The following is a 262,662-nucleotide window of genomic DNA, read 5'->3' on the forward strand; positions in this document are numbered from 1 at the left end:
CAACTACACTGAGGAAGCTTCCCCCAGTGAGCTGCTCCCCTTGCTGCCCTATCCACTCATAATGAGAAAGCAAAGAAAACTTGTTATAAGGCATTTATTTTCATTACGTGTTGGAAAGGGACAGTTCTGTCTTCAAAACAATTACAGAGAGAATGCCACAATACCTACTGTATATTGCTTTACTGGTGAAATCAAAACATTGTCCATCACAGATGCTTGGCAAAATAAAAAATAAAAAGGAAAAAAAAAAAGAAAAAAAAGGATGTATTACCATTGAAATCATTGCTGTTAGATGAAAGCACCATCTTCATTGTCAGATCTGATCAGTCATGCAACTGAAGACGCCAAATAGCAAATACTTCTGTTTTTTACAGTAAGCCATGATCTTTTAAGGGTTTTTATCATTCTATACAAATTTAAGTACAAAATGGGAATTACGTTTCAGAAATCATAGTGAAGAGGGCTGAGGCAAATCACAAGACACTTGTTAACACTGTACAGCTGGATTCGAACACAGATACTGATGACCGTGTGACACCTAGCACACATGAAGAATGGTCCCCAAGTTTCAGCCATGCTTAAGTGGGGAGCACGGTTGGCGAGTGAAGGAGAACATCCAACACGATTCACGTGTGAGGGGCCAGTTGTCTCAGGACTGCCGAGGTCCCGAGGAATTACTGTCACTTGATTTTAAGAATGACTGCATTTTAGTATGTCGTCCTCACAAGGGTATACACAAGCCATATCACATACTGAATGAGAAATAAATAATAAAAGATACATCTAATACAGCTTTTATTTTTAATTTTTTTTTTACAGCACTGACTTTACAAGAGGATAAACAACTCATTTTTAGGGGCTGCTAACATCTGAAACAAAGAAGTCACTATTTTATACTCAACATATACTCAACCTTTTAATAACTTTATATATGTATATATGACTTTTCACACAAAAATGTTAAAATAATTTATACCTAAAAACTACTGTGTAAAGAATGAAGGAGGAAATAAAATGTGGGTTTCCTTAAAAAGTATGGAAGAGGAAGACCTGATTTTCATGAACTCCGTTCACTGTTTCAGCTATTTCTAGAGTTTCAAGAGATTTCCAGGCCATCAACAAACACTTCACAACACATCAGGAGCCCTCTGCAAACTCACGGCACGCTGGGCAAGGCCACCATCAATTGAGCTCATGGCCCACGGGCATCTGCTGGTGTCAGCCCCAGTGGGTTCGGGGAGAGAAATGTGGAGAGAAAAAGTCTCCCCAGATTGTTACACAAACCGGTGGAAAGAAATCCTGGCCTATTGGTATCAGGGCCCACTGGCCAGGACTTCACCCCCAAACCCTACCTCTCCTCGCCCCACTTCAGCACATTTTTTAACACTGATTTTTTTTCTTCCACAGGGAAACTGCACGACCAGCAGGGATGGACGTGACCCCAAGGGTCCCCTACACACACTGCGAGAACAATTCAGCGCCTTCGCTTGCTACAGGCATTGTGCCTGCGTTGCTGAGGGATGATTCCAACACCTCCATCTATACCTGGATCCTCTCAAACTTCAACAAGCTTCCGTAATTTCTGTGGCCATGTAAACACAACAGAATCCATGGAGGATGTGAAACTCACCCAGTCAAAAGCTCAACTTTTGATGGCCTGGATCCACACAGAGTGAACAGGGAAAGGAAAGGTAGTGAAGATGTGGAAAGTACTTTTCTGGAGGTTACAATCCTCTGAAATAGATATTAAAGCAATATTACAAATAAAATCAGCAATGTGATCTGCAACGGTGTGTCTGTTTATCTATGAAAGCGAGAGGAGATTATATTAAAGGAAATATTTTAATCTACACAAAGCATTTTCACATACTGCTATTACAGAACACACGGTTGCAACACCATAAAGTAATTGTATACTGAATACAAAAATCAATACATCTCTTACTAAAAAGGAGAGAGGGGAAAAAAATAGCAGGGTAATGCAAGTGAACTCCTGCAAGTGTGCACATGGGGAGACTGCTACAGACTCAAAATAGACTCTATTCACTAAAAAAATACAAACCCCAAGACTTTCTGCACGGCTGTGGAAGGCAAGGCTGTAAGCTAGTGTGAAAAAGCCTGACTCACTTGTCACTGCTGCCACACGAAGACTTTGGGAAACCAGTGTTAGTCGAAGAACTGATAAGCCTGGAACTTATTTTTGTTGGAGGGAAACAAAAGTTTCCATTTTACCTTTTTTGCTCTATTATTATTATTAATTATTCTTGCCAGTCAACTCAAACACCTCTGGCCACCTTTACTCTGTTGCCTTTGGACTGTGTCCTGCCGCTTTTATCTACACTGCTCCCTGGCTGGACACGGCCTGTGGTTAGCAGGAGAGCTTTAGGCCGTATCTCGAGCCATCCTCATTACTTTCAGCTCCTCCTGAAGCCACAGGGTGAGGTTCTCAGTTCGTATCCATCTGTTAGGACAGCAAATTAAGCTGGTGGTTCTCCATCTGAGCAACCTGCTGCAGACCTCTGTGCAGACACTGACACATTTCAAACGGGGATCGTTAGTCAATTTTCTCATTCCAACAGTCCGAAGAGTACTAATAAAAGCAGCACACCTCATCCACCAGCCGGCCCAGTCAACAGGCAGCTACACGCGGAGCCTGGAATAGCCGGGCACGTGGTTAGCCAAGGCAGAAAAGCATGGGCCGGGCAGTGGGTGTGTTACACGAACCCCAGGCCTCAACACCGACACTCACGTTCCTGCAGCTGAGCTTCCTGTAAGGATCTGAACGTCCTGGTGCCGCCGTTGCAAACCCGCCCATAACATGGCAAAGACAGCTACAGAGGGAGGATGATGGCGATGGCTTTGCGCCACGGGCACTAATGACACCATTCAAGTTCTCTTCAATCAGGAAAAATCTCCATCTACTGAAGCCAAGCACATAATTAGAGCGGAAATCACAGTCCAATCTCCTCCCTCACGCTGACATAAAGCCTGGAGAAGTTCCAGTCAAGGTAATGGTGTTTTTGTGGATTTATAACAGTGAAGCAGAACAGAAATAGATCCGTAAGAAGCTAACTGGTGACTATGTAATTTTAACACAATTGCTCCAATCAACACAGCAATAATAACTATGCCTCTGAAAACACAGCAGAACCTTTTCTAACCCCCAATAACAGAGTTCAAACAGTCGTTATGGAAAATCTCCCTCAGATTGTCTGCAATTTTAAGAGCAAGGGCATTCTGATAAGGTCTAATATTACTACATGTCCTCACTTTTACAAAAAGAAAGAAGGAAAAGAAGAGACTACAGAACATTAACCAACTTACTGTGAAGCTTATCGTAAATCAAAACTATCCTGAACTTATCAAATGAGGCAGCAATTCAGAAAAGCACTTTAGCACAGGCTTAATAACATATGCATGCTCGAATGTTTTGCAGTAATGTAATTGTACATCTGAACACCTGGTAATTTACAGTTTTGGCTTTTAAAAGTTGGTCTCCCTATCTGCCCATGTGATTCAGCAACAATCTAGTATACGAGCCATAACAATAATTTCTGCAAGGAAATAGAGTAGTACAGCAATCGCATGGTAATTTATGAGACAACTCTATTGTAATGCCACATCACAACAGGTACCTGCATATTTGCACCTGGTAAATTAAAGTGATACCAATACATTTGATAAATAAAAAATAAATTACAGACTATGGGAAAAATGTCACTGATCACACCAATGACCTAAACTTGTTTTCTAATTACAGCCAAGGTCTGGAGTAATATTTAAATATAGCATTTCTGTAAGCCTTCAGAGAATTACAAAATAAACTTTTAACAATCATTTGTAAACAAGTTTAAAATGCACAATTATATTTCAGTAGTTTATTTTGGAGAAATAAAGCAGTGCAAAATAGGCCAACCAAAATTCAGAAGGCAGCCAGGAAAATAAAATTCTTATTTGATGTTCTAACTAGGAAACAGCATACAGACATTTCAATTGGATCCGACGCTCAGATTCATGTAAACATACTTGGTTTGAAAGGTCTTGAGTTACTAACCCAGTTTTAACATCATCGCTTCTTCCCCACCACCCAATTAAAAACAAAAACAAAACAAATCAAAACAAAAAAAAGCCCAACCCCAAGCCATTGTAATAAAGGGAGCAAAAGGCAAGTCTACAAACACTCCACCAGCTGGTTACAAGAAAGTACCATACAAAAATAAGCACTGGCAAGTTCCTTCCTGAGGGTATCTTTTGTTACACACGTAACATAAAAACACTTTTTATTTCAAACAAACAAAAACAAACCCCAAACTGTCGATGTCGATTTTATTTCAGTCATGGCTTTACGAAAGGTTTGGTCTACCGGGAATACTTGTACAAACCCTTACCTATGTACATCTACCTGACTCACGCACACCACCAGCACCCAGACCTGCAAGCTGCAGTCATCGCGGGGTTCGGCAGCCTCGAAGCACACAAGGGTTGTGAGGGGCGCCCGGCTCACAACTGACCTGCAGCAGCCTAGGAGCGGGCTGTAGTCATCTGCACCCTGGGATCCGACAGATACCACGCTGACAAGGTCCTCCTAGTCCTTATAGGAACATCTGAAAGTTAGTGACCCCTCTGGCGGTGAATAATCTCTTGTGCAGATCACCCACAGAAATCCAGTCCTGGCTACAGAAATTTCCCTAGAATGGCACTTGGGGAACAAACCCAATCTCGCCCAGGGAAAATCCAGTTTGCACAAAGTAATTGCTACACAACACTCGTCAAAATTTTATCCCCTCCAGGACTGGTACCAGCAGGTAGGGTGGTGACTTCTTTACACTCCTCTCTCTGTGGTCTACCCAGGCTTCAAACTCTAGATCCTTTCCTTCTGAGCAGGCATCTAATACATGACACTGAACAAAGCGGTATTAAATGCTGCAGTGATGGGTGCTTTTCAAATACCTGCTATAGAAGGATGTAGATTACCATATCTGCAAGCTAGGAGCTGAACTAAGGACATTTTCTTAACACCACCCCTCTCAGACGTATTTTAGGGCTTGTAGAGGGAAGGACAGGCCACTTAGTCTACCAAAATAGTGTCTACGTTCTCAGCACTGACAGACTCGGATACTTCCAGTTTAGTGTTCGGAATTGGCAAAAGCTGCAGAAATTCTCAGCAGCAGAAGACGCTGCCATGCTGGAAGGTGCAACGGGGGGAACACTGTAGGTTTACTGCACATCTCAAGAGGTACAATGAGGCTGTGCTATAGCTTCCACATAGCACAAAGCACTCCTGCAAATTACCACACAGCCTCACCTGGCCGCTTGCAACACAAGGACGTGGTCCCTAAGCTAGGACTGTCACATGCTGCCATCTCATACAAAGGTACACAGTTCTGCTCACGTTTACGTTGCAAAAGAAAAAAAAAAAAGGCAGCGACTGTGTTACCCCTTCGGATCCACAGACCAGGCGTGCTGCTCCAAGGAAAGCGCGTGGCTCTGTTTGGCAGCCTGCTGGCAGAGCTGTCCCAGAGCCCTCCCAAGTGCACGAGGGAGAATTAAACACTCTGCTAAGAGATGAGCTGCTCTTCTAGGGTTTCACTGCTAGCAAACGATTGAAAGGATGATATTTAATCAACTAAATCACTCAACCTAACTATCTGCACCCCTTTTTTCCGACTCCAGCCTGCCTGGACACACCTCACAGTTGGGAAGTGTAGCTAGAAGCTGCTATTGACTGAAGCCGTAAGGCCTCGGGGGAAAGCTGGGGAGCTGGAACCGGGGCGGCCCCGTCAGTCGTGCACCCTGAACAACCAACAACCCATCCGCTCGGTCCCACTCCGAGTGCCGCGGCTCACGGCAAGCTACCTGGCAACACCTCGACAATGTTTCAGGAGATTTGGTTTAGTGACACTGAAGCTGTCTCAGCTTTCTTTTGCAATGGCCTACCTAGAAAAGGGGAATGGGGAGCATTTTAGGCAAAAATCTCTAGCACTGTTACATTCATACATTCCTTTCAACATTATTATCTTCTTGATACCATGAGGTCCGATTTTAAAATGCTGGTCACCAGTGATTACAAAGAACAATAGAAACGAAAGAGCAACCCTCCCACAATGAAAGGTCTAGTGTTAAAACCCACGTGTGTGTAAACTCACTACAGATTTGCAACTGGAATCTGATGAAATGGATCTGAATCACTTTCCCACTCTCCCCCTCTCAGTCCATTTCATCAGCAAATCAGGTTAAATCAAATGGAAGTTGTTTTTTTTTTTTGAACTATTTTGCTTTTTTTGTGTTGCGTTTTGTTTTTCTTTTTTCACAATTGTACTGTTACAGCCTGATCTGGTTCTGGGACCACAATTTGTATCCCTGCGGCTTCTCCTCAGTCCATGGCATTGGCAAGTTATTGGGAGGAAGCTTTTGTCGCCAACGTAGCGACGCAGTGCTGCTGGAAGCTGGGGGACACTGCCGAGTTGCAGCCTAGTCTCTGGTGTTGCAGTTTTACTGAGCTGTTGGTCTCGCTTTCCACAATCCAGGAGGAGTCTTTTCCCATGACGCTGAGGCAGCCCGTGCCTGCGCAGCATATCCGCTCGTCCATGATCCCGCCGGTCTGCTCAGCCAGGAGCTTGCTGCGGTTTAGCTGGGTCACCTCGGGTGCCTGACCCTGCAGGACAGCAGCTATGTGGTTCAGGAGATCTGTGAAAAATTCCGAAACGCCCTCATAACCTGAAAAGGGGGAAAACGAAGCAGAGAAAAAAAAAGGCAATTTAACCATTTCCGTAAGTTCTCTGAAAGGCCTCTTCTAGCAGTTTATTTCTTGGGCTTTCCTTGCCCTACAGCTTATAATAAAATGACTTTTTTTCCATGATGCCCCTGTGACTGAAAGCAGTCCAAGTCCAGGTTTTTCCCTAACTTACAACCTCTGTGGTGTAACACTGATCTTCTGCATCCTGTTCCAGAATATACTGCAGAGACTGGCTCTAAAGCGCATTTTCCCCGAGGGTCTGGACCTTCTCTAAAATCCCCCCAACAACGCCCCCAGTGAGGGAAACTTCCGAGAGCAGCTCAGCGTGCTTTACACCCTACAGAAAAGGCAGTAGGAAAGAAGCAGTGTGATGCTTGTCTAATCTAACCTACCTTGGCACTTAAAACATGTTCCCCACTAGAACAATATCTGAAAAAACACTCAAGGGACACTAAGCATATGTCGATGATACAGTATTTGGTAGAAACACCAGTATTTGTTTTCAGCACTGAAACCGTATTTCTGCATGGTTCTGTTACGAGATTCCAGATAATTTGCACTGCAATTTAACAACTATTTCCTGGTTTAAAAAGTTGGTCAAATACCTGAAGATACTACATTTTTCACGATAAAAAGGGGGATGGCAGGTGTACAGAGCTTCTGCTTCCACTTTAAACACTCAGGTATGGGTGCAGTTTTATCATCACATTCACGTTAAAATTGAATCAGACATGCACCATGTCTATACAATGTTTTGAAACAGATCATAACTATTACTGCATTAACTGAAATTAGCATCAATCTGACTTAGTATTTAGAGGTGACACGGCATGCAGTGTATTTGATGGGCTAGGCTGATTGTTTTAAGATGTCTATAAAAGTATTCTGCAAGTGACCCAATATTAGTACAGGGGGCTGAAGCAATAAATTACATTTTAAAAGTTCCATGTGAATAGCACACGTTCAAACAGATAAGCACATGAGCAGAACCAGAGACCACAAAGTAAATGTATATTTTAAAACACTTTTAGTGACGTGATCGCAGGGCAGAAGAGTCCCTCAGAGCCATAAATAATTCAGCTTTAATCTCCCTTCTCCTGTAAAAGCCAAATTCCTTTGGCAGTAATAAACCAACTTCCTGAAAAACACAAGGTAAGAGGATAACTTAACCTTGAGATAAATGTGGTTTTATGGCGTATTTATAACTCATACATTAACCAATTAACTCTTATTTAAGCTGCTACATTGCTTTGGATTTTACTGGACTTGACTGTAATTCTCCTAGGTACTTTGTAACAGGTCTTGTATTGCTAGTGGTTTGTGTGACAACAGCTCCTTTCTCAAAGACCCTTAAAGAAATTCCCCAAACAAATCGTCCATTTAAAAACTTCAAGTTTCCCAGTTTCCCCTGCTATAACCCATCCATCAGGGACAACCAGGGCTCTCATGGTCGGCCAGGGGAGCCAGAACAAGATCTCCACCTCTTTTGACAGAGGTGCTTGTTACGCTTTCTTGCTTATGTAAAAGCCATGGGATTAGCCTTCAAATCTACTCAGAGTGCTTCCAACTCCCTGGGAATAAGCCATCTCCATAGTAACAGCTTTAATATTCAGCGAGGAGACCCACAGTACCCTAGAGTGTTTCACGTCTGCTCAGTGAAAACAAGCCAGCCTTGTTTGAGGGCACACGGCAAACTCACAAAGAAGTTGCATTAAATATTTACTGGGAATAAGGTGGCTAGTTATCCAGTCCTGAAAGCAGCAGATGCTACAGTGTAAGGAGGCTATACATTTCAGGCAAGCTTCCTCTGTGGGGGCCCACTGCACACTGGATGGAAAGGCCCAAATAATCCTGCTTGGTCACTGAGAAAAAAGTTCACACAGTTAAAAAAATGCAGGAAAGGGAGGAAGAGGACCAGGGTGTCTCAACTCTTGAGCCACGATATGGGGAAGGCTGCAAACTCTCATTATTGCCTCACTCTCTTCACTGGCTGCTGCAGCAGATCTTTCAAAAAGGCAGGGCTGAATTTTGCTATGATGAAAACAGCCTCCAGAGTCCTCTGGCAGAGCATGGATAGGAAGGAGGTCCACCCAGCAAACGCATTTGAAAACAGGTATCCTGTACTTCTGAGCTCTGCAGAGTCAAGAAATGTCTGTGAGCACTTTTAAGCTAGTGCTGGAGATGCTACACACCTGACTGGAACAGACCTTCCTTGGCCTGGCGCCTGCTCTGGTTTTCTGCATCTTCTCTGGGGCAGAGAGAGCTGGAGAGCCCAGGGCCTGCACTGGCAGCAGCATGCCCACACACAGGCCGCACACCTCCAGATGTGACGCTTCCAGCTACCAAATATCAGCGCACAGAGCCAGAGGTTCACACGTCCTGGTGACGGGCAGCTGCTCGGGCTCGGTGAGAGCCCCAACGGATCCCCAGCCGCTGCGACACGGCAGCGGGCCCCATGGAGCCTCTTCTCTCAGTTACCTGAGGTCAGGCCAACACAAAATGCACGCGCTACGTGCCTAGGCCTGCAGTGAAATATCTCAGCTGGTAACCACAGCTAAATATAGCCCCGGCGGTTTCCTACAGAACAGCAGACACAATAGGCCTTTTGGGCATTTATCTTTAAAATCTTTTTGAGGCGTAGCTGGTGCTAAATGAAGCAGATAACAAATAACATCCTCCTACGGGTACATCTTGTTGTGTGGCAGGCAGCTGAGCACCACAGAGCCACTTGCTTGCTCCCTCCTCCCTCTCCGCAGTGGGATGGGGGAGAGAATCACAAAAAAGCTAAAATTCATGGGTAGAGACAAAGACAGTTCAATAGGACAGAAAAGGAAGGGAAAAAACATTAATGACAAAAGAATATACAAAGCAAGTGATGCAATGTGCAACTGGGGTGCAGCGGCCCCCCAGTTTTATTGCTCAGCACATCCTCATGTGGCATGGGACACCCCTTTGGCCAGTTGGGGCCAGCTGTCCTCGCTGTGTCCCCTCCCAGCTCCTCGTGCACCCCCAGCCTCCTCGCTGGCAGGGCCGTGTGAGAAGCTGAAAAGTCCCTGACTTAATGTAAGCACTGCATTGCAACACCTAAAACATGGGTGTGTTATCAGCATTATTCCCATCCTAAGTCCAAAACACAGCACCATACCAGCTACTGGGAAGAAAATTAACTCTACCTCAGCTGAAACCAGGACACATCTGCTCTAAATTCTAATGTTAAATTAATTTCAAGATGACATCCATGGATTGGCAGATTCAAAGGAGCTTCAAACCTGTTAAAAGACAGCAGACAAGGAAGCCAAGCCTCTGGGCAGCTGGACATGGCTTTGGTCAGGCCTGGCCCATGCTGTAGCTTGAGCTCCATGAAAGAGGCTTTGAATGCTCCTGAAAGGGCACCTTTTCCTCTCCCTTCCCAAAATGCTGTGGTGCATTGTAATGTATCAGGTCCCCAGTGGGTCTAACTTGGTTCCAATTCGGCTCTTCTGCAATTCTTGCAGGACAGGATGACCTGAGGAGGAGGAACGAGGGAAAGGCCCTTCCTAGGACTGCAGTGAGCCAGGAACAGTGTGACCCCACTGCTGACACAGCCCGTCAGGGACTCTTTTGAGCAGGGCTGCATTTCAGCTTCTCATTTACAAGGTGCTGACTTCATTGATGAAGTCAGTCCTTGAAGCTGCTCATCCTCAAATCAAACCGGCCCCTGGAGGGAAATGCATCTGCCTGGCCTGAACGTGCTTTTGAGCAGCAGGATATTCCATGTTGAGATGTAGATTTTCTTCTCTGTTGTATTTTACTCCGTTACTTCTTCTCTGATGTCAGCAGCCCTTAAAAGCACCTAATCTCTCAGTTCTGCTATCTTCTACAGATTTGAAGACAGTTTTGTCTACACCCAGCCTTCTCTCTTCTACGTCTGGTCCCTGCTGCTATCCTCTGGACTTTCTCCAAATGGTCTCTAACACCCTACTCCGTGGTGATAAAGCCAGTAGCTACCTTCACTACCCACGTTTACCACACACACAAATAAAAATCCTGTGTGAGACATGATGTAGAACTGTCCACAAGAAGCTCTCCTGTGCTCTCAAGTATCTTGAAAGGACTCTGATAAGCTGACGTCTCTTCAAGGTCCAATTATTGTGCAGATTGAAATGCAGGACTTGGGTTGAATATCAAAAACTATTGCCTTAAGGCAGAAGTACAGCAGAGCATGAGCACTACAAGGAAACATGACTCCTCTTTAAACTGTTAAGTTTGCCACTGGCTGTCCCCCAGTCTGGGCTTTTCAACATTTCATGAAAAGGTGAAGTTCAGTCTGTGCAAAGTACCAAATCCAGAACAATACTCGCAAATAAAAAGTTACCCCATCAACAGACTGCAAAATAGGAATGCAAAATTCAGGATTGCAGAGGGATGTCTTACATCGCTGCCTTCAATACCCTGTCTGAAATATACACCCATTCATAAAACAGATTTGGCTCCATCTGACACCTAATTTAGGTTGTTTTGCTGCTCTTGACAGAAGACTGTTTTCATAGATTTGCAGACTGCATCAACACCATATGGTAGAACCAAGCAGCAAAGTGACCTTAGAATAGCAGGGCTGGAGGTTTAAAAGGAAGCCAGTCACTGCAGAGACAGAAAGGCAAGGCACAACAGGGCAACGCTGGGACTGATGACTTGGACTGGTGGATCAGGGCAGGGCTTCTAGATGTAAAGATACCTCAGCCATAATGAAAATCCAGTCTTCAGGGACAGCTTAAACTATGTAAGTCTGCCTGTATCTCTGGAAACAAACAAGACTATTCAGGTAATGATACAAGATTCCCAAAGAGAAAAATCCCATGCAAAACACCAGTAGATGAAATGAGATAATCTTTTCCTGTGATAGACAGGAATCCAGCACAAGTGACAGAGCATTATTGTCTCCTATTATACACCCTTATAACTCCTTCTAACAATTCCAGTGGTCAAGGAGCTTGTTTAGCTGTTTCCAAGACATATATTGCGCTAACAAAGTGGAGGACAAATTTACCCATTTTCACAAGGTGTATTCTATTGTTTCACTCCAGGATCCACCTATGACAACATGCAAGGATATTTCAACCTTTATAGCAGCTCCTGTGAATCTGCAATTTTATCATCTTCCTCAGATTCCTGGTACTGCTTTTGTGCACAAAAAGTGTTTTCATGGGGAATCAATTTGCACAGGAAGAAATTTTCTAGGGAACAGTTTGCTGCTTCCACCCCCTCAATACTTTTAATGGCTCAGAGTCTGGAGAAAAATAATCTCAGAAGCTCTCTTAAAATAGAATGTATTATTCCTCTCTTCATCTTCAGAATGAGAGACAGGGCTAGAAAGGTCAGGTCCCAGCACACAGTCCATGTTCCAGTTCCTGGGCAACTCCAGGGAAGAGCATGAAAGTCAAGTTACAGCTGGCCACTAAACTTTGATTGTATCTCCTAAAAGCTAATATTTCAGTAGCCTGTTCCACATCTAGATTAGGGTTCTGCCCTTGCTAGATTAAACAGTGTCTGATCTCAGGATAATTTTGCATGCTGCTCTCCCTTTCCCCACCTGGAAAGCAATGATGTGAGACACCAGCAGCAAAACTTCACACTAAGCACACACTGCATGGCTTCTGCAAAGCAGGAGTGGAACGGCCTTTCTCACCTGGGAATGCATTTATATCAATGACTGCATGCTGCCCGGTCTGATTGTTAATGATGATATCAATTCCAAAGAGGGAAACTCCCAGAGCTTGCCGCAGTGCCTTGGAGATTTCCCGGATGACGTCGTCATTTGGCCGCTCAAATACTCCTTCGATTTTATCCAGCTATAGTGGAAAAAGACACATTACTAAGTGACTCTGAAACAGTCTTCTCAGTGGAAAGATCAAATTTCATTTTCCAGGTATATTTCCACCAAATCTAATTGCAGAGAACCGGTGGCATGAAACAGAAAGAAACAAAGAGAAACTTATTTTGTAATTCGGAATCCTACGTGTATCAGAAGTTCACCTTCTCTAAAGTACCTAGCTCTTTATTTCATATCAGTGCGGTTCCTTGAACAACATGTCAGCATAGGAATCAATGGAGAATCACTATTTTAAGTACTACATCTTTACCTTAGAAAACAAAAACAGCTGACCAGTTTAACCCTGTGCTGCAAATGCTCTGGATATCAATCTGTTATTTCAACGTAGATTAAGGCCCATGTTGAAGGACTGATAAGACAGACTCCTTCTGCTAGTTTCATCTGACCCATACAGAACAACCCAGCTGGTATCTTCAAGGCAGCAGCTACTTCAAAGGGGATATCTTTCATGTGAGTTTTCAACTCTAAGTTATTCCATAGACATTTATTATTAAGAATAACTCAGGTTACTTATGACTGGAAGATGTCATTTCTTCATGTTTTAAACAAGACTTTATGCAGCAAAAGTATACGTATGCCTACAGAAGCACGTATGGAGTAAGTATGTTTATGACAAGAGGGTATATTCTCTGTAAGTTTAAAAGTAGATTAACCAACCTACAGAAGGATTTACGACTAGCAAAATTACAGCTTTAAAATTTAACATGCCCATCAGTCATTCGCACAAATTTAATCATCGCTACTATCAAAACTACTCCCAAATAGAGCTTGTGAAACAGAAAAGAATCTGGAGACTCAGAGATTTAAAGGACCCAGTCCTGCAAAGCGACTTTCACAGCAGTTGAGTACCTTAGGCCTTGTTTGGATTCATACATACAAAACTCATTACAAGGACTGGTAATGCAAGCATTAAAGCACGGCATCTGCTTGCACTGTGGGACTCAGAAGACCCCCTGAAATGGTCCTCTGGTTGCAGCTCAGCAAAGCTTGCACTGCAGCCGATTACTGTCTGTCCCTCTGTGGTCGTGCCCAATGCAATTTCTCTGTGTGAATTTTCACCATTTGTCTTTCCTCACAGAACTGAGTCCTAAAAGGCTGATTTATGCTTATGAAGCTCTCTGGACAGGAAAAGGGCAGATATTTGTATTCAGAAGCTTCCTCTTCCCTTTGTCTAGATTAGATTTGGGGAGTTTAAGCCTGGTGAGCAGCAGACAGGCCTGTATCAGTGCTTCCTCACCAGAGCTCGGTAAGGAATACCAGAGGGACACACAGTCATGCTGGTTCGTTGTACCAAACAGACCTCAGCCTGCAACACAGAAGCAGACAACTTGTGAAGGAGAGTTGCTAGCTACTGATGCTTTGATAAGAAAGGACTAGATAGTTTTTCAGCCGTGACAGAACAAAAAAGATCAAGTGTACTTACTGCTGTTAAGACAGATGATGATTCTGGCTTTGAGACATTGTGGCTGTTGAAAAATATCGATTCTCTGTCTGGAATTAAAAGAAGGTTGTAAATAACTTTATAGTGGATTTTAATTTCCCAAGGATTAGTGCAAGGAACAGTAGATGGCACTGCAGCCCAGGGAATCCAGACTTGATCAATACTGGTCAGTCCCCTGCACCATCCACCTGCAAGACCGCTCATACAACTTGGCTGTGAGCACAGGCAGCAAACCACAGCCCGGGTCAACCATGGCTTCCAGACCTCAGCTCACAGATAAGCAGAACTATAGGGAGTTAACACAAACCAGTTTTGATTCCTCCACGTAATTAATAATGGAGTTAAATTTCTACTAATTTGATACATTCAACAGGACTGTTCATATGGGAAGGCATGCAACAGAAGAGAAAAGCTGCTGTCACTGCAGGCAGCTGACTGATAGCAGCCAGTTTACAGTGAGGGCACTTTTGCTGTGGAAGAAGGCAGGAAATTTTATGGTCTGGACCTGACCTCCTTTTGGAAGCACCTTAGGAATGCAGGAGACACCCTGAGATGACCAAAGCCACTAACGTACCACGGTGGAAACCATGAGGAGAACTGCACCAGCACCTCCCTCTCCACTCCATCTGCCCTGGAGGTTTCTAACACCACCACCACATACTCTTCTTGCCTCTCCTCCTGTCTAGAAAGGCCCTATGCTTTCAGACGGTCAGCTCCTGGGAGTGCCTCAGAGCCACCGGATCTGCCTCATCATTGGTCCTGCTTCGTCAGGTACCTGTAGCTCAGCCCCCTTGGGACCCCCAGTGATACGGGTAAGCCAGACACTTCTCCTAATCTGCCCACAAAACTTCTTTTTGCGTGGGCTTCCAGACAACTTTAAAGTCTGACACTAACTGCTGAGACATTAGCAAAGCTATTTTTAGAAAGATGCCTTAACATGTTCTCTTCCTGCAAAAGTAGAGACCAACTGTCATGGTATTTGATGTGAGCACAGATCCAGACCTACTTCATTCGGTCAGGACACTCAGCATGCCTAAAACGCCACACACAGCTGCAGACAAGGCCTTTTACCAGGATCCTACCGAACCCCACATAAACTAACCAAGTATGTGCTCGTGTGCCGAATGCAACGGTGAGCACACACTGACACATTACGATCAGCAGAAACACAAAGTGACAAGACACCGGCACTTGTTCGTTCATTTCCTTCAGCTTGCTACCTTCCCCTCCCTCCACCACCTGCTGGATTTGTACAGGACTCCACGCCCTGGGAGCTCCAGGGAGCACCAAGCACCTTCACAGCTTGTGTATGCTCAGAGTGGCGCAACCCAAAAAGGACACTCAGCTGCTCCAAAAGGGCCGTGCCTGGTCATGCTCCACTAATGTTCATGCCCCACTAATCCCTCCTTGCTTGTGACGTCCCACAGAAGATGTAGTTCTCAGGCTCTTCAAGGGAAAGCAGCTTTTTTGTGACTGCTGTTTAGTGACCTATAGGAGGGTCACTGTCTTTACTGACAAGTCCGTTCCTCCTGCCCTCCAACACAGCTGGTACCCACACACCAAAGGAAGCTTTCCACTAGGGTTTACAACACTGGGCCTCACATGTACAGAGAGGCTCATTTAGGGGAAAGCACAAGTGATCTTTACTTTAAACACACATAAATAATCAAGGTAAAAATAGGGAAAGGAAGTTCTGAAGGGATAGAATCCAGGAAATTCTCTCCAAAGCACATTTATAAACAAACTCCGGAACAAATGACATGAACTTACTGTGAAATTAGAGAATTTCTCTGTCTCCCCCCTTCCACATGACATAAAACACTGTTTCTAACAGGTAAGACTCAGGTTACTATTACATAAATATTTACTATATGAATGTCATTCACATATATTCCAGAGCCCATGAGTTATCTCCTTTCCTAGTGAAATAATACAGAAGAGGTAATATGGTATATAATAACCAGGTGCCTTCATTTCAGCAGCCTTTTCAAAGGTTTTTTTTTTGAGATGGTCGTTACCAAGGCTGTAAGAACCGACATTTCATTTCAAATTGGCACAACGTACCTGAGATTCCAGCAGAGAAGTTTTTCAAAGACGGTCTCTTCACCACGGTGTAGGATTCCCCGACCACAAACACTTTATACAGCACAGCGTTGTGATTGATGAAGCTCTGAATGACACAAGGGGGGCGGACAGCCTTCAGGCCCTCCTGGTTGAAGATGATCGCCATCTGAAAACACACACACGCAGAGTTGTGCACAAGCCTTTCAATAGCTTCACACTTGCCAACGAGCATCGAGGGGGAACATCTACTGGTGGATATATATTGACCAAGGGTGAATCCCATCTCAGCAGCTAGTACTATTTCATTACACTTCATCTCACTGACACATAACTCTCCAGGCACAACTGGCCGAGTAGCTTTCACTTTCAATGAATTTTTTTTTCTCAGCTCTCTGAAATTTCATTTACCCACTTCTGGTTAGGACGCTACTGCACTTGCAGGTTTTTAGAAGAACAGAAATGGTAAAACATTTGACCAGTACTGCCAACAAAGCCTTCATCAGACACAAGCTTATATCACAAGACCAGAAGAAGTGCAAATGAGCAGGTCTGTATACTAACAATACAAGTTCTTCTCTGCAGCAGTATTTCCTGTGGTTTGGTACAGTCCACTTGCAGCATCCTAAGCAACAAGATTTCACCCACATTGTCAGAGAACTTTTTCCAGCATCTAGCAGTTCTTACTAGTAGCAAATGCTGGGCCAATGATTTTCTTGGCTTGGTTTCACCTCATTATTCCAAATGTATAGTCCCCTCGAAGGGACTGGAAAAAATATGCCAAAAAGGAAGTCATTTATAGGGCCTTAATGATGAACACCAGCTGCCTCAAACAACCAAAGTGATGCTGGTAGTTGCAGAGGAGTACAAGCCAGCATATCTTCAGCACGTTACACTGCTCTTTGCATAGATCCATTGCATGCTTACATGCACATTAAATTATCATGAACACGGTGCCCTGTCTTGCAGGTTTGTTGTTGGAGTCCAAATGTAGCCATGACACCGATGCAAGGACTGGCAGCACAAGCTGATGAAGCTACTTTATACGCGGGTGCCCCTCAACAGCAGTGAGGATAAACTTGGGTTTGTTCTCAATCCTCCAAACCCTAAGATAGCTGTGCTCTAGTTATCTGAACATGGACCTCTCATCATTCCAGTGACACCGGGCCTTGTTATCCACAGAGGCAGAAGGGAGTTTTGACAGTCAGGTCAGTGTGAGTAAGGACTATCCACGGCCAGAGAATCTGACGTAACATTTATCTTCCTTTCTTCTGAGCAAAACTGCCTCCCAACGGTAGAGGTGCTTTGGTTAGAGCACCTTCCCCCACTGAGGAGCTGTCAAGACAACAGTTAACCTTCATTTTTTTTGTGCCTGTACCTACCTCATTCAGTACAGGACACCCAACACTTGCCAGAAATATTCCTAAACTCTGAAAACGAGTTTTTCCTCATCTGTGTCAGTATTTTCTCACTGGTCTCCTTGAGCCTAGTATTTTATTTGGGATGTAAGACAGTCCAGAGAGGCTAAGAGAATTCCTGTGTGTCCCACAATGACTCCACAGCAAGATACAGAATAAAATTGGAGCTTCCTGCCTCAGCACGGTACAGATGAGTTATCTTTCCATATGCTTCCTGTCAGTTTTCGTGCCTTCTGAGATCAGCTACATCTTAGTGAAGTCAGAGTCACTGGAAGGATTTTACAAAGAAACTCTTCCACTTTGTGCTCTCTCACTCATACTTTATAACATGTAAGATCAGCTGCTCATTTGCTGTACGGTGTACTGTCAGACTGAGTTCTTGCTAACACCTTTGCTCCTGTAATAAAAATAGTAAATACAGCAGCTTTGTTGTTCAAAACTATAGCCATGGTAAGTGATGTAGTGACTACACATTATAGTTAACAGTCTAAGCACATTTTTATCTCTACCTGACTATTTATTATTCTGTTTTCCTCCTTATCTGGTAGACCACTTAGGATCACATAATTGTCTGCAAGCATGCACAATGACTCAGTAGATTAGCATTTTCTGAGCTCAAGTCAGTGTGTGCATTCAATGAGTACGTGCAGCTGATATTCTCACTCTGTCTCTGTTATACCTTGTGCTACCCGTTTGACACACAGACTGAATGTGTGAGTGGCGATAACCTGTGCAAGAAGCCCACTCTAACCAGCAGAATTGTCCAACAAGATAATTCACAGCCATAACTTCGTAACTCATTTGTTTGTCACTGGTGGCAAGAACCACTGTGCTTTTCCTCCTTGCGCACAGACTGTTCATTTTATAATATCTACATTGTCACACTGGTATAAACTATATCGGTCCTAACCTTCAAGTCCTCTCTGCAAATATTAGTTAATTAACTCCCGCAAGCCACTGCTTCGAAAGGCAAGCAGGTACTTATCACCCTTTTTTTGCAGGTGTGGAAACCCCAAATATTTATCTGCTCAGTACAGAACTGACCCAGTGGAAAACCATGTGAAACCTTTCTTCTGCAGAGCTCTGTGCTGACTGCCCGATGGACTAGCACACAACCCATCCAATTCCCATGGTGCAGCGTTATGCTGGTTCACTGTGATGTCTCATGACTTTTAGCATGCATGAATACAGCTCCAAGAATTTGCTTGCAGGGTGCACTTGCTCTTTGTCATCTAGCACAGACCTGCTGTCTCTGGCAGTAACATGGGAACAATACTTTATATCATAATTTCCAAATGGCGTTCCTCATTATAGATGCAGAGTTCTTTTGAAGGCAAAACAAAACATTTGGCACCAAGAAATATTACTGACAATGTCCTGAAGGAATTCAGTCTGAAAAAAACACAATGATTCCCTGCCTTTTCATTCCTGTCTGCTGCACATTTACAAGAAGAGCCATTCTGGATGTGTTTCTTCAGGTTATGGGTCCCAGTGATGTCTCACAGCAGGTTCCCAAAGGGCAGTTGTATTCTGACCTACTGGCAAACGGGCAGAAGAACCTTTAGGAATCATCTCTGCTCAACTCTAACAGAAACGGTGCTGGCAAAGCAGGGCTCAAGCGCTGCGCTGGCTGACGCGACTCGGAGTGCAGAGGCCATGTGGAACTGTGGGACACCACCGGAAGACCGACTACCAGCACCTTGGTTTGCTAGCCTGTGCCTTCGCAGCAAGATGTGACGTCTGCCGGCCAAAGCTGGCACCAAGCCCAAACCGAAGCCTACGCCTCCAGCTGTCCCTGTTAGCCAGTACTGGATCTTTCTGAATAGGCATCTTAGGAAGAAAAGCAGGTCTCTGGCCAGGCTGGGTTCTAGTTTCAGTGTCAGCTTTGCAGTGGGAATCTCTCTACAGAAAATTAAGCAATTTACCAAAAGGCAAAGGAGAAGCCATTAATAAAACAGGCAACAATTTCTTGCTCCTAGACCTCTGGTCCGTCTTTTAGACAGACTCTACTGTAAGCAGACTATTTATTCCGTGCTCCCCTTGTCATTACTGTCCACAAAACAGCATTTATACGACAGATCCTCTCTGATCATAAATACACTTACGGATCACTCCTGAGAACACAGCAACTCCAAAAGTGACTACAACTACTAAATATGTAAAGCACCATGCAAAACTTCAGGCTTTTTTTCAGGGGACTCTCGTAAGCTCTAGTTATACGTTCCTGTGATAAAGTGCAGCCTACAACTATATTTTAGCCTAATTTTTGCTCAGAAAATGGAATTCTAGCAGAAGGCCGTGGTATGTCTGCACTGTATAAAGGAACAGCGAGGAAATATTCACCAGGGAGATGGAAGTCCCTGAAAGCTTCACACATATCAGGGTGCAGATGCAGAGACAGAAAAACAACACAGAAAACTACACAGAAAAATCAGCAGAGAATCCAGGGTTTTAAATTCATTAACGATCCACTTTTGCTCTCAGCAAAAATTAAAGCAGCTGCTCCAGCAAACTAACAGGACTGTCTGTCACGCTTGTAAAATGATCCACGCTAAGGTATGAATGAAAAATCTAGCTGCATTTTTAAAAGTAAGTGCTGGCCATTCAAAATTTCAGCTGTTGGCATTCTGTTAATCTAGACTGACATTTCACTTCAGGGCCTTCAGTCTTCAGAGATGCTGCAGCAGCATACTGCACATTTCAGGAGCAGCTGGGAAACCTGGAACGATTACCATGCTGCTAACAAAGGAAGCCAGGCATTCTTAGAGCCAGCAGGGAGGACAGGATTCTCAAAACTGAGCTGTGGTACGCAGGAAGGCAGGAAGCACAAATGGAAAAGAATTAAATCAGGACTCGGCTCGCCTAAATTTAGAGGAAGCTAAGCTCACGGAGAATGCGCTCCTTCCAGGAATACAGAACCATTTTAACTGCAATTGCCTTACGGGAATAAGGGAAAGCAGATAATTCTACCAGCTCTGTTCTTCCCACAGCTCCAACCACGTTATTACAACTGAACATGCCTGGAAACAGCCACTATTCGCTGCTCCCTTCCCCACGAGGAGAGGAACCAGCCTGCCTTCACTCACACCTCTGCTTCATCTGCAGCACAAAGCCATTTCTTATCACTGTCATATACATGTTGGACGGAAACATCGTAGGGTGGAAACATGCACCCCTTAGTGTAACTTCCCACCAAAAGAAAGGCTGATGAAGGAGACACCTTGCAGACGGAGCTTGACTGGAGGCTCCAAACTGCTAGAAGGAAGAAAACTAGACGATGGAAGCTTGAAACTGCTAGTAAGAACTTTTATATCAAGAGGTTAAAGTCAGATTTAGCTACAATTCAGATAAATTTGAAAAAATAATGCTGTTATTAAATCCAAGGGAGAGGAGGGGGAAGGAGAATGGTTTGGGCATAGCCTTCATTCTGCCTACTACAGGATCAGAGAGCACCAGACAAACCACCGTGAGGGAAGTGGAAGCAGGGGGATAACACTGCAATGTTTTTTTAACTCACCTCATGAGAGTTGGTTCCATGAGCCACTCTGGTTTTACAAACTGGATAAAGACAAAAGAAAAAAAAATGCACCACTGAGACAGGACACACAAAACCTTTACAAATTCATTCCCACCCACTCCTACAAACATTGGATTCACCAGACCAAGGCACTGACTGTACCAGAAAACACTGACAGTCTCTGCCTCAACCGCATCCTCAGCCACTGCAAAGCTTGGCTTGCTCCAAGCCCTCCTCTCTCTACTCCTTCTGCAACCGACGTGCAAACAGAGGTCATTTGTAGGACTGGACAGATTTGCAAAGCATCAGCTCAGGAGTTAGTACCACTGCTGGTACTGCCATCCTGCCCACTCAGAGGGCTTCCTCACAAGTCTGGGATTCTGCCTGAGGCTGGAGCTATTTACATGTAGCACAAAAAACACTGTCCTGGGAACAAGGGAGCTGGGATACAGTGGAAACCAACTGCTTTTCCTGCTTCCAAGTTCCTGGGGAAGGATAGGAAACCAAATGGTCCGAACCAAACTAAGATACAACATATTTTTCACAGGCAACCACAGAGGGGGAAAAAGAAGTAGAAAGAGTCCTGCAGTTCTGCTTTCTCCTCCGTATTCCTTATCTGCTCTGCATATTCTGGTTCTCATCTCCTTACTAAAACTGGTAAGGGGGGAAGAAAATACATGGTCCTGCTATTATGAAACCAGGAAATGGCTGAAGATCCCAGGAGCCGCAGGATGAGTAGAGCTAATGGTATTTATATGTTAAACAGAGGAGATAAAACTTGCATGTGGTAAAGGGGTGGATAAGACAAGACTTCTTTGGGGATTGCTGGAAGAATAAAGCTGCCAGGCAAGACGACAGGCAGCTATGAAAGGCAGATGACCTGCACTAGAGTCCAAAATAAGTCATAACTGGAAATTTTGGAAAGTGGTGCATGATGTCTCACAGACACATGCTCTGGAAAGCAGGAGAGTTTAGGGGGAAAAAAAAAGAAAGAAAACCAAAAAGAAGCAGGAAAAAGCACTCCCACATCACTCTTGTTATTTTATAATTTTATCATGATTTAGAGGGATTGATTCAGGCCTTCTGAATATGTAGGCTATGCTGTTTGATACAACACTGAGAATACAGTGCATGTGGGGTGAGGAGGGGGTGTCAAAGCCATTCAGGGAGCTCTAAAATACTGCTTTGCAATCTAGCTTCAAGAGATCTGTCTGTCTCTTTTTGGAGAGCAATGGCAGCAAGGGCAAAACATGCTTTTTCCACACAACTTTACCTCTGAACCTTACAAATGAGGCAAACACCAAGGGAACAAACACCGACTAACCAATTCAGCTCACTTTATACTGCAAAGAATCAAATAAAGGAATGAATTTAAGCACAAGTTCTACAACAAAACCTGCTAAAAAGCACAAACAGTTCACAGCAGCTGTTTGAGACTGTGGGCCTTTGGTGCCTGATAGCTATGTTTTACACTCTTTCTTCTACCCTCAAATATCATATTTTCAGCCTGGACCAGGGAAAGGAAGGAGTGGTGAAAAAAGGGGCAGACAGCAAGGGAATGATTGTCTCAAGAAAAACAATGAACACATCTGGCAGGAGAAACTTCTTGCACAAGTTCAGGGCAAGAGGCTAACTTTGTTAGAACTATTAGCAAATCCCAGGAACACATGTTTACTGTAGAGAGGTGTTTAAAGTAACGAACATCAATAAAAAGCTAAGTAAAAGCTGATAGGGAGGGATTTTGTTCCACATTCCAAGCAGACTGCTTCACAGCCACTTGCTTCAGGAAGGTTTTAACCTGTACACTTTGGCAATGAACCACACACTCCTGCAATGTTGGCCACAACGTTCCTGAGGGAGCATGTGCAATAGTAAGAGCCTACCAGAAGCACCAATGAAAAACCCATTTACGTACTGAAAGGGAATGCCAGTCCATTCTTCTCTATAAGCTGCAAGGTATCTTCTCCACAGGCACTTGTCAGCTCCATGAAGGGTGGTGAACAGATCCTCTCATCTACAAGACAAAAAGAGTCCACATGAAGATCAGGAGTTTACCTTCTCAGCTGCATCATTACAAGCTATCTCCAGACTAACTGCTCCTTGAGAGTCTTGGCTGTACTTTAACAGTCAATATTAAAGCATCAGAAAGATTATCAGCCAGACATGAATTCGCAATTCTGAAAACATTTCAGAAGATGAAATGTCAATTTTCAGACACACTAAAATGGAAATACAAAGTCCACATCTTCACAGGCAGGCAGGCAAAAACCATCACCCACTTAGGAATATGTAGCTGCACAAGATGTAACCAAGAAAGTAAAAAGCAACTGGGATCTTAGTTCTTAATATTATACCTTCAAGTCACATTTTCAAAGGCATTTTACAAAAACCTGTATGGTCAGCAAGTGTGGTTGGAACAGGGAGCCTCCCAAAGCAATCGTTACTGTAGGGCCACTCAGGTGGCAGATTCCAGTGTGGGTTTCTTTCAGCCAAGGTGCCAGACATGCAGTACATCCCACTGTCCATTGAGACATCCCTGTCATGAAAGCAGTAACCATCTGGTCTGGCAAGGCCAGAGTCAGAGCACCTCTTTCCACTGAGACACCTTGGCAAAACTGTTCATTGGCCTTTGATTAGAGAGGAAAAAAAAAAAAAGAAAAAAAAAAAAACAACAAAGGAACCATGGTAAAATTGAATAGAGCAGTTCTGGTCCAGGGTGTTTCTGCTGATGTCTTGCTTGTTCAATTGAGGTTGTGGGATGGCTGCAGTCAAAACTCGGCCCTATTAGTGATTCAGTAGGTTGAAATGCTCTAGGACTCACGTCCTGTTTGCTGTGGGAGAACTTTGATTTCTCTACGCATGCAGCAGGAATGTGTGGAAAGCACTGTAGGACTCAAAGTGCTCAGTCATAAATCTCCACCTCTCAAGAGAGTTGGATTGTGATTTCAAGTGCAAAGAGAACTTTGGCTTCAGCCACAGCTCTGGGACAGGTTAGTGAGCCCAAAGACAAAAGCTTTGCACACATTGACATATTCAAACCAAGGACATCACCCAAGCAGGAGCAACCATTGAAATTAACTTGTCAGTGAGCACAGTCTTAAAAATATTGTGTCCACAGAGTTTTAACTATGGAGTCACAAATTAGTTATAACTCAAGTTAGCTGCGCAGTACAGAACCACAATTCAGAATGGGTCTGCCAAAACTCACTTGTAAGTCTTATTTCAAGGGACGCAGCGTGACACCTTGCTCCAAGAAGCAACTGGAGACAAGCAAAAATGATGGGAACATCATTTGCCTAGCAAACTCAAGCCACAGATTTGCATCAACCAGCAACTTGTCTCAAAAATAAGCAAAACAGGACTTAGTACCATCCATATCTACCCCAGTGAGCACGGAGAATCCAAACAGGTGGAGGCTATGCTGTGCAGATGGTACAGAAAGTGAAAAGCACATGTAAACTAAAACCCCAGCAAAACTAACCATATACTCTCAGAGTGCTGCACATCCAGAAACTACTTTATAAGCATCGTTTAAATGCTTGTTACTTCATTTTAAGAATATGCTTATGCATTTTCTCTCATACAGAAGGGGAAATTGCAACACTAACAGAAAAAACTCTGTATTTTGGTATACATATCTCAATACCTGCTTCAGTGTTCTGAGAACATACAAGAACTCAGGACACTAGCAACACTGTTGCTGCCAGAAGTTTTCTGCAAAAAGAAAAGTCTATTTTCATACATCCTAAACAGAGCAGAAGGATTGATACTTTGAGGTCAACCTCTAAAAAGCTAAACAAAACATCCCAGACTTCAAAGTTTTCACTTCACTGGTATGAAAACAGAAAGCAGCACCCAAAAGTGACAGGTACTGGAATATTTACAAGCCTTTGCCAGAGCTAAAGTTCCTTAGCTGGATGAATTTAAGGAATCAGATTTAGTTTACAGATACTTGGGAACAACTTTGCCTTGGCAGCTCTCCTACCCATATGCTTAGGGCTCACAAATAACTTTGCCTTCAGAGTGCAAATGCAGAGGGATGTACGGTTCCACCTCACTTCCCAAGCAAACAGCAGTCGGAGACAGGGAGGTTTCGGTGTTCCTGCCAATTACAGGACACTTGCATGGGGAGATGAAGGAAGGGGCAAACAGTAATCTCTTTGACTTTGTACTTAGAAAAGACCACCTGGATCAACAAAAGCAAGCAGAGAAGACTCTTAGCATCTCAAAGTGCTCCTGTTGACTTTGCACAGCAATGGCATTTTCTCCACCAAGAAGGCAATTCTAGCCCACTAAAGCCTCTAAACCAGACTCTTAATTCATGGCCAGACCCGAGGACAAACAAACCCTCACTCAACCCAAGGTTTCAGTACAGCCTACAGCTAGGAAGTGCTGCTCTGAGTTTAATTGCACACACTGCAATTCTGAAGGTAGCTGTCAGTTTAAAAAAAGCCCTCCAGCTGTCAGTAGTGATCCCTTCTTCCTTCTCCAGGTGGCAAACACACTCTGAAGCTCTCTCATCACCAGGCTCCCGCTAGCAGAGTGACTGCAGTCTCAGCACACCTTCTCTGCCCTGAGGTCCAGGACAGACCTAATTCCATGGCTGAGGCTCAATCTCTATAGTGGTTCACCAGCATGAAATCAGCCCGTACAATCCACCAAGTGCAAACAGGCACCTTTAACCTTCCCTTCGCCTCCCCCCGGCGTCAGCAGCTGCAGCAGGATCCTACCGAGTGCCAGTTGGGTGCCGGACACTTGGCTGCTGTCACTGCCCCTTCACAAACCTGTAGTGACCGGTCACCACGGGGAACCAGTACCAAAAGGACAACACTAAATATACAAACAAATGACCATAACAGTCCAGAGGTGAGAACAAGAGCCTGGCCCCACCACTGACTCTTCGTGTTGACACTAACCCTCCAGCCTGAAGACAAGCACTACTCCTATTTGCATGACAGAGACCTAGTGAGGACTTAACCCTTCTCTAAAAGCCCTCTGAGAGCTATTGCGTGCCACTAGATGTGGCACCTTTCCACACAGCTGCCTTACACTCACAGAAGGGCCCGTTTCGGTGGGTCAGGCCACCGAGCTGACCCAGCCCAGAGCCTCCACCACCACGACTCCCTCAGCTCGCAGCTGCGCTTTGGGATGTGCCTGACTAGAAGAGACACGTAAAACAGCACGCTTGGAAAAGACTAGCTCGCCTTCTGTCTGTGGAGATGTACAAGTGCCCTTAGTTCTCGAGAGATTATTACAAATGCAATTTCTATGCTCTCCAGTTTGGATCTGACAGTAAAACTCAGGCCCTTCCTCCCTCACAGCGGGCGCGCACACTGAGGCACGCGATTAGCAGACAACCATCGTTACTGGCCCCATCTTCATGCAGTCTTTGGAACCGAAGACATCAGGAAGAAAAATCTCTTCGTATGTCAGAGGAACGCTGTGATAAAAGAGGCTATATATTTTTATAGGGCACATTTACAGAGTGGTATTTCTTTATTTTTCCAACTGCCTGGTAGTCTGTCAGAGGCCTGCCCTTGGAAACTGCGACAGAACTGCAGGTGGGCCACGTCAAATCCAGAGCTGGCAATGAGGAAAGGCTACTCAGACAGGGAGAGGGTTCAGCTCCCACTTCAGACAACTACCAAACGTATCTGTAGCATTCTTGTTGTTAGAAACAACACATCATCATTAAATGCAAGGTCAAAATGTTGTCACTGTGTCCCCACCGCCATCTTTGTCCTTATCTTTATTGTATGTCTTGGCACACATACTTTGCAGTGTCTGCTTTCTGTATTTTCTTTAATTTCTTCTCCCTTTTCTTCAAGAGTATCTGATCTCACAGGGTGCTCCCTCTCTCCTTGATATTTTACTTTCTGCATTTCCTCTCACCCCCATCCCCATTTCTTCTCTATGCTGATCTTTTTTAACAATCGTTTCTGTTCTTCTGTTCTTCCCAGCCGGGCCTGCTCTGGCCTGAGCTTTGTCAGCGCAGTGCTCCGCTCCAACGGAGCAACTTGAGGATGAAGGAGCAACACCCGACTGATGAAGGCTAGTGTATGGCACGATTAGCACTGCTAAACAACAGGAGAGAGGTGAAAGAGTATTCATAGCTAGGTGTTGGTGCCATGGAGGGGATTGTTATAGATGAGGTTTAACGATAGTGACAGGGGCAATGGGATGCGAAGATGTGGAAGATGCAGACTGAGAACTGGTTGGGGAAAAAGTAAGTTTTCTGGCAGTGAGAATTGGCTGACATTGCCTGAGACTTGCCCAAACAAGAGATGTTGAGCAGTGGTCCCCTACCCAGGCCCTGTGCATCGTTGGTGGCCTGCAGACAGACTGCAAAACGATTACAAAATACCCAAACCCTCAAAGGAAGAAGGCGCAAGAAACCCAGCACTGAACACACACTCCCATGCAGCAGGTAGGCAAAACAGATAAAGGAAAACTAACAGTAATACATGTCTGTTCCTAGTTTAAGCAAATCTTAAGTGATAATAAACAGAAACCACCGTGACAGCGCTGTACAAGTCTCTGGATGGTTTTCAATAAGGGTAGGTAGTTCTTGCACTATAAAAAGTTGGGAAGTGCAGAGGACAGCTGTGGATCGCTGTGGAAAAAAATAAACCCTAAGAACAAATGAACAGAAACATATTTTCCTATTCAGATTTCTGTGGTCTTTACAACTTTGGAGAGATAAAACAGCAAATAACAAATTGCAGCTCCAATGCTCTGCATTCATAAATCAAAAAACTGCACTTCTTCAGAAAAGGATTTAAAAAAAACACAGTTCATGGTCACAGATTTTCTGTGAGGAAAGCACAAAACCTGTGGCTAGGAACAAAACCACGAGGATGCCATTGCCTATTAAACTTCAGATTTATAGTCTCAACATGTGTCCCTACATAGTAATTCACCATCCTTCACTGTCTCTAACCTAGGGATTAGGAAGCAGAGCAGACACACTGAGGAACAGATATTTATTCTCAGCCCCTTGCCATCAGCCCTTTGCCATGAGACCATGACCACCACGCATGTCCTATCTCAGAGTTTCCATTTGCAAAGTGGGGAGAAGGCTTCACCTATCCTTGGTGAGGGGGTGCTCTACGAAGCTAGATTAAGGAGAGTTTCAGGGAAAAGACTTTTTGACGCTACTGAGGTCATTACACCACCTAAACAAACTACCTGTTTGAAGCTTTGGTCTGAACATCAGCAACCAAAATCCTGAGAAAGTTACTGGAAAAACAAAAGGCGTTTACTCAGGATTATTTTATCTCCTGGACAGGCTCCGTACTGCCTCTTTAGCAGCAGCATCTTTGTTTAGCCCCAGAAGACACGAGGAGCACCAAAGGAGGGGTACATCAATGAGGAAAAGAGAAGGGTAAAAGGAGTTCCTGCAGTGAATTTCTGTAACAGGAGGGAGGAAACAGTTTGTTAAAAGAGCACAAGAGGAGGCCTGGAATCCCCTGGCAATGCGACAGACTTGGCCCAAAGCACCTGGCGGTGTGATCCCCTAATTCTGTGGAAGCACAATAGAGCACAGCTCTGCCTGAGTTGCTCTCTGTGGCTGGAAAGGCTACCAGGATTATTTCCGAAGAAACAGGATGCACGGGCTCTTCACACAATGCTCTACGCGGAGAAGTGACAAAGCTCCTCCTGAATAGCGCTGGTCTCTGCTGTAAACACCCATTAAGATAAGTAGAAAACCAACCTGTCAAAATCAGGACTGGCTCAGGTCAGTCACTATCAAACACTCACAGAGCAAATGTTAAGCCTTAAGCTAACTGAAAGATTTATAGCAGACCTTATCAAACTCTAAACTTCCTACTTTAGTGGGAAAAGCCACTCTTTAATAGAATAGTTGGTTCGGTGATTTGAAGACGCTTAAGCCTCTTTAAAAATAAATGGAGATTTTCAGTAAACTGTGCTTCACTGTAGCTGCCACCAGTTTGCACTAGTGCACTCTGCTCCTATGGGGATAGAGAGGATGCATGGCTGGTACAACATCTTTTTCTCCTAATACAATAAGGGGAGGAAATCTGAACTTCCAGCTCACCCCTGCCTCCTAAATTCATTTTCAACAACAACAACAAAAAACATCAACCAAACACACAGACAAGCTGGCAGGTTCTTTTTTTAGCATGCAGCTGAACTTTATTTTGGAGGTATCTTAATTTAAATCACTACATGATATTCTGTTTGCCCTTCAGAATCACTTTCATCTCTGTAAACTTTTCATAGCTTTGGACTTGTTACTTCTGCTATGGTCATGACAGTATGTCAAGGAGTTAGCCAAGCTAAGCCAACCCATGACTTGGAGAGACAGCAGCCTAGTCTTTATCATTTGCAAGAATCCTTTCCCTGCCGCTTTCTCTGGTATTTCATTTTTCAATCAAAGCTTCACTAAAACCGCAGCTTTATAATGTTCTATTAAGCTTATTCTTGTATTTCTGAGCTGTATTAAAATACTCTCAAGTTGTTTTTACTTCAGAAATTTCGGTGTCTGTAGAATACCGGCAGAACAGATCTAGCTCAAACATATGTTGACTCTTACATATCACTGGAGGATCAAACCAGATCTGAATATCCACGGGTTTGCATCTTATTTTTAAGTCTGTAGGGGGAAAATTCCAATTCTTATGACAAAGCAGCTGTATTTGGGGTGCATTTAGAAGCATATTACAAAGACACAAGAGGGCAGAGCAGACTTAGCTTTGTGGGCATGACGCTAATCTTGCCATACCTTTAAATACAAGGAATTTTGTACTGCATATCTATGCTAAACGATCATCTGCAGAAGCAACAGTCTTGATGTCTAATAAACTGGTGATTTTGGAGCATCTGGCCAGTGAGTCAGGAAATCTCATAACTGAGTATAAATAGGAAACTATTCAAAAAAATCCCAGGAACCTGCCATTTACATGCAGTTTAGGAGTGCTAATAATGGCGTTTGAACACAATAAATTCAGCTTATGTTGGGAAGCAATGATAGAAGTTGAAGAAGAAGTAAAGAAAGCCAAAGTAAAGCCAGACTAATGGAGGTTTTTGCCCCCAGCTTCCCTTACTGAACTCTTCTTCAGCAATAACCATTTCACAAAGCTATGGTCTGCCCAGTGTCCTCCCCTACCTTCTAGGTCCAGATTTTCATCTTAGGCCCACTTTCCTCAGAAACAGGGTGCTCCTGTCTGATTCCCAAGAAAGGAATTCACCTTTCTTGGGCAGTTAGGTGGAAAGCAGCAGGCTTTGCAAACAAGCGTGCAGCTTACTCACTGTGTTTGAGCCTCACGGGTATCTGGAAGCAGACCAGTGCAACTACAGACATGCCTTAAGTTAAAACAGGCCTCTGGTGAAACACGCTCATTGACACGGCTGATAACATGAGCTCACGGAAATGCAACAAGTTAAGAGGTGAAAGATTATCTCATTCAGGAGACAGATCAGAAGAGAGACTGGGAGATGTGTGTTGATCATCAAATTGCCTAATTTTTCAGTGAGTAAGAGCGGTTGCCACCACCTTGCAAACACAAGGAACAGGAAGCTTTGCAGTTTAGTTTAAACAGACAAGAACAACCCTTCCACCCTTCCCTGCCCTCCCCCCGTATTTTTAAAGTACTTGACTACAGGTGCTTGAGAATGCGTCATTTTGGCTATGCTTATACTTACTGTGCCCCCAGCTTAAAGCCTGTTCTGTTTCCTGCAGTGTAAGAGGATCACCTGAGAGCGGACTATCCACAGACCTCATCCCCCTCCGCTGTTGTTCAGGTTTCATAGTAGCACCACAAGCAGAGGCTCTTAGGGAGGCACTCTGACATACCTGGCAACAGAAGTGGGGGAAATGGACCAGCTTGCCAGCAGAAGAATAAAAAACTTCTGGCGCTTCTTAAGCTCTGTGTAAAGAACTATCTCAGGCAAAACTCTCCAATAAATCATGACAAAGGGTGGAAAAAACTGCTAGAACCGCTTGTGTTGAAACTGTAAGATTTATTCTTTAGAGCAATGAAGCTGTACCAAAACTCAGGGAATCATTTTACAGACTGGAATGTTTCCAGCGTTACAGGAAGAATGAAAGCCATTTTCCTCATCAAGTTAAAAAATGAAAGGGATTACTTGGCAGGCTCAAGGAAGACTTTATCTGCATTTTACCCCAGTAATGTTCCACTCAGAACCCTGGCTTTGCAAGTATTAATATCCGTGAGACCCCAAAGAGACTTCCAGAAAAGAGAGAATGCAAAATCTGCTCTGCAAGTATGCTTTATGTTAATGTGGAATACCTGAACCCCTACTAAAGGCAACTCCATGGTCTCCAAACAGTAACTTCTACCTGCTGTGTTTCACATACTTACCTACATACCTGGGTGTGGTAACGATAGTTACAACTGCCATTTTGAAGCAACAAAAGTCTCCAAGCTTAGCACTCTCACCAACCCGGACTGCTTTGGTACACAGAACGATAAATGAACAACAACTCCCTCCTCTGAAACACAACAGTTATCTAACGGTCCAGTGCAGCTAATTTCATGCTTCCTCTGCCCAAATCCTGAGCTAAGAAACTACTTAAGACAGTTACAAAACAATTTCCAAGCTGAACGCCCACCTGCAAACTACACACCTCCAGGACAGGAGCTGGTGGGATGCTGGTTTGCATCCCTCTGGCCTAGATGGTGGGTGAGAGCAACAGGTGGTGGCCTGCGCTTCCCTGTACAAACACACACAGCTCGAACAGGGCCAGGGAGCACCAGATTTGGTGCAAAAATGCTGTTACACACTATGTGTTGGAACTTGAAGGAAAGGTGTTAGCACCAGGGCTCTCGTGTGCTTGAACAGATACTGTAGGATGAAGGATCCTCATAGCCAATTGATGCACATGAGAAATTCAGCTCACAGCAGAGCAGCAGTTTGCTCCATGCAGTAGGATGCTAATCACACTGAGGAATATAAGGTGAGCCTTGAAGGCCCGACACCGAAATCCCTACTGTTTTTATTTGCATGCAACTCTATTGATTTAATTGAGTTACTTCCTGTTGGCTGAAGAATCCCTCTCCATGTCTTATACAAAGTATATTGTCTACCAAAAAATAAAACCACCAGCGAGTATATGCCAGGGGGGATGAGGGGATGATGCCAGACACAACATAGGCAGCTTTTTCTTGTCCATGACAGAGTTCATTTGCAGACATTAGAGTACCCAGAAGAGCAGAGAGTCAACGGAAGCTCTTTATAGCTCTAATCTAACAGGGCTGATGGCCCTTAACCAGATCAGTTTAATGAGCTTTTGGAAGCTAAATCCTGCGAGAGACTACACAACGCATGTCCCATGCTTTCAGCAAATACCACTTCCAAGCTGTACATGCTGGGTCAGAAGCAAAGCAGCAGCCCCCAAGGACTGTGATACAGCTTCCCCGAGGCAGAGAGGCTTCTCAGGGCTGGCCGTGCAGGAGCGGGCTCTGACAGCACCAGCCCACGGCCAGATTAAGCCTCTGGAGCAGAGCAGAGCCGAGCCGAGCACCACTTCTGCAGCAGCTCTGCTCCAGCTCACTCCGGGCAGGAACAGGGCTCCTGGCTTCTAGTGCAGACCTCACTGCTGGCGATGGGGGAAATGTGAATAACCACTCACCCATCACTGCCTCACCAACTCACGTGTGTGTGAGCATGCCGTGAGGTGCAAGAGCTTACACACAGACCTATAAAGCACAGCAAGATCTTGGGAGAGCACGAATAGGAGAGGCGTATCGCTGCCACTGTGCCCCTGAGCAGGGCTGACAGCAACTGAGCTGAGCATCTCCAGCCTGACATTTCGAGGGTCCAGCTTGAGCCTAACACAACACGGGGCCACCTTGGTGCCGTGAAGTCAAAAGGACTTTCCAGAGACTTGGTGATCGCTGTTTTTATTTGTGTTTCATTATGTAAAGCAGCTTCCCAGAACAAAACTATGCACTAGCAATGGATGTCTCGCTGCATCACGAATGAAACACAAGAACATGGTATTTCAGTAACAGCGGAAATAGCTGTTTAGTCTGAAACAAACATATCTTTAAACAAGGATAGATAAACCCAAGCAGAGACTTAAGAATCAACTCAACAACATATGTAAATGACCATGAGCCCTAAGCTTACATCTAACAAAAAAAGTAACATCCTGCCCTACACTGCCTTTCCTCAGATTAGCAAACCTCTAATATATGGGGGGCATTTACCACCTACAGTTCTCATAGCTCAGAGCTTGCACTTTGTGGTGTGGAAGGAACAACCAAATGAACAGTGTTTTTTTTAATTAAGGAACATTTTGTATTTTGAAGTTAATACCTTAAAGAATATCTGTAGACAATTCTGAAATGCTTAGGAAAAATGTAATTTTCCTAACAGGAGACCTGCTTCTGGCCTCAGAGGGTTCTGTTCTGCATGTGCTTGCAGTGGACACAACTGGAGCACACATCCCAAGGCTGCTGCCTCTGCGGGCTCTGCTGCAACTTGATGGTTTTCCAAAGTGGAGTGGATAGGGCCCACTTTGAAACCACTGAGAAAAATAACTTTAGACAAACAAGCTCTGGGCATTTTTATTTAACACCGGAAAGGAAAAAGCAAAGGCCTAGCTACGTGGGAAAGCTTTGTTGGTGTATGTTTTTCTGTCTTAATTATGTTAGTATAACTAGCAGAGGAATGCACACACACCACTCTGTTTACATTGGGTTAATTTCTTCCTTTAAAAAGTCTTCAGATGGCTCTGTACTTTTTTTTTTTTCCCCTAAATAACTGCAAAACACTCTGGGTAGACATTGCAGCATTCCCACACTGGATCCTAGATGATCAAAAACAATGTACTACACATATGTAAAGGTATCAGGGGGCAAGGACCAGCAGACCTTCCTGGGTACCCCAGAAGCCGCGTTGTTTGAGTGAGCTGACACTATTTCCCCTCCGCTGCCAGACTGCAAGGAGGAAATACCGATCGCCAGGACTCTGGCCATCATGAAGAAGGAAAAGCAGTGGCTTGCAAATTCCACGGTGCACGTGTCCGAGCTCTGTATTTCTGCTTGTGTCATCTGCTAAGAGGGCAGCCCTCTGTCGATATCCAGAAGAAAATGGTTTCTACTTCATATGGATAGCACAGCCACATGATGCTCCTTGGGGAACACCTACTGCTGGACCCCTTCCCTCACACCGTGAGGCTGGGGCTCGGGCACCGGCGTTGGTGCCATCAGTGCTTGAGCCATGGGTCTGAGGCTGGGCGCATCAAGCAGCCAGGAGCAGCAAGGAGCCTCCTGCTCCTTAGTGAAAGCAGTTGGCAGATGGCTTTCTGACCGTTTCACATACAGAAACCCTTCTGTGGTCTCCTCCTGCGGGAAGTGCAAGCGTTGGCAGAAGTAACTGGAGACCCAGTCCTCACAGTTAGCGCTCAGATTTAGTACCACTTCTCCTGCGCTTGCTGTGCTAGCTGTTTGCATATATTTGCCTTCCAGCCCTAGGGAGATGAATACAACCATCTCCCTAGAGAGCAACAAGGTTCAGGACCTCTAGACAGGTTTAGATATAAGCTGATTTAAGGGACTCCATACATACCAATCTGTTACAACAGGAGTGCCTGCCTGGTCACCCTGCTGCACCCACAATCGGGAGGCAAAGCTGCCCAGGGGGCCCTGAAGCGGTGGTGGGGTTGGTTCGAAAATTCCCTCTGAGAAACACGTCTCTTGTGTCCGAAACAGCAGAAATGAAAGCACGCTGAGATGGACGACATGTTTTGATTTTAGAACAAAGCCAAACCAATCCTCCCAAACAACTCACATGGAGGGACACAAAATGGCACACCTCTGTGCCAGAAATTCCACCCCTCTCCACGTGTTTAGCATGCAGCCAAACCCCACGTGAAAGCTTTCCCCAAACTATGCAAGTAACTGTACAAAGGGATTCCTCTAGAACCCGGTCTCTTTCACCAGCCAGTAATCCCCTGGGTCTGCACCCTCTGCATCCATGTACTCTGTCAGACTATCTCCATCGATATGGTGCTTTGGGTGACCTGATCTAGAGAAAGATCTCCCTACCCATGGTGGTGGGGTTGGGCTGGATGATCTTTAAGGGTCCCTTCCAACCCAAAGCACTATGATTCTATAATACTCTGCGGCCATAGCACAAAAAATCCCACCTTTTACACTGGAGTCTATTGCTGCGTCCCAATCCAACATGTCGCCCTCTGGAAGAGTCTAGCCCTGAAAACCTTGGTGCTTCAAAGCAGCAGGCCTAGCACATGATCTCCTCCAACAACTTGTGCAGGAGGACTGGCAACAAAAATGTATGGGAAGGAAGGATAACCCAGCTGGGACAGAGTCCTTCACCATCTTGTCAGCACCGGCGGCAGCAGCAGGAGCCAGGCGTGCAGCGACTGCAGCCTCCTGCAAGCAGCTCAGCTGCGGCCTGCTGACATATGGCCATGGTGGAAGGGGGCATGCATCTCACCCACCTCATAAATCATAGGATATCCTGTGCTGGGAGGAACCCACAAGGATCATCGAGTCCAACACCTTGTCTATGCTAGCTGTCTGTGTACCAGTGTAGCCAGTGGAAATGGGCACCTTTGGACCATTCTTTACCTTATACGTTCAATAGTTTAAGATTAATCACTCACGGTCATATGTATCTCTGCTCAGTGATTGCAGAGGAATGCAGACACCTAGTACACAAGCAAATTTTAGCTAGATAACGTCAGGTACAATGACCTGCCCTTAGCTGCTCAACGATTACCATCATGTGAACAGTTGCTGCAGTCAGTCAAGAGAATCTTCCTTGTTTCCCTAAGTGTGTATTTCTGTCTTGCACTACACAACGCTGACCTGTATATTCTGAATACTCAAAGAAATACATACCCTTATCTGAGTTGCTACATGAAGCCAGAATTCATGAACCTGCCACCATCTCCTGTCAAAGAAGTGTGACAGCAAGAGAGGAGATGTCTGTATGCAAAAACGCCCTAAGTAAAGCCCAGGAATGACAGAGAGCTTGTGGCTGGTTTGCTCAGTTTATATCTAGCGATGCTAGCCAAGACAAATAGTCTCCTGAATCACATTCTCCATGTTAGCAACAATAAACTCCCAAATAATCTTACTAGTTTAAAAGAGAAAGAAAATATTACCCTGTTCCATCTGACTGTAAGCATGTCTCTGTGGTTTCATCTTGGGCTCCTCAGCACAGGCTTGCTGCTGCTTATTGAATCTTTTGCTTATAACATATTAACCCTGGATTACACGTCCTGTTCTTGAGTAGCTGGTTGGTACGGACTGAAGCAGTGGGAACAATCTTTTTCCTATGTATCTTTGTATGGCATTAAGCTGGAGGAGTTGTACCGGCTTCAGCAAGTAGTTCCCATCTGCTGATAAAAGGACTAAGTGTACTGAGGCATACTTTTTTTTTTGTATAGGTTTATGCGTTTAAGGTTTGATATAAGAGCTATCTCTGTGATGTCTAAAACCCAATTAGTCAGAATCGAAGGTGCACGGGAAGTGCTTTTCCTACAGATTAAAATACTTAAAAAAAAAAAAACCACAACACAAACATTGCTGTGTTTTCTACATATAATGCCCACATCTCTGTTATTCTCCTTTCTTCCCTTGCTGATAGGAATGCTGGTAGGAAAGCATTCACTGTCTCGGTCCTCTCATCCCGGGGGTCCTTTAGTTCAAGGACTGTCCCCGGGCCTCCTCACACATTGCTGGTTTGTCCCCTCAGGGGACCTTCAGCTCCCTCCCTCTTCCCCACAGCCACCTGCTGTGCTAGCTGGTGGCTCGGGCCTCTTGCCATTCCTCCCCTTCCCCTACCTACCTACTGCCATCTTTTCAAACACTTTCTCAAGATAAACTTTTTTCTGTGACAGCTCTAAAACCAGGTCTTTCCTCAAGCCTCCTCTGCCAAAGCTCAAGCTTATACAATCGCTTTTTTCTCCTTTCCCTGGACGGTTGGGTCTCTTTGACATCTCTCCTATTTAATAGCTTGAAAGCTGTACAGAACTGTCTTAAGTATGTGAGTCTTCTCAGTGAAGTCCATATGAAAAAGACCAACAATCCCTCATGAGGAAGAAGCCTCAATTATCAGGAAGGAGCCAAACAAAACTGAGCTACAATGCAGCCACAGGCTGGAACAGTGAAACATTAAAGGGTGCTGAGTGAGCGTGGGGAGCTGTGTAAGAAAGCTTTTGAACTCCTGGCTACCTGTCCGTAATTCCTAGAAGCCCTGCACCTATACTGAGAAATACAGGAACAGAGCCTCCTAGAAGGTCAGCCTGTCCCATATCCGTCCGTTAGCTAATTCCTACAAAGCGGGCTGGGAGCCCTAACAGTTTGTAACAAAACAGCCAAGTTTTCCCCTTTCACACCAGCCACTGCCAGGATCATGCCTGTGACATACAGAAGGCCCTCTGCAAGATGCCTTGAGCCACACGGGCAGATCCATTTAGCAACACCACCACACTGCAGCTCAGACGATCTGATCAGCAAAGAGCAATGTTCCCCTTCTGCTCAGTGTCAACTCCCAGTTTTCGCCTTTTCTAAAGGAAAAGAAACATCCTTTGTCTTCAGGAAATGTTTTTCTTTGAGAAAACTTCATTTACACCTGCTGACTGTCCTCCCACCTGCTCTGGTGGGCAGCAGCAGAGGTGTGTTGAAATCCCGTGCTCTACTCAGGGCACATCCTGCACGAAGGAATTTACAAGTTAGTAACAGGCTAAGTAATACCACAGGCTAAACTCTATTCTTAATTACGTGGAAACAAACGAGCATTAAGGACCATCCAGTCAGGAAAATGCTGGATTTATACCATGCCGGTTGTAGAATCTGAGCTCTGCTGTGTAGGTGGATTAGAAGTTATGGAAAGAGCTACATTCTTGGCTAATTTTCAAGCAGAGAAACATTGCTAAGCTCAACAAGCTAGACAGCTCTCAGCATGACCCATCATGGTTTGTATAAAACATCTTTGATTTCGTAGACATGCTATTTCCTTTTTGTCTGATGTAGTTAATGACCTTTTTCCAGGCTTCGGGAATCTGGGTAGTCATTTTCTTTGTGACAGACTGAGAATGCTATAACAAAGTCCGGGCGATAGAAGACATTCAGGGCAATAGCATTTCCAAAATGAGGAACTTGTCTGTAGCTCCGGGAAAGCTAAATACTCCAGGGCAATTAGTAGATTTCTGAGACATGCAGTCATGTCTTTCATTCAAAACTTTGCTAATCTGATTCCTATTAAATGAAAAGAATTAGCTTGTATTTGCAATGATTTTAAAAAAATAAAAACAAAGCCACAACAGCAAATACTAAGAATAAACATTTCAACTAGCTAAAATGCTCATGAAAGAATGCTCGCAGAAAACCCAGGCGTCTGTCACTGAGGTACATTTCATTTATGCTAATTTTTTCAAATACACAAAGCTTCACATCCATTAAGGATTCTTTCCACGTCCCTGGGCTATCCAGTGGGACTTTCACGTTATTACCAGGGAAGCTGAAGTGGGTCCACTTCAGTGAACCGAGCACAGTTACAGTGGGTGTCAGGACCAGGTTCAGGACCAGAATATAGCAGCATTTCTGCCGAGCCCTCACACAGCGCTCCTCATTTGGAGATCGTGCCCTTTTACAAAGGCACTCCTCATCACCACTCCATTTCACAGTCAGTGAAAATAAGAAACAAAACACTAAAAGGCTGTCTGCCGAACAGACAGCCTGCAGATGGGTAGAAAACCTCATCTTTTTTGTGTGATTTCACCTGAACCACGAACTTCCCAGCTCCTGGCCCTGAGTCACCAGCCTCACAGTGCAGCTGCTGAACGATGCTTGGTGAGGCAGTTAGATAGAGGAAAAGGAAACAGATACTGGAATTAAAGTGCAGTGGAGATGTTTATAAAACTATGACCAGCACATGGAGCATAAGCATGTCAGCTTATTCTAAGAATGCAGAATGTGATCTTAAATAACGTTAAGATTTGCAAAGACACCCAACAAAGACTCACTGCTGCATGCTTTAGATGAGACTTTTCTGTTTCTGGAAGCTCAAATCCATGCGCATTTGTTTGGTTTTAACTTCATGTTCTTGCATTGTTGCGATTACTATTGTGGTTTTCTGGCCTTTGTGCCCACAGATGATTTCCCGTGCTGTAGCTGTCGCCAGCACGGTGCAGGTACCCAAGCACGCTCAGTTCTGCAGAGCCCCCTCAAATACAAGGATCAGCACTCCAAGCACTCCAGAAACAAGCCTGACACGTGCTGTGCAAACACATCGCTTCGCTGGGGCAGGGGAGCTTCTCTTCCAGGCTCCAGCTCATATTTGGAGAAGATGAGATTATGCAAACACAAGACTTCCGAGACCACAGCTTTGCCCCAACACGAACATTTTAGCTTTTCTTCCTCTTCCCTGAGGCCACCGCTGGCGCCATGCATTAGCAGAAACCCATGCACCACGTGGTAAGCAACAAAGCCGAGTACATACAGTTTTCATGGGTAATTTCCATCCCTTCCCATTACCAGAGAAAAGGGCACCAGAAGGCGTGAGGCCACTGTGGGCAGGGTGCTGTAAACCCCAACACCGCACAAAGCAGCAGCACCAAGGCACCTTCTGTCTCGCAGGGAACATCCTCCAAAACCCGACATCACAGCTTCCCTGCAGGATTTAACGTGGGGGGTGCTGCTGCTTCTCGGTGCTGCTAAATTCAGCTCCGCAAGCATGGAAAAGCACTAGAGAAGGAATCCTACGTATTGTAAACAAGGGCACACCAGTACCCTACAGGGGCACAAACCCGGGCAATACCAGCCTGTTCTGCTCCCGTGAGCCTGGCTGTCAGTCGCATTTACGCACTGAGCGCAGCAGCCAACGCTGCAGTTGGACACCCGAGAGCTACACAGACAGTTGCAGAAACTCATTCATGCCGTGCCAAAAGACAACACGCTGCCAGTTCCAGGGGGATTCTCCCTCCAAGAGTAGGGGGAATATTTTGTTTCCAAGATGCAATAGGAGTCAGAGGCGTCGTAAAACCTGGAAGCTGGCAGGAGCGTACGAAGTCTCAGCCTGACACGGAGCTTGTCCTTGGGAAGCCCAGGGCTTTAGCGCAACAACAGGAGGGACTGCACCGAGCCCTCCTCGGGGCATCTCCGCGGGAAGAGAAATTGATTGCGCCGCTCAGCTGAGAAAGCGGAAAAAAAGCAGCGTGCGGAACAAGAGGATCACAGCAGGTGCCGATATTTCCCAGTCTCCAGGCACGTAACATCAACATCTCAGGCTTCTCCGTCAAGCGTTTATTAATGGTCCCGTTAGGTTTCTGAGGAACTGTCTGCACAGCACATAGGAGAGTACAAAGGCAGGAAACCGTCAGGAGATTTGGTGTTGTACTAAATGGGGGAGCAGAGAACTCACCAAGGTTTTTACGAACAGACGATGCCTGCAGGTTCAGTAGTGCTGCACGGGACACGACTGCGCTACTGACTGCGTGTGGGCTCTGCCGCTGCTTCTCGAAGTGCCACAGAGCCAGGGCCAAGGCGGCATCGAGTGAGGGTACCAGCAGAGAGCAGGCGGCAGTGACCTGCCTCCCTCACACAGATCTGTTGCTACTGCAACTTTATTTCCTGCATAGATGGTGTTTATTTTCACGGACTACTTTTATAGCGCTATACAGAGAAGGCAGGCATCCTGCGTACGTCATCCATCAGCGAGCACCAGCTCAGGTTCAGGTGGGGACAGGCGGTGATGAACAGAGCCGAGATGAAGTCTAACAGGGCTCCCGCCCTGCTGCTCCCTCTGAATGAGAAATCGAGGAGGTGCCCTTCAGGTCAGAGCACCTACTGCAGTCATTACTGGACGTCTGGGGCAGCACCGACGAAACGCACTCCATAGATCCAAACACTTCCATTTCCCTCTGTAGTCCTACTTGGGGCACGAGGACACAGGCTTTACTCTCCAGCAGACTAAGGGAAGGTAAGTATTAGCTCTGAGGCTCACTGATGATGAAACCATCAAAACAGAGAGATCCCTTTGTTACCAACATGCCCTCCTCACTCGGCCACATTTTGATGGAGGTGTATGAGCCTGGGAAAGAAGGCAAGCATCTACCAACGCTTCGGGAGAAGACAGGACACCTGGGATATTCACACGTACTTTAACCGTAAATTATCCACGACAGCACAGAAAAAGGCACACAGATGTTTTACTGGAACAACCAGCTTGGGAAACTCCATCCCTGGAAGAGGCAGGGACTTGGCCCTCCTGTGACTGACTCTTACCGCAAAGGGAAGCAAACACATGCTGCTTCCTAGAGGGATCCGAGCTAATCTCTGCCATAGAAGGCAGCCTAAGCGGGATCCTGAGAAGGATGACGCTGCCACGGCTGCTGCTGGCTAAGGCAAAGATGAAGGCGCGTCTAAGCCAGACTGATAACAACCAAGAGCCATGCCCAGGGCATGCGGAGGACAGCTCAGCATCTTCTGAAATCGAAACTCCTCTGCACCCTGCGTTTTATTCAGTTCCCAGTCTTCCCTCCCGAGGCTGAGCTAGATGCTTACTTGAATTTGCGTTTAAATCTGTAGGATGACCTCTGCTCTGTACGCTATGAAACAGCAATTATATTTCTCTTGGCAGTAGGTAAGGCCTGGTATTGAAGTGAATACCCCGTCCTCAATGCCTGTTTCTTAAGCTTGAGTAACAGAATATTCTGTAAATATATCCCTGCCAGCTAGCTAACACACTCACGTTATTTTCCATAAAATTGGTGTACTTTTATAGCTCTCCCCCTACAAATACTTTGCGAGTCTCTCACAGATGAGAAGAAATTCATTTTCCACGTGAAAGACATAGCGGGATAGATGTTAATGCAGCAGACTAAAATATAAAGCATCCCAAAGACATCGCTGCCAACGGGCAATTCTCTTTTCTTTGCTTGCAGTAGTTTGAGAGTTCGGTATGAATGAAGCTACTACCCTTTGCTCTCCACTTTCTCTTTATCCTTCTGAGCAGAAAATCCCAGAGAAGGCTCAGCACCTACATTTAATAATGCATCTTTCTAAGAAACAACTGAAGATTTTTAAAGGATTTTCATTTGTTACAGGTCATAATCACATACACAAGGCACCATACTCATTTTACTTCAGCTTCTCTCAAAAAAGACCCCAGGATTTTAATTTAATTTTCTTTTTAACCTTTGCATCCATTTTCAAGAGCACTTGTATTCTGCAGCACGAGTCTAGTCATCATGTTCTGCATTATATAAAGCTGCCAAAATCCAGGGTTAAGCTGCAGTCAGCCAAATTTCAGACCACTTCTTTAGAAAAACACAGCTCAGGATCAGTTCAAAAGCTGCTCCTCAGCACAAAGTGGGGTCCTGCACACGGAAGCCTGGCAGGCAGCATCCCATCTCAGCCAGCAGGTACAACCGGGAGGCACCAGCACCTTTAAAAAAAACTTCAAGCGCATTTCATTCCAGGTACTCAACAGAAGTGACCTGAAACACATCAGTTGGCTCCTTATTCCAGTACCCACTTGACTACGGTATGACCAACAGGAGGAACGAAAGGGGTTGGGATTTAGACACAGCAAAACACACCACGTGAAGCAGGTTGTGGGCTTCTAGTTTTCCTTATGCCCTTCGGTTTATGCTAGTGCAGGTTTCCAGAGGAAGGAAACTCAGCTGTACTATTTGTGGTGGTGGGTACGTGTTCACACTCTCCCATAGGAACTGTCCCCTAACATTAGTTTAGTTTCATTGCACTTTTCTTTGCCTTAGCTTCCCCACTTCCCCTTCTCCTTGGGCTTTGTCAGGGACATCTTCAGCATCCCTTGGCCAACTTTTTTGCCTTTTTATTTCCCAGCACTGGGATGATGCCTCATCATAGTAGGACAAATCAGTAGAGACAAAGGCTTGTGGCAGATGTCTAGGGAAGAACATGAAAGTACAGAAAGTTTACAATGACATTTTCTAAGTCATACCCCATTGCAGCTGCCATTTAGGGACTTCTTTAGGAAATTAAAGGGTTTATCTGTTCTCAGTGGATTTTTCTGCCATCAGTCTAATTGCTTTTTTGAACCAACACAAATCAGCATTCACAGCATCCTGTGGCACTGAATTTCCTTGTTTAGCTGTGCAGTAAGGGATAATGAAAATGTTTTTTTTATACTTACCACCTACTACTTTCATGTTTACCATAAGAAACAACACACTGCTGTTCCCATTCATCATCAGCATGCTGCTCCTGATTCACACAGGCCCCCATTGTACTCCCCTCTCAGCTGCTTCAAGAAGTTCAGAGTTCTCTATTTCAGTTTGATCAAATCCTTTGCCCAGTGAAGCTACTGTACTGGATGGAAAAGCAAAGCTCTGGCCACTATAGCGAAGCATTTCATTAACGTGGTGCATGTTGTCTCAGAAAACCTTTGACTTCGCCTGCAATGATTTACGGTAAGTCTTTAGGAGAGACACAGAAACACAGGCAACCAGATTGATCTTGTGATTTTTTTCCCAGTCTTGTGAAATAAATACATTTCTCTAAGCTTGCTTTGGGACCTTAGGCAAGCTACTTCTGTTGTGTTTCAGTGTACCAGGCTATTAGGTAGCCCTTGCAAGGCTAGAGCAGACACTGTCCGAAAGAAAATAACAGATTTGCTTGGAAGAAGTTGTAAAAATGCAAGAGAATACTATGCTTCTTGCTGCAAGTCCATTTTTGAACAGTCTCCTACACAAAGTCCCTACCTTTAATATGAAAGTATGCTAAAGCGACAAGCCTAGTTACTAAAAACTAAAAATTGCTCAAAAAATATAATGAAATAGTCTAAAGTTAGCTCTGTGAGCTAACTGAAATTTGCTTCATTCAGAAAGAAACACATTTCAGCAATTATAATGAAGATGAGAAGCTGTGCTTACCCAGTAACAGCGCATTAAACACACCACATTTCTTTCACGCAATTTAGAAAACTAATCAGAGGCCACCATCGCAAAGGTATTCTGTAATACCTATGCAGTCAACTCAGGCTGTAAATCCTCCCACCTTGTTTCAGAAGGAGGGAGAAGATTCATGCTCCACAGAACTGCTGCAGGCCCAGCTCAGTGTGATAGTGCCGGTCAGACTCTGACTTTCATCCACGACTGCATTTAGACATGAATCCTCAAGGACTCGTATGCAGGTAGGCAGGGAACAGTGCTGAAGTGCAATGCCTGCAGGGAACTTAACCCATCCCACCCCCAAATACCCACAATACACACACACAACACAAAAAAACAAAAAACCCAACAACACTTTCCTCTTGTAAAACAAAAAAATGCCATACCATGCATATTCTGCTCCTCAATTCCAATTAAGAATAGTCAGAATAATTTATAACCAGAAATAAGATTTGATTTAAGGTTAACTTTAAGTCAAGATTCAGATTTTATAACCGAACTGTTTTGTTGTTGGTTAGCTGTTGGTTTTTGTTTTGTTCTGTTTTTGTTCTGTATCTGCTTTGTAGCAGCAGATGTGTTTGGTTTGGGGCTCAGCTTGAAGAGCTCCGAAGGCTGCTCAGATGCTGGTTCTGAATCCTAGAGCAGCTCCGCACAGTGCTCTTTCTCTCCCTCCCCTCTCAGTGGAGATGCTCTCAGCTGATTACACAGGCATCCCCAGCCCACTGCAGCATGAAATGAACCAGATCTGCCTAATTCACTTCCATAACTTATCTTCCTTCTTTTACCTTGAAAAGGAGCTGTAAATCCAGAGCCTGTTATGATACTGAGCTAACACGTGCCTGGCAATGAGCGTTATCTCATTACCAAGAAAAAGATACAGCCTGGAAGAAAAATACGTTCCTCCTGCAACGTGCAATGCTCAAGGCTGGATTTAACCACGGCACAGAAGTAACCTGCCCCCTGCAATGTGACACACAGCACGCTCTGCACCCTGCGAACCGAGGGCTGCTGCTGCTTTAGGCTCTGCCACATCCGAGTGTAATACTTCAGGAAGGTGGAAGACTGAAAATCAAAGCAAACAGACTTCTCCAACCTCGTTAATGTCGCAGGGTGATGGTGAGATGGATGTTTTCCCACTATGGGAAAGCTTTCAGTAAGAGCATCATTGTTCCATACCATAAAGGCCAGCACTGGTCAAAGACGTTTCAGTAAGCCATATGACAAATGGCAGGTCTGTCCCAATATTATCTTACCAGCCATCAGCTAGAGAGGTCCCAAGGGGTAAATGCAATAGAAAACTGACAAATAAACCCTATTTTAGAAATAGAGACTCTCTGGTCAACTCAGTCTACCAAAGTTTAGCTGCAACTCTTCACGGACATGTATATTAAGAGTAATTAAAAAATATATATATGTCTGGTTTATTTGGACTACATTTGGTGACACATTGCCAGCCCACAGACTTTTGCTCCCCTACATCAAACTCTGACTTTAACATACGCAGTGCTTTATTTTATGCAAACATAGTTTTCCTGTAGGATAAAGATCATTACACTAACTTATCATTAATTTTAATTATCATGCTATCTAAACTTTGGATATCTTTCCCAGCCCTAAAGATATGTTTTGTTTCAAACTACAAAGCATTCTCTCTCTTTCTGGACTGTTTTTTTTAAAAACATTGCTTTTATTTAGCCCTAATGGCAATCATTATAAAGGAGAAAGCTAAATCACACAACTGAAATGGTAAACACTGAGTTCCCAGCAGCGTTAATCTTTCTCTGATCCCTCCCTTGGAGAGGCTGCTCCTTACAATCTGATCAGACTTGAAAGCCAACAAGTACTTTTGGAGATTAGCTGGTGAAGCAGAAGATAAGAGCGAGTTAGGGTGGAGAGCAAGTGTAGGAAAAGAGCTTCACTGTGCAAATTTCTGCACACTCGATCCTCGGGGTTCTTTTTATTAGCCATGTTTAATATTGCTTGAATGGTAACCTGTACTGAATTTCCATAACCCTCTTCTGTCAACAGCCCACAGAGCCCAGCTCTGAGAAGAGCTCCTTCCAGCAGTGATGATACCTGTAGCTGAGGACAAACAACACAAACTGCCTCATTTGCTCTTAGTATCCTCTTTTAGCATTTTGGTATTTGATATTGACAGAGAAGCCAGATGAAACACCTTCATTTGTTATCTTTTTCCTTGGTCTGTTCTCCTACAAAGCTAACTGCTATGGTCATGTCCCGACAGAAAAACACTGCCATGTGAATACCTGCTCTCTCACCACTTCATAGTCACTGACACTAAGGTCTACCGAATAATTTGAACAATTAGGTTTCATGTAGCTTCACACACACACAAAGGGCTTGAATTGGAATTACTAGCTTCTTTCGCTGTGTCCCTTTCAAAAGCCAACGCTATGACTAGCAATCTATTCTCATTATTAATGCAAACTCCATTACACATCTGAATTTCCTATTCCTCCGATCTGCCTTCTCTCATTCATTCATTTCCCTACTTCCTTTCTGAGGGAAATAGATGAATATCCTTCCGAAAAGGAGCATTGCTCAATCTCACTTTCATAGATCACATACCCAGAACGAAAAAGGAAGGCAGAAAAATGTCATAAGAACAAAAGGTCAGAAAACTGAAATTCTTCTGCAACATCATTCTACAACAAAAGGCAACGAACTCTCAGAGCTGACCCACAAATGTTACTTAGGATCAAATCAGCTGGATGAGAATTGCTGAGGGTAAAACAGAATGCCCTGAATAACTCCATTCATCTTTCATTTGCCTTTTATAAAACAGACAAACTACCTCTTAGTGCACCCAGACCAGGGACGGCCCAAAGCAGAGCTCCACACCATGATTCGCACCTTGCGGGTAACACAGAAGTGAGATCTGGGACCCACAAAGAAAACTGAATACTTTTAAAATGAGCACTGCAATTCTTCTGCTTCTAAAAATCAATACCTGTTCCTTCTCATCCCAGTGCTCTAGTGTAATCAGGGCTGCGCAGGGGTCCCAGTGAGTGGACAGGCTGCCCTTTTGGGGGACAGAAAGAGCAAAAAGCACCAAATCCCACCACCGTACATGGGAGATGGATCTCACTCCTCCAGAGCTGTACGAGCATTTCAGCCTTGATGTTACGTGCACTGTAATTTTCTTCATTGTTGCAGTTTATTTTATGGTTTGAATTCGGTTCTGTGAAGTTTGGCTGCCGGTATTGACTCTAACAGGCTGCAGAGATGAAATTCACAGCAGTTCCTGGTACAATGACTTTACAATCCCATTTTTCAACTTGAAGACGAATGTGCAGGAATAAACTTGGAAACATGAAGGCAATGGGCTGGGCTGAGGGACTGGGCACCGATGACATTCATCACTTCCCAGAAGATCCTACGATGAAACTGGCACACATGGAAGCAGGGATTGCTCATTGCTGAGAATTAAGCCAAACCGTTTGCTTCCTAATTAAATTAACCCTGAGATCCCTGTAAAACCTTTCTAGGATATGTTTGCTACTTGCACATCTTGTGTGTGGATTTATACTGTGAATTTGGTGGGGAGGGGGCACACGAGAGACCTTTTACCAGCAGCACTTTGAGCGTTGCGTGCCGTCCCTAAAGGAAGCTGCAGAGGCACCCGTCCACCCTGCCGGAGCTCAGCTGCACCGCTCTCTCCCCTGTCCTGCTGCTCTCACTTCAGCTTGCTTAGTAGGCACGAGTACCTACATGGATTTCTGCATCTGTGCTTTGCTGTATTGATACCCATATAGAATTTCCCATTCTAGTAATTACTGTTCATAATTGCCCGAAGTCCAGAGAACATCCCCTCAGCACTACTTTTTTGGTTTTTTTTAAGCTCAAATGCACTTGGACCTTTCCATGACCTCAATATTATTGTTGTTTTGCTTTAGTCAAGACACCTAGATCCAGGAGATTACCTACAGCACAGGTTTTGTCAGCCTAAACAATTCCACCTTATAAACAAACATTTCATCTACATTTTTTCCCCTCCCAGTTAAAAATGACACCTTTTCCCAGTAACTGCACAATAACCATGCCTGTGAAATCCAAACCATGACGGATTAAAGCCTTCAACTCTATGCTTATGCAAACACAACAATAAGGTTTTTAGCTTAAGCCAATTTACGGCTTGCAACTGTAAAGGTGTGCTACCAACCCTTAGCACGTCACAGCTGATTGAAGAAGTAAGGAGGATTCTCCATAGCCCTCTTCAAGTGTGTGCGTATATTGGAGATACGGCAAAATAAACTGAAATGATTGAAATGATGCTATAAAAGAGAGCAGGATCTAAATAGGTCTAGGAACTCTCATATTGTAATCTATGTTTTTCCACCCGGTTTTGGTTTGCTCTGAGCAAATCCCTTACGAACTGCATGTCAAGACATTTCTATAATGATCTGGAGAACAAGTATTATTTATGGCAAGATTTATATAACTACCTACACACGGGAAGCTCAGCATAGTGTATTTTTAGCATCAGATACTGCAGCCTTCAAAATAATGATGAAACCTGAATGTTTAAAGAAACTAGACCAGAACTCAGAATTCAGTTTTCACTAAGTGCTCTTTCAAGGTGTTTCCTCTGTATACAAGTGTAATTGAAAGCTACATGGACACCGCGGAAGGCTTCCTGATTATTTGTATTGCAGTAGGAAAGCTAATACTTTGAGCATTGTGCAAAACACATGATAAGAAGTAGCGCCTGCCCCAGAGCAGCTTCAAAATAAACAAATGGGACTGAAGGACAGAGGTGTGAAACCAAAAAACAAAGGGCTGGAGAGATGAAAACCTACCCAGGCGCTGCTGAAAAGGCCTGGAACAGGCTCAAGCTTTCCAAGTCCCAACACAGGTTTTTCTGTGTCTTTAACAGCTTCAGATCTCCTTCCGTACCTTCCTGCCTGACACACTGCCCTTGCCCTAGCGGAGCTAATGATGGTGCCATTCCTAAATTCATACTGTGTGCCCTACAGCCAACAAAAGCACGCATCAACACCTTGCTCTTCAGAAGCTGCACTAAATGGTATATGCAGTGGAAAAACCTCAGGACACCAGAGCATAAAAATGATCAGAAAACGTTTTGAAAATAACAGGGTTTTTTTGTTTGTTTTTTTTTTAAGCCATAAAAGAAGAGAAAGTCTACTTACATTTCGGTTTCAAAGAAAACAAACTTCCCTAAGAGCCCAAACAATCAGTGCATGTGGATTTACCTTTACAAAAGGAAATAGTAATTTTCCTATAAAGGCTAACCACGTATGGAAAGTTATTGAAAAGAAATTCTCTTAGACGAAATGAAATGAAAACCAAAGACTGCATGAGAGGGCAAAAGGAAAATGGATCAAACCCAGCTGCATATGGCTAGATACATTCAATTCAGTATGAAATGGAGTTGTTTTACTCTTCAGTTCCAGACAGGCTTTTACCTTCCCACCAAATAAATAAACACTAATGAGTTGATGCAATTTTCTAACTTGCATGGTTAAAAAATATACCTAGGAATAGGTATACTTACACTTAGGAGATACATTTTGGTTTAGAATTCATTGATACTCCTAATACAGAAGAAAACAATAAATGTGATTTTAGGATTAGACAGAGATAACCCTGAACATTTTTTCCCAAAGATAAAATCCTTTTAGTAAATCAAAGGTTAAAAAAAGCAAAGATAAGACAAGTGCTACCAGATTCGGATACATGTGTGCTTGTCTAGATGTCATTCTCATCCAGTAAATGTCTGATATGCTTTGAATCCCAGCTCTGTCTCTATTAGTTGGCTTTTGTTTGTGCCAAAAGTTCAGGGCTCCAACAAAAGGCAAAATGGTCAATGCAGACAGAAATCGGTGCTGTTAGGTGAAGGTCGTACTTACTTTTGTGGGCAAAATTAAATCAATTTGGACTTGAAATTAGAAAAGATTCTTAACTATTTCACTCTCCAGGCTCTTGAGCCACCTTGCAACTGGGATAAGGTGGGGAGAAGGGGAGGAAAAAAACCTGACTGCTCTTTCCACCAGCTCACCTTAATGTTTCTTATATGGATTGCATGCCGAAGTGCCTGCAACAGGCAGGACAGGACTTGATAAGCCTGGATACTGAACTACCGCAGAACAACCAATTTCCTTGTAGGAAGAACAAAAAAAAGGAAGGGCTTGGTGTGTATACTCCGTCTGTCTTTCTTGCTCTTTCTTCGTGTTTTTCAGGGAGGGAAGCAGCCTCCTCAGCACATATGAACTACTTGTTTAAGGTCTTTCACTTACTTCTTTACTCTCTTCTCCCTCCGCTCCTCTGGTCTTCGACTTGTGCCCAGGCTGTGGTTTAACAACATTATGCAGCTCAGCAGCAACCCTGCTTTTGTGTGTTCTTGTGTCCAGTGCCCCCATAAACGGACACTCCTGCCTGCCTGCATCTGCCGTCAAGCACTGGCACGCTGAGTTGTACTGGAATAAACACGTGTGGGGCTGCGCTGGAAAACACATCAGGGAACCAGCGCAGAACAAAAATAAAATAATGACTGGGAGACAGGGGCAGGTCTTAAAAAATGGATTAGTTGCCTGATCCAGTCCACGGCTTGGCCCAGCAAATGTTTGCGCTGGGTAGTGTGAGCTGGTGGCACATCACTGAGCAGGGATGTGCACAAATTGGGGGCAGCAAAAAGCTTAGGCAGCTACTGCTGCTGCAGCTGGTGCACGAAGCCAGCCCCAAGCATACAAACCTTCACACACCAACCACTTCGGGTCCTCCACCCGTACCTGCCTGTAAAGGGCAACACATGCCTGTTTGGCACAGGCAGCACTATTGTTTCAGCTGCTTGGTTAGATAAACAATCTAAAAAGCTTCACCAACCACTTAAACTGAAAACATGTAACCAGTGGCATTGTTTCACAAAGGATTTACCTAATTCTCAAGATCATCTCTGAAAATAATCAGCAAGGAGAAGGCAAGAGGGAAGAGGCAAAGCACTGCATGATCTTGGCTCAGGACAGGCGTGCACTTGCAGAGAGCTGCATCCACGGCGTGGTTGCTGCCAGAGGTGCAATTACCACCTGGAACAGTTACCCTGCACCAACACCTGCACTGATGTAGCTATACAGGCTGTAAGGGTGCTTTATTCTGGTACAGTTTATCCCTCTTCCCACGCAGGAAGTTGTGTAAGAGCATCCACATTAGAGCTATCATTCACTCGTGGAAATGAAAAGCAACACACCTAATATAGCCAAGTCCTCAGACCATTTTACAGGGGACTCTCATATCACTCTAGCCATATAACTACATTACAGCTATAGTAAGTCCTTAATGTTTAAGTGTTGTTTTTTTTTCCTTCTCAAAATACCGAAGAACAGAAGCAATCATGATCAGCTCCAGTACCGAACAAATTTACTTTCCCACAGTGTAAGACCTTGAGGGAAAGCAAGTTTACAGAACTGCCTGTATTTCATAAATAGCTCCCAAACAGGAGGGCACTGCGGGAGGTGTTGGAAGACACAACACTCAGAGTAAGTGTAAAACTAGCAAGTGGAGAGACCTGTAGTCCCTAAAATACTTCTACTACATAGATAAACACAATTCAAAATTTTAGCAGTTTAATTAACCGGCAGCATAACAATTGGTTAGAAAATTCATTGTCAAAATTCATGATCACAATAAAACGCCTGGGTAGACTTTTCCCCCAAAGTCAAATCAGACTACTGGTTACACAGCAGCACAAATTACCTGAACAAAAACCCATCTGCAGCCTGGCATACCTGCAAGACAACCTAGATCAGATCCATGCAATGCCAAGGAATTTATGGTAGGATTTATTTCCCTGCAGCAAAATACAAGGAAATTTCATTTGAACTGGTTAACTTTCTTATTGCAAGTGCTCCTCCAGAGCTGTATCTGCTTCCTGCCAAAATTAAGTTGTTGTGTTTTGTTGTTGTTGTTTGTTTTTTCAGTTTTTATTTTTTGACATTTTCTTAAATAGGAACTAAAACACTGTCCCAAAGAGCTACAGTGGCATCAGCAAATTACACGGGAGAAGAACTCAGCTGATCCGATACACTTCTCTCCTTCTAGAAAACCAACACTAATTACCCAATACTGAAGTAACTGCAGTTTATCTCCTAGCAAATTCTTGTGAGGATTCCCAAATCAGCAATTAGTATCTGTCCCATTGTGCTGCTCTGCCTAATATCTTATGCAAATTATACAATTTATAGCTCTAGATTTAACGTGCGGTTGCCTAACCAATGCCGCAGGGCAGGAGGAGCCTGCTGATTCAGGAATGCATCGCTCAACCGCCTCACCCTTGTGAACCAAGTGACAAACTCATTCCACAGATTTCTCTGCCGGGAAGGAAATATTTGGTCCTGCTGCACCACGTCCACGTGAACAGGTGCAGACAGAGCTCAGTTCCCCTCTCAGCATCCCAAATCGAGCAGAACGAAGCCAGCTTCAGCCCCAAAGTCAGCCAGCCATGGTAACGTGGCTGTGCCCCACCAGAACGTACGGCTTTTCATAAGGGAGCAGGGCCAAACGTACCCGTGTCTGGCTGCACCTACCTACGGAGACTTCCCCCAGCATCAGCCCAAGACTGCTCCGACTGCTTTGTGCTTACGTCCCTAGTAGTGAGCAGTTGTTACTCGTCTCCTGTGCTGGGCTGGCGCTGGACAAGTATCTGTCACCATTCCAGAGTGACACCATTAAGCTCCCCAGCTCAAGCTGCCAATAGTCGATGTTTTTCATTCTGAAGCACAACGAACATAAAATACCGGTCTGGGAAGGACCTCACCAGATTACCTGCCCCAGGCACACTGCATTCAGGCAAGATGAAATGCTCCTAACACCAACAGTGACAGGTGTTTGCCTAGTCTGTCCCTAAAACCTCCGACAAGGGAGGTTCCTAATGCCTCCCTTAGTTTGTCCTGGAGATACAGCAGCCTTGTGACCACAAATCTTATCATACTTACCGTCTCCTCCCCACCTTCAGACAAGCAGGTGGAGAGGCTTCCCAAGTGCTGACTAACCCTCAAAAGGTTTCCTTGTGAAACAAGGAAGTCTGGCTGGTGTTTTGGAGATCAAGAGACTAAGAAGGGTTGTAGCCAAAGCGGAGATCTCTCAACAGCAGAGATCTTGATCTCGATCTCTCAACAGCGGAGATCGAGAATGCCTGGTTCTGGGCCCTTCAGCTCTACTCGTGGCATTTCCTCAGAGCATCAGACAGTGCAAGTCTACCAGGACTATTCAAACAACTAAAGTATCCCCACAGATTTGGCTGCAGTGAACCTGAATACAGTAGCTTACAGTTCCCAAATCTCAGTGTTACATTCTGGCAGACTGATAAATTCCCTTAATATGTGCCTTGCCTACGATGCTGCGTGTAGACTGACATGAAGCCAAGCCTTCCTGACTAAACATGAACCAGGACTTAGGGCAGGACTTAGCTCGGTGTCCCTACCACCGGATGGGTGTCTTGTCTGTGCACCAGCACCTCAGTAAGCTGGTGTGACAGACTGGGCTCTAAGTGAGGAGAAGTTGAACTTCTTCAGTGAAGTTAAACCTCCACACGGGACCAAGATCTTTGTGGATCTTCAGCTGTTAATAAAATACGGATTAGAAAGGAATAAGTTCTTCCTGAATGTTAACATCTTCCATTGCCTTCTTAATATGTTTAGCAATCCTCAGTCAAGAGAAGGGCCCTCCTCAGAATAAGCACATGCCCTTCCTCAGAAAAGACACGCGGTGGGTAGACGTTTGCACTGCTGACACGTGGCATCTCTGCAGGATGGATTTCACTGCTGGCTGCTCACTGAGTCTGAGACAGAGCAAACACCCCCATAACATCCTCAAGCTGGAAAAGAAGGAGCTGGAACATGAGCACTCCCTCATGCAGAAATCCTGATGCCACATCTACATTTAACAGGCTCAGTAACAGCTGGGTTCTCACCTGTCTCCTTGTCCCACGGGACATGAAAGAAGCTGGCAGCTGCGGTGCAGCATGGGGAAAAAGCAGCAGCTATTCTGATCGTTGGCCAGGCTCATTAAGGCAACCAGGAGGGCGAGACCTGTGAAGTACTATTTGTTTGTTCATTTTCATATTTACATGGGAGATGCACTTTGCAACTTGTCGATTTTCCTCATGATAGTGCCAGGCAGCAATGGAGGAAATGAAACAAGAAGTTCTGAAAGTCACTGAAGGTTCCCAGTGTTGTAACGCCCTGTCCCAGACAATGCACGAACATGATCTGGAGAAAAGTCTTTGATCCTCTAGTAGAACAAGAGCTAATCATCAAAATCCTTCAAGGGTGTTCAGTAATGCTAAGCCCCTGGCATTATACTACCAGTGTCTGCTCAGCCGTGCCATGGTTCTGTCCCCACGTACACACCCTGCCTCACTCCACAGAGCTTAGTGTGGGCTCTAACACAGCAGAAGAGAGCTATGGAAGAAAAAAATGGTCATAAATGTATCATCAAGCTATGTTTCTGATAAAATAATAGTTCTATCTTGTAAGGCTGTATTTGAATTTCCCACTTAAGATGCAGAGTGCTGATAATAATTAATATAAAATCCCAAGACTTTATTCACAAGATGGTAAGAGTGCCAAAATATTACTACTTGTACCAGGTTTAAAATGTATGTCAAACTAAGAAATGTTTTAAATCACCACCAGGGTTTCAGGGATTCCTGCTACATGGGAGGTGAGAACCAGAAGATAGGAATTATCAAACCACATGGGACCACAGATCAGCTGAGACAGTGTGATCTCAACTTCTGCGACTCAGCAGTGGACTTCGGACCAGAGGAACGTGTGATCACATTGTATCTGAAAAAAGCCCAAGTTATGGAGTTCAGAGTTCATAAATCAAGTTTCTTCCTAACATCCACTTGTCATTGCCATACACCTCAAAACATGACTGTTTGTAAACTTTCAAAACTCAGCTGTGAACATTTCCTATCTTTGTCAATCCAGCTATTCTCTTAGATGATGTTTTATGGAAATTGCACAGATATTCTGTGGAACCCTATTGGAACCCCACTCTGACCTGGCAGGAAAAAGGAGACCATTTGTCCTTTTCCATATATTCATATTTTGTTTGCTCAGGTTCTGTTCCATCTCTGACAGCCCCAGCTTTATCTCACTTTCCCCTTGCATGGTTGCCTCTTGGCCCTGACCATGTCTCTTTTCTCCAACACTTCTTTCATTTCTAACACATTTTTTTAAATTCAGGAAAGCAGAACTGAAAACAGTCTTCTGGGGAGAGAAAGCACATTATTTCCATAACTGTATGCTCAGTATCTTCTACGCTATTTTTGGCCACCATAATCTTTTTGTTTGGTTCTGTTGGCATGTTCTCTTTTGACTATTGAGGCAGAGGGGGCAGAAGTTTCCAGTGAGCTGTCCACTGTGACGCCGAGGTCTTTCCTGAGCAGTGAGTCAATTTAGAAGTTAACAATGCATGACTGTTCATATTATTTCTTTATGGGCCCAAGAGACCGCAATAAACTTGATCTATCATCACGCTGACTCTTAACTTACTTTGGTTAGACCCACCTGATATTCCTGTCTCCCATAGCTTGGAAAAAACTAAACAATTTGGATTTATCTGAAAAAAAATTGCCACCTCAAGAGGCAGTTCATTTGCCTTTTCCAGACTGATTACTAAATGTCCCGGAACACCACTGCTATGGGATGTTTGGCTCATCACATCGAAAGCAGCCTGTTTCTTTCTCTCGCTGTCTTTGGTCTTTGTCTTGCACTTTGTGATGTTTCAGTTTACTTTGTCAGCTCTCAAAGGAGTCACTTTTTTTTTTTAAAGTAATTTCCATGTGCAAACTGTAGTATCCACTTATCCAAACTTCACTTGACAACTTTGAAGGGCTCTAAAGACCAAAAGGCCTGAAGGCAACCAGAGCAACAAGGCCAGACAGCGCCATGTGGGACAGGCACAATTTCTACCACTCTGATTATTTTACCCTGATTTAACAAGCAGTGGTTCACTCCCAGCGTACAGAGTTTAACAAGTTGAACAAGTTGGGTATTTCACTACAAATCCCACCAGTCCTGAAACATGCTCTAAGTACCTCTTGCCCACCAAACAGGCTACAACAGGATGCAGCGTATACCTGTAACACTACCACACCTTCTTCTCAGTGTCCTACCTTTCCATTTTCATCGATCTAAGCTGTATCCTGCAGAATCAGTGGTTTGTTTCCTTTATACAGAAGCAGTACAGTGACCTGAACCATGATCAGGGACATTCCAGAAGAGCTGACTGTCCCCAAACAGCCATGCCTGCCTATGGATGCATTTGGGTATCTCCATTTCCACCTCATGCACAGTGCTTACACATCAGGAAAAAAAAAAATCAGTGCTTTCCAACCTTTACTGTAAGAAGAGTGTCCCAAACAGGAACGACAAGAAGAATCCTCGCTCCTCCTTTCCTAATTCTAGAGAAAGAATAACCTTCAAGAATTGATCGATGTTCTGTTCTTAAAACAGAAACTGAAGGTGTCTTAGAAAAGCCACACGACAATGGCGTGCAGTGATTTTACCCCATAAAAGCCAATTCAGCCTTTCTTCTGGTACATCCAAACTCCAGTCACAAAATTCATAAAGGTCTTGCTTAAATTGCTATAAGCTTCTCCATGTTTCCAGCTTTATTGAGTACACACATGCTTTGAAATGATGCACGTAGGTGTAAACCAAAAGTCACCAACACTAGCATGCAATAAATGGATAAAAGGGCCAGCTTTTTTTCTTTCTAGATGCTGATAAGCAAAGGAGACTGAAAGTGGGAAGCAGAATCCACATATCTGGCCAGAAAAGGCACACAAGATTTAAAGAGTAAACCTAACTGCACCCAAAAATAACATCTGAACTTCACAGACAGGCTTATCTGGAAAGCTTAGTGACTGACCATCAAAACTACTGGGATAGAAGACGACTGTTTGTTGGTTCAGGGAGTTCTGACGTGCTATGAGCCAACACCATTAAAATGCTTTGTATTTTCTTCTCTGGGTTTTGTGTCTGTGTTGGACTGCAGGATCTCCTTGAACAATGTCAAGCTCATGTATCTTAGCAGGCCAGAAGTATCAAGCCAGCAGACTACCAGTCCTGGTTGGGAGAACTAGGACCATGAGCAAGTCTTTTCATTTCCACATCGCCCCCTCCAGCTCTCTGGTTCCCCCTACCTTCTCCAACAGCTCAAAATGATAAATTCTGGGAAAGGGGAAGAAGGGTAAGAGGGGAAAGGAGAGTATATTCCTATTTTCTGTTTATGAAATGGATAGCTTTCAGCATTCTTGACAAGAGCAAAAAACAGTACAAAAGAGGAGATTCCAGGTTCCCATTGTGGCTTCCCTCTTTCTTTTCCTGCTACCTCTCTCAGGACAGGATTAGTCCTTTGGAAGCAGCTGTCTACTTTGAATTTCAAAGCCTGGCATTCTTTATTGTAATACCAAGTTGCCCTTGCCTCTGTCAATTTGCTCCTACATGAACGAAGGAGCTTTTATGAGCAAGATGCCAGGTGACACCTCTTTGGGTCAGAAGTCCCAGAGTTTTTGCAGTTTGGCACAGTGGGGCTGAGATGTACAAAGGTGCTGGCAGCCAGAGCACACAGCACTACCACATGCAACATTGCTGTGTGCTGATGCTCTTTGGACAAGATCCTTCCAGTTGCAGAGAATTTTGATTATATTCCAGTTACTTCCCTCAATGCTTGTACACTAGTTTTCAGACAGAAATTAAAATGCAGTGAGGGAAGATGCACCACACTTGGAGCGAGGTAGTAAGACATCTGTTCGTATGTGCTGCTGGAGGGAAGAGAACATGTAATTAACAAAGAAGACTTCTGCATCCAAAACTTGGCGTGGCTATTGCACTAACTAACATCCAGCCTTCTAACTCGGATGTTTTAGTGATACGTTCTTACATAAACAAGTGAGCCAGAGGTGGATGATTTAGGGCCTTTAAATTAAAACAGATTTTTCTTTTCATTTTAATATGAGCTTCAAATGTAGATAGAGGTGCCTAAAGTTGACCTATGTGAATATTCTTCTCCCTCCCTTCTGACCAAACCTGCTAACTAAAGTAGGCCACACACTGCAGTGACCACAGCTTCAAAAGGTGAATGTATAGCTATGTATATAAAGCTATTTTCAGGCACTTTAACTGGGTGGCCTCATTTTGGGAAGTTCTGAGTATGCCCCACTCCAGATATGTACATCCTCCATAACTTACAAAAAATAAAGTCAAACTACTTTCTTTGCTGTTGAATTGTAAGAACCCAGGTTTCTACTCAACAATAGACCTATGATTTCTGATAAAACACTGCCCACACACATTGCTCGACATCAGAGGCAGTGTACATATATTTGGAAAAGAGGTTCCTGCCTGGAAAAATGCGGCATCTATAGGGAAGAGACAGGCAGACAAGTGTCAGGAGAAAAAAGAGATGCACAAGGGTGGCGTGCTGTGCCTGAGGTCATGAAGCAAGTCAAAACCAGCACCAAGCAGAAAACCCAGTCACAGATCAAGTGCCTTACCCATTACATCACGCTGAGCCACTCTCCCAGGCACAAAAGATACATGCAGTTGTTCAAGAGGTATTTCTAAGACAGAGACTCAGAATCTAATAAAAAGAAGTTCAGGGAAAAGCGAATGGTGCAGTGCTCTGTTCCTTAATATTGCCAAAAATCAGAAAGGAGCGCACAGAGCAATAGCATCTCATGTAATAGTAAACAATCAAACATAAATGATTTCAATTACACACCGCGATGAAAATATCACAGCTAAATGGTTTTGTATTGTTTCACTGTCCTCAGGGAATAATTCCCCTATTTCAAAAAAGATCATTAGGAGAGAGAGGAATTCAGGAGCCACAACTAGGTTCATATAAGAACTCTTAAAACCATTAAAAAAAAAAACAGGTGAAAATATTTATAGAAATGAACTCCAGGGTCTGCAGTATCTGAAGCTCAAACACCACTGAAGAAACTGTAAGTCACGTACGGGCGACAGAAAAGGAAACTGAGTTTTATATGCAAGCATTAACTAGACAGAGCACCTAGTGCGTAGCAAGTTGATCAGTTTTGATTTTAATTCCTTCAGTTTAGATTATTACTATTACATTTAAAAGCCTTTAATCTTTAAAATAAAAAGGCTATATTCCCAAGCCTACTCACAGTGATTATCTGTAACCATCTTAAGCATAATTTAAAAAGTCAGATCTTGAACTCCGAGGCTGTAAGATCACAGCTTTTCAAGACAGCTTCTGAGAATTTAGTTATTTTTCACGAGGTTGAAGCTTCAAAAAGGCTGACCCAGCTCCAACCATACAGTAATCTGCAAAAATGAAATTCGTTAAATAATGCTCCTAATCTTTCACTGAACGTTACAGAAGCTGATCTAGAATACTTTTGTATCACAAGTCACTCTTCACTGATAAGTAAACAAAGCCATACAGCTGCCAAGAGAACTCAACTGCCACACCAAAAAAATCTTTTCAGTGATTTATTTCAAGATAGACCTGCCAGCTATGTAGGACACAAGCAGGGAATGCAAACTTTATTTTTGAAGTCTTTTTTTCAAACGACTTAGAAGTGAAGGTTTCAGAATGACTAGGTCTGTTCGAGCTTGCACTCAAAATAACAGAGTACAGGAAAAAGAGGAAGTCACAGCCTTGATTGGACTATTTCTTCCAAAAAAAATAATCCATGAAAATCAATGCTAAAATAGCTTTTCATATACGTATATATATTTTTAGAAGAGAGTCCCACTTCCTTCCAAGGGAGATATCACTATCTGAACTGAAAAAAACAAAGGATCTCTGCAAGTCACCTCACCCACTGTTAGCTACGTCCTACCCTGTTACACGCTGGGGTCAAGGTGAATGCTGGAGCAGGTTGCCCGGAGTGGTCGTGCAGCCTCCTTCCATGGAGATATACAAAGCCCAGCTGGACACAGTCCTGCTTTGAGCACTGGGGGGACTAGATGATCTCCAGAGACCCCTTCCAGCCTGCAGTTCTGTGAACCCTGTATTTCCACAAGTGTCAGTGGAAAGAGTGGTTACAGTGCCAATCTAGGACCTGGAAAGTTCAGGTTCAGCTCCATGCTTTGCACCAAACTGCATGTACAGCTCTTGCCTACTTGCAGTTCTCCTCACTGTTCATTTAATGGCTACAGACTGCAAGAGCAGAGAGAAAGCTTGGGCTACGAAACATCTTTCCAACCCGTTCTTATGAGGCTGGATCAAAATGCTTATTATCCAGATATTTGACTCCATAAAGAGCACGGACAGGACTTTCAGAAAGCCTAACAATGTCCAAGCGTCCACTTTTAGACACTTCATAGAGTGATTCCCTTTTTCAGGCCGTATGGAGAATTCACTGTTGAAAGGCATAAACTTGGATATCTGAAAGATAATTTCATTCAAAGCCAAGCTGTTGGTATAACACTGTGCCCTACTGCTGCAGAACACGGTCACCTCAGCAACATCCGACGTTTCCAACGATGCAGGCAACACAGAGGAGGATTCAGCATTGTACAAAATGGAGTGAGCAGAACACGTGTCCCTCCTCCCTTCAACCCAACTGGCGTGAATCTTCAATTATACAGTTCTTTTATGGTGTACAGGCTTGAAATGAAATGCAAACTGAAGATCATAAAAGAAGACTTTACTTTGTTTATAGTTACTTTACAACGTAATTCAATTAGAGGTTAGGATTGCCTGAATCCAAAACTGCCCTATAAATGGAACACTGAAATATAAAGGTTTTCAAAAGCAGAATGTTCCTCCTTACACACGTATTGAACCCTCCAGAGTTTATGATATTCCTCTGGAAGAGAGAATCCCTTGCACTGAGCTTAGCCCACCACGTCACGTTTGTATCCTGTGGTAAAACGGGCTCTCTCCTTGCAGCTACATACTAGGATATTATTCTTGGTAGTGACTTCCTTCTGAAATTCCAGAACAAAAAAGATGCAACTCTTAAGACCTTACGCTATTTACAGATGTATTACTTCTTGTTTGAGCTCTCTAAGTGCTCATTGCCTTGGGATATGACATGACAGCTGCAGAGCAGAAAACACAGTTTAGCAGGTGAAAACAAGGAGGGGAAAAAAACCGCCACACTGTCTAGAGGGATGCAGCTTTTTTTGGCCTCCTGAATTTCTCACCGCAGATGATTACATGTGGGAATACAGAGGCTGGTCTACTTGGACCAGAGCGAGAAGTCAGCCAATTATTCATCTCTCTTGAGATTTCCCCTCCTAAGTACAAAGTTGGTTCAAGGTCTCTGCCGTAATATTTCTGATGATGAGAAAAAAATAAGCTGAGATGTAGCTGGGGGACTTGGGGTGGGTGTAGATATGGTCACCTAATACTAAAGCAGCCAGTGAAAATAGGTGGTGTCTTTTTCTACTTCATTCCTAAATTTTATTAACAGCTTATCTTTGACATGTCAATTTTAACTGACACTTCAACTCTTCCGTAAGGAAGAAAAAATTACTTTTTTCTCACCAGTTTGACCAGAAAAGGCCAAGATACGTGCAATTCAACGTCCTTGGAAACACTGGATGCGCTCCTGAGTATAATGTTCCCAGAGATACAACACCAAAAACAATATCAATAACAATTTAAGGAAAAACAAACAAACCCATCCTGATTCTCCCTGCTACTAGAAAAAAAACAATCCCTTCCTCAGAGCACAGGTTTCCCTTAGAACCTGTTGCCCACTCACACACAGCAATAACCACTCCAGAAAAGAAGTCCTTTTAAACTAACTGCACTTTTTCTTGTAAAGAGATTCCAAAGCACGTGGGAGAGTGCTGCAATTATTGGTCATACTTTTAAATACTTGAGAGGCTCACAAAGTCACTACTTATGGGGCCAGACAGGTCAGATGCAAACAATACATCTAATAAAACCCACAATTATAAAAATACAAATTGATGAACTTCTTAGGAGCCCATAAAACAGTGCTAACACAATCGTAATGGCAATTGCAGTAACACCACATTAGAACATAGATCAGAATTGCAATTTCCCTAAATTATAGTCATCTAACATATGAAACAGTTGCTTCAAGAGCTGCTCTAAAACTGAAGAAAAAAGCCAAGAAACGTTGCAAGAAAACGGCAACAGAAGAAGTAGAAAGGGAGGGAAAGACTCACTTAACCTAACAGTTAACGGGGTAAGACGCTAGCATTATTCAGGTTTAAGAGGCATGACCTCCAAATATGGGATGGCAACTCTAATGATACCAATTAAAGGCAACAGTCTGTGTCAGGTAGCTAGCCAACACCAGAAGAGCGTTTATGTTTCTTCCTAGCAATTAACTTGAGCAAGCTTCCATCTTCCAGCCTTTCTCATATATCTTAGCTCTACTTACAATTTAATTTCTTTCAGTCTTTTCCAAAATATATTTTTTTCTTCCATAAATCTCCCCAAAATTCAAGCCTTCTGGTGAAGCCTAAGGATTCTTATGATAAGCTGTTAAGCTTGTCGAGTTATTTCAATTTACCGGCATGCGCAGAAAGAATGCTTTCCAGAAGCTTTCTGGGGTTGCTCACTGTAGTAAATATACTGCCCATTAAACCCACATCATGTTCTTAACCGGATGTAAACCTCCTTGGCATACTTTGAAAAAGAAGAGCATTGGAGTCCAGAATGCAATCCTGTGACACTGGAATGCTTTGGTGTTTGTGCTCCCATGGTGCTAAAGAATGTGAGAGGCCCAAAGCCACTATTTGACACCTCATAGCCAACCTCCAGAAGCCAGCTGCTTCCCTACGAGTCACAATAAAAGCCTCCTGGGCGAGGAGGCAATTGGCCTACCTTGCATGTACGCCTCTATTTGCCGAATGAGCTCATAAGACTTGGATCGGTCCAGAAGTGTCCGAATAGCCGGAAGAGGGTCCAGGATAATGGTTTCTGGATGAGCATCAATATACTCCTGCAAAACAAATACAAAGGAAAAAAAAAAAAAAGGTATTAGGTTGGCTGAAGACTGTGGAAAATACTGAGATGGAGAAGAGAATAAAGTTAAAAACCCCAGTCAATGTCCAGCTTCTCTACTAGAGAAGGCAAACAAATTGGCAATGCAGAAAGTGACCAGATAGTCTAGACGCTGACATTTGAAACAGATACAAACATGACAGCTAACTCTTTCAGGATGGCAAATTCCTCCTGTAGACTCACCATCAGCAGTGAAACCTGCACTGCAACCCCACCAACTCAGAAGGGAGCCAGTGGCAACGTGCTACGATAACAGCTGTGAGCAGGGCAAAGAAGAGCAATTAGGAGAAGAAGGATGACACGCTGCTATCTTGGGGTCAGCCCTGCATTGAATTACTCCACATGAACATCAAAACTGCCTGAGCTAAGCTCAGAACTACATCTGTGTTCTTTAATGTTGTTATTATTACTGTCCTCTAGCTGTGCTGAATGCTGTGTTAAGGGCTGAATGATAAAGGTTGGATTTTTTTTGGCTGAGCTGAGAAGATTGCTGTTTTACTGTGTCTTCATCAAGGTCTCAAAGTACCCATCTTGCCATTTTTCTAAGCTCATACTCTCCTCACCACAAAGCAAAGTAACGTTACCATGGATCTCCTCCTTGCAAACTCAGCTCCCCATTCCCTGAGGTCATGACTGCACTGCTGCATCTTGGCCATGAACATATACACAGCTGATGGTACCGCCCTTGCAAACCCACCCGTGGCTACAAAACTTTCTTCTGTTTCTTTGAACAGAAGCTGAGTTCCACTCCTTCATCCTTGCCTGAACTTGACCCCATAAAGTCAAAGAATAAACAAGAATCCGTCTTATCCCATCCAAAACAGGACAGACATTTCTGAAGTTAGTATCTGTCTTTGTTTAACCCAACATCCCAAAGCCATATTTACATTTCCATTTGGTTGTTTAAATCTGTTCATGTACACGCATGGTAAATGCTCCTGCAAGTACCTCACTTTCATGAAAACCTACTTCCTTTTGTCGGTGGCTTCACAGAAAAAAAACCGCACTCCAAAAGACACTAAGGAGTGTGGTGAGGTGGCCACAGGAGATGCACTTTGCTAGGCACCGAGATGGGAGAGAAAAGAGTGGTGCCCTCTGTCCCCAGCAAGTGATCTTCCTCCTGCCGCTAACTGGGGAAGCAGTTCTCCCCCGGCACCCAGCACTGGCAAACTTGGTTGCTGCTGACTGCACAGTCTGGGCTGAAGGCTTGCTAAAAAGGGATTATTCTCTTGAGGCTAAGAGGATCCAGTGCTGTGGTTTAGTGAACCCACTGCATCACCCACAGCACACAAGTAGCTTTCCTTTACAGGCCCACAAGGCACACTTTAGCTGCAGTACATGTCTGACAGAGTTAATAACCCCTGCAGAACATATAAAGTGAATTATATATTATTATATATCCCTAAAGGTATGCTCAACTTTGCTGCCACCTGGAAAAGGTGAGGGACAGAGCCTTTCGCAGGGACTGCCACCAAAAGCGTCAGGCCCAGCTGCTGCCTCACCCTTGCAGCGCCCCTGGACAAAATGTCCCCTCTGGCTCCCCGGAGCACAAGCTGGGTTCATTTCAAGCCATCAGCACTGAGAACAGTTTTCATTAGTCTCCTGTCCCAAGTACTTCCAGAGTTTCAAGCAAAGCAGTCAGTCAGCTTCCAAATACAAAAGAGATTTGCTTTTTGGAGAGAAAAACTTGTTACCAACGCCTCTCAGAGCCCCGCGTGTGTCCGTGCACGCAGGCCCTTCACACAGCAGCCAGAAGACACCTTGCGAGGCTGGGCTGATCCCATGATTAGGGCATTAGCTTAAACTTGCTGATCGTGAAACTTCACTTGAGTATCTCGACACATCTACACAGCTCCTTCAGCCCCTCTATGCCTCATCTGAAAAGCTTGGAAGCTACCACATATCGTGCAGCTTCAGGAGCACAGGGAGGGGGTGGTACGGGAAGGACGGCCGACACGGTGCTGGGGGCCAGGTAAGCACACACAGCAAACAGAGTGAGCGAGCTACAGCTCAGAAATCTGATCTCAGCACGGATCTAACAGCAAACATCCTGCAGTGTTTCTGACAGGTGTACTAGCCCTTCCTTTTGTACTGCGGTGACTGCCCCTCTGCCCTGGCCGGTCCTGGTTCCTCACTGAATTTAAGCTCCACCATGCCCATCCTGGCCCCCTCTGTACGCACTAATTGTTCCCTTCACACACACAGTTGTCCTCGCTTTGGCCTCCATCCCCTTCACTCCCCTCCAAGGAGGGAACGACTTTTCCCTCTCTTGGTTCCTTGTGCAGCTTCCCCAATCCTCCTGATGCTCGCCTCAGCATTATTGACTATCCTCCCTGTCCTGTGTTCAGGTATATTCCACGTTATTTTGGCTCACGTTACTCCATGTATTTCCAGAAGTACAAGTGTTTTTTAATGAGTTCTGTAGGGAACGTCACGGTGCTTTATTTATAACGATAATAGCTGTAAACCATATTATAAGCTCATCCAAGCACTAAGTTTGACACAGCATAATGAAGTTTAACAGCAATGAAGGCGTGCTCCTGAGGCAATTGTACACCAGGCAATGCTTCAAGAGCAGCGAGCATCGCAGCTGGCTTACCAGTGACTGATTTCTGATCCTGCTGCCTTAAGGAGACTCCAAAGAGCTCTGGAAGGCAAACACAAAATAACCGAAGAGCATGAAGGTGGGGGCTGGTTCTCAGAAGCCATTTAGAGCCTGGAGGACTTTAACAACCCCTGCTCATGTTGAAAAGAACTTCACAGTGAAAGACAACAGCCCCTTCAAACATACACAGGAGCCTGAATACAAGCTTTTTTTTATTAAAAAAATAAAAGAAAATTTCTTGGCATTTCACAAACTATTCTTCAGATATTCTTTTATAGGCTTAGGTAGTTAGCCACAGGGCACAGGAATGACAAAGCTCAGAGACTGTCAGCAAAGGGCGATAAAAACCTGCATCAACTGAGTAAAGTAAAGGACCGGGACCAGAAGTGAGTGTCTCCTAGAGCTGATCTTCTGGGGTTGGCTACACAGCTCTCATTTTAGCTAATCCAGAAATGGCCTACTCTTTGAAGCACAGAAGTCTGTCAGCGCAGAACAAGGTTGATGTATTTGTATAGGGCATCTCTGCTTGGACACAGCTAGTGGTTAACTCCTGAAGAGCAACACTGATTGAGGGACAGAAGCATTTAAATGTGCTCAGGTCCTTATAACTCTGCATCTGTTCTCATGGCATTGTGTGTTGCTTGGATTTCCATCACAAAGCATTAACCCCGCATTCAAAAGCGGAGCCATTGAGTTGCAGCAGGATCCCCAAAGCAAATGCAGGGCCTCCCCTTGCGCGTGCATGCTGCCAACACTTTCAGCACATGCAAAGAGTTCCAGTATCTATGCACAGAAAAGCACTTTAAAGGAAAATCAAAATCGAAACCTTAACACTTAACATCCCACAACAGGAGATTACAATACGAAAAATTTTGTCAGCTTCAAAGGAATAATTATGGTAGCGTATATGAGACCTTCTGTACACTGATTCTTTACTAGGAACTGCTGCACGCTCAGCCACCACGTTTTTCTGAATAAATGGCTTAACAGACCAGAAAACTCTTGATTTAGCCTGAGTAGTAGCACTCTTCCCATGGCATAGAATAGCTCCACCACCAGAAATACACATCTGTCGGTGAACATGAAATGGTTGCATCTAAGAATTTTGATAGCAGCTGAGCTACTACAAATATAACTTGAAAATGGAGTAGTTGCAGAAAGAAAGAAGAAACACTGAAGCCAAGGGACTTTATTCAGTAAATCACAACCTTTCAGCTTTTACTGTTGAGCTCTTCTCTGGTCATTCCAACAAAAGAACTGCTTTATTGTGATGGATTTACCAAAGACTGGTATCCAACTGCAGACTCCAACAACCCAGACAACAATCTGTTGGATATTTAGGCTTCCCTGCAGTATTTTGAAAGGGCTGTCCCTGGGCTGCAGTTCAGCTTGACCCAGACAACGTCTGTGTTTTCCTCTTCTTAATCTTTGACATAATAAAAGCAAACAAGAAAAAAAAAACAAGGACTTTTAGCAGATCCTCCTTTGTTTGTACTCCAGGCTTGGCATTCAGTAATGCTCTGTACCAGCCCTGTCACTGGCAGAAGGCCAGCAATGAAATCTGAAATCAGAAGAGCTTCAAATGAGAGAATCAAATGAGAGACCAAGCATCTGATGTTCCCTATTAAGTACCTCTGGATATAGCCCACAGATTAAAAAATAGCTTTTCTTGAGAAGCATATATAGATGAGAACAGAATTGATTGTCATTTTACCCAAAAAGGTAGTTAATGATTTTTTTTCTTCCATTTTTAATATTTTAACAGAAAGTTGATATAGTATCTACTGCAAATATTAGGTCATTAGATGATAAGAGATACTCACTGACTCATTGACTCGATTTTATTACTAAGTAATAAAACTTCTATAACCTTTTGTTTAATATTAAACAAAAGCTCCATATAAAAATGTTAGCAAATGAAACAGTAACAAGTGTTTGGATTTGTGCTTTCCTGTGTACAGAAACACAGAGATGACTGCTTATAACAACAAACTGATGCTTTCCAAGGGAGAAAACACGTATAGACAGAAACAAAATTTATCCAAAGACTGCATCAGATTCAGACCTAAATTATAAAAGTTCCTTTTCATTGTCTTGGGTGGTGATGCTTTCTTTTCACGGACACCTCTTTCCAGAAGGAAAGGTACAGGCAAGGTGGATCTTGAATAAACACTGATCTCAACATTGTTTGTCTCTAAACATAAAGAGATTCTTACTGTGGTTGGGAAGGATGAGAGTGGTGGCACAAGGCAGTGGACAGAAGCCTCTTCTGTTCCTTTTCTATTAATTTCACATCTGAAAGCAACTTTCCGAGTACTCATCTTCCCTGATTTTCCTTCAAGAGTCCACCACAGCTTCATTTTGCAAATACCTATCCCCAGGAAAGCTATCCTACAACAGTTAGCACTTGGAAGGGAGATTTTTAGTTAATTCTGCCTGCTTACAAGGCTCTTCCAACACTAATATAAGAGAATTATTTTTCAAATGGCAAAAACACAGGCACTGCCCTGTGAATTCAAGTGTAAATAGACCATTTCAACTCTCTCTCTCTCTCTCCCTGGCCCCCCCCAGTACGAAAAAAGCTACTAAGCTTTGAAAGTTTCCTTTGATTTTTCACTTCCCTTTTTTCAGCAGAGCACATGAAAAAAGAAAAGAATCACGCAAGTATTTTCAGAGTACAAAGGTGGTAACTAGAATAATAATGGGCTAGTATATTAAAAAGAAAAAAAAAACAACTAAAAATCCACTCGCATTATCTCCACAAGTACATACCCAAATCATCTTTTTGAAGCTGATACTTCTGATGAAAGCAATCAGTGCAGCAAGAACAACGCACTCCCCCCTCCTGAACAAGAGTAATGCCTAACTTCTCTACTGCCAAAATATTTTATATTAATTTCCCTTCATCCCAGCCCTAAACTCTTCTAATGAATCAAGAACAGAAGAGCTCTTCCTGGACAACTTCAGAGTAGGAGAGTCAACTGTAGGAAATATGGGGCAGGGGTGGGAAGGATGAAGAGAGGGGTAGGAAACGTTTTCAATTTTCATCAACCTGACAGCAGACGCCTAGGAATAAAAACCATTTGTCATCCATCTTTTCAAGAAGGCTAATGCAAAGAGAACCTGTTCTAAAAAAATGTCAGAAAGACAAATTAATAACCCTATTGATTTTCCATCACTTGGGCCATCAATGTGAACAGAACAGACAAGCAGGAAGCTGCAATGAATAGAGCTACCCAAGCCCCTGTATAGCTATGACAGGCAGCTGTGCAGAGCATTTTGCTATAATCATAACAACGTTTCCCTAGTCAGCAGTGACTTACACCAGCCAAAACATACTCAACTTTCAAAGTCATAAACTTTGTCTGGAGGGCAGGAACTGGGGGAGTTTGGTTCTCTTCCTTATCAAGGCGAAGGGAACCGAGCGCCAGCGAGTGAAAGGGACTCTTGGGGACTCTTCCCACCTGACTTCTCCCCCATATTCCTCTGGCCAAGAAGGAGCCACCAAGGACTTTAATGGTTTTGTTGTTGTTGTTTGCTATTACTGGCTGACAAATAATCTATGCTCAATCAGATGAGCCCAGTGTTGCTGTGGGTAGGAAGGGAGACTAATCATCTCTATATTCTGCCATGTAAGGCCTATGCATCCTATGAAGCAAACTGGAAATTTTCTCCACTTTGCACTTCATGAACTTCACCTGGTGCTGCACATGGTCTTCATTGCAGCCTTGGAGGAGATCACCAAACACTCATCACTAATGTTAGGTGAAGTGGAGCATGATTTGCAGCTGCAAATACTCTCCAGAGGAACCGCAGTCCAGACCACACATCCAAGCTGTATGAAGACCTCGGAAAGCTCAGTCCCAAGGTCTTCTTCAGCTACAAGCCCTTGGTCTGTAAATTACATGTAATCACAGCTACTACAAATTCATATCAGAGCTCCAAAGAGACAAAAAAAATCCTTATCACAGCCATCCTGAGTTGACAAAAAGGGCTCCTCATATTGATCTCAAAGAGGAGTTAATACTGTTTTCTTTCATTTATGACTTGCAGAATGAAACCTTGGGGATGCAAAGGGGATGGCCTAGATCACACAACAAAGGTGTGAATTGAACCCACATCCTCGAACTCCCTTCTAATTCTTTAGGCATTATATTCTACTTCTTTGCCGGAAGATGGCATCCTCAAGAAATAGATATATTTGATAAAACACTGTTTACTGAACAACCAAGGATTAATGACAGGGAGAAAAAAAATATCAAGCTCTTCTCTAACATACTTGGGATTTTGATTATTGTCATTTGCAGTTCAATTTAATATTCCTAAATATGAAGGCCTTGAAGGCACTAGCCGGCTGTATCCAAGCATTTTGTAAGAAGAATTAAGTTTCTAAGGGCAGCCCTGCAGCAGCTGCTCTAGAAGATGCCTGGCCAAAGCCTGCTGTTGCAAGCACAGTAATGCCAAATTCCAATTAGGAAAAATGCTCAAAGGAGACCAAACCCACCATTACCACTGACATGAAATGAAGATGAAAGATCAGAGGAGTCCTTAACGCATGAGCACAATTCACCTGCACAGAAGACTGGTATAGGACAATGCTTTGTGTTTTTCACCCAGTTTATTTCTTTCCCATACAGTTCAACTGTTAGTTGAACAAATTTGTCTAACAAAATTGGTATTAACCTATCGAGTCAGGAGACAGGGAACTATTTCTTCTGCATCTGACTTGCTCAGACCTTATCCTCAATTCCATCTGCCTCTACTACTTACGCTCTGGAAAAAAAAATATAGAAAGCAGGTATTACTGTGGAGAAAGATTTTCTAATGATACAGTTGCTTTTTAATTAACAGATCTGCAGACAATTTAAGGGTGTTCTGACTTAGATGTTGCATATGCTCCAGGTGCGTGAGCAATACTTTGCTTTCTACAACATTTGACATACAATCCAAATTTCCAGTATTACCAGAACGAAAACTTCCAACTTCCCATCAGCACATGAGAACTTTTTACAGGAAAATCGCAAAGTCCTTTATTAATAAATAGGGATCAGTTTATGAACAGGGGATGGTAAATTGAGGCATAGAAAGGCAGATGTATTCTTCAAGAACAAAATAGTGGAGATGGTAACAGACTAGAAGACTGAATTTCAGCCCTATTATCCAGTTCCTGGATTACAATTATTTCTGTTTTACTCTACTGTAACCTAACCCTGTTCCAGCCTAATTTGCTTCCCCTTTAGTTCTCTGTTATTCTTAGAAGGCAGCAGACAGGTCTGCAAAAATACGTAACAAAACAGAATGCTCTCGTGCTGTGCAGATATTTAAATCTATTCATCGCTATGCAAATCCTACAGAATGGATCTGACTTCCTGTATCAAATACCTCTGTTAGTACTCTCCAGGACTCCCTGGTATATCTGAGATGACTGTTCTCACCTCTACATGAGTTAGCGTGCCTCAAGAAGCACATCCCCAGCCCAAATCACTGACCTGGGAGGTCTCTTGTTCCTTTACACTGCACGTGATAAGGGCCATGCTGCCAACAACAAAAATCAGGCACATGAAAACAGAGGGGTGGTGATGTTAACACAGCTGAAGTTGGCGTTATGGGAGAGAAGAGCTGGGCTGGGACACACAGGGAGCAGGCAGATTTGTTTGCCCCAAATCTTAAGGTGTGTGGGGGGTGGGATTGTTAATGGTCCACTGAAAAAACAGATCTGTGATATCCAAGATTAACAAAGACAGCAAGAGCTGCAGCACAGTCCTAAGAAACAGCAAAGCACAGCAATATTACTGCTGTGCTTCCTTTAACATGGGATTACCTTGAATACGGCAACACTTGATTTATTATTTCTAATGGGATGGAGAGGAGAGGCAAGACTGAACTGTTGTACGGGCACACAAGGCTACACTCGAATAGATAAATCAGTATTCTGGGGAATATCAGTTTGATTGCTTAGCTTTTATTAGGGCTATGACTTAAGCCTGCTAAAACAAGTTTTAACGCAATTTGAGCACGGAAGTTAACAGCCTGTGAGACGTGAGAGCAGTCAGTAAATTCACGGCAGGACACGGACAACCCCGTCCTGGAGAAGGGCAGCGGAGGTGGAACAGAAGCGCCATTCACGGCCTGCGAGCCCTGACCGCGGGCGATGCTGGGAGGTCAGCGGCCCCGGACGACGAGGAGGCACAAACTGCAGCCAGCGTTAGCAGGACGGTCCCCATCCCGTGTGCTGAGGTACGGGGGATTTCAGCACAGCTATTTCTGAGCCGCCCTGAAATGAGCGGTTTGTGATTTGCCAGCAGTAGCAAAGGCTGTAACGCTGACCCCAAATGAACACCCCTCTACACCAGCCACGGGTCTGCACCATTTTTTGATTTGCGTACCTGTAAACTTCTACTGGGAGTGCGTAAAGAGGCTGTAAGCCTGCTGGGAGCATGCTTGGTTTTCTTCACAGCCTTGGCTGACCCAGCACAACAGCGCAGGCGGTACTCCTTCCCACCCAGCTCCCCCAGCACCTTGACTTTGATCAAAAAGTCGAGATAGTGAAACTGATGCCATCGTGCACACCAACAGCAAACAAATTTGATTAGTCCGACAGAAATGTATGATTTCTGCAAGTTTTGCCAAGATTTTATCTAAGGTCTCCTATTCCTGCCCCTGCCACGATGTACACTGTAAATATGTAGAAATTTGAGATCTCTGCAGTAAGCAATTGCATACTGAAACTAAGTTATATTTTCTGACAAAAAATAAAATTCAAGCTGCGCTATATAAAATACCTTATTCCTGACAAAAACTTTGAAAACAGAAATAATATTCAAAATACATCTTATTTTTATGCTCTATTAACCACTATATGCAAATTAAACATTTATCACTTCTGAAAGTTAAAAACAATTTCTAATAGTCTGTAGTTAAAAAATACTGCCGTATTTGATATCAGCATCTGAAAAAATTAACTGCCAGAAAATCAGTGATACAATTTTAACTTATGTAGCTCTGAAGCATTTGAGAATGTTAGAAGAGACTTCAGAGGGGGGGAGTTAGGTTTCTGGTTTGTAGGTGCAGCTTTGTTCGGGTTTTAACATTTTCATATGGTGATGTTTCTGTTTTTAGGCCACTCTACATCCCTATTCAGGTGATATTATTCTTTTGCAAGTGCTACCAAAAACAATACAAAGAACAAGTCCCTGAACTGAAGAATAAATGCATAAATGTATGCACACACCACTTATCTCTCAGTACTCTCAGAACCTATCCCACTGACTCATTAGATAAAAATCACATTTTCACTGAGATTCTAATTTAAATAGGTTTAAAAACAAAGCTTCCATATTTAAGCTATACAAAAATAACGGATTAAGTTATTTAAATGCTAGCAAAGGTACACAGAGTAATGTCAAGGTATCATACTGTCATTACTTTAAGAAATGTACTGGGGCAAGGGACTTAGCTCTAGCAGGTCACTTTCCCTCTAATAGCATTCCACCGGTGCAGCAGCTGTCACGCCGACAGAACAGCCCATTAAGTTCTCAGCCAAAGCCGAGGCTCTCACTGCAAAGTGCTCTGCCCCATTTCATACTGAACTTCACCTTGGCAGCTAAGTGCAGCTTTAGGAAAATATGTCCTCTATACTTAGCACTGCTTCTTCCAGACCTCACTCAGATATTTGTAAAAGTAACAGCCTAAGACCTTAGCAATTACATGCAGTAAGTCGGCTAGCTGAAATTCTTACTAAAAATATTCAATAACCATTGAAGAGTTCTTGCTCAGGAATAAAAGAAGTGTTTCAGATACTAACTATTGCTACACACTAACTGTTCTCTAATGCTTGCACAGTTTCCCTATCAGCATGTTCTCCAGGGGACCAGAGAGGTGCCACAGTATTACAAAGAGATGCAAGTTTCTGTGCCTCACACTCACGAATGCAACTGATGTAGTAAGGATTGGGAATCATGAATCTCATGAGTTTTACACAGCTGTGAGCAACTCAATGTGTGTGCCCTTTTACGTCTTTGGGCATCAGCTTTTACCAATAATATGTGTATTGTGAAGCCAAATTAGTTGGTGCTTGAAATGGGCAAAGACTGTGAGCATTAGCAGAAAGTCCCTGAAGTCCATCTCTCCATATGCTGCTTTGGTCGTTTGAAATTTCAAGTGCTGTGGGAAATGGGTGCCCATGCTACTCATCTACTCTTCAGGGAACTGGGGCCAGAGGGCCGGACCCACAAGCCAAACTTTTCATCTCTTGGATGAATTTGAATAATACACAGGTAGGAGGAAGTGGATATGGAGAAGCTTTGTAACTAGAGCAAAGAGTATTTCCTCCATTAAGTGCAGTATTCTCTGCATTACTAGGAGTAGAACATTAAGCAGAGCAAACAGAACATGATTTCCCAAGACAGCAAAGTTGTCAAAAACGCAGAATTTGTCTGTTTTTCCACCTGACATAAGCATATTTCATAAATTTCTCAAAGTACCTCATTTAACTTTGCTTCTCTTTGAAAGAAAAGAATATACCTTTGATCAAAGCTATCCACCAGGAACACCACCTTTTAAAATGATAAATGCATCATTATTCAGACTACTGATAGGAATTCTTTCGGAAAACAGTTCTCTGTACCTTGAGAAAAAAAGTTAATAGAACGAGATTGTATTAGAGGACAAAAATGCTGACACTAGCCTTGACGTATAGAAATCAGCATTCTGAGAAGCAGGACAACTGGACAGTACTGGGCCAAATTAATTCAGTACCTTCTATCATGCAGAGACAGGTATATGTAAAGGGCCCTGCAAGCACCTGCTTTTCCTTGTGGACAGCACCAGCACTTTTGGAACATCAGAACAACATTTTGTGGGAAACCAGTTATTATTAAGCTTACCAATGCAACGTAAAACCTATCCAGAGGTGAAAGTCCACTGTAGACTGACAACATTTGTGGCGGGCTCTCTAGGGCAGGGCAGCAGTGTGCCTGAAAGCTCTTTTCATCAAACATCAACTGCACAGAGAACAGACTGGATGTGCTGCACCAAGATCACCCTCCTGCTTGAAGGGCAGTGAAAGAGCCACTTACCTGGAACCTTTGCACCAACTCCAGTGACTGGCTGTCATTCTGGTCTGCTTCAAGGATGACGTCCGTCAGTTTATGTATGATCACATCCAAAGGGCCCTGGTCTTCAATGGGTTTGGTGAGGTCAAGCTGAAGAAACCAGAGAGAAACCTTTTGTTATAATGTGGAGGATCTGAGGCTCTTGTCCCTGTCCAAGGTGTTCCCATCACACAGGTGGCATTTACACGCTGCCTTTATTTCGATACATTACCTAAATCCCTGAGAAATGACATTTCACCGTCTGCCGAAAAACTTTACTCAGATATTTACTTCTCAGCAGTATACATCGGACTTCATGAAAAAGCGGTGAAATTGTTGCCAAGCATCCTTCATCCAAAGGCCTATCTGTGCCGCTTCTCCACCCTGAGCAAGTATTTCCCACTTCAGCTCTCTTCCCCGTAGTTACACGTACACACAAAAGGAATGAGCCAACAATAATTAGTGCCACTAATAAGAGGAACGCCTACCGTGCCCTTCACCCTTCGGGACTGCACAGAACAGCACCCAGGGCAGTAACACAGGTAACAAATACGCAGCTCAGGATCACTGCTGGCTCATCTGCTGCAGGGAGAGCACCGAGCAGTAGGGAGGAGCGCTGCGCCCAGAGCACAGCAAATATGCTTTGGCAGATAGCTGGGTAGGGGAACGCAGATTTGGGATGGGCTCAGCCGAAATTCAGCTCCGGACAGCAGGGAAGGGCCCAACAAGGAAGGAGATGTGTCACAGGGCTTGGTCCCCAGTACCAAGGCAGGGTTCAAGGAGCAGAGCAGCTCCCTGTACTGGAAGAGGGTGGAGGTAGGGATCTCCTGAGAAATCTTAGGCAGGGCTCCTGGACCTGACGGGATGCAGACACGAGCCCTAAGAGAACTCTCTAATGTCACTGTGAAAGCTCAGACTCATCCCACCAGGCCACATATCCAAACAGTAGATTTCTGCTACACGAGCAAAAAACCCTGCACCACGAGGACCACCCGGCTGCAGCACGGAGTCCCACAGAGGCTGGAGGATCTCCACCCTTTGAGGTTTTCAGACCTGACTGGACAAAGCCCTAAATAACTTTATCTGAATTTAAAGCTGAATCTGCTTTGATCGAGATGACGTACTAAAGACCTCCTCAGGTCCCTACCAAACATCCCAATCCCATGAAGCTACTTATCGGACCTGAGCATTTTCAGTGTAAATAACCGAGCAGGCTCACGTTCTTGCCAACACGCCTGGCTGCCTGCAGCACAAAGGCCACCACAACATCAGCTGCTGCTCCTCCAGCAGTGCCGAGGTGCGCTGCAGCAGCAGCAACTTACACCTGTAAACAGCAGGGTGGAACGTCTTCAAAATGGAAGACAGACGCGTGCTGCGTAAACTGCAGGTGGCATCTGCTCCTACGGGCACGGGCACGCTCCTTCCCACGGCTGCCACTGCTCCTGTTCGCCCTGGCGTTGCAGATGGTGCCCGGCGGGGAGAGGAGGAATGGCCAGGAGAGGCTGTGGGTGCTCTGTTCCGGGAGACGCCCCATCCTCACCGTCTCATCAGCTTGGGTTTTGTGCTATATAATTCCCCACCGCGTAGAAAGGGCTCTGCTTTGACTTAGGAGCGCCTTAAGGAAGGTAACAGTAAGAAGGGATTGCTGGGGCTCGAGCACCAACAAAACTGAAGCAGCAGAAATTTCGCAGCCTTGTGATAATACGCCAGTTGCCAGTCTCACTGACCCGTGTAGCTGTTTAGGCACTCCAGGCTTACTCGAGCAAAGTAACTGGAGACGAACTGGGACACAAGCATCCTTCCCAGCAGAGACCACCTCTGCTTGCACATTACATTATGCTCCTGCTAATGGTCACAGGTTGAGGCTCTAGTGCTATCTTTGAAGTACTCATGCAAATCCTAATGAGACTGGAAAACGCATTGCACATCTTCTGAGGAGACTCAGAGGCACCGTTTACAGGCAGGCAGCAGACCCTCTGTATGGGAAGGTGATGTAAAAGCAAAGACAAACAAGACGGACCTGAGGGGGATGCTCGGGGTATGGCAAGGCAGCCCCCAGGAGGTCTGGCTGTTCTAGCACATTTTGGCTCCCATGAGCAGTGCAAACCTAAGTGTCTGCAGAACCAAGGCAAAGTGGTGTGAGTTGCAGCTTAGCTAAGGACGTGGAAGGAGACCGTCTATTTTTGCAACCAAGTTCCAAAAAATTAGTTAATATCCTTAGAAGAAACCTCAGATGATCACACTGCTTTTCCTGATATTTTTTTTTCATCTATCACATCTGGAAGGAAACTCCAAAACAAAGGGTCCATTCAGCCGAGTCAGAAAGTTCCCAGTTGCCAAAGTATAAAAATGTGAATTAATCCTTTTCCAGGGCTTCCACTTTGAAAAACAGTGAGAAGCAAGTAAGTATCTGAGATTGGCTACCCCACCGCATTCTTACCGCAGTTGCAGCTCAATCTGCACAGAAGCACTCAGAACCCAAGAAAACAGTCCTCCCTTTCAGCCTTGACCCAAGAATAGAAGAAGCCTTCACGGCATACGCAGGCATTTTCAGCAGAGCGTTTTCCAGAAACATAAGACATCTGGGCAAGATAACTTCCTCACAAAACATGTCAGCTAAAACCAACAGGCGTATGCCGAGCATGTAAACAAAATGCACCTACCAGGATTTGCACAGGCAAATCAGAAAGTGTTAAAAAGAGCTCCTGTAACAGTGCTGGGCTTCCTCCCTTGCAAATAAAGTGATCCTGGATGCAGCAGCACGCCCAGGCAGCTGCTTCGTGGGCAGCTCAGCGATCGCTTCAAGTGGCTCAGCAAGGGCAGCAGGTACATTTCGGCCACACAAACCTTCACAATTTGATCCGAGATTTTGTGGATTGGCCGATCAAACCGCTTGCAAGAATAAGTTCTCTGTGTTCCGGGCCACGCTGTGGAAAGCAAATATTTCTGAGCTGTGTGGAATTTGGAAGTGTTCCACCTTCCTTTTATATACCAAGGAAAAAAAGTTAGAGTAAAAATAAAAAGGTTTGAAGGGGAAAAAAGGAGCCTTTTCAAGTGGAGTATCAGGCCCAATCACAAGTCAGTGAAAGTACAGTGCAAAATTTCTGATGGCCCTCTGCTGAGACAAACACTGATTCATTGTTTGTCATCAGCTGGAATTTGAGCCCTCCTACTTCCCTTCTCTTTCAGCATCTCTCTCTCCAAACGATCTTTGCGTTTGACATGATCACCCCAAGGTTTGTTTTTGAACAGAACTAACGCCATAGCAACAGAAGGGAGAGAAAAGATTTATCAGCACTAGCTTGAAAAAACAAACCATAGCCATGGCGTGCTTTCTTCTGCAAAGTAGGCTACGGTCTGTATTTCCTATTCTGCTTTCAAAAAAAAAAAAAAGGCCAGCTGGGTATTGGTTTCATGTCACTGCTACTTACCACCAGAACCCAGCAGAGATCAGGTGAATGACGTGGAAGACAGTGTCAAAGCTGTGCACAATTTGTAGAAAACACCAGATATGAGGCATTTGCCTTCCCAAGTTTTACAAATCTGTATATGGAAGAAAGCAACCACTAGATAAATGTCCTCATCACTACACCGCTCACCTTCCAATAGAAAGGCTGGCTGGGAGTTAAAAAGCACGCCATGCTTAGAAACCTCTCAGCCCCCCAAGAGCATCCACCGGAGAGCAAGTTGCATGTGTGCACGGCTCCATCGCTGCCCTCATCTTCCCTCCCCTCCTTCTGCTGTCCTCCAAGCACACAGGCAACACGTTATCCAAAATCGTTATACAGGAGGGCAAAAGCAGTTTGTTTCCATTAAGCGTAATTTGTTTAAAGTCTTGGGGTTGTTTTTGTCCGGAACACTGGCCATCCATCGACACTGTGGGGACGGGACGGGCGCCTGGCGGCGTGCCACCGCTCCCCCATGCTCCCACCCACTGGCAGCTCTGGGAGCAGAGTTCAGAAATAAAGCCAGGTCCAAGGGAAGAGATCTGGAACCCTTCACTTTCACTCAGGGGAAAAAACAAACAAACAAACAACCCTGCAAATGCTGCATTTAGCAAAAAAAACATTTATCTAAATGACTAATTTTTTTTTTTTTTTAATTTTATCAACGCTCCCATCCATGCTATAATCAACTGTATTTCAGAATCTGGCTCAGCAGGATTGCTTTTTTTCTTTAAAGCTCTTTTGCAGAAATAGTTTTTGCATTATCATTCACATGAAATGAAGCCTTAATGCCAACCTGTTCTGTTCTCTGAACTGAAGACAGGATCTGCCCCCTGCTACATCCCTGAGGAATTTACAACACATTTCTCCCTTTCCATTTATCCTCATTTTTCTCTTAATTTATTTCCATTAAAAAAATAAAATAAACCTCATTTTCTTCAAGCATTTTGCTCCCAGTCTGCAAACAACTAATGACCTCCCCTCCCCAGACCGCTGCACCAAAGTTCTGGCTTTGTTTCGGTTTTTATTTGATCTGCTGCTTACAATACGAGTGCGTGCGCCTCTGCAAGCGGCCTCTCTTGCTGCAGAGGAAATCATGAAACTTTCACCCAAAAGGGGTGAGCGAAGATAAGGAGAAACCATCAGAGGTGATAGCTTTATTCTGAGCCTTCTCACTGGACAGACGCAAGACCAATATTATCTCGAGTGCTAGAAAGTTTAATTAAATGCCACACAAGGGGAAATTCTGTCCAATTTTCCCTCCCTTCTAGTAGAAAGCCACCGATGCTCTGCAACGCTGTCACAAATCAGAGTCCAAAAGTCTGTGTGTGGCAGTTCCACCATTTCCTGGCACTGAATCCTGCTCCCCAGGCACCGGACGCGTAGCACCAGCCTGACTTGACCTCTCTGCTCCCTGAGCCCCGAGGCTGAATACGGCGTTTTCTACACACATCTATTGTGTCCTGTTAGTCGGGTATTCAGTTACGGCTGCACTGACCCCAGAATGCGTGGGGTTTATTTCCATCATAATTCTCCTTCTTAAACTCCACTGAATGTAGACCTTTGGGTTACAGTCACCACCTTTCTCTGCTGAGGCTATTTTCTACCCTGTATCTTATCACAAATTTGCACCAAAACGCTTGTAAAACAGAGCTCCTTCCTTCCCCAGCCACAGCCCCGGTGTTTAGCTCCGCTGTGCATCAGTGCTGTGCGAGACACGCTGAAAAATAGGCACGGGCTCTGGGTTAGAAAGCCAGGTCTTTGAGAAGCTGAAAACTGACGGCTGATGTATTGGTGTACGCCGCTCTCTCACCAGAAAGCTCAGAGATGAAAGGCTCCAAAAATATCTTAAGCATTCTGGAGAGGGAAGGGAAGAAGCAAAAATCAATAGTGCCAAGTTCACTGCTTTGCACTGTAGAAAGTAAAGGAAACAGAAACACATGGGGAAGTCTGGTTACGGGAGGGAAAGTGCTTGTGTTTGAAAGGAAGTGGGGCAGAAAGCAGGAAAATGGTTTTGTGTGTCTACTTCTACCCCTGCACATGAGACCTTCCGCCACAGCTTGGAGCAACAGCCTGGCTCGGAAGCCTGCTTGCTCTTGGGATAAATTCAGGGAAACTCTCGGGACCAAAGCAACTCTTGCTCGTTCCCCCCTGCCGAGCCAAATCCTGCAGGAGCTGCCCCATCCTGCCCCTCCTCCAGGGCATCCCCACAGACCCCCGTGCCAGGTCCACGCAGGTACAGAGCCAGCACGCACGACTCCAGGTCAGAGCCCACGGGAGGTGGCAAAGCACATCCCCAGACGCCGGGCGGAAAGACACTTATCTGGTGGATGAAGAGCAGGTAGCGTCACCGATACACAGCCTTTCCACTTCTCCTCAAATATTTACATATTCAATCTAAATAAGTATTAAAACTTTTAAATATTTAAGACTCGCTCCCGGTCTCTCCAGCCAAGCAAGCCAACGACCTCAGCTGTCCTCGCGCACAGCCGGCTCGGCTGCTCAGCACTGCTGCTGGGGCCAGAGCACGCAGAGCGAACAATTCTCTTTGTGGCAGAAACACCAGTTCTGCCCCGCTGCAGAGGGTAGACGTGACCCCAGCCATCAGAGGCTGCAAAGGAAGAGTAAGAAGTTCACCAGGAGGATCTCTTTTCTCTCCACCCCTTCCCCAGCCACCCGTCCCGGTGCAGAGTCAGCCTGAACGCTCAGCAATCTGAGCAAGGAAATCCGCTGGGGAGAGGAGACTTCCCCCGGCTCTCCTGCTCTCCCCTCACAGCCCAAACGCGCACCACGGCATCGACAACCACCGCCAGGGCAGGGAGGAACTCTCCCCCAGGCAGGAAGGAAACGCAGCCTCAAAACACCGTACCTTTCTGCTTGTCTTCTCAGAATCGAGGAAATTCAAGAGCAGCTGAGCTCACCTTCTGCCCCTGCAGGCCGTTAGCTCTGCGGGTTACCTTCTGCAGCCCTGCCCAGCTCAGCTGTAAGAGTGCCACCAAAGGGCAAGGAAAGCGGGTCCCGCGCTGGGACACACCGTTCATGTTCCCAGATGCCAGCTGCAGCCCAAGGAGCCAGGGTTGCCCGAAGGCGAGGAGCAGCACAGCATAAGCTATGAAGCCCTGCTGGGCTCCCATTTTCTCAGATACCGAGATGTTAACGCAGGAGGAGCAGATTCTGGGTTTAACAGATGGTTTCTTTGCATTTTCTGTCACTGATGGCAGAGCTGATTCCTTTGCGTTCTGTTTGGCACAAGCTCCAGAGGATACGTGCAAGCGCTTTGCGTGCTTGCAGGAGTTACACGCTGCTGCTGCCCTGGGAGCGGCCATCTCCAAAAAGCCTAGGAAGGGAGATGCTGTATTCCAGACAAAACGGGGCAAAAGAAATCTTACAGGTTTGGGGGTTTTAATTTTATGCTACATGCACTTACATACACGACTGTCATTTATGGATCGGTTTGCTAACCTCCATGTAAAAGCACAGCACTCGCACACCTGAGGCTTGTCCCTGGAACGACAGCAAGCTCCCGGCTCCTCCTCAGCCTGCAGAGCATGTGGAGAGCTGCCCCCTTCTCCCTCCTCCGGCCACCGAGCATCACCCTCCTAGGGGCGCCAGCTTTTGCCCCTTCACCCCCTAACAAAACAATGAGTCCCATGTCCAGGCTGGGGACAAAGCTCTTCAACAGTACAGATTTCCTTTCCAGAAAAAAAGTGTTTTTTTTTCTTTTTTTTTTTTTTTTTTAAATCCAAGAATAGAACTTGGTAACTACATTGTTTTTGATTTTAAAAAAATTCTAGGAAGGAAAATACATCTCTGCTTGGTTTATCTCCTGCTTATATGTACAATATTTTGGCACTCGCAGCAAGTTCTTTCCAGAACTTGCAAGGATGCAGGAACAGCTGTTCCTGAGCACAAAACTGAACTGCGAGCTCTCGCCCCATTCGGGCTGGACTGCAGCAAACAGACTTCGTTAGGCAAGCGGTTAAGCAGCTCAGCCTCGCTCACGGACGGTCTGAAAGGCAACTGTTGATTTTCAGCACTGCAGGAAGAATAATCAATGTGACTCAAATCCAAAAAAGCCTCTTGCCAAGGGTTTCTTCTGAGGTCACAAATGCTCTTGTGGATTAGGAAGGGCAGCAGAACAAATCCAGAGATTAGCAGAGGAAAAAAGTTGAACAGAAAATGTGTGACACAGAAGGATTAGCGCTCCGAAGGAGGAAAACGAGTGATAGAAAAACAAGATCCTGAGCAGAAATCGCAGTAGGCGGAACCTGCTGCTGAGACGGCCTTGCTTTATTTTCTGTACCTGTCAGAAAAACGTTGTTCACATCCGTCAGATTAAGAGACTCTAAGTAATCCCAGAGAAGGAAGGTATGGGAAAATTACAGAGTGGCACAGAAAATTTCTGGTTCACTTCTTGAACTTAAAGCTTCTGAATTGGCAAGTCAGATCCAGAATGACCAGGAAGAATTTTAATGTTTCCTGGAGTGAACTGGGTCAGCTCTAGCCCGGTTACTGACCTGACAGCTCTATTAATCAATCACGGGGGAGAGCAGGCACTAAAGGAGGAATGGAAGGGAGAAGCCATCCACAGCGAATGCTCGAAGCAATCCAGACGCCAGGAATACCGCAGCCCTACAGGCAGCACAGCCGGAGTAAGCACGGGGACGGGAGGGGGGTGTGCTTCTCCAAAGCTTTCAGAGCTTAATTATAGCACTGCATAAACACTCAGAACATCAAGATTGGACATTACTGCAAATATTTATTTATTTTTTAGTAACTACTGGCTACAGAGATAGTTAAGATGAAGGAAAAGCGTACTTCTGAGTGCTGCTCTTGGACCCACGTAAACACGTGCTGCGTAACTTCCCTCCCGTTGGCAGTGGGGTCAGTAAGTAGGGCAGCTCATCCGTACAGAGACAGACACCAGCGAGCCTGGCTGCCATCCTGCGCCCTGAGGGCTCAGATCTGGACTCACAGCACAATGCTCAGGCTCAGCTTCAGGACAATTCATCTCCAGGACCTGCCAAGCAGCAGCAGCAGGAGGTGCTCTGGGTGCAAGACCGTGCTTCCCAGGGAGCTCCGGTGTCCCTGCTGCAACTCTCCTGCAAGCACAGCTTCCAGCTTGCAGACCGAGGGGTACGGCCAGGCCTCTGTCAGCCTCTTCTGTTCGTAACTGGCACAGAATATCTGGTTTTCTAGGTTCCTCTTCCATTCTAAAGAGGCTCTGGATGACACAGAGCTATAGGCAAACGCAGGTAGCATCCAGTGCACATTGGATCCAGTCTGCTCATCGTTTTGCTGAATTTATGTGCTCTTTATATTGCGTTTATATACCTTGAAATACCAAAATACCAAATCCCCTTGAAACAAGAGCGATATAAAGTCTGCCTTGTGCTGCGGAGGTTTGACAACCCCACAGCATTAGTTAGACACAGCCAGATATTAACGAGAAACAAAACAAGAGGAACTGCATCATTAGGGGAGATTCACTCCTGAGACTCAGGAGAACAAACGCTGGTACTGACGGGATGCTCCAGCTACTCCTGAGCAGGGATTGCTAACAAATTCGGTAACAGAACTGCTAGATCAAGCTGGGTTAGCTTACATTACAGAATAAAATGGTGGATAGCCAAGCGTTTTTTTTTTTTTTAATCTCAGGATGATGAACAGATAAATTAAGGGAAATAATTAGCAGAGACAGCTGAGCTGTGAAAAGCTCAAGGATCTGAATGTAAAAGAGGCTTGGCACTTCATACAGACACATTAAATAGTGAAATGTATTTTCGAATTACATTAAAAAAGAAGAAAATACAGGATCTTTGTGCAGCAAGTGAAGTTTAATGTTAAAGACAATATAGGAATGGCCCCATGTTTTGCACAGATATTTTGCCTCAATTTTCAGCCAGAATAAGGATGCTGACTGTGGGAGCAAGGCAAGGAGGAAAAAAAAAATGTGTAGAGATATCAATAGGTACCAGCAGTCAAAACTAGAACTCATAGACTCAGATTCACTTCATCCAATTTTAGAGTCAGTAACTGCATTGTAAATACAGGCTTTTCAATGGAGTCAGCAAAGAGGAACACATAACTACCTTGATGTTCTAAATTCTTCTAGCCTGCTTTAGATTCCTGTTCTAGGATACGAGGGATTACACCTGAAGTATGCCTGAGCAGAGGGAGCCTGGCTGAGGGGCGTCAGGTGGCTCTGAAGAACTTAACCCACTGGGGTTAGGGAAAGCCGCCTCTCCCCCATAACTGAGTTCTTACTACCAATAATAAAAAAATCACCCTAAAGAACAAAATCCAGTTAACCAAAGCGTGGCATATGAAATCACAGGACGGAGATACAAGGGTTCCAGATAACCGTAGCCATTATGGAGCACTTCCCAAATATCAAGAAATAGCAACCTTATTTGGGAAAGAGTAGGAGGGGGAAAATTATACCTACAGACCACACAGCTGGCCTAGTACTGTACAAGCATTTCAACGCCTTTGAAGATGGTAAATAATCAGATCCCCAGAGGTAAATATATAAATAAAAACACAGTGAAACATGGCATGGATCTACAAAAGATGTATCAAGACACGCTGTAGGACAACTGAAGCTCTAGACACAGAAAACGCAAAGCTATTCTCTCAGACATCAGCAAAGCACGCAGTCAGGTAAAGCAGAGAACAGCAAGGACTAACAGAACAGGAAGGGGAGCTAAATAAAAGAGATGACCATGGCTTGCAGGCTGAAAGAAGCACTGGCAAACCAGAGCGTGCATGCTTGTGGCACTCCTCAGGCACTACTCTTGTGACTGTTCTATTTAATATTTTCATTAGCATCTTAAGACAATAATTAGATTACTGATAGCCCTTAATTACACAGAAGTGTGACTGACCACCACCACCCAGAGGGAAGTATCACACAGAAGGGAGAAGCAGAAATGGGTCAGTGTGACTAAATACAAAATGAAAGGCTGCACCTAGGTGGGCTAACAATGAAAAAAAAATCTGCCCTGTTCTCAGGGCAAGATGCAGGCATGGTAGCTGAAATAGGACTGCGACACAGATAAGCCAAATTTCACCAGGATCAGAAATGGGTTTTTAGATGAGGTTTGCAGGAATCCAGTTAAAATGTAAAGCTCTACCAGACCCCAAGTAACAAATGTGCACAGATTAGGTCATTCATATCTGGAAATATAAACTGAAAATGAAACTAAACACTTAAGAATTCAACCAAACTTTGACATATATATATAATATTATGTGTGTGTATATATATTTATACACACACACACACACACACTGTAGCTACCTCTGGGTGGGGGCAGTGCTCAGCTCAAGATCCTAGAAAATCCCTCTTATAATTTTTTTCCCCACGGTAATGGTCCTTAAAAACTATGAATAAGAGTACTTGGGCTAATGCAGATTCTTAGAGCGTTACTCACTTTCTGGTAAGAAAAGGCTTACCACAATCATTAAACCTGCTGATGTACTTCTGTGCTGATCTATTTTATGCTATAAATTTGTGTTCCGGGTAAGCAGTACAACAAAGATCTGCTACAGGAACCTGAATGGTCCAGGAGCTCCCTAAATATTCTTTTAGGAACAAAAAAAAAAGTAGGAGGTGCAGCAGTGGAAAAGCCTTACATTTCAAATTATTCACTCAGCCTCATGTTTTATTCCATTATAAATGGAGTTCTAAATGAGTAGCACATGGGCTAGACGGGGAAAAAAAAGACCATCAGAAACAGCATTCAAGGAGAAGCAGGTGAAGAGGCACTCTGTCATCTAGCTGTAAAAAAAGTCTGGCACACTCCATAATTCTGGGCTCTTTCCACACCCACCTGACTGAAGAGTCTTCCTCACCAGATGGAGAAGGAAGCTGTGGTTCCTCCTTTGGCACCTCACCAGACTTCTACAAGGATACTGCAGGTATTCTTCCCCATTATGATGGTTGCACTGACTTACAGGTAAATCTGTGATGCGAAATTAGGTCAGAACTTTATTTTAATTAGTTAATAATGGTTTCGGGTGCCATCGCCCAGTTCTACAATCTGATTGTTGGGGCTTTAGAATGACATTTCCCATCTCACACTATTATTTTTTTTTCCCTTTCACTGTTTGAAAGGCTCAAATGAACAGGAAAATGACTTCCTATTCAGGGAAGACAGTGAATGCAGCAGTAATTAAACAGGCTAGAAAAAGAACAGCTGAAATTATAGCTCTTTATCTTCATTCAACTGTTTTTACAGGAATCTCAGGAGTTCCTGTCACAGCAACAGGTAAAACATCCTGTTGGATGGAAAACGGGATCTATAAATTGTTGGTGCACCTTCAGCAGACATCAAATCTGAGCATTCATACTAATTTTTAACGCGCAAAGATAGGAAGAGAAGAAACTAGCCAAAAATGCAAGAACAGAGCTAAAGTGTAAAAAGCACTGTGTAGACTTCATACCCTTTTTTCCCCAACTCCTGCTGTGTGCCATGCTGCCTAAGAAACCTTTCCATAAAAGTCACTTCTAAAACAACCAAAATACCAGGTTTATGGTGATAACCATGACTGCCTTGTGTCATCCCCTCACCTCTCATGACCTGCCGTCCCTTGCCTCACAGTAAATTCTATGGAGTAGGGATGCTTTCTCCCCTTGATGCACGTTTGTGAAGTGCCCACCAAATTTGGCTATCAGTTTGTGACAAAGGCTTTGAAACACTGGGGTTGCACACACAAGTTCTCCTGCCGTTACCCCAGAGGACTACTTGACTCCTTCTACTGGCTCAGCCACATACAGACACTCAGGAGTCCGTGTCCCTTAGTAATGGCAACAAAGGCCCTGAGCTCCAGATGCACCAAGTATTTGTGCCATGCAGGCAACATAGCCAAGCCAAGATTCATCCATACATATTAACTCCTGGCTAAATTCAACTCTTGCATGTGCTTTTATGATCACTTCCATCCTTATAATTGGATATGAACAAGCTTCCCATTTTAATTTACGGCAGGATTCACATACAAATATGCCTCACAAAACTTCAGGGAAAACTTTCATTTAATGAGGATTTTAATGGACCGTGCTGGGGGGGAGGTAAAGCATACTTCACCCCCTCTGCGCTCCCTGATTGATCGTACCTGTTCAATTCACTAGCAAGGAAAAGCTGACAACCTCAGATGCCTGGCAGAAAGAGTTCCCACAGACAAAGTTTACCCTGAACATCAGAGCTGTGAAAAAAAGCTCACTGCTTCCCAGCAGGAGCCAGGAAGGCAGTTCGGAGAGGCTGCTTCCCCCGAGCCCCGCTGGCAGCGCAGCACGAGCACACGTGCTCCGTCAGTGATTTTTCCAGGAGGCCGGCTGCACAGAGCTGTCCAACTCCTGATGCTCCTGTCACCACAGAGGGATTAATTCTGAGTTTCCTGACCACTACTCCCCTCCCCACTGCTTTGCATCTCCACAAGTACTCTTGACTTCCCTCCGTCCCTCCGTGGCAGATGAGGATTACTGCCCAAGCGGTGTCTCCATGTTCTACCAGTTCACATAGCCACAGCTACCATCCCGCAGCCCTCGACGCCGTCCCTCTCAGCTGGTTAGACAGGAAACACCGAGGTGTGCGACCCAGCTGGCCCCTGTCACAGATAATGTTATCACAGCTCCAATTGTTCCTGTCTACATCTGCTGGTGGGAGGAAATAATCTACTTGTCTGAGCTGGAACAGGGGATGTTGGAGAACTATGAATCAGGAATCTGCTTGTGTCAGGAAACTTCGGCCATATGTTGCATTAATAAAGGATTTTTTTTCCGTGGCTGTGCTAATAAATAGCAAGTTACCATCATTTCTCCCTATTTCTTCCTCTTTGCATGGTAGCAAAAGGAAGGATGGGGAAGAGGTGGGGTGGAGGAAGGCTGAGCCTTACATGGAAAACCAGAGGTGAGCCTTCCCTGTGCCTCACACAGGCTCCTCGTACACAACTGCAGCCGTAAGCAGAGCGCAACGTGTACAAGGCCTCTGCTGCAGTGACAATAACGCTGCTACAAAACAGGAAGCGCTGCAGGATCCACATGCATGTGCTGAATCGCTGAACCCCAAGCCAAGCCCTCAGAAAAGCACTCACAAACAATGGAGGCGCTCTCCAGGCCAGCTTCCTATCGACCTACAGGAGGACACACCGTGGCTGCAGGCACGGGGAGAGCCCTTCAGTGCCGAGCTTCAGGGAGCTTTGCTCTGCGCAGCAGCATTTCAATGGAAAATATAGGTCTTAATCACTCAAGTTGCAACGTTTTAACTAAAGGATAATGAAATACGCTCCAAAACATCATATTCACCTCAAAAAGGCTTGTTTTCTGCCCTATTATTACCATCACTACCCCTATCAGTTTTAGCAAGCTGGCTTCCTTTAAGCTGCAGTACCCACATTAGGATGTTCTAGAAGTTCACTATTTGGCAAGTCATTTAAGTCCTTCTCCATTTTCCCCCACCTCGCAGTTCTACGATTAACCTGTTTTACTTCACGTCCAACGACTGGATCAGGACATCGGAGACAGGCTTAGGCAGCCACACGAACCGTGAGCCTGACAAGAACACACAACTGACACACACTGATTAGGCCTCTCCAAGATGTCCGAGGCCCCAGACCAGCGGGCACGAGGGTCCCACAGATCATTGCCGCAGTACGCTCAGTACTGCTTGTTTATACCGCTTTCACAGGAGGCCAGGAGCACAGGCCGTGACTACAGCCCAACTGCACGGCAATAACCCAAGCTAAGGCAGCCTCCTGCCCTTGGTTCGAAATGCAGACATCTCTCCACACCGGTGATTTGCCAACTGCCATACCCGAGTGGCCTACACAGCATCCTCTTTCACTTATCAATAACTTCATGTTTTCCCCTAAGAGAAGCAAGCCATGGGACTACTAACCTATTCTGAAGTGTAACTTTTTTTTTCCTTACAGTCCCCACACTGGCTGGCTTCACAAGGATGCTGAAGGCATGGAGCTGCTTCCGTATGACAAAGCTCCCCCCAGCTATGTGCAGCTACTTAGGCAAAACAGTGGGAACCGATTTCTGGAAAAGCAGCCTGTTCAGGACTGGTTGGAGTGGGGTTGGCTGGGAGGGAGCTAATTTTCTTCACAGCAGCCTGCAAGGCACTGTTTCAGATGGGTGACCAAAGCTGTGTGGCTAACACCGATGTCTCAGCTGCTGCTGGGCCATGCACACGCAGCACTGAGGCCTTCTGACTGCCGCTGCCCCACAGAGAGCAGGTCAGGAAGGGACATGGTGGGGACAGCTGACCCAAACTGAGCAAAGGGATGGTCCATGCCATATAACGCCATGCTCAGCAATATAACTGGGAGAGCTTTTCCAAAACAGCCACTGCTCAGGCACTGGCTGGGCCTCAGCCTGCTGGTGGTACATGATCGGTTTTGCATCTTTTTTTCTCCACTCAAACTGTCTTTATCTCAACCAGTCTTAAATTGTCTTTTACCTCAGCTTTTTTCCTCGCTTCTGCCCTTTTGATTACTTCCCCTTTCCCACTGGTAGGGAACAAGCAAGAAGCTGGGTGGGGGCTTAGCTGCTGGCTGTGGTCAACCCACCACAGGGGTGTACAGAGTATCTGCCAAATTTGAGCTCAAGCCACTGCTAAAACTCAGATTTAAAATCTGCTACAGGGTTAAAATTAAAAGAGAAAAACATGTTTTAAAACATGTGGCTAGTAGAGGCCAGTTATTCCTATTGCTTGGGTAACACCAAAGCTCTTTTTGAAAGTCCCCTTCCCATCTCTATACTACCACAAGCAGACACTCTTCTGAGCTGGAAAGACATTGCAACTGCAAACTTACTGCCACATTTTGCATATTTATGGCAATGTGACATTTTCAGATGTATGATTTAAAAAGGGAACTCATTTCAATATCGATGGATCTTGAGTTTTCACATTCCATTTTTTCCCTATTACATCTTTTTCTCCAGTTATTTCAGCTGTTCAAAGGTTTTCACATCCTTCCAGTAATATTTAAATACGCTGACCGCAAGTGCCCTCTCAAATACGGGCACAAAACCAATTTCCCTAATTTATGGCTATGAAGATGGCCAAGAGGCATTCCCATTTTCCTATGAAAATGAGCTGGCTATCTGATAACCATTCCTTAGCTAGGCCATGGCATTACTTATATACCGCTACTGCTGATCAAGGCCTGCCTAGGAGAACACAGGGGCATGTGTGCCTTAAGGGTGACCCACTGATGCAAACCCTTAGTCCACACAGCTCTCGCCATCGCAGGCTCTTTAGGGAAGGAGGTGACAAGCGTGTGCATGGCACAGCATGCCCTCAGCAGGGAGGGCAGCCCTGTGAAGTCAGTTGCTGTTCAGACCAGCGGCAGTGACCACAGCTAACGTCTCATTTGCATCTTCAGTGGAAGCAAACTCTGCGGACATGGGTTAAAGGTGAACTGAAAAAAACAGAAGCAATTTGATTTTAATCATGTGTGCGCGCTCTGAAACAAATATCAAAAGATGTATATAGCAGTCTGGCCAAGAAGCTTTACTCTCACTCTCCTAATTCTAAGTGAAATTTGAGTGCAACTATTTGATCAAGGTCTGTAAAATTTCTCTCCCGATATTGATAGTTTAGCTAAAGACAAAAATCTCAGGAATTTGTATGAAAGCCTAGACATTCTCCTCATAGTTACTGTAAAACCTCAAACACAGGGAAGGAAAATAGCCCTAAGTATATCATTTTCAGGTTACTAACCAGTGCATCGTGCTGTCTCTGTTTAATAAGCCCACTTCTTCAATAACTGATCAATAGCAGGGAGGCAGGAGATGGGGAAGGCTCAAAATAGAAGTGTCATTCAAACACCACTAGATCCAAACTAAAGTACAACAATACTGACCAAACAGAGATACAGAAGACCTGGCCTGGCTCCAGAACACAATAACCATTTGTCTTCTTTGCCAGAGGCAAGCAGCAGCTGGGGATGCCACTCTGGGGGGTAAAATAGCACCGCACTACAGCTGGAGGATTACTCCCAGGAGGAACACAATACATAATAATAATAAAAGATGACAAGTTCAATGAATGCCCTCTGAAAACCTCTTCAGAGAGGACCAAGTGTTCTTCAGGAGAAGCAGGGAAATTAAGGATGAAAACACTACCAGCAGTTTTCCTAAATTCACTCGAGTGAAAATGAATCTACATGCAAAAGGCTTCATCTGAATCGGCCCAAAGTCCTACGGGGAAACCCTGTAGGGCAGATCCCAAACAAGGGAGATGCCCAAATGGTAGTTTATACAGAATTATTTTCCTAAGATTGAATGGCCACCTTTGAAACACTCATCAGAGTCTGCAGGATGATTTCACACACACCAGTGAAAACTTCTAAGTGACAAAAAATGTCCATTTCACAACATAGCAGGAAAAAGAACAAAAGAACAGTAAATGCTTTTTATTATTTTGTTGTAATACCGGCTCTAAAATTAATTTTATTGTGACACCTGTAAACCTGCTCTGCAGCTAGATCAACCTTCTGGGCAAGGTATTGTAGTATAAGACTGGATTCAAATGGAGAACCCCTCTCAACACTGACGTCGCAAGACACAAATGCTCCATAAAGCCACAAGAGTCGCATTTTCTACCACTGTTCACTCCTCAGGTGACTGTTTCAGTAAGAATATACTCAGTGAAAGCAGAAGTGTGTATGCCTTAAAAATACACTTGTGGTAACGTAATCAAACTTGCAAGAAGGACCAGCAATACAGGAAGCTTTCTGCTGTGGAGTGTGGGAGCTGAACTGGAAAAGACTTTACAAAGTGCAACCAGGAGGGAAGAGATGAAAGGGAGAATAAACTTCTATCATGACATCAAGCTTTATAAAAAGTAAATTACAGCCCCTTAAGCACCACTAAGTCAATACACGGTATCCCTGCTAACAACATGGAATGGAAACTATTTGTCTTCTGCACCTCTCAGTGCTGCCAGGAAAAAGATCACAACAATGCTGAAAGGCACATGGTGACCAGCAGCAAAAAACAGGTTCAATTTCCATAAAAAAAGCTAAACATAGCCTAGATACCCAAGGACATGCACGGGTTCAAGTTCCCAGGTCACAACTAAGTTTACTTAGGTACGTAGATCTCCTGGATGGTTAGTTTGAAACTGTTAGCTTACAACATACAATCAAATTACCGTAAGATAAAGCCTGTGGATTTACAGCTCGTGAACCTTATTGAAGCCAGCCAGCTGTGCAATAACCCTACGTCACCCACGGTCAGCTTGTGGTATGGCAAAATAGCAGTGTCTAAAAGGTGCCTTGCCCTTCACAGGCAAAACGCCCAAGACGAGAAGCATACAAGAAGGGTTAACCAGGACTTACGTGATGAAAAGAAGAAAGGAAACATATGGGCTGATTAGCAGGAAGATTTCCTGGTAGCAAAACATATTAGACCATGGAGTACTCTCCCATAGGAACTGGGGAAAGCCCGATCTTTGGAATTTTTTTTTTAAATGTACACTGAACAATAGAAAAGAATGCAGGAAAGAATCCCGCACTTCAGGGAATCTTAGTGGTGGCTCTTCCACCTCTGCAGAGCTCCCCTCCTCAATTCAACCAGCTAGAAAAGTTCTGTGCAGGTCCTTTCCTAACCAGGTCCCCTCCTGCATCTGCAAATGACTTTCTGCACTTCTCAGGGATTGCCACGTCCTTAAGGAGGTGGGCACGCAGAGTTAGTGTTCTGGGATAATATATTGCTTACTACAGATGTGTGTCACTCAAGCTGCAGCTAGAGCATTCCCAGTAAATCTGCTCTGGGGTTTAACCAGTGCTTACAGGGCTCAGCTCCATGCACGCAGTAGGCAGCAGCACATCTGAATGCAGCAATAATACGGGCAGACCTACTGCAGCTGGAGCTCAGCCCGTTAACTACCCCGTAGCAACGCACGGCTGAGTAGCCACCGCACTATTAGCTGTGACCTACAGCAATTTGCAAAGGGACATAACAAAGGAAACGTAGTTTGGTGAAGGGCTGTGTGTCATAACGCACGCTGTGGTTCCAGGCGCTTCCTTGCACCCACTGCCACCAACGCCCAGGATTTTTAAAAGTCCACTTAATTTCATGAAAGGGCGAGAGCATCTCCCTTCGGCCCAGAAACGTGAAGTGACTGTTTTAGTACCTGGCAAGTTCATAGTCTGTACAGCGTGTGCACTTTGACATCAAACAGGCTGCCAGTGCAGCTGGGAACGCCCTGGGCAAACAGGACCCATTTTGCTTGCAGCCCGATACGCGGGCGCAGGGGGACCTGGCTCAGCAGCCGCGAGGCAGCAGAGGTGAAGGAACGTGTGCGCTTCTACGGCACGTCCTGCCAGGGCGTTTCAACACCATGGGCATCTGCCTCTCAAAGATGCTGCAAGAGATGAAGGGCGGGCGTGAGATGGATGCCCTGTCATGTTTAACACCGCAATGAGTAACTGACAATCGCACCTCCAGGCACGTCAGCCTCTCTCACTGAAACCTGTAATCTTTCTTCCCCTTCCTTCCCCTACGCATCCCACAACCCAGGATGACCCCAGAAAGCGCAAGCTCCAGACCAGTCATCTCCAGGCCTCACTGGTAATGTGTACTGTGCTGTGGGCAGGATCACCTTTGGCTTTGCTGCCAACAGTGGCTATTTTAGATGTATTATTGCCTGTAGACATAAGCAGAAAGTTGAGGAGAAGCTGAAACGTGCTGGGTATCGCTACATTTATCAAGATAACACACACTGCAAATTCTTCCTATGGTTGAACCCAACAAAACATATGTACGTGTGTACGATACCTCAGTTCCTTCTCTACTTTAACACAGTTGATCCTGTAACATAGGAGGAAACAGGAGAACAGGATTATTGATAAAATTTCAGAGAGTTACCTATGCTTCTTTTGGACTCAGCTAATTCACACGTGCCACAGTTGGTGACAGCAAGCTACTCCCAGGCAAGCAGAAAGGCAGAGCTACTTCAGAGCAAAACGCAGCCACTGCCTGCAGCACCCACAGCAGCTCCTGTTCTGCTGGTGTGAATACCAACAGGGTGCACACGTGAGAAAATGCCACGAGCAGCTGCAATTGCAAGAGCACATTCTTAAGTCACAGTGATTTTGCATGAAATCTCACAGAGCTAGTGCTGCAAAACTAACAGAGCTAAAGGAAAGAAAGGCAAAAAGCAGCAGCTGAATGATTTGGCCCTAATGTAATGGACAAACAGAAAGGGCTGTCCGTGCTGGCGATAGTGGAGTCGAGGCACTGCAATCCTGTTGCACTGGATCATCCCAGCGAGCCTGCTGAGCCCAGAACAATTCTGGTCGTGGGCCAAAGTAAGGCCCAGAAAAATTACATGAGTGATCCAAAGTCTCCCACGGGGGAATGAAAACAGGTATTTTAACTGCTCGGAACACCCACCACAAACTGGCTCATAACATCTGTGGCTTGGTTTTTGTTTTGCTGCCTTCAGCCAACTGAGTCCCCAGAGAACACGAAGACCTGCAGATGAGCCAGCCAGCCAGATCCCTCCTGAACAGTTTTGCACCTCTCCGCCGTGCCACGGGACCGGCTTTCCCAGCCGTTTGTTCCCTCCAGCAGCTTTTCAATTCTGTTCCAGCAGGATGCAAGTCACTGGATGGGGCAACTCCACTCCAAACCCTTCATTTGCAGGCTGATAAACGAAAGGTTATAAAATGCAGCTTACCAAATTCATGACTTAACGTCCTCCTGCTTGATTTGAACCGTGATCACGGTGATATGTCTGAGATCGACGGGCAAGAAGCGTAGAAAAGGAGGTTGTAGTACATTTTGCCTCCTCTTTCTAGTAAAGTTTCCAAGTCCCTACTCTCCACAAGAAATACAGATGGAGCCTGTCCAGGTGCAAAAAAAAAAATGGAGATTCACCCAGCAGACATTACAAACATGTACAGGAGAACTCAGTTGTTTTCTTCTCTGCCTAAAATAAATGTCTCAAATAAGCCCTTCAAGTAACTTTCAAGTATTAAAAATAGTTTATGAAAGATGGGTGCCTTTCAAGCTATCTCCTTCTAGGGAAGCATTCCCAGCAAGCATGATGGGAAACAACTGAGACCCTACAGCTATTAATTTCCAACCCATCCAATAAATTGCATCTTATTATTTTGATTTACATCTCACACTGACATAAGACAGACATAAGCGAACAGCCTACTACACAAAGGTGACATCAGCACAGTAGCAATTTATTGGACTTATTCTGGGCTCTTTGATTTGCTTGGATTTTACTTCAGAAACCAACGGCAAGGGAATTATTTTTACCAGGGAATATCAAAGTTTCTCTTCTTCATCCCATGCCTGCAGGAGGGGTGACCTCGGTTTTCCTGGTAATAAAACTTTTCTTTCCCAGTCTTTCTTTATGTTAGACATACCAAGCTGATGACCTTAGTCTGCTATTTCAGAAAGTTCTCAGAGTTTTGGAGAGTATGGGTGGTATCCTCAAAAGCACGGCTGGGACTGCTCTGTCTGCAAGGCACGGTGTTTTAAAAGCAGTGAGAGATGTAGCTGTGGCACGGTCACACACAATTACACACATTAGCCTTAATCTTCCCAGGAAAACAAGCAGCAGCAAGAAGGACGCGGTGCCATTGACGCAGGTCCAGATTAGCAGCATAACTATACACCTGATGCTTGTCTCCAGATCGACCAGTCCACGTGGAAAAGACACCTGTAAAACCTGCGGCAGCTAACGCTGCGACCCCACTTCCCAGCCACACCACGGCGGTGCTGCCCCAGGGGCACGCAGGTGCCTCTTCCAGCTGCAGAGCGCACCAGGCTACACAGCGACCCGCACAGACCTCGGCGTTTCCAAGCCAGCTCTGTCTACGCTGGCAAAACCAAGCTAGGCAACGACCCACGTCAGCCCCGGGTAAGTTAAAAGTGTTAAACTTGACTACGTAACGAGAACTGCCTTCAGATCCTCCCTATTAATTTTCTTAAGCCCTGGTGCAGACTCACCAAACAAACATCCTGCTGAAACCCTGTTTGCGAAGACGGCTGATACAAGAAGCACCTCTACACGATCAGAAAAAGAGGACACTCGCCCCCTCATCCCTTCTAAAACACAAAAGAAAAATAGCACATTAAAGGGCTCTCTTACAGCACGAGCTGCAATAAGCTGTCAGCATGCTATTTTCTTTATACGGGCAGGCTTTCGGCAAGTCGCTACGCTGCTTGGTTTCTATATTTGCATCTGCTAAATTTAACTGGTTCCCACAGAACCGAAGTCCCGCACTGAATATTTAGAGCATCTCAACTTCTGGGTTTATTAAAATTTTAAAAAAGTTTTCAGTGATATTTATGTCACTTGCCTCCTTTCCCCCCTCCACATAGCCAGCATGCACATGCAGTACACATGTTCCTTGTGCATATGGTATCTCGTCAACTGCCAAGAGAGGAGGTGTTCAATCCCTGAAGCATTAACAAAAAAATCTTGTTTTGTGACAGTACTAGGAAGTAAATACAACTTCAGTAGGTGAAGTCCGTAATTTTAGCTTTCTTTTGCTATACTGGCATTAACAGTAGGTTTACAAACATAATATTTTCTACAGAGCCACGAGAAACACAAATGCTAAAAACGCAGATTTTGTGAAGTATAATCATATGATAATCTCATTGAGACTGCACTTCTGCTGATGACACACAAGCTGTTGCATGTGGGATTTAGGATATTTTGGTCTGAAGTTAAACAAGGAAAAGTCTCCCAGAAGTGGCAAAAAAATAACACTGCAACTTCTCCAAACGTTCAGACAGGGACAGACACCAATGGATTAGCTTCAGCACAGAGCTCTGAGGGGTGCTGTTTTCCTGCGCCCCAGAACTAGAAGTCTCCCACACCCGTTTACATCATTAAATGATAAAAGACGACTAGAGCGACCCAAAGAGGAGCAGGGCAAATGTAAAGATGGTCAAGAAACCTGCAGGCATTTGGAATTCATTCATTCAGGATTTTCCAGCTAAGAATTGGGTGGAGGGAATGACATGAATGATAGGACTGACTTACACAAAAAGATTGTGCAGAATGGGCGTCTGCATTCATATTTATGCCCAGAGGAAAGAGCAAGAGCCTTTGACATTTTGCACGGACCTTAATAGCAGCTGTCTGCACCTTTGAAAAGCAGGCTCATTACTTCGCAATTTACCTCCCAGACCTTCAGATTAAAAAAAGGTCCAATACGATCAAGCCACAGGACTTCCCCTCACTAAGACCTCTATCATAACTGGTGGCCTGCCAAAACACTTAGCTTTGTGAAAATAAAATCCTGATTTCAGAGAGCTTCAACTAAGCGGGAAGCTAATTTGAGGTCTAGTAGTGTCTTCAAATGATTATTTCTCCCTGATTAGGGCATCTCATTTCCATTGTAGTGTTTGCAAATTTTAAGTCCCCGCCATCCTCTCTATGGCACATCCAAAACCTGCAGAAACACCATGGAGCGCGGGGCTGGCAGCACATTACACCAACACAGGACGTGGTAGCAAATGAGGTACACGGCACTCTTCTGCCTGCCTCAGCCCAAGAAACAGGGTGCTGGGAAACACACCAGCACCAGCTAGAGCCCAGCTAGTAAGGAACAGGAGAGGACAGTCCCAACAGACAGATCCTCATGCTACAGGAGACTTCCCGGTTCAAGTGTTTTCTTTGCATAAAGTCATCCAAACGCTACGCCCACAGGAATTAGCAGATTTGGGGTAGGTGTGTGGTGATATGCAGGCACCGACACGTCCCGTGCAGCCAGCACGGCTGTAACCTGGCCCTCCCAGGGATGCTGCGTGGCCCCGCCGATGCGGCACGCAGCTCAGGAGGCTAGCGAGTCTCACTGCAAAACAAAGCCTGTCCCCTGCCACGCCAGCACAGTTTTGCAACCTCAGAATGAAGAGCTGGCTTGCCTCCAGCCAACTTCAAGAACAAGCACAGGACAGGCCCCAAAGACACGTCCTTCAGTACAGCCTGTTCTGAACACCCCAGCAGAAACGTTTGTGAAGGGGAACAAAGACGAACACGGAGCCAGTGCAAAGCCTGGTTTGAAGTTCGAAATTTGCTCTTCTGAAGCTCTGTCCTTCAGGCTTATCCTGCTCGTGTGAACTGCAGCAACATTTGGCTCAAAAGGAAGTCCCACACACAAAACTTAAAGGAGCCTATAAAACCCTATAAAGATGACATGCAAACAACTAGGAAAAAAATAAAGATGGGAAGTTACACGCATCCTTGACATAAATAAGTGCTTTTCAGCAAGGAGATTAAGGGACTTGAACTTTTTGGTGTACATGTCATTGCTCAGTTTTGAGCATCTTGTTCCCGAACTACAACCCACAGAAAAGTGCCATCCAACGTCTTCAGCATTAGCCTTAACAAAACATATACACAAATACTATTTTAACTGTCTTTAGTTTCAAAATCAGCTTGTACAGAGTCTATCCTTTTACCCATTTATTCTTGGTCAAGTGCTCAGCTTTTGAAATATGTGAAAGGATGAACATATGAGGCAATGGATGCTAAAGTAGACAGGTGTTCACTGTTTCACACGGAAGTCAGAGAGGAAAGTCTGCTATAGAGTTCCAAAAACCAGACTGAAATCGTAGGAAACACAGCAAAAGTGCACTGAGGGCACTTAATTTAAAGTTCTAACACAACCAATTAATTCATGGCTTCTCGTTCCCATCAAATGTAGGTTCTTCATACCATTGGCCACCGTAAGCATCTGCAGAAAGGACGGCACAACCTTAGATAATTCCTTTCTGCACTGCACAGAACAAGACAACCAAGACAGGTTTGTTTTGACCTCCCCTGCTAGGTTAAGTAAACTATGCGATAACCCTGCCCCAAACAGACTGCATGTGTAAAGACATAACCTGTCCTAGCTCCTTACAGCTGGATTATCTTAGATAAACCCATGACCTTGACAGAACAGCAAAGTACAATTTTCGACGTCTGTAGTGCTATGAACAAAGCAAGTGTGCAGCCTTACAACCTTCAAGCCAGTGAAGGGTGCTACACACATATTTCAGACCCCAAGTCTTAAAATACATTACAGACAAAGTTTTGGTTTTGCAAACTGACAGAATTCAGACTGTTCTCTTGCTGAACTGCTCCAACTTACAGGTTTATCTTGTGCCAGGGTAAGATAGCAATTGGTGAAAGACGATTCCCTTCAGTAAGTCTACCTCCGTTTCAGCTGAGAGCATCCCTGTTCACGCCCAGCACTCTATCTTCACATCTTCCTCCCTACCAGACTGTATTTTATGACTTTTTTTCCAAGCAAAACAACAACATGCCCTGTTTTCTCCTCATTGAAAGAGGAAGGATTTTAAAGTCCCAAAACTAAGAATTTGGAAGTGACTACAGGGATACAAGGATCAACAAACTGAATTCCACCCCAAATCCACTCTTCCATTAAAACTTACATTCATACCCAAACTCTTTGAACTCTGGTAACACTAGACCTAAATGCAAATATTGCAGTCTGATTTCTTCTTTAAAAGGTCAAGAAATAGTAGAATTTCTTCAGCCCGCATCCCCAAATGAGGAAGAGTAGTTTATATATACATATATACACACACACACACAAAAACAAGAATGTCTTTGAACACTCAGTGTTTTCCCCCCACCTACTATGAGTCACTCAAACCAACAAGATCCATAAACACAATGTCAGCTATGTTCCTGTCAAGTTACTGTTGCCAGCCAAACACAGATGTGGGGCATTTACTTTGTATTGTGTCCACATCTCAGACACCAGGGACAATCTCTAAGAAAGAGAATGTTTGCTGATCGCATTCAGCTTTCACCTCCAGTGCAAACTAGGTCATTTAAGTCAAGCAAGTTACTGGTATTAATATACAAAAATAAATGGCCTGAAATATGTAATAAATGGCCTGAAATATGCAGAAATTAAGATCTGCATTTACAATCCTCCTGGAGCTCAAAAAAAGAGAACCAAACAACAAAAAAATACAAACAAGATAAAAATACCACTCTTGGGAAAAGGAATGCTGATTATTAGAAACAGCAGAATCTTACAGCATAAGCACAGAGCTCCAAAGCTGAGATCCCAGGTTATTCCCCAGACTCCTCCTGGGAACTTTTATTCCTTAGCTATGGTGAAGGACTAATTAAGAAGATTTAGGAGATTAAAGTGCAAGTTGCTTTAATATCAAAGAGTTGCTTCTATTTTAAATGCTCAGGAGATGCTCCATTACACCAGCTGCAGACCTCACATGAACATCTCTAGAAGCAGAGATTATTGTGGCATCAGGACGACGGTCGTGTAAATAAAGACTGAAAAGCAAAGAATTTTACAAACAGTGCCCCACAGAAATACAAAGCTCTTCAGTCCGTGAACTGCCCTGTCTGGCTGTAAATTTGTATTTACTTGCTGTTTCTGGGTGTTTCCTCGCTGTTCTATGGTTCATCGTGCTAGCTTCAGCATGTCGCAGACAACCTCGCTGTGCCATAGGCTGTTGCTAAGTGATCCTCTGCAAACACACAAAGTTCTTCAGGCAATATCATAAACAACCCTAATAGATTCAATAAATAAAGTCGCAGCACATCAATCTTAAGAAAATTTAGAAGAAATTCAAATTCACAGTCACCACCAACTATACTCGGTATGCCTATCTATTGAAGCTGAAGTAAACTCTATTAGCTCTTCTTTTAAACATTAACGTGATGGTATTACTGAACCAAAACTTGGCTACAGACAGACATATCTGGGCAGTAACGAAGAATACCTTCAAGACAGCCTTTCCACGGACAGGCTATTTTTCACACACGATTATGCAGTATTGACATTGCCGTTCCTCACACAAAGCAAAACAGGACAGCATGGTATTATTACTTGCAACGTATATATGCTGTAAACAGAGTTAAGCTGTACCCACTCCCTAAGAGTCTCTGACTACAGTTACAGAAAGCAAACCTCAAAAACGGGGAATATTCAGCCCTATAGAAAAGGCAAAGGCAGCCCTTGATTTGAAAAGGACACGCCAAAAGATTCACAGAGCAGAGAGCTACAAAATGCACAGCCGACCCCCTTCTGACTGCTAAGGGAGCACAGGACACCCCACAAAAGCCTCAGCTGCTGCTGGGCTACCACAACTCACACAACACGACCGTGGCTTAGGTGCTGCATTAGAGCAACTCCCACGTCCCAGGCGGCTCAAGGGCTGCGGGCTGCCCCCAGATGACTTCAGGGAGCATCCTCAGTGCGAGCTCAGCCCCTCCGCTGTGACCTGCGGTGCTTCCAGCGGGCTCCTGGGGCTTGGCCAGGGCAGCCCTCGGGCCAGACGCTCCCTCCTCCGTCCCTGTCTGGAGAGGTCCCCCCCGCACAGGGGAGCGATGGTGTGGGTCAGCTGGCAGAGCTAGGACTTGGTGACCGATGCCAGGAGCAGGATGAAAGCAGACCTGCCGAAACAATCTTCAGACCTCACAGAATCATGAGTAACTATGTCAGCACTTTGCCATCGGAAAAAAAAGAAAACTAAAAGAATAGGAAACAGACAACTCGGAAGTTGAAGAGCTAGGAAAATGTTTACTCTCCTCTCTAACTTTCCACAGCACAAACCCACTGACCACGGGGTGTCTTGCTATCTGTCCTTGTTCCTCCCCTGCACCTTACTGAAGTCGGACCGACTTTACAACAAGACAGAAGGAAATAGAAGCCCCCGAGCTGCTGCAAAAAGGTCTGAGTGCCCTAAATTAGTAAATTACACTACACCAACCAGCCCTTAAAAGCCTTTGTAAGGCCTGGACCATACTGGACATCCCTAGAACAGGGATGGGGAGGGAGGGAAGACCTGTCACCTGCAAGGAGCAAATGCTCTCTCTACCCCCTTTGCAGCCACTTAGTTCGCTGATAAGCAGCCACTGAGGGCTGGAATGGCACACAACTCGTCGCAGCAGGCCTATGAACATCCAATCTGCTTTGGCTTCGTTTCAAACTGCTCCGTACTTACAGTTTAAAAGTAGAAATTCTGCCTTCCCCCTTTATAGCTGCTGTTCTTTTTTCAGCCACTTAAGGATGTTACCATAAAGGAAAGGATATTACAAGAAAAGCTCCTCTAGGTCACAAGAACGAACATTTTCCAAGCTAGCCTAAAGTACAAATGATCTCCCTGCCATCAACATAAATTCTCTATAGACAGCAATTAGCTTGTCCTCTAATCTTTTCTATCAGTTAGCCAATGGACAATTTTAACTCGGTGACTGTGCTGCTAAGGTTACAGGACAGCAGAGTTGTGCAACAAAGATTCTTGCACAAGAAAACATTTTCAGATGCACTTAGACCTCCGAGTAAAGGAAGCTCTTGGCTCCAATCAACAATTTACTACAAAAACAAAGCAAGCTAAAAAGCTTTTTTCTGTTTGCAAAGTCAGCCAGAAATTCCTCTGCAACAGTTGTTTCCCTTACGTTTCAGTCTCTCACTCAGTCTCAGAGTATTAGCTCAGTCCCAACGGCATCTTTTCCATCCCATCTTCAGATGACTGTCAAAACACTGTAAATAACTTGTTTGCACTTTGGCAAGGTGCCGGGAGGATTTATTTTAAGTCTTCAGTAACTACTGAGGTGAACACCCACCTTAGAACAAGCACTCAGGCAGGGACACAACATACATACAAGTTAATCTGTGTAGCAACCTTAAATTAGATCCAAGACCCCTTTGATGCAGGGAAGCATACCAGTTGGGAAACTAAAGGAGGCAACTGTAATTTACTGAAGCAACCTCAGGTTGAAAAGTTGAAAGAGTTGTGACAATGAGATGCAGTGAGACACTGCATTACCCGGGATCCTAAAATAACAGCCAAAGAACAGTACAAGGCAAATCCACTGTTTTATAATGACAGGAGTAGTCTATATGGTTTATATACAGGTCTGTAGTTTCTGCTTTCCTGCTCATAACAACTGTTATGCCATTTTTCAAAGACAAAGGAGCAACATCCACAACTTTAGTTTTAATCATGACTGAAGTGCCCGATACCTTAACGACTGGTTATTTTACAGCATTGCCTTAGGATCCTACAGGTCAACATGCAAACTTTAAACAAAACTACAGAGGACAAGTTCTCTTTATATGCTTTTATTCATCTGTAAGTGCAACAATTAATTCTTTTGTCTCCTTTACAAGAATAACCTTAATATAAGAAAAGAACAATTAAAACATACTAAGGCATCACTCTTTCAGTGATGAATCTATGCTATAGACTGAACACAGGCTTGGATGTGTCTTGTTCTTAAAGCCCAGCAGAATCACAGAGAAAGCACCTGGAAACCAAGCCTCTGAAGAACAAAACCATACAGCTTCTGAGGAACAAAACCATGCAGCTTCATGAAAGAGTCAGCGGGAGGGAAAGAAGTGGAGAGCAGCCTGGAACTACCATAACATCATGCTGTAGTGCTACATGGACAAAGCTCATCAGCTTTTGCAGTTCCTTTCTTTGGGATTTATACAGACCCAATACTTTGTCGGTAGCCACCATCTACAAATACACTAACTGTGCTGTCCCCAGCATAAACCTGAGCAAGAGAAATTCATGTGAACCTGCTGGAGGAGGCTCCTGCCTCCAAGCTCCCTCCACAGTCTGTGCAAGGAAAGCTGACTCCTGCCATGAATCTTCTCTTCCAGAAGAAGGGGCCTTATTTCCACCATTTACAAAGGGACCTCTTAGGACAGACCATATCCATCAAATGGCTATTTCAATCCATTCGTTAACAATGGTTGGACCCTCCTTGGCGTGGCCAACAGAGCACCACATTCATTTCATCTAGGAAGTTGCAGCAGCTGTCTCTTTTGACAAGTCATGCGAGAGAAGAGGGATGAAAACAAACAAACTAACAAACAAACCACAGCTCTCAAATTTTCCATAAATGTGACCTCACGTTAAGAAGAAACACATTTTGGATACCCTACTGCTATCTCATTTTAGAGGAACTATGTTTACAATCATCTGAATTTTTCCTGGCTCCCTCCTTTCTTCCTCAGATGACATTGAACAATTCCCACCCTAAGCTAAGTGCTTTTGGTCAGCAGTGCAAAGACACCTCTCAAAAAATAAAAAGACAGTAATTAAACTATTAAAAAGTCCATGACTGTTTTCCATCAATATGCTAGCTCTTACAAGATGAAAGATATTGCAAAATAACCAAAGTCATAGAAAACATCCACAGCATACGCAGAAACCCTATATTTGTCTGATCTGCGTACCTTTAGATATGCAGCAAAGAGAGGTCCACACTGGTGTTAAGAGAAGAAAAGGGGAAAAAAGTTCAGTTGTTCTGAATGAAGGATTAAGTTGAAGCCACTCTTCTGCCTCGTCCCATTATAATTTCATGAAGGCAGTTGAGTTCAGTAAACACTTCCAGGTCTCTCTGTGTTTGAATGTGTCCTGTTTTAAACAGGGGCAACCTCCATTTGGCTTTAAGAAATTCTTGGCACATGTTGGCCAAAGACCAAACACAGCAAGTTTAGAAACTTTATGGCTTAATGTCTTTACGTACCATTATTGGCACATCATTCAATCCCGTGACACGAGTATGTTTATCTCATTTAACTGTAAAGCACCAGAAGAGCAAACAAGCATACAATACAATGGATTTCCAGCTGCAAGTATCTCAGGTCGCAGCTAAGATCAAAGAAGTAATTTCTGCAGAAGCTGGAGAAAGGAAGTCGACAATGTCGACAAAGGCAAAAGCCTTCCCCGAACTCCACGGGTCTTCCAGAGTCTGCTGGAAGCTCAGAACTACCAGCACCCTCACTGAAGACTGAAGAAGGTGGGCATACAGATAGCCTCATTTACTGCTCTGATGATACACTCTATGAAGCTTTTGCCTGAAGCAAGCAAGCCTTAGCTATGGTAGAAACCAGTCATTTCTCCCAAGGGAGCATCGCTGTTCCTGTGGAACAAAACCCCAGGACTGAGGGCAAGGTTAAAGTTAGCATCACAGGAATAAGTTTGTAGCTTTGCGTGTGCAGAAGAACCAAATGATTTCACCCCCCAAACTGATGAAGGATTGTCATTCAGCTGAGAGAGGACATCTCAGCATTAGGACCCTTGGACCTGTATCAAATCAACTCCTCATCCTTCCCACTCCAAGAAAAAAGATGTCCGAAGAAAAAGGCTAAAAGAGCTACATGCACATTTATACTTCAACATACGCTCTGCAGTTTCAGCAAGCCGCAAACGTGACATATTGGTTTTAAAATAGGCATTTCCTGAGTTACACACTCCATCTGCCCTGGTTTGATACCATATCATAACACCTGCATCCAGAGAGACAAATAATCCTATTGTTTAATGCAGCCTAAAATTAAAGCTTATTCTTAGCTGGCCCATGGGTACCACTGCAGTAACCCTGATTAATAAAAGCAATATCTAACTGCCATTTTGTGCCAGGACTGGCCTGTATGCTGCGAGGTATTTGTAGTCAAAAGGAGGCAAATAGAGGATTTTATTCCCAAGCATAAGAATCAGCATTTCCTTCAGGGTCTTATTTTTATCCAAACTGTTTCTTGGAAATGGATTTGTGAAGCTTTACAGTTCACTGAAGTATCCGGGAAGACACGTTGTGATGGCTGAGAGAGTGCTATGCACAGCAATCCTCAGAAATCACCAGCATCCATTAATACTCCAGTTTTCCTTTACACACCCATCTTATTCTGCATCTTTCCCTCTAAGTTATCTGAAAGCAACTTAAATGGCATCCCGGTACATGGGATACTATCTTCATTAGAAAAGGGAGGCAGAATTTCTAAGGGAGTTGCCCAAAGTGCCTGCAGTAAGCGACAAGGCGAGGCACCTCCCCACTGCAATCTTAGTCTCTTTATACTCAGCAAAACCTTTGGCAGAGTTCCCAAAGTGACTGGATTTCCACCTAGGACATCCCAACCCCCAGCCTTTAGCTTTGTTAGGCATCACTACCTCATCATGACATACCAAGGAGACAGGAGAAGACAAAGGGGCTGGGCAGAGCTGGCTCCATGGGCCAAAGCTGAAGCTCAAACCTGAAAGGTATTCATTGCGGATTTCTAAATCTTAGTAATGTTTTCACTCACCAAGAAATTGCTGCAAGTGACTCCAGAGCCCACACCTCACTCAGAGCCAGTTGGACGCAGAGTCAAAAGAAAGCAATCAGACCAGTCAGTAAGAGGCTGCACACCTCTGAGCCACAAAAAATTTCCTCACAGATCTGTCATTCACTCCCCGGGAATAAAATAAAGATCTAACTGCATTCTGATTGACTGGCTTACTTGGTCTAATTTCTAAGAATAAGTGCTTATTTATTTAATCTGCTTAATCCACATCCTGGAAGCGTTCTGCTGTTTTCTCTTCCATCCCTGCCCCAGCAGATGTGTATTTATTCTTCCCCACTGGACCAGAAAGGAGCATGCCGTACCTCACTGACCAGTCTGCTGATGCAATACACAGCAGCGTGCCAAAAACATCGCTCCCTGAGCTCGAACCCGTGCTTCGTTCCTGCTGGGCAGGGCTGCTCCTTAGGTACCAGGAGGGTCTCCTGTAGAAAGATCTCCCCTACTGGGAAGGATCAGAGACAGGATTCGGCTGGGGATTTGGCTTTCCACAGTCCTGCTGTTTCCAAGGGATGAAGCTGAAGTTTTTGTTTATCACTACAGGTTTTTTTTTTTTTTGGAAGACCCCACTCCGAGGCATCCAAACGCATGCCGTAGCACAGAAGCTAAGCGGTATCACTGTCTTCTCAAGACTTTAACCAGCAGCCCCCCTCCTACAAGCACGTGCAAAGTACCTACACCATCCAGACTGGGCAGGGTTGGAGGGCTTTTGTAGCATCACTTCCAAAACTGCATTTAAGGCAAAGCTGACTGCCATATTGAGGAGAACATGGACAGGAGTAACGGGCTGGCATGCATGTAAAAATAAACTGTCTTCTCCATGTACTGGAGAGCCAGCTCTCCAACATCTCAATAAACCTGCTTGCTTTGGAAGCTTTCCAGTCACATCTTTCTGCCCATGCTGTTGGATATATGTTTTATAAGCTCCCTTCTCCCAGCTAGAACGCCGCTGTTCCAAGCTTACTCCATTAATACTGCGTATGAAAATAAACCTCCCCACATTTCTAGAAAACAACTGTTCCCTGGCAACAATTAGTGGAAACTGTTCTCTTTGGTATTCCACTTCGATTGAAGATTTAGGAAAGGGGGAGGGGACCCTTAATTCTCCTTCGCTGTCTTCAGTAAAACACAGAGCTCAGGGGACAGTTTTCTCCTTAAAAATAAAAGATTTCAAATATCTCAATTCCCAGAGACCTAGGGGGGGAAAAAAAAAGGAAACCAAAAAAGCAGCCTAGACCATTGTAACTACTACAATCAGCTGTTCCACACTGAAAAACATGTTGTCCTCCATATCCCATTGCTATTAAAAAATGTGCAGCTTGAAATACAATGACTAATCCCACTTTTATAGCCAACTGACTAGAAAGAACATCTCTCTAATATAAAAGAGAGCATTAGTGCTTGTTAGAACCAAAAATACCCACGGAAAATAGGAAATCTTAACTATTTTAATATTTAAAAAAAAAAAGTGTGCTAGAGCTCTAGGAAAATTTGGGTGTGGAAGTGCCTGAAAGGCCTTTGAAGTCGCGAGAAGTACGAAGGCTCCGCACTTTGTCACACGAAGACTGAACTGGCAATTTGTCAGAAGCCAAAGGGCTGCAGCTAATTATTCTGGATTTGCATAGCTTGTGAAACAAAAATAAATGCATGTCCCCATCAGAGGTACTTGTGATGATTTCCACTTCACTGCACATGTTTTCAATCTTACGCTCTCCAAACTAAGCCAAACAGATTTTTCTCCTGAAAAACAAGGTATATGGAGATGTTCTTTCTTTTCCTCACCAGTGGACAAAGTCATAAGAAACAGAACGCTTTATTGGCTAAAGAAGAAGTGACAATTTGCAATTCTGAATTTGCCCCCGCGTTAATTTGGAGGGCTGAAACTGAACAAAACTAAGCTTTTTTAATAAAAGTTCAAAAACAGCTTTATGGTTTAGAAACGATGCAAACCCCTTCTTTGCTAAATTCCATCAATAAAAAATAGATTTTATTTATTTATTTCTGTTAATGCCTCATTAGACAATCACTGCATAACTTTAGAAGTAGCCTCTCCCTTGAAATGGTGAGGGTAGAAACTATTAAGAAATGTTTCTGTTGAAGCACTTACTGACCCGCTGCCCACCTGGTGGCCACAGCAGACGTGCTTTGGGCACAAGTCACTGTGCAGCACATCCCCATCCCGGGCCACCAGCTGAAGCCACTCCAGCTGAGCAGGCAGCTGCAAAGGGCTGGAGGAGTCAGCAAGAAAACTGAGGGGACGACAGGGAACATCTGAGGTTCTGAGAGATCCCCACACGTCCCCAGGGATCCGCGGCCGTTCCCTGTGCCGTGCAGCTGTGCCAGCACGGCGCCCAGAACACCACTGGGGCTGGCACAGCACCAGCTCTCCTGCAGAGCTTGGACACGTCCCAGTCCATCATGCTACCTGGAAGCCAGTAACTGAACCTTACCTCTCAACTCACTACTTCTAACTGGAAAGCATGCCTGCATCCAGAAAAAAAAGGTGAACTTATGTGAAGAGGAAAACGGATAAACAGCCCGTGTACTGTTGTGTTTTGAGTTACTTGTCTTTTGCTGGGCATAAGAGCTGGCTTCCCTCAAGACAGCTCACAACAGGGTAAGCTCCCTAAAGGAGAAGAAGGGGAAACAAATGAAAAACTCTGCTGCTCAACACAGGTAAACAACATTGCCACTATTAAGAAAACTTTGTCCAGCAGATTGACACCAAGACATCCCCCAACCAGAAGCAGGGCTAGCGGAACGGATGGGCGAGGTGACACAAAGCTTTCTAGTAATGCTGGGTGGGAAAAGAGCACACTTCTGAGACATCCCTTGCTCACTACAAGTACACGCATCAGGACATATTAAGCAACGCATGTGCTGGGCAAGTCACGATTGCACGTGGCCATTCATCCTGTTCTAGCAGAGCATCGGTGTTCCAGGTGTGCCTCTGGGGCACAAATTCCTGGTATAGGTTAGTCTGGCATCTCAGCTATGCTGGGAAATTTGAAACCATGAAGTATGTCTACACAAGTCCTGTCTAGTTCTGTCCAAGTGTTTCGCAAAACACTCTTCCAATAAAGAAATGACTAGCCATTAAGCTACACAAACATCAGAAAAAAAAAGCACTTGTGTATCCTACATACATTGATACAGTGAAGAGTAACTGAAGCAACATGTTGAAGGACAGCAACTTCAGCCCAACAGATAAAATGGAATTTGTTCTCTGCTCAGCTAATCAGAGTATCATTGAGTTCATCTCATACAGCCACCTTGCTGCTTAAGTGTACGCAGCAGGCACTAGGCACATAAAACAAATGAAGACAGTTGATTGGAAAGCACAGGGCTATTATTGAAGTAATAGCGTATCACAGAATGACACAAGTATAGGCTAGCTTTCTCCCCATGCTGCTTGTGAAGCTGTGCTTTGCACATGCTGCTTGTATTTATCAACCTGGGGAAGCTGTATCAGAACCGATAAAAGAAGCTGCTCCTTAGCTCTGAGCAATAGGAGGTACAAGTAAGGAAGATGATGCTGTAGTGGTGAAAGGCTGCTGGAAATACAGCTAAATCCGGCCAGTAAAGTATGTGCCTTCCTTCCTTGTAATATCACGCAGCTCTCAGATAACCACGCACCAGGTAAGCACCAGGAAGAGTGAAATCTATGATACACAGCTCTTTTAAGGACACAAAATAGGCCAGAAGGAAAGAGCATTTCTCCCCCTTTGATCTTCCAGGGCTACAGTTCTCTAACGTATTATTCACAGCAACACAGCTGTCACAGTAACATAATTCCTTTTGCAAGTTGGCATCATCACTTAAGTACCATCTCATGTGAATACAACCATTCAGAACTGGGAAACACAAAACATAGCCAACACCTGAACTTAACAGTACGTGGGCTAAAGCCCCACAGCAGTTCAGTGTCACTTCTCTGTGCCCGGGGTTGCAAGAACTTGCCTTCTGCCACAGCTTTGTTTCAAAGAACAGCTCCTACTTCTGATAGGCCTGACCATCCTTAAGAGCAGTAAGCACAAACTAACATCACCTCATCAACCATTAGATTTTACTCATTAACAAAAATGGGAAAGGCCCACTTCATCTCCACTTTGGATACCTGTTTGCTTACGACTAGATAAGTTCAACACACACCACGAAAGGGGATCCACTGTTTCCAAAAACAGTATTCATAGCAGAGAAGTGAATGGAAAAAAAATGAATATAGTTTTTACTCACCTGTACTACTTCCACTCCTCTTTTCCTGAAAAAAAGAAAAGAAAAACAAGGAATGGTTATTATTGGAAACGTGGGAAAGATGTAACAAACAGTAATGGAAAAAACATTGTTTCACGCTAAAACACAAATAATAAACATTGGTACCCGATTCAAATTCGGGCGAGCACTTCCCTGGTTCCATTCCCTGCCTAGGAAGCACCTCGGCAGCTTCTGAGCCGTGGCCCCGGAGGGACGCAGGACGCATGCTAAGCAGCTGCCCTGCTGGGAATGCTGCAGCTGCCCGCAGGGCAGAGGTGGGCACTGGGTGCTGCGGGGGAGGGAGCACCTCGATTTCAGTCGTACATCGAAACGCTGAGGGCTGCAATTGGTAGAGCCAGCTCAGGCAAATCTGTAGACGTGGCTCATCTACTCTGCCAGCATGAGAATTGAGATTCAGGTATACGCAGCCCGGCAACGCTCAGTCACTGCATCTGACAAGTTATCAAGGAAAACAAGCCACTTCTGCTTTAGTCTGGAGAGGAGTACTGAATCTCTGGCACAGAGCCCAGCTGTTCCTACGCCAGGCCACTTTCCCACTATATGCAGGCTATTTAAATATATTATAACCTTTTCACTTTGAAGACGTAGGGAATTTAAGAATGAAAAGCCTCAGTGAGGACATGACTGGAATCTCTTCCTCGTTCCCACTAATCCCATATGTGAAAGTCAAAGACCCTTTTGGGGCAGGCCGCAGAGCAGCGCTGCCTGCCTCTGTCTGCAGCACCCGTCTATCTAAGGGCGCCTGTGTTGTCGTCCCCAGTCGCAACTGCTGCACACTGCTGAATACACAATGGTTCCTCCAGTTTTCTGTCCAATACAGTAAGTCTTTCTTTTGGAAAGCCATTACAAAGCTGCCCAAAGGGACAGGCAATCCATCAGCATCCACGACACAAATTGCTCCCTTCTTACACTTCACAAGCCCGAAGTTTCTCTGGCCAAGAAGCAGCATGCATGCACTGCACAACCACAACAGAGCTCATCCTTCCTCAGCAAGGAAATTAAAAAGAAAATGAAACCAAGCACCTCTTACAGAGAATTTCAAAGCCCTCTTACAGATAACGGCAGCCCATAACTGGTGGGCGATTGATATGTTGCCATTACAGCGTGGGAAGCGTTGCCGCAGAACGTCACCTGAGGCTAGCCAGATGCATTCCAACTGTGTTTTGGGAAGAAAAAAGACCCTTGCAGAGAAAGAGTTAATAGCCAAATTGTTGAAACAATGACTTTCACACAGCTAAGCAAGATAAACAAGAAATATGAGGTAGGAAGTGCTTTTTTGTAAATCAGTGCAGCAGCCCACTCAGAAGCATTCCAAGTAATATAAGCTAAGACTTAAAATAACAAAACGAGCTACGCTTTTGCTGTGTCTGCCCTGGAGTAAACAGAACAACTCCAAACTACCATTAAAATACGCCAGGCTTCAGAAAGGGCTGCTCCAGAGCTCCTTGAAGGATAGAGCTTGATGGGAAAGGCTGCATTTTTTGCCATGCATGCATACACGCTGAATAAGCTTTGTCCTACTTTGAAGAAGAAAAATACTCGCAAGCTGGCTGCCAGAGCCACTTGAGAAAGAATTGGTCTAAAGGTTTTCTACAATGCCCCCAAAATGGACTTTGCAAATTTACTGGGATTTACTGAAGCTGACTGTACTGCACCAGCAGAAGGCAGAAGCCAGCCTAGGGTTTTCGTTTACGCTAGCACAGGAGCAGTAAGAGGAGAGGCGCCGGGTGCTGGGTATGCCATCACACATGCTTAAACAGCTACGGGAAGGAGGAGGTGATTAGCGAGGTTGGCTTGCAGTGCTGGGTCTTCCTCTTTCTCACTAGTGGGATTTCCCCTCTAATTCGAAACATTAGAGCTTTTAATACTTAAACCCAGGAGACAAGAAACCATAGAAGCATACATATTTTGAGGATTAGTTAATTTGGGAAAAGTCCTCTACCAAAATAGCTTTTTTTGTAGCACACAACACGTGCTGAGCACGCAGCACCACATAACCACACCAATTGCCCCACATCCCAGGCAAAAGGGCTTGGGCCTAGCACAGGAAGCAGGCTGGTCCCACAAACACAAACTCCAGGACCCCATAAAATTAACAGGCAGAAGGAAGCAGGCTGCAGGCCACAGGCGATGGACAGGCCAATGAGGGGCCGTCCATGAGGGACAGGCGGCGGCGCTGAGGTGACTGCCGAGCTAACTGCTGGGGGAGGCTGCAGCGAGGGGCACAGGAACGCGCCCAAGGCCTGACCCAAAGGTGCTGTCCCCTGGCACCGTGACCACTGCTTGTCGCTGCTCTGTCCGTGGGCCTTCCTTCCTTCCCTCCATGTAGCCTGACACCCAGCCACATCCTTCCCAAGGAAGGGCTCCGACTCCCTGCTCACCCAGCCACCTCATGGCAGTGGCAACCCACAGCAGGCCCGTTTTTCTGAGAGGCCTCAGAAAGACGGATCCCCACTTGCCGTATTTCCCTCCTCCTTCCAAAGAGGCAGCAAAACTGCATCAAAGCAAGACCATCTGCCTGCATTCCTTGAGCAGATGTTTGAGAACTGGTCAGTTCTCCACAAGGCTCCCAGAGGTCACTGTTCTGAGGAGGCACTGCGTTCCAAAGAACATCTAGGCAGGAATCCTACACTGCAATCATCAGCCCAAGGGGAAGAAAAATATTTAACCAAATTTAAGCAAATAAGAGAACCTCTGGGGAAAAAGAGAAGGGAAAAAGCGGTTGAAAGTGGTAAAACCAAACAATTTACAGCAAAGCTTCAATGCCTTCAGCTGGCACAGTACACCTAAACCTATGGGGACTTACCCAGAGGCAGCACAAATTTCCGACTAGTGCTCCCAGTGCACACTTACTTCAGGACAAAGCTCTCGTTTAATCATACAATACAACATTTAAAGGAAAAACAGACACGTATAAATTACCCGCAACACTGAATAAAACCCAGAAGCTTGTTACGATTGATTGGTTGTACACCTGAAGCCAGTGGACAACTCTACTGGATAATGCGAGCCTCACCACATGCAACAGTGATTAAAATCAATACCACGCCAGTTGACTTCACGTTTAAGCTTGGATGACCTATGGATTTAGGAAAGCGTTCAATATCAAGTTACTATGAGCCCATGAACTGTTTTTTATCACAGTCTCAAACTATGCAGAATAGCTTTGGTTGCTTGCTTGCTTTAACATCCAAAGTAAACAGCTTGGACTAATTCCCCATGGCATCTAGGACCTGAACGTTATAGAGAATGACAGCTACAAAGGGAAAATGATGCTCAGGTCATACATTACAGCCATGGTTCAATTAAGTAGCATATTTTTGCTGTCTGGTCTGAGTGATGGATTGAGAAATACCACACAATTTACAATTTGAAAAGTAAAAAGCAATCATGATATCTGTTCTAATAGCCTAAGAAGTTATTAATGCACGCAGTGAAGTTCATTTTCTCATATATGAGAATGTTTCACCTCCAGATGCACACATTTAAAAAATTGCAAATAATAATATATTGCTTTGACATAAAACAAAAAGCATTTTTCCAGAAAAGCTGTATATTGGCTTCAAAGGGAGTTGCATAAATATTAATGAATCGGAGAAAAAACCTGCAGCCGCTACGGCTTTCTACCACGCTGAAATTATCAGACACAGGAAGACACCATGCAAAGAATACCAAAGCAAAGTGCAAAAACCAGCAAAGGCCGGCCATCCACAGCCTCGCGGACATCCTGTTCCTCTTCCAGGCACAAAGGCGAGCTCAGATAATCTGCACCAGGTTCACCAGTGGCAGAGTACCTTGCACTTTTCTCAGTGGAGATCTGCCAGGATCCTTGCTTTTATTATTTCTCAGGACTGCCCACTAGAGATGCAAGCAACCAGCAACCCCAGCTCACACTGAAGTAAACTGGAGGCACCTGAAATACTGCTAGATACAGCTGTAACAGGGGCAATTTTTTTGTTGTTGTTCTCAACCTATTAAGCAGGGGATTAATCAGAGGTAATTTTGCCAACTTAAATCCAACTATTCATACCTTTCAGTAAGCATTTTCTCTTCTTTGGTCAGTATTTTTGAAAGATTTATGACTGAAATGGGTGAGAAACTGGCATTTGGAGTGGGATGTGTGTGGGGGGAAATCCTCAGCTTCCTCTGTCTCTCCATAAAGCATCACAGATCCAAAGGAGAAGGGCAGTAAAGTACAGTCAGGTAGCAACAGATAATGCAGTACAGGAGAGGTCTCATTTAGAGTTTTAAGTGCTCGTTAAATGGGCTGAAGAAATGAGACTTCTGGCTGTCTCAGAGGACTTTTTACGCACAAAAATCACAGGGGGTAGCCCCATTTGTGTATTTCATTTCATCCTTGTTTTTATAAATAGGGAACAGTCCTTGCAATAGGAGCCCCCGTAGATCAGAGACTACGGCACTGTAAGTGATTTTCACACTGCCATCCCCTTCACACATGACATTTGGTAGAGCCATCTGATCTTCTCTACATCTTGAAAGCACTATATTATCCCATTTACAGCTATAAAAATGCTGCTTAGAGGGCCGCATCAGAACACAGGGCCAGGAAATGGACCAGAAAATCAGAGAGCATTTTGGTAGGGCAGGCAGCGGCATCACTCGGGCATTTACCTGAGGCACCACAATGCTTCCACACACCTCAACTTCCCACCACAACACAGGCAAACATTCACCGGCACCTCAGAGCAAAGAGCCAGCTAGAAGCCCACTAACCCATTATGCTGCCAGACCAGAGACAAACTGAAGCATCCAACATCACGACTTCAGAGGTTCAAGCTGCAGGGAGGAGGAAGCCGCAAAAGCAACCAGACACTTCAAACAGTAACTAGAGGAAATAGTATTCAGTGACTAAGGGCAGTTTAAGACTAAGTTTCAGTAATGGGTTAAGGAAACACAACAGGGTTACTACTTTCAGCATTAAAGAACAGGCATTGCAGAAATAAAATCTGTAAGTACCAAGTCATAAAAGCCATCAAGTCATTAACTACAAACTTAAAAGGGTCTGCTTTCGTCTGTTTAAACTGGACATTCAAGACACGTCAGTGGTGCTGACCTCTGCAGGACATTCTTCCTGAAACTAGTGACCCCAAGGTCTGGGAGCCCATACTCGCTGTTTTCCCAGCAGGGACACAAAACCACTGTCTTTTAAGAAAAAAAGAAACTGAGGAGCCATCGTGGGAAGAAGGAATGATTAACAGCTGCACAGAAAAATGATTAAAGACAATGAGTTATTCATCCTACCAGACATTCAAAGACATATTTAGTACCTGATGGCAATTATGAGCAATTATGCAGGGGTTAGCCTTCAACCACAGGCACACAACACCAGTGGGACCTTCAGACGTTAGCAGATCCAGTTTCCAGCTATGGCAGCCAGCCACACCACGTGCTGTCTTTATAAACTTATTAAAAATCATCTTCAAACCAAGCTGCCTTGGCACTGTATCTTCCATTACAGGACATAATTCCCCCAAAAGGTCAGAGTCCTTCAGATTTGCTTGCTAAATTGTTCCAGCCCCATCCTTTGGCTTCGATAAACCGCTTGCCTCCTTAAGCACTGCAAAGGGCATGCACGTCCTCCCTGTGCCAAGCTCCCTTTGTCTCTCCGTGACCCCAATCGCCCTACTGTTAATATGACCCTGTGCAAAAAGCAAACATATGACCCATCCCTTTCAAAAGCCTTTCTAAGGTCACGAGGCACCGGTGATGGCTGAAAGACACCTGAGAAGGGGCAGCGCAATCACAAGGCAGAGGAGCGTATTGCTGCTGGGGACGGATACATTTATCTTTTACATATATTTTAAACTCTTACTGTAGAAGCTATCACAGGCTTCTAGAAACATAGACATATTTACAAACAAAATGAGCAATAACCTCGCACAAAAGGGTCTATAAATATGAAAAATAATTAATATTGCATATTTGCTCTCCAGTGCCATAATAAGTTCAATTAGCTGTTACACTGAGGCAGAAGTTTTCCGCATGCATTGATAAAACTCGGTACTATAACCATAAGACTTAAGAGTAGATTTTATTGTCCGAAATCATGCTTCTAAAAATTTACATTTTGTATTGTTCTTCGTGAGCCTCCTCTGATATTAGTTTAAGCCAGCAGTCACAAATTACTAGCTTCTTGTTCACTTGTATCACAAAGTCATTAGCCAGCAAGAAAGATCCTAAAAGTTCCTTCTCCATTGTCACTGGAGCCCTGGAAATCAAGTACGCAGATTTTCTTCACCAAGGGAATCTTCACACAACTCGGGAAAGAAGGGCAGTCCTCTCATTGGTGACGAGGTGCATTAGCTAGCTGATGGGTAATTTGTTTACCTCTGAATTTCCAGATGTTGCCAAAATACAGGGAAACCTATTTCCAATTTCTTAATAGCTATTATACTGACATAGGAAGGCAAACATTACTGTCTCCTCGCTCTGCTAGCACCAAATTGGAATGCAAGGAAGCTAAAGCCATACTGAAAGGTTTGCCACGGAAAGGCTCCCATACTGAAGCTGAATGCAAAACTCAGGCCGACTTGAAGTTTTCACCAGCATCGTGGCTGGTAATGCCAGAACTGCTCTAGGCTGATAGCTAGTGCCAAGGGGTCCTGCCAATTCTCACCTGCACCAGCTGAGTTTTAATAAGCACATGAGTTTTCAGTTTTCCAGATGACAACCTAAGTGGAATCCTAAGAGGAATTCATCTTCAGTAGTTAATTCCACAAGCCCACGCCAGCACTCAAAGCAATGCCTCTACATCCCAAACAGCACAGAGCATTAAACTGCTCTCTCACTGGCTGCTCGGAGAAACCTGTTTCATCACAAGCAAAAGCACACTCCACGTGCTCAAAAAGCACAACGTAACGGGAAGCCGCTGTGCAAAGTGGGATTAAAAAGGATTGACAGAACAATGCTGTTTCAAAAAGTGAACAAGTTGGGATGGTCACACACTGTATGGACACAAACTGTAACACAGAACAAAGAGCACTAAATTTAAAGAAACACTCAGCAACCCTGCTGCCAATTAATTGTGGATGTTTACTCTTAGGAAATACCCTGAAGCTCTTGTGCCTACAGCTAACACGTTTCTCATGCTGACGCTCCCAAAAGTCAGTCCTTCTAACTTTAAGCTCAGACATCTCTCAAACAAAACTAGCAAAAAGCATCAGTGAAATGCCTGCTCTCGTCGACTGAGATACCATCAAATCTCAAGTCAGCTGAAGTACAGCTCCTCCAAACTCCACCGTAACTATGTTGGCCCTGCATTGCTGCCGAGCAGTACCACTCCCGAACAGAACAGCTTTACCAGTAAATCCTTGAACGGCATCAGACGAGCTGATCGAGCCTTCTGCCTGCCTCCTTTCCAAGGCCGCATCTTTTGCGACAGGAACTGAGAATTAACACGAGCTGGCGCAATGCACGGGGAGTTGAACCAAGGCCCTTCAGCCTACCTACCTATGAAACCGTCCAGAAACCAGAGCCTCGCCCACCTTTAAACGCCACAGCTGAGGCGCTACGAGGCAGCTCAGCGCACACTGCAGCTCTCGCCTGAGGACGCGGCCGGCTTCTGCCTTCTGCAGCCCGCGCTGCTTCTCTCACTGCCAAAGTCTCCTGAGCTGGCCAGTTAAGAGCTGCCTCACGGGGATCTTCTTGTACTACAGAAAAAAGCTAGACTGAGGTGTAGGTCCATTCCGACTGGCAAAGGAAAACAGGATGAGAAGGGCAGAGAAGAACACGCGTTTTTGTTCCAGCACAGGTAAGGCTGTCAAAGTGAGGGGGGAAAAAGCTCCACCCCACATTTGTGAAAGCCCTTCTTCTGGAAGGGCAGCAAAATCATGGTGCTCATACAGATTTCTATCTAGACAGAGAGCAGCTCTCAGAAATAAAAGATTTAAGGCGGATGCAAGCAAGCCTTCATTTATTCTGGAGCTTCCTTTAGGCTCCTGCCTCTCCATTCATTATGGCCCAACATAAAATTACTTACTTTCCAATATAGTTTTTAATTTTTAACTCGTGTACACCACGGCTTGTAAAACCTGCATGCATATTTTATGAGCAGCTTTCTCTCAGAACTGTAACAACCGCCAATGTCTCCTTATTAAAACAGCTGCCTCTCGTGTCTCGGTTAACAAATACACTCAGGGCTTCTGGGGCTCCTATAAGGTGAGAGGAGGTTTACAGAGACAGCACGCATTTCTCCTTTCATGTGGACAATACAGAAGCATGACATGTATTAAGACACCCAGAAAGTTGTTTCATTGGTGATTTTAAACTTAAGAGCATATGTCTCTGCATTTACCTGTAAACCTAACTACCCGTATATCTCACTATATCGAGAGAGAGAGAGCGTTTCAGATTAAATATTGACGTCATGCCCTACATATAAACCTTCCCAATGCCTCCCTGTTCTATTTGAACAGGGAATTCACACTGAAGAAATGCAACACATCTGGTAAGCTAACCTAAAATGGGCATAGCTCTGCGGACGGCAGCTGTCTTTTTTTGGAAGGGGAAAGAGAACAGAAGAGAAAGACAGAGAAAAGGTGAACTGGGCTGGTCTCTCAAGGTCACACAACGATTTTGATTGCCCCATCTGTCTCAGCCTACAGTAAGCAGACTTTCTGAAAGCTTTTGACAATTGCCCTGAGAACCTGACCCTTCCGGGGCTTTACTCAGCTCTAGGCACCTGCCGCAGTCACCTTTAACAATCTTCTTGCTGGAGCCTGCCCATGGCTACCTGACAAAAGCACCCAGGAAAGCAAACTGTATTAGGAGCACTCATTTACTGTTATCCATGTTTTGTCCTACCTAGACCAGAATCCCTCTGGGCAGTGCATCTGTAAAGCACCCACCAAGCTTTCATTTAGAAGTGGCTTTTATTCCACCACCCCTGAAACCAAATGCTCAACTTCCACTGCAGCTTCGCAAGCCGCTGGCAAACAGCCTTGAATAAACCTTTTACAAGTTTTACATAGGCCAGACACCCACTGAGACATCCATGAGAAACGTGTAATACACTTTTTTTCCTCACTTCTTGGATCTCTGGAAGAGACTGGGCATTTTTTGGCAGAAATCAGAGACTTCTTTAAGCTCAGCACCTTGCCATGCAAAAAGGAGTTTATTCATTTCCAGCCAGGCTTCAAGTAAGATATATAGGTGTCTGGGGCTTTTTCCTGCATGCAAAGCTTCGTTACACTAACAAGAGAAAGTTAACACAAGACAGTTAACATGTCTGCTCACTACAGAAACCTGATTGCAACTTCTTTCCTTTTTTTTTTTTTTTCCATAAAGGATGGCCCTAACGTTTCAGCACAGAGCAAGTCAGACACCAAGTCTCCCTCAAGCGTCGTTAGCTCTGAGAGCATTTGTGATTTCTTGTCTCCAGCACTCACCAAGTGACCACTGTTTGCATACACAAGAACAAATTTTCCTCTTCATGTATGGAACCAGAGTAAGTAATTTACTCAGACGTAACCAACAACAAGAGTCCGTGCGGACAGCTCACTGTGGCCAGCTACACGCAGCCCCAGAGCTACCAGTCTGGTGTTTCATCAGGTTAAAAGGACATCCATGGAAAGGGTTTGCAGGAAACAATTAATGCAGGAGAGGTTCCTAGAAATCTTTCCTCCCCAAACTCTGCACCAGTTCAGGCTCACATAACTCATCCAGCCAGTTCCTGTTTTGTTTGCTCCCTTTGAGAAGCATTTCATGCTTCAGCCTTTAGTTTGGGGCCTTTCTGAATGCAGCTACTATTTTAAAGAGGACTGTTTCTTTAGGCCAAAATTAATGGCTGGCTAAAAAGCATTTCCATCAGCCCAGTTTCATCTGAAACTGGGTTTCACACTTATTTTGCTATTCATCATCCCACCCTGTCCTATCCCCCCCAACACTGCATGAACCATGTCAACAGCAGACAGAAAAGCAACTGCATGTGAGAAGTGCCCCTCTGCTGCCTTGTCTCCTATTTGGGGAGAAAAAGGTGTCCAGCAGAAAATTCGTTGTACAAATTAAAAGTGAACTGGATTGCTTCTCTCCGTTTGAACAGATTCAGATGACAGTACCAATAACGGGAAACTCCCTCCCCGCAACCTACTCCTCTGCTTGAGTTTACATCAACATAGATCAAAAAATGATTTTACTTTATTTGGAAGCTTCATTAGAGAGGCTTGCAATAAAATGAAAGCTTGGCTTCCAACAAGCCATGACCGTACTGTTTCAAAACATCCTGCTTATTGACATGCGGCCAACTTCCCCGAGAAGAAACAGGATAGAGCATTTGACAGAGGCACAGTGAATCATCTTGGTGATCTACACAAATTACACACGATCCTGGAAATCAAATAAAACACAAGCTACATGAACTTAGCATTGAGAAAGGATCTAAACTGGGAGACAACAAGTTAAGGAATTATTTTTATTATGTGGCATGCAGAATAATACTAATAGCTGATGTGACCATTAGAGGGAGGAAAAAGAAAAGCCTTACCAAAAGGTTCAGATAAGAGAATAGGGTTTTTTGCTAGTCTCACTAGACAGGGCTGCAGTTTGAGGAGCTGGAAATGCAGCATACGAACAACATACTGCTGCCAGCCTTATAATATCAAGTCAACGTAGGTCAAGAAGATTCATAGGAATACACCAAAAGATTTTGGCAGTGAGGGATGTAGGATCAGCCAAAGTCAGAGAGAACAAACTTGAAGCTGGAGCAGAGATGAGGCAGCAAAACAGAAAGTCTCCATCACTCAGGATAGTTTCTGTACCTGTAAAGGGCAAAACAGCATCTCCAAGAAATCTCCACCCTGGCTGGAGAAAATTCCTTGCCCTAGATGTTATCTGTAGGTTCATGCCTGCTGCGCCCACTTTGTAAGTCACAGAGGACAGCTACTACCTGGTTTTGATCCAAGCCATTACTCAAAATGCACACCCTTCGTAATGCAAAAATGAATGACAGAGCCAGAGTTCTTCAGCACAAATCCTGATGGCTTACAGGAAGTGTAGAGCAGCCCATCTTGTCGAACCAAGCGGTTTTTTCCCAGTCAGCTTCAACCTTCTGCCAGCACCACTTTGCCTAACTTTCAGTGCCCTTCCTTGGGCTCAGACGCCCAGCCCGTGCCACGCTGTCCCCCACACCTCTGATCTTCTACAGCACTTCTTGCTGCTAATCTCTCTCAGGCAGACACACACGCACAGTGCCCTAAATAATCCTGCCCTTGCTTTTTCGTAACCTATCCTAGACAGCAGCTGTCACACCCATCATTTCCCCCAGTGACCGAGCTGAGGTGTTCTAAGACTGCAGCTTTCCCAGATTTGGCCCAGGGCACGCAGGAGGTGCTGCACAACCCCAGAACACCATCACCCTTTCTAGCCAGACTTCATTACTGCCCAGATTTGGCTCTGCTGGGAGCTCTGTCGCACTGCATAGCCAGGAACGAGGTAGTGTCTTGGGCCTCTCCAGATTTTCTAGAAGCTGCCTCGACAAGCAGAACCACGCAGGAGCGCTGTTACTCATACTCTCGTTCTCCCTCTCAGAGAAAGAGCCCGAGGCCAGCAGTTCAGCTGCATCTTTCACACATCTCCCTTTATGGAGCTCCCTGGGTTCCCTGGTACCTGCCTCTCCCCATTGCAACACCAGTGCCATCAGCATGCCGATGAGTTCAAGATAATCTGAATCCCTCTTCAAGCCAAAAAATAAATAACATTTTTTTAAAAACTCCGTTTCTATTCTAGCCTACCAAATTACCGCTGTCCTTACCATTGCTAAGGAGGCAGACACCGTCAGCTGATGCAGCCTTTCAGTAGGAGCTGCAGAGGCAGACACAAAGGCGCAGTGAGAGCTAGCTGCTTTCCTCTGGTTATTTTTGTCCAGCTCCGCCCCGAAACTCACTCTTCAATCCCAATAATTGGCAGCAACTAATTAGAAGGAAAAATGCTAGTCGCTGATTAAATGTTTGATTAAGTGTTGATTACATGTTTGATTAAACAGGATCACAGAACGAATTTCCCTTGGACAAGCGTACTCATTTTCTGTTGCTCACTTCTTTTGTTTGCAGACACGAGATAAGGGACTCCGGAGATGATGCTGTACCACACACTGGGATTTCAAGCCTATAGGTGACCGCACAGCACAGGGCAAGGAGAAAGCGATGATTCCTCCGCTGTTGCAGGTTGGTTTCATCATCGGGTGCATGTGGTTAACTGCCCATGTTCTCTTTTTTGGACTTGGACATTTGACCAGGGTGTCATACACTGGATCCAGCTCAGATATTGCCAGAATTATTGCACGGGTTAACTGGAGACACAATCAGCATAGAAGAGAGGGACTTGTAGAAATGTCACAGCTTTCAAATTGCTGCAATTCCAAAATACGTACAAGGACTTGAAGAATTATACATAGGGGGAAAAGTCCACATTACATAATTATCTTCAACTGCTGTTGAAAACTCTGGATGTCTTAGGCTGGTCCTCAAAAAACAACAACCACTGAGGAAAGCGATTTTCATTTATTCCATTTGCTGTCGCTTAGACAAGATAGCAAGTAACAGTCAATGAGAATGACTGAACCACATAAGATTAGGATTTTCTATACAGAAAAATACACACATGTACCTCTCAATCTCTTAGTACATAAATACACCATTTGCTCAGAAGGTTTGCAGGAATTCTTGTTCGTGAAGGCAACAGAAAATTCTTGCTTGAACATCTGCTTTTACAGCCCACCAGCACATACATCTACCTGCAGCAGCAGGATTTCTTACTGCAAGAAGCCGCTTTCCCAGGCAGAACATTTTCACAGCTCTTCGCACATCAGATCCCTGCAGCCAGCCGTGCTTCATGAAGAACGAAGCTGCTCCACACCCAGCGTGATGTAAGGACCTTGCACACAGCTGCACACCCTGCTGACTGCACCCGGGCGCTGGGCAGATGTTATCTGCCCTGCACTTGGACCTGCAGGGTTTCCTGCTTGGTCAGCACGCGGCTGAGATACCACAGTAAGCTGCAAAATGCACAGGCGTCACCTGAAGGGCAGAAACTATCCCATTCTAACAAAAACGTTCCTCTTCTAAACCTTCCCAACCCTCAGATATGGAAAAAAGTCGCAGCTGTTATAAGAAGATAATCAAAACCTTGGGAAAGTTGCACTCTCTCAAAGAGGCCATAAACAGGCGTTATCTTATTTGGACTGCACCCCAAATTATTTTCTCTAATTAGTTTCTAGATAAGAGTTCAAAAATTTACCAGTAATATAGTATGGTGTGCTTTTTTTTCCCCCCCCAAGAATATTTTGACCACCTACATTTTCTTCCCCACTGAATTCTAGCATCACCATCCACCACGTGTAAGGGAAGTCTTCCTCCCCGCTGGCCTCCACGCTCCTCCAGGTGTGGACCCTTGCCCCAAGGGGAGCACCAGAGCATCCCACAGCCCCCAGGGCACGGCTCACCGGCAGTGTCAGCCTGACAGCGCCAAGGGTGAGCCTCAATTTTGCAGCAGAACCCCCTCTGGAAGCCTGGCATGGACCCGACAAAATCTTTGCTCGTGTGCTGAAAGCCTGAAGCCAAGTTCAAAAGCACCGGCCAGCATTTTGGTCAGGCATAACGCCTACCGCCCAGGTTACCAATCGCAAGGTGGAGTTCACAACAGCAGCTATGTGCCCCAGAGCACTTTCAAACCACAGACCCTGCCTGCAGAGACACAGTACAGCTTTGTTTATATCCCCTTCTTACTTGTGGGTGTTCAGTCAGGAGCAATGCTGGAAAGGTAACACGGACCATTTCTTTAGGATTTTCTTCCACTGTTTTCACGCTGTGGTGTTCTTCAAAAAATGCTAGCAAGGTCGTGACTAGAATTTTTCAGGAAGGCTTTTTTCGGTGAAGAATAACTTCTCTACTCACGTCTCTCAAAGAAAAAAAGAGTCTACAGACAAACAATTAGGAAATGAAAGAAAAATCTAAAACTGCATTTTTGGCCATTTAAGGCTATGAACTGAGAAAGAATGAACAAGCCCTTATGTCAAAAAACAAAACAAAGTTTTAATATTGTTAAAAGCAGAAAGATTTCTTTCTTTCAAGCATTTGTCTGTAAAATATTTCACTGTAACTAAGTCCTTAAGCCACAGAGTCTTGCATCCTACCCCAACAACAAACTAATTGCAGATGCTCCTAAGGACAACCTGCCCGCTGAACTTGCCATTAAGCTCTGCCCTCCACCAGAGAGGGAGAACTACACGGAGAATACAATAAAGATCAAATTTCTTCCCACTTTTTTCCACTGCCCTGATACCAGGATGTCTCAAAATCCATTGTCTAATGTCTTTATCCCCCTACAGCAACACATTTCTTGCGCTGTAACTTAGTGGCACCAAGGCTCTTGCACGTCTGTAGCAGTGTCAGTAGGTACGGCAGGCTTCTGCTGCCAAGTATCAGGCACCTCCGCTGATGATGAACGTGCTAGGACTGCATGGGCAACAGAAGCAGTGAATGATGCTTGCCATTGCAGACACTTCACGCAGCACTGCTGTTTCTCACCTTTCCTCTGGGTTTTGCAGAGGAGCTGTGAGCTCTTCCTTAAGGTGCTGCCCACAGAGACGTAAGGCCAAGGTCTGCTGCTGCACCAGGCAGCTTTAGGATCAACACATCTGGGATAGAAACCTGCTAAGGACCCCGTGGAAGCAAACAACTTTCACTCAAACCACTTCCACGAGGCACAGCTAAATGCTCAGTCCTCTGATTTTTGCACCTCTCACAACAGGGCCTTATCAAAACCGCCTTTCAAGGCATTACAGGCCATGCGGCTTTAGTTGGGATAACAGCAGTCTTCCTCCGTTGTTGATTCCATGACACTAAAGCAAAATCACTGTAAATCACTGGATACCAGTGCAGAGAGATTAACCGGACCTGTCTGGAAGCAAGCCTACTGGGAAAGCGCTCCTCCCACACGCACACCTTAGGGTCACGTTAGCGGTGGTATTATAGCTATCAACTCCTCCACTTGCCACATAATGTTTTACACAAACATGCAACAGATAACATCTACTTCTCAGTAATTATGTCACATAGAAATCTTCTAAGATGTTTTTTAATAAGTAGCTTAACAGATCCTCCAAGAACTGACTCTGTCAAATAACTGAAGCTAGAGAGCACTACTCCCAAACAGTCACTGTCCCGCTGGAAACCTTCCTTTAAAGAAGTCTGTATTTATACCATAAACCTGGATATGAAGGTGTTTTTAAAGAACCTTTTAAAAGTTAAAACCCTTTCTTTAAACACTAAAGTTGCATATGAAATGGGTTTCAAAACTGACAACCTCTAAGGACGTACCGAGTTTTCCACCAACGCTTCAGCCAGGACAGACCCCAGGGCCAGGAGCAGGGCTACAACCGCTGCCTCTCAGCCTGCCCTCCGCCTTTCAGCAGATGCTCTTTACCCTCCTACCCACGTCGCTTCTCTCTCTGAGGCCCCTCTGACCTGGGCTCTCCTAGGACTTTCTCTCAAACACTCCTCAGAGCAGAGGCTTCCCCGGCTGCATCCCACAGGCTCAGGCTCACCACTTGTCCTGCCCCCTTCTGCATCTCACCAGAACAGCCCCCTCCGCCTACACTCCTCTTGTGTGGAAGGAGCTTCTCCTCTTCCATCCATCAGCACTCCCTGCCTTTGCCTGCTGTTATTAGAAGCCCTGACCGAGCCACCAGCTCATTCTGGGACCCAAAGTCCTCAGTCTTCCCAGTCCTTGTCCAGGAGGGTCCCGCTGCCATCCTGGCCACCCCTCACTCCAGTGGTACAGGACAAGGCCGCAGCTGTGGTCCTGCCCTTTGTGTCCTCCATGGCAGGGCAGTCTGCGAGGAAGGGGAGAAGCAGCTGCTCGGGACCACTGTGTTCTTCATAGACAAGGCTACCAGAGCTTTTAGGTACCAGTGATTACTTGGGACATCCTGAGCCATAAATTGGCACCTTAGCTTCTGTGCTCATGCTCAAGAGGACAGTTGGCTTAGCCACCCTGGACCAGTACCACCACTGAGCAGCCCATTCAGAACGGGAGCTACTCCAACAGCCTCCTCAGCAGACGTTCACAGTCTGCTCAAGTATTTCCCCCTCTCCTCCAAGCAATCCAGCCCTGATCCTTCCCTTGCTCTCAAGTTCTTCCCTTCAACAGCCAACCCGACACCACACATCATCTGGCTGTCAAGATCTCGGACCAGGTTTGTCCTGTTCTACCTCTCTTCTTTCTGGAAAGCCCTGGAGGTGGCACCTCATTCACTTTCCTCTCAGTGCCTGGAACTGCTGCTCTGAATCCCCCCTTGCAAGACTTTTCTCCATGCTACAGCTGATAGCCAAAAGGAAAAGACCACATTAAATTCTGTTCCCATTGCGTGCACACACACAGAACAAAACAAACATACCTCGGAGAGAGGAGACAGAAAGGACAAAGGCAACGTCTACTAAGTCAAGAACATTTACTCCTGAGGGAAACCGCGGGACACTGTCACTCCTAGCCCATTTGAAAAGCAACATGGGGAGGAGGTACAGGGCCTTGCAGCAGTCCTAAAAAGCCTTCAGTCTCTCTGGGACTCTTCTCTCCTATGACTGAGGCCACTTCTTTAAACTTTCGGTAACACAGGGAGGTCACCTGAATGCACCGTGTTCTGCGACAGACCATTTTCAGTCCTGCAGATGAGACAATCCACGTAAGCAAACCTCCCTTTAAAATACTAAGCTTCACCTAAGCAAATTCACAGCCTCTCTCGTTTTCACTTGGGATTTTAGATGAGATTCCTCCACTGTCCGCCCAGCGCAGGTTCGTGCCTGTGCCAGCCTCACCTGCAGGAAGCCCCAAGCACTGCTCACCATTCGCTTCCAAGAGGCACCACCACGTTGCTCAAGCATCGCTTTAGAAGATGCGCCAAATAATCCTACTTCTCAGAAAATATGCAGTCTTAAAATCTCCTAGGAGATTCTTGGCCTCATTTAGAGGGGAAAAAATAGTTTCTTGGTACAATGGTGAACAGCAGCTTCCTTTAGAAAAAAAGGCTGCCGAGTACCTGATCTTTTCATTTTTAAATAAGCGTGACAAAGCCAGGCTGCTACCCACGTCTGATACGAGCCTCAGCCACCAATCAGTCAAGTCTTTCAGAGGTTTATTACAAGTAAAATTGTGTATAATAAACACAAAGGAGTAAAGACTTCCTGAAGAGCCAGTCACAGTAAACAGCTCTGAAGATGTGAAGGAAAATGAATCACTTCTGAAAAGCAATTTATTCTTTTTTAAGTCACAGCTAAATGAGTAAGTTACACAGCACCTCTTTAGATAAGGTGCTATTAAAAAACCATGTTTTATGAGAGGTTTTTTTCCCCAAAGTTTCTGTGTTTGGTAAACTGTTTTATCATGAAAAATAACTCCCATTAGCCTTAGCAGGTTTAGGGTCGGGCTCACATTTCTTTGCAGCTTTCAGAGTTTCCACGTTTCCTGTGTTTTGTCAGGTTCTGTGCCTAGTTGGAGAAGAGCAGCCACAGGCTGTGTCTGCAGGGCTAGGGCGCCTTCTCTGAACTCAGGTACCCCCAGAAGAAGCAGAGAAAAATGTGATCAAGGAAACAACCCTCTGCACTGTCTGTGGTGGAGGGGATTGCTACACAGCCCCCTGGCTCCTTCCCTCTTTGCTTTTTGAAGCAAAGCTCCACTGTCAGCATTGAAGTGACTGGGTTAAGAAAGTCAATGCAAGAAGATGAAATCTTAGCTTGGCAAAAGCCGAGCGATCACTTAATCTGTATACGATGAACTGAGAACATTTACCAGTCAAATAGGTCTGAGACAATCAAGGGGGCTAAAACTTTTAAAAACATGTTGCAGTCCCCAACAACTGCGTTGAAGGTTACTTCAGAGAATTATTCTGGTTGGAAAAGACCTCTAAGGTCACCTAGCCCAGCCTTCAACCTACCACTGCCAAGCCCACCATTAAACCACCCATGAGGAAATGCCAAATTTCAATGCCTTGGATTTTTAATTTTGAACCATACCTTGAAGCAGACAGACGTGAATGAAGAGCTGCTGATAAATATCAAGATAAAGTAAGCAATGCTTTGTGTCTCCTTTGAGATCCAATAATCCTTTAACAATTAGCTACCAGCTCAGCCATACAACACCACTGTGATGTGTTTTCATTACTCCCGCATTTGACAGGTGGAAGAAGTAAGATATTGGGAAATTCACTGACTTGCTTATGTTACAATAAAGCCTACGACAGAGCCAAAACCCTATTGTGATTGCCAGCCCAATGCTCAATTCAAGAGGCTTTTCTCTATTCTCCCTCGGATCAGAGAACATTCCTCAATTCAAAAACTTCCTTAACGCCCCCCACGCCCCAATTGTAGGTACTGATGAATACGTGGAAGAGATCAAGTATTTAAACACATTTCAATTGTTTGCAGCTCATCTATGTATACTTAGGGCTTTATTCATATTTCAAAGCTGTCTGGGCAGCGTGTTTAAAAATACCTTGACAGTCAAACCGCACATTTATAGCAGAGCTGAAAAAGAGCCACCTCGCAGGTTTTGGGGATTTGCCTCGCAGGAATGTCTCCGAGTTCCCGAGCCAATGTGGGCGTCCAAAACCGACATCAGACGTTTTGAATAAACAATTTAATTTCCTGACGTTGTTAGAGGGGAGGAAAAAAGCCAGGGAAAGAGTTTTCACATTCAGACAAAGATGTATAGAAGATGGGGGGGGGAAGTTAACTATTTAATAGTTTTTATTGCATCAAAAGGAGATCGAGCCTTACCAAAGGAAGCCCTCATCCCTGTTGTTAAAGAAGGCTCTGATAATTATCTCCTTGAAGCCAAACTGGCTGCTGAAAACACCCCAACACAGACATTACTGCTTTAAAGACAGAACAATATTTACAAAACCACTCTGCAGCACAAGCCTTCCTTCACTGTAAGGTTAGCAGCACTGCCAGTCTGCTCCACCTTGCCTGGATCAGCCCCCCGAAATTGGGGATCTACTTTGATTTAAAGGGGACGAGATGGGACAGGGAGATTTTACATGGACTTCACGCATTTTCCACAAATAAACATTTTGTATTTCAACTTCTACTACCAGCAGCAGCAAGTGTGCTAAAAATCTATTCTTACTGGGAGTTTTCACACCCACACAGCAGTTAACACAAGGCAAGGCGGCAGCAGCACTAACAAGGAACAGGAAACTCAGATACTGTACTTGGTGCTACAAAGACATCTCAAATCACCCTACCAGATACTTCCCTGGGTCGAGCAGGCATTCAATGGCATCATTGTAGCATGTTTTAATTACTACCTACCACACTTTTGATTCTTGGCCATCAATCGTTGTTACCCAGCCATTCATTACACCCTTTGAGTGCCCGCTCTCGTTATGTCTGGTGCAACAAAGGAAGAGCACACCAGCAGCAGAGGTCCACATGTTGTTGCCCACAGGTGTACCACTGAATTCGTGCCACTATGAACAAATTCAATTTCAGTCCCTGACTCTCCAATTTTCCATTATAAAAATAAAAAAGAACGAGGTCTACCTAGTTCCCAAGGAATTCAACTAGATTTCCAACAGCCTCAGAGGGAGCTGGATCAGGCCCAGGTCTGCAGCGTCCTCAGCTCTCAGTGGGATCAGGGGAACTCAGCACCTCCACAAGCAGCAGCTTTTGAGTGCATTGGCCTAATTCACGTGCGAGGATTCCTGTTTTAGGAATAAGCTCTAGGACCAAGAATTTGACTGCTGTCCAACTGAACTACAGAACAACAGGTATAGAGATGTTGATCTTACACATCAGGAAACAGCTTTGCCCGAGAAGAAATCTGTGGTAGAGCTGCCTGAGAATAACTAACTTTGTTTCCAAATTCTTTGCTGAGCTAGGAACCAGGCATTTTAATTAAGGTCTGCTAATTGCAGTTAGTGTAATTTGGGGTAGGGGGCAGGGAGGAAGTACGCTTTTCCACAGTCCACTGGTACCAAAGCTGACAGACAAAGAAAGGGAAATCATTTTAAAAATACATGTTAGGTAGAGTAAGTGTTCTACATGTGATTTGTGGTTTCAGAAACAATTTTTTGCTAGAAGAAAGCTGTGTTGTCTGGTTCTACGACCTTTTTCACAGAAACTCTAGGAACGAGGGAGAATCAGGGAAGCTCCCTGTTAAAGTAAGAAAGAACAGCCACAGCAAGTCAGACTGACAGCCCAACCTACCCTGCCTCCTGCCTCCAATGTGGCCACAGCTTCTCTGTTTTATAGCCAAAAACACAGAAGAAACATCCCAGAACACTGTTTTTCTTCAGTGATCTCTTGCAACCAGAGCTACACTGTTTTATTATCTCTGTAACAACAGCGGGGGAAAACCTGCCAAAAAGGAGTAGGATTAAGAATTACATTTTAACAGATTACTCAAGACAAAGGACAGATCAAATCACAGCACAAATACATTGTGCCAACCCTCTCAAAACAATAGCTATTGTGAGCTAAGATGCTGTACTATGCTGATCAGGAAACTCTTTGACACAGTCACACAACAGCACAAAAATGAGAAAAAAAGGTTTCACTAGAAGAGCTGGTGGTCTGCGCGGTCCCCGTGGAAGCGACAGCCTGCTGCACCCACAGGTCTGTACAATGCACCCACAGTTATTTTAGTCAGGGAGAAGAGACAAAACACCCTAAGTCTCTCACAGTCAATCACTTCTGTCTCCGTCCAGCATCACCGAAAGGCAGACTCCAAGTTGGCTCACAGGAGCACTTGCATCCACCCCACCAGCGTCTGAGGAACTTTTACAACTAAAAGACAGCAGCTGACAAGCATCAGTCACGTCAAGCCTTCTCCACTCTCCAGAGCCTTCTCAGGAAGGTCTGAGCTTGTACATTAGAGATCCATTTGGTCTGATTAAAATACCCAGAAATGGAAAGAACCTGGCTTCTACTTTAAGGCAAAGATAGACAAAAGAATCTTTAAATTACATTTAGGCCAGACAATAGTAAGATTGAGTGTTAATGGAAAAAAAAAAAAAAGAGTCCTAATCCTCAAGAATATTCTACCTTGCAGTGAATTGATCCTTGCAAACAGGCAATCCTTCACTAGCAAGCAACAAAGTGATGAAGATCAGAAGATCAATGCCTTACAGCATACCCAAAGAACAAAGCTATGATCACGGGGCATTAGGGAAGGAATCAGAAGGTGAACTAGCTAGACAGTTCTTGAAACAAAGTTAGTCCCATGCAAAAGCAATTTAAACTTGGTAATAAAGTCTACGACCAAAGATTTTCACTCTACTCATTTGTGACTAAAACAAAATTCAAAGCACAAGTTCTCTTAGATGGTGAGAGCTGAGAGCCTAAAATAGCATCAGAAAAAGAAAGAAAAAGCAAATGGGGCTTCCACACCCTGTCTAGCAACAAGCCTGTACTTCTATCCCTCAAAGCACGCTAAAATTTTGGTTCTATAAAGGACAAGAAAAACACCAAGAAAACCTACCCTCTTCAAAATTGACTCCAGCATAAACTTTGATCTCTTCCTTGGGACAGAAGGAAACGTAACCCCAAAATGACAAGCCCTAAAGCCAAACCTGCAAGCAAGCCTCTTCTCCTCCAGTAGGCCCAGCTCCTACCTGCAGTCAGTGCAGCTTGGTAGAGCTACAGACACAGCATAAAACATGTTATCTCCACAGATTAAACCACCGTTGAGAGGCAGAAGTTTGGAAGAAAACATCTCCCAGGTGACAAAGGCCACTCACTGCTCTGTTCGATCGCCACGTGCTCTTTGCGCAGCACGTGCTGCCCCGGCCCAGGGCGCTGGCAATAACACCGCTCCCCTTCCATGCCTTCCCCTCTCCTGCCAGGTCCAGGGTGCAGGTCAGCAACTACAAGTGCTATTTTTTATTTGGCCATCAGCCTTTCATCAGAACAGAAGGCTTTCTTAGTTTCTGTTTTGTTTCCCTCCATTCAAGTCTGTTTTTAAAGCAAAGAAAACTTACTTTAGACAACTGCGTGAAAGAATGCTGAGCTGAAACAACTCTTAAAATACATACCTGAGGCTACAGAAAGGCAGCATTAACTGAAAACCAACACGAAGACCAGAAAAGAATACATGCTTTCAATATCGAACAAAAGACAGATACAGATTTTATTTGCAAATTAATTCTACACGCGGCATAAAGGCTAGAGAGACAGGGCTTGTGTCACTTTGCAACACTAACCCTGTACTTCACATTCAGAGGGTGCCCTTCCGCTATATGACCACGTAAACTGGTCGGGCACTTTTCTCTCTATCTGCAAAGGGGTGTTAGGTTCCCCAAAACCCTCTGCTGTTAGCTGCAGGTCACAGATAGCAAGCACTAGATGAAGTCAGAAGGTGGCCCCTATGCTGGACCCAGCTGCTAGTTCCTCCTCTCCCTCTTTTGCAAGTTTTTGTATTTTTAGCAGGGAAGTCCCTGTTCTTTGGGGAAGAGCTTCTGAACTTCTTACATCTTTTTGACTGAAATGATTTTTTTATTGATCAAGAGTCAGGGTGTGTTAGGAAAATAAACACACATACGCTTAGAAATAAGTAATGCCTATGCCTTTACAGGTTAAAAAAAGTAGAGAAAAACAGAAGCAACTTTGTATTTGCTCATGTTTTAGTAACAACAAAACTAGAGGGTAGCCAACACATGCTGATACCTTCTCTGCAGCCCTGTGATATCAGAAATGAAAGCGAGTTCAGAAAACATGTTTGAAGGTTTATGCAGAGCAGGGCCACCCGTGGCCCTTGAACACAGCATCACGGATACAGCTGCTGCCAGCAGAGCCTCCAACCACCGGCGGCTGGCAGAAGGCAAGAGGCTCTGCCAGGGGGAAGGTGAGCGCGTTTGTGCTGTGCCTCGAACCTCCTCCAAGCGCCTGCTGCACACCACCTCCAGCTCTGGCCGGCTGGCCTGGCTCTCCTCAGCTGGCCTCGATGCCGGGCTGCCCCAACAGCCCACGCAGGAGCAGACCTATGATCCCCTAGGACCACAGGGCCCCCTATTATCCCCCACCACCCCTCAGAGGCCAGTGGGGAGAGTGCCCGTGCTGGCTGCTCTACCACCAGGCACCGGTGCTGGATCCTCTCAGCCGATGTGGGCTTTCTGCAACAGCAGGGAACGGCTCTGGCGAAGAGCTGACAGGCAGCTGTACAACAAGCATACCTGGCTGGGTTTAGGTGGCCATTACCAGACTCACCAGAGCACAGCATATTGCTACAAGAGGCAAGTGTTCACGACCCAGCTATACAAGTGACGACACTTTCCGCCCTGGTAACGAAACCAGGCTGACGAGACAGAGAATAAGCCGAGTCATTACGCCAGCTCTTGTAACCACCGAAGCAATTTAGGAGGGGCAGGGAGCAAGGAGGGCCACGCTCTGCCAGCGCAGATGGCAAAGGAGTGGCACATTGCAAGTGGACCTGTGTGATATCATTTCCTTCCAGCGCCATTAATCACCCCAGACATCGTTTGTTCTATCAACTGCTAAGCAGTTACCCCAGCACGCAGATAACTTTATCGAGGCCGGGCAGTGACAGCCATTACCGAGCACCACGCCAGGCAGGACACCTCGCGTCCACTGAGCCCTCTGAACTATCTCCTGCTGCTGCGAGGAGAGGCGTCGCACCAGCACCGTCCGACCGAACACCGGGGGGAAGTAGAAGAAAAGTCGCAAGCACTTTTAAAACACAGGATTTCAAAAGAGAACAACGCTGTTGCTCACAGCCACAACACGCAGTCCAGGCCAGGTCTCTGAAGGCACCAGGGTTTCGGCCTGTTCACATCCTGCAAGGGGACGAAGCTCCCTCAAAGCGCAGGCACATCTGTAGTATGGTCTGACAGGGCAAACACGGGGCTTCAGAAACACTGCCAGCAGCAGCCCAGCTTCAAAGCTCAAGATTTATCACTTTGCCTTCTGCTACAGACACAGCTCAAGTATTTTCTCCTTCATGAAGGATCCTGTTTCACAAGGCAATGCCTGGGGACCCAGACCGAATACACAGAACTGATGCGTACAGAGGGAAAGGGCTGAAGACGGCTTGTTGACAGGCAGAAAGAAAAGCCTGCGAGGAGTGTGATGAAGAGAGAAAAGTCAATCTGTTTTTTTGAGGAGGAAGGACAGACCTCAAATTCTTCCAAGCAAGCATGACTCAGCAGTGTGTGACAAGACAAAACGAGATGCGCTTATAAACCTTCACCAGCTGGTATCCCAGGGGACAGGATTAAACAGCTCAACGTGAACTGAACTTGCTTCCAAGTCCCCAGCCTGGCTCTGCCAGCTGCTTTCCTAAAAGCACGGTTAGGCCTAGAAATATGAATTCCTCCACTGCACTGAACAGGTCCCTGGGAGCCCCCCGAGACCTCAGCATGCTCACAGCCACCCGCTGCACAGGCAGCAGCCTGGCCACAGCAGTGAGCAGGCTTCCATTTTGCTGCCAGCAATCCTTCCATTTTGCTGCCAGCAATCCTTCCACCATCAGTGGCGATCACATCCCAGACAAGAAGCTCAAAGCACTGCAGTTAGGAGGAAGGAGAATGAAAACTAAGACAGCTTTACCTGGAAATAAGCCCCCCCCCCAACGAAACTCAATCATTTTGAAAGCCATTCGTAAAGTACATGGTTGTCCTCCAGTGGTGATTTCTCCCTGCAGAGGGACAGAATACTAGCCAGTATTTGTGCAGTGTTTGGACAGTGGGGAAACAGCAGCAGCTTCCTCCTCGATCACATAAAGGGCATGACTCCTTCTGAAGGGAGCTGAATTCCATCAGTACAAAACAAAGCACTGTTTCAAGGACTGAACGCCGAACTCAAAAACGAGAAAAAGATAACCATACAGAAGAGTGTTTGTTCCACAGCCCTACAGCGTAGATGAACCCAGCACAGGTGCTTATTTTATCTATTATCATGCTTATTTTAGTCTTTTACAATGCTTTGCTTCCCTGTTTCCTTGGAACACGTTCAAGAATGCCGCCTCACCAAAAAGTGTCAAATTTGAGATAAACAGCACATAATCTGACCAACATCATGAGATACACTGTCAATCAATGCTTTGCAAGCGCAGTACATTAAAGCAGACCAAACACTTTCAGCAGGCAGCTCTGAAACCCCTCTCGGGTTGAGCCTATACACTTTTAAAAGCTGAATGCATTTAGACCTCATCTCTGGGCTTCCCAAGTCATGACTGCTGAAGTAGTAAAGGTTCTTCAGAGCACTCAAGGTACAAAGAACTTTTTCTTGGACAATTTCTGCACTAATATAGATTGGACAAAGCCGCAGCAGTGACATGAGGAGAGGTCAACATCTCTGCCCTGAAACAGGACCACGGGCTCGTGTCATTCCCAGCATGTCTGTCCAAACCCTTCTTAGAAGTTCTGAGCAACAAACTTTGCTGCCTAAATAGACAATCAGGGTACTTTTTCCAAATACTAGCATTCCTCCTTCTTGGTACAATTGAAGCTCACTGCTTTTTGCTTGACTCACAATGGAACGAGGGAATACACCATGCTCTTTTTTCCCCTACAGCAGCTTTTTAAAGCGTCCAAAGATCCTCCCGGTTCTTTATGCTGAATACCACAGTACTATTCGCTGCATTTCCAAGACTTCCAATCCTTCTCACTGCTCTCCCGTGGACACTTAGAGCTGACCTGCCTTCTCCCTGAAACACGGGGTCCCAAACCAAAGGCAGGGTAAGCAGCAGCCTTATCAGCACCATGCAGGATGGATACGCCATGTGCCTGGCAGGCCATGTTCCAGCTTACGTACTCCATCGTGACATTTGCTTTTTGGCAACACTGTCAATTTGTATTCAGCTTGTGATCTGCAGAAGAATCCAGATCTTTCTCTGCCACCTGACCGAGGTTATTGTTGTTCCCTGCTGCGTATCATCTCACACAGGCTGTGGTGAGGGGATGTACCGCAGGGAGGACACAGACTTCCTGAATCCAAGGTAAATGATTGCTAGATCATGAAACAGAGTCACCATGAAAGCAGTGATTGTTACAGCCACCTCTGCTGCTGCGCAGCCGGGCGCTGTGTTCCCATGAAACGGTTCTGCAGGCATAACACAGAAAGCTTTTTGCGAGAGGGATGCCTGTCAGTCAGGGCTCTCTGAGGGAGAAAACACACATACACCCGGTTATTCTGGGATGCCACGTTTCCTCCTCTACAGGCTAATGGAAGAAGGAACAGGAACCCAAAAACACACCGAACTTTTCCTCTAAGAAACATGCGTTTTTTACTACTACCTTCAACGTGTTTTCTTGGCTTATTATAAATTTAATCATTTAGCTAGTTGGAAGGTTTTGTTAGAGCTGATGTCAAAAAAAAAAAAGGCAAAAAACTATACCCACCCATCCTGCCCCTGGTTGCTTCTCGTGATATCCATTGGGGGTTGGAACTAGATCTTTAAGGTCCCTTCCAATCCAAGCCATTCTATGACAGTATTTCAGCCTAACACAAGCAACAATGGGAGCTATTGATCGATGCACATACATTTTATTTTATGGCCTTTAAGAATGTAAAAGTTAACTGGCACAAGCCACGAATTTTAAAAAAGTTGTATTTCGTGATTAACAGTGAATTGGGGTTAAAGAACATTCCCTCCCCCCCTCCCCTGCCAAGTTCTTCTTGGAAAAAACACACAATATACCTCACAGCCTGCAATATAAAGAAACAGACTTAAGAATAATACTGGTCTGAGGGCATTAAATTAATCTATCTCAAAGCTCATATTTAGGTTCTTGTGCACAGGTCGTGCTGCAAAAGGGACCATGTATAAAGTCTAGAAAAGAAAGAGAGCCATACAGACTTATAGCACTGACAGCAGTGTTTATACATTTTATGGCATTGATTTACTAAACAGAATAGCTTCTAATACATGCTAAAAGACAGCTGAACTATTTACCACAGACACAAAATGGGAAGAAGCAGGTTGAAGAACCAACTTAGCTTGAAGAAAAAAAAAAGAGAAAGAGCAAGATCGAGTCAGACAAAAACTTAAATAAGACATACTAATATTTTGCCAGGTAAAAAATAATTGGATGCTATGTTCAGCAGATTGATTTAGTAGCAACATCAGAATAGCTTCAACATAACAACAAATTAAAACAAAAAAAAAGTGATCTGTCACACTGTCAAATGGTCTTCAGGATGAAAAGCTCTAACAGGAATTGCACACCCAAAGTGCATCCCCTTGCATAAAACCAAAAGCAAGAAGCACTAAACTGATGCAGGTGGTTATTCAAGAACACAGGCTCAAGTTTCAGAACAGCCCTCAGCAGCAGGTAGCACCTAGGAATCCAAACCAGATCAAGAAGCCTTACTTTCATGTGTCAATGAATGCAATCAGTTTGTCACGGATGATTTCTCAAGGGGGGCTGACAATTCCGCTTGCTCTCTGTAGATCAAGGTGACAAGGCTTTACCAGAAGGTATTCCTTATTACTTCACTTAAATTTTCTTCCTTTATGATCAGAATTTGATTTTCTCAGAATTTCTAGAATTTCCTGAGAAATTGTTCCTTCCAGGCCCTCACTCTTCAGTGAAAAAACACTGCACAATAAAATCTGACCATAAGTAATCTGGACTTTAAGATGAACAAGCACAGCTCTGCTGTCTGTCAAACTGCAGGATTTATCATGACACAAATTACATCTTCAGGCAACTCTTCAACTCCTTTGCTATTCATTTTCTACGCGCTATAAAGAGGCTAAACTGACTCAGTACCTACACGGTTACACAGGAAAGCTACCACACTTCCATGGGAACTTAGGAGGTGCACATGTGAATGCTTTTTCCCCAAATAACTGAGAAGTGTCTTATAATTCCTAATGGGGTGACTTTAAATTATCTCCTCTTGGGCATGTCACTTCACCTTATAGCACTCTAACTTACTCACGTAGCCATAACTTTACTGCCTCACATCTTCATGGCCCCAAAGAGGCAATATTAACTTATGACACATGGAACAGCTACCGAGGAAATGGAGGCTTTTATAGAGGCAACAGCCCCTTGTAAACAGCCACACCTCGCTAATCTGAACTGGTGCCAAACATATACAACTCATTTTTCAAACAGATAGGCGCATTTTTCTGTACTACTACCGCTGCCCCTCCTCATATGGCATGAGTCTCTTTACTCACAACATCCACGGAGGCCTGGCAGTACATCTAAGCAGAAAAAAAAGCAGTGTACAAGAGCCTTTACCACAAACTGCAGCTCACTCCACAGTCCTGTCACCTCGGTAATGGAGCGGGGCATCTCCATTTCCCTGAGCTTGCCCTAGTGCTCACGCACCTGTACAGAGACCAACATTTCAATGTCAACAAGAGGAGCAGGGAACAGACTGGACTGAAAGTTTTTGCCAACTGCATAACCACTAAAACCAGCTTGAGACAGTGGATAAGGCCAAACAGCTGGAAGAAGGGGGAACTGTTCCTTTCAGCAGCAGCAGGACACATGACAACACCAGAACTACATTTTCACACCACACGCTCCTAACTTCTCACTTAGGAGTCCCTAGAAACCTCGCCTGACTTTTTAGCAGGCCACAGATAACTCCGCATTTTACCACGAGCCAGCTACCTAAAGCTTTGAAACCGTGCCATGCCTTGGTGGAGCTGAACGCCGCGGCTCCAAGGAAAGCAGGCAGGAGACGCAGAGGCCAGGGATCCGCACGCCGCAGCCGGGGGGGGCCTGGCCGCGCAGCTGCAGGTGCGGCACATATGGCAGCACGCAGGGGGTACCCAACCCGACACAAAGCACGGCGACCTAGCAGCTTTCAGTCAAAAGCAGAGGCCAACTTGGCAGCAGTAGCTTCTTTAATCGCCTCCTGACTAACAAATTGAGTGAGGCAGCAAGAGGCCTGTTCGGCGCAGAGGAGCTCAGCCCCACGCCACAGCTCGCAGGGGAGCGTCGTGGTACCGGCGAGGCTGACAGAGGGGTGCGCTCCTCCCCACCGACACCGCACGCTGAGGAACACAGAAGCCTTGCAGTGCGGACAGCTTGGGCAGAAAGCAGTCGCTGGGCGGAACTGAAAACCGGTGGGGGAAGCAGAGGCCAGACGCAAGCAGGGTGACTGTCCCGTGGCGTGGTGGCAGGTCCAGAAGGAGGACAGGAGCGAGCCCGGTCCCTGACCCAGGTTCAGCCTCCCTTGGGAGGTAACAGCTGCAGGCTCAAACCCGGCTTCCCCAGGCAAGCGCTCTGTCCTCTGGGTCAGCAACTCTCTGAGCACTTCCCTGCGGAAGCATTAAGGGTTGCGCTGGGACGCAACCCAAACTGGGAACCACTGCCTGGGCTATAAATGTGGAGGCAGATACCACCACAGCCACTGCTTTCATCTCCTCAGGCTATGTCTGGGAGGCACAGACAAGGCTGTTACGCTCCGTGAAGAATAAAGCCCTGGCAGGATGCCGCTAGTGTGCCACAGTGAGGACCACAAGCACAGGTGAGCTCAAAGACCCTCAATACAAGGCCTGTTACCTTGTGAATACAAAGCTCAGGCAAACATCCCAGACACTGCGTTCAGGCAGGACAGGGTGTTCCAGACCTACGCACCTGAGGAGATTTGTATCACGAAGCAAAAATTAAAAACAAACAAACAAAAAAACAGAAAGGAGGCACCTACAATTTTTCCAATTTTTTTTTCATGAAACTGCTTGGAAGGATTCAGATGCCAAAATTTAACAGGGAAACCTACCAAACCCTAGCCTAGGTTGCACATCAAAGCTGGATACAAACACCAGGACAGCGTTAAGAACCTGCCCAGTCTCTGCGGAGCACAGACCTGAAGACAGGGCTGCCTGTGCCCCCAGAGCAGCACCTTCATTGCTGGTGCACTCACGCTCACTCACATCTTGTTTCAGCTAGCGTCTTTCATAGTGTTTAAGTTCTGGAGTGCTGCTGGAGACAAAACCTGAAACCACTCCTATGAAAGCGGTTCAGCACTTAGACCGTCTCCCAGAGGATGGCTCAAGCTGGTTTTGAAATGTCTGTCCCTAATCCCTCTATGGCACCGGTGCCTCACGCTAGAACTGGCTGCGCTGGCAGACTGCAAAAAATTGAAGACTTTTCTTATCCCAACAATACTCTGGGTCTAAAAACAGCACACTTGAGGAGTTCATTAGGCGTCTTCTGTTACTTTCCTGGGTTATATAACTGCTTCACTGCAAACTCGTACAAACAAAACTGAACTTTGTAGTCATCCAGAAAGTATATCCCTAGGCAACAGGCAAATAAAATCCCAGTAACAGTCACCATAAAATACATAGAGTAGACAGACAGACACATAGTCCACTCTAACGCATGAATCACTGTACAGGAATGAGTACACTTGCCTTATTTCCTACTATGCACAATATTTCTGGTAAGATGTATGTTGAGCTTGGCACTACTTTTTCTGCCGCAATAAAATCATATAAATACACAAGTAATCAAGTAGATATTATGAATAAAATACACAAAATCTTTGCCTAAATGAACATGGCCTCCCGCTGGTATCAATGGAAGTTACCAGGATGGACGACCAAGCAACTTACTCCAGCAACTGCATTGATCTTTAAACCCAACACTTAACTCCGCTTCTAAAAACAGACTAATACTAAATGCCTTTTAAAATAAAATAATTGAAGCATGATCAAATGGACATAATCTATCCAACATCTGCAAATGGTATTTAAAGCAAGCTTAGCTTGTACAGAGTAAGGTAGCCTAATTTGCATCACAAAATTGGGAAAGTGTAGCAAGAGAGACACTTTGGGGTCAATTTTCATAGCACTGCCAGGACTTAAAACTATTAATAAATTTGTACAATACACAAAGAAATTGTGTATCTACGTTATGAAACATAAGCATAAAGAATTTCTGAAGTAGAGAAAGTAAAGCAAGGCATACAGTCAAAAAGAGAAACAAGAACAGCGGAGGACAGAAAGTCATCTTTGGAGATTCCTAAACATAAAGTACCGCATATGATACCAGGAATGAAAAGCAAATAACTATGAGAAACCAGCTATGTACTTTCTAAGATTCCTCTTAGTTTCTGCTTATGAAATCCAACCTATACCCAACATCAAGGCCCTAACAACAACATTTCTCTAACACTTATTAGAGGTTAAAGCGTATTTTCGAGCATCACAAAAAAAAATCTCTTAGGCAGGCCCAGAACTTGGCATCGCTCTTTCGGAAGTATTTTGTTTGGAGAACCACATGAAATTTAAAAAGACATTAAACCAGAACTTGCGGTCCTTTCTATATTTTAAGAAAATCTGGTAAGTTTTGCTGAGGTTTGACTGAGCAGATACAGAACGCCAAGAACACAGGCTGATGCAAAAGCTTCTGCTACTTTCTCAAAATAGTTTCCTGCTTCTTGTGCCTCCTTCGTCTTTGCAGAGAAGAGCCAGTGCTGCCAGCAGGAATTCAGAATGCGGGCACTGCTGTTTTTAGCACGACGTGCCTTAATAAAGCGTACCTGAAGTCTTATAAAATGTATTCTGCAAACTCTGAGCAGACTTTGCAGAAATTATAAAGATGGTGACTTGGGACATTTTCAATTATCGAAGTTTATTTTGTATCCTTGATATAAATGTAGTAATGGAATGAAATAAGACAAAACTGTTCTTCAGAGGCTATAACGCATGTGTCACGAGACCTTGGACCCACATGAAGTTCACGCTTACACTTCGATAATAAAACTGGTTGTACAACGCACCGTGCGTGAGATCCTCTCAGCTCCCCCGATGAAGCCCAATTACAGCTTCCCAAAGCGCCGCGCACCTCGGGGAGCACGCCAGCCACAGCTACCCCGCTCCAGCCGCCCCCTCCACGTCCCAGCTCAACCCGGGCTCCCGAGGGGCCGGGACACGCAGGGCGGGAAGTTACCCCCGCTCCTCGGGCTCGCCCCGGGGCCGGCCGGGCTGCGGGAGCCGCCGAGCCCCGACCGAGGGCCGGGCAGGGCTCTGGGGCGGCCCCAACGCGCCCCGCAGCCGCCCGGGAGGGCGCAGGCCCCGGCCCCGGCGCCGTGCCGCCCGCTTACCGGCAGAGCTCGGCGAAGGCCTGGAAATTGAGCTTCCTGATCTTCTTCTCGCTCAGCCAGTAGCCCACCCGCTTCCCCTTGAGGAAGGTCTGCATGGTGCCGGGCGCGCTGCTCCCGGGCGCCCCGGCGGCGGCTGCTGCTGCTGCTGCTCGCACTCGGCGTCTGCGGAGCGACGGCTTTAAATTCAAAATAAAAAATAAAAGAGAGAGAGAAAGGGAGAGCAATCAGACGGCTCTGCCGAGGGAGGACCCGGCACCGCGCCGCCGCAGCGAGCCGGCCGCGGCAGGCCCTGCCCCGCACGGCGGGCAGCGAGCCCGGCCGGGCCACGGCGTGCCCCTGCCGCCAGCCGGAGCCCAGCCCAGCCCAGCCCAGCCCAGCCGAGTCGAGCCAAGCAGAGCCCAGCCGGCACGAAACCGCTGCCCGGGAGCCGAACCGTGCCGAGCCCGGGCCGCCCCCCTGCACGGACCCCGCCTGCACGGACCCCGCTGCCGGCTCGGCTCGGCTCCGCCGCCGCCGCTGCTGCTGCTGCTGGTACTGCTGCTGCTGCTGCGCGGTGCTGCTGCAGCCGCTCAGCTCCCCATTTGCCCGCTATTCGCAACCGCCTCCACTTCCTCCTCCTCCTCCTCGTCCCTCCCTCCGCCCCGGCCCCGGCCCCGGCCCCGGCCCCGCCCCGGGCGGCCCGGCCGGGCCCGCCCCGCAGCCCCCGGTGCGGGTGCCGGGGCCGAGGTGCCCGCAGCTGCCGGGGGCGTTGTGGCGGCGGAGCTGCGTCCTTCTCGGGAAAAATAACTAAAATAAGTAAAGGCGTGAGTTCTCGCCGCACAGCCGAGGGTCTGCCTTCTGCCAGCACTTGGCAAGCGTCTGGAAGGGTTTACGCAGAACTTTCAGTAACAACAATTTCTTCTTTAACTTCTTTTTTTTCATGCTGGTTGAGCACCAGCACGAGCTGGCATTCCTCCCCCCCCCCCCCCCCCCCTTTTATTTTGAGGGGCGCATTCCTAAATGCCTTGGCAGCTGCTCTGCCTTTGATTCCAGCTGAAGAACCTCTCCGTCTGAGTTACTGCGGCACCTCACGGCCCGAGCATTATTTTCCATCCCTTCTTTCTCCCCTCCGTCTGAAACGAATATCACCCAGCCCGAACGCTCGCGGGGTGACTTGCGTTTCGGTTTAGGTTTTCTCTCTTCGGGGGCGGAGGAGTACTCCCTTCGCGGGGGCTTGGCAGCACCTGGGGCGCGGGTGATGCCCTCGGGCCGTGCCGCAGGAGCCCCGCGCGGCCCTGGCTGCTGACTCACGGGGCCGCGGCGAGCGCGGCCTCGTCAGAAACCTCCGCTCGAGGGAAGGAAGGGGTAAAGCCAGGGAAGCCTTAAGAAACATGAAGGGGGTCATTGACCCGGGGAGTAGGTAGAGACCGTTCTACATTCCTTTCGTTATTTACATTAACAGTGAAGTCATCCTAAGCCAAGGGTATATGTGAAAGTGTGCGGGGAGTGGAGTCGCCTACAAGCAGCTCCCACTGAAGTTGTTGGAAAACCTATAAAGTAGTACTCCTTGTCCATTTGCAGGGGCTTTGAATAATAAAAGTTTATTTTTCTACTTCAGCTAATCAAATTATTTGCCGCTAATGCGGCATAACCTTCATTTTTTTGGAGCAGACGATCTGAGTCATATTCACGTATTTTTGCACAGTTCATAAATATAATTGGAACCAGTAGATGGATGTTGGTAGCACGGTTTCTGCTGCAAAATGTTTCACTGACGTTTATGCACTTCAAGAAAGCATGGTAACTTCAGGAAAATGTGTAACTCAATACAAGGCTTAATCAGACATTGTCAAAATAAAGTAAGAATCCTGAAACAGTTTGTTTTCGCTTTTCAAATCAATGCTTTATTTCAGCTATCGCTTCACTGGCTTTATTTTTAGACTTTATTATGATTTGTGTTAGCATATTAAGCTCAAGATTCGTATTTATATCATAATGGAATATGGATGCATTGAAACATGATATAATTGAAGCCATCTTCCTAAATGATTTCTTTCTGATTTTTTTTTTCTTTAAGAAATGTCAGTTTCAGACCAATTTAAATCACAGTCTGCAGAGACAGAAAGATTTATGAACTTCTTTCCAGATATGGGAGAGCAGGTTTTCAGAGGTGTTAAGCATTCTTGGCTCTTATAGAAATGAAACAGGAGCTACAAAGTAGGAATTTGTTTTGCTCCAGTTTAGGCAAAATTAAATGACATATATCAGAGATGAGATTCAATCCTAGAAAAGAGAAAGCTTTAAATCCCTTTCAAACAGCCTTTTTTTTTTTTTTTTAAATCTTAACCCTTGAACAATTTCAGATATGAGAAATACATTTCAAATGGTGAGCCACTGCACTGTGCTTTGCTGCATAATGTTGCTAAATACATTACAATCCTCTGTTTACATTGCAGAGCCAGTTCAGGCAATGCCAAACCTGTGACCACACGAAGCCCCAGGGTAATGTTTACCCAATTCCTGATCAGGAGCAGGCTGATTATTCCTGCGATTTTCTATGGCCTGATGCTGTAAGCTGCAACTCATGAGCTGCTTCATGCTAATTAAAGGGGTGAGGGCTGATTAAGATCTCAAGCCCTCCAGCAGTCAGAACTATCTTCCTCTTCATCTTAGCTTCAGCTGCAGGTCAAAGCAGGTTTCCTTGTTTTAGGTGGAACCTCTCACACCTTATCTTCTGTCCCTTTCAACACATACAGGGGCTCAGATGAGGTTGGACACTTGCCACGTGGTACAAGTCAGAGAAATTCCATGGGAGTTCACTTTGGAATAAGATGAGGCATCTCCATTCGTTTCGCTAGTTATTGAAGTATATTTTCTCAATGAATGATTAAGAACGATTGTCTCATCACCTGGCAGAAGTCACGACTGGATCTTTAACAGTGAGTGGAAAAAAGAAGGTGATGCTATTTTCACTGCCTGCAGTTTAGCTTTTTTCTGTTTTCTTTTAATGCCCTTTCTGTCTGCAGGGCAGATGTTACTCTGCTGCAGATAGCCAAGAGGAAGGGCTGAGCCTTCAGTGCCAGGAGAGGCCTTCGCTTTCTCCAGCCAGTCCTACCACCGGGTCGGGTGACGTGCTGACAAGGCACTGCTGGAACATGTCTCTAGGCAGGAGGGAGCACGACAAAACCCTGCACAGACCGCGCTACAGCTTCTCCTTGGCTTTGAGGGATGTAAAGGAGACCCTGGTGTTGCACAGCGTTGGGGCTGGTCCTCACCAGTGAGGCAGCTGGAGAGACGTGAACGAGAAGCATGGTGGGCTGCCATTTGCTCAGCCCTCTGCCACATCCACAACAGATTCGTTACTGCAAGATTGGTAAGAAGGCCAGGTGTGACCTCTTTGGCAGTGGTCAGTAGAGGATGCCTGTGAGGGAAGCAGAGCTTTTCCGGTTTGTGGTTGGTTTTTGCCTAAAATCTGGCAAAACTCTGCTGTTGTCTGGAAACGTCCAAATGTACTCTGGACCGGCAGCTTTTCAGTGACAAGCCAGTGAAAGTCAGTACTCAGGGATGAAAGCTCATTTCTGATTTTTGTATTCCAAATCACAGTGCCTAACTCTAGTAGAGACGCAAACTTCAGCCAGCCCCTGTAGCGCTCCTGTACAGCCGGTCACGGGAGGGAGGCCCCTCTAGTGGCTGATTCAGCCCAGCTCCCTCTCTCTGAATGGCCTATTGTCCGTGCAGACAGCACAGGGGGATTAGCCTTGCTAGCTGGAAATCAAACTGTCATTTTACAGTCAACTAAGCCAGGCGTTGCTGTTGAGAGCAGCAGTCCCTCCAGAAACAGCCACTTGTCCTCGCTTCCTGCCGTGCCCCCCTTCACGGGAAACAGAAGCAGGGAGCTGGGAACTGTTTAGACTAAAACAAATTCAAGGTAGACAAAAATATTTTAGTCTTAATCAAAACCAAATCAATTCCCCATCTGCATTGCCATACCTGTTTGTAGTGGCACAAGCATAGTAATAGTGGCAGAAGGCAGTGAAGGGGCTGGAAGAAGGAGGCCAGGAAGAGAAAGCACAGAGCTGCCTTGCTGGGTGGCAATCCCATTTTAACAGCAGCAGAAGAGGATGGTGAAAGCATGGTGCTCACCCGTACGACTACTCCCTTACTCCCCAAACAACCTATGCGGTTCTATACAACAACAACCTATGCTGCAAAAAACTGCAGTATTTTGATTTCATAAAGCAAAGAAAGATTGGTGAACATTGGTTGAGACTCATCAGTATTTCTGGGATCTTGTAGAAAAAGCAGAAGAGGGAATTCAGCTCTAAGGGCTCAAAAGCATTCAAAAGAGGGCACTAATAAAGCCTGGAAGGTGACAGCACCTGTGTGGGCCAACGCAGTGCCGTTCAGGGACCCCTGAGCTAACTCTCACCAGCCCCAGCAGAGCGCTGCTCACTTGGATTGCTGGGTTACACCAGCGAGCTATTATGTTCCAGTACTGAAAACAGGGTATGGTGGTTTTTTTTGTTGTTGTTTTTGTTTTTTGAAACTGCAACAAAACCACCATTATAGGCAGTATCTCTTACTGTATGTGCATCTCAGGAGTTTGGCTATTTTGGACTCTGGTGAATGTACAAGCTGTGGGAAACTAAGAAAGGGTCCGGCTGCCAAGTTTGGTCACTTCGCTTGTAGCTCTTTGCGTGCAGGCTTCGTTTTGACCTCATAAGCTAAGGAAAGCGTATCATCAGTAACCAAAGAATCGAAAACCACAAAAAAGCGTGCAGACAAGATGTAAAAGATGACGAAATCGTGTAACAGTATAGTTCTGCCAGTTGGAGTAGATTTTTTGAACTGAATTACGTTTGTTAGTCAAATCCCAAGTGTGGCTCCAAGCTGCACTGACGTACGTTGCTGTAGCTCTTTTGCCTTCTGATATGGGAGTAAGTTACACGGAAAGGATGTTTATGTGACCTCTTTCATGCTGGTACAATTAGAGATACATGGGGAGATCTACTCAACTGATCAAATCATTAAAATCATTCAGACCACATGTGTAAGGGAGTCCGGAGACTATTCTCTGAAGAATCTGGGTAACCTGACAGTGCATCAGATTCGGACTGAGGCTTCGATAAGGATTAGGCTGGACTGAAGCTTTCTCTACCTACAGTCTTCATGTTAAGAGAGCTACTTGGGTTATAGGTCTTATATTTTTAACCAGGTGGCTTTAAGTCCATACGACCATTCCAGGGAGCATGCTTCTAGCAAAATGAGACATCTTTTCATCAACAACAAAAAAAAATCAAATTGCGTGTGGCTAGAATGTTTTACTTTTTAAAACAATGCAACCAGTTTTAAAATGATGCCTCTAAGTAAGACTGGCATGGATACAGAATTCGTATGTATAAAGGGACCTGGACATATATGTATCCTACCATTATTATCCCATATGCATTTGTCTTTGTCTCTTGGGTTAAGTCCACATTGTTCCAGAGGATCTAAAGCACATATCCTCACTCCAGTGGTCCTTCACTTCCACAAGTTGTTTGTGGCTACAGCTGAATATTTCAAACTGCTAAAATGGAGAAAACAGGAAAGATAAAGCCTGATGTGGCCTGCGCTGCCACACCATCACTTGCACTTTCTTTTCATGCTTAGGCCTTCAAAGATTGAGGACCCTCTTCCTGTTTTTTTTTTAATGCTTCCTTACAGTTCACTAAAAGTTCACAGGCCACAAGTTTCACAAAACCATTGTGTTTTCTGATTCCGCATGCTCACATTAGGAAACATGGGCTTTTTAGCTGTCTGGGAAGAGCGGTAATTTTCATATTTTCAGAAACTACCAGGATGTGTAGGCTTACAAATGCAAAAAGAATAGATACAGAAAAAACAGTTCCAAAGCTCATGCCAATGTCAGTCCAAAGTGAATTATCTGAAGTATATTAAAAAAAAAAATACAAAATCAATCCATTTGATGGTATCTCCAGCATACAAACATGTTGTGGAAGGAGAGACCTCATTTTTGCCTGCAAAGCCCTCACAGAGCAAACTCAGTCTTTGTCAGCAAGATACAGAAATGCTTTTGGAAACAACCCCAATCTTAACCAAAAGTGGCTTCCTCTAGACACTCACGAGTTCTTTAGGTCATACCGCAGCTATCCTGCAGTTAACTAAAGATGCTACAAGCAGATAATCTGCAGACACAGCTGGGGAAGCCCTTCTGTGAGTTAGGTACTGTTCATTTTTGCACTTACAAGCAACTCATCCTTAGGAATCAGCAGTGCACAGACTCACTTTCTACTTTCTCCTGCACAGGAGGCAGGAGCTTAATGCCTGTCTTGTTCTGCCAGTCATACCCTTCTTTGTTTTTTTCTCCACAAGGACTGTATTCTGAAATGTTCTTCCATGTCAATACTCAATGACCAAAAGACGCTTTTTTCCCCTTCTCACTAAAATACCAACCTCATATCCAAAGATTAAATTATGCATGTACATCTCTTCTTCTCAACATTCTCTGTCCTGTACCATATTGTTTCAAACTCCTCCTACATGCAGCCCTTCTGAAGGAAGAGGAAGGTCTTATAGAGAAGACTTGGAAATTCAGGAGACAAGCAAGTTACAGAAAGCAGGAGATGAGCGGCTGTAGCATAAAAAGAAAAAAATCAAACAAAACCAAGACAAAATGCGGGAATAGTCAATTGAGACTGCAATTTGGTTATAGCCCTGAGCTTCTACTAGATATCCAGGCTTGTTAACCAAGATATACAGCTTATTTCAGATAACAAACTTCCAGACATTTTAAATTGCCTAGACCCTGTAAGACACAGTTGCATGGGTATCAATTCTGTTGATATTTACTTGCTGCAACACCATGCTGTTAAACTTATAGTACATCTTCAGTGCTGATCAGCCTGTGAATAAAACATAGGCAAAGAGATCATCCGAATGTGGGCCATGTTATAACCCCGTACTGACATCAGGGGACTGCTTGGACAGGCAGAGCTTCCCAGCCACTCATCTGACAGCGCAAGGGACACTTCCCTAGCCAGGCTCACAGCAAAAGCTCTGAGTGGTTCTGTGCCTCTGTACTTCATACAAGAGCAGCCTTGAACAGCCTTGAATTACAAAGCTGCCCGTTGGTATCTTCCCTTCCCTCAGAGCTTGCTTGCCCTGTGCATCAGTTTTCTGGTGTGACTTCTGAAGTAAGCTTTTCACGTGGATGCACAGTTTGTAATAACCCGGGCCTATAAAGATTCCCACTATTTAATAAGGGGTGAGTTCATGTTGCACCTTTTCTCTCCACGGGGATGCAATCTCCCCAACTTATATAGGAGTTCAATGTCTTAGAGGTCTATCCTCTGATTATTTTTTTTTTTAATTATGCAACAAATCCATATGTACCTGGATAAATAACACACGTTACTTATATATTTATATATTCGTTTATTTATTTGGAAAAACTATCTGAAGAAATCAGATGAGGGGGTTAGAAGAATGTCCTTTCCTAACCCTAAGCACTCCGTGTAAGGGTTCTTTCTGCACAGAGCCTGTGAAGTGGGATACTTGCTCAAAGCGGCAACCTGACAGGAGAAAACAGAGAGGGAGAAAAACATGCTAAAGCGGTGGAAATAAGCCATGCCACCATTTAGAGAGAGGAGGACTCAGGACATGTCAAGGAGCTGTCATAAAGTGTTTCAACCACTGGGCTAAAAGGCCTTTTGGCGAAAGGCACCAGACATGGTGCCGAGGTAGACAAATTCTCTAAAGAACACAGCTGCTTTGTGCTCACACGCAGTGTTCCAGCTAAAGCCTGCCTTGTACTGTCTTTCAGCACTGTCATATCAATAATGGTTTTGTATTCCTTGACAGATGTACTTTTGAAGAGAAATTCAGTTGGGCACAATTCTCCCTAATAGCATAATAATCATAATAATGTAAATTCATAAATGCATATGCCTTTTATGTCACGGGGCTTATTTAAATTACCATTATTCACTGAGTAACATAGCTTCCTGCACCACAAACCTGCTCTGCAGCCCTGGATCCCTGGTGAACAGGAAATTTTAGTAGAGGCAGGCATCTTGTTCTGTCAAAAAAGTCCAAATAACTTAAAAGTCTTTCCTGGCTCAGTTCCTCAGCCTTCACTAAAATGCTTTCCTGTATTTTCACCTACATAGTTCAAAGCAACAGCAACATTTCTAATGCACAGTACATCTTCCTCATACACCTCCATCCTTTTTCTGATACTTTCACCATTTTTTAATCTCACAAACACATATGCTGGAGTTATTTTATAGCGACTTGAACTGAAGAGTTCTTCTACAAAGTGGTTTCATAAGCCAGAGAAACAGAAGTCAGACCAGATCGCTTCAAGGTAAAATTGATAGTGGTTTTGGGTGAAAATTCGGGTACTCTGCAATAAAATCTGTGAAGCTGCAAAGGAAATTAATCATGATTTGTATAACCATGACCTATTCTGTAATCATGAAGCCTGCATTAGGGTGGAGTAGGGGGAGAATGAAATATAATAGGCATGTGGACCCTCTCAAAAGATCCCACATGCTCTATTTTACAAGAATTCAAAGCTGGACCCTTTTAATAATCTCTACTTCAATGACAATAGTCTCAAAGGATTTGCTTATGATCACTCCACACGGCTGGAGAATGCAGAGCTTCCAAGTATCAGACTTTTCTACAGCGATAAAGCTCTCATATTTTTGGCTAATGTTGGTGCTTTGGGGTCACATTTGTGCAGATTTCCAGAGAAGCAGCAGCTACACCTTATATTCTGCTGTCCTTTCTGGTCCTCCCAGGTTAGCGTGGTTATTCTCACCCACTAGCCCAGTGCTTGCTGACTAAGTTTCTAAGCATTTTTACTGTGTAAAGCCACCCAAATATCATTCTGCTTGATTTTACTCTCATCCTCCCCCTCTGCATGGCATCATGGTGGTTATCAGGCTAAAGACTTGCTGATGTTTGTGAGACTGTTTTGCCAGAGCTGTTATCAGGAGCACTCTGAAAATGCATATGAAAGCAAAACAGCCTGAAAATTATACTGACTGGCTAGTGAAAAAGAGACAAGTGAAAGCACTGAAAGTGAAAAAACTCCAGATTGTAACTTCTCCACTTCAACACCCAAATTAGGATAGGTTTTAGGTTGTATCACAATCCACTGAAACAGTATCAGTGCTGCACTGCATTGCATTACTGCAATTTGCTGGTGAAACGCTTCGGCCGGTGGTAGTTACCCAGCACACTGTGAGCATGATGCAAACGAGCTCTGCACTATGTTGAGGCACCATTTGCAAGGAAGGTACTGTACGTCCTATTACACAAAGCAGTGCAGAAACACACGCTCAGCAAGACATTGAAGCTAAACACGTTTTCATGGCGAGAAAGTGTTGCTTTGGATGCATTTGTACTTGTTAACATCTCCTACAAGCGTATTTCTTTACCTTGTAAATACCTCCATATTGCCATGGTTATGTTTACATTCTGTTGGTAGAAGGCAAACAGAACACATATTTGTGTGGAAAAGCAGACACATCACCTCTGTAAGAACGCCGACAAATGCAGCAATATGTGTGCTAAGATGGAGACATTTAAATACTCACCTGGAGCTTTATGATAACGATAGAGCTGATGTAGACATTACAGCCTGAAATTTCATTTGATTTCACATAAGAGTAGCAGGTTACAAACTTTGCACAGTAAGGAAAACAAACAAAAAAAGCAGCAACAACAAAACCAACCGTAATACCTTTTGTTTGAAAAATTTGCTAATACTGCTTAATGTGTTTTTGTTAAATGAAATGCAAATATTCACTAACTAATAAATTAACGGAATTCTCCCTTTGAGAGTAACCACCAGCTGTTGCTAACGTCTCCATTCAAATGGTTCCATTCTGGGTCTGACCCTGTGACAACTTCTTGTACAGGCCTCTAGCACGCGTTTCAGAAAAAGACAAATTCGGTTAAAAAACAAGGTGAAGGTGTCTTACATAATAAACCACTTCTCAACCACAGGGAACTGAACTTGCTTTTTTCTTCCACTAAAGTCCATAACAACAACAGGAGCCCTCCACTTACTCCCAGATGATGAAATTTATATGAAAGCCCTTCCAGATGCTGGCACTTGGCCTGGCCTTTCACTTGAGCTGACAGCTCCGAGTGCCCTTGAAAGCATAACTAGGTGCTCTCCGGGTCTAACGCTAGGAACAGCCATCAGGTACTTTTGTCATTCAGCCTGACTCCGACACCAAGGCTTTCTGTTGCCTTGGACAAGTCTGTTACTCATCCAGGTTTAGGTTTTCTTTCTGTAAGGACCATGAGGGAATACTAAAGAGACCAAGTCACCAGGGATCTGGAAGAGACACCTACTGTATAGGCAACTCAAACACAGAATATATTACCAGAAGAGCAAAAGCTGTTGGTTTTGGTTAGACTAAATAAAGAGAATTAATAAACAGGACTGTGACTTTTTGAGGCACCAGTTACCCTCAAGTGCCCAACACAATCCTTTCCATTATTTATACCCCCCAAAAAAACCTAAATTGTGGGTTTAAAGTATAAAGTATAAACAAAGAATATATGTAGAACAGTTTTGAAAATAAACCACTAAAGGTACTGTTGAGAGACAAAACAGTGTGCAGAATCTTCTGTTAATAAAACATTATGAAGTGGTTAAATACTAGGCAATTTGATTATCCTAGAAAATGAGAAATAATAAAGCTTTTAAGAACCAAATAAAATGAGGTTGGAAAAAAAGGAAGATATTGATACTTCTGCAGGGAAGCGGGAGTTCTGTTTTTTTATATTGTCTGCAAACATTTCTGTGACTAAGAAGGTATCAACCCTCACGTCATGTGGATGGATGTCTTATACGTATGTCTCTTGCAGTGCATTTTAGGAGTTGATGACTATGTGCTAATTCCTAAGCTCTAACAGGACACAGGGAAGAGGTTCCTAAGAGAAGACAGACATGCACGTACACAAACACACACTTTTTTTTCTTAAATGAAAGCTTAGATTCATCGAATCTCAAAGAATATCCTATCTGCCACCCCCCAAATTTCTATCCTGATCTACGTAAAAATGCTGGGATCCTTATGAACAAAACTTGAATGTGGGAAAAGGACTGATCTGAACTGTGCTCTTTCACTGTTTGTTTAGTAACAGAAAGTTATGCTTTAGGAGAATCTAAATATAGATACTCCCTTCTGCACATAGTTCACAGTCTAAGAAAGATAGGCACAGCCTGGGAACAGGGCAGCTTGGAAGAGACAATAACTAAATCTCTTCAAACTCATTCTATGGTATTATTGACATCCTGCACAAAAGCATCACAGAAGAAAAGATAATTACTGGAAATTTGGGGAAAAAAAGTAACAAAGAAGAAAAAAAAACACACAACAAACCAAAACAAACCACCAAGGGTATCCCAACATCTTCTAATGAGGACAGAGCTGTCACCCTGTCAGGTGGTCAGATGTTTCTCTTGGAATGTGTATATGGAGGGAAGAAAGAAGGACAGTGCATACACTTTAATGACTGACCTTCACAGAAAAAGATTTTTGTTTTTTGCTTTTTTTTTTTTTCCCCTGCTGATAGTTGAAAAGTAACTCTTTTAGGCCAAATGGCAGAGGCCAGCATTTAGGTCTGCCAGACCCCTGGTTTCAAATCTGTTTTTCTTCCTAACATGGGTGACTTTTCAGTTAACTTGTTTATATGAACAAACCTGTTGGCAGCAGCAAACTCAGCATGGAAATTCAATAACTGTTCTTTTCTGGCAGCACGAGCAGACCTTAGCTGAAATCCCAGGAGAGTAGATTCTGATTTCTCAGCAGTTTAATGGCAGTCTTGGAAGTAAATTTTTGTTGAATATTATTTGCGTAGATTTAATTAACATCAATAAACTGTAATGAATAATGGTTTCGCTGAAATGCAGTTTCTAGCTGAAAACTGTTCTGGCAGAAATTCTGCAGGCTTGCTCTCTTTCTTTCTAGATCACTACAAGGTTGGGTCATACCGATGGAGCTGTGAAACCAATACCTGCATTGCTTCTGCATAAATTATGTTTGTCCTCTGCTTAAATACTCAGTCACTAACTATCTCTGATGGTACTCTTTAGGTATGTTTTGTCAGTTCTTGTTAAACTTTTGAGACACTTTGAAACTGGCTGAAAACATAAGGGAAAAGCAAACATTTCAACTCTTTCCTGCTACAATTATTTTTACCACAGAAGATGGAAATCTGAAGCTTATATTCAGTGGTAACTAATGAGAAAGGAGTATCACTGTAATGAAACCTAAAAGTTCAATCTATAAGGCAAAGGCCAAAAGGCCAAGGCCCATCTTCATAAAAGACTCAGTTCTTTAAAGACACTCTGACAAAGAGTAACATTCTGTAATTCTACCTTTGGCTGATGTTTGTTGTGGATGTTTGGGAGAATGATATAGGTATTTTACTTGTAAGTATCAAAAATGCAGAGTTTGTTGGAAAGATGGTAAATATTTCTGGAATAATTTTAGACAAACCGAGAACAAAGTATGTCTGGTATTCCACAGAACCTGGATAATAGGATTGCCTAAAGCTTTACTTAGATGTGTCTGCTGTAAAGAAACAAATGCTAGAGCAGAATTTCAGGATGAGACCATCAAGGTAATTGAAGGTCCCTGCATTTCAATGCATAAAAAGCAAGTCAAAGCAGGAAAGGATCGCCATGGATAATATACAGTTCACTGAAGATCTCTGCTTCGTGGGATCAACACAGACAAAACAAGCAAACAAAATATTTGAATTCAAACTGAGAAGAAATAAAACATAAAAATGCCAGTTTATTTAAAAGAGCCTTACTTGCTTCCACAATACTGATGTACTACCCCCATAAGAAAACAGATGCTTCCAACAGAGAAATTCAAAGAAAGATAACAGTAAAGACAAAACAACCACTCAAGAAAAAAAAAAGGAATCTGAAGACTGTCTTACTTTCAGAAGAAACAAAAGATATAAAATACAAAGTAAGGGTTCATAAAATGTGAAATAAAGCATACGAAACTGAGAGAAAACGATGTTTCTGTCTCCCAACAGATGATAGTATAAGTAGCCGATCAAAACAAGTTACTGCACCACAACAGGATACTCTGAAATTCAATATAACTACATGTAATAGACAACAAAAACTCCACGAGCTGCAAAAACACTGCACTTTCATTCACTCGCTGATAAAAATTCACATGACCGGTATAAATCTTGTTCTGAGAAAAAAAAAAAAAAAAGAAAAAGGAAAACTAAAACCATTCTCCTTTTATAAACATGCACCTTTAGCTTTCTGTGTTACACAAGGTTAACTGAAAAACCTTTCTATTCTGTATTTCTTTATGAACACAGTACTAACGTGTTCTTGAGAAAAATGTTTCTGTAATTAGTTTCTCACTTCTTAGTTACTTGTCAATAATGTGAACCCTACCTACAACTATGTCAAATCTTTATTCACAATCTTTATTCACAAATCTTTATTCACAAATTATGCAGGGTGCATTTTTCCTTTCAGTTTCTACCTTCCATTTGGAAGCCCAGCTACTTGTGGTTTGGGAATGATCTCAGCTCTTCTACGTTTGCTCTTCTACTTTGGCCCAAATCTAAGCCTGGTTAAGACCTTAATTTAACACTATGCATGAAAACTTTGTTTTGATGCAAAGATTACAACCAACTCTTGTTTTCTTTCTGTCAGTCCTCACTTGTCCTAAGTACTTTGTCAGGGTCCCAAGTGCACCAACAGGCCTTAATAAGCCCAACAAGCCTCACCTGCCCCCTGCCAGTGAGCTCAGGAGCCCCATTTAAGCTGAGCCCTGGGCCTTCAGACTGTACTAGAGCTATAAGAGCCTCTAGCTTAGCACTGGCTATGCTTAACCATAGGCCATGTTCATCTGGATCTTTGCCTTCAGACCAATCTCCTAGCTTGTCCTCAGTGTTTTCTTATCAGTATGGACCTACTTGGTAGTCAGTAGCTTATGCCTGTTGCTAGTACAATTTTCTCCTCTTGTTTGCAGCCTGAATATTAATCATTTGAGTCTCACTCTATATATGTCCCTAGTTCAGTATGGAGAGAATGAGTTGTTCTCCCTTCATTATTACTAGCCCTGGTGACTTTAAACCCCTCTGGAGCCGAGAATGGTCTCTATTTGTTCCATTAGTCCTATTTTTGTTTCCCAACAGCAGGGAAAAACAAAACAAACAAACAACAAAAAAATCAGCAGCTATTTGCTGTGTCCCTTCTCATATTGTGTTAAGGATTAAGCATAACACTGAGTTTACACAAATTGAATTCTAGCCCAAAGATAGTACAAATCACTCTATCTGATGCTACACCTCTACTTTCAAAAACAGCTTGCTTTTGCTATGGCAGATTCCCAAACTCTTTAAATCTTTCTCTTCATAACCATAATTCAGGCCTATGATTAATACAGAAGAAAAGACCAACAAATGAAGCACGTTAAATCCTAAGCCATCTTCCCTTCCCAATTCTAACCATTCAGAAGACAGACCTGTTAAGTATGAATAAACCATAGATTTCAATCCTTTTTCTTCAGAATCTTAAGTGCAACTGTGGGCTTTATGCTTAGCATTGCCAAGCCAATCACACAGTCGCATATTTGTTCTCACTGAAACCTTCCTCTTTAACAACTAGGTCAGCATTTTTAAGGAAATGGGCTCTATGCAGCAGCTATTCAATTTCCCATCACTACCTCTAATACCAATATAAGATGATGCAAAAAAGCCATACTTGATTAGAAGGTCAGTCAGGTATAAAGCAACCAGCAGGAAAACTCTATTTACTTCTGGATCACCTGGGACTTTAGTACCTGCAGGTAGGTAAGAAAGAAAGAATACAAGTAAGAAGGGAAAGAATAGCATTTAATGTTGAACAACATCCCAACTCTGTGTGGTTACTCGCATCTACAACATCATTCATTAGAACTACACTAGCAGTTCATTTAAACTTCATGAAAGATGATTCAACTGAAGTACAAAATCTCTTCTGAACTGGGAGTCGGGCTGGGTGACTCCTGGCCCGTGAAAGGTTGGCTTTGTCTTTGGTATTGAGCACCATCTAGTGGTCCTCAAAGTGACCAAGGAGATAGACTTTGAGCCTTTAGTTGTGGGATCTTCTCAATAGAGTCTTTTTTTTTTTTTTTTTTTTTTTTCCAGTGACAACTGCAGCACCATACGCTTAGTCCTCAGCTATTTTGGGTATAATCCAAAACACTACTTTCTAACATATTTTTATTGAAACAGCAAGCATAACAGGACAAGCTAGCCTAAAACTGATTTTGCAGAAGCTTTATATAGTGTCTTAAAAAAACCAAAACACCTACTATGTCCCCCAAGAAAAATGGCAGAAAATACTAGGTTTATTTTATCCCCCCCCCCAAGTTATTGATTTAATATCTTAAACGCCCCTTTTAAAATTTTCTGTTAGTCATCTTTTTAATTATAGCTGGATGTGTATGAACTGTGGCCATACTGTTTCTCTATAACATCCCATTTATCTTCTCATCTCTCCATATTTCCTTTTTAATGATTTGGATCACCAACTAGAGAGCAGAATTTGATGCTGACTGCCAACGAGTCAGACATTTCCAACACAAACTGAGCATAAGTCAAGGTGCTGACAAATCAAATGGATTTGAAATCCATTTCAGTCACAGTAAATTCAATGTATGGAGCAGTTCAGAAAGAAGAGTAAGTTGCATAAAAAGAAGCATAGGTAGTATTAGGAAGCGTTCAGAAAGGAGCATAAGTAGTATTAGGAAACAGCAGTTTGCTCATGACTCTGATATGTTAACAATTTAGCAAAAAGTTTACATTTGACGTGTAATGCTATGCACTTCCTGAAGTCTTTTAACTAGCACAGGAAACCTGTTAACCAGTTACTGAATTCAGACAGATATTGAAACACATTCTGCACGCTTTCCAACCATGACTGGGATGCAAACTAGTGAACCACATGGAGGTGACAAAACACATTTTTTGGTCAATTTAATCACAGACCCACAGAACTGTAGGGGTCGGAAGGGACCTCGAAGAGATCATCAGGTCCAACCCCCCTGCCAAAGCACGTTCCTTAGAGCAGGCTGCTGAGGTAGGCGTCCAGGCGGGCCTTGGATATCTCCAGAGAAGATATTTAGAAGATTTTCTGGCTTATTTTTTTCCGCTGCGGATTTTTTTCCTAATGATTTAATTCAGTAGCAACATGCAAGCAGTAGGAGTTTATGTATAAACATACGCTGTTGCACACTACGTTGTCACTGGAGGGACTGTTCCACAACACAGTAACCCCCCACCAGCACTTTCTGGTATTTTCCGTCGCTGGGGCTCTCCGCCCCTCGAGCGGGCCCTCTGTGACAACAGCCGCGCTGCGGACACCCGCGCCGCCACCCGCAGCGGCCCTAACGCCCCGGCCGCCATTTTGGGCGAGGCCACCAACGGCACGGCGGGGCGCGGGCCCGAGCCAAGATGGCTGCCGGCCAACGCGCCGCCCGGCCAGCGCCCGCCCCGCCGCGCCGCGCCTCGCCTCGTCCCGCCTCGCCCCGCCTCGGATGCGGCCGGGCGCGCCCCGGCAGTGGTTCTCCTCATGCCGGAAGCGGCGGGGTTCCGGGCCGGCCGGGCGGCGATGGCAGCGGGCCGGCAGCGGCGGCGCGGCTCGGCGGGCGCCTCCGCCTCCCGGTGCGGCGGCGCGGGCTGAGGGGAGCGGGCCGCCTGCCGCCGCCCTCCCGCTCCCTCCTTCTCCGCTGGAGGAAGGTGAGGGGCGGCCGGGAGGGTGAGGGCACGGGAGGAGCCCGGGGCGGGGGGCTCGGGGAGCTGCAGGTAGAAGCAGCGTCTCCAGAGGGAAATGAGCAGCGGGGAGAAAAAAACGCCTCACAACTTAAGCTGTGGGGTAAACGTGAACTCTGGAGCTTAGGAATCCATTGGGGAAAAACTTACCCAAATAACTCCTTAGGTGTTTCTGTGTTGTTTAACTAAAAGCATTAACTCGGTGTATTACAAAGCTAACATTACTGATAAGTTATATGTAAGTATAAGGTAAACAACAAGTATGCACCAAACTAACGGTTTTCTGTGGCGTTTCACTGCATGTCTGACTGTGTTAGCCACCTTAACCATAGCAGTGTGAGGGCCAGAACAACTTCCCCAGTGCCACCCTGGTCAGATTCTGCCGGGTCAGGACTGAGGGTGTCCTTCAGATGTGAAAAACCAGAAAGTCTGTGGAGATTGGTGCCTAGGAAGATTAATTTAGCCCTGGGAAGGGGGATCTAAAAAGATGTAATGGCTTTGGTGTCAATGGTGTCTAACTCTCATGTAATTCTGTTAATAGTCACTGTTCAGTATGCATAAAACATCTCTTAAACAAGCACGCTTGCTGTCTAGTATATTTAGAAATACCAGTTAGCTCGTGATATATTTGGTTTAGAACAGTTCTCCAACAATTGACTTTGATCCTCTCAAAAAATCTTAGGGAAGGCTCTGTTGGTCCGCAGTCTGATTAACTGTGCCTGGTAGAACTCCGGGCAGCTGCAGTGGAGTGGGGGCTCCCCCTGCCCTGCCCAAGGGTTATCTTGAGGGAAAGCAACAACTTTGCTATTAGTGAAGCTGCTTTACCTAGTGTGCTTGTGGCTGGTTTAAAGAAGGCTTCAAGTCACTTAGACCCGTACAGCCAGCCAGAGGTTTTAAAGCAGCTAAAAGTTGAGCACAGTGGTGTGTGTGGAGCCTCAGTTACTGTGCTTTTTTTTTTTTGGGGGGGGGGGGGGGGGGCAGACAGTTGATGGGTGTCTGGTTTGTTCTGCAATGAGTTGGTTACGAATACCCCCGTTACTAATACCCACGTTCACCTCCTTTCCTCCAGAAGGCATAGTGCAACTGTTTACACAGGTAGAGGAGAAATACAGTTAATTACGGGTAACATCCTATAGCACATATCCTCATGTGCACAAATGGGACAGGTACACAGCTTTAGTACATACCTTCTCATGTGTAAAATTGAAACTTTTTTTATAGGGTTCCTATATGGGCACTCAGCTAAAGCTTAATTAAACTGGATGTTGGTGCACTTCAAACAAGTAGTGATGCTCATGTTACTAACTGGCTGGCAGCATGTTTGTTTTAGACACGAAAGAGCTGTACAGAAATTCTGAATTTATGGAAAGTCTCATATAGTCTCACTGTGTGGCTAGAATCACTGGTAGCAGATTGGATGAATAACTTAGCCAATTCACAACTTCTGTTTTGTTAACTCAATACTTGACTTCAGCCTGGCAGAACTTAATAGCTAGCAGGCCCTACACTAGCCAGAGCTATTGATGGAGCAGTGTATACAGCTACCATGAGCCTGTTTCTGATGTAGAACTACATGATTTTTCTCTGATGTAGAGCGAACTCAGGTATTTAGAAATGTGTGCATGCTGGTTTTTTTACTGGTGTGTTAGGAAAGTTATAAAAAAGTTACCTTATGAAAATCAAGCGCCACCTGTGTCCCCCTTCTCCAAACTCTACTGAATGTGTACTTCTTGTTTTGTTACAGGTGCAGAGCATGGAGAATGATGAACTTCCGCCAGAGGATGGGATGGATTGGTGTGGGGTTGTACTTGCTAGCAAGTGCTGCAGCTTTTTATTATGTCTTTGAAATCAATGAGACTTACAACAAACTAGCACTGGAGCACATTCAGCAACATCCCAAGGAACCACAGGAAGGAACCACATGGACGCACTCCTTAAAAGTACGACTGCTATCCTTGCCTTTTTGGCTGTGGACTATAATCTTTTTAATACCATATTTACAGATGTTCTTGTTCCTCTATTCCTGTACAAGAGCTGACCCCAAAACTGTTGGCTATTGCATCATTCCTATCTGCTTGGCTGTTATTTGCAATCGTCATCAAACATTTGTGAAGGCCTCTAATCAGATCAGTAGATTACAGCTGATTGACACTTAACTCAATTTCTAGTTTCCGTAGCTGTTTTGAAGCAATTGCATATGCCTGATCTAATCACGAGACTGAAGTTCTGAGTGAAGGCTGGAAAGAGCCTTTTCTTTGAAACTGTTAAGCAATGAACGGTGACTGTTTTCTATTTAAAAAAAAAATTACAGAAGTTTTTTAAAGTATGGGTCTGTCCAAGTGACTTGAGTGGGAGAGCCCTGTGTGACACTTGATGGAAATATTCCTCATTTTGCCTTAATGATGCAAAATTGCTACACTCCATCTGAAACGTTCTGTGGGGAAATAAGTTTCTGGTCCATAACTTTACTCCTGTGCAAAAAAAAAAAAATAATAATGACTTTCTTTGTTTTCCCTTGGAGTAAAATCAATGAAAAGATGCTTCTTTTGTGATAAATGTAAAAGGACAAAAAATCAGACTTGATTATAAAAGTTGCACTTAGCACAATTCTTTGCTTTTTCTTTTAAGTAATCCATATCTACATCAGTGCTGGTTTTTAAGGATTTTTTTAAAAATAAATTTAGGAAATACAGGAAGCAAAGAATAAAGTATGTGCAAATCTTTAAAGAGAAAAAGGTACTTTTTGTCTGTGGTATCATACTTTTTTTTTTCCCGGTGACCAGAATACCACGCTGTAGCAGGTAGGCAGTGAGGAGTGGCGCAGGCCTGGGGGCTGGTGCTTTACGCTTTTTCCCTACGATGTCAAAAGCAGCTTGTGCTGGCATTGGGCTGCAGTACGCACAAAATGTTGTTTTTAAGCGTTGCCTTCTACCTATAGGAATCTCCTTTGATAAAATTTGAAGTGATTGGAATTTACTGCCATTCTGATTTCACTCCAGACATGTAAAAACATGTTCTGCGAGTGCTGGTGTATTAAGAACACTTCAAATTTGTGAAAGTTAACTGATACTAGGTTGGGGGGACGCTCCAAGACTGTTGTAAGACAGATACTATGTTTCTTCCAGAAATTTGAGTAAGATACATTCTTCTTCCTGCAGTGAATGCAGTTTTTCCTCAGTCATGCTGAAATTCCACTGACATTTCTTACCCTGGTTTCAGCCCCCGTTTTCCAGTGCTATTTCGGTATAGCATTTAATTCTAACTACTGGATTGTGTATTTGGAATAATGTCAAATCTGTTCTTTCTTTTCTCCTTTTTTGTTTCATAGTATAACTAAGCTTTTGAGCCATTGTGGAAGTAACCTGAATGTGAAAACAGTGCAAAACACAGACTTGGAAAGTAGCAGGCCCTAAACATTATGAGCTAAACTTCTCAGTTATCATTTTGATTGTACGTGATTGTCAGTACCTAATCATCACAGATGCTGATCCACTTCTGACTGCTGTAAGGGAATCCTGGAGCCTGTCAGCTTTCTCCAGCTTTGGAAAGAGCGCTATTTTCAGTGTTGCTATGTTCAGGCATGGTAGTTACAACACCTTAAACTTTGTTTGCATTTGGAGATATTTCCAGGCTGTGGTTTCAAATGCCAGCATTGGTGCTAGGACCCGAAAACACAATGTAGCTTTTACAAGAAGGTTTTAAGTTCTAAGTGCAATATGAAAAGGAGGAAGCTGCCATCCTAATATGCTGGAGTAAGAATAAAGTATCAACTCTGACTTCTAGTATCTTTCGGAGTCAGAGCTTTTAAGTTGTGTTGTTTCTTAACTCTAAAAATCATCATCTTATTTATCTATAAAATAAAAACTTTTCAATGTTTATAAACAGAAGTCTGTCAATGCAGATATATATGAATGGCATTTTCTTGTGTACGTTTGCTGTTAGAAAGCAGTGCTGGCAGTCAGCTGCTGTAGCTTATTGTTCTCCTGTCCTTCCCTCCGTGTGTTTGATCACTTTTGTTGTCTTTTTATTCTCTGAGTCCTAATTACTTGGCTCTCGCCTGAATTTTTGGGGATAAATGGATGAAACTGAATCCCTTCACCATTTCTCTACCTCAGTGTAACAGGGAGATGTCTGTCTGGACTTCTTAAATTTTTTTTAACTTGCTGTAGTTTTTTAACTGAGAAGTTGCTATGGCGTGTCTAGTTATTAAAAGAAGAACATCGTAAGAGGAAGCATTGAAAATAGAAGATGATAGGGAGAACTGTCTGAGCTATTTCTGAGCTATTGTTGTGCAACCCTATGGCCTTTAGCAAATTCATCAGCACATCTGATGCGATGAGCCAAGGCGGGATGTGGAGCACGTGCTGGACGCAGCAGTGGCTTACGGAACGGTGGCTCGTGTTCGCAGACTTTTCCATCAGAAGCCAGGCTTTAGATTAAAGCTGTCTAAAAGTGTGAGCTTTACGCTAACTACAGAAAGATGCACGAACTAGCCAGTGCTGTGTATATAAGGATTTGAGCTTGAGGTGGGAAGCAGCAATGGAAAGAAATTATTTAGGCAGTGTGTGGGAATACTAGATGATAGGGCTAGAGGAGGAAGGCATTTTTACCAGTATTTTTGGCACCAGTGGAACATAATAAACAGGTGAAGCATCACCAAGAGAGTAAACAAAGAAAAAATAACGATTAAATTGCTTTTTACTTGTAAAACAGGTAGTGAAATTACCATGAAGATTTTTAGATAGTGTCAAGGCTAATTCTCAGTTGTGGATCATTGCTTGCAACACAAATTGACGTAATGGCTAAGCTTTTGGGCTAATTGAGCTTGGTTTTACGACATTTTTAGAAGACTACAGTACTTCTCAATTAGTTCTTGATTGCAAATGACAAACAATAACATCCATTTCTACAGCAACGGAATTAGTAAAAGATGTGACTATCTCACACGAGAACTTGCTCATGCTAGTCTTCTCCAAGTAGACAGAGAAGATGAATTGCTACAACTGCTGCTTAGAGGTGGAAAAGCTATTTTTACTCATACTCTTTTAACTTAAAATGATTTAGCTCAGACTCAAACAGCTTTCTAAAGCAGAAGCTGTGAAAATAGAGGCAGTGATGAAGTTCTGAGAAAAAGAATTAACCTTTACCAGCTTAGCAGTCATTTGGAGCTTTTTTTTTTTTTCCCTGCCAAGTAAGTGAGTAGCTGTAACAAGGTTTATTAACATTTATCTCTGTGTCACTTACCCTGTGGCTTTTTTTTTTTTGGCTGTGTCACAAGATCAAGCTTTGTCAGACTGCTCGAGCGTTACTCCTGGGCAGTCTACAGCGTCAGTTTCATTAACTGCTCTACCTCCGCCTAATGGTACCTCCCCACCTCAGGAGAATCTCTGCCCCGTTTTGTAAGTACTGCCGAGCCAGTTCTTCGCCTCTTGTGGGAGAGCAGGTCCGATGAAGAGCCGAAGTTAAGGCTGCAGCCCTTCGAACTTGGCCAGAAGTAAGCTGCAATAAAACGTGATTCTGCTGAAGCATGTTTCTTCTGGCAGCAAAGTACAGCTGCAAGCTTTTTGGTTTAGCTAAAAATATGAGGATTAAGTTACCCTTGGAACAAAACTCCAGCTTGTGCAGGATACTTGCTATTAACTGCCCTTTAATTTTCTCTTGCCTTGTCCATTGTTGTTTTAAAAGGGTGCTCTCTGGTGGTTTAGTGGTTCAACTTGTTTATTATTGTAGTAGTTAAATATATATTTTATATACCAGTCCTGGATGATAAGCTCGTTTCAACACGACTTAATGAACGAAAGCAGCCTGGTAACCATCAGTTAATTTGCAAGAGCCAACTCATCTCTGGCTCTCCTTCAAGCCAGCCCTGCAGTATAGGCATGTTCTGGAAAGAAAGAACGTGCTGCAGCCACAAAAAGGCACTTCTGCTCGACTCTGTCCTCCGTAAGTAGCCCGGTAAATTTTGGCTAGTCAGTAGGCCCCAAACAATTGCTCAGCTCTTTATGCTGCCAGGTGCTAGCACAGTTACCACACATTATGATGCACGATCGGCGTGTGCTAACCAACAGATTACTGTCTACTTCAGAAAGAATCTGATTTCTGGAGTAGCGTGCGTGTAAGCTAACTTTTAAGGCAGAAGGAGTGGGAGCTACACGGGATGCAATGGGGGATAACATTCAAGTCCTTGTGATGAAAGTAATAGGAGGGAATGTCTGTGCTGGGAACCAGGGAAGGTCTTGCCCCTGGCATGGTTATCAGGCATGATGGCACTACCACCGATCCGTCAGTGCCTAATAAGTATCACACTTAGAGATTTTAAGCTTTTTTCTTTAAACACACAGTATTTACTCTGTAGACTAAACTGAGGCTAAATTCAAGCTTCATCTGTTTGAACCAGCAAATTCAGTTTTCCAAAGCTGTAACAGACTGTCATACGCTGAAATCCCGGTCTACGTGAAGCAGGCTTGCTTTTGACAAGTAAAAAAGCCACACCAAAGCTTTCTGCACCTAGGTACCTCGGAGCAGCTCTCAGAAAAGTAAGTTCCCTGCTCCAGGGTTATGGCACTTACCAGAGGCAAGCCTCTAGCTTAGAATTACCTAAGTTCCAGCAAAGCTTCAGTACCCTCTTTGTTCTTTAAGAGTTTTGTGGCCACAATAAGGACTACAAATGATTTTTTAAAGGCTGTTCTTGACCCAGTGCTCATCAATCTCTTGTGGAGCTCAGGTGCAGCATTTTATTATGCGGCCCTGCTGTCAGAGAAAAGCAGTTATCTTGTTACTGGTGCATTAGCTACATTTGTTCCCACAGTAGGAGAGGTAGGGTTTGTTGCTTTACACCAGTGGTTTTCAGCCTGTGATTTGCCGGTGGGCCATCCATACGCAGAGCACAAATTTAAGTCTGACGTTGTGTTGCTTTATAGTGATTCCACAGCTCACACCGTTGTTGGAGGGGTTAGGACTGCAGCCTGGAGAAGAAGAAAGTGAAACGCTGCTCTCGGTTTTGCAGCAGGCTTCCGAAGCTGCAGCAGTTAGAGCACATACAAGATGTCATGAGCACTGATCACATGAAGGAGCCCTTCTGATATGTTTATCAGTCAGGCTTTTTGTACAAAATGTTGCCTTAGCCATTTTGATAAGGCACTTCCTTCAATGCTAGTATGTTCACTGGACTTCTTTATCGGCTTCTTGCACTGTTTCAGATAAATGCAGGCAAGTTTGTGCTTGTAAAAATTCATCCTTAATTTCATTGAATCGTTAAGGTTGGAAAAGACCTCCAAGATCATCTGATCCAACTGTCCCCTAACCACTAGTATCACCTGCTAAACCATGTCCCTAAGCACCTGGTCCAACCTTTCCTTGAACACCCCCAGAGATGGTGACACCACCACTTCCCTGGGTGACCCATTCCGCTGCCTGCCTGCTCTTTCTGAGAAGAAAGGATGCCGTTGCCCTTCTTGGCCACCTGGGCACACTGCCGGCTCGTGTGCAGGCGAGCATCAATGAGCACCCCCAGATCCTTTTCCTCTGAGCAGCTTTCCAGCCAATCTGCCCCAAGCCTGTAGCGCTGCATGGGGTTGGTGTGGCCCAAGTGCAGGACCTGGCACTTGGCCGTGTTGAACCTCATCCCACTGACCTCTGCCCATCGACCCATCCTGTCCAGGTCCCTCTGCAGGGCCTTCCTACCCTCTGGCAGATTGACACTGCCCCCCAACTCGGTGTCATCTGCAAGCTTACTGAGGGTGCCTTCAATTCCCTCATCCAAGTCATCAGTAAAGATATTAAAGAGGATGGGCCCCAACACTGACCCCTGGGGAATGCGGTCGCCAGCTGGATTTCACTCCGTTCACCACCACTCTGGGCCCGGCTGTCCAGCCGGTTTTTAAGCCAGCAAAGTGTTTACCTCCAAGCCATGGGCTGCCAGCTTCTCTGGGAGACTGTGTCAAAGGCCTTGCTGAAGTCTAGGTACTAGCCTAGTGTCTGAATTTATTCAGATACTTTGTCTTTTGTACTCCTAAAGATTTGCTCAGTTTCTGCAGCACTCAGATACTATGCCAGCAGAACACGTGAGAACGAAAAAACGCTTTTCACGCTATTGCATCAGTCAGCGAACTGCTGCTAGGGAGAGCTCGGGCTCCCCAGTCGGGTGTTGGGGCTGGGCATCACGAGCGTTACGCCTGTTCACAGCACGCATCGCACAGAAACGGGGAGCTGCCGTGTGGGAAGCAGCGACACATGTGGGAAGCAGCGACACGTCTCCCCACGCAGGAAGCAGCCGCGCCCTTGATGGCGCTCCATAGGCCGCTGTCCTGTCAGAAGCGCAGGTTACCGCAGCAGGGCCGAGTTACCGTGATGCGTACAGCCGAGAACTGTTACATGTAACGTACTTGTGTCACTGGACTATTTCTGCTATTTCTCCTCTCTGCAATAAGCCATGCCAGCCTCTGTAAAAGCCCACTGTGTTTCCCTTCGTTCCTGTTCTGCTCAGAGATCAGCTTTTATAAAGCACCTCACAGATTCTTTTATTTTTTTTTTCCTTTTATTGTCATTTCGAGGCGACGCCGAGCTCCGCAGGGGCAGCACGCAGTGCCTATAACCCTGCGGGCCGGGAGGGAGCCCCCACAGCCTGACGGGGCCGCACCGCCGGGGCCCCGCCGGCCGCCTCACTCAGGGCCGCTGCACCCTCGTCCTCTTCGGCGGGGGGTCCTCGGGCACGCTGTTTCCCTCCACGCTGTTCTCCTCCTCCTCTTCGTCCTCCTCATCCTCCTCCTCGTCCTCGTCGTCCTCCTCGGCGCCGCCTGCCGGGAGCCGCGCGCAGGGCGGGTGAGGGCCCTGCCGGTGCCGGTGCCGGTGCCCGCCGCTCCCCGCCCCGCCCCCCCCGCGCCTCACCGCCGCTTCCCGCCTCCGGCCGCTCGAGCGGCGCCAGCAGCTGCGCGAGGCGCTCCTGCAGCTCGCCCAGCCCCAGGCGCAGCGCGCGCAGCCGCCCGCCCGGCCCCTCCTCCGCCGCCGGGCACCGCACGCGCACCGAGCGCGCCTCGCCGCCGCCGCTCCGCAGCTCGGCCACCAGCTCCATCGCGCCGCCGAGGCGCTGACGGGCGGCCCCGCCGGCCAATCCGCGCCGCCGACGCGCCCCGCGCCCCGCCCACCCGCGTCGCGCGCGCTCACCGCCGCTTTCCCGCCGCCTCGCCCTCGCTCCCTCCTCCCGCGCGCGGGTCACGTGGTTCCGCGCCCCCCGCCCCGCCCCGCCCCGCCGCGCCCCGCCCCCCCGCGCGCGCGCTTCCCGCCTCGGGCTCGCGGCCCCGCGATGGCGGCGGCGGCGGAGGGCGGCGGGAGCGGGGCGGGCGCCGGGGCCGGGGCGGCGGCGGAGGAGCCCGTGGTGTCCCTGGCGGAGGTGCTGGCCGAGAACGAGGAGCTGGAGAAGGAGGCGCGGGCCGTGCTGGGCGGCAGCGACCACGAGCGGTGCAGCTACGCCCAGGTGGGGCCGGCCCCGCGCGCCCCATAACGCCCCCTCATAACGCCCCCTCGTAGCGCCCCGACCCCCTCGTAGCGCTCTGCCCCGTAGCCCCTCACCCCTCCGTAACACCCCAGCCTCCCCAGTAACACCCACATAATGCCCCGACCCCCCTAACACTCTGCCCCCGTAACGTCCTAGCCCCCCACAACCCCCCAGTCTCATAACACCCCCTTAGCCCCGCACCCCTCCATAACACTGCCCCACAGCACCCCGATCCCCCATAGCACCCCCACCCCTCATAACACTCTATCCTCCCCCATAGCGCCCTGTCCCGTGACACCCCGACCCCCTCATAACACCCCCATAATACTCTGACCCCCTCATAACACCCCCATAATACTCTGACCCCCTCATAACATCCCGACCCTCCATAACACCCAAACCCATCCATAATATCCCAAAACACCCATAATACCCCAAAACTTCCGTAACACCCTAACATCCCCATAACACCCTGAACCCCTGTAACACCCCAAACCTCTCCCCACAACACCCCGACCCTCCTCCGTAACACCTCAGTCCCCCCCATGACACCCCAAAACCCCCCATAACACCCCCAGAGGAGCTGTGGATGCCCCATCCCTGGAGGTGCTCAAGGCCAGGCTGGATGGGGCTTTGGGCAACCTGGTCTGGTGGGAGGTGTCCCTGCCCATGGCAGGGGCTCAGAACTGGGTGGTCTGTGAGGTCCCTTCAAATTCTGTGATTCATAACACCCCGGCCCCACACCCCCCCATAGCCCCCCGGCCCCTCAGCCCCTCTCTGTCCCCGCTGTGTCCCGGCAGGGCGCGGTGAAGCGACAAGCGCTGTACGCCTGCAGCACCTGCACGCCGCCCGGGGCGGAGCCGGCCGGCATCTGCCTGGCGTGCAGCTACGAGTGCCACGGCTCACACCGCCTCTTCGAGCTCTACACCAAGAGGTATGGGGCGGGGGGAGCCCTCTGACGCCCCTTACGACCTGGCCCCAGGGGAAAGGGGGTGCTCCAGGGTGGCCCGGGAGGAGGTTGGGGCTCGTCTCAGCAGGCCTGGCCTTTGGGAGTGCTGTTGGGGGGGTGGCAAGGCTGCATGGCTCTTCAGCCGGCCCTCCTGCTTGGGCGGGCTGTGAGAGTGCTCTTACGGCAAACAGCTGCTGGGGGTTGTTATGTGCACAAAAGATAAGGTGGTGTCGCCAGATCAGACCTCTGAAACGCTCAGTTCTCCTTCCCAGGAACTTCCGCTGTGACTGTGGAAACAGCAAGTTCAAGAATTTGCAGTGCAAGTTGCTCCCGGTGAGTCGAGGCCTTGGTTTCCTGCATGCAGAATTAAAGTACCTCGGAAGTCTCAGAAGGCCGGTGGCTTGCCGCAGCAAGTGCTGGCTCATGCAGTGCTGCTGTTTTTCCCAGCGAGTTAAATGAGGTGGGAATATTGCAGCAGGAGGTGAAACAGTTGAGGAACCAGAGGGCTGAACCCCGCTGTGTGAACAGAGGAGTGGAGCTGTTGGTCCTCATCGTCCCTGACTGCAGCTGCTCTGTGTCTGTGGCCAGCGTAGTGCCAGAAACGTGTGGTGCCAGTGGTAATGAGTCCCAACAGCTTTAAGCTGGCTTCAAAGGACTTTTTGGGGTGCAGCTTTCACAGTTGTGTTATGGAATCTTAACGCTGTGCTGCCACCAAAAGGATGGTTCCCTTCCCTTCTTTGTAGCATAAATTCTATGGGTTGTCACCCAACGGGCAGTTTTTTCACTCTGTTAAGCCCCCTGTGCTCTCATCCTCGCTGGGCGGTTTGCACTCGTTAAGCAGTTGGTAATCTTTTTGCGAAGCAGTAGGAGAAAGACGCATACCCTGCCTGCAGGGCAGTTTCCAGGGTAATAACACTTAAAAGTAGGAACAGCAGGTGGTTTTGTGTGTGCCCATTTCGGTCTGGTGGAGCCAGGACAGATCCAGAAGCTAGTAAGGTGAGGACCGTAGTCAGGTGATCTGTGCAGAGATGCCTGTGACAACTTTGCGGTGTTTCTGTTTGTCATTGGAGTGATCAACGTGGGTCTGTGGTTGTTCCTCCCTCGGGTCAGTGCAGAACCATTCGTACGTTTCGGCATCCAGCTGTTCATCTGCTGACCTCGTGGGCGCAGGGCGCTCACGTCGTCTGTTCCTCCCTTCTCTGCACGGTGGTACAGAGCGTTTCGCAGGAACATCGTAAACGGCCACAGCCGTTTCTGCACGTGGCCTTAGGCTGCAACTACCAACAGTTCTGAAGTCCCCTGGCTGCACTGTACTAACTGCTTTTAGGAATGGGATTACCTGTGATTGGGGTTCAGTGAGCTTGTTTTGTAATTCGGATCATCCTTTCGCATAGAGGGAGGCGTGTATGACAAGAAATTAGTGTAAACTCAGTGGTAGGATTAAACAAAGTTGGGTTTGGATCATAGTGTGGGTATTTAAAAAAAAAGTTCAAGGGAAAGGTACATGGGAAATCTACAGCCAGTGCTGCAGTGGCAGCAGGCACGCATGATTGGTGATCAAAACTCTGAAAATAACAGTTTTAGATGAGCAGTAGCTCAAGAACACCACAGATTTTAACACATTTGTTACAAATACAGAATGTGTTTTTCCTCTTCCCTTTGGAACTTCAGTATTCCTTGTATGCCCTACCTTCTGCTCGCTGGATGGCGTAGGTGTTCTGGGTACTATCTTTGTGTTTAGATCTCTGGGCTGATGTGCATAATGATTGCTTTGGGGAAGTAAAGTAGAACAGGAATTGTTTTTTTTTTCCAGATTTCCATTTTTTCTGTCTTGTTTTTTCACTGCATTGTATATTGAAACAATTTTTTCCTTTCCTTCTAGGAAAAAGGCAAGGTGAATTCAGGAAATAAGTACAATGACAACTTCTATGGCTTATACTGTACTTGTAAAAGACCATATCCTGATCCTGATGATGAGGTAAGAAGAAATGCAAAATCTAGTAGTAACCGTATGTGGACGGTATTTATGCAGAACGTGCAAAGGGTGGTCCTTGAGCTGCGTTTCAGGGAAGATCTCACTTTAAGAATCTTCTGTTCCATATCAATTTTTGATGTGATGTGCTGTATGAAGTAATTAATTTCTCATGTTTTGTTAAATAGTAGCAGTTATTCATGCCTTAAAGACAGACAAAGAAGACAAACCATCGCTAGGAAAAAATGCTGCCACAGTCATCTCTGTTCTTTCTCAAGTTACACAATTGCCTTAGAAGATGTGTTTCTCCTTGTCTTGAGAAATGCTATGAGTGGCTATAAATGCTGTAACTGATTTGTAACAAATCAGGTTTTACTATAGTGTGTTACAGACAGTTCAGTCAGGCTTCTGGCATGCCTGTGTAAACCTGGTGATGTCGTGCATTTCGCTATCTTTCTTTTGCTTAGCTGCCTGGTTTTGCATTTCTGTCCACAGGACGAAAGATACCAATATCGTGTTACCTTCTGCTAGCTCTTTTGTGTGAGAGTGTCTTGCTCTACTGGGAAAACTAGTCCTGTAATAATAACAGGGAATTTCCATAGCCTTGATAGTATGATGAATTACATGTGCCGTTGAACTTCAGGAAAGCAGCAACTGCTTATTACTGGCAGCTCACTGTGGGTGGGCAAGGAGGGAAATGCAGTTCACTTGAGCAGGCTTCGCATAATGCTATAGTTTGAGCCCTGTGAAAGATTCTGCAGGTTGACAGCAATGCTAATAACATGACCATTCATCTAGATTCCAGATGAAATGATCCAGTGCATAGTTTGTGAAGACTGGTTCCATGGAAGGGTAAGGAAACTATAAGTAGCAGAATTGCCATTTGCATAGAAATAAAATAGCATCAGGTAAGTTTGTATGGTAATCTTTACTTGGGAAGTTGTGCTGTAGTTCTCAAAAGATGATAATGTATGTTCTGGGGTATTTTTTTTTTCATTTAATGCAGGGGAATATTAAATCTTTAATCTTGAACTGCTGCTCCATCCAGTCAAAAAAAAAATAATAATTAGGAAGCGTTCCACCTTTTTCAAGGCTCCTTCTGCAGAACAAGGAGACTCTTGTTAGAGAAGTTATTATTTTAATTGGAAAATTCTAATCATTCAAATCAGTGAGAAAAAGATTCTTGCTGAGACACATCATTATCAACTGTCTGAATGGTTCTTCATTCAGAAGAATGCTTTTTAAACTGTAGCTACTTTAAATAGCAAGGAACAAACTACGCTGTTGGTTCCTGATTACAAACTTCAGGGAAGTCTTTTAAAAGCAGCTGAAGCACTTTGGTGAGTGTCCTACTTAATGCATGAGCATTAAGGGTTCAGCCTCTTGTGCCTTCAAGGGCATGAGTGAAATTCCATCGTGGATTGTTAGAAAGCAAAGTGTTTGAAGTTGTAGGATCAAAGAAGAAAAAAGGATGATTGGCTTCAATTATAGGTTCTGTAGATACACTATGGGATTCTTTTTTATAAATGTATATATTAAGAATATTATGCTGTGTACTGTGAACTTTGTAAGAAAGTTTTCTCAAAATAAAGTAGGTAAGTGCTTTTAATTGCCTAAATATTTCTCACTGGTTTGTAGAGGTTTGGGGCCTAATTCTTCTCAATCCCAGTATGTGAATGATATGAAGGCTTAACGATCTTTTATATTTAAGGAAGTCATTTACGTGTCTAAAGTGTGTGGTAGTATCTTACTAGGCTACGTTTAGGACTATGTTTAGAAGAATAATGTTTCGAAATGAGATAAAGATAGAACTGAGGTTTCTGGATGTATACAAGGACTAAAAGGCTGTAAACAAGGTGTGTAAGTGAAGACAGATTTTTTTTTTTCCCCTGGCATTTGGTCAACTCTTTCCAGTCTGTTACGCTGATATTTGTTGCAGAAAGGTAGCAGGACTAGATGCTTGTGTTGAAAATACAGTGGCAGCTGATATTTTACTTCATCTAAAGCTGGAGTTGAATCTGCTAATTTGCAGTGAACGTTTAACTGCTGTGTCCTTGTTTCCTTTTGACAGCATCTTGGTGCAATTCCCCCTGAGAGCGGAGACTTCCACGAAATGGTATGCCAGGCCTGCATGAATCACTGCCATTTCCTATGGGCCTATGCTCCGCAATTAGCAGGTAAAGAAAATTAACTCAGCTGAGACCATGTTTCATTAGTATGTTTCTCATAGTTGGCTGATTAATGACATTATGCTGTTCAAGTGGTTGGAGAAATGCTACTCATTATATTGGACAATCACCTGCGGCAGTGGAACAGGCAGGGCTGCAGTAACTGTTCTGTTTAAAAAAAAAAAAAGGCATTTCAGATTTCTAAATCTTAATTCCATAGTGCTTACTGATTTATTTAATCAAAGATGTGCTAGCACCTAGATTGATACGGATTTAATACTTGTCTCAAGGAACTTCATCTCTAAGTTGAATCAAAGAACTGAAGAGGTATCTTAAGGGAAGCAGTAAGGAAAACAGCTGAGTCTAAGAGGCTCTGAGCAGAAAAGAGCCAGTGGTAGAGTGCCCTGAAAGGAATGTGTAAAACCTTGATCTGAATGGAGCTGGGGCTCTGCTCGGGACGCGTGCTCTCTGCGGTCACACCAGGCGTCTCGGTGTGTGCTCTCTAACTAGCTATGTCACAGCAAACAGATATGACTTGGCATCAGAACATACACTCCTTTTATGTAAGGAAGTGGTTAGTGTAGTTAATCTGTCATGGAGTTTGTTTTACTGAGATGCATCACTTGCCTCTTGAGTCACCCCAGACTACTGGGAGATAAAAACACTTGTGTGCGCCTAGGACTGATAGACGTGACTACTGCTAATTTTACTTGGTAGGATTTATTTCACATTTCAGGTACTCTGACTAAAATGAGTATCATCAGCAAAAGGTTTTATGGGTAAAAGCAGAGCTGCTGAAGAAGGATTCAGCTGAAATTATGTAACTGTAAATTCTGCTTATTAAGAACATACGCAGCAGAGGGTCTGAACGCTTGAGGAAGTGATGTGCTTGGTACGCTGTATTGTTACTAATGCACAGTTCTTTAGATAAAGAGCTATTTATTTTTTTTCTCTTGTAAAACCATATATAAAGCTGAAGATGTCTGTAAATGTTTAGAAAAGTGGGGTTTCTTTGTTTTGCTTTTTTTTTTTTAAACTTGTATCTGGAGAAAATGAAGGACTCCAACAAAAAGTCAACAAAAAGTGCATTACTGAACCTATAACAGGAACAAGGAGTGTCAAGAATGACAAGCTTATTAGTAGAGAACTATCTGAAATTGTGATGCCATTTTCCCTCTCCTAGGTTTTAGATTTTGGGAAGCAGAGTGTTTTAGAATGAGTATGAGAGGCGAAGAAGAGTGTGGTGAAAGAGGAAGTGGTTCTTTTCATACATAGGTCTGTGTGTTTGGACAGCTGTAGAATATATCCAGGACCCTGCAGTGTGTGAGGTAATCCAGGTGTTCTTAATGCTGCACTGTAAAGCAGAAGGAATGTTTGTAGTACCCTGTACTTGCTGGCACGGTGTTTTCACTTGTGTGTGCATCTTCTAGTTCCTGCATTGACCAAAGCGAACTCTCTTGAAGATGAAGGGATTGTCCTGAATGTTGAGGAAAGCGAAGAACAGAAGAAAGAAATAAAAAAAGAGAGTGGAGTAGAACACCAAGAAGTAAAGGAGGAGAAGCAAACGGAACAGTTCAATGAACCATCAACTAGCTCTGGGTCTACTTGTGCGGAGGTAAAACGCTGCCTTTTTGTCCTGTACATCTTCGTACTAGTGGTACAAGAAGCAAAACCCACCTCTTCCTGTAGAGGTTCAGTGGGGGGGTAAATGCTTTCCATCTGTGTTCCTCCTCAGTTGCTGACACTTTAAATGTGGTCTCAGTGGAGCACAGCACAGGCTACAGAACGTGCCTGTAGAGGTAGGTGGGATGGGGTATAACAGCTGCTTGCCGCTGGGGTACCCGCACCCCATCCTGCCAGCCGCTTGGCCTTTACGCGGAGGTGCCATTGTTCTACTACAGTGCTGTTAGGCATTGTAACTGCGTTTCTGAAACAATAGTTTATTATACATCCAGTGGAAACTGCTAAACCACATCAGAATCCTTATGCGAATGGAACAGTAATATAGGTTGTTTAATGAAATTGTATCTGAGACAAAAGAAAAATATTGTATAAGGAAATGACGTGCTGGAAAGAACTGTGTCTATTTGAAGCTGTAGAGCACTGAACACTGTCGTTTTAATTCAGATAGTTACCAAGAGTGAAGAACCAGTCTGCAAGCTGAAAGAACTCCAGAGCAAGCAATTTTTAAAAAAAGATACTGCCACCTTTTGGCCATCAAACTGGAGAAGCAAATTATGCACTTGTGCAGATTGTTTGGTATGTATTCCCTCTTCATTGTAAACGCTGAAGTGGGGGAGGCAGGGAGGAGCTCCCAAAGAATCTTGGAAGAGAAGCCTGTAGATAAAAATTGTGTGAAAACGTTCTTACTTTGCATATAAACACCTAAAAATATCCCTCCACCTGACGTAAAGAAGCACACTGGATCGTCTGGAATTAGTGCAGCATGAAGGGACTTCTAAACATATGTGTTTTCTTTGCTGTTTAAAGCCAGTCTTGTTTTGGAAGTTGTCAGGGGGGAATGGCTGAAATGCTTGATAGAAAACTTAATTATTTTTATTGTTGTTATTTGTGATACTGAATGCAAAGAAGGAATGGGGGAGAACATCTGTATCTGAGAAGTTTTGTAACTTAAAAGTAAATTTTGCATTGTTTTCCAGAAAATGTATTCAGAACTTGAAGTCCAGTTCCTGACAGATGAATATGACACCGTCTTGGCTTATGAAAACAAAGGTACCAGTGACCAAGAAACAGACAGGAGAGATCCTTTAATGGACACCCTGAACAGCATGAACAGAGTTCAGCAAGTAGAACTCATCTGTGGTAAATATAAAAGTATTCATTTCATTTCATTCTGAACGCCTTAGCGTTTTAAGTGAACAGCTGACCATGAGTGGTTACTATCAGGTCTTGCAGTTTACTTCAAAAATAATTTGAAATCAGTGTGTAGAAGACTGACAGGTTGCAAACCTCGGTCAGTATTACTATGGAGAAGTTTGTCCTCTCTGGACTTTACCTAGATGGTGTGGGAACTTTCTCCTATTTAACATCGTAGGTATGGTATCGATGGTAATTTCTTCTGACTTAAATAATTAAACACTAACTTACACTGGCTTAAATTTCATACCTTTTTCTGTTGTTTTGGCTGTCTGCTGTTTTCTGGGGGGAGTGCCGGTCGATGTGAAGCTGGGGTGAAGGCTGTTTCTTGGCACCTGTTCTGCAGAGCACACTGAACTTCAGTACATTTCTCATGAAGGTTAGCTGGACAGATGCTCAGACCCCAGAGGCTGGTCTGATAAATTATTAGGCATCTCTTGTTTTCCCAAACTTGTTTTGCTTTTCACTTCTTTATTTTTTTATAATCCAGTTCAAACCTAGATTTCTCTCGGGTAAATCTAACTAATGACAAGAGGAAGTGCAGCAGGTTGTCTTCCTGAGCCAATGTTAAACTAAAGCTCGATTTTTTTTTTTTTGTGTTTACCCTTGCCTTTGCTTCCCCATTCAGAATACAACGACTTAAAGACAGAACTGACCGACTATCTCAGGAGATTTGCAGATGAGGGAACGGTAAGCGGGAACTTGCAGAATTTGCAGAATTTGCCAGAAAGTGTTCTAAAATACTGTTGAAGGGTATTGGGTATTACAACACTTGTATTTTTTCTGTCTCTTGGAGTTGTTGTAGAAATGAGACATTCCTGATTCAATTGGAATTTAAAAATTGTATTTCTTTAATGGCAGTGCTGAGAAAAAAAAACAGGAACCTTACAGAAATCTGTCTATAAAGTGCTGAGAGCTGTTTTCAAATTTCAATGAAACTTTTGTTGTTCTAGGAAAAGTATGCAGGAATAAAGCTCTTAATCTTTGTTCTTAGATTAAATTCAATCTTTAAGGACTAAATATTGGCAGTGTTGTTGGTTGTTTTCCGTGAGGAGTTGCTTGCCATTATTAATCAACACAAGCATTTTATTTGCTCAGTATTAAGCCCCAGCTTTACTGAACCGCCATTCTAAGATGCATTGTTGTGTCTGAAGCGAGTGTCAAATCTTGCTTTGTGTTAATTATTCTGATCATCAAAGCAAGTAGCCAGACCCATTAAAAATACAAGGAGCTTTGCTCTCTGTGCTTGTTTTAGCGCTGGGTAGCTTGTTTCACTCTCTGTATTTTCCTATAATGGAATTTGGGCATTAATCGTTTCCTTGGGGTAAGACAGGAAAGCTGGTTTGCTAGCTCTATCACAGAGACTTCAGAATACTTTTAAATGCTTTGTGCATTACATATGGAATACATTTAAGAAAAAAAAAGAGGCTGCTTAATTGGGTTATTGTACCACAACTTCAGTTTCCTATTGTTTGCAATAGGTTGTTAAAAGAGAAGACATTCAGCACTTCTTTGAAGAATTCCAGTCACGGAAAAGACGACGGACTAACAGGATGCAGTACTACTGTAGTTAGAGGGAGAAGTTCTGAGGCTGAAAGGACAACTGGGAAAACAATATTCACTGACAAACAGAAGAGGCATTTTTAGTACTGGGCTTCTCCTAAAAATCCAGCTATTCAAGAAACTGCCTCCACCTTCTTCATTTTGTCTCATTTCCTTTATTTGTAGCGCATAAACTGTGTTCTGAACAGGTACACTGCTTTTATATGGATTTCAGTATCAGTCTATGTTTGTATTTCTTTGAAAGTCCTCCCCCTCAACTCAAGGGGGAGGACTGCTTGTTGACAGAACTTCGTGCCACTGTTCGTTCCCTTTTTCCTTTGACCTGTTTTACTTTTAGTGCTTATAGCTCTCCTCTGTCCTAAAACACGGGTGTGGGGCACGCTCTGCATTCTGCAAGCCGGGAGCGCGTTGCTTTCCTGCTCTGAATGGCTCTGTGTCATCTCTTCTGGTTGGGGTGACTGGCAGTTGCTCCCTGCACAAAGTAAGTTTGTTTATTTCTGCAGGGAGGCATGGGTCCTTAAAAAGTAAAGCAGGCATGAGGTAGTGATGATGGCTGTTGGTTTTAATCCTGTTGGATGAAACTGCATTCTCAAAGTCGGTTCTTATGTGAACTCAGTAGCACTGTGCTTCTGCGCAGCAGCTCTGCTGGGGAGGTACGCCCTGAGCAGGTGGAAAGTGAGAAATCAGAGGTTGGTCTTGATGCAGCAACATGTTGTATCCATTTTTATAACTTCAAAAACTTTGTTTCTAATATTGTACAGTGATGTTTTACATGCAAAAATTTGTCACATGAACGTTATCTGCTTGTTAGACTATAAACAATATCTAGGAAGAGGTACTAAATTACAAATTAATCATCGAGGGGTTTGTAAGAGGACTTCTAATGTGCTTTCATTTTAAAAACTGGCCTACTTCAAATTGTTCTGCTTCATAAATGTTCCTGCAAACACTGCAGCAGCCTGGCATTTTGTACAGTACAAAATGGATGATCTTTTTATAATCACTGTGATAATCAAGGAACAGGAGGTTTCACTGACTTTTAAGAAGCTACAGTTAACTGCAATTAAATCTTGATTTTTCATAAGTTATTTTGAGCCTAATGTAGGTTTTTTTTTTTGTTTTCTTTACTCACAAAGCCCAAACCCTGCTTTAAGAAAGCTATAATTTTTAACTCTTGCTTTCTGTAATTGGAGGATGTGTTTGCCATGGGGTACTATTCTGCTTATTCATTAACTATTCATGTTAATGAGACTTTTTAGAAGAAAATCACACGTTTATCATTCCCCCTTTTGTTTTTGACTACTTCATTTACAGAAGCTTTTTCTAGCATAAAGGCTCAGTCAATTGGTTTGTTCCATGCAAAATGACTAGTTGCTTTTAAACTTAACTCTGGGTATTGTATGTGCTTTTTTGTAGCAGTTGTTACAGGACTTGTAACTGCATATCTAACTAAGAAATAAAGAACTGTTCAATCATTCAGTCTGCATCGTCTGGTTTCTGAAATGCTGCTCTGGCGTTCTATTTTTATCCGCAATCCAGCCCAACAGAACTAGGGCGATGACTACACGGTCGCCATCTGGCCGAGATACCTGTGGGAGGCTGAGACAGGGGCTGAGCCAAACCAAACCCGGTATTCTTAGATCTTTGCTTCCAGCTCTCACCCACTTCATTGTGCAGGGCTGGCATCTTGTGTGCGGGTACACCTTTCAGCAGGAGAAAAAGCAGAAGGGATCGGGGCTCCTGGTTGGCGGCTCTTTACATTTAATTCATTAAACTGGTGGAGGTAGAAGGTGGCCAGAGACAAGCGCTGTCCTCAGTTCCAGCTCTAAGCTCAAATCACCCTGAACTGAAACCCTCGGTTTTCACTGTTTTGCTGTTCTCTTCCTAGCGTATATATGAGAAAACCACCCCCACCACACACAGAGCACCTACCACAGTGTAGCACAACTACCTACAGCAACACCCACTTACACCACAGTCAGTGTACCCAAGAAATTGAAGCACTGGTGCATAGAGGGAGTACATTTTAGAAATGTGAACCATACAAATTCCAGGACAACTGGTGCAACTACAGCTTCGCACCAGGTCCAGACTGAAGCCATGCATTGCCCTTTCTTGGGTATCCGTGTATTGAAGTGAGGACGCTATTGCAAAGTGAACACAAAGCCCCCACCAACAGCTTTCTGGTTTAGGAAACTGCCCTTAAACCCCATCTTCCTGGCTCTGCAGGGATGCCCATTAGTGTTTACGCTCATACAGTACTCCCGCTCCTTACCTTCCTCCCCCTTTCTGCCAGGACATCACCCAAAACATTTTGTTGTTGCACATCAAAGTGAGAGCGTAGCCAAAATCTGCTGCTGCTGGATGACACTTCTAAACTTCTGTCATCTCTCTGAAGTCATGAAACAGTTGTTCCTGTGAAACAGTTAACGAAGATTCAGCTGACACAGGATACCTGCAAGTCAAGGAGAGGATGCTGTGTATTTAATTATTAACTAGTCTTTGGCTCTGAGAAAATAAACATTTTCTAGAGCAAGGCTAAGGCTTGCTGCTTTATCTATGAACGCTGTTACAGACTAGTTATAGCCAGTTAGGCTCTAGCCAGAACTCACTGAATTATTTTAGTGAAGTGCTTTACTTTTTAATGAGTTTTTTTTTTTTCCCAGAATCACAGAATCATCTAGGTTGGAAGAAACCTCCGAGATCACCCAGTCCAACCTCTGAGAAGGGATGACAAAACTTACATTTTTTCCTAAGAGCCTTTGTTGTTACAGAGCACCTTATGGGCTGTGTCTCATCACTCCTGCCCCCCAGCCCAGCGGTCAGTCAGAAAAGCTCACACCACCACCACACGCCACGCTGCCGCTCGGGCACTGCTGGGGCAGGCTGCCGGGAGCAGGTAACTGAAGCAGCCACACGCGTCTTCTATACAAGCCATTTATTTGAAATGCCAACTATACGTAGGATAAAGTCAGTGTTACATGCTTCTCAGCAACAGTAGAAAAATAGAACCAGTGAAAACCTTTGTACAACTGTAATGGTACTCAAAAGAGAAATGTATTGTTTTACAATGTATCACACAAGACTAGAATTCAAGTTTGGAGGTACCTAAATAAAAATACTATTTTTTTTAAAAACACTATGTACAATTGAAGCGTAAACAAGTTTTACAAAGTACTGGTTATGCAGGTCGTAGAAAAAACACTTGCATAGGACATGAAGTCAGTTTAAGAAAGTTTTTCTGAGCCTTTAGCATTGAAGGCACTTGACTTTATACCAGTAACAACACAAGGACAAGAAACAGAACCGTGACACTGCAGAAGGCAGAGCTACCTTCTGGAAGTACAGATAATTACAGAAACCCCAAATATGGTTTTACAGTTTCATCTCTCAACCGCTCCCTGTATTGAGCAGAGCTCAGCACCACCTCTACCATAAGCATATAATTATTAGAAGAACTAACATTGCCTCAAACAGCATGTGTATTCTCTCAAAAAACCCCAAACCAAGGAAATCCATAAAGACAAACATTTGGGACGTTCCAAGACCAAAACCCAAGGCTTACAAGTAAGGGTGGCCACAGTCTTTGCTTTCAGAAACGAAAAGCATGACAAGAAACTGCCAAACAACACAGCAGTTATTAACACACAACTACAGTAACTCTGTGGAACAGTAAAACACTTCAAAGGAAGAATCTGTTTCAGGAATTAAGTTATTCAGCGATATATTAAGGAAAAGAGGAAGGGGTCAGGGAAAAGGGGAATAAGAAGTTTTTGCATGTTGCTCACTAAATTAAAGTCTGAGCTCTTTAACAGAAGAAGGAGCATAACTCTTCCTCATCCAAGAAAACGTGATGTCCATACCTCTATCCTAAAGCAAAATACAGTCACTGATCCATCGTCTCCATCAAATTTGTAGGAGGAAAGGATGTTAATTTCCAGCCTAATCAGAAAGTGCTTCATGTAAACAAGGAGTTTTTGCACCAAAGTTTCAGTAGAAAGAGAACAAAAAGTAGCAGGTAGCACAGCTACGTGTGTGCTACACGAGAAGCGTATGAACACTAGCTTCTGATTAATGCTTCCATGAAGAAGAATAAAGATGGTCTCACTCCCCTCCCTCCATGCCCAACTAGGTAGGAAATCCTACTCTGGACTACAAAAATACAGTTCCAGTAATTTAACAAATCCTTTTCCACTCAAAATCAGCTGCCATTAGCTGCTATCATCTTCCTAACTCAAAATATACAAGTGAAAACAGATTGTCTGAATGGCCTGATTGTCTGCGTGGCCTCAAAAGGACTTGCCTTTTAGTTTGAACCTACTTTTAAACACTTTATTCTTTTTAATACTGTTCTGCTTCTGAGACTTCAGAAGCAATTTTGAATCCTAAAATGCAGGCATGTCCCCCCCAGCCCCAGAAAGGCATTTCTCACCAGCTTATTCCAAAGACAAACCATTTCATCATTTCCCTCAAGCCGTAACCTCAAAACTTTTCAGTCTTTATCAGCCACGTCCCCACAAATTTTAAGCTTAAATCTGTAGACTTGAAGCCCCATCTCAGTTCAGGCACACAGTGCCGCATCAAACCATGAGTAAAAATAGTTTCCTTTGAAAGTACATTTATAAATTTCAGGTAAAAATAAGTTACTCAGAACAGTAAGTCTTCTGAGGACAGCTATGACTTCTTAGCAGTTAAGCTATCAACATATATATATGACGCAAATGCAGTGAGGTTTTTTTCTTCCTTTTGTGTGTGACGCTAACTAACGCTTCTAGTGCTCATAAGCAAGAGACCAGAGTGTCTGGTTAGAGCTACACAGTAAGACAGCACTGTGCTCGGATCTTCAGAATAAATCCAATGAACCTCAGTCCCTAACCCACAGGAACACTGCTCCCCTCCCCTCTCCTCCCAATACCTTCCTGGATTTAACACTGTTTTACACTGCAGTCCCACACCAGTTACACACAGCGGTGATGAGACCAGGGCTCGTTCTGACCGTGGTCAAAAAGCAGTTTAAAAGAGGGTAATGGAGGAAAAAAACACACATCTTCCCTCACCCACAACACACTTACATGACCTGTGCAGCTTAGCTGTGTTTCTCCTCCAATCCTACACCGTGCCTTTTACGGCTGCACCGCGAGAGGAGTGCCTGCAGAGCTTTCCTAGAAGCAGGAGGCATATGTATGTAAGCATGTAGGAGACATTATGACTTATTGGTCCACAAACCCACATCTTCGTTTATCTACAAGCTATTTGGTAGTTCTGAAATGCAGTATTCAATATAGTTCAGTAAAATGGTATTGTTGTCAGGCCTTGCATGCTTTAATGGAACAAGGTGGGTAAGAAGAACTGCCATCAGCTACAAGTAAATTTGCAGAAGATTTCTCTTTTAAGTAGTATTTAGGCATTCTGAACTGTAGGGAACAACCTAACCTCGATATAGTTCTTAGATCACACCTAGGATTAGTTTTCAACTACAGGGAAATCCTTTGTTATAGAAACTGCATTAAAAAACCACAAACAAACAGGTGTTCACCAGTAATCACTACACTGCAGTGGCATCAGAACCCTATCCTAAATGCAACGAAGCTGCTATAACAACTGTACACTGGGTATTAAGGATGCACTTAACTACAACCGTTACACAGCTGTGTTGTTTCATCTCAACCCAGCAGTAGGGAGCCAGCCCAAAATCTTCACATTCCCTCTGCATATCATGTTAATAGATGAATCTCATTCCTGTGCTTTAAAAAAAAAGCAAGATCAGAGAAGAGAAGTGTAATTTAAGAGTGCTAAAGCTTCACATGTTTGACAGTGCTAGAGCAGTTACTCTTCACTTTGATTTTGTTCACAGAACAGCGGCAACTACGAAGTCAGAAACACTTCAGATCAGATAAGGAACACTGAACGACATCGCTAGGAGTGAAGCCCTTTTTAAATCATAGGCAGGAGAAAGCAAGGCAATGTGCAGTCACCTCAGCACCTCTGTCGGAGAGGGACCCTCCCAGTTGGAGAGCTACCATTCAGGCAACAGCCTAAGATACTATGCCTTGTCTTCCTGACATGTCAGGATTTAGCATGAATCCTCAGCTCTAGTCTTCACTTACCCCCACGCAGGGGTAGCTGGAAGAACAAGTTATTACTATCCTTTTTACAGTATTTCTAGATTTACCTCTGCATGGTCAAATGAACAACTCGAGTCTGGCTAATTAATAAATGCTTTTGGGTGATCATGAAATTCTCCGTGGTCACAGGTGAACCACAAAGCAAACAGAATCAGAAAGTCAGATCCTGGTGAATTTCACTGGAATTTGGACTCCTAAATATCCCCTGGACACTTAAATACCCAAGTGTAATTCTTGGAGTGGGCTTGCTATATAAGGGTAAGACCAGCTGCCAGAACTTCTCAAACAAAACAGCCTGGATTCTTGCCGTAGTCATAAAAATCAGGAAGATTTCTGATCTAAACAAAAAAATTTAAACTAAAAATGTAGTATTTTGATGTGCTGTTCTTTGGAATTCCTATAATTAAAAAATAAACACATTGTTACTATCTCGTAAGAAAATACATTTCATTATGTGCAACCCAATGCACATAGGGAATTGGCAGGTGAAGGGGAAAATGCAAAAAGTATGAAAATACAGTCCTTTAAATGTGACAATAAAGTTTAACAGATTAGTACAAAACTAATACACTAAAATAGATGTACAGGTGCAAAATGCTACCAGGTTGTAGAAAAAAGGTACCAGCTTTTTTTTTTTTTAAAGGCTTAATTAAATCTGATCAAAAAAAGGTTCCCACAAAATAAAACCAGAAGCAGCATTAAAAAACCGATAGCATGCCGTCTCTAACAAAGCAATGTATGTATGTACAAAAGAAGTGTATGAAGCTGAATTTATCTGCTGGCATGAATGAATTTGTCTGACAGAAGTCAGGCCAGAAGTTGCAAAGAATGGGATACAACTCTTAGGCACAGAGAAATAGTGGAGGTTGCTTTCATAGAGCAGACTTTTTATACAGGAAGTCTGGTTTGTTTGGAGACCTCCTTCCTCTGCTTGCTGCATCTTCCCTCTCCAAATCTGCATTTCTCTGCGTGCCATGTTCCAATGGCTCATCATCTGCCAGTCTCCTGCTGGGTCTCTCTTCTTGCACTTCAGAGGTGTACGCAGAGAGCGAAGGTCTGTTGGAGGTTAGCCCGTAGGTTAAATCAGTTTCCATTTTTGTTCTTCCCCTGATGTGAACTGGGCCATTACCAGCATTCTCCTGGGTAGCCAACGCCAAGTCCAGCCGCTGGGGAGGTTGTTCTAAGACATCGAGGTGTATTGGCTCATTCTTTTGTCTGTGTTGATGCCCATCTTGGGAGAGCAGGTATTCCCTCCTAGAATCCTCCTGCTTTTTAGGAGATATCTGGGAAGGTAGATAAGCTGACTTTAAGCCACTTGGTGATGCCTTATTGTGGCTGTACAAATCTGGGCCAAAATATATGCCTTGCGAAGGCGAAGGGCTGTGCCTGTTTGGTGCTGGAGTGGAAGGTCTGCATGCAGCATTAGAGAAATCATAGAAGTCAGGATATTCCTGCTGATTTTCTCGAGCATCTAGTTTTTGTTCTATTGCATGTTTCTTTCGAGAAGTAGGCATGTGTCTGCTCTGAATACATGAAATGTGCTGGGGTGGACCGGGCCCTACCTCTGTAACTGTCTGGCTTAGTTCTGTGTCGACAGTGAGCTCGGGTAACCTTCTGTCTTTTAAAGACATTGCTGACACACCCATTGCAATATCTGGCATCAGTTCGTTTAGCAAGGGCTGAGTACACTGGAAAAGAAAAGAAATAGGTCCATGGGGAAAAAAGCAAAAGCCAAACACAAACCGTATTTAGCACAGTTCCTGCAATTCACAATGACATTTTCTTAACCTACCTTCACCTAGACTAACCTTAGCCAGCAAGTTTTCTACACTGTTTAAAGAACACGTGTTTTCCAGCCTCCACCCTCCTGCTAGCTTAAGACCTCTTCTTCTCTTCATGAAGTGGCTGTGCCACAACAGGAGTCCTTTCTTAAACGCGTTATATTGTGTTATATTTACTAAGTGCTCAGTGCAGAACCTAACATAAATGGTTTGTTATAGCAGAGAATTTCAGTGCAGGGAAGACAATGAAACATTTGTTTCCTCGCTGTAGATATAACCCCTCAGCTTGCACTTTAAAACAAGTTAATCATATGTACGTGTATCTGCACTAGCCTCAGGGTTGGGGAGCACCAGTTACAAGGCTGACAAGATCCACAAAGTGCATGGATCTTGTAGCTTGCCATTTTTCCCTACACCTGCAATGAGACAAGCAGATTTAGTCTTCCAGATAGAAAAGTTAACTTCCACTTGTATTTAACATTTCTAATGAAAGCAATTTTAGTAAGCATTAACTACTAGTAACTCACACACTGCAGAAAAATTAAGGAACATAAATACCATCTATACTACGTTTATTTCTCCTTCTATTTTTAATACATTTTAGGCAACATATTCCTACTGTGAAGCAGTGAGCTGTGCCCTCCTGCCTAAGCTATAGATGAACAAGCTCAAATTTATATCAACTATCACAGAAACATCTCCATAACATTTCCTTTCTGAAGTCTGCACTGACAAATCCTTCAACTCAGACTTATTTTTTTCCATTGTTTGTTCAAGTTAAATATTTTAACCTGAAATGCAGTAGTGCGATATATCTAGGGCAATTGCTAAAGAAAAAAATAAATCATGTTTCCATTCAGAACTCCAGATCAAACCTGCACCTAGACAGCAGGTTTTCAGTATGACAGAACAGTACACTGAAACAGTTTTCTCACTGAATAAATGATTACCAAGTTCTTTATTTAGCTTTTCCTGTACTTCAAAGCTATCATTTGGTTCATCATCTGTTACAGTTCACTGTTTTCATTGCATTATATTGTAGTTCAGTAACTATGTTTTTCTTTAAATGTTGCAACAAACTATCATATCTGCAATTACCAATTTCTGCTTGCCTATCCATTTTAAAATCTTTTCCACTGATGTGAAACCTTTCCATTCTCCACAGGTTCCCTTCACACACAACTGATTAGTTCAGGGCTACTTACCTGCAAATAGCCAAGATATCATCAATATTTCTACTGTTATAGCATGCAGTCCACTACTGAAGTTCACTTATGCTTTGTTTTAATGTGGAGCAAACCATGCTATTTCAGAAGCTTTGCAAGACCTATTTGCCCCTCCAAAACCACTCCTGCCCCTGGAGCATTCGTCTCCCAGGGATGAAACCCTGCCTTTCAGATGCAGAAGGCTGATGACAGGTTTTGACAGAAGAATCTCCTGACCAGCATGCTGTTTTAACCAAGCTGTTACCTCATCACAAGATTGCTCTCCAGCTCCTCTCAGGCTACTACAACCTGCCAGAGATGGGGAGGAGAACTTGTAATACTTACTACTTGCTTCTCAGCTGCCATCACTGCCGCTGCTGCAGCCACCGTTTGCCTCCCCAGACCTGTAGTGTTAGTGCAATCTGGAGGTGCTGCTTTCACGCTGGGCAAGTAGACGGGTGGCGCAGCTTTGGGAGCTGTTCGGGAGTGGAACAGTGAGTGATTACAAGGGTAAGAAAAAGAACGCGAGGGATGTTGACTTGGCACCCTTTGCTTCCAGCCCACTTTGAACTGGTTGTGAATAGGAGTTGCTGGTGGGTGGTATGGAGGCGGAGGAGGGGGCAATGGAGGATGAAAGGCCACAAAAGAGTCCAGTTCTGTAAACATGGTTTCTGCAGTGGGAGTGCTGTTAACGCGGCATCGTCCAGACTGTCTCATTGTCAGGAGCGGGCTTTCGTCCCCAAATCGCTCATCAGGAAAGAATTTGTGAGGATTCTGCAGAGGGAAAAAAAAGTAACAAAAAATAGGAAGTCAGCCAGAAAAACCTCCTAAACTGACACATGTTGGAACTTTAAATCTCCTAGCTCTGTAACAAGCTAGTTGTGCCACTGAAAACCTAGCCAAAGCTCAAAGCCATTACAGCTACCATGGCCTAATTTTATTTTTTAAACACAAGAAGCATCAGGTTCACTATGTGAAAAAGCTGCCCAACAAATGCAATTTGCTGCACAGTAACATAAAAACAGAAGAGGTTATTCCAGTTTCCCAGAACTGATACATCCTATGCAGATCTACTGAGTCACGGGAGAAAAAGGCCTATGTGATTCAAGAATAAGTAATCTAGTTTCCTAGTTATGTTTTGACTGTTTTATGAACTACCTCCTTAACAAGGAATATGAGCTGTTCATGTTCACTCAGGTTCACTCCCACCCAGAGTACTACATTCAGCTCCGCTCTGGGGCCCCCAACACAAGAAGGGCATGGGTGTATTAGAGAATTACTCCAGAGGAGGGCCACAAAGATGATCAGAGGGCTGGAGCACCTCTCCCGTGAGGACAAGCTGAGGGAGGTGGGATTGCTTAGCCTGGAGAACAGAAGGCTCCGGGGAGACCTTACAGTGTCCTTCCAGTACCTAAAGGGGGCTACAGGAAAGCTGGGGAGGGACTTGTCACGGGGTGTAGGGATAAGACAAGGGGGAATGGCTTTAAAACTAAAAGAGGGTAGATTTACACTAGATATAAGGAGGAAATTCTTCACTCAGAGGGCGGTGAGGCCCTGGCACAGGTTGCCCAGAGAAGCTGCGGGTGCCCCTTCCCTGGAGGTGTTCAAGGCCAGGCTGGATGGGGCTTTGGGCAACCTGGTCTGGTGGGAGGTGTCCCTGCTCATGGCACGGGGCTGGAACCTAGGGGATCTTTAAGGTTCCTTCCAACCCAAACCATTCTGTGATTCTGTGTTGTGCACTCCAGTTACACACCATTTACACAGTCAGTTAAATCACAGCATTCTTTTTACAGAGTTATTTCTTCACATCTTAATGATTCAAGTGTTAAGAAAAAAATCAAAAGAGAGGTAACACATTTGGGATCTCAGGAAGTTAGCAGGAACGAGTCATTCGTATCTGAATGCCCTCATTTGTATGCTACAGATATTGTACAAAAACTATTTGCCAAATATTTGACTAAATCAGAGTAACTATGATTACGTAACTCTGATTTTGTAACATTTCAAAACCTAGTTTCAACAGGGGAAAGACTGACATTCTGTCTCCTAGAAAAATAGCTTTTAAGGGCCTTCAGCTAAAAACAAATCTACTACTTCTGGTGCTTCCTTGAAAAATCAGACAGCATATTTTAAAAACTGTTTTAATCCTACTTAAAAAACAACCCTTTAATCTCAATCTACTTTAAATCCAAGATTCAACCTTGTTCCCAAATATCTGTGGCAGTCAGAACACCATTAATGGCAACAACTTTTGAGAAAAATATTTATACGTTACACCTATACATTTTTAAAATCACATCAATCAAATGCAGCAGTCTCAGCGCAATTTGCACCTGGACAGTTCTAAACTTTGAAGGCATTTCAAAATAGTGTTTGTTCAGCGTGTGCATGAAGCAGCTCTTTTACTGCTGATTACACATCCAGCTCAGCTCATAATCAGAACAGAACCCGAATCAAAGCATTTGTGATCCTACTACAGCAACTTTTCCTACCTGCAGAAGTTCAGCAGCAGCATCGGAAAGTCCAAATTCCCGCAGCACACGAATCTGAATCTCATAGCTGACTGTGGCACCTTCTCCACAATTGAGAGCATACGCTCTTTGCACCTGCTCAGTGTGACGAAGCTCCTGCAGCCGTTTGATCATCTCTTTTACGACAAGGAGGTTGGGAACTGGAGGGACGGCAGAGAACGGAATTAAGGACAACAGATTACTTTTCAAACTGTGAGACACCAAGTCCGACTGCAATGGGTACATTTAATTCTGAAGGAAAATCTAACATCGGGCTGACTAAGCTTTTTTTTTTTTTTTAAAGAAACATTCTGCCAAAAAGTTTGACTTGTACGTGTTCCTTGGAGCATCATTATGGGGTAAGGCACATGGGATGATGCACACATCATACTAATGGTAAAGATACACACCATTTTTCCAGCTTCTGCTAGAGTAAACCACAAATACAGCCTTCTTTTCAAACCCCTTATAATGCAGGAATTTTATGATTTGAGGTGGGGGTAGGATATCTTAAATAACAACTGACTGTTCCCTCATGAATACTACAGGCCAAGAATTCATTGATTTTTCTTGGCATCCACTTCATACTTATAGTGGAATTCTGTAATCACAAGACCATAATACCAGTATGTAAATTCTAAAAAAATTATACAAACTAAGCCAAACTAAACCTGCTAAATTATGTTGTTTTATGCAGCCATGTTGAAATCATTAAACAAAGCCTTTCCAAAAGGAAATCATATATAATTTGGGGGTATTTATGCTATTGCAAAACTTTCTCATGCCACTTTTTGCTGCTGTTTGATGATGAATGATATTTCTCTGCGGTCTTTCTGTCCTCAGGAAAATATGCATATCAAGAGAGAAGACAAATCCAAATATCTGAATACATAAGTCCTGGCATCTGATCCATTACCAGCTTTACAAGGGTTATATATTACCACGACCAGATGTCCATAATGAAAACTCATAAAAATTAAGTGGATCGGAAGGCAAGAACAGTGTGAAAAGACATTTGCATCACACAGAAGGAGAAAACCCAACACCGTGCAACTACAACTGTTCCCAATTTCATAAAGTTTATATTGGTACAAGAAATATATCTAAGTAATGCAAGATATATATATATATATATATATATTTTTCCAAATTGAGTTCCTATATGAAGAAAAAATACAGATCAATTCTACCCTGTCTTCAAGGCTTGGAAATAAGTCTTCTACCTTATGTTCCACACACTTCAATTGTTCTTAGAAATCCTAGTTTAGCAATCAAATGTTTTGCTATACCCAGCATTTTCCTAACACTGAAAAAAAAAGATTTGAGAAGTTTAACTCAGTTCTCCAAATTATTGGTTATATAAGTTATCTAAATTTATCATGAAAACATGCCATCTTCTCAAATCCTTTTTTTTTGTTTTTACACGCTATTATTCACGTGAAACATACAGAATAGATTTTGTACATATATATACACACACACATACATACATACACACACGCAATTCAGTTGTAGGATTTCCAATTCAAACTGGAACTGGAAAGCACCAAAAGAAACCCAATTACCTGTAGAACCTAGCCTCAAAGTAGAGCACAGACTTCAGTAGAGGTTTAACTCATTTCAGAGTAGTGTTGCAACAGGAGCACCAGGACAAGGTGCCAACAGCCTTCACACAAATCAAGTCTATGGGCAGTGAGTACAAGGAAGATGCAAGTGACATAGAGAATACCTAAGCTGCAGAGAACCTCCTGTTCCAAGAGCCCAGCTCAAGGGGCAAGGAGGTGGTGTTGCCTGACTCTCCCTTCAACAGCTCCTGTGAACCATCTGTGCTTCAGGGATGGATTTCTGAGTCATGTACAAAACCCTTAACTTGTACAATCTCCTCAAATTAATTGGCCCCCACCTACCCTTCCCGCCTCAAGCAACTGGCAAAATAATCAGTTCTTTTGCATAATTACAGAATGAAGCAAAGCAGGCAGTTACCAGACAATACCTGTGCTCCAACTACTGGCCAGGCTCACAGCCCGCATCCATGTCCAAATCAAAGGACTGGCAATAATTCCTATGTACTACATTGCGCAGCAGAGTTTCAAATTGGTCAAGATGCCTCACTGCCCCCAGAGAGATTTTTTTCCTGACTATGAGAACTTTTGCAAAATATCAGACCTCTGAGAACCTGTTTCCTTTATCAGCTTCTCCAGAAACTAAGATCTAGTAAAATGTTATCAAAGTCACATGTAACAATGAAATACTTCAGATTCAATTGGTGGTGAGTGTTTAGTATGTTTATGCTTTTCTGTAGAGGGGGAAAACCATCCGAATAATTTAATTCACGGCTGAGAGGCCACAGTAACAGGTCCCTGAACAAATACTTCATTGTTGTTGTTGTTTTTAAATCAAGGTATGGAAGTCTTTAGACATTTCCTTAAGGCTTTATCGAGTCTCCTCCTCAATCACGAAAACCAATCAAGTAGAACAAAACCATTCCAGGAATCTTTCTAGAAACTTACTGCAGTGCTTAACCAAACAGCTTCCTAATACTTCAACTTAAATACTCTTGCTGCAATTTAAGCCTCCTATTTTGTCCTGGCTCTAGCCAACTGTAAGAATAGTTTATCTACTTCCTTCCACATAGCTGACTGCAGGGAGACACCACAGATATACAAAGAGCTTATGAACTGCAGTGGGGAAGTGCATGGCAGGGGGAAGAAGCAGACCATTCTTCTGATGGCATGTCATCTTCTCTGCTTTTCTACAAACTCCTAAACTGATCCACATCTACTTAGATGTGATGCTCTGATCTAAAAATGGATGCCTAGGCTTTCCAAATCACTCAGTCAAAGCAGGTTAAAGTAAAAGCCCTTCCACTAGCTTACTTTTTACCTATTTATCATGCCATCCGTATATAATTAATCTCTTCAGAGTAGACCAAATCAAAAAGAACTACTGCACGGTACAAAGAAGCACAATCTATGAAGCATCCCTCTCTGAGGAGACTGATCATAATATTCAGTTATTCACATCCACTCCCCCGCCCCAGAGCCCCCAGCCACTCACTCCCTTGAGAGCAAGCAGCATTACAAGTGACCCAGCAGCCTCACCTGGGATTTCGTTGGCTATGACTGAAGGAGGACTGGACTGGTTAGCAGTAACTTGCTGGTGGGTGATCATATGACAGCACTGCGGCACCGCGTTGTTTACCATGTAGAGGGTGTCTGGCACGTTGGACATTCGGACCATCCGCAAGCGAACGAGATCGGTTTGTTCCACCATCATTTCGTCCAGGACCGACTGCAACGACAGCCATTGGAGCCCTCATGAAGGCACTGCGCACTCATACCCACCAGGAGCTGCCGCAAACACAGCCCCAAGGCCACAAGCCTAACAATGGTCTAAACTGGGTCCCACACTGTATTTGGCTTTTCCACAGCATTTTCTATTCCATTTTCCAGTCACCACTAGAGTTGGCTAACAGCAGTCAGGGGAATAAAGGTTGGGAAGACTGCTTTGTATGTTTTGTACCTGTCAGGCTGGAAGTATCCTTCTCAAGACAAGACCCTCTGGACTCTCCCTCAGAGGATTATTACCTATACTTGTCAATTCTGTGACAGTGAGTAGAAGACACTGCCTTCAAAATGAAGTGTGCTTCCCTCAGATGTCTTAATAGAAAGATCTGCGCTATGCACGCTTTTGGTTAAGGTTCTCATTTAGCTTTTTTTTTTTCCCCCCCAAATAATGAGAGGCTAACAGACGGTAATAACTCACAAGTCACTTATGTGCAATTTTTGCATTTTCCTGTAATGAAACTGAATAGGAGTACAGTCACCAGACAGAAAACAAGGATCATTCCTCTAAGGTAAAATAGCTAATGATGCTTTTTTTTTTTAAATAAATTAACAGCAAAATAAAACAAGTAAGATTCCTGAGGTAAAAAAAAAGTATAGAATGCACTTATTTTTAAGATGCTAAAGCATTCCCATACTGTATACCTGAAAACTAAGAGTCAGTGTTTTTATTACATGTTCTTTAACACATTGTTAGTTTTAATAACCCAAGGTACAAAGATACATTTTTATCTGGCTAGTCTTCCTTTGCTGCTTCAGTGCCACCTGGCACTCTTATCTGTGCCCAAAGCGAAAAATAGCATTCTTTCTCCCCTCCCCTCAATGAGTTATGTCAACAACAACTCACACTTAGAAAGCGTTTTCTTCCTTAAGCAGAAGCCAAAAGCTCTGACTTCAAGACAGCAGTGTTCAGTGTTTGCAGGTGGTGTGGATGCACAGAGCTCCACCTAATCTTCCTGTCCTGCCATCACCTGCACTGCTGGGACTCAAGCTCCTGACGTAAGTCAGAGCTGCCTTGGGGGGTGACAATGGCTAACCATTTATAAGGGTCCCGTTCTGTCAAATACAATATGGCACGTTTCTGTCCTGCACAAGAGCCCTGTCACCAAACGTCACCATCATAAGAGATGCTAAGTGGCCTTCCATTTTACAGTCCTCATACAAGATATTTAATAAGAAAACTACTGTGTGAATGGGACATGAGGAACTTCAGTCAAGTTGGACACCGAATATTTATTCCACTTTGCATAGGATCGAAAGAATTTTGCTTCTGCTCTAATTCAAATAAAAAAAGCGAAATATCAAAGTCCTCTGCCCAGTGGAACAGAAATTCTCCACCCAGCTCTAGAGGGAGCTGGGGAGCCTGAAAGACCTGGCACCGAGGTTGCTGACTAGCTGCAGACTGGGACTCTCAGGCTCTCACCTTGCCATCCGCCTGCCAGGTGGGCTGCCGAGGAGCTGGGCCGGCAAACTGGCTGGAAACCAGGGAGGTTTCCCTCAGAACGCTGCTTTGTTTCCGGTGGAATTTCATCAAGATCTGTCTCGCAAACATTTCAATTTCGACAAAAAAAAATTTTGTTGAAATTTTTCTGACCAGTTCTAGAGACTTGAGCCTGATGATCAAACTTTAAGTCTTGTTAAATTGAAAATGTTAGTATTTTAGGCCAGTACATGCAAAGAGAGACAAAACATACCGACATTTTTCCCTGTTTACAGAACCCCCTGATGACACCAGTTTAACAACAGCCAGATACTATTAATTATTATTACCTTAGCCTCCTCCACATATGGTGAGAACAGTCTTGGCCGCACATATATCCCAGCATTTTTTTGTCGCAGCCAGGCATTTGACTTTCCACCTTCTGACGTTGGTAGCATGTCTGAAGGAGGAGTACTAATCAGGCCTCTCTTCATCTTTAAGAATGAAGAAAAAGTTTCACGTTTTACTAAATAAAAAGTGTATGGGGAAAAACTTGCAAGAAATGCACTTCATACACTGAATCTGTACACCATTGTTGTTTTTTTTGTTTGTTTGTTTTGTAAGTTTCCTGATAGATTTAAAGTTCAAAAAACTTTAACCTGAAATTTATATATATCTCACTTTCAGTGATAACATTTTAGGAGGTAATCCTTAAAAAACAACACCCCCCTCATCCCTCCTCCTCAAAAAACCCACAGAAAGTCACACAACCTAAACACGTGTAGAATCTGAAATGCAAAGAACCCAGAGAGTACTTGTATGAGACAACTGACTTACTGCATCACTCAGTACTTCACTACTCATGGGTAAGATGTGCTCAATGCGGACAAAAGGTAAAAGCGGAGACAGGATCTCTCTCAGCTCCTCAATGTCAAGATCTCTTCTCTTTACACCTCTCTTGTTTACACTGTGAGCAGTACCACTCAGTAAGTTAGGCTCTGTGGGAAAGAACAACAAGAAATAGTAATTTTACACCAAAGTTTAAATAAGAAAGCAGAAGCTACATGGCTTACAGGAAATTACAAAAGAGGAAAGAAGAGTCTAACTGAAACTCGACGGCTCTTATCAGCATTGTTCCACAAAACCAGTGTATGCTCTAAAATCTGATATGAAACATCAGTGGAGTCAGATTCCATTTCTATGAGCATGGGTGATTTGTACAGCTGTCACTTTCAAAGCTTAAGACAGGAAGAAAGCACTAAAGTAGTGTCTGGGTTAAATGACCATAAAACTCAGGTAGAGTTACTTGATGAAAACATTTGTGCCTAGCTGCTGGCCGTTCCCCCGGTGACTCCCTCTTGCAGCTCCTCTTTTCTTCTACAGCAGTTTTCAGAAACTTATTTTCTACAAATTAAGGCCTGAATAGACCACTGGGGCAAGTTATTCTAGCCTCACAGGGTAAACCACCCTAGTAACAGCTGTATCACAAACAAATTGCTTTCACTTTCACACACTATTTATGCCAGCAGTGGGTACATACCTGAAGACCACAAGGTGACACCATATGACACTCCAAGGTCATTCTCTCTCTCACAGGTAACTACCTTCACCTGTATTTTAAGTATTGTGCCCAACCTGAACGTGACTAACTTCACTCCTTAAGGACACCTGTCAATCATCCTCCATTCATGACAGGCTGCTCAAGTTCTGGACAGAGCATATTACCATTTTTCAACGTTTTCCAGTATTTGACTGATGCCACCATGCATTCAGATTGCAAAACAGGAGTGTCAGTGAGGAAGCATCTTACATTAAGACAAAATTACTGGAGTAAATTTGGTCCCAGTTTGAAAGAACTTGGCATAGCTCTTATTTCTGCTTTTGTACACCACATTATCCAACGATCCCAGGAAACAGAATGAGCTATTTACTTAACGAACACTACTGATCACAAAGCTGTGCAATTACTCCAAACAAGCAGCTTTCTCTACCAGTCCAGATCTGTGACAGTTTAACCAGCTCCGTTATGTTCCAACATGCTAAAATCAAACGTGAAATCTAGTTCTAAGGACAGAAAGCTAGTATTTATTCAGATCACTAAAAAATCCATCTTTTAACTGCGTTTTTGTTTTATCTCATCCAACGTATCCATGAAAAACAGTTATATCACAAGCAATAACAATGGATTTCAAAAACATGGCAAGCCACAGCCATCCTGCTCCTCACAGCTCCCCAAGCAGGGTACAGCAGGTTGCCCCTAACCACATCCAGTCAGGTTTTGACCATCTCCATGGACGGTGACCTGATAACTTCCCTGGGCAGCCTGTTACATTGTCTAACCATTCTCACAGTAAAAAAAAGTGTTATTATATTTAAATTGCATTTCAATTAATGCCTCATTGCCTCTCATCCTGTCACTGGGTGCCAAGAGAAGAATGTGGTTATGTTTTCTTTACTTGCTGCCATTAGGTATTTATAGACATTGCTAAAATCCCCCCTAAGCATTTCCTCCTCAACGCTAAACAATCCCAGCTCCCTCAGAATTATTGTTTTCATTTTTTCTGGAGAAAAAGTATTTCTGCTTTTTCCTCTTCAAAACATTCTAGTGCTTCTGCTTAGTTTTGACCACACAAGACAGAGTAGATTAAGTTTTCTTAAATTACAGATTACCAACAAGAAAGGGACTTCCATACATTTTGCTTTATTTGATTTGGTAGTATGTGGTTAAAAGGATCCTCACCTCGGTCTGCTATTCTCTTCATTAACTGGTGTTCACCCCATTTAATTAGATATTTAAGAATATCTTGTTCACTTGCCTGGTAGAAAGAGAAAGTCAACAATTTGTATATGATTAGTTTAAATCACAGACGCCTCTTTCACAGATAAGAAGAAACAACAACTGTACCAAAATAAGTATTTTTACTTTATGATCTGCTATAACACTTGCTCAAAATATTTTACAGTAGTACTACTGGTGTATTGCCACCATGATTCCTAGATTTGTCCCTTATTAAATCCCCAGGAATTAAAACAAAAATTATTTCCACAGAAAGAAAACTTGAGGCCAGTATGAAAACTTACATGACTTAAATCTGAATTATTAGAGTTAATTGAAAGGGCAGTTCCAGCACTGACTGTTGTTTGAATCTTTTGTACATTTAACAATACATTATTTGCACAGACTCATAAGTTATAGTAACAACCAAATGTGATACATGATAATCTCAGTGAAGAGACATATTTAATTATACTATGAACAAAGCACATTTGTTTAGTTTATACCTACATATACACTAACCAAACATTTTTAGAGGAAAAAATCAGACTGAAAAGTAAGTTTTTACTTTTGTAACAACTAGGTTTAAATAATCTCTAACACTCTGTAGTTTAAAAAGCAATACCGGGACACATATAATTTTAAAAATCCTATCTTTACACTATATGGCTGGTCATCATTAAAGATATCTTTCTTGAACAGATACAGCAGCAAAAAAAAAAAAATCAAAAGCACAAGTTTTCTATTATTCAGTATGGTGTCCTCTCCCTAAAACCACTGAAGTCAACAAAAAAAAATCTGCAGTACTTGTCAGAAAAGTTATTTTTGTGTCTTCCCGGAATAAAATAAATTAAGCCTTCTGAGCGATTAATTTATTAGCTCTCACTGCCCCCAACCAAGATCTACATTGTTACAGCGTTAAGTATTACCACCACATCATTTTTTACAAAATGCTTTAACATGCAAAGCAAATGTTAAGTTCAGAAATGCTCCATTTAAAATAATTTGCAGCTGTTTCTAAGCTATTATTAGGCTTCTAAGTAACAGCATATACCACCAGCTTGTGTTGTGTTATAAGCCAAGAACAAAACAGTTTTCTTAATAACTACTTCAATTTCATTTTTTACACGTTAAAAAGAAGTGCTTAGCATGCATACAAAGCCAGCTCCTGACTACAATTTAAGATGGGCTACTCACAAATGCTTCTAGTAATGGTATCACATATCCTGCTCCAAGCAGGACTAGCTGTATTCTGAGCTGCAGATTACCTGTAAATAGTCAGACTGAATCGCTGTAAGCAGGTGGTCCTTGCTTAGTTCATAGAAGACATCTGAAGTCATGACCTGGGTAAACTCCTCACAGAGGAAATGCAGCGCCTGACGATGCACCCACTTGGAACCGTATGGCTGAGAACTCCACTTCAGAATGGCAATTAAGGTGTCTAGTGAAATGCTCTCAGCAATAATATCTTCACAGCCTAGGAAACAAAAGCAAAAAAAAAAATCAATAAAGTTGTTACAGAGACACTTTGATCCTGAAGAAATAATACAATTGTCAAAAATACGTAATATAAAGGATCATACGATTCCCATCAGAGCTACAGTGAGAGTAAAACCAGAAGTGCCATACAGACCAAGATTTGCAAACGGGGTTAAATTCTGACTGAAAGTCTAATGTATTTTTAATTGTGGTTTAGGGATTCCAACTACAGTCATTTACCCTCTAAAGCCACATGAAACTCTTTCTGCTGGTACGCTAAGATGAATGACTGGAAGAAAGCTAGTTCAGCTATATTAGGAAGCCCTTTGATTAACACACATTACCTGTGTGTTTTTAACTCACTTTAAAGTCACAAGTCTGAATTTGAGTCATTACAGCAGATTCAGAGGCATACATAAACTGTAACACCAGTGAGATTTTTGCCAGTATCACTTTGCATACGGACTCTCCTGAGACAGACCATGCAGCAGATCAGAAACAAGAGCTGTGACATGTTGCTGATACTCTGCTATTCAGCGCAGCATGAGGGCAGCAAAGCATAATTTTGTGACTAGCAGCAAAGGCAGAAAGCAGTGAGCAGTTGCTCTAGGCCACCATCCTGGCCTCCACACCAAACACGGCACAGAGGGGTGCCAGGGCAGAGAGCACCTCTTCAGACAGGGAGCCACAGAGTGAAGTATGCAAGAGGCAGGGGCTCAGACGTGTGTCGAGCCTGCTACACCTTCTCTGCACCCACTGCTGCATTAGGAGTTACTCCTTCACAGAGTACGTGTCTTCCAAATACACGACAGGATATCTTCCCATCCTGAAAGGAGATGGAGCAGATGTGGAAGAAGTCAGGGGAGACGCACTGCAGGAGGGCTGAAAAACACTGTTAGTCAGGATTACTGCACTAAGACAGGCTGCACCACAATGCGAATAACTTCAGTGCCCAGCAGCACTGTGCTGCTTTCACTTGTACATCTGGCTTAGATATTCACAGAATATGATTTCTATTTGCACTACAAAGATAGCAACTTGAAGAAAAAAATCCTGTGCTAGAATTATACATTCCAGTCTCAATCCACTATCCATTACAGCCACAAAATTATAGCTGTACTCAGGCCTGTGAGAGGTTCCTGGATGGCTGAGAGCAGCACGCTTACAGTGCAGTTCTTTTACTTCTTACACATTATCATTTATCCTCTGTTTCAGCAACATGAAAGAATTAAATCTTTGACTGTTGTTTAGAGAACTGAATCTCGTTACTGAACTCTTGGGTGAAGAAAATGTTTAGCTTGGTAATCTTAACATTTGTCAAGACAAAGACCAGAAAGACTCATGGTGCTACGTACTTCAAACTGGTTGCATACATGCAAAAAGATCCCAAAACACCAGCAAGTAACAGAACAAAAAGAAAATCTTACTTTTCTACATAGGCCAGCATATAGTAAGCGCTGACTCATTCACACTATTAATTGCAACAGAAATGAAGTCATTATGGAGTAACAAGTAAATATGCTATTTCAAACAAGTAGAACTCTATTTGCTAAAGTACTATTTAGAAGCAAAATCACTGAAATGGGAAACTTAAGCAGTAGAGGAGAGAAAGTACTAGGAAGCAACAGGTTAAACAAAACACAAAGGAGGTCACAAATTTGTCTGTCCTATCACATATGTGCATTTCTACTTAATAGTATAAAAACAGCATGTTAATTATGATATATGATATATATATAATATTCCAACATTTATTTTTTTCTGAACTTATAAGTACAAAAAAAGAATACAGTGAATGATATATACAGTCAGTGCTCAGCGAGAACATTTGCAGCAAATTCCAGGAACATGTCTGGATGTATATGTAGTTTTGGAAGCAGTTTTTATTTATTTTCCAAGGTAATTTAGGAGAATAATGCCTGCATCCCCCAGTATTAATATAAATTAGCCAAGCTTATAATTGAAATAAACTTTCTTCAACAAGCACTTGGGATGATTTGTATTTCTACATTTCTACCTGATTTGCTTCAGAAAAGACCATATATCAATGCAGCCACTGCCAAAACGTTTAACAAATGCATATACACTTCTGGAAGACATATTAAAGGTCGCATTATGCTATTCATCCCATGTTAGGCTCTCCATTTTTAGGCTCTCCATTTGTTTTTGTCAAAGGCAAACGTATGAGTCATGTTCCACTGCACCTGTTTAATCCTCGACCATTACTGAAGTAATACAGTACTTCTCAAACTACCTCTGACCATTACGTTACACATCATTACTACTAAAAATAAGGACAGATGACTTACTACAGATGTGGACCTCTAATCTGCAGAGCAAGGATCGGCCTAAGTGAGCAGTAAACATGCAGCTCAGTTTGTTTACAGTAACTCAAAGCATCTACACGAATGACAGCAGAGGATCAGAACCACTCTCTGAAATACTCTATTTGGCTTTTGGTAAGTGTTAGAGAAACTGCCCTCCTGAGATGTGGGAATTCCCCAGAAGCCCAGCAGATAAACCTCATTTTGTATTCCTCAAAAATTCCACTCAGGAACCCAAAAACTGGTGTTTAGGAAAAAGCTACTTTAAAAAAAAAAAAGCTCAAAATACTTCAGCATATGTCAGAAGTATGAGTAAATGAAGTCTGGAAGCTTTCCACTTCACAGTCCGTTTCTACTTACAATTCTACTTACATTTTCACTTGTGTCGTTAATGGCTGACCTAGCATTGAATAGTCTCTATCTCCCAAACCTGCCCTCCCCAACCAACCATTTTATCTTCCCTTTTGGGTCTCAAAAAAAAAAAAAAAGAAGAAAAAACCTTAAGCTAGCAACAGACTTGACAATGCCAACAAAAGCTAACCAATCACTGGAATGACCAGTTACAGTATGCTTAAAAGAGGAGTTAGCTTCCCTAAATAAGAAACATACAGTTTGAAACAGTTCCTTAAGGCCACCTGTTGTGTTGCACCAAGTCTCACCCTACTAAATCCTATCACAATTTTTTGCACATTCTAATTATTCTGTTTGCATGCAAGCTGATTTCAGCAGATGATTACATCCCCTCAAGTCTAAAGAGTACACGTAAGGAGCATTCCGTTTCAAAGGCAGTTCATGGGCCCATTCACCGAAATCAGCCACAACAAAACTCAAGCTGTAAGCACAACGAGACTTAACCCACAGTGAATGCCTTTCATAGCATTTCCTCATCCAGCATTTATTTTTGAAACAATAGGAATGCTGTCCCTGCAAAGATGGAAGACTATGCATCCACAAGAAATGCAGTTCTGAGGATCCGAGCACTACCGATTTACAAAAGCAGAGCATCAGCTCAGCCTCATTTCTGGGAAGCCTTTTTGCACAACTACCAGCAATATGACAGGAGATGAAAAGCTCATTTAGGATGCCTAAATGATGAAACAGTCATTTTCCCAAGTATTTTTATCAACGTGTCAGAACAGTGGGCATGTTAAAAGTACTTCTTCTGAAGCAAGCATGAGGTAATAATTAAAGTGTTTTCTGAACATCTAAATAAATTAGGGCAACCCAATTCTAGCTATGGAAGGAATCCAATCCTTTTCCTTGGCAGAAGGTTTTCTTGCTTTAACAATCAGCCACTTGGCAAAAAAAGCCATCATCTAATAGCCACAATATTGTTCTTCACAGAGGAATAGAGCATTTTTTTCCTATGAGTGCTGTTTTATAATATTCAGGCAGCAACAGCCTTTCCAAGATCTATTTGCAATGTCCCTAAGTGCTCTACCCCAATCTGCGACCATTAGCATCTTCCAAAGATCTTTCATTTCTTCAGACTCCAAGACGAATGACTATCTCCATTCTGGACAACTGGGGCTTTCGTGCCCTCTTTTTGCTGGATGCCAATAGCCATAGGTCCTGCCTACAGACAAATCCTTTCTGCTTCCCCAGTTCTCTCTCAAACACGATTCCACAGCCCTTCCAAGCAGGAACAGCTTGAGCCCCTGCTCAGCATACTAACTAGCAGCTTGGGATCTTATCAAGACAGTTGACAGACCTACCAAAAACAAATTACATGCCCTCAACAGTTAGCAGAAGTGGGATTAAGACAAGATCTTCCTACAGAGTTGTTAGCTTTATTTAACTCATTTTGTAGTGGAGACCTTTCCCCTTAAACTTATGCATACCAATTAAGCCAAGAAAACCTAAATTAAAAAGAATTCATCTTGACAACAAAACAGGATCTAGAGGCTATTAAATGGTTTCTAAAGTTTGTCACCTTAGAAGGGACCATGCTGACAACCAGGACCCATGTTTTTGAATCTGCTGGCACACAGAAAACAGCCCAAAGGCATGAGTCACAGCTAGTCTGGACTACAACGTATCCAACGTATCTGGAAACTCCAGAGACACGTCCCCCTGTACTCGGCTCTGGTGAGGCCGCACCTCGAGCACTGTGTTCAGTTTTGGGCCCCTCGCTACAAGAAGGACATGGAGGTGCTCGAGCGAGTCCAGAGAAGGGCAACGAAGCTGGTGAGGGGTCTGGAGAACAAGTCTTACGAGGAGCGACTGAGGGAGCTGGGCTTGTTCAGCCTGGAGAAGAGGAGGCTCAGGGGCGACCTTATCGCTCTCTACAGTTACCTTAAAGGAGGCTGTAGAGAGGTGGGGGTTGGTCTGTTCTCCCACGTGCCTGGTGACAGGACGAGGGGGAATGGGCTAAAGCTGCGCCAGGGGAGGTTTAGGTTGGATGTTAGGAAGAACTTCTTTATGGAAAGGGTTGTTAGGCATTGGAATGGGCTGCCCAGGGAGGTGGTTGAGTCGCCATCCCTGGAGGTCTTTAAAAGACGTTTAGATGTTGAGCTTAGTGATACGGTTTAGTGAAGGACTTGTTAGTATTAGGTCAGGGGCTGGACTAGGTGATCTTAGAGGTCTCTTCCAACCTAGATGATCTGTGTCATCCATGAGCATCCTTGCTGTTCTAACCAAATTCCTGATTGGAAGAAAAAAGACATTTGCTCAGCCTCCTTCCCATGTCTTACAGACCCAAGGATGCAAATGTATCCTGTACTAAAGAACGTTTAACAAGAAGGCTGCCCATACTCACAGGCTGGTCAACTAGTCACAAAAGCTAACCTCGTTGCACACTGGAATTAAACCAGACTACCCTCCTCTTACACTCCACACCTCCTGTTCTTGCGTTTCAGTGGCACTTGGGTGGCCATGCAGTGTACCAGTCAACTCATTTCTGTCAGGTATGCATCCACATCAGATCCCTGGCTGCACAAACCATGTGGGAGGCAGGGCAGCAGTACCACTTCTGGCAGACAAACCAATCTGTGTCAGATTCAAGCGACCTCACATAACTCAAGACAATTCACAGCAATATGAATTTAGGTTGTCCACAGCAGTAGGCAAAACATCACCTATGAAAACAGTAAGAGCAAGTCAGAAGAGTTAGATGGGCTATTAGTTTTCTGTCTGTACTATTATCTCATAAGCAGCAATACAACAACCTGTACTTTCCCATAACTGTATTGGGCAAAGGGCATCTTCTCTTCAGCATCCATTTCTGTCACATTTTGGCTAGCCCAACAGTTACAAAACAAGGTAATTTCAGTGGCTTGACTTTGCCAGTTGATTAACTCTTAGCTTCAACTCATTTTAAAGATTTTTTAAACCATTTGAAAAAGATAGAAAACTGCTAAAACTTAAGGCAGCTAGAAACCTCTAGCATTCCTTTAAGACAGAGAATACGGCACTACAGGGAAGAAATGTAACCTGATGCCAAGGCAACAACTTGCAGGTGCATTTCCCCACACACATACTGTAGGACTCTGAGGCAAACAAGTTTTAGTTACTTAGAGGTAAAAAATGACACGAGTGTTGTGCAGAAGAGAAAACAAGACCTAAGCAGTGCTGGAGATTAAGGAGTCTACAGACCTTAACAGTCAAACACTTCTGAAGTCTATTGTGAAGTTCAGTACCTCTTTTGAGGTACTTTTAATCCCTCCATTGATTTGTCTCAACACAAAAGAATAAAAAACGTTTGTGTACTCCCATCCTTGAAAAGCTGAATTCAAAGCAACACCTGCTATAGACCTGGTAATGCATATGGTAGTATTTCCTAATTCAAATACTGAGCTGGCTTGACTTTATAGCACTTCAGATGGTTAAAACAAATACAAAACATGAACTGAAGGTTAGGACAGGCAGCATTTTGTGTTATGCTAACTAACTTTCCACTGTGAAAACTCAATAAATTACGTCAACTCCAACACAGCATATCATGCAGCCATTTGAAATACTAAATTAGGGAGCAGATGAAAACGATGCAACTTGTGTAATTTAAAAATACTTGGATATTGCTGTCAAATTAAGGCTGTTAAGCCTTCTAAGATTTTTTTGAAGTTATAAGTTTATTGAAGTTATAAGTTTAGCCAGAAATTTAAAAATTGTTACGTTTAAAGGTATTCGCATTTGTGGCAAAACACTTTTTAACATTTCCTCTGCCAAACAAAGAGAACACTCACTCTCCTGCTCCTACCCTAAGCACAGGGCATGAATTTAGGAAGCCTGAAATCTGCTTTTACATCCTTGGCTTCTTGCAGTCACCAGTTGGTAACAGCCCTTGACTGGGCTGCAGCATTCCTTAAAAAAGCATATTCAGCAGCAGGCAGCTTAGCTGATTCAGCTTAAACAGAAAACAATCGTGTGTCAGAAACAAAAGGCTGTCAACTCAACCATAACGAAACAGAGGGAAGAACTTAACATGGGAACAATGAAGGGCTGAGGGAGGCTGAGCTGATGTTCCCAGGGACTACTGACCAGTGATGCCTAGTAGCATTACTAGCCATATACTTCCTAGAAAATAGGTGACAAACCCTGAAAGCAGTGTCCAAATCTGTTTCTCTGCAAAAATTTGTTTGCAACATCACAATTGCGTGTTTAATTGGGCATGTAATTGGCCAACTCTGCAAAATTCTTTATCCTTACATATAATCCTGACTAATGATACTGTACGAAAGATTTTCTGCTTTCTGAACTTTCCCATTTTCATCTCCTTAATGTAAAACCTTAGTAATAATTTCAGGCTTGAGTACAAGTGAGTCATGGTAAGGAGATAAAAGGTCAGATTTATGGTAATATTTACTTCTTCATATTCCATTTATTTTATAGTTATAAGTCCCAGACTAGTTCCTTTGAGCACTTACACTGCACTAATATAACTAACATACTTGCTCTAATCTTCCCACAATACATTTGTGTGTATTTAATACAGCTACTGTGGGCTTCCTGGTGCTTCACGACTTCAGTACTGCTGAGATCAAGGGTACTTTTGATGTCAGATGATATCTGCCTCCAGATCAAAGGCTGTGCTCCTGAATATGACTATTAAAATAAAGTTTCTTTTTATTCTTGTCAAGGGTAAAGTAAACACCTAAAAATAAAAGGAAAGAAATGCATAGCTAAAAGTCTGAAATTATTTTCTTTAATTTAGAAAACTTTTTGCAGTCTTTCTTCTACCTCTTGATTCCCAGGCAAGACCACTACATAGGGTCCCAGCACCCAAGAACCTGCAACAGAAAAGATGTATTGTGCCGCCACCTCAACGGGACTACTTGTGGTAGTCAGCACTAGGGCCGAGGTGCACGCATTCAACGTAGATGACCAACAATTACGATACTGGAGTCAAAGTTCTCTGAAACAGCAGTACATGTGGCAGTGCGGTAAAGCTGGAAGGGGGATTGTTTTAACCATGCACAGGGAATAGGATTAGGGAAGTGATCTGGTTTTAATAATGGTGCTATCGAGGAGGACGGGCTAAGTGATTTTACACCCACTTTTGTGAGCCAGTGTGTTAAAACAATCACCAGTGGAGTTGTGAGAGCAGCAAGACGACAAAAGCAGGAACAGGAGTACAACAGGCAGAACACAGCAACATTCCCCTGAGGGCTGTGCTCGAGCATCGTGGAGAAGGCTCTAATCCACACAGCCTCTGCAAAAGCAGTTAAGAGCTTCACTTCCTCATAGTTAGCAAATAGTGCAGCATGCCTAATAACGGTTTCTGGGTTATTAGGTACAAATGGGTTTTGGTATGACGAGACCTACAGATGAAATGATTGCTGATTAGTTCATTTATTCATATTACTTCACTGAAAGACCCAATCCAACTTCTTTAGGAATATAAATGATTTACAGTGATCATTAAGTCAAGCTGAAGCCAAGTAAATTCTAAATGGGCCTGCTTTACTTGGACAGTAAAGATTCTATTCTTAGCACGTACCCAAACCATCACTGACTTCATCACAGGGAAGCAATCTATTAAATACAGTTAGAAAAGGGAGCATGGCTGCGTTAGGAACAGGATGATTTCCATAGAAAGAGTCAAAGCTGAATCATTGCTGAAACTGATGAAGAACGACATCTGGATACTCAGAAGGGACCCCGAAGACAAATCAAGCTAAAATCAGCTGGAAATAAATTAAAAAAAAATGATCAGAAGCTTTAAAATCCATCAATTCCACTTGACACTCAGCTACAAATATCCAGCCAAAATCGGGTAAAGTGAGCAAAATGAGTTGGAAAGAGTATCCAGACCTGAATATAATGAACCCAAAATATTTTGCAGGAAACCAGGGAGACAAGCTTTAGCATATTTGGAATTGGCCAGAATGAGCGAGAACTTGAGCTGGGGTGTGTGTGGAAGCCTAGAGAAGAAACTTAAGACATTAGCTACCGCAAAAGCCAACCGATGAGATCGGTCACAGAACCTGGGTGAAAGTGACGCCTGCAGCCCAGCGGAGGAGAAGAGCACTGTCAGAGGACCAAGCTGGGAGACTTAACGAGAATTGCCTGCCCAGCGGGCCCCAGCCACTACACACAGTGCTGTCTCTTCCAGCATCGCTCTGCACAACGCCTGCAAGTCAGGTGTCTGAGTGACAGCTTCTAGCACAGAAGCGTGCGAGCTGTGAATCAGGGAACGGGAGGGTCACTACTCATGTGGAGACTCATCTACCTCACGTGAAGTATTACACCTGCTAGGGGAGGACAAGGTACTATGGTATGTACTGAGATAAGGTGTGATCGCTGCTGAAGCACATATTTTAAACGATCTGCTAGTCAAGTGCAGGCATTTGTTTTTTTCCTGATCTAATAAGCTTCCTTTTAATTTTGATTATAGGATTAAACCATAGCAATTCTTTAGTGCCAGCACAGTACAGTTTGACCTAAGCATGAACTCAGCATGCTAATTCAGTATGAAACTGCTGCATACTGATTTCACTGGCATGTGCAGATTTTCTACAAACTGCTTACCGCTTTCTCCTGCATCTAGGTAGCACAGCATCCATCCATAAAATCATAATTAAGTTATCAACTGGAATTTCAGTGTCTGAAGGGGTAGCTGGGGGGGGGGGGGGGGGGGAGAACATCCAAATTCGTTTGCTACTGTTGCATAATATAGCAAATTTCAATCCTTCCCTGATTTTACTGCATTTTTCCCCTAAGGATAACAGCCTCCCACCCCCACGCTCTACTTCACCATTACACAGCTCACCATTTTCGTGGTCAGGCACAGATTTACCAGACAAAGAAGAGACCTGATGGCCACTGCATCCCTGCACCTACTGTCAGTCACCATCCCCAAAAAGCTCACAGCTCAGGCTCACCCAGCAGGGACCACGCTCCCACGGTTCCAGCCACCACTGGGCGGTGCTGCTGCAGCTGCGGGAGCCTCTCCTTGCCCTCCCTCAGGGTGGGCAAAAACCCTTCAGTTAGGAAAATCTAAGATCTTTTCCCACCAACTCATACAACATATTTTAAGGCAAGTACTGACCCACAGCACATTACTGAGGAGCACTGATTTACGACACACTGATCTGTTTTGAGTGAAGTTATGCTGCTCCTTCAGAGCACCTTCAAATTCCTCAGTTGTTCCAGTTTGGATTTCCAATCTGAGGGAAAGAATTACACCCTGTTCATTTATGAAACAGTGAATAATTATTCAGCGTCTTAGTGAGGGTTTCATTCACAGTTTAATTCCCTCATTAGCATTCCCTGCGCACACTAAATCCTTTTAGCACTTGTATAAGCGCATGCACCAAAATAATCAGACACTGAGAAACTGTACACTTGCAGCACCTTCCTCATTTCAACTCATTTTCCTTTCTTGCTTTCAGCTGATCTATGAATTATCCTGCTCTCAAGTAGTATAAACTTGGATGTATTGTATAGGAATGAATCCAACACTGCTTCAACTATAGTAAAACTCTACGCCTCTCCTGCATTCTGTTTAATGTTAAGTTTCTAGGTGTACTTAGAGGGAAATAACAACAAAATCAAGTCCAAGGATACCTCATTCTCATTCTGTGAGATATCTCAGAAAGGAACTCTCCCGTTTCCTGGCGGTTTTATTTCAGCAGGATTATTCCAGCTTCCAGCATCATTTGAAAATTAGTTTCCTAACACCAGCCTCTAGGGAAGATACAATAGTTACTGATTAGTTTCCCATATCTTCTATCAAAGTTAGATGCAGCTCCCTGGAGAACCTATTGATGGTTTGAAGAAACTGGGTATGATCTCCTCACACAGTGCTTATAGCTGCTGTTATCTGTCCATCCCCTCCTTAATCTTCCTAATTTTAAGGAGGTTAGTTTGATAGTTTATAATACAAAAAAAAAAATCAATCTTGTCAAGTTTAATTTGATAGCTAGAAGTTACAGATGTACAGATCTACTGTAGAAAGTTATTTCCTTAAAATTAAACTAGCTTAAGCAAATCACGTCACTGATCTCAGGGAATTCCATTCTCAGTTTCTCACCTCAAAAGTAAAATTATCACACCCCACCATCAAGGTGAGAAGCAACTGCAATATCTCATTACGTACGGCATAGCCACGAAATAGTTTGAATCCCGACAGGTAAAAGAGCAAGCAATGCTCAGGCCACCACAGGAGGTATCAGTTCACCAACCATGCTCTGCAATCTCATCCTACAACAACCCTGGCCAGCCCCCATGTGCAGGAAAGAAAGCTATCCAGAGTTGCGTGACCTTCGAGAACAATGGACAGAAGTGAAACCCTGTAAGGCTGAAAACACTAACTGCCCCCAATTCAGTTCTGCTTATCAAGAAATAGATACTTATGTCCTGCAGCACTTGCACAATTAAACCTTTTATGTTTACGTTCAAGCAGCAAGATTGCAGGCTTGGTGTGCCTGCTTTGACATAAGCCACAGAAATAATAATTTAAGTTTCCAGCCTTGCTAATATGTAAATCACTTCATAGCAACTCTAGCTATTTCCTTCTCTCAGCGAGAATCTCTTGTATCCTCCACCCCATACCTCATCTAGGCCCAAAAAAGGGATTGTAAATGAAAGTAGATAAAGATCAGAAATAAAGACCTGTTACACATATTTGAAATAAACAGCATGCTTCAATAATGACGCTCATTGCAGCTAAAAGCCCTCATACGGCATTTCTTCTGTCCCTGGAAAACACAGATGCATTATCTCCAACTTACAGATAGGAAATAAATTCTTTTTCTTCAAGTACATTGCCAGCCACTGATAGCAAGACTCATTATGCATACTCACACTGTAAAATAGAGTGCAGACAAACTAATGGTTTTCAGAAAGGAAGCTGGCAATTCTAGACTTTGTACCATGAATGCAGTAAAGGGCCTCATTTTCAGAAAAGAATACACACTCTACGAAAGAGGAATAAAAACTGCAGATGAAGTAGTTAGCATTTTTCAAAACCTCAGCTTGAATTGAGAAGACTTGAACACAGCAGCTTTCTCAATTCTTCACACAGACAAACATCCCAACTCACAGCTTCTGCTGACCAGGTTACAGGGCGAGCTGCTGTAGGAATAGTGCTTGAACTGTTCTGTGAGAACAGGCACTGCTAATTCTACTCATTCAGATGCTCAAAGAAATTCAACTTTCACCACCCCCATCAACAGCACCCTTTCCACATCCAATAAAGGTGGCTGACACGTAGGATTCCAGCACCAAAGTGACAAATTAACAGAGGTGCATTCACGCTCAGGTCAAAAATACCCCTGGATCCCACAGGCTGCTCCTATTTATACTTCCTTATTTAAATGTAAATGTACAATAGCTGTAGTCTTCTTCATTTAACATTTTGAAAAAAGATGCACTAGAAATATGAGTGAATAGAACTCCAAGTTTCATTGCAGAAGGCTATTTTATCTGACTATGAGCACAGCGCAGAAACTCGAGCAAGTGTTTCTTATTCTTCCCCTTCGGAAAGCAGAGGGCATGCAAGCATAATACCCACTGCACACCCTGCTCCTACTGCTGAGGTAGGACAGGAATTACTGAAAGGCACTGTGAAGAGAAAGCAACAGCTGGACAGGAGACAAAGCTTCACTGACAGTTTAATGCTGGCTTCTGCACAGGTATGACTGTGAAGAAAGTTGATTTCCTCAAATGGACCGAAGTGAAAAAACCCATACCTCTTCCCCTCCTTTCTTTTTAAACTACTGTTTGGACTCCTGCAGAAACGTACATTTTTTCTTTTCATACTGACATTTAGCATTCATGTTTTCTTAACCAAGTTCGACATTTAAGCTATTCACAATTAACTAGTCTTGTGGAAGGCATCCCTGCCCATCGCAGGGGGCTTAGAACTAGATGATCTTGAAGGCCCTTTCCAATCCAAACAATTCTGATTCTCAAGATAAAAAAAATTGTTCAAATGGTCATTTATTCCGTAGAGAGGACAGTATTACATACCTTGTGCAAGCATGTTAAACTCCAAGAACAGTGCTATGTGGTAAAGCTCCATAGCTTCTTCAGCCCTAGTCATGTTTAGTTTTCCTGCTACAAGAGCCTGAACTTCACTTAAACTGCCCACTGAAGGGCTGGAGTGCAAAACTGAGAGGTCCACCACATCTGTATACATACAGTTCAAGATGACCTTAGCGTACTTTTTTGGTATGATAGATTCATCCAATATAATTCTAGTTGGAGTTCGTAGAGTTCGGTCTGTGATTTCTTCACCAGTTCGTATCCTCCTCTGCAGCAAGTGGCGAAAAAATGGAGATCGTGATGAAATAATAGCTTTGTGAGCTCTGAGCTCTTCATCTAGACAGTTCTGACTTCCACCAAAAGTTTCAACTAAGTCAGAGTTGGATGAAAAGCTTAGAACCACATCATAATAGCACATATAATCAAACAGTGCACGCATGTCAACGTCTAAGGAATTTGGTGTTCCAAATTCTTCACTAAGCTGCACGAGGATATCAACATTTTGGAATCTTGAATCCTCCATTCCAAACTCTCCCGTATAAAGGTAGTGTAACAAAGCAGAAAACATAGGCATATCAATGCCAGCTGTGTTGATGTCCATTATTATTTCTGCCCCATACTCTGGTGAGGAAGAAAGCAGCGTCTTAAAAAACGGACATCTTGCCGCTAATATCGCACGATGCACAGGAAAACAAGTTTCTTGAAATATTAAGTCTACATCGGTACAATATTTGTACTGATAAAGTTCAGCCATGTCTTTTTGTAGCGTCCTGGCTTCTGGTCTTGCTAAATTAGCTTGTAGATAAAGTTCTTTTAAGGCTGACGTCCCTTCATATTCTTCTACTAATGCATTAACATCTCTGACATCCCAGCCTGAGAGGAGTTCTCGCATCTGCTTGGCATGATCAGCAGATCGGCTAGATTTCCGACGCTTAATGAATTTCTTTTTGAGGGTGGCAAGGCCAGAGGTTTTCTTTTTCTTGTCTTGAGGTTTCTCATGGCCATGGTCAAGGCTATACAGCTTTGATTCACAGCCATAACCTTGATGAGAGTAGGATGATGTCCCTGAAGGCAAAACAAAAGGAAGAAAATTAAACACATTCATTCTTTAAAAGAAAGGTCTGTAATATTCAAGCAGTCCATCAGTGTCTCTAAGTTAACAGTTTTTCCTTCTCCACACATAAGATAATTCAACAAGTTGAAAACCTGACTGAATCCTTTTCTGGCTATTAAGAACAGAAAGCCTTTTTCTTCATCTAATAAGCTTATGTTTATTATGAAGTTTATACTTTAATAATAAGTTATTGAATTATTAAAATTTATAGCTTCATTTTCTCAATTCTAAGAGCCAGGCAGTGCCAGTTGATGTACCTCTGTTGCACATGGCACACTTATCAAAGCAGGAAGAGAGAACTGTGGTCATAATGTTACAAGCTTCATTGTACTAGCGCTAGGAGATGCAAAAACACAGCCTTTTTAAAAAATACACTTGTAGGAACTTAATGAAACAGTAGTCTCACAGTAGCTGTGAGCTGCCCTCATCTTCCAAAGTAATTTTCAAATTCTGTTCTTCTACAAGGGTGGAAAAAAAACAAAAATAAGAATACAGTACCAAAACTGTCAAGAAAATTAAGGACAATTAATCCAATTTTGATGCAGATTTTAACATGAAAACAGAAATCCTGCATGTGATAATTAAGTAGTGCTGAAAATCAAACACAAAAAGGGATCCCTTCCACAGAGCAGATGCCAATTTGTGTGTACACCCCATTAAAAACAATATGAAACATGCAAACTTTAATTTAGTAAAGATTTCCTTTGAAAGTAGTATTATGCAGTTAAAGAATGCATGTCATTTTTCATCGAAGATCATTTACATGTAAATTACGTTGTGATCCAAACCTGCCATGAAAAATAGATTTTCCCCCAACATTATTTGCATTTCATTCCTGACCTGTTCTCCTAAATGAGAGTTTGCTGATGGCCATTTTGATGTTAGCTACATATACAATAACACAGATAGTAAGAAAAGAAATTAGGATTAACATTTTTAGAAGCAATGGAAAACTGAATTAAAGTTTTAATAAAAAAATTTAAACTATAGTTTAAACAGAACTATGACTCACTGGGTAAAGGGCTATTTTCTAATTTAATTTACAGAGTTTTTATTCTGAGACAGATGGTGGAAAATGCAGACTTGACAGGAAAAAAAAAGTACACCAAACCAACTTCTTCCAGACAAGATACCAAAATAAGACGCTTCCAAATGGCATAAAGATCGATAGCAATCACAGGCTTTGTTAACCTGAAATATATTTGTAAATATTTCTGTTGGGAACATTTAATAGGTTTCTATTACTACACTTGCATAACTTCACTACCTGTTGTGGATTATTAAGTTCAAAGCATGTCCAACCACCACATAGTTTGTGTGGCCTTCTGTAACTTGTTTCAGTCACCTGTCTGTCTCTCAGTTCCATTTGTTCCAGGCAGATTTGATGTGATGCTATTTTGACGTTATGGGCCAGTCTGTCAAAGTACAGTTTTAGTTACCACATTATTTCAGATAGATATTTTTTGAAGTTTGAAAAAGATATGAGCAATTCAAAGTTGTATCTGAGAACATGGCAAATCTAGCAAGTTAATATAACCATAAATTGTTTCATTATTTAAGCCTCAATAACTTTAAGTAACCCTATACACCTGCTTTTCTGCCAAGCTAATAATAACTTCCCAAATCATGCCGTGTAATGGTTTTACAATCCACCTGTTAGTGAAAGTTTTGGGAAGGAACTTTACTTTCTTTGAGGAAAGACTATTTTAGCCATGCTACATTAAATTTCGCTCAATCAGGCAACATATTGTAAGTCATATTGAAATTTCAAGACATTCAAGTCAATTTAAATGAAAAGACTAGTAACTCAAAACTACTTCAGAGAGATCACACCATAAAATCTGCAATATTCCTTCTACATGATTTAATAGATATTACAATAGAAAAGTGGAGATTCAGCCTCCTGCTGATAGAGATGAGCCTACAATTTCACTATACTTAAAAATAAGAGTATAGATTACATTTCACAATAAAAGTAACTACACTTTGGACATTCCGTAACAATGCTGCTCTGAGGGAACAAGCCAGCTCATTATTATTTCAAGTATTTTGGATTCTAATGGCAAATTTGAGTACATTCAATATTCCCTTATATTCTGCTAAACAAAAAACTAGGACACCAGAAGTCTCAATTTCTCTCTTCCCTGAAGGCTGCCATCAGGTATTACTTGCACATGAATCACCACAAGACACTAAAATACCATTCAAACCTATGCACACCCTGAGCTACATAGAGGATTTAACTTCAGAAGCACTGCAAACAGCACTAGTAAGTCTTACAATTAGACAAAGCACTGCTATTAATAGAGCTGTGGCAACTGCCTTTCTCCAGATGCAGAAGAGGAGATGCACTAGCACAGCCTCCCTGGATTCCCAACAGCTGGTGGCTCAGCATCCCTGAAAGAAAGTTTTGACAAGCCTCTTTTGGGTCTACCTGTATTCCTTCAGGAGGCATTGTCATTAGAAGTCGGAAGAAAGAATTTACTCCCCTCTTCTACAATAAAAGGCGGAAGTCTAGTATTGCTGAAAGGGACCTGGGGGTGCTCACTAACAGCCAGCTGAACATGAGCCAGCAGTGTGCTCAGGTGGCCAAGGCGGCCAACAGCATCCTACTTGTATCAGAAATATCATGGCCAGCAGGACCAGGGAAATGATTGTCCCCCTGTACTCAGCTCTGGTGAGGCCGCACCTCGAGTACTGTGTTCAGCTTTGGGCCCCTCACTACAAGAAGGACATCGAGGCCCTGGAGCGTGTCCAGAGAAGGGCAACAAAGCTGGTGAAGGGCCTGGAGCACAAGTCCTATGAGGAGCGGCTGAGGAAGCTGGGGTTGTTCAGTCTGGAGAAGAGGAGGCTCAGGGGAGACCTTATTGCTCTCTACAACTAACTTAAAAGCAGTTGTAGCAAGGTGGGGGGTCGGTCTCTTCTCCCAAGCACCAAGCAATAGAACAAAAGGAAACAGCCTCAGGTTGTGCCAGGGGAAAGTTTGGGTTGGATATTAGGAAAATTTTTTTCACTGAGAGGCTTGTGAGGCATTGGAACAGGCTGCCCAGAGAAGCAGTTGAGTCACCATCCCTGGAGGTATTCAGAAGATGTGTAGATGAGGTGCTTGGGGACAGAGTTTAGTGGTGGACTTGGCAGTGCTAGGTTAATGGTTGACTTGGTGATCTTGGAGGTCCTTCCCAACCTACACGATTCTATGATTAAACGTTGTTAAAAAGCAATAGCTACTTCATGCCCCTAGACCATGTCTAGCTTTGAACAGATAAATATTTATAACAAACAGATGACTGCCAAGAGAAACTACTAGGGCACTTGACAATGAATAATGGGATTTGTCAAGTCCTCTGCATGCCTACACATGTTAAGAACTAATTATAGAGCTGCATATAAAAAACAAACATCTTGAACAGATGTACCACCCTAGAAAATGGTGTGAAATCCTCCTTCTGAATGCTGTAGACAAAACAGCAAGAGAATGACTAGTTAAGCCTTTGCTAAAACAAAAGTATTTTTTACAGGGAGCACTTCATTTGTATTGATTTAGCTCCTCTTTGAAATCTGCAAGCAAATTTAGCATTGATTTAACTAACATGGGAAGTCACACTATGAAAATACCGTGCTTTGTTAGATCAGTTCTCTGCTTTCAATGTTCATCCTACATTTATACTGTAGCATGGTGCAATTTTAATGGCAAAGCAGCATGTCTAAACAAACCCACGGGTCTGAATCCAGTTTCCAGAAAGAAGGCAACTAATACACATCGTGCTCTTACACCACCAGTCTTCGTGCTGCCCAAAAGCATAACTGCAAATATGTACACCTTATGCCTTCTGCATAATGAAACTGTAAAAGTTCATGTGTAACAAAAACATGATTACTTTGACAAGTGATTAAAATCTCATCTATCAATTTTAGGACATCTATTTTCTACTGAGACAGCTACAACAAGCCAGCCACCCAACAAGAGTCAAGAAATAGCCAACCAGTGCAAGGCAGAAAGAAGGGATGTATGCCAGTGTCAGAAGTAGCACAGTTACACTACTAGTGTACATGCCACCATAATATCAGAAGATTTCAATTTTTATTTTTATTTTTTTTAAATATCAGAACACTCATTTTCTTTGCTTAAGATGATACAATCACATGCTTATAAACCTTCCTCAAAAAAGCCTCAACTCCAATTTTCATTAGGTAATGGGGATCCATAAGTTTGCAGCATACTAAATAATAGATTTCTATTTGGGTTTTAATATCGAAGAGCATCATGAAAACCTTCCACACACAAAGGACAAAGTTCCCAGGGAATTTGATGAAGCCTTTGGAACTTTCTCCGCCTCTTATAAACTCTTCAAGTGATGTTTGGGAACGCAGATCTGCTAGGGTTACTCTTCATTCAATATAAAGGCAGATTAAAAACCCACCAAGATGTGCACTGAAAAAGTCTTTGCCGCGATTTTAGGAAGAACACAGATATAAACTGAGATATTTCTTTTACTACTCTTAATGTATTTTCAGTGTATCTTAACTAAGCCTTTAGGAGGACTTTACAGCATAGTACAACATACTATGTAACATACAAGATGTTAGTGCTAAAAGTTTTCTTGACATGCTACTAGCACACCCAATTTTAATCCAAAGAAACTTTCACATATAAGAACTTGTGTGCTATCCTCTACTCAGATCTCCAAAAGTTAGGAATGTCACAAAAGCTGAGATTAAAAAATATTACAAAGCAAGTCTATTTTTCCTCTAAGAATTCCACTGCGCTTTCAGTGGTGATTAAAAACAGAAGTAACACTGCATATCATTAGCTACTTATTCACTGTTGCAAGCCAAGGCATAAAGGAGAAATGTGTTTATAAAGTATTTATGTTATTTACTGCTAAGATCATTCTTCAGGCTGTCAGGGTGTTGTTTTTTTTAAACTCGATTATCTTCTGAAGTAGTGTCTTCTTTTAGATTCATCACGTAATTATTATTTATAGTGTGACAGTGCTTAGATCTACACTGAGGTCTTTTTGTGCTAGACTGAAAAGCATATAAAGTTGGTACCTGCCCCAGTTATGACTGGGATGAGAAGGTAGTTTAAGAGCACATCTACTCAAGTTTCTACTTAGGCAAGGTACTTTATTGTCCTAACGGTATTATAAACAAGTAACTCCCCTCTCCTCACCCCAATTTGCAGAAACAGGAAAAGGGCAGAAGGAGAAGTTATCTTCCAGACTGCTTGTTACTTGAACAGGTTTATTAGCAGAGATAACCTTTCTGGCAATGAAGAAGTAATTCACTCTCCTACAGACACAATGCCAATACTACAAGGAGCACTGATGATCAGGAGTGTTCTGCGCTTTAAGAGTTTCACTGAAAATCTGAGGAAGAACGCAAAATGGTAAATACTATTTACAGTTAGCAACTGCTCTTCAAACAGCAAGAGCTAGTGTGTATGGCTGAATTTTCAAAAAAACCACTTTTTTTTAAATAAATAACCTAGCAGCTGTTTACTAGCAACTGGCAGATCAACTCATTGCATATATACACCAAACAGATATTGAACAGTACCAAATTTCACGCACTACTGAGCTTGAACAGATTCAAACTGATGACCTAGAAAATAAGAACTAGGCATAATATTACTGCAAAGAATTCAAATCCAGTTTATATACAATCCAGCGAGCCATTTATATAAGCAACAAGATAACTGAAGAAACTTACCTATGAACGTCTGTTGTGCCTGTGAATTTCCCCCTACCCTTGGGGAACATGAGTGAGGGTAGTTAGATGCATTAGCACCCATTTTCTTCAGTCACTCAGGCATTCCGCCTGCTGGCTCTTCAATGTATAATCCCATAATCCTTTATAAATCTTCAATCCCAGATCCAGCATTCTGTTCCTCCATTTCTGAAAAGCAAAACACCAATAAGTTACTTTAACAATTGTTTTTCGTAGGTATTACATGATTTAGAACAAACTCAGCCTCCAGCACACGGTGTTTCTAGAACATGTTTGAGGTTTTATTTTTAAAGATAACTTTCTGTTTGAAGGATTAAACCAAGATCAAAAAACATTTTTCCTGAAATCTGTTATGTCCAAGCCATTCACAATTCAGTATGACAAACTGCGACAAGGAACAGGATGGCTAGCAAGCTCAGAAGTCTTCAAGCAGGGGATGGTCTAGACTAGACTAGAGCTGCTCCTTTAACTATGCCAAGAAAGACTGTACATGCACACTGATGCATTCACACATTGTTATAAACATCCCTAATTCAATTACAATGACTGGGAAAGCAGAATAAGCCAATTTGTTGAAGGTTGTACCATCATAACTGCCTTCAGCTGCATTCTGATTTCACACCAGCTGTGTAGTTCTCATTCAGTTCTTCAAGCTGGGACTAGCAGCTAGAAGTAGGTTTTTAATAGTCAAAGTAAGGCACATATTCATTACCTAAATGAACATTTATAACAAACCCGAAGTTTAATCTACTCTTTATTAGGCATTTGAAAACATTTTAGAAGTCAGTTCTGAAGAAACCTGAACAAGGACTTGCATCGTACATACAAACAAGCATTTTCTAATTTATTTTTATGTTAACAGCATTAAAATATTAATACTGCATAGTGAGAGTTATCACAGTAACAGCTCCTTTTTAGTCAACTGAGCGTGTGCACCCCCATCAAGAACACAAACAGATGGACAGGTCAGAAAGAACACCACAAAGGTAAAATCTATCCTCAGAATTTTTTAGACTCAATTCGGTTCAGATTTAATATTGTGAACATGTAGCTAAATTCCACCAGGCTGGTACAGGTGTAACTATACTTACTGTATGCTACCAACCTTATCCTCTTTCTCAGCACAACTCTGGCATGCCAGATTGGACAGCTGAGTACCACACAAGAGTATGTGTTTCAAGGAAGTTGCAGCACCTGGTCTCTTTTCCCTGCTTTAATAATCTGTATTTCTGGCATGAGTTTAGAAGTGGGAGTTACCATGATGCTGCAGAGGCGAGATATGATCCTAGCTAAACACACACACCTGGCTTCTTAGTCACAAACGCAGCATGCAAAACAGATCCATCTCGAGGAGCAGAAAGTGAGAGGCTGCAGACTGCTGTAGGAATAGAGGGAAAAACAACAAGTGTCGCAACATACAAGGGCTGCTTACATGAGGAAGAAGAGCAGAGCTGGGTTTGGAAACCTAGCTTAGAGATGTAGCAATGTGAAGAGGTGAGACACTGGCACGGCACCGAAGCATTACGAAGAGGGTGCGTGCTTTCCAGCCATCTGATGCCACAGAGCAAGGTTCCTCAAAGCAGGCCATCTGGCATTTCTGTGGTCATCAGGTGCTTGCAGAAAGGAACCACAACACCTCACAATAGAGATTTCGTACAGGCACAATCCTTACCGTGAAGGGCTTACAGCCCAGGTCTGCCTCACAAAGTTGCAGCCTGTTTCCCCTAGCCAACTTCTGCAAAGGCAGAAGACCATCACAACACAGCAGTTTTACTGGTGTTGTGTATGCCAACTGCAGCCTGTCTGCAGGCTCGCGAACACAGAAAGGGGGAGCTGCCGTGCCTGCCCTCCCCAGCTACCTGTCAATGTCTCCTCAAGTGCTTGTAAGCTGGTGCTTTTCTCAACCTTATCTCTACACAGATTCAGCTCACCACAGGTCAGGAAATGGAAAAAATAAAAAAATTTTGCTTGCTTGGTGAGATAAGCCTGCTCAGTATGAAACGAGAACCAGAGCGTGCACAGAACGGGCAGCATCACACCTGCTAACGCCAGCAAATCTCAAACACAAGCTGTTGGATTAGTTCAGTCTTATGCAATGTTCTTCCCCACCACCATCCACACACAAAAATAAGCTAGTTATTCTAGGATAACCATGCCCATATGGATGCAGACCTCTTCTCCATACAAGAAAATCTCCACGGACTTAAGGAAAAACACAGAAAACAACTTTCACTGAAAGTGACACTTCAATTGATTTGTGTACCTACAGGCAGTGTTGCATAGATTTTACTTCCATTTCTATACGGAATTAGTTACATTTAGTACAAGCGATAAGAGTTGGAATTCAAACTGCAAGGCAACTATCACAAATAATAGCCAGCAACCTGGGTAGATATCCCAACAACTTCCCTTTTCTCTGGGAAAATTGGACTTAGTTCATCTGGACTGAGTCCTGCAGTAACGTCACTGCTATTCTACTTTCTGCTTCTGTGTTCAGTTGTGATGTGTTAACTCGTCCATTAGATGCCTACTAATACTTTTCAATTCTTCCTGGCATGGGAAAAAGTGTAGTCCGAGTCTCAGGTTTGAAGTTAATACCTCACGTCTTCTTCCACTTGGCAAGAAGCATGCCCCAGAAGATGGGTAAGGAACATGATCAAAGAGTATACGCAATAATCCAATGCATTAGACATTCAGCGTCTGAATTTACAAAATACAGAAGAATGTGAAAACTATAAAAACCTCATAAAATGTCTGATATATAATTTAATTAAATGGCACAAAAGCATTGTTACACATTAAACAAGTGAATACCATGCAGAATGAATTCACTCACTAAACATAAAATATGTAACAAGTAATTTTGCAAAACGTAGGACAATGTAAAAAAAGAGTGTCATATTAAAGCTGTATATATAAAAATATATGTATATAAGCTATATGCCAATTTGAGTGAAGGAGGAATTCAATGCATTTAAGCAGAACAGGCACTATGGTCAGCCATTCTGTCCATTTACGTATGCCACAATTTCTTGTGTGTCCTTTCTAATTTAACCATGCACTGAGTGGTCAAGTGGACGGTAACAGACATCTTGAGGGTATTTTGCTTCTCAAATTCAAACATTCCAGTTAGTTACAGGGTATATTGTGGCACATAGCTCTAAACTGATCATAGTTTAATACCACTACTCTCCTTAATGTTGTGTATCACTTAAAAACGTAATCTTTGAATTTTTATTACATTTCTAGGTTGTACGAGGTAACACTGTACAACCCGGAACCCAAACAACTTAAGCTGGCCACAATGACGACTGTCCTGGAGGAAGCCCTGCCCTGTTCATCCTCAAATCCACTTTCCCTACCTTATTTGTTCTGGCTCAAATATTCAGTGAGCAAGAAAACTGACCCATGCATTAAAAGCAACCTTGACAAAAAGTTCAATTTTTAATCAGTATCAGTTACCAGTTGGCTTCTTATGGCATCACACGAGCACAGGTAGAAAAAGAAAGAGCTTAGGGAGAGAACTAAGCTACTAGAGCCAGGGCTGCATCTTTTCTGCCAGCAAGGCATCCTTCTTGTACCACTTGTGCATACAGTAGGGTTTCTTTCCCTCCCCCAGAATGCACTTTAGCCTCCACACTAAACCCAGCCTACCTGCACAGAAATCACTCTTGCATGTACCTGCTGAGCTCTGTATGAATGTAAAGACATCTCAGCATGCAATATGCCACATCAAGAATGCCGGTTCCCCATAGTTAAAGAGCACTGCAGAAGAAAATTAATGAAAAACAAAGAAACAATGCCAAATAATTAGATACTTAGCTGCCAAAGGAAAGATTTCATCTTTCCTTGCAGATGTTATCTTGAATACCAAAAGCTTCCTATTTCAGCTTAACTAAACAATTACATCTAATTTTAGTCTCAGAATACAGTCCTGATTTATTTTTTAAGAACTACTATCGTGTGAACCTCTTCTTGCATGGTACAGTCCATATCCATGCGAACGTACACACTACCAAGACTAAATTAAAGATCTGCTGACCTACTGAAACAGGATCTCTTGTTGAGAACAGTGACACACGAACAGATGTGCACTGTTTTTCTGTATACGTGTACACAGAAAAAAGTTAAACTATGTCGAAGTTCTTGTTCAAAAAAAAAAAAAGCCTGCAATGCAGTAAATAGTAGATGAACTGTGTTACATGAAGCCAGGAAGCTTTAGGAGCCAGAATTATTTCAAATGCTACTGAAAACACAGAAGTGACTTCCAAATTAAACTGATACTTAGAGAATAAAAAATAATAAAACAAAAAACACACAAACCATAGATCTAATTAAGTCTTAGTACCACCTGAATTAAATTCTTCAGTCTTCACGAAACTTGCCAAACTGAACTTAAGATTTTAAGAACCTAAAAGGATTTGCATCTGAGGTACCTGGGCTGACAGCCAAAAATTCCTGGATTGGGAATTTTGGTTTAACAAAAATCTGTGTACAAAATGGACTTTGGCTAACGGTGACACGTTGCTTATAGTCGTCACTCAATATAAAGCTTTCATAAATGTTTCTGTATATTAATTAGATCCCAGTGGAATAAAGGGCAAGGTGGAGAGTGTTACAACACATTCTACACCCAAAGACATCCTCCCACACCACCAAAAAAACCTTAAAGACCTTTTTGTATTTCTTCTGCAGTTGTTGCCACAGGATTATGAAACAGCATAATCCTAGGGAAAAAATTAAGAAATCATATCAAGCATATGTACGTACTTGTACCATCATTATTTTTCAGGTTTTATACTTTCACATATTTGAGATTCACTACCAGTAACAGACAATACAAACATACCTTATTCATATTTATTTACATTTTCATTTAGCCAAAGACTGCTTTGCTCTTTTGCCCCAACAGTTCCCTTCTAGCAGCAAGGAAGCAGAAAGGATGTCAGATGAGACGACAACATCCAGCAGCAAATAGGTCCGTTTTTGCACAAAACTCAACTAACCAACCCAAGCACACACCAACCAAAAGGGCAAATCCCAGTAAGGAAGGACTTCAATTAAATTTTAGCAAGGACAAACATTTAGGGTCCATGTTCACCAGCTTGCCTGAACCTGCCTCCAGACACGGTGCAGCAGGCTGGCAATGGGCACTTGAGCACCAAGCCACGCTCAGGAGCACAATGACAATCCCATATTCAGCAGCACGGTTCTACCGCTCCCATCCACCTGGGGAGGCTCCAAACACAGCCGCCCTGGCCACAACAGTTATTACAGTGCATCAGTACTGGAATTTCCAGACAGCAACTGGGACCAGCACTTAAGCATGAAGAAAAAGTTGCTTATTTCTGCTTGGAGTCACAGCCGTTTGTTCAGATGCACGCTTACTATCTACCTCGTTTTGGTACTATCCTCCCCGGGGGGTGCTCCAAGGAAGAGGAGCTGAGAGGCACCAGGTATTACTTGTTCACACCCACCTCTTATTCCACGCATGAGGCACTCAAGGTACTGGCATACCTGCAGGTTTTGCCAAGGCTGGAAGTCTCCAATCCTGGGAGCACACACACTCAAGGACTGAATGCACCTAGGACAGCATATCTCAAATAAACTGTGTAACTGGTAACTCTCTCTTCAAAGAAAACAACTGAAATTTTGAAGGACCAACTGTTTATAGCCTGACACATATGCAAATCCACGCAGAAGTCTTTTTGATTTTTTTTTTATTCTAGTCAAGCAATCAGCCTTTCATCACTCAAAAATACATGGATGATACAATAGTAAGTTGTAGCTAATACATCTGAAAGTTTCTAGTTTGGATTAGGACTGTACAAAAGTGAGGAATGAATAATGTTTTTCATGATTGCAATCTAAAAAAATTTCATTATTTACTGCATGGGCAAAAAAAACTGTAAGCAAAACACCAGACCTTCAGCCATGTCAGCAGTTACAAGCGCAAAAGGGCAAGATATAACGAGATCATTAAAGTGACTGCATTGGTTGGTTCTTTGCTTCGGATCACGTGTTCCAGCTATCACAAAGAACCCTTTTTTGAAGTTAAGCATGAATTTTAAAGCATTTTCTTTTCCATAAAGTACTATACTTGCCCATTAAAAAAGAAGATATTTTGAAATGAAGGAGGCAAAAAACCCACAGTAGACCTTGCCTTTTATTTCTAGACCTATTGAGACTCTCAGGGCTGAGCTTTAGAAAAAATAATATAACCTGTACTACTTTTCAACATGTCCTCTGGGGAATCAAAGTGAAAGTTAAAAGAACTATATTCAAATCAAGTATAAAGGCGTGTAGCCTTGAAGATATGCATACCTTAGAAAAAATGAAAACATTGAGAAGCATTCAGGCAGTTGAAAAGACACAGAAAGTACAGAAAAAGCCATCTCCTCAGTACTGTCTTGCAAACAATGTTCAAAGTAGGCTTGTTATGATCAGCAAAGCAATTCAGAGCACAGTGTGAACGTGTCACATCCCAGAAGCAACTCAGTAATGTCACATGTGGGTAGCGACTGGCTGAACCACTAACCATGCTGAAGAGGCGCCGGACTTAAACATCTTTATATTCCCCTAAATATACCTATCTTTATATTCCACTTAGAGATAAAACGCAGTAATTGACTTACAACAGTACAATGCCACACGGAACAGGAAGTTCCTCCCAAGCAACTTAAATATTTTTACATACTGAAATATGGACCTTGATCTCTACATATCACTGATCCTTCCAGCTGGTTGCAAGCACCTCCTAGTTTACCAGAAGTCTGATTGATGATACTCACAAGACAGATGTAACTAATGTTCCAGAAGTTTAATTCAAAACACTTCTTTTAGCAAAATCAGCAAGAAGTTGCTTACTGCCTCTTGATATGAAGTAACTGCTTGTATCCTTCAATGATTTTCCACTTTTAGAAGTTCACTTGAAATGAGCATGAATCTGATTCAGACACAAAGCATCATTAAAACTACCTTGCAAGATTATCAGAGAAATCCTATCCACTAAATCTTTATTAATATCACTGAACAGAATAATTAGGTATGAACATGCCTATTCACAAGGAAAAAATGAGAATAATGCATTTTAGCCCATCTAGAATAATTGCATGTTACATTGACATAATATTGCATTTTGAGTCGTCTAAAGGTTTTTCAGAAGACTTATTCAAAGCAAATAAAAACGTTTGCTTTTTGTTGTTGTTTTTTGTTTTAAAAGAAAAGGAAGTCCTGTTTGGTGTAATAAACACGTTGTGAACACATTCAGCAGTTTAAGACAGAAAGAGGAACCTCCAAATTGCGAAGTGTCTCAAAGAACGGATCAGACATTTTAAATAAAAAAAATAGAGCCAGCTTTAATTGTACTGAAGTTCTGGACAAGATTCAGTTATCTTGCCAGGCAGCAACTTAAGTTTCAGCTAAATTCAGCTTCAGAGACTGGGACTGAACCTGCCTTGGAAGACTGCCTCCCACTCTCTCCATGATACTGCCTGTCCTGTAGTGCAGCAGTACACATGAAAGGTACCCTCAGTCATGTACTCAGGCCATGTCTTTTCTTCCTCTAAAGAAAAAGTAGCAGTGGAGCAAAAGTAAGAACCTTTATGCAGTGTATTTCAAAGTCTTTCTATTCAGGTAGCCCATCTGTCAACAGGACTGGTATTTTTGTGAGGAACGGCAGGTAGCCTGTGCAGTTTCCACAATTCACGTGGTTCTATTCTATGTTCTTTGAGACATCCCCATAAAGATCCTTGTTTCATCCAGAAAGGGAACTCCTCCTCTTGCTCGAGCTGTGACCCAGCTACAACACAAGATGCTGTTTTAAATTAGCAAGTCTACTAAGACAGGGAAATCTTGGCTCAAACCCCAACCATATCGAAGATTTGTCTCTGGATTTTAGCACTGCTGCCTTCTCACATCAGGTACCATCTCAGTGGGATATACCCTACAGTCTCCTCACACCAGAGATGTTTTCCCTTTTCTCCAGGCCCAATTATTTCACAGAGAGCCATTTACTCTGAATTAGGATCTCAGAGCTTCCTGTACACAATAGTGCTTTTAAATCCAGCACAGAGTTTACATTCACTACATTTCCTCTAAGAACATACTTCCTCTGAGAGCACATTAAAGTTACTAGTGAGGCAATCTGAAATACCACGCTCTGCACCTACCTGCTTTGATATAACAAGAAGCAGCATCCATCTTCTCTTACAATTTGTCATTTTCATTTCACCTTCAAGAACAGCATCATTTTGATGCTTAGCTTCCTTATTAACTACCACAGTCTTAACAGGAAAGGTAGAAGTCTGGTGATGACACTACTTGGGGTTTTTCCAAACACTAACCCCAGCACCACAGTGTTGAAGCACACTAAAAATCTTGGACCCACATACTGATTGGCCTTCCCACATGGATGTACTCTGTTCACTGATCTCTACAGTCTTTGGCTGCAACTGACACATCATCCTGCCAGTCAGCCTCTGCATCAGTAACATCTTGCGGTATTTCTGTTGCTCATAGCCATTACCAACATCATTCCTCATTACCTCAGTGTCTCTGCATAATCCTCCTCCTTTCTGCTCATGGCTCTATGAGATGCCTGGTGACAGGACAACATGGAACTCAGTTACTTCCCCTGAAAACCTCTTCCTGTGGCCAGAAAAGCCATTACCAGTATTGCCATATACTCAAAACATTTTTCTCTACATCCTTCTTCTTAATACACCACCATTCATTCTGTTCTGAAAACCATCCTCCCCGTGCATCCTTTTCTCCTCACACAACATACTTGACCTGTGCAGCCTCTGCTCTTTGATACAAGAAGAGTTTGAAGTATCACTTGCTAGCATAATCTTATGTCTTCAGGGCAAATGGATCCACCTATTTACAATACAAAAGCTGGAAGCTAGAACACAGAAAAAACCGGTAAAGAACTCAAAAGGTAATCTAGTCCAGTCCTTTCCATGAGACACAGCAGGTATTTTATAAAAATAATGAATCCTTTCCTGAACAAGGAAAAGCAACAAAAATTGAAAAAGTAAAATCACATAAAACTGACATTGAAGCAAGCTACAGTTTACGTTGAATTTCTACAATAATAGTCACAAGCCACGATGAGTCTTAGATGCAACCAAAACAGTTCCAATCTTGATTCAAAACATACAATTCAGTATACGTATAAAAAACAAAAAGCTGTCTCACTGGCACTGTGGTTCCACACGTTTCTTCAGTAGCACTCACCTCAGCTCCTATTGCCCTAATCGTGAAGCTCCTCCATTTTGTCACCTACGAAGCCAGGGAAACCTCTTCTGCAGGAGTTCTCTCCGATGCAGCTGGTTCCCCGCACCAGATCGGTGAACTACCAAGGGAACGTCAGAGGAGGAAGAACAGCAAGAAGTAGCCAAAAGGCTGCTCGCTCCCCACAGCCAAACATGACGTATGGTTTGACTAACAGTCAGTTGGCATGGCCTTCAAAAATAAACATTCCCAGTCCCATATACTCATTCCTATGGCAGAGCTATCCCCCTTCCACTGCAGCAAACACTCGTGAAGCCCCAGAACAACCCCATTATCAGGGACCCGATAGGACCTTGTTTGTTTTTACCTGATCCTCTGGTGCAACTGCAAGCAGCTCTGCTTTTAAAGGGTAGCACTGCCTTGTCCCCATTCAGTCATCTGTCACTAAATTTAAACATCTTAATGAGAGTAGCTACAAAAACCCTCTTACAGTACAGTAGTTTTTCTATAGAGCTCTTAAGAAATTAGAAGTAGGAAAGACATTCCCTTCAAGTTGTCCGCAAACAAAGGGCAGTCCTAGCAGAAACAGGCGACGTATGTAGTGCCAGCTACCACAAGGACTTCACTTGCAAGCTGTCACAGTACCCAGTGAGCTGAACCACAGCTTCTTCTTTGCCGTGTACTACTTCTGTTCTGTGCTTGTACGGTTCGCTCCTGTCCTCAGCTAGGCCTTTGTTAGCAGCCCCTCAGACAGCAGGCATTGCTAGCGAAGATGTCCACACTGAGGGGGGCAGGGGTTGCTTTTTTGAAGGCCTGGAAGATTTTAAGTTTGCAGTCACAGAATGCACACACCTAGGTATTAGTCATGTGGAGAAGAAGAAAAAAGACAAGCCTATGTGTTCTCCTCAAACCAGCAAGCTGCTGATGGCGAGAAGCTAACTGTATATGCAAGTCTTCCTGCCTGTCAGCTCTTGACAGATACATCCGGATGATCCAACACCACCACTGAAGTCAAACTAACAAGGAGCTATACCTTCCCCTCACTCCTCTGCTCCAGCCAAGTGGTTTTCCCACTTCCCCTCACACAGAGATTACAGGATCCCAGCACAAGTCGTTTCAGATGGCTGATCCATCACACAACAGCTGGAGGGGGCGGCAGGGAACAGAGGAAAAAGGGAGCTGGGCAGGTTGGTCTGACAGCCAGCTACCACTGGAAGGGGAACACGTAGCTATGAATGTGTGGAGGGCAGACGTGCTATTACACTGCCTCACAGCTTCACAAAACTAGATCCTTGCAGTCACCAATTTAATTCCCTCTTACCTCAGGCTCAGCCTCAACTAGTCGCTCTAGCCTGGCCCCGCCACACAGACGAATCCTCCCTCCTTGGGCAATGCTGAAGCTCAGGTTTTGGTGCTGGCCTGCTACCTACCCCCTACAGTTTCACAGCTCACCGAAGACTCTTTCAGTTCTACGCTACACACTGAAGCAGGCAGCAATACAAAACTGAACTGGAGAAGTCAGTGTACACAGTATTTATACAACTGACTCATTTGAGAGCTTGTCAACTGGTTATGGACCATCGCTGCCCTGAGGAAGTCTGATATTCCAGGTCAAACCCACAGAATACCCCCCCCCCCAATATTATTTTTAAAATTAATTTTAATTTTGAAGTATAAAAACACCACTTATGTGGTGATCTTACGCATGTTTTCCAGATCAGCTATTGCTGTACATAAGATTTTAAATACTTATTTAAAAGATTTCTCCTTTGGTTGGGGTTTTCTGAGAGAGGAAAGTTTTAAAAGCCATGCTGGCTTCAACAGCTAACATTTATATCGTAACATCTGATGCCAAGAAATCTTCCTATGTGACACACTTCAAAGATTTCAGCTGTTCGTAGACAGACATTTTAAGAGCATGCACAGTAAAAAAAGACAGTAGTATTACAGTGCCTCTCCTCACAAGCAAATTTCATAGACTTCCACAAACTACCAAATTCCTCAGAATTTACACCAACCCTTTTAGTACCTACACTTAGATTCCATGACAGCCACCATAGCCAGAACTAAATGCCCACAAAATCTGATGTGTTTTTTCCCCAAAAATACAGAAACCTATTTCAAATGGAACAGCAAATACTTTCTCTACGATAAAAGCAATCAATTAAAGGAAAGGCTTAGTCAGAAAACCAGTCTAGTAGTTAGCCTGCAATTAAGCCAGATCTTTGTTTACATTTTCCCCTTGGCAAGAAGAGGAAGTTATGTCTTCCAGATTTCCTACGAGCTCTCTGCAATTCTAAAGCATTCATTTTTTTGTCCTGTAACATGAACACGCAGGTTTTACAGAAGAGTCAAAGGAGCGGTACACACGTTGATGTAAGCTCCTGAAAATGGATCCACCAATCATTTACACATTTAATAAGTTTAGCAATATCCACACACACCTCATATATACAGACATCAAGATAGCAGTATCGAGACCTTGCTGGGTGTTTTCTGTTTAACTATTTTCTAAAGCAAATCTGCCCTTTGAGCAGGCTGCTGATAAGCCTTAACTCTTCTCTCTCCTTTCACAAGGCTTTAAAAACTTCTCAGCTGACCAAGAACATCTGAAAACGTTTTCCTAAGAAATCAAAGAAAAGTTTTAGAATGAAAGCAAAACTTTTAGATTCTAACTTTTAAGTTGTACCTCCTAGAGTAGAGGAGGTATTTCATTAAAACAACCTGTTATTCTTAATCTCATTTTATATCAGTTTGCTCATCTACCCCTATCCACAACTTTCCTTCACATTCGAAGTGAGAAATACAGAAAGAGGAGCCTTTGCCAGTGCATGCTACACTTACCAAACCTCTTTCCATTCTTCCAATATTTGAGGATTTCATCAGTATATGAAAAAAAGTCAATATTGCCATAAAAAAGCACTCTCACTTCCCTCTGTACCCAGATGACCATCACCAACTGCCCACTTCCCCCTTGCACATTCACATTCAGTAAACTGATTTTACCCAGATCAGTTTCAAACCTAACAAAAATAAAAGGTTAATTTTAATCTGAATGAAAGAAGTTAATCATGCATATGGAAAAAAGCAAGTTCTGTTTCCTTCCAAATTTAAAACAAGGACGAAACTCAAATTCACAAGATGCTTAAATAAGCACTCAAGACTGTTGAGAACCACCAAGGGCTTAATACAGTTCAGCCTTGATGAAGGTAAGACCTAGGCACTAAGGTGCCATTTTCTAAATTAGTTCTCCAGAAAAAATAAGCTGGTAGCTAAAGATCAGAATGAAGGGAAGAAGGAAAAAGAGAAAGGGAAATAGATCCTAAGGTTCCATTTCCAAGGGGACAAAGGGGAAATACCTAGATCAGCATAAGCCAGTTACGCCAAACTGGCAAATTTTGAGCCAATAACGAAATGAGTAACTACATAATAACTGAATTATTTTATATATTCTCAGGCAAACTAAAGGGCCTTGAGAAACATGCAACAAGGCAAAACTAACTGTATTTTCCTTAAAATGGAAAAGCCCCAAGTAGCATGGGCAGATCCTTTAGGACTGTATTTCTTAGCACTGTTATTCTCAGAAGTGTTGTAGTTTAAGCCCCAAAAAACAACTTAAAATACTAAGAGTCCAGGTTACAGCAAAGAACTTGTTTAAATTCAATTACTTAAAGAAACAGGTGCTTTCATTCAGTGCAGAAATACATGAGTCACTTTACTAAGAGTCACCAAGTCTTCAATTTTATGTCTAGAACTACAAAGCACTATTACACAGGGGATAATCTTATATTGTATGACAGCCTTACAATGCTAAAAAGATATTTTGGTATTTCAAGTCCAAATGCGTATGTCCAGCAGTGTTTAATAGAGGACTAAAACCTACAGAGATTTTAAAGATCAAGTAAGAAACAGTAGGTACTTTCTGATTCAAATCATATCTGTTTTTTAAAAAGAGAATTGTTCTCTTTAATGTGACTGACTAAAAAAAATAGTTGGCCAAGTTTGGAATTTGATAATCTGAGGCAGTAAACACATTCTTAACCAATACTTAGGTAAATTAAATCCCCAAATCATTCATGAAAATAAATTACAAAGAAAGAGATACCTCGTACACTGGGGTTGGGGGGTAGCACTGGGGACAGACTTACAATGACATTGACCAGCAACTCCTCATCCTCTTTCATTCTATACATTCTTTCGTAGACACTACGGTGCTTACTTATATCCAGTTCACCATTAAGAAGCGTAGCCTCACAGGATGTGAGGAGTACTGACATGGCTTAGAGATTCTTCCTTCTTCAGCGTCAAGGCCATCACTACGCTGAATAACAAAAACTTCCTGTCTTGAGTGTGCATTTTGTCAACTTAGCAATTTTCTGCCATGCTAGTGTCTGTACAATAAACAACCCATCTCAAAAACATCCTACAAGTACCTCATTACAAACTGACGAAAGTATCTTCGACTTAAAATGCAAGCATAAGCACTTCAGTTGTATTTCTCTCAGTTGCATTCATTACTAGAATGACTTTAAAGAAATCGATGAGCTTATTAACTTGATGATCACCTCCGGCCACATTCTAGGGGTTTTACACTTACTGCATTTCTCCTCTTCAGACCACTGAAGTTGAGATGCCCATTACAGGATAGACCGAGGTGTTATGCATCAGCCTTTAATGCATTCCCATACTTGATTAGGCTTTTTTTTTTTTTTTCAATACAAGAAAATAGAAAATTTCACTATGTATGTCTATACCCCTCTCTTCTCCAAGGGAAATGCTATGGACATTCAGTTACAATGAATGAACAGCTTTAGAAGTAGTTAGCCTTCCATGTACATTTAGAAAGCAAGCCTCTGGGTAGATGCGATAAATCCCCTAAATGTCTCCAGTTGTACAAAGGACTTCAGCGCAGCCCGCCACTAAACACTACAGAATCTACACAGATGAGCACTATAACCACAGCAGCAGAAAGGCAAGGATCATGAAATACACAGCAAACCCAGTTCCTCATTTCCAGCAATCAAGGGACAACTTTTTTCCCTTCTCCACATCAAGAGTCATCATGAGAACAAAATAAAGTAGGAGAGAATCAAAAAAAGTATAAGGAAAAAGGCAGCACAAGCCCAGAAAATATCACCTCATTAGTTTCTGATTAGATTTGTTATTTTAAAGGGCTTTTTCTTCAGCTCTCAAGCAGCATTTCCAATTTTGGGGTCAGGAAAAAGGTATGAAAAGGAACTTCAGTCATTTATACCAATTATTTTAAAAGCAATTAGAATAACCTACCCATCACTGAAGTGTTTTACATACTTCAGTGCAGCACTGATGCTTTGGGTAGCAGATGATAAGCAAAGCAGCATTCCATTTTCATACTAATGCAAAGTGGTCTACCCAGTCACTCAAAAAAAACTTTTATTTGCATATAAATAGGCGTAACTTCATTAGGGTATGCTTTCATATAAGACATTAGGATTCTTGCTTTCTGTATTCGAGACTTTGACTCAAGACTCAGCACTGGACAAAGAGAAAGTTGTCTTCTTTGATCCAAACTAAATTCTAAAAATACATGTTAGAAAACCAACAAGCACCACCAAAAAGACAACACCGGTGCACACAGACATTTTGCAGCTCCACTGATCACAGAGCTTCTGCAAGTACAGTGTCACAAAATAAAATGCATAACTAAAAGATAAGCAACAGTTACTTATTAAATTGCTGTTTCAAGCAAATCCTTTGAGTTTATCCATTGTTCCTATCAGCAGAAGTGTAAAATGGCTTTATAATCATCCTGTAACAGTTTTAACAGATCTTGGACAAGGCTTCCAAACCAGAGAGATCTCACATGCCATTAACTAGCTTGATCTAGCACTTCCCTGGGGAAAACACTGAGGATTTCAAGTGATGCAGAGCGGCAGGAAGAGGATATCTATCTTAAACGCCCCAAGTTAGTACACCGAAATAATCCCATATCAAAGAGGTCAGCAGAAATAGAAGGGTTCTTTAAGAAGATCAGGAGTGGCACTAATGGCATCACTAGGAAAAGATTCTTGAAGAGAGATTTAAAAAGAATAATTATATTCTACCCTTTATATTACAGTGGACTGGCAACAGCATATGATAGGTAAGAAAAGTAAAGAATAGCAGAAAAAAAAATCAATCGTTCAAATACAGGAACAACTTAACTGGAACAGCAAAGTTCCAGTATCACAAAGAACACACAGTGAGAATTCAGACAAGATTTGAGCACAAAGATCTAACAGGACTTACAAAACAATCAGACAGAACAGCTAGCATTAGAATGTCACGTTTGAAAGATAAAGCAAGACCTGCAGACGTAGAAACTGATTTAGGAAGGTGTTACCCTCAAACGTTACCCACTCCACTTCCCCTTCCACACATGCCTTACTGAGAATTGTTTCTTCTTAATCAGTTTTGACTGCTGTTAAAAGATTTTGGGGTTTTTAACACTATGGTAAAGCATGGTAATTCCTATTTCCCATTTACAGAAATAACTTAAACCCACAGACAGACCTCAGAAAATCCCCAACAAGCTGAAGTTGCCGGAAGTCCCACAAGTTCTGTAAGTTGTTAAAGTCCACAACCAGTAGTTTGATATAACTTCATGCAACACTTGCACTCAATGGAGTAATCAAACCAGATTTAAATTTAACTAAGTATATAGTTACATATGTACTTCAACACACTGTAGGCAATGCAGTCCCACCCCCAGATCCCTTTCACCTACCTGGCCTTGCCCCTATTCCGTGCCAGCAAGCAAGCTTTCCATAATAATGCGATGACCCAGATCTGAGACCTTCTCTGAAGTCTTTGTGTTTCAGTGGTTTATTTTTCAGACAGATCACTTTCTTGCAATGGTTAGAATGAAGCAATATAAACAACTTTACCAACACAGCTGAGGAGACTCTGTGGGAAGCAGGAAAAAGCAGCTGTGGACAACAAGCTTTTGAGCTAATTCTGCCTATAAACACCTGTCCAGAAGCTCACAAACATCCTGATAAAGCAAAAAGGTGTCCCACCCTAGTCCCTAGGGCAGATAAATGAGAGAATTCAGATCCCCTTAGCTTCAGTGACCTCCCTGCATCAACACTGCAAACAGAACCAGAAAAAAGACAGCAAATAATATTATGATGAAAACAAGATGCTAAAGCTGTATGGAATTTCAGGCAGCAAAGCACAGAAGAAGCGTGGTATGTACCACCACTGCTATTCAACTCCTTCCCACCCATTTTTTCCTCTTGCCCATTTCGATTTTCCCCCAACACAAAGTTCTGTCATTCTCTACATAAAGCACACAAAGATTTCAGGTCTCCTCCTAGCAGCCATTCATTACGCTGAAGGCATCATTACAACTGGCATCCTGCTTGGGAGACATGCAGGACAGACTGGATAGGCACAAAAAGCAAGACCAGCATCAAACCTTGCATCTACAGTCCCTTCATATAATAGCTCAGGCATATAGGTAAGCCAACAAAGGAAATAATATTCTAAAAATCCACAGTAAATTCTGCCCAAAGATTTAAAGGTACACTGATAAGCCTCATTCTTGAAAGAACCTAGGTAATGAAACTGAGATACGGTAATTATATGACTCACGGGAAGCTCATCTAACACTCAGATCTGAGCTAGGATTCCCACTCTCCACCACATGCACTAAAAAAGTTTGTATATCTGGTTTTCCAGACCTGTTATTTCAGAAGGTGGTACAAACCATTGATCTTGTAACAGATACTAAAATTCATGTAAATGTGTTCAGAAATACAAAAAAAAAAAGAAAGACCGAAACTAGAAGCTTTTCATCGAGATTTGCCACAAGAGCAGTCAGATTCTTAGTAACAGTATTAAGGGCACTTTTATTTCTTCTTAAGAACTTATTTTATCTTTATACACCTTTTACTGGATTAATGTGAACTACACGGAGTCCATGCGGGGTGTCTATAGGATGTTTTGATGCATCTCACTTTTTGACTCTGGAGGGCAGCCAGAACCACCTCAGCCATCACTGTGGGGCCAAGGCATCAGAAGACGGTCACCTTTCCTGGCATACAGTCCGGCATATCGCGACCAGGCTAGCGTGGCAGCAGGACTAGGGCTAGTGTTACACGTCCTCCTACAGTCTCATGCAGGACCACAAGCTACCACAGCACCAAAGCAGCCTGCAAAGCAGGACAGAGGAAGATGTTGTCCAAGCCTCTAGGTTAATTACCATCAGTGACAGGTGTAAACCTGACATCGTGTATGCAGCAACTTGAAAAGCCTCTTTCAAAACAAAGACTCAATATTTTGTTAGTCTATTCATCAAGCTCTGACAGCCCCACTGAATTACATTCAAACAGCTGGCTGCAAAGACAGCATTTTATACTGTAGTTTAAGAATGAGCAACATGCCTTCACAATACAAAGTTTTGAGCTTGTCTGAGAAGCTCAAAAAAAAAAAACAAAAGAAAAATCACAATGACAAGTCCATGCAAGTCTTCCAGGAGCGCTTATAAAAATAATTCTGTTCTTTCAAGTATGACTCTCTGCAAATCAGTCAATGCCAGCTATAAGCATTACAACACTACTGTATCTATGACTCAGCAAGGGAATCTGGAAATACGAAGAAAACTCACATTATTAGGAGACAAGGATTTTAAGAAGCCAGCAATTATGATAATGCCACAAAAAATAATCCAAGATGACTCGTGTCGGTGCTCCTTCTATGTTTAAACATACAAAATTAGATTAGAGAGTCAAACCCATTTATATACTGGCTAAAGTTTGAAAGCAAGTAAAACAATGCTTCAAAACACAAATGGTTCAGTACCTTCAACACCCCCCCTCCCCCAAATCCAATGAACAGAAACAAACACTGACTGTACATTGTGTGAAATATTTACCTCCATTTCTGAGATTACCTGTACGCGGTTCAGCTATACAAGTCTCACTAATCTGAATAAAGACAGACAGCAACCGGCAGCTTAACATCACAACTGAACACACAAGCCTTGTTCACTAAGACCACCACCAGACATTTACATATAAGCATGAGCTGATGTTCATACAACATGATTTGGTGCAGCAAAGTAGCAAGTTCTTAAATGGATTAGTTACACTGTTGTCCGTCAACTGAGAGGAGTAAGAATTAAATTACTCTATGAATGGAGAGAACATCACAAGCCATAGCTTCACCACGCATTGTATCTTCACCCAAGAATTCTACAGAACACACACTCTGACCTTGCCTTGTAAATCATGCACTCCACAGACTCTGTACACTGCTAAATAAAAGACACTTGTTCCACATACTCAAAAATAAATCCCTACAGAATTAATTTCGTTATGTTGGCACTGGACTCTTAGTCAACAAGGGGTGGAGGGGAGAACGGAGAAGATTTATATCGCTTTCTTAATCATAAGGTTCAAACAGAAAGTAATATAAAGGCACTGGACCTGAAAAGGAATTCCCTTCCCTGCACAAAGAAGCATACTAATGCAGAGCTAGGGAGAAAGCGGTCCAAGGTTTACGTTTGAAACAAGAGGAGACTCTCAGAAGAATAATCCTCTTCTCTAATATCTTTCAGACAAAAACAGTAAAGCTTTAGGTCATCAGGCTTCTCAGTGCCTCAGAAAAGTTATGAGCACTACAAGTTTTATATCCAAGTTACTATTTTTATTTTCTCCGTTCTAAATGAAAACAGAGCACGCAATATGTGGTAAAACCTGAGGTGACCGCATCTCGTGGTGTATCTGCCAAACACTTTAGATTTGTGTATTACGTTACTCTGGTTTGGAGCAAAACCTCAAGCGATGCTGTGTCCTCTAGGCTAAGTTCTCACACAAATAAAGCAAGTGCACGCATCACGCTCAACAAGCATTTTATTACCTTATTGTTGTGTTTTATGTTAGCGCTTTACTTATGTGCCATCTTTCACCCCATGGCCTCAAAGGAGGCGGCAGGGGCGAGCGAGCAGAGCCACGAAACCGCCCGAACACCGTCCCAGGGGCAGCAGGAACATTCCAGAGGCACCACCCGCACACCCCTACAGACCCCTCCAAGTTTCCCCAGGAACGAGGCGGTGACACCCGCCGGGCCGGGGGCGAGCCCGGGCCCCGCACCCCCGAGCCGCGGCAGGCTCCGGGGGCCAGCACCGGGCACGGGCTCGCTGCGAGGTGCCCGGGGCGAAGCCGGCGGGGGCAGGGACGTGCCGGCCGGAGCCCGCGGGCCGGGGCCAGCCGCGGGCAGCCCCGCTCCGGAGGCCCCGCGGGGCGCCCCCCGCCGCCCGCCCACCCCGGGGCACCGCCGGCACCCGGTCCCCAGAGCCCCGCCGCGGGGGCGGTGGCGGTGGCGGTGTCGCCCCCCCCCCTTTCCCACCGCGCACCGCACTCGGCCTACCCCCTCCCGTCCCGCCCCGGCTCCCCGCGGCGCCTCACCTCCGGCAGCCGCCCGCCGCCGCCGCCAGGCCCGCCGCCATGCCGCCCGCTCAGCGCCGCCCGCTCCCTCCCGGCCCCGCTCCGGCCGCCGCCATTTTGCGCCGGAGCCCCAGCTTGGGCCGGGCAGGGGCAGCGGGCACGGCGCATGCGCGGCGGCGATGCGGAGCCCCCGGCCACGTGGTGCGCGGGGTGGGGAGGGGGGAGGAGAGGCGGGGAGGGGGCGGGCAGCGCCTGAGGGGTGCCCGTCATGGCGGCGGGCGGCGGGGTCGGGCTGTGTCTGGCGTTGCTGTCACGGCCGGGGCACGGGAGAGCCGTGATGCCGCGTGGCACCCGTTGCCAATGGGGAGGTCACATCCAGGGGGGTAGAACCTCACGGAAGCCCCCCAGAAGGCATTTTTCTGGAGGTGTCGCGGGTTCCTGTCAGCTCAGGCTTGGGGGGGCTCGTCCTCCAGTCAGCAAAATGGAGGGTGGGCAGCACGGGCTCGGCACGGGATGGGGAGGCAGTGCTGGGGAGTCGCCCCCGGCAGTTCGTCCCCTCATGAGGCTGCAAATGTTGCTTGTGTTGTGTGACGGGGCTCATTCATGCCCTGTGCCAGGTACACGAGTGTCTGCTATGGAGGTGGTTTATCAGCACATGTTCTTTGTCCTCGAGACTTCGTTAAGCTGCTTATAGCAAGAAGAAGCTTAGCTCCTTGTTTTTCCAACCCCCCTTTGAGCTTGTTACAGGCAGGCAACAATCAGATTCCAGCTTTACTTTTCTAAATAAAATGTACAGTGTTCACCTGGAAATAAACCCTCACCACCTCCCCCCTTTCCAATACCTCTTCACATTGTTAATTAATATTTCACACATCTGGGTGAAAGTAGGTGTCAGTAGTAAAACGGTTTGTAGCATTTTCCACTATTGCTGGTACCACTCCTGTTATGTTTTCTTTGAGGAAAGGTGCACGTAGAAAGATGTATATTCAGGATTAAAATAAATAAATAAATAAATCAGCCACTATGCCTGTAAAATCACAGTTTTCTAAATCAGAGAAAGTGACCAAAATAAGTCTCAAAGATTTATTAGAACAATAAACCATATAAGTAATCCAAATCACCTGTGCTCTCTAAAAGCACCAAGCACCATACATCTATATATGAGAAGGTCTGAGAGAACAGCTTCATGCACAGGCCAAAAATCTGATTAATTCTCATGGCAGAAAATATTCAGCAGGCTGAAAGCCACATCCGTGATCGTTCTTGGTTGATAAGGGCAAACTCTGACCAATTATGTGTCCTCCTGGCTCTGCTGACACTCCATTTCTGGAGGAAAACCTTCCTCCCACTTGGCATCACCCTGTCCTCCAACCATCTCTGTAATTAGGTTTCCTAAATGCTGCAGACCTCCCTAACTACCACTTGGCATAACATTCCAGACTGCTGAGCAACTTACCAAGAAGCTAAGAAAAAAACAACTTCTGATACATTTGGCCATGCTGCAGACTGTTCTTTAACTGGTTTCAGCCTAAAAAGTGGTAGAAAAACAGTTGGGCCGATGAACCGTATATTGTTCTCCTTGGTTGTTTAACCATCTCAGTTATTTATATGGTCTTCAATATTGTAGTATCTGAGAGAATCAAAGCTTTTGACTTCCATATCCTCACAGTACCAGGGGGAGATAAGGGAGTTTTTATAATCTCAATTTGATAAGTTCACACTCCCAAGGTTATGCTTGTATCTGTTCAAAGGAGACTGTATTCTGTAAATATTATGTCTGTGTGAGCTGCTGTCGTTGTCCGGAGAGCTAATCAAACTGACTAGCAGGCATGACTCGGTCTCTTCAACCGTTGTCTGCTAGAGCCTTCTCATCTTCTATTTCTGACTCTTCTTGAGCCTGCCCTAACCCACTTTCCCATTCCTTACTACTATGTACCACATTCATTGAATTTCACTTAAATTAGTGTTTAGCTTAGTTTGATTTTGCACTGTTCTTCTATAGAAATGTGGCTTGTGGTCATACTGCTTGTCTGTGCACATATAGTTTTAGGTCTATTAGCCCTGCACTAAATTTTTTGTACTCATTGATCTGTTTCTCATTCGGGTCCTTACAAATGCCGCAAGTATTGAAAAGGCTTCATTTGTTTTAGCCATCAAAGTCAACCAAGACACAGACACCTATAGGAAACTAAACTGCAAATAGCTTCAGTGCTCGTGAAATTGCTAACTTAAATATACCTGTTAGGAGAAATGGTTGCAGCCAAGGTACTTAAATATCAGCCATATTAGACGACAGATGCTTCTGTATATCATCCACAATTTATAATATCTTTGTTACAATTTTCAGTGCTTCACTGAGATCAGCATAGAAGTAAGAATTAGTTGAAGTTAAGTAAGATGCAGGTCACAGAGCTTTTGAACTGAGGGAAAATAGCATGCCAGCTTGGTTTCCAGGTGATGTGAACTAGTTATAAATTTGTTGCCAAAGTTCTGCTGACAGATAAAAAACCCATTCTTCCTCTAGCAAGCCTGGCTCGTAGTCTTACAAGTAGTAAAAATGTGAGGAAGTGAAGGAAAAGAAGTCTTGCAGGCTGAATGTTTGCTTTGTTAGCATTTTTTAATATTCTAATATCATAAAGCAGAGTGCAGTCAAAATGGCTGGTTAGCTTGAAGTGCCAAGATCTTGTTCGGCAATAATCACCCTTCTGGTAGCTAAACTAAACCTTCTCGCTTATGTCTCGGAGACAAATGGTGTGTTGGTTGACGGCTTGGGGAGACATCTGTCAGGCTGGAAGTGAGGAAGGCCACCGTGTGATTTTGCTTCAGACTTTTTAAAGCACAGCAGTCACCCCTTGCCTGCAGTGCAGTCTCGTCGTCTCTGAGGACTGTGTGGTCTCACGTGGTAGGCAATTATGAAGCCAGCCAAGAGTAAGCTGACCAGCTCCCTCTGACACATCAGGTCTTGGTGCAGGAGACAGGCTGTAAAACACTGAGATACAAACCTTGCTGCGGGGGAGTGGGAAATGGAAGCTAATTGGGTTCATGTGCAGGTAAATGTGTTTTCTGAGATGGGAGGTAAGACTTTCACACCATCTGACAAACACCCCCAGAGCATGTGCATATTGTGCATACGTCACCTCCTTGGTCACATAGTTATAATTTTCACACAGCGCTCTCAGATATAAATTGATCCTCAATTTTCCGTGTGATTTAGATATGTTCAGATTGATTGATTTAATTTAATTGATCTCCTAATGAGCAAAATCTCACACGCCTTAAATATTGTAAAAGGACATCTCTTTAAACAAAGCCCAGACTTAAATACTGTCTGAGCCATGCATCAGTTCTCAGTATCTCTGCTCATACAGAATGAGGTAGTGCTTTATTCATTTTTTTGCAGAGATTTCTGTGAAATACTGATGATAATCTCTGTACATTTCATTTTATCTCCAAAATCAAGAGTGCTAGTAGGATAAATTGATTATGTGTCACCACTTATTAAAAATAAAACCAACCCAAATGTCTATTGCGGTTCATTTACCCTTCATATGCACTGGGAAGCTCAAACTTTGAAATACCCTCTGGATATTAATCCAAGTATATTGAAGATGAAACACAGTTGGGAAAAAAAAAAAAGTTCACTTACATTGATTCATTTTTTGTCCACGGTTCATTTCTTAGACTTTTGGATGTTCCATTCTCTTTTCATTCCAAATGTGTGTGTCTACTGATTTTCGTTATTAATGAGGTATTTGTGTTGCTGTGTTATGTGGAGGCCCTAACCAAACGTGGGGTCCCACGGTGCTGGATGGTAGGCCAAACTCAGATTACAGTACATGCTCTAGAGAATTTACAAATGAACTGGAAGTTATGGTCACGCAAGGTACAGAGAGCCTCCTGCAAACCCCTGAGACATCTGGATGTGTGTAATTTTCAGTGAGAGCTGGGTCACACCACATGTTGCAGAAGTTAGCCCTGAGTGCCCAATACAGAAATACTGCTTGCTGCATTACTTAGCGAATGCAATTCTGTCTTCCTGTAAGCAACACCTTTATATTCACAGCCATCTGAAGCGTGACTTCCTAGCATTACACATCGAGTCCTTAAAGTCCAATATATCCTGACTTTTCACAGTGCGTGTATTTCAGTTTCAATTTTATGGCACTTAGGGCAGTAAATCAAAGCTAAAGAAAAGCTTAGAATACTTTTAAGTGTTATCTCTTTATTGGTAGCTAATTCACAATGAGTACATCCTCAGGGGCTGAAAAAATAGATTGAAGGTTGATGCGTATGCTAAGAAAGCTTCATTTTTATCAGTGATGAACGGTGAGATTCTGCAAATATATAGATACGGACTATTACTACCTCTTTAATTTTATTCTTTGTTTTCTTTCTTACTATGTGAGCTTTTATCGCTGCCTCCTTCAAAATTTCCCAGAAGGGTATTCACCATACCTATATGCACATTGCTCGTTGTACATCATCCTATCGCCCCTCCCAGAGCAGACTGGAGTTGATGTGCAGTGCACAATAATTGGATTTCTACAGACAGCGATGGCAGGGCAAGAGCTGTGCTTCCTTGCGTGAAATGGGTGGCGTGGGAGCAGAGCAATGACAGCAGTATGCTATTTCTGCTTGTCCTTGAGTCTCCAGGTCTTCGTGCAGAGATGAGGAAAGCCCAGTGTTGTGGCAGGAGAGCAGAGAAAGGGAGGGTGGAGGATTTTGTTTGCTGCTTGCAGGAGGGGAAGACACAGTGGTGGGGCAGCTGGGATGGGGACTGCCGCATGACCAGCTGCTGCGGGATCTCTGCCTTTCCTGTGAGGAAGGAAATTCCCCATCAGCTGTAGGTGAGGAAAGCTAGGGGGCATGGACACACCCTTTCTGAGAAGCCTGGCGACTTTGATGAGGTGAAATAGTTGCATCCAAACGATTACTTTGGCAGAATGTGTTAAATACGCCCTCCCTGGGGCAGGTGGCAGGACATACACGTACAGCATGGGCCTTTGAAGAGACGCAAGGAAAAGACCTGGCATTAGACTCCTGTGCTAGCGAGGGGAGGCCTGGGGCAGAGGTGTGTTTGTGGGACAGGCCGGCACCTCGGGAAGTGAAGACAAGGTTGGTGGCGATCTGTGCCAGGAGGCTGAACGTTACAAAACTGCCTGCCCGTGAAGCCAGTGGGATGACAACGCTGGGCAGCCCACGGCCATTGCGTTTAGGGGAAGACAAACTGACATTGGGAGATACAATTAAGATCTCAAATTGAAGCACACAAAATTAACCATTTCACCTGTGTGACCTTTATGCAGCTAACTTGTGCCCACGCACAGGGAAAATTTCTACCTCTGATCACCAAGGCAAGTCCTAAAAGGAACATTATCTCCTTGTAAAGCAAATGTCATCTGGATTAACCTTTAGTTGGGTCCTTAAAATGGTTTTAATTTGTGGTCAGTTTGTTGTTACTGATGGTAGTGTCACCGATGCTCTTGGTGAGGGTATAATCAGCTGCCCTGTGGCTGCATTCCCTGGTAAATGCTCTCTGCAATTTGTCAGTGTAGAGAAAGATGCCAAAACCAAACCACTGCTGATGAATGCAATTGCTTGCTTTGGCTGCAGATGTCTGCGCTGCTGGTCTTCTCCTGCCACTTAGTACTTTATCAAATGATCACATTTTTTTTTCCACAGGACCCATTTCTGTGAGCAGTGTGCACAATGTGAGATGAGCACTGAATGAACAGTTACTCAATATATTGATCTCTCCCCACAGTTCAAAGAGTGGCACTGTGCCTACTTCACTGCACGGTCTTCAGCCTCTGTTTTAAATGCAGTTACTGACTTCCTAATGCCCTTTCTGTGCATCTAAATGCTACACAAACACTAATGAATTTTTGAAGAGCAATTAAGTCCACCCTGTAGATTACAATGTGAGGCACGGAATTATTTGGGTGGGGAACCTGCAAATTGTGGGGGCCCGGTGGGGGTACACAGGTTCTCGTGGGTACTTACCAGTACTGTAGCACTTGCTACCTTCGGCGTATGTTTCCCATTCAGTTCAGTTGCAGCTCTGAGTCTGCCCTTTTGCAAATTTGGCACCAAGATTTCATGTCAAGCACTCAGAACATGAGGAGCAAACAGCTAACCACAACTTATGAAAAGTTTAAGTGATCAGCTCATTATTTCATTATAATTTTTGGCAAAGGCAAGGTTGGATTCCCAGGACAGCACTTAGCTATGAGATGGTGCCTTTCTATTCCTGGAATTTCTTGCCTCATGCCATTAGCACTTTCCAAGTTCTGCAACATGCTGAGCAAAGGTCAACATGTGGACAACATTTTTTTAATATGTATGTCCCAGAACAGGTCCCTCCTATAAGCTATCTATCTGGGTAGACCCTGCTACAACCCAGCTGGATCTGTATGACATAAAGTGCAGTTGCTGATGTTAAAAATAGTTATCCCTGGGAACCTAGATACAGCTTTTGAAGTTATATAGCATCGGCTGAATTTGTAGCACTTAGTGGAATTTGTCTGGGCTTAACATATGGATAAACTGAGTAGAAAGTTCATGCTAGCAAGATGATAGTAGATGAGCAGTGGGAGAATGCATGATACAATAAGCAAGAAATGATGACGTGTGTAAAGCTTGTTATTTGGATTCAAGTTGCTGAACTGGTAGCCCTCTTGAGATGTTGCTTGATCAATGATGGACCAATGTTGCAAAGTTAATATTGCTACTTTCTTTATTGCCTTAGCAAAAAACCTAGGTGGTGAAGCTGGTGTCAAGCTGAGTTTGTCTGGACAAGACTGAGTGAGTCTGGTTTCTGAAATAGGTAAGGTTAGGACCAAATTGAAGCAATCTGTCATTGTCAGTGAAAGAGCAATGCTAACAGCACCTTCAGTTGCTGGAAGTCTTTGGAGTGCCAAGTGAGAGCAGCAGGCAGGGTAGCTAGTGTGCAGAAGGAGAGGCAACCTCAAAAAAAGCAGTCAACATGATGATCTCCTACCCTCCCTAAAGAGAGATGAGCACTGTAAAGAATTGCTCACAATCAGCAAAATTTCTTGTTACATGCATCTCCTGGTCTTTCTCCACTGTGGGTTACCCTTCAACTGTGCCATTCATACTATTTCTCCAAGGAAGTACCAATTTTCTGAGATTCCTTTTTCCCCTTAGGCATAGTTTCCATAGGATCTCTGAGTTTGTTGAACTTCAGGAAAGCAGAGTTAATTACCTTTATTTTACTGTTCTTCTCTTCCTTCATGAAAACCAGGAACACTTATTTCCCCTTAAGGTCATCTTTCCCCTCTCCATTCTTCACTGGTTCCTCTCTATTGCTTGGAATCAAACGGAGAACGAGCTCCCTTCTAGCTGTGTTCTTAACAAACACATCACCAACGCGTTCCAAGAGTTAGCTGGACAATCCGTTCTCTATCTTTTTTCGCTTATAATACGTGCAGAAGGCTAAGTCTCTGTTATTTCAAAACGTGGATTCTGTTAGGTGCTGTCAAAAAGCCCTGTCTGCATGATCTTGCATGCTTAGTGTCCTGTGAATTCAACGCTCTTTTGCATTTCCTTCTTTATCCTTACTGGTATGTTAACATTCTGGTGACATGGTACGGTAACTCTTGGCTGTGCTAATTGAGTTGTAACTTGGTTATTGTATTTAAGATTCCTACCATTTCTCATTTATTTCCCGTGTTTCTTGCATTAAGGTGTGAATATATGGGATTTTCAGGGAATTTGCTCACTCTCCTTCCCATCCTCCTGACGACACTTTGACTGAAGCAAAGATACTGTCCCCCCTTCTGTACAAGGTGGGATGAACACCTACCCAGTAATTTGTAGAAAAGTGTTCCAGTTCTTAGAGCTGCTTCTTCTTCTCTTGCTACCATTTATGCAGATGAATACACATTTCTAAGATGCATGTCTCACTTCCTTGGCCTTAATTCAGAACTGGAAGAAGAAAAAAAAGTACAACCAGAATCCCCTGCTGCCTCACCCTTGCTCCTTGCACCTTGCGGTTGCTTCTGATCCATTCAGGCTTTCTCCTAGCAGTATCCTTGGCACTCCCGTGGTTGAAGAGCATGAGGAAATAATCAGTGAGCTGGCAAAGCTTCACTTCCCTTTCCAGGAATTTGAACACCCTTCTTTTGGCAGGGCAGGACAGAGCAGGACAGTTCAGGTCTGCCCAGTGCAGGAGAGGCCGCTGCCACTTTTTGTTTCCTCTATTTGTTGTGTGTCCTTCATCTTTGGGGGAACGTGGCTTTCCTTCCTTCACCATCAGTGCTAACTCCTTGCTTGCTGCCTAGTCTGTGGCTCTCTGACTTGAAAAGCAGCTGGCTTCTTAGAAAGGCACCTAATTCACCCCCAGCTGATGGTGCTTCTGCAGACAGCTGGCCAGTTTTCCTCCTCCATATGGGAAGGAGAATTTGAGAAGGAAAATAAATTCATTAGAAGTTCGTGTCCTGAGCTACTCCAAGGCTGTGCAGGGAAGGAGGAATCTATGAAACACTAACTGAGGATTTTTTGCCTTAGAGGGCCTCTGGTTGACAGGAGCTTGAGAGACCAGAGTTGGCTGTACCACAGCAGGGACTGACCGATGTTGTGTTTCGTGACAGTGGTGGTGCTGATGTTGCCGGGGAGACTGGTAATTCCACACTGAGCCACAAGGCATTTCAAGGATAAATGAAATGTTATCATCAGGTTATGGCTAATAATCAAGAGTTAATGACAACCGATGACTCCTACTGTGAGATCCAAGGCAACATCAAGGGTGTGAGCAGAGTTTCCTCTTAGGAGAGAAAAGGAGGAAAAGTGGATAGAATACCACACAAATATTCACACTTGGATTCTGATGAGTCTTTTAAATATGAAGATGAGACCTGAGAAGGTCACGCATGAACTTCTATACACTGTAGTGGGGTCCTACTGTCTTCACGGGCTAACTCTGGGGGATGAGGGACTGTATCCCCCAGTCATGACAACCATGGATTAGAATTTGCTGCACTGGCATGCTGTGTATATATATATATATATATGTACACAATATATAGCATGCATATATCCTATGCAAAGCATTCAAGCTAGCAGGAGGAGTTACAGCAATTACTTAAATGAGGTGGTTGCCTTGGGAGCCCCTTTTAAATAGTTTTAGGTTGTGTCAGATGTAGTTCTATGCTGACTGGCGATTCAAGGGCCTTTGGATACAGAGTATAGGTATAGATCTAACCGATAAAGTCAACCCTGAATGCAGCAAACTGAAATGGATGGAACATCACAGTGGTTTAAGTTAATAATTTGTTGAAAGTCTGGTTCTGCTTATGTTTCAAGCCTTTGACTCCGCCTTCCCCGTTTGCCTTTGAAGTTAGCATTCATTGCACACTGATCTTTGTTTTCTCTCAAGCACTTTCATCCTCTGCCCCAGGCCATCCCATGTACATGGGAGGAGATCTGTGCAAAAGGCTTTCTTCAAATCCCTCCTTAAAATTAACTTCTGCTATGAATCTTACGAGCAGTGGTACGCTGTTACCGCTCGCTGTGCTGCATATGGCAGTTGCCTTGTTACTCCTTGTTTTCCCACCGCATGTACATTTATTTTTGGCTCGGGCTCTGCCTTTTAAACACAAAGGATCCTGATGTGCCAAAACATACGTTGGTAAGACCAGCTTTGCTTGAAGCCGGTCTTTTTCTCGAACCTGCCTTTGAAAAAGGTGTTTCAGAGTAGAGAGAGCCTCTCAGGTTTTGTTGGGACAGTGACTGCACCAATTCCTTTTACAATATTGCAGAACAGAAAGGAACTGGTGTCAATTCCTGATATTTTTCCCACTTGGTGTCTGATTTTCTCTGTACTTCACTTTCTACAGAGTTCCAGAGCCAACATCATCTCTACCAGCTCCGAAATCTCTGCATTTCTTTGCTGCGCAGCGGAGGCATGCCCCTGCATTCCTATGGGCAGAATTTGCCTTCAGTCAGTAATTCTTTGGAGCCAAGTTTGGACATTAAAATGAGCAGTGCAGGCAGAAGACAAAAATGTCAAAGATCACTCAGAGAAACTAATGACCTGGCTCTGGACAGGGCCTCAGAATTACACCATTTTCCAGAGCTGAACATGACAATTACTTTGTGATGCCTACCTGCAGCAGAAGAACAAGCCAAAAAGGTATGTGTTGAGGGGGAGCTGATCGAAAAACGAACAGTAAGTAGAGTGATTTTAAAAGTAGGGGCAATGCATTTGTCCAAATTGGACAAATCATGGTACTAAGACTTGCTTGCTTTTGCAAGAATGACTCTAAATAATGACTGCCAGTCACTGGGATCTGTTTTGTGTCTTGTCCAAAATGCAGTTTGTTGAACAATCATACCATGGGCCATCTCCTCCCTCCGTCTGGGTTGGCCCAGTGCCACTGTCTTCAGTTGTACAATGCCAGCTCATACCAGCTGGGACTCTAGACTATCATTTGCTTATTCATCAGATTCCAAGGGAAAAATATAAATAGTACTTAGCTCTCTTACAGCTCCCCACAGAAAAATGAAGGAGTCTCATCTCCATTTAAACAGCAGATAAAAGCTAAATACACTAAGCGTAAAGTCTTGAAATTTTCTTGTCTCGAGTGAAGTGATGGAAAGCTGGTTTTGTCCCACTAAAATTGATCAGAACATTGTTACTGATCAGTGGATTTAGGATGAATCCACATATTGAAATCAAAGCCCTTTATGAAAGTAGAATATTTTCAGAGGAATTCAGCATTTTATTGCTTCTAGCAATTTAACAATATGTTGATTATCTTCGTGATAGTAAATAAAGATAGGAGCCAGTTTGAGTCCTTACTGTATACTGAAATATCTGCTGAAAGAACTTACAGAACCCTCTGCCTTTCTCAAAAGTAATTGCTTTTTAGTGAAACAGCTACAGCCAGAAACAGAAAGCAGCATCCTCTATAATTACCTCCGCGCTGCCCCAGGAGCCACATTCACTGCCCTGCCTGTTAGACTGCCTGCCAGCTCCCCAGCACATCCGAGAGCAGTCTGACAGCACTGGACCATTCAGAGGATCAGACTTTGAACAGGGACTTTATCACAGAATCATAGAATATTCCGAGCTGGAAGGGACCCACAAGGATCATTGAGTCCAACTCCTGGTACCACACAGGTCTACCCAAAAATTCAGACAATGCGACTAAGAGCACAGTCCAAATGCTTCTTAAACTCCGACAGGCTTGGTGCCGTGACTACTTCCCTGGGGAGCCTGTTCCAGTGCGTGACAGCCCTCTCAATTGGGTGTGCAAGGGTAGTGGGAGGAATCCTAGCCTAGAGATATATCAAGTAATCTCTGTATTCCAGCTTTTCCACCAGTTGACTGTATGCTTTGAGCTCCCAGAACAAAAATGTTGTATATTGTATGCATCAGTCAAAAGTATGGCAGAGAATATTTTTGTCCCCGGTTGCAAACAAGTTTTAAGTTGTTTTTCAAACTACTTACTAAGGTGGATAAAAATCATATCCTTCAGGAGAACAGAGCAAAGTCACTGTATACCCAAACAGACGTAAGTATGAGTCTGCTTTGTATTGCGCAATGATTTAGTGCCATCTACAGTAGGAAATGGGTCTCGAAGACCAAAAACTGTCAGAGGTTTTTAATTACAAGCAAAGCAAAACAGTTCAAACAAAAAATTACCTGAGGATTTTTAAACAAATAAAGACATGATAAAAAGCCAGAAGCAATGGTCAAGCATTGGAACGGGCTGCCCAGGGAATTGGTGGAGTCCCCACCCCTGGAGGTATTCAAGAGACGTGTGGACATGGCACTAAGGGACATGGTTTAGTGATGGGATTTGGTAGGTCAGGTGGATGGTTGGGCTTGATGATCTTGAAGGTCATCTCCAACCTAGATGAGTCTATGAATTTAAATTAAAAGTTTGATAAGTATTAAAATAGCAACAGAAGATTCAATAGTAATTAATAAGCTTTGTGCTTTTGAATATGTTTCATTTCAACATAGACCACTGTATACATATATTACACATTTTTTTTTCTCAGCCCATTTATTTTTACTCTCCTTGATCAACCTAAGCTTAAAGTAAATGACAAAATTAAAAAGTCACCTGTAACCCTTCTGTTGTGGTTGAACCCCAGTAGCTCAGCCCTACACAGCTGCTTGCTCTCTCCCCCACAAGCAGGAAGAGGGGGAGAATCAGAAAGGCAAAAGTAAGAAAACTCGTGGGTCAAGATCACAACAGCTTAGTAGGTAAAGCAAAAGCTGTGTGTGCAAGCAAAGCAACATGAGGAATTCAATCACTACTTCCCGTCAGCAGGCAGATGTTCAGCCATTTTCAGGAAAGCAGGGCTCTGTCACATGGAATAGCTTCTTGGGAAGACAAACACTCTACCTCCGAATGTGCTCCCCTTCTCCTTCTTTCCCTCGGCTTTTACTGCAGAGCATGGCATTGTATGGTACGGGATATCCCTGTGGTCAAATGGGGTCAGCTGTCCTGGTTGCGTCCCCTCCCAGCTTCTTGTCCACCCCCAGGCTCCTCGCTGGTGGAGCAGTCTCTGTGTAAGCACTGCTCAGCAACAAGTAAAAGATTGGTATGTCATCAACATGGTTTTTATCACAAGTCCAAAACATAGCACCAGAGCAGTTACTCCAAAAAAAATGAACTCTATCTTAGCCCAGACCAGTACACCCTACTCACAAGGTTTAGGTAACAGCATACCAAGCTCTCTCTGGTCCTCTGGTATCATCAGCAAGACTTACCTAGACTCCAGGAGACAATCAGGCCTTGTTATGTAAATCCCACGTGGTGGAGTTTTCCTTGTCAGTGCATTCATTCAAAACCTGGAAGTACGTCACCCATTTTAAAATGCTCTGCTCTAGACCAAAGCAAATGACATTTTATTGTCCTTATCTTATCCACCAGAGAGGTTCTCTTGTGCCTGACTTCCTCTCTGCTACCTTTTCTCTTCTGTGCTCTGTCCAGGCAGTAAATCAAAAGGTATTTATTCTCCACATGATGCTAAACTGAATCATTCACTTCTTTCTCCCTTTGTATAGTCACACAGTGAGAGGGCTGATCCCAGTTGCTCCTCTGCTTTTGTATGCCGTGAATACACTTTGGGATGTAGAATGAGTTTCTGACAGTCGGATGTGAACTCATCCCAAACTCTTACAAATTGGCAGTCAGGCTCTGAATCACTGAAAGGGCAGCTTTGCAATTTCTGCAGTACCTGAATGCCCAAGCTAAACCTCTAACAGTGATCTGTGAGGCACCGATAAAGAATGACTTTATGCCATTAATGTTATTTCTAAAATTAAACAGATTTAAGAATAAGAACTGAATCAGTGGGCACTGATCTCAAGATCTCTTATTACCTTCCTCACTGTTCTCCTCTCCCTCCTTTCTTCTCCTTTCCTTGTATTCCTCCTCAGTATTTACAAGTCTTTGCAACTAGATCCAATGTTTCCTTATGTCAGTGGTATTATTTGTATTGTTCTCACAGTAATACAGTGACAAAATCAAGAACATATTTTCTCCCTCTGTGAATATATATACACGCAATGCAGAACAGGCTTGTTAAATGTTGAAGGAATGCTTACACTAATATATGCATCAGCCTTTCTTTCTGGTAAATTCAAAAATATCTAGAAATATGAGGTTTTGTGTATTAGCAGAGATATTGTTAGGTCATTGCAGAAAGCCCACATCAATCGTGAAAACCTCATTGATTTTCTGAGTCAGGCATAGGTTCATCCCATTAAATATCAGTATTTAACCAAAATATCTTAGGAACACAGTCACTGGATGATTCTTAAAGTCAGTAGAGGAAGAAAGACACCTGCACAGTAGATTTAGATCTTATGCACACTGGTGGGAAGGGAAGAGCTATACAAAGAAGAAATCAAAACGCAGTAGAAAGAATGTATGGAGACCATGCTTCTAACATAGATACCTCAAAAAAGTCTGGGTGATGTATCCAATGGAGACTGGAGTTGAGACAAAGAACACTTTATTATTATTATTTATATACCATACACAATTTATATATATTCATAATACTTATAATCATATATTATAATAATGTATAACATTATTTATATCTTACATATATAATTATATTTATTATTTATATATTTGCAGAATAAAAGCAGTTGTAGAGTTATGAACAAGAAATTTGCTGTGTCTATATTCAAGGACAAGAATTATTCAGCTATTTTTTTTTTAAAGGATCTTGTTAAAGAAGTACCTACCTCCAGTTTTTCTTCTGAACAGAAACAACCTGTAGAATGTCAAAGATTGGTTAAACGTTCAAGGAAAAAGAATATAATTAGCTTATTATTATTATTATTCAAAATGTAATGTTGAATTGAGTATTATTAAGACTGCTTTGGTAACGCTCTTGAGCAAGCTGTCTTCTGGATTATGCAGCATTTGATTCCAGCATCTGGTCCTTTCTCTCATAGGCTTCTGTAATTCAGGAACAACTTCCCCAAATTTAATGAGCTCATCTAGTTTAAAACTGCAATGAGCCTCAGCTGTACAGTCCCCAGGTGGCAGTGTTTGCACTGCAGAGACACAAAAAAGCCCAGGTCGTGGCTTGAAGAGACCCAGGTGATCCCGTGTATGGTGGTGCTATGCTCGTGTTTAGTTATGCTGGAAGTCAGCTTGGCCAAGTCCCATTGCCGCATTCGTGAAAAAAACACTTCCAACATTTTTTCCCCAGAGTCCTTGTGGCTTAAACAAGAGTTTCAATAACGTTCAGAATGAAAAGATAACAAATCTATGTTAAAATGCATCTAGACTGAATTTTGTCTAGACATAGACTTTAGAATTATTCCTATTTGCAAATTTGAGCATGTGTTGCTCTGTATTTGAAGAAGTGGCTAAGAGGAAAATCACCACCAAGTCCTCTATATTCCACTATATTCGTTATTTATATGCAATTTCTGGGAAAAAAAAATATTACTGATATCAGGCACATTTATAAATATCAAATGTATTTAATTTTACTGAAGACAGATTTTATGTGTCCAAGCAGTAGGAATAGAATTGATTTTCTTCCAAATATAAAACCTGTGGCAAGAAAGTTGCAGCATTAGAAATTGTCCCTGCTGTATTCTTTCTCATTAAAGAAAATGAGGCCAAGGGTGAGAAGCGGTCTGGAAGGCATTCATCTTCAGTTCACTCAGGACATTCCCTTTTCTGGCTCTTTCTTGGGGTTCTCCTGCAAGCTTGGAGAATCTAGTTGATCTTTCTGTGTCATAATTTCCTGGCTGTAAGCAATAATAAATCCTCCATTCTCTTTAAAATAAGGAGTCTAAAGAGCAATAGGTAGCAGTCTAAAGAGCAAATACTATTAAAAGCAGGGCTTTGAAAGAGGGAAAGAGCAAGGAACTATCCTACGGGATCAGAAATGTTGGGAAAAATACAGAATGTGTTTTTAAGGTAGCAGAGAAGAAGGATAATTATTATTATCCTGGATAATCCGAGCCAGCCAGAAGTACTCAGGAGACCTTTGAAATCCTCCTGCCACCTTGAAGGGAGCAATAACAAACCTAGGAACAGCAAAAAGCTTTCCAAATCTAAATGTAATGTGGGAAAACTCCTAGTGTTCAGAAGTTGTGTGTAAGTGGTGTATGGGATGCTGGCAATGCAAGAAAGATTATAGGTGATTAAAGGTGCCGAAGTAGGCTGGGCATCCCCAAGCACTATGCAGGGGATGAGACATAGCCCAAACACGAAACAAAAGGGCCGGTGCTGAATCAAGAACAGCCGAGTCTTTTTTGGGGGAGAGTCTGATAAATACTGTTCACTGCTATGTAAAAATTCATAGCCTGGCTGTGAAAGCCAGGCTGCAGCACTACAGTGAGCAGGGGTCTATGGTAATGGGTAAGAAGATTGGGTTGGAATTTACAGCTGAGCAGTTTGAAGGTTAGCTAGAAAAATAAGGTTGTGTCTCATTTTCTAGCAAGCCTGCAGAAAGCTGGAAAACAATTGCCAAGCCTGTTAAGATTAATGAAAGCCACTGTTGCTGTCGTAGAACAGTGATTTCATTTTAATGCAGAAAGTAATTCTGTGAGGTCTGTGCTGGTAGACAGCTGCAAGATGAAAGGAGAAACTCCATTTAATTTTATATTGTTTCTAATCCTCACCACTGTAGAGAAAAATAAAGTCTGTGGAAGGCATGAACTCCTAATGCTAAATAGATGAAAACAAGTAGAAGAACCTGAAAAGTGCTATTTTGAAACAGTCAGGGTCATATGTCTAGCACAACCTCTTGGTGTTAGAGGGTATGGCTCAGGAATTGTGATTGCTCAGAGTTTTGTATTGCATGTTTAGCTGGTAAGCTGGTATTGCCACAGCTGATGAATGCAAATCCATCTTTTGCTCCCTAATTACTTTATGCATGCCTCTCAGATATTTATTTATGGACAAATTCTGTGCTTGTTACACCTGGGTAGGACATTTAGTGAAAGGGGAGGATTTACAGGGGAAAAAAAAAAAAAAAAGGCTGTTGCCTTTTCCTCCATAAAATTGAGCAAGCAAATTTACTGAGATAACAAAAACACAGAACTGGTAAAATCCATGCCAGACATGTCTGTTTAATCACTGATCCAGTATTGTTTGTTTGTGTAGACTGCTAACTCTTTGCTCTTCACACCTTGCTAACATATTCTGCACGTTGTCAAAAAACTCAAGCTGAGGCTCTCACCACCACCACCGCGTTGCTGGCTCTCTTGGAAGTGAGCTTGGGGGATATATTCTGATGAAAAGCCTAAAGAAAGATCCCATGGTTGTCTGCTTCAGGCTTTGGTAATTGAAGGCAAGAGAGAGCACAGAAGAAATTATTAAAATGTATTAAGAGAGGAATGAATAGGGAATCTAACACATTTCGTGTTTAATGAAACTGAATGAAAATCTTCATGTCTGCATGTAACAAACATACCATCTATTGAGAATATTTGGAAGGAAATGGCACACTGCAGTGGAGCAGAGGCCTATTTACTTTCCTGCCTCTTAACCTCTGGCTGCGTTATTAGCACACTTCACACAGATGTGCTTAGACTGCCGAACACCCGGCTGCTGCTGGTGAAAGCTGACCAGTTACAAGCCAGCTCCAGCCGCAAGCCGAGTTGCCGGGTTAGCATGGTGCTGGTCCTGGGCTAGCAGATCCTCTGCTTGGGCTCAGAGCCCCAGCACCCGAGCCCAGGGTCCAGCCAGCTCTGGGTGCGCAGCGGGGACTGGCCATTTGTTGGTCGGATCAGTTTGTGGGTGAAGGTGGTAAGTGAACTGCATGTGTGGGCACACGGGAAATTCAGAGTACAATCTGGGGTGCAACTGATTTGCGTGGAGAGCCACGTGCTTGTGAATATAGGCAAAGGGAGAACTGTAAGGCTGTAGTCAGTATGAGGACAGAGACTTCTCTCCATTTTGTGCCGCAGCACCAGCAGCAGGCAGACTCCTCCCAGCCGGGGGCTCAGCACATCACCTTGGAGCCCGCGGGAGGTGGCTGCAGCGATCCCGAGGAGCTTTCCCACCCCGCAGGCACATGCACACGCTCCTGCTGTTGCTGACACCAGGACAGCATCTACCAGGCATAGTCTGGTTTATGCTGGCGCTTCGTGCATCCAACTTAAAAATAAAGGGACTTCACAAGCAGAAGGACTCCTTATTTTCACTGGAAAATACTCAGCATCCTACAGGCCTGAGCAGTAGGCAGCAGGAAAGGAGGGTGAAGCTTGTCACAGCAGCTGTTGGTGTCTGGTCAGCATCCCCCAGCTGTGCTCTCCCCCCCGGGACACAGGGATGGGCCCGACAGCGCGCCACGGATCCCGACTCCTCCGCCTCGGCTCTGCCTGCTGGAGCGGCCGCGGCATCCACAGCTCCCCACCGGAGGAAAAAGTGGGACTGGTGGTGAGTTCTGCCTTTGTGCCCTCACTTCTTTCCTCACCCACAGCTTGGGCTAAGGCCCAGTCTTCTCGGAAGAGCTTCCTCTCGCTGTTCTTTTCCATACAGACGATATAGGTTTGCTTCAGACCTGTGCCCCACCCCTACCAGAAGCCCAGGAACTTCCCAGGAACTGTCCTCCACACTCCACAGAAGGTCTCCTGTTCCTCCCTCCTAGAAAGCAAGTTCGATCCTGGGAGAGGGAACGCTCTTACAGCATCCCATAGAGGGATGTGTAACAAAACCCCATTTTTGTGGAGTGCTCTTCTGTGAGCCTTGATTATACTCCCCAGCAGAACTATTCTAATTTGAGATTATGGAAGGCATATAACTCATAAGTAAATCTTCAGCAGCAGCTCTCTGTCCTACTACATCACCTCCCAGGGTAGCAGATGCCCAAAGTTCTCATGTATGATTAGTGGCGAGCTGCACTACCGGAACTATCAAGCAATTAGTACTGTTTCAAAAAAGGTTATATACACAAAAACTCAACAACTAAACACAAAATGTACTAATTCTATAGGAAAATGAGAAATTTACTACCTCTTCTGGATGCTTTCAAATGTGTCTTCTTTATGTGTGTTTGTGCATGGCATAGACTAAACCACTTTTTTCCAGCTGACATGGATTACTGGTGCTTATAGTTCAAACATGTAAAATAATCCTCTGTGGATTATTTTTCCTTTAGAATTGGTCACGTCTCTGACATTATAGCTGCAGAAGTTGAATAATATCACATAATCTGTTTGGCAATAGGCTGCTTACCCTGGAAGCATTCCAGTTTGTTTAGCTTTATTTAACCGTATTTCCTTTAATTTAGGAGACAATCATTGGATTCTCAGCATTTTCACTGGCAGTTCTTGGACCGGCTGGATGGTTCCTGTACCACCTTCCAAGCTATAAAGAGAAATAGAAAACATCCCTTCAAAATTAAGATCTGGAGGCTGCGATAAGCCATAATACTCCTGACATGGAATCTCTAGAAAGGGAGCACGCAGGCAACTGAGGGCCAGTTTAAAACGAAATGACTGAAAATTGAGTTCAAGTTTTATGTATGCCACATTGCTTCTGTATGAAAAAAGACCAGATAGGGAACACGACTAACTAAAGCTCCAGTTCTGCAGAACTCAGTCTTTACACACTGGGATTAGTCCTGTGGGACTGCTCACCGGTCAGAAACCTGTACTCGTTTGCAGATATTGTAGAACTGGACCCTGATACAAAATGGTACAGTGATACAAAATAGTGATAGGTCTACTCTTCTGCCTTCTGCTAAACAAATTGGAGAAAACACCACGAAATCGTTTATATATATATATGTTTATATATATATATATACGCTTTCCTTTATACTCATCTCAGATGACAGCTCCAAGAGTTAAAGATTGTTTCCTTGAAAGTTTTATTTTTGACCTTTAGATGCATTCTTTTGGTGTCCTCCCACCTGATTTGCTACAAGAATAGATGTTTTTCTGCTGGTCATGATTGTCAGATGCTTGAATCAGATCTAAACTTGTGATATTTGAAAGATTTTGCTATGTTTTCCTGTTTAAAATGAATGCTATGATAAATACTTTGAAATCTAGACTATGTAATAAAATAAATAGTATTTGTCATGCCATGTTATAGGTGTTAAAAAGGAATAATCGTTTCATGTCTGCTTTGCAAAAAATGTACAATATTGACCTTTTGTGATACCTAAAGATTAGTAGTATATGAAAAGTGGTATTTTTTTTTCCAGAAAACTATAGCTTTGTTAGTGAATCCAACAGTCTGATCTGAGGCCCAGTTATGTATTTGGAAAGTTTCCTACGGATTTTAATGAGTTTTGAACACAGGCCTAAATTCTTGGTAACCAGAGAAAAATCCACGCCAGTAAGTGAAATATAGCTGTGTGACTGCTCTGCAAAACACTGCTCTTGCATGCCATGAGTATACCCACTGAAATCAATTAGGCTGTTCTGCAGAATTTTTTGTAAAAAAGTGTTCTGAACATTTCAGCGTGCCTGTTTGTCCTGCATCTAATTTTGTCATCCATATCCCACCTAGTAATAACTAAATAAATCAGTAAGACATGACATCTTTCCATCGTTGTAGCTGTCTCTCTAAATTATGGCGTTGAATAATAAGGTTGCCTGGTTATAATGAGCACTTAGAGTGTGTGAGTGAAGCACGGAGAATTGCACTAGATGAAATGTGATAAAAAGGTTGTTCAGTGTTTAACATCTGGCAGTGTAAGTATATAGAGATGTTTATATTCAAGCAGAAATGATTTTCAGAAACTTCTTACGTAAAGGACTGTTTGAAACATAAGTATTCTTCATAAATATATATATTTTTTTCAAATTTCCTGTCCACTTCAAGCATTCTCCCTAAAAGTAATGTGGATTACATTTTACAGATACTTTAAAATAGTGCTCTTTTCATGTAGCCCTCTTCACTGATGGATTTCAAACGCTGATGGATTTCAAACCACAGTGCTGGGGCTCCCTGCTAGTTCAGGGCTCTGCCAGCGGCGCTGCGCTTGGTGTGCGGGCATCGGCGGCGAGCTCTGCAAAGAGAGGCAAGAACCACCCTCCTGTAATGACACACAAACGGGGAGTACCAAGAATAAAGTGCTTGCTCGAGATCAGGCAGCAGGCTAGGAGTAGGTGGAAACAGACTGTTGGAGGAAGAACCCCTGCTGTGTTTCTCATTGTGTATCTACAGCAAGAGTTTGCATTTCTTGCAGATGGCTTTAATCTGGCTACAGGCAGTAGCACAGGTAACACGTATGCCTGAGAGTCAGTAGCTGAAGTCTGTCCTTCCATAGGAACAACAGTTGTTCCTAGTGAGACAAGTGGTCTTATGTGGAATTAAACTTTGGAATATAGTGATTATAGTTATGTGCTTCAGTTCTTATTTCACTAGAATACTCATTATAACTCTGAGTAAGTAGAAGTGGCCCTGGTGCCTTTCAGCCACTATTTTGCCTCTTCCATGAACGGATGCTCCAGGTGAGCTCACTGTATTAATTTAAGAGACTCGGTAATATTCAGGTTATGCTCCATATACTCACTGGGTCTGCAAAAAGTAGCTGGGGAAAACTATCCAACTGTTAGCATGCTTAAATTTGCTTTATAAATGAGGCAATATGTCCACTTGAATATTTTAAGGGTCTGCACATTAGAAAAATGTGGACACTTCTGCATAAAGTGCAGCAGCTTTCCTACAGGCTGCTTTAAGGGCGCCCCTATTCTGTCAGTGTAGCTCAGTTTTGTTTCACACCAAGGCTCTGGGTCTCCGACAGCCCACACCCTTCTGTTCATTGCGTGTAGCTCCTGGACTCCTATTTGGAGCAAGCCAATTTGGTGTCATCATTTGGAGGAGACGCTCACCTAGCGGACTTGACATTGGCTGTCTAACTAGCCTTGGTGGAGCAATGCCCTTACATGAGCAAGGTGAGCAACCCTGGCTGTTCAGGGCCAAGACCTGCACCCTGGCATGGGTCACAAACATGGTACCGAGGGCCTCTCCACCCAGAAAAATGCCGAGGATCTTAGAAGTGTTTGATGTTGTGTACTTTTTCTTTACCTTCCAGGAAAATCTCATGCCTTCTTTTGCTGTCTGTCACTGTTTTTGCCCAGTAGAGCCCTTTCCCAAACATTTTACCTAAGTGCAGAAATAATAAAGCAAAATGAAATCTATGCTCAGTTTTCTTGTCATCCCTTTCAGTGTCTTATCCTTTGGGCCATGATTCCTTGATAGGTTTAAGAAGGTGATTTTTTGTCACATGTCATAATTCCTAATACTGCAATACTTTTACTTTGGCCATGCATGTAGTTGGTACAGACAATTCTGCACTAGTGTGAGATTATAGGTAATTAAAAAAAATATCAAATTATTGGAGGGAGATCTAATGTGATGCTAACTTTCACCCACATGGCATGGCAGCTATCACAAATACCATGCTTCTTAGAGCTAGTAAAGCCAGTCTCTGATTTTTAATAGTCCTAGTACATGCTCATCAGGTTTGTGCTGGTTCTCTATGCAGGTCACCATTGATTTCTCTAAACTCCACTGCTATGGCAACAAATTAAGTATTTTGTTCATTTAGAGGCTAATGAGATTACTCTAGAAGAGTAATTGAAGGCATTTATTAGATTTTTTTTTTTTACAGTGACAGATACAGACAAACAAATCTAACATCCACAGAGTTAATAAAGTAATTCTCAGAATAAGAATAAAATTGGAGACTTTTTAAAACAACCAAACAACAACTGTATTTCCTAATGATGCTTTTTTTTTTTTTTTCCCCAAAGTCCTAAATATTCTATATTTGGGAGAGAAAGAACAAATATTAACAACACAAGCTGGCTACCCTGTTGGGATCACAGCAGAAGTAATGAGGCCCAGAGCTCTTTACTACTCAGTCTCTCACTTTAAATCAACCCAAGTCAGTGATGTCTGAAATGCATTTGTCACATGCCAGATGGCATAACTGATACGTGTTGGTGGCTTCAGCCAAGCCTCTGAACACATCACGATCACTTCTGCCATGACTGCCAACATCTATTATCCTATCCTATCCTATCCTATCCTATCCTATCCTATCCTATCCTATCCTATCCTATCCTATCCTATTCTATCCCATCCTAATTTCTATCCTACTCTACATCTTCCTCCTCAGAACTGCTGCATTCCTGTCCTTCCACAGCAGGAGGTCTGGTTGATTTTCTTCTGTGTCAGTAACACCGCCATCAGGATAGGAAGTTTTCCTTGTATGTTTAAATCCCAGCACAGAGGCTGAGCCTGAATATTCTTCTCTTAGGAAGAAACTAATTCTCAGCGGAATAGCAGCACAAGACTATATGATTTGTCAGTAAGATTTAGCTCTGAAGCGATGCACAGACGTTGTGTTGCTTTTGTGCATAGACATGATTTTCTGTGAGGAGGAAGAGTGTTCGCTGTATCCTGGCTGATGCCAGTTAGCCCAGGTGTCTGAGCCTTGGGGAGCAGCTTCCAGAAATCATCCTGTGTCAACCAGGATACATGCTGTAGCATATCTGAGCTGAGCCTAATGGCTCACTTTAATCCCAGATAGACTTTTTCCTCAAGCGATGATCTATTTTACCATCATTCATGAGGATTAATGTTTACAGAGAGCAAAGATTTAGGGACAAATTAAATTTAATGTGGTATAACTCTTGCTGTCAGATGTGCACGTCTGAGCCTGAGGGGCTCCATCTGCTGTTTGCATCTGACGGGGAGGTCAGTCCCTACGCAGGCCCTGCTCAGGGGCTCCAGTCCTGTTCCAAGCACCTGGCCTCTGGGTTGGGTTAGCCTGGGGGTAGAGTTCAACACCCAGGGAGCACCGTGTGGGTTGAAAAGCCCTGAGGGCAGAGAAGCTTGCCCTCTCCTGGCTCCGCTCCAGTGGACTTGTTATGTTTCACCTCTCTTGCTGGGATTACTGCTGCCTCACCAGTCTGACTCTGCTCTTCCTTGCCTCCTCCATGTCATGGCGGAGCCTTCCATTCAGAGGCCTGCAGTGACTAAAGCAAGCCTCTGAGACACCCTCCGTGTTCTCCCACCTCTGCTGTGGGGTTTAGCAATCCTACCACACTGCAGTTAACGATAACCTAGCGCCAGAAATTGTGAGCAAGTCTCAAAAAACTGAGACATTGGGTTACAAATTAAATTAAAAGCTGGCTGTTTTTATTTGCTTTGCGTTGTTTGATAAACTTATGAGGCATTTAGATCCTTCCCTCACATTTAGGCATTTAAATGCTCATTTGTTTCAAATAGTGTTCATATTGCGTTTGAGTGTCTAAATGTGCCAGGCAAGAACTAACTTTTATTTAAAATTCAAATAGAGATTCATATAGTTCGCTGACTTGAAAGCTGAGCCTTTAAGGAAAACACCACGAGAATGTGTGAAGAGGTGGTAAACAGTGAGCATATTTGTACAGAAATACTTACATATATACCTATAATCAGATACACAGATAAATGTGGTTTTTTTTATATATGTATACATTTACCTTAATTTATGAACAATTTAAGAAATTTTCTGTATACAATTTACAGTAGGAGAGCTTCAGATATCATATTTTTCAAAAGGACTACCTTTCTAAAAGTAGATTTATAATGCTTGGAGATTAAAACCAAAATACTACATTTTCTGCCTCTGTTCAGAGCTGAAAACTTGAAAATTTAATTCAAAGCGACAACAGAGACATAAGTGGTTCAGCTCTGGAAGACTTCTTAGAGTATTTTTTTATACATTATTTTATATATTATGCTCTATTTTATTCTTGAAATATGTTATAATTGCAATTCGCACTGTTACAGCAGGCAAAATTAAGTTACAGAAAGAGCAAAAACCACAGAGGCAATGTGCTCCCCATCCCTTCCAAACCTTATCCGTGTTACCCTGCAAAAGACACAGTGGAAAGAAATATGACAATTAAGTCTCCTAGTGGAACAGAAAATGTGGATTATA

General features: G+C 43.6%; 5 protein-coding genes and 1 long non-coding RNA gene across 11 annotated transcripts; 3 read left to right on the forward strand and 3 right to left on the reverse strand.

The window, feature by feature from the left end:
* Positions 1-778: 778 nt before the first annotated feature.
* Positions 779-143,153, reverse strand: ITPK1 (inositol-tetrakisphosphate 1-kinase). 3 transcript variants are annotated; one of them, XM_080594235.1, is made up of 11 exons: positions 143,014-143,153; positions 142,533-142,708; positions 110,449-110,473; positions 74,639-74,764; positions 62,777-62,894; positions 22,958-23,056; positions 21,043-21,083; positions 16,111-16,276; positions 14,029-14,096; positions 12,402-12,564; positions 779-6,717 (listed from the first exon to the last, which is right to left on the reverse strand). In XM_080594235.1, exons 2-11 carry the CDS (start codon positions 142,625-142,627, stop codon positions 6,395-6,397), a joined length of 1,224 nt encoding a protein of 407 aa, XP_080450361.1. In that variant the 5' UTR covers positions 142,628-142,708; positions 143,014-143,153; the 3' UTR covers positions 779-6,394. The 3 variants fall into 3 exon arrangements, with proteins under 3 accessions (XP_080450361.1, XP_080450363.1, XP_080450362.1); XM_080594237.1 differs by having other exon boundaries at positions 142,999-143,153; XM_080594236.1 differs by lacking the exons at positions 110,449-110,473; positions 142,533-142,708; positions 143,014-143,153 and adding an exon at positions 78,253-78,646.
* A 101-nt stretch (positions 143,154-143,254) lies between these two features.
* Positions 143,255-156,021, forward strand: LOC308195962. The gene is made up of 3 exons (XR_013951977.1): positions 143,255-145,450; positions 145,538-150,439; positions 154,511-156,021. It is a non-coding gene; the product is annotated as an uncharacterized lncRNA (long non-coding RNA).
* Positions 156,022-159,152: 3,131 nt separating this feature from the next.
* Positions 159,153-162,076, forward strand: LYSET (lysosomal enzyme trafficking factor). The gene is made up of 2 exons (XM_080594238.1): positions 159,153-159,308; positions 161,086-162,076. The coding sequence occupies exon 2, from the start codon at positions 161,102-161,104 to the stop codon at positions 161,495-161,497; it is 396 nt and encodes a 131-aa protein (XP_080450364.1). The 5' UTR covers positions 159,153-159,308; positions 161,086-161,101; the 3' UTR covers positions 161,498-162,076.
* Positions 161,142-168,447, reverse strand: GON7 (GON7 subunit of KEOPS complex). Its single transcript, XM_080594239.1, has 2 exons — positions 168,228-168,447; positions 161,142-168,136 (listed from the first exon to the last, which is right to left on the reverse strand). Exons 1-2 carry the CDS (start codon positions 168,409-168,411, stop codon positions 168,006-168,008), a joined length of 315 nt encoding a protein of 104 aa, XP_080450365.1. The 5' UTR covers positions 168,412-168,447; the 3' UTR covers positions 161,142-168,005.
* A 146-nt stretch (positions 168,448-168,593) lies between these two features.
* Positions 168,594-179,842, forward strand: UBR7 (ubiquitin protein ligase E3 component n-recognin 7). The gene is made up of 11 exons (XM_080594234.1): positions 168,594-168,813; positions 169,635-169,768; positions 170,056-170,116; positions 171,666-171,761; positions 172,554-172,607; positions 173,827-173,932; positions 175,354-175,538; positions 176,051-176,182; positions 176,584-176,746; positions 177,429-177,490; positions 178,282-179,842. Exons 1-11 carry the CDS (start codon positions 168,643-168,645, stop codon positions 178,372-178,374), a joined length of 1,257 nt encoding a protein of 418 aa, XP_080450360.1. The 5' UTR covers positions 168,594-168,642; the 3' UTR covers positions 178,375-179,842.
* A 1,444-nt stretch (positions 179,843-181,286) lies between these two features.
* Positions 181,287-238,428, reverse strand: BTBD7 (BTB domain containing 7). Of its 4 annotated transcripts, none has more exons than XM_080594229.1 (12): positions 238,267-238,428; positions 218,582-218,767; positions 211,741-212,820; positions 198,793-199,001; positions 197,489-197,564; positions 195,586-195,746; positions 195,099-195,242; positions 194,752-194,865; positions 193,086-193,275; positions 189,967-190,145; positions 187,820-188,248; positions 181,287-186,176 (listed from the first exon to the last, which is right to left on the reverse strand). In XM_080594229.1, exons 2-12 carry the CDS (start codon positions 218,661-218,663, stop codon positions 185,361-185,363), a joined length of 3,480 nt encoding a protein of 1,159 aa, XP_080450355.1. In that variant the 5' UTR covers positions 218,664-218,767; positions 238,267-238,428; the 3' UTR covers positions 181,287-185,360. The 4 variants fall into 4 exon arrangements, with proteins under 4 accessions (XP_080450355.1, XP_080450356.1, XP_080450358.1 ...); XM_080594230.1 differs by lacking the exon at positions 238,267-238,428 and adding an exon at positions 234,582-234,760; XM_080594232.1 differs by lacking the exon at positions 238,267-238,428 and adding an exon at positions 214,137-214,284 and having other exon boundaries at positions 218,582-218,731.
* Positions 238,429-262,662: the final 24,234 nt, after the last annotated feature.

This window comes from Anser brachyrhynchus (assembly GCF_964034855.1).
Source record: "Anser brachyrhynchus genome assembly, chromosome: 5".
NCBI lineage: Eukaryota > Metazoa > Chordata > Aves > Anseriformes > Anatidae > Anser > Anser brachyrhynchus.

What these genes read in the sequence shown, in the direction of transcription:
- ITPK1 (XM_080594235.1), bottom strand. Translation starts at nt 142,627, where the DNA reads ATGCAGACCTTCCTCAAGGGGAAGCGGGTGGGCTACTGGCTGAGCGAG. An exon ending in AATAGAGGCGTACATGCAAG is followed by an intron (nt 23,057 to 62,776) that starts GTAGGCCAATTG and finishes TTTGTCTTGTAG; the next exon opens with ATGAGAGGATCTGTTCACCA. An exon ending in TGGACTGGCATTCCCTTTCA is followed by an intron (nt 21,084 to 22,957) that starts GTACGTAAATGG and finishes GTCTTTATCCAG; the next exon opens with TTTGTAAAACCAGAGTGGCT.
- LYSET (XM_080594238.1), top strand. Translation starts at nt 161,102, where the DNA reads ATGATGAACTTCCGCCAGAGGATGGGATGGATTGGTGTGGGGTTGTAC.
- GON7 (XM_080594239.1), bottom strand. Translation starts at nt 168,411, where the DNA reads ATGGAGCTGGTGGCCGAGCTGCGGAGCGGCGGCGGCGAGGCGCGCTCG. An exon ending in GCCGGAGGCGGGAAGCGGCG is followed by an intron (nt 168,137 to 168,227) that starts GTGAGGCGCGGG and finishes GGCTCCCGGCAG; the next exon opens with GCGGCGCCGAGGAGGACGAC.
- UBR7 (XM_080594234.1), top strand. Translation starts at nt 168,643, where the DNA reads ATGGCGGCGGCGGCGGAGGGCGGCGGGAGCGGGGCGGGCGCCGGGGCC. An exon ending in CTGGGTCTACTTGTGCGGAG is followed by an intron (nt 175,539 to 176,050) that starts GTAAAACGCTGC and finishes GTTTTAATTCAG; the next exon opens with ATAGTTACCAAGAGTGAAGA. An exon ending in GCACTTGTGCAGATTGTTTG is followed by an intron (nt 176,183 to 176,583) that starts GTATGTATTCCC and finishes ATTGTTTTCCAG; the next exon opens with AAAATGTATTCAGAACTTGA.
- BTBD7 (XM_080594229.1), bottom strand. Translation starts at nt 218,663, where the DNA reads ATGGGTGCTAATGCATCTAACTACCCTCACTCATGTTCCCCAAGGGTA. An exon ending in GGCACAACAGACGTTCATAG is followed by an intron (nt 212,821 to 218,581) that starts GTAAGTTTCTTC and finishes TTTTGCCTTCAG; the next exon opens with GGACATCATCCTACTCTCAT. An exon ending in TGGCAGCTGAGAAGCAAGTA is followed by an intron (nt 186,177 to 187,819) that starts GTAAGTATTACA and finishes TTTCTTTTCCAG; the next exon opens with TGTACTCAGCCCTTGCTAAA.